Source organism: Ptychodera flava, chromosome 22 (assembly GCF_041260155.1).
Source record: "Ptychodera flava strain L36383 chromosome 22, AS_Pfla_20210202, whole genome shotgun sequence".
NCBI lineage: Eukaryota > Metazoa > Hemichordata > Enteropneusta > Ptychoderidae > Ptychodera > Ptychodera flava.
Window position 1 is genome coordinate 31,753,600 of NC_091949.1, and position 223,105 is coordinate 31,976,704.

Sequence of the window (223,105 nt, forward strand, 5' to 3'; positions counted from 1 at the left end):
TTCACAATTTTCCTACTCTCTCATGATTGCATTTTGTGTGCTCTTCAACAGGAGCAATTGACCTGGCCAGAGTTGGATTAACTCAAGTTGGCTTTAAGACCAATAAATCTAAAAAATTCACTGATGCATTTAAAGAACTTGCCTTGGGAATTTGACTATACAAAGTGCTAATACAGGTAGTGTTGAACACCTGTGAGCAGAACGGCGCAATACATGTTTATTTTTTCTGCGCTCACATCCTTTACAAATATGCGGGCCTGTGATAGTTTGGGGGGACTTGAAAAATTTTGACCATATAGAGGGGGGCATTTGAAAATTTTTTAGGGTACTTAGGGGGGGGATCTGAAAAAAAATAAGATTTCAATCGAGATTCCTCCAGCCCCCCCCCCTAATCGTTATTTGTGAACGCAGCCTTAGTGGACTTTTTGGATTTATCAATCTAGGCTGACTTGAGTTACCTCTCGCCAGGTCAATCGCACCTTCTGAAGAGCACTCAAGAGAGAGTAGGCAAATTGTGAATTCCTGGCTACATTTTGCCAAATTGTGAAAAACTGTGCACAGAGACCGTACCTATACCCAGTGACCGATTTTTTTTTCAAAAGTACCAGACATGTATGACTTAGATGCTACTTAAAAGAATTTTATGAAACTAACAATACTGGAAAGTTAAAATAGTACATCAAATTAACGTTTTAATCTCTAAAAATTTGGAATGGATGTAATAATGGCAAATTTGGTAAAAAATAAATAATTCCATTTAGTCACGCATATTTTCATTAAATTAGAGTCTTCACTGTTCAAAGTTTTACTTCTGTGTTATTGTACGATGAGAATGTGAAACTTTCACTCTCAGCATGGACTTGCAATGAATGATTTTACGTGCTTTTACGTGATTTTCGTGAAAAACTGTGACTTTTCATCGTACATTTGTAAAAAGTCAATATGGTGACACATTTTTTTCTTTAGTATTTGATTATTCTAGTATGCCAGAACTCAAAAATCCGTGATAAATTTGAAGTCTCCTGGTCTTCCATGTGTTGCTCTCTGGCCTGATCTTGTGCACGGCTATTATGCTTCACTGTCAGTGTCACGAGCGTTATCGCCTAATATTATTGAGGTGCGACAACACGCGTACACAGTCAGAACCCAGACTATGTATAAAATATCGTCTAGTTGAAAGCTTTCGACGATACTATCAATCGTCTCCGATACTATCGAATATTTTTGAGGCCTGGGCGTCGGAGGAATTTCATCAAACTCCGAAATTTCGAGTACCCCCTGCCAACCATGATAAATATGAGTAACCCCCTCTCTAACTCAGAAATTTTGACTGACCCATCCCTAGAAAAGTTAAATACAAATATAATATGTATTTGTAAAAATACAAAAATACAGCAATAGTAAAGACCTTTCCAATCCTGATGTACCCTGCTAGATTGTCATCGGTTATGTCATGACGGTTGGAAAAGGTGAAACCAACAAAATGAAATTCAAAGTGACAACAAAATACAGATATAAAAGTTCAAGGTATAACCTGTATTCAACCATATAGTATTGTTTAATTTGCATAGGTATCATGACAGGGTTTTTCACTAGGATATCTGACTTGGCAGAATTTGAAAGTACAGGGGAGAACGTGCGAGAGGCTGAGGGGGAAAGTGTCAGACGGGGGGTCCCCTATTTTCCGTGGAAAATTTTGAGAAATTGATGTGTGCAATGGTACAGTCTGGTGCTATCTGAGAGGTGTTTTCAATTTGTTTGAGTAAAACTGTTAAAACACCGCAAGGGGGAAAGCCTCTCGCATCGAAAATTTTGAGAAATTGATATGTGCAATGGTGCAATCTGAGAGGTGTTTTCTAGAATACTGCAACGTTTGGCTTGCCGTACACCCCTGATCGGGGACGCTTAGTTTTTCCTAGACTGGCACCCGAGTCGCTTGGCGTTTCTCGGCAGCTGAGTTACTGTGCGCCAAGGCGTCTTCGCTATTCGACTTTTGTACCACTCTGCGACTACCTGGAGTTGTAAAATTGTGAGAAAAAGATGTCGCAAACAGCTTAGTTTGTAATTTGAAATACTAAATTCATGACTGAATACAAATGAATGACGGCAAAAATCAATAGATGAAATTTTGTTAAATGCTGTATCATTGATCACCCCAATGACATAGTGTTGTCATTGTTGACTGCGTTTACACTGATTCACGTGTATTTCGGATTTTCACGTCATGGTTAGAATACTAATTAGCATTTGCAGTAATTGAAGATGGTTAAGCGCACTGGACACGCAAAACTGACGACTATTTGTAATTTTCATCTCACCGAATTTCCGTCGAGTGCAAAATCGGGGTGAGTGCCGGGGGACGAGTACATCGGATATTCCATCAGCACCACACACGATCGTCCGCCGAGGACAGAAAATTCGGAATCAATATTACCTGATAGAAAATGTTTTAAATCTATTAAGATAAGCGATGTTACTTTTTCGACTCTCAAGAGAAAGCACATTAAAGTCCTGTCCCAGAAAATACCGTTTAGTTGGATAATTTGTCCCGTCGATTCGATAGAATTTATTTGGCAGCGGGGGGGGGGGGGGGGGGGGCCACAGGCGATTAAAAGCACTGCGTGAAATTGCGAGATCTCGCAAGAGTACTGAAGAAATCGCAGTTTTCGTGAAAAATATGAATTTTTAGCATCTAATTTGCGCACCGCCGTGTTCTTGACCGCACAGAGAACGCGAGGGCCAAAAACCACTTCCTTCTGCGGCCTGGTATTCGAGAACGGCGGGCCGAAAAATCTGGGGCGACAGAGTGCAACCCGCGAACTTTTCATTATATAGCAGTAACCAGCTTCCTGGGGTTATCCAATGAAACAGCTGAGTGTTTCAACGATACACCATCATAATTATAAACTATTTATGCAATTAGTATGTTGACTGCATAAGTGTGGGAATGGGATATGGCAGCAATCAGTGATTATTCTGGGCCTCTTTACAAGGAATCGGGGAAAACACTTTCATTCTCAGCTTTAATCCCTGTTTCTTGCAGCAGTTCATGTTTATGGTGCGCTTAACATCCTTTGTGTGACGCTTGTTGAAAAACTATCAGTCAACCTGCCTCAATAACTGCACACAACACAGCCAAAACCACTTTTCAGAAGTTATATTGTTTCAAATGCAATACCGTTAGAATAACAGGTTGTGAACTTTTTCATTGGTATATAAAGTAAGTTCGAAAAGGTGGAAACAGGTAACATCCGGGGTTGATATGTATTAAAGTAGGTCAATATCTCAAACTGATTATACCTTTAAGCATTTTTAGTAGCTTGCTCACATGCATGAATAAATTAAAAAACAGCAGTGAGAAGCACAATTTCTCAGAAATAACACTGTCCAATTTGTACAGTATGTGACTTTACAGAGATTGTATTTGTTTTAAAATTGCTTCTTCGTTTTGTTTGGTTTTTTGTTCAAAACAAATTCCAGACAAGGAAAATATTCAAAGTAAAAGATGCCAGCCCCTCCCCCCCCCCCCCCCTCCCCATGGCAATGACTGGTACTGATCGGGCAGACAACCGCGGCCTGAGCGCCGCGCCGCTAGCGCCCTCTGCTGGGGAAATACCAGAATAAGTACAATACCGTTGAGGGCGTACGACAAGCTCACTGAAGCAACTTTCTGCGGGAATCGCCAGTTGAGACGTCTGCAAAGCAAAAATACACAAGAATAGAAAACTGCAGCTGTTCAGATGGGAAAATATACAATTAATTTCCTATGTTGAGGCAATGAAATTTTTCGCAAGAATAGGCATGGAGAGTTGAACAAAACTAGACGACGATTTGTCAGTGTGAGGAAAGCGAGGGTTTGCCGCTGGAAAAACAAACCCTTTTCTTTCTCACACCTTCAAAGCGTTATACTTGCAAAAATTTCCTTTATTTGACCGAGGCTCTGTGAAAGTTAAGCGTAACGGTTTTCTTTATTTATATGTATTTTTTCATTTCTTATTTGTTTATTAATTTATTTATTCATTTATTTATTTATTTATTTTTTTGGATACGTAATGCACCAGCTACGCAATGCTAATCAACACAGAAATCCTAAAAACGGAGTCACAGATTTCACTTTTTGTAGCGATGACCTGAAAATAATTCATAAACCGAATTATCCTCTGCCACTGAAGCTTGCCATATATTCATCCAGCCTTTATTTAAACCGAGAATGTCTTCCTCTTGATGTGATAAGGATAAGTGTATTCAATAACGGACTGGTCAGTTTCTTCGGCCTCGGGGGGGCGGTGGATTCATGGGGGGGGGGGGTCACCCTGTTTTTGACTTTGGTGATAGGGGGGGTCACCATGTTTTTGAAATGCCCAATAGGGGGGTCACTGTTTTTTGAATTTCGACACAGGCTCATCATTGCCTAAAATGCATCGTGTCAGCCACAAATTACATCCAGTTGCATTTTTCGGCGCGCCCTTCGGCGCATAACTTTAATAATCAGACATGTTTTTCAGCACGCCCAACTTTAACATATCAGGCATACATATATCAGAGATATATGTATGTTCAATATTTTTCAGTGTGCTCTTCAAACGCATACTTTAATATATCAGACATTTTTCAGCACACCCTTCCTGTGCATTACTTTAATATACAAGACATATATATCAGAGATATCAGGATGTTTCATATTTTTCTCCGCGCCCTTCGGGCGCCATACTTTAATAAATCAGAGATATATCTTGATGTTTGCTAAGTGAAAGTGTACTATTATGAAATTTGCATTTCATATGAAAAGCATGACAAATTCCTGATACTTTTCTGTTCTCTCTATGAGAATTCAGTATGAGAAAGCAACATGCACAAATATCAATGTTACAAGAAAAGGTCATCTCAGACTCTGCACACATCAGATTTGGCTAAAATGCCTCTCTATTGTTCCTCAGGAGATTTAATTGGATGGCTGGCAAGTCTTAACACCCATCAAAATTTTTGGTTAAGCATAGAAAGTGTGAAATACATTCACAGCTCATTCAAAATGTACTGTATTCAAACTTTAAGATTGACACTTTGCAATTCCCATCTTACAACTGACATGCCAACAATTTCATTAAAACACAGAATGACTTAAAATATAAATGCATGTAAAATATAACATATATATATATAATATATATATATATATATATATATATATATATATATATATATATATATATATATAGTTACAGTATTATATTATAACATATTGGTAGTAGGGGGGGTCACCCTGTTTTCAAATTTGGAATAGGGGGGGTCACCACTTTTTGACGTCGGCAAAAGATAATCCACCGCCCCCGCCCCCCCCCCCCCCGCCGAAGAAACTGACCAGTCCCTAACGCCATACTGAATATAATATATACAACAGACATCACACACAAATAAACGATTCACTTCATCAATAGCTCTACAACTGACAATATTCCTGGTGGTTTTTGAACACTACATTTTATACCGGTGATTTCTTATTGTAATTCTGGGTCTGGTGTATACCTTTGTCGAGTGACGAGGGTTTTATTAGGAGCCAATATCGGTACTAACGTTAGGAGAGAGACTATAAGTGTCTGCCTAAGCTTGAGAGAGAACCACCTTGTCTAGAGGGATCGAGGAAACGGAACACTTATCTGTCGGCGATGATCGGAATCAACTATTGCGAGGGCGCGATCAAAACAGTTCTGAACACACATGTTATGTGCTTACAGTAACATGATTTGTTACACAACGAGAGAAAGACAACTAGCGTTCATCTCATTGAATGGAGGACATGGGTGACACTTATTTGATTTCAGATTTGAAGAGCATACTTATTTTGGCGCGCTTCATTGAGCATGACTATGACAACACGTGTATGATCGCGTGAAGCATCGCCCTGCTGTTGTGGTATCGGCATAACAATCGATGGTTCATTGCCGTCTCTATCGCAAATACTTGCGACGATATTTAATATAGAAATTATGTTCCGCTGCAAGTAGCTATCCATCTATTTGTTTGCTTGACCCATAGAAAACGTCCAGTGTCTGTCTATACAGTACACGCGTATCAATACATATGCATGATGCAAATGTAGATATTAGATACATACAGTACATATATAGTCACATGCATACATACATACATACATACATACATACATACATACATACATACATACATACATACATACATACATACATACATACATACTTAAATCAAACTGAACTAGACAATATAAGAAATTCGGCAGCCTATGAAAAAACACATTTAAAGATTATCGAAACGTATTTTAGGGCGAATCACGAAGTGAACTGTTATACACGATCACGGTCGATATATTAAAGGTTCAGTGCTCTTATTGAATTTTATGTCATCATCAAACTCCTTCCATGAGTCTGCAGGATCCATCAGTTGAAGTCCTCAACAAATGTCTGAATGCATTAGTATTGTGTTTATATGACTATGTCTTTCTCTCTGTGTGTCTGCCTTTATATATGTACGTATGTATGTTTGATATTGTACCTAGCTATTGTAGAAAAACAATTTGATTTTTACCTGATTTTAAAAAATCCAATCTTTATTTTCTCCTAATCTGAAAAAAAATACCTAAAATACAAAATTAAAAATTTCTTTTAGGAAGTTGTGCCTTTTACAAGAATGTTTTTATTGTTTCAGATTATTTGAAAAGGGGTGGAGATATTTTTATCAGATCCCCAAGCACTCCATATCTGAACCACTTCACTATCACAAAGGGGAAGCTTTATATGCAATGTTTCTACTGGAAAATTAAATTTGAAAGTAAGATTTCTCTGATTGGTTTATGATAGTAGTCAAAAACAAATTTCCAAGGATGAAAACTTGACATCAGGTACTGTTTGATCCAAGTTATTTTAAAGGCCTTCTGCATTGTACAAATATCTGACTCTCGAATGCCACCTGTCATCGTGCCCAGTGCTGCTGTGTAATGCCCATTATAAAAGTAGATTTTGGAGTTAACTTAATACCGCCCTGATTTACATTGATAAGATTAGAACTGTTAATAAACTTGGGAATGACAGTTTTGATAATTTGGAGCCTGCCTAAAATAGAAAAAATCGCCTTTTCCAGCATTTCAGAACTTTTGATAAATCATCTGGTGGCACAGTAAAATACAGTTAATAGGCTGCATCCGTATCACACGTTAAATACACTGCAAGTCTTAATAGGTGACATGGGCGAGTTAACCCCGAAAAGCTTGTTTCGACGAAATCTTCATTTACCTAACCACAATGTCTCTGTTCTGTCAACATTAACACATAGTCCCGACACAAGTGAAAATTTTGTAAGAAGGGAAAGGAGGTTTTTTGGCAGATAGAATGTCTTTCAAAAACATATAAGGTGATCAGCATAATGCTGATCGTTTGATCTCATGACCCATGACATAGACGCTATGTATTGTATTGTCATGTTGCAATTTGTCGGTGATGTCATAAGGCTAATCTTTATCAAAAATGAACTTTTTTTGACAACATTTCCTCAAAATATTATATTTATTGGCTAATTATACCTGAGTATTCCCCTACCCTTTCCGATCAGAAGAGGTATTGTTGTCGTACTTTTTCGTTTTGGCGGAAAATTGACAGCTTCTCTTTCTTAAACGATTACGTGACAACAAAATGTCTCTTTCTGAAACGATTACGTGACAATAAAATGTCTTTTTTTTCAATGTCGACGTTATTTGCCTAGTTTCCTACAATCAAATTGTTTACGATCAAGCTACTGCTGGATGGTCGATCGGGAAATGATCACGTGATAAAATCCAAACTCGTGAACTCGTGGGGTAAATCACAGTCCCCGGACTGTGGTTAAATGTTATCAGAGGAGGTGAGCCGTCGATAATCTGTCAGAATTGTATCAAGGTTGGTGTGCAATCATGTTCTGTGATCTCCTTTTTCTCGGCTATCATTTACCGCGCTGATTGAGCTATCTTATCCTAGCTATTATCGGGACACGGTGACATTTGTTTATGAGAGTATGTCTGACCATCACAGACGGACGTCCCTTCATACCAGAATAGGTCAGAAAAGTAAGGGAACCTTAATTGACAAATGTTGCCATTCGGATGCATTCGTAGTATGTGCTAAGATGCTGTTGTCTTCATATACCTTAGTTCATGTTGAAAAATCGACTCAGACATCAGACCAGATATACCGGTTCCACTCGGCTTCTCTGATCTGACCGATGCGCCCTCAACGCTATGGCTAAACCAGCCGGAAAGCCGACAGCCATGCAGATCCGTATCACATACGATTGAAGTAAGAGTTGACGAGGGCCACACTAGCCAGCCAACGAGGGACACCCTGGCAAAGTTACGTGCACAAATACGTGTTTGAAATAACAGCCTAAGATAATATATCTTTTGCATGATCATTTGAAACTTATTCATAACAATTTTCCCGGAGAGCAATTCGCTATATGTTAATTGTTCTTAGCAGTCAGTGCACACATTACATTGGCAGGCATATAAAACAGAATGCCGGTCAAACTGACCTAAACTTATTACATGGCATCATTTGAAGCGCTTTACGTGCTTGTTTAGTCCGAATTGATTTGTGTTTTAAAGTGAGGTGACAGCTTGGCATTGTTATGTATCACGTGCAATGGAAGTAAATTTAAGCTGACCCGATAGAGATTTAGAACACCTGATGTGATCGACTGAGTTCATGACCAAAAATTGAAGGTCGTCATTAACGCCAATGCGGAATCGATGAATGATTCCGTTCCCTTTTCGCAGGCACATTTGTCCGAATGTGTTACATCAATAAGTCAAAAAATGATTAATGTATCGAAGAGGCCTTCAGCTAAAATTAAAAAGGCGGGGAGGGGGGAGATCACCGCCTACGTCTGTTGCCATTTCACAAAAAGGTATTTTGATCAACACTGTAGAATAATCCCACTTCCAATTTCATCGCTTTCATGTGATTTGAACCTTCTGGATTTATATCTCCAAATGAGAAGGTGTTTTCCAGTTTTATTTGCTGGGTTTGATCAGAAGGATTTCTGTCGCTGTGGAAAGAGCCTTGCCAGCTCGTCAAAATTTTCCGCTTTGAACTCGCAAAGGTACTCCAGGCCGACTATGGGAGTACTCAAGGATACTATAATTGGAACAAAATGGTCAGCTTGTTGGTTTATTCTGCTCCATATCAAAAAAGACCTACGACACCGCAGTCTCCTTTTGACATTTGTGACTTTGTCGACTTAAAATCAAATACTGCCACAAAATAATTAAACAGGAGCACGTGCTAAACCAGAAGTCTAGATTTTCCCTGTCAGTGACCTCAACTGAGCGCACCCTGTAACGATGGGGTTCAAGTGGCTGTAACTTTTTGTTTGTGTACTTGACATCATTTTTCGCGTTTGTGAAGCAGTTTCTTGTTCTACTCCAACGGTTTTTAGTGTCGAAATGATTTGTGCGCAACATTTACATGTAAGGTGGTATGCGCCTTGAAAATGGAAGACTTAAACTTCTACTCAAACTAATCTCAATGAAACTTTCAACCATTCTCTTAACAAATCAAACAATAACAACTGGGGGTCACCCAGCAAAGTTTGGAACTAGCGAAACATGTGCATATCACCCAACATTTTGCGATATATGAAATTCAAAATGACTGCCATCCCCGTGTTAACTCTATGGGGGAAATTAAATTTTGAATTTCCGAAAAACTAAGACGGAAAAGTTTTTTTTCTTTCCCCAAGAGCTTTCAAATGAGTTCCCACAAGTGGTAGATTAGAAAGAATTGTAGAAATTTGAGAGTCCGACTATCTATCCCCGAGGAGCTTTTTGGCTTATATTATTGACGGCTGAATTTCGTAGTCGAAAGTCGTAGTTATTGTTTCATTAAAAACAAACTTACTTGGTACTAGAGAAACAAATTACCCAAAATTTACCGATATTAGAAATTCAAAATGGCTGCCATCCCTGTGTTAACTCTATGGAGAAAAATAAAAACTTTCGAATTTCAAAAAACTAAGCCGGTGAAAAGTTTTCTTTCACCAACAGCTTTAAAATGAACCCCAACATGTGGTATATCAGAAGAGAATTGTAAAAGTTTGAGAGTCCAAATGTCTGTCCCCGAGGTGCGTTCTACCTTAACGTCGATTGAATTCTTCGGTCAAATTAGTTTAACGGGACAGTAACTATAACTTTTAACGATTTCTTCACTATCTTGGTTTACTTGTCATCAAAAAGTTCAAGTCCACTGCCAAAAGCATGTTGCGACACGTACTAATCATCTTTTCGATACAGCTTGTGTATAGGCCTAAAGTGTGTTGATAAGCTTACTGATATTTTTTTACATTTGAATTGCAGTCCGGACGAGAATTCATTTGTCAACAATAACAATGCAGACTACACATGTACTGGCTGAGTTGACAAGCTGAATACTATATATCCCAACATGCTTTAGGGAGTAGAACAAGAAAATGCAGTTGACATACGAAACAAATATACTGAAATTATCACCAATTTTTACACTGCAGCTTCTGGTCCTTTAAAACGTCAAAAGAACGCGGGCTGTGATGGTCCTTCTGTAATGGCAACTTGTTCCAGTTCCGCTGGAATTTGGTTAAGTGATGGTTAAAAAAAACGGGCATTAATAAAACTCACGGATGTTTCTGCCGTCGCCATGGTCACTGACTGTCAATACGTGCTCTGGACACATAAACGTGATCGCTATCGGCCGTTCACGCGTCTCTACGGACAAAGAGCTTGAGAATGCCGTATCGCCGACCAATGCAATAATTTGAGCTCTGTAGTTTATTCAGCAGATTGTTCTGTGCAATTTAATTGAAGTATTTGAAGGCCAGTGACGCTATGGTAGTCTACGTGTAAAGCTGGTCTCCGAGATCATGATTCCGTTTTGTGTGCATGCGAAAAGAGTCCTGTTGTCACGTTCTGCAAATCAAATTTAGCAACTGAAAGCAACCGACGTCTGCAGCAGACGTAGCGTAACTGGATTCCCTGAATCCGCGAAATTAAACTGCGCTAGAGGCTTGGATTTTAATTGGTAAACGGGTGTGATACAGCTTTGTGATGTGATTCTTACCAGGCGACGAATTCTTGATAATTAAAATTCAAGTCACGGAATAAACACAACCAACAAGAAAATACAACGTGAGTCACCTTTCGACTTCGGCGTTGATCAATATACAAAACCAACTGAACGCAATGAAGTAAGGTCTTTTGTACAGCCTCCACTTTCACACTTGCTGAGAAATATGATCCTCAGATTAACTAAGATCTCCATAGGCCATCTGCCGTAAAATTGTGAACATCTTTTTCCAAAACATCAAGTCCACGTATATCCGCCTGATTGTATTTTTCTCGCCTTTTCCATAGTGGTCAAATGTACTTTAAATGTTTTTATAAATCTAAAATATACAACCGAACCTTGTGAGCTCACTGTTTTCATCATTGGAAAATTCAAATTACAGGATTTTGAATCGAAAACGAGGTCGTGAGCGTGCCCAACCTTGATAATGTAAGTACCGATCTTTCACGGCCACTCTCAGCAGGAAATGGGGTACAAGAGAGATCCGATTAATTTTCTAAAATATAATATGCGTTCACAATTTTCCAAGATCCTACCTTGAGAAGTCAGTGAAAAATTGTATCTTCAGCCCACAGTGTGTGACTTTGCCTGAAGCTAGAGTAAATTCTTTGTCTTGCGTCCACTCCAAATTCAGAAAGGTAGGCGGGTAAGCGGTTAAAAAAGACAGACAAAAAATGTAACACAACCTCAGAATGCCATTATTTTGCATTTTTCTCATACAACCTGCTCACTCCTGTAACAATATACTTCTACAATTATACTTCGCCAAATGGCTCAATGGATGTAATATGATTGCTGTTAGGAAGTAGTTTGTAAAAGTCAAGGCTTTGTTTTGTGACACAATATCGTCAACGATGGAAATCTTTGCGAGAAAAGTTTATGTTATTTTCCTTGAAAACCCCCGATATCTACCCGCGCGAACGCAAAACAAATGATTTACAATTACTCTGGCCCAACGAAGTGAAGAATTATGTTATCAAAGACGACATGGTCAGATCTCATTTATCAGACTTAGGTGTGCATCCTGTAATTCCTTGTCTCCAACGACGAATGATGAATCACGGTTAACGTATAATATCAATGTAGCACCTACATTTTATGATTGTTTGTTTTCTGAGTTTAAGTATGACTGTAATATTTTACACGACAGCACTTAACACGATCATTTTAAGAATTTTATTAGATTATACAAATGTAGAAAAAGTATTTAAGCCGTAAATTATAAGATTTAGAGAGAAGAGAAAAAGAGGCGGATTTGTGGGGGAGAGGTAATAAACCACGTTATTATTGATACTAAACACATTGGTTGTCTGTTTCTTGTTTCTACTTAAGTTCCCTTGCCGGTGAGCCCGTAGAAGTTGGTGTTTAGCTTACGCCTGTGTTGTTAACCGCTGCTAATTCTCCACTGTACTACGCTCAATATAGTATTTAGGACAGAGTATGGACCGTAACACATGGGCGCATCAGTTTGATATCTACATCTCTGCATCTTAATCTTCTTTCGTTTGCATGCTATCATTGAAATGAGAAATATGTACCGAAGACGAACCACCTCATCGAAGTTACTCCGTTATCGTAATTTAATTCGCTCATATCCATGAGTGATCAAGAACGCCGGTGTGTGTCTTACAAGGCTTCCGATACAGCTTTGACGACGCACTTTTAATATTTGGACCAGAAGGGAAAAAACAACTTTTGCTACTGCAACTAGGTCCTGCATATGGCTGAATTCAATTAATCAGATTTTCTAAAAGCATCGTAATGACAGTTAGTGTATTATCTGGAGCCATTGAACAATAATTCTGCCATCCTGTGGCCCTAACCTGACTGAAATTGTATCTGAATGACATCATATCATGTCTATTCATTCATTCATTCATTCATTCACTCACTCATTCATTCATTCATTCATTCATTCATTCATTCATTCATTCATTCATTCATTCATTCATTTATCAAGCATATTTTAATTACAAAATGAATGTCAAAGTTGCTCAGAATCCCATACTATGACTTCTTTGGTCACGCAAATGACCATTACACGACGGCACATGACGATAAAAACGAAAGTGATTTTCGCGTATTATTATTCATGAGAACGAACAGTTTTTAACTTTTCTAGTTAAGCGGAATACTTTCCGGTACGTGAATCAGATTTGAACCTTGACAATCCATTTCAGGAGTTGTTTTGTTTCCTCACATGGTCAAAGGTAGCCATGAGCAGTATTCTGTTATTCCGAGCTATTTACCTCTGTGGCTTTTATGCACCAAATATTTGAAGCACTGCCTGGTTCGATGCCATTGACAGTCGAGACGATAGGGATGTCCATTGTTGTAGGTTTGTACCTGAATAAAGCTACGCGAACGACATCGGAAAATCATGTCAAAAATTGGGACAAATTTTTGTTAGTGTGGCATAAATAGTTGTTGTTGCGGCTTGCAGTCTGAGAACGTGCAGATCTTTCCTTCTGTTTTTCTGGTCTTCATCATGACATTGGCAGTCGCCCATGAAGTTATTATCATCGTTAATGCATGAGCAATTACATTTCCAAAAAAATTAATCGAAATTTGCGGACAGGTATTTACTAGTATTTTTCTCCAATAGTGCGAGAACAATGACGTCATTCGTGAATAGCCCTATATATTGGCCTAGAAAAAGTGCAGGGCAACCAAAACTCATTGAGAGTTCTTACAAAGCGTCGCAGCGTATTGACCTCTTTTGATTGTACTTTTTCTAGGTCATCACAATGAGTTGGCAGATTTGTATGCGTCCTACCATATGTAGGAAAATGTCACTCCCGACCGATGTAGTACTGAACTCACCCAGGTAGCCGTCATAAATAGGTAATAGATATATGTACTGAGGCAGCTCAGAGTGGTGGAGTGATATGCACAGACACATACATAGATATGAAACGCGAGCACTATACACGTACATCGTTATGTAGATGCTACAGTAACACACATTGCAAATTCTTATCTGTACAGCAGTTACGCCGCACGCATGCGCATAAATGGATAGGTAGATAGAGACAAAGATACATACATGCATACATACATACATTCATACATACATACATACATACATCATACATACATACATACATACATACATACATACATACATACATACATACATACATACATACATATTAGTCAATTACATGCCTCGATGTAAGTACAAATCAGTGCATTGATTTGAATAGGAACATCCGGGGAGTTAGCGGGCCGGTGAACCATGTACTGACCGGTTTCCATGGTTACCAGGTCCGTTGAAGCCCTTCGACGTTTTCGACGTTCAAAGTAGACGATTAACGCTAGATGTAAACTGTCCAAGCGTACTCCTATTTTAACTTTCGTTAAAATCTGTTTGATGCTGGTCGATAATGGTAAAATTGTCTGAAAATACCCTGCATGTTACTAAATGTCATACAGCATTAACTGTGAAGAGGCATGTAATACAATGTTATTGCCTGAATACATGGGGTTATGTGCCCGAGAGCAGGTTACAATTTCCCGATGCCAGGAGGGTAAATTGTCTCCTTCTGCGAGTGCACATAAACCCATGTAGTCATTCAATAATATTTTTCATTTCTAGCGTTGTGTCCACCTTGACTTTGGAAACGTGCTTCACCCGACCGGGTAACTATGGAAACCAGTACGTACATCGTTCACACGGCCCGCTAACTCCCCGGATGTTCCTGTTCAAATCAATGCACTCACTTGCACTCACATCGAGGAATGTAATAAAGCAGAAATCGAAGAGAAACCTTAGGAAAGTACCCGGATTACGGCGTTTTCTTCAGTCCTGACATTTTGAGTTGACTGAACTCTAATAACACGTTACTGAAATGTATCCCGTATGCCCTTGTATTTTGCCTGATAGTCTTGTGGAGCAAAGATTGAGGTCAGATACGTGTATTATCAGTCCTCTCGGGAACAAGTCATGACGACTTTGATAAGGCTGCGTATTAACAAAGTTAGTAAATGAGAAGGATTCGTCAACAAGTGACAACCTCTTGACTTCCTAGATACGCAAAATCATTTTCAGAAGTAAAGTTGCCTCGTTACGTTAATGGTAACTTTTCTGACTCCCATTTCTGACAGGAGATCTTTCTTTCTTCCTTTTTTCCCCCTCGTTTTTAAAACATGTAGGTACCCTGATGTTTACCTTCACACTTCAATGTAACCTTGCATCCTTATGTCTTGCACTGTGACTGTACAAACGTGACAAAATAATATGTAAGCGCACGCACGGTCTTGAATAAATTGATGCTATGATAGTCGTTTTCAGAACGGGTTGTTTGAAGAGCTCTTTTTCCATGTCCAGGGAAGCCAGAAAGGGATGCAGCCGATCACGTCCGACCGGCTGTTCAGCCTGACACGTCCATCCAAACGTTACAGCGGTCCATGGATGTAACGTTGACAACAGCACGCATAGTGATAAAGTCATGTCATGTTTGCCTAGGGTTGATTCAAACATGGAAAAAATCTCTGTTTTCTATTTATGCGGAAAATATTAAATTTGAGGTTTGATTGTCAAAAATCATTCAAGTTAAATTTTTAAAAATCTGAAACAAAATAGAAAAGAAACGTTTGATAATTTTTAAGCTTAATCGCGGGCAGAAACAAAAAGCATCCAAGACCAATTGTAAATCAAAAAGGAAAAAAGGAAATGTTATCTTTTGAAAAGGAAAAAATAGAAGAAAATCAAACAAAAATTGGAAAGTGAAAAATCAAATATAATTCTTTTTTCGTCTCTAATTCCGTGCTTTTGTTTTAAATTAAATTTTTTTTTTCAAAAAATAGTTAAAACTTTCTTTTTTTTATTTCAAGTTCTTTAGATTTTGTTTTCTGCCGACGTTTCTTCTTTATTATATTTTGTTGGAACCTTAATATTTAATGAAAGTCATTCTTTTATATATTAGAGTTAAAACAAACGAAAATACAACATAAATATTTATATCTTTTAACAAGTGGTTGCCCTTAGCATAGTGCATTTAATTTTATTTCGGTAGTGTATGATTTTTCTGTACATTTCGGTACCTCTGGGTAATTTTCAGTAAGGAATCACCGCTGTACTCAGGCTATGTCTCTGCTCTCTCGGAGCAAGCCTTGAACGAGCACTGAAGCTGCAGAGTGCTTTCAAATATTGTCAACAGACATTCATGTCAACAACACTGAAGGAGTTAATGAATTGAATTTCCCATTCATTTGTCCTACAGCCCTGTGTATGCACCTCAAGGACAGATATTTGGACTCTCAGACTTTGACAACACTTTTCTGGTCTTCGTTCTCCAGTACCAATCTTTTGGTAAGAGTATGGTACTAACTTAATGCTTGAAACTCACGGACAATGTGAAAACTACTTTATTACCATTAATGTAGTATGCGCCTCAAAAGTGAAAGACTGAAACTTTTTCTCAAACTTTCTTCAATGAGACGTCCAAAAAATCAATAATAAAAATCAGGGGTCACCGTGCAAAGTTTGGTGAGAAAAACATTACCTAACATTTAAAGATGTTTGAATTTCAAATGCTTGCCATCCCTGTGTTAACGCTATGAGGAGAAATAAAATTTTCGATTTTGCAGACGGCGAAAATATTTTCATACTCCAAGAGTTTTACAGTGAGCCACTATACGAGTGGTAGAGCGTCCGATTATCTGTCCCCGAGTCGTAAAATCTTCAACTCAAATTCCACCGAAAAGACAAGTTGTCCAAAAACTTACAGCTATTGTCCCTTTCACATTTGGTGTAAAAAAGAGGGGAAAATCCGCGGGGAATTCTAATAACGCAAATTTAGTAAATCTAATGTCATTCGTCCTTAAATTATTGAAACGAATTTTTCAGATTCCTTGGATGTGATATAAATGTTACCTGATACAAATCAGATGTGCTGATGGTGTAGTGTCTATTTTTGAATGTTTCTGCTGTTCGTAGTGAGGGACTCTCAGCTAACGAGGGCATAGTCTCAATTTCCCAGACTGCACTTTTGGACTATCACCCGGTTGCTCAAACAAGAGTAGCCCGGATGAGAGCCCCGAAGTGCAGTCTGGGTAACTGAGACTAACGATAATAGCCTTCGATAAGGACAAGCAAAGGTGCAGACGTGGCTATCTCTACATCTGATATTAATCAGATTGGATGATAAATTGTACCGCGCTGTGAGGACACTCAGGCGTCGGGTATCGCAGCACTGCCCTCACTCTGCCTACAGACACTGCAATATTGTCAATATTCAGAGTACATTTACTCTCTTCAAAACGTGCTAAATTCATCGTTTGATTAGGGACCGTGGATAATTATAACACGCGCACGGAAACCGCAACTTCTGTGTTTAGGGTGGGGTTAGGATGGCTGTATTTCGATTACCGTGCGCAAACAATCGCACTACATGTTTTTGTATCGCAACATCTCGCTATGCGTTTTATGTATCGCAAAATATCGCACTATTAATATTGTTTGGCGTGTGCCAGGTTAGTGCCACAGCGGCGCTACTTGAGCATTCTTTTCAATGACATTGTGGTTCAGTGCACGTGTAAAACAACGTAACAATCATTTTGGATGCACTGTTTCAATTCATTTCATTCTATTGGTTTGTGTCATTGCCGAGCTGGCGCTGAAAAAGATTGGTTTTATGGGGGTATGGGGCGTGGGGAAGGGGGTAGCGTATGCGTGATTTCATAGCGACGTAATCACCGATTGTAGGTATAATGATACTGAATGAGGCTTGGTTGGATTTTCACACTTCAAAACTTTCATTTAGAAGGGGAAGAGGGTTGAGGCCGAACGCATTTAGTTGCGTTTACCGTGCACATGTTTTAATTATCCACGACCCCTTACCGCACCCTTCATGACGGCAAAATTATTCAAATCAAGCATAGATCGGTGTACGATACGCGAAAACTACGGGAGTTGTTTTTCCCTGCACTCATTTCATGCAATAAAACCCAACCAGTAATTGCTGACTCATTTGTTTTTTGGCAAAGAATTCCAGGGCAGAGATATTTCAAGAGGGAACATCATTAGATCCGCTCTTTGCAATGTCACGCACAAGGAACGTACCTTGGACTTACGTGCCTTCCATCAACTGCCATGATTTGGATAAACATTTCCACGTTAATGCGATAACAGTATCTGATAGTTAATTCTTATCAACGCCGGCTGAGGCTTTCAGGTGAAGCAACAGGTCGAGGTGATAAGACAATTTACAAAAACACTTCACGCCGTTGAAGTCCCAGCTTCAAATATATTGTCGTTCAGTGTCATAAAGTTGCTTGCATTTATATTGGGAGACTTTGTAAAGATGCAAGTCGTGAGATGAACATACCGCACAGTATATTCTCCTAGCAGCTAAGTGTGGAGGTACTGAGGGTGCACGGGCACTGGAAGAGTAGAAGGGCGACATTTTTCGAGCCTATGTGTAAACACGCCCTGGCAAAAAGTCACGCACCGGGGGTGTACCCTTTGAACCGACTCCGCATGAATAAATGTCCCCACGTGAACGCGGTTACAGTACCTTGCCATTCATATCGATTGGCGATGTGAGATAAAAGTCAAAGTTCATCGAGTAAGAATGATTCAGTTTTTGGATTATCAGCTTATGTGAGTACGTCGATTACTCGGCAGCCCCATATTACCAGAAAAAATCTGCCCCCAACCTATGTTAATGAGACAGCCAACTTATCGGTGCTGTAAAGATGATTATTTTATCGTAATATTTATATATTTATTTATTCACAGTGAAGGATTTCTCATTTACATGCACAAATCGGGAAGATGACCTAATAAGGTTGTGATCTTCAATGCGTATGGTCCTGTATGTATGTATGTATATATATATATATATATATATATATATATATATATATATATATATATATATATATATATATATATATATATATATATATATATATATATATGTATATATATGTGTGTGTGTGTGTGTGTATGTGTGTATATATATGTATATATATATATATATATATATATATATATATATATATATATATATATATATATATATATATATATATATATATATATATATATATATATATATATTATGCGATCTTGTTATCAAATACCGACTTATGATAAGATGTTGGCACGTGTGTATTTCTCTTCTGTAACATTTGCCGCTGCCGCCTACACCTATAGTTTTACGTTGGCGACAAGCTGGAACAACAAGCAAATGAAATGCATAATCAACGCCTTGACCTATGCCCATCAATGCAGTTACTGTTTACTAAATACACAAACAGTAAATCAAAATCTTTCTTCTACCCTCCCCCGCCCCTGCAGCCTCAAACAAATCTTTCTCTCATGTAGTCTTAGAAGAGATAGAGCCCGAGGCTCTGTCAACAGTCAATAAAATATGGAAAAGCAAGTCATTGAAAGAAAGAACATATCTGGCCATGATTCTGTGGACCTAAATTATGACTGTAAACTATTCAGTGAGAAATGAACATCAGCGGGTGACCTTTACAACCTACAATAACATGTAGACGTGTATTGACGGAACTCGGTATGACATCCCGTGTAACATACTCTAGGTTTTAACTTAATACTAACGCTTTTCCCAGACTTGGCCGGGCAGATATGGGAAAGATACTGCCTGGCAGGATAAGCGTTAAAACTTGTGCTTTAAACATACATCTAATAGACATTTTATGTCCATAAACACTGAATTTATACCATACAGACCTCGCCCAGTATCCTATGGCATTCAAAGATAAGTGTTTCACGGCAAAAAACACACTGGGTGCAGTGTGAAGCCAGATGCGGTATTTGTAGTCATTGCGTTATTAGATAATCGGTATGTGTGTTTGATGACCAGGCCGGTGTAAAGTAGTTAATAATGTAATTAATGATAAACTGGTGTATAACAAGAAATGTCATGGTGTCTACTAGATATCTTCACTATCTTCAGCATTACAGCTGTATATCCACAGACATGTTCAGAAAGAGAGATCGGGATGTTAAGAGATGATTGTTGGCCTTGGACTTGAGAAAACAATGAAACAAAAGCAGCCAAAGTTTATGTAATGGTCGTTTACGAAAACATTGCCAGAATGTGCATGTATGTTGGCATGTTTTCTGGTACTTTGAAAAATAACACGATACTGGAGTTTCTGGACAAGAAATAAATGCTTTTAGAGTAAACTTTGTCCAGTCACCATGAACGAATGTTCAAAGTACGGCTGCTCCTAACTGCACCTCACAACTATGCAACTATTTCGGAAGAAAACACATGATTAAGTCTGCAAATTAACCCTGTCATGCTGGTAAGCTGATTCTCTGAGTGATAGGCCGGCCCATTTACATGGACATAATAATGACTCCGAGTTTTTAGTCCGTAATTAAATTAAACTGCAAACAATAACAGTGTATTTTACAAGTATGGACGCTGTGTCGAAAAGCTGAATGGTCGATTTGTCATCATTCTTTCCTTGGGGAGTAAATCGACAGCTTACAACACAAAAATGGTGGGAAAATCATGACAAGTCGCAGCTACAGATCCTGTACAATTCATAACCCCTTGATGAGAGGGTTTGTTAAACCGTAAACGGCCGGGTTTGGCTAATGATTTATCCTTTTTTGCGACACAACCTATTTATTAGCAGTGCACACTAAAAAGTGTATCACAACTAGCTTTTTACGTACTTTGGGTTTGTTTAATATAGTTGATAGAAAAGTTTGCGCAAACCGTAAACGGGTTTGGGCTAATGATTTATCCTTTTTTTGGACACAACCTATTTATTAGCAGTGCACACTAAAAAGTGTATCATCACCAGCTTTTTACGTACTTTGGGTTTGTTTAATATAGCTGATAGAAAAGTTTGCGCAAATACGGTCTATTGATTGGCTAATCAGTCTTCAGCTTCTTCCAACCAACGCGGTATAACTGCAAAGTATATAAAAAGGCTGAGGGGGCCTATACGTGTAGAATAAAGATCGCTCATACACGACTTTAACAAAAATGTATCAGTCCACCTAAGATGCATGGCAGTTAATGGTTACAGCAAAATATTGTCGATTTAAAGGTACGTATCCATTTTATTGCGCACTCGCAATAATTCATGTAGTTATTATTTTTTGTTTCATTGTCATTACGTCTGAGGTCTTGTAAAAGCATTGTTTGTAAATTTCGCGGATCAATATTTTGCTGACCTCGTTGCACTTCGGAGACATTTAATTCCGTGAGATCTCAGACAAATACCACATTCTTGAAAATATCTACCCAAGGCTATGTGTGTAGACCATGTTGCTCTTCGTGTGCACATATCCACAATGTTTTCACTGCGGATGCGTCTAATTCCCGTTTTACTTCATTGCATACCGATGTATAGTCTACAGTACAGGTCGAACTCATTTGATATCCTGGGAGGAAGAACTTAGAAGATGGATAGATGAGCATTAATTTTTCTCCCTGCTCCACTTAAATTGCTGTTCCGACCTTGACCATTCAGATAACTTGTTTTTTATTTTCTCTATTAGAGGAAGTTTTTACTACGCTTTCACCTCAATGCCGATATTCCCTTTTCTTTTTGTTGAAATGTTTTCTTACATGCACAAAGTTGATATCTAATTGCAGGCATACAGTATCTGCTTTTAGTTGTGAAGGGAACAGAGTTGACATGTATGCAATGAACATGATTACTGATGGACGATAAGGTGATTGCAAAAACAGTCTTTGTGCACTCAGTCTGTAGGAAAAATCTACCACTTTCTAGTGATTAAGTTTGTTCTGGTAGGTAAAAAAATTCAAATGAACGAACCAAGGTTTGGAAAGACTCGGCATGGAGAGGAGGAGAATTATTTGCACAGTCTGATTTGATACGAGAAAGTTTTAATATTACAAGTTAAAGTGTAGTCATTTGATGTCAATTACAAGTGTTTAAAAATGTAGTTTTCATAAAGATTTAAAATTACATCAGACACAAAATAATTGCCCAGCATCACCTTGCTTGCAGAGACTACTAAGCATCCGTATTGGAGAATGGCATAGTAGAGGCTGCAGCTTCAATTGGAAAACTTTTCAACATTCCTTCACTAATGCCAATGCATTTTAATACAGTTTTTGAAATGTTTGGGGTTTCTATAAAGTTCCAAAACTTGTTGAGATATATAGCTAGGCCCTAAGTCAGGGTATGGCCATCAATTGAGGATTCAACTTCCATTTGTATATCAGAAGATGTATTGTGGCTTGACTTTTGAACGGCAACTTCATGCAATCTCTTTTTTCTCAAAATCTTCCAAGCCGTCCCCCGACTTCTCAAAATCTTCCAAACCGCCCCGACTTCTCAAAATCTTCAAAGCCCCTCCCCCGACATTGAGTTGTCAAGCCCTTAGTACCTTGTAGTACCTTTTATTGGTCAATTTGTTTATTGTTAATCCAGTTTGCAAAATAAGTTTACTCCAGGGTAGCATAATTGAGTAATTCGAGATCTTCAAAGATGCCTCACACGTGGCGTAAGTTTTGCTTCATTCATTCATCCATTCGTTCATTTATTCATTCGTTCATTCACTGATTCATTGAACATCCATTAGTGCGCTTTCCCTCCCCACAGTATATCATTTGAAATTATTTAACTCCCCGGACAAGCATTCTGTCACATAGTACCAAAGTAATGTCTCTATGCCGAGTCAAGACTTTTATTGCTGGCGGTTTGTTTGTTTAGCTATGTTTCCTATGGAAGCGTCGACTACGTTGAAGTGTAGGACACATATCAGTCACTGTACGCTACCAACATATCTATGAACAAACCGGCTACGGCGGTTACGAAATCTTAAGAGATCGCATTAGACTGTGTAAAATGCCAGCTTTTCTTACACGATACAAAAACCGAAATTTTTGGCCACTAATTGTTTATGATTCCCGTACTTTTCACTGGAACGTACGTGGCACCAGCGGAACTTTGATAAAGTTAGCGCAAAGAAGCCAATGAGATCGTTGACCCAAATACTTATCCATTCAACCTACTTCCGACAAGAAAACTGTGCCTCTGACTGACATTCCTTGGTAATCTTCAGTTAGGTCTCGGCGATAATTGTATTAGGGAAGGGGTCGTACCCAAATGCCGTGAGCCTCTGTTCGTTTGTGTCTCTATATGTATTCAGTTCATTCAACCAACACGGAGCAAAGTGGTCACAGGAGATCACGTACACACGTCAAGTACTCGCGTAGAAAGCTTGACTGACAATCGAAGCAGGGGGTGCTACCATCATTGCCAGCAGCGTCAAATTAAGTGTTTTCATTAAAAGAAGGGGGGACATGGAATCACTCTTTAACACGGTGTTGCACTCTGAGGCAGGTGGGTATGCGTCAAATTTTCCCCGAAAGGTGCCAGATGTTTTATATAAAAGCAAAGCCGGAAGTGATATCTTATACAACGTGTTTCCCTGAACGTTGTCTTATTGTTTGACCCTAGAGTGTAAAATATGCCGTAAATATCGTTCTTTCCACTGAATTTTGTCAAGAAGATGTTTTGGTGAATCAGGGGAATATGTAGGCTTTTGAATTAGTTTGAGACAGGTAAATTATCTTTCTCAGAGAGCAACCGAAGATATTGAACATGATTAGACTTCAGAGGGTGCTTCACTTAACCAACACACTTTTTTCAAAGCAATATTTGTTATCAAAGATGACACGAAAACCCCCTCATATATATTTGCAAACTGCAGACAATTTAAAAGTTAGGATGGTAGCAATAGTTTACTAAAAGGATGAGGGGATACGTATTTGGGGTATAAAACTTCAATTTTAGTATGAGTGATAAACAGTAATTCAGGTTAAAAAACTTGCCTATACTAATCTATGAAATGTAATATCTCCGATAGAAAAAAACGACAATTTTGTTTTGCATTATCTATTCTCGTTCTTAAATGGTAGGGGTTGAAAATTACATTTAAAAAATTATAAATATCATGATAAGCAAATTTGAAATGACTCTTATTCAAAATGTAAGAACTTCATTGCCAACAAAAGTGTCATATTATTATGTACAAAATTTACCTCGGCTAGAATGGAGTTAATTTTTTGAAATGTTAAAAACGGGAGAAACAAGATAGAAAATTGGGTGATTTGCCGATACGACAGTTTGTTACACTAAAAGTAAACCCAACCGATATTTTAATTTTGAGTTAACAAATAAATGAAAATTGACAGAATCTATGCAAAAAAGCGAATAAGAGCAAAATACGCCGTTGTATGTGCAACGTTGCCTTAAACGCACGAGTAACTTATTTTTGCATATACACACTGTAGTGTAGATATTTAGCGACAGGTTGTGTCTTATTTAGGCTAATGACAATCAAATTTCAGCTTTAAATCTATGTACGATTAAGAAAAACTTCGAAATAAATTTTGAAAGCTCGTTTCTGTCCAATTAGTCTCGACATGATTTCGTTTTTTGTAAAATGTGAGTTGAAAATAATGACCCCGGGGTACCATTACAGGTACTAATGCCTCCCGGGGACAGATATTCGGACCCTTAATTTTTTACAATTCTTTTCTGGTCTACCGCTCGTCAGGGCTCATTTGGAAGCTCTTGGAGTAACTTAACTTTTCACAGTCTCACTTTTGTTGCAATAAAAATTGATGAATTGTTTTATTCCCATAGAGTTAACGCAGGTAATGATGACGGCCATTTTGAATTTCAAATTTCGCTGAATGTTAGGTAATTTGTTTCTTAAGAAGCCAAATTTGCGCGGTGACCCTGGTTTTCATTCTTGGTTTGTTAAGAGAATGGTTGAAAGAGTCGGTGAGGAAAGTTTGAGCAACAGTAGTAGGTGTTTCAATTTCGAGGCGCATACTAGCTCATAGTGTAGTAACTAGCACAAGTAGAAATTCGATTGTAGAGGATTGGTGGTCCGGAAAACAACACCAGGATTAACTACTTACACTAGCTCGTTTTATGGATGGTTATATACGTGCAGGTTCGGCAATCCGTTTTGGCACGAAAGGCGTAGTTCTCCTCATGAATGCCAAGTTAGCCCAGGAAAAAATAACCAAGTCACAACATGAGACAGGAAAATCGACGATGCTTACTATGCTCAGACAAAAAAGGTTCTCACTGCAACTTGCTTTATCGTGGCTAATAAATCAAAGTCGTATGGTATGACAGTCGACCCCTTTTTGAAGAGAATCCATAAATCTCATTTCATGACTGTTGAAAACTGTCGAAAATAGCAACGTGGAACACATAACAAACCGACCACTGTAAATACATCGTCGTAAACCACGTGCCCTCTTACGGCAACAGCTCAGCGCTACCCGTCAAGAGATTTTTGCGCAGGTCAGCGGAGCGGAAATCATTGCTCTGGCAAGCGGACCACTGTAAATAACGATGAGTAACACCGCTTATCAGATTCTGACCAATGGAGGGCAGACGATTTCACATATTGTACTTAAGTGGCCGATTCAGATACAAATCCATGTCAATTCGTGTAAAACTGAGTGATTTGATGTGAAGACGAACTGCTCGCAGCATGTGTACGTCCGCATGTCCAGTGCATCGTTTGTAGACTACGTTCGGAGACTATGAGAACAGCCATCCAATTGACAGCGTCCGCAGTACACCACCGTCAAACGCAAGGATTTCTGGGTAGAGTAGTATTAACATAATATGTAAATGACGAAAATTAAATGCATCTAGGGGATAGATAATTGGACTCTTAAACTTTAACAATGCTTTATTAGGCCTACCACTCATCGGGGCTCATTTTTAGGCTCAGAGAGTGAATAAAGTTTCCACGCGGCATATTTTTGGAGAATATCGAAATTCTATTTTCCCCATACAGCTAACACGGGGCTTGCTGCCTTCGCAAATATCAGTAAATATATTTAAGTCATTGGTTGCCATAGTACCAACATTTGCAAGCTCACTCCCGAGTTCGATTCTGACCTTGAAAGAGAATGGTTTTGAGTTTCATTGAGGAAAGTTTGAGCAAAAGTTGAAGTCTTTTGATTTCCAAGCGAACGAGCATAAGTAGCATGTGCCTGAACAATGGAAAGATTTTAACTTGATGTTCTCAAACTTCCCTAAATGAAGCTTTCAACCATTTCAACCATCCAATTGACAGCGTCCGCAGTACACCACCGTCAAACGCAAGGATTTCTGGGTAGAGTAGTATTAACATAATATGTAAATGACGAAAATTAAATGCATCTAGGGGATAGATAATTGGACTCTTAAACTTTAACAATGCTTTATTAGGCCTACCACTCATCGGGGCTCATTTTTAGGCTCAGAGAGTGAATAAAGTTTCCACGCGGCATATTTTTGGAGAATATCGAAATTCTATTTTCCCCATACAGCTAACACGGGGCTTGCTGCCTTCGCAAATATCAGTAAATATATTTAAGTCATTGGTTGCCATAGTACCAACATTTGCAAGCTCACTCCCGAGTTCGATTCTTGACCTTGAAAGAGAATGGTTTTGAGTTTCATTGAGGAAAGTTTGAGCAAAAGTTGAAGTCTTTTGATTTCCAAGCGAACGAGCATAAGTAGCATGTGCCTGAACAATGAAAGATTTTAACTTAATGTCTCAAACTTTCTTAAATGAAGCTTTCAACCATTTTTTTACCAAATCAAGAACAAAATCTGGGGTCACCTCGCAAAGTATGGTACTAGAGAAGAAACCTTTGATTACCCGACATTTACCAATATTTCAAATTCAAAATGGCTGTCATCCCTGTTTTAACTCAATGGGAATAATAAAATTTTAACATTTTCGAAAAAAACTAACATGGTGATTTTTTTCTTACTTTACGAGCTTTAAAATGGGCCCCTACAGGAGGCAGACCAGAAGAGTGTTGAAAAAATTGAGAGCTCGAATAACTTACCCTGAAGGGCACTCCACCTTATTAGTACGTGAAGTACAGGAGAGTGATACAGAGTGCCATATGCCAATGAGTTGGAATGGAATATCTCAGACATTTGTCTCGAAGAGCGGAGATATTCCCAAAATTGTGCGCAGATTGCATCATAGCAAATCACATGACCAACGTCTTTCTTCGCGATTTGTATCATTCTACGCAAAAAAAATTACTAGTAAGATGAGTTCCTTACATTCAGGTTCTTGCGCATAAAGCGCTATGCAAAACATATTTATTCAAACAAATTTAATCCTCACAGAGTCACTTGTCTGCCCGCTAGGTTTATGACATTGACTTTTACTCCTAAAAAATTATGATTCATGTACTTGCTGCCATTGCGTCATTTACATTGAGGAAAATGGCAAAGCGCATTGGTCTATCCCGATGTAGTTCAGATTACACTACGCGACATCCCATTCGTCGATATTTATAGATATTCATGAGAGCAGTGTCGAGCACTGACCAATGCGTGCCTATTTTTCATATCGATAGAACAGTCGACCCCGCTAATGTGTACTAACACACCTATAATGCAAAGGACATGAGAAAAAATGTCCTTTGCTCAGGCGTGGATTAGATTTTGGAAGGGCGATGCGAGTGACTATTCTATTTCATTCTATTTTGTTTTGCCTTCGAGGATTTGTTTTTAGGAAAGGCAAAACAGTCATATTTTGTTGAACTTTAAAGTTTTCATTTTGTTTTCCGGGGATATGAATAGTATCGTCCAAAGAATTAGGATTGGAATTAACCATCTTATTTCACCATCGCCGAGTGGAGCTAATGGCCAGTTTTACTTAAACGATAGTTTTCTGCAGTGTCCGCTTTCGGAGCATTCGCTGAATGTTGTTCGAAATCAGAGCTATGTCATGCAATATCAATCTCTATTTTCGGATGAAATTTATTATTACTAATATCCATACGCCAAGCGTCCATATGTGAAGTTTAAACCCGAAATAATGATTATTTTCCGATCACTGAGCGATGTTTTTTGCGAATTTGTTTGTATGTAATTTTCCATGTATGTGTATGCTTACTAACTTACATAAAATAAGTAAGCACACGAAATGCACGAGAGTAGGAAGAATATTCTTGCTGTCGTGAAACTCATGTAGAAACGCATCTCAGATATTACGTATTGTCCTGTACCGGCGTGTACCTGTGGTTTCAAGTAGCAAAGAAAGCTTGGCACGTACCCGTTACCTTTAGCACTGAAACATAGAAATACAGACACTCTAATATCTAATCTCCCAACAAGATAGTAAACTCGTTCTGTAAAACCCAGACATCACTGCTGACATGACCCGTACCCTAACCTGGCTGACTGGCCGGCGCCAGTCTCTGTACGTGCTGTTCTTATCCCAGATCACGTGAAAGAAATGGGTGAACGGGCCCCACTCGGCAAATGCTGACGTGTGAGCAAACCCGTTTGTTTAAACAGCCGACACCCAGTAGATCGGATAACGGAAGAGTATCGTGTTTGTGGATTTGTCCTGGAAACAGCTTGTTCCTTCGGCCAGCTGTCGAGAGAAAATATTTGACACTTACCTTAAAATAACAGTAATACACTTGTTGAAGTATGCTATGCTCTTACAGGGATGGATTTTCATCAGATTTATCGGAAACTTAGACATCTGAACAGAAAGTCAGGTATAATACGTTACAAAGCATGCATGTCGACGTCTGTAAAGAATTGACAATTGATGGGCATTGATTATTCTGACTGAACGCTTTCCCTCTTCAGGCAGAACGCGCCTCGCGGATAAATATTTGGATTCTCGAATTTTTACAATTCTTTTCTGATCTACCGGAGCTCATTTTAAAGCTCTTGGAGTAAGAAAAAAATCACGATCCTAGTTCTTCGAAAATCGAAATTTTAATTTTCCACACACAGTTAATTAACACGTACAGGGATGTCGGTCATTTGAATTTGTGGAAATTTAATCATATTTTTTTTCTTCTTAGAATTAGGCCCTAACACAACAGCCATTTTGGATTTCAAACATCGGTAACTGTGAGGCAATTCTTTTCGAGTCGCTAACTAACAGATTTGGACATTCAAATATCATTAAGCGTTAGGTATTGTTTCTTGCCTAACTTTGAATGATGACCTATGATTTTCATTCTTAAATTGGTGACAGAATGGTTGAAATGTTTATTTAGAAACGTTGAGTAAAAATAAGTCTTTTACTGAGAAACCAAATTGAATTTAGAATCTATTAAGCCGCCGTCCACAAACCTGCCGTTCAAGTTTAAGTCCAAACTATGCTTTCTTGCGACATAGTCCATCCGTTTCCTAAGAAATTGCACAATCTACCTGCTTCATAAAATGTCTGACGTATCTGGCAACAGTTCAAAAGATCTATATTTAGAGAATGATTATTTCAATGAAGCGTGTCTGATATAAACGAAAACCCAATCTGCTATTGCGGCTCACATATTTTAGATATTTCTTTTCCATTTTGCATCAGTGAAAATAAGCTACGTTTGAACTTGTACAAGGAGCCTGTTCAGGGTGGCGACGCCGAATTTAAGAAGTATGGCCCCTGGCGATATGGGAATGTCCCAGAGTTATCCCTCATGTGAGATGGGTATTATCTGAAGTGCTTCTCGGAAGTGCTTCTGGGACTTTGGTGCCCGTACCTTGTATGAGACAGTTTACACTTGTCTGGCTTCTGACGAACCATGTTTCACCGATCTTTTAATAAGGCAAACTATTTTTGTACAATTTGAACGCATATTTTGACGTCACCTATCTAGTGGACACACGTGGCAATTAACCGACGAATGACCTTTCTTTCGACCTTGGTGTATTGTCGTAACAAAATGACTTAACACTATCTCGAGTGGCTTTGGCACGTACGCGATCTCAAGAAACTGTCAAGTCATTTTTGCGTACCAGGCAGCTTCCCATACAAAGTGTTCAATGAGTCAACGATTTGAAAAATGTCACTCAGAACCAGGCCCAGGAGAGGAATCTAAAGCGGCTGATAGTACAACTCACGATCATCATAGTTCTGCCGTCGGGAGGTAGTCATTCTCTATGTGGTGCGGGGGACGTTGGTGGGGAGGGGTACCAGAAAGCTGTGGGAATTGCGTCATTGGGTTTGATAGAAGAAGGCCTAGTGGAGGGTGATGGAACTCAAAAATTACTGGGATGACATGCTCAAAGACATCTCAAGGAAGGAGTAGCAAGTGACCCGAATCTCCCTATTCAAAAAAGTTTTAAATGTAGACTGAGTTCAAATTTGGAAAACGATCAACAAAAGTTAAATTAGTACGGCGACGTCGGAATCGGTTTGGTCACATTTTAGTATGGTAAACTGAATCATTGACTGCCCTACTTATAAGAGTCTAGCTCAACTAGAAATTAGTAGCACAAAGCAGGCTGTCTTGCACATGCACAAGAGATATCATCGTTCGGTCGATTTACACCAACGGGTTGTACTTTCGACCCTGGTGGACAGTGCTGCCTTGCTGCACAGATAAAGACAGAATGGCAGAGAGAGGTTGACCTGACTCTTGCCTGATGGATGTAATGGAAAGACGAAAACTGTATCGATGACCCTTGTGATATACCTTTGAACAGCAGTTGCTCATCATGCAAAGCGTGTGACTGACATCTCACGACTCCATCAAGTGTTTGCTACAGAATATTGCATCAAATCCAACAGACAAGCTTAGAATATACCTTATGTTTCTATTGCAACATGTACGAGTGCATCAAAGCATCAATAGCGATGATAGTTCTTTTTCGTCTTTAAAGGGATGCAGTCGTCGAACTGCGTTCAAAGATCATATGGGACCCATACGACCAATTTAAACACTGTATCCAAGGTACGATGATGATTGATGAAAGTTAAATATGTCTGTCATAATGATGATGAGGTGCATCTAGATATCGTGCACGAAATACATTGTTTGTAAACTCGTACAGGCGCAGTTCCGACGACCGTTTCCCTTTAACTTATTTCTAGGCCGGTTTGAGAACTATTTACCGCCGAGACACCAGATTGATGATCGTCAGAGTTAATCTAGATGAATTCCCCGCGCACATTTTTCGATATAAAGATGGGCAATTCACACCTCCACAACTATCATAGTCACAAGAATGCGTCAGAATTAAGTAATCTATCCGATTAATACTGTCTGTCATCTCAAATCTTATCTTGTTTTGTCACTCCTTGTTTTTGTCTTCCTGCGTCGTTCTTATATTTACTTTGTCTTTGACAATCTACTTTAAAATTGATAGTCTCTAGATAACAGATGACTATTCCTGTCGTCTCCTAAATCATACAGCGATCCTGATGATATAGTGTAACTGTTAATAATAGTGGCTGGGAAGATTTTGTATAAATTAAGAGCAAAGTACAGTATATCTCGAGATATAGCTTATCAAGGGCTGCACTTAGGACCAGAGGCAAGATAAAATGGACGTGTAATAGTATTGGCAGTTTATCTCCAAGGTCCATATCACGTCGGTACAACCCACATGACCGTTCTCGTAGGAATCACTTGTCGTATTTGCTCGTAGCATGATGGACGAGATCAGATTATGAGTCCAGGCTGAAGGCCTTTAGTCAGGCCTGTGTCACTAACATCGATTGCCATATAGTCAACTCTCTGTCAGCCTGGTCAAGGTGTACTTAATATGCTGTTGTTTGTACTTTATCCTTCCCTGTCCTAGCTAACTCTTTTTTTTTGGAAAAGATAAATTTATTTCAACATAGTCGCAAACAAAACAAATCTACATAACTGTGAATGCATTAAAATTACAATGCAACTTGTCTGAAAAAAACAAAACAAAACAAATAATAAGTTGTTTTATTACAAAGATCATCATATGAATGCATTCAGGATGCATTCTTCTCCTTCAAGTCTTACAAGGCTCGAAAACTTTGTGATAAAATCCTCAGCTTTGTTCATCATCTTATAAGTGAAATATAATATATTCATCCATGAGGAAAGATAACATTTTAAGTGCAAAACATAGGATTGAAGGGAAACTTTAGTCCTATCAAGAGTATCCGAATTTCGAATATTCCAAACTGGATATTTTACAAATTAAGTAATACAGTAAATAATATCAGATGTTGCATTATTATCATTTTCGATTCCTGCAATTGCTAATCTTTTGATATTGATATTATTATCAAAGTTGTGTTTTCTGACAAAGAAAGAAATACATTTCTGCCAGATTTCTTTTACACATTTACACTCAAATAAGATGTGTTCCAGTGTTTCTTCTTGGCTACAAATATGGCATTTCCCATCACTTAAATTGAAAGTTTTGGCCAAGCTTCCTGTGACTAGGCCTCTATGAAAAATCTTCCAATTTAAATCATTTACTGAATTGCTAATCATCATTCCAGATGCCCTTAAGCCTTAAAATTCTACTTTTTGACCATTTTTCATAAAAGAGGACACTTCCTCCATTTTTAATATTGTCATTATACCACAGAACTTCACTAAGAAGATTCCGTTTTGATGTTGGTAAATTCACTCTTTTAAGTCTAAGTGACTTCCAGATATTTAACATATCCCCATACACCGTCGGGGTTCGTTTGTTGTTGACTTTGAAATTGAGATGGAGGTAGTGATAATCACTATTCAGTTTATAGTCATAATTCGCTACGAAGTATTTTGATAAACTGGCCCATTTAGGGGTCCCTTTATCTGGATTTTTCTAAAATAATTTCATAAGCCACTTTAATTGGAGTGCATTAATTTTTTCTTCAATGTCGACAACTTTTTTGCCACAGTCATCATATCTTTGAATGAAAATGCCCCTTTTTATAACTTCTCGTTTGCCTCTCCAAATAAAATTCCATAATTTACTATTTGCTTCATTAATAATTTCCTTAGGTATGTGATCATATGATGCCAGGTACCATAATTTTGATGCAGCCAGCATATTAGCTACTATTGCCCTGCCTTTAAATGACAGATTTCTAGTATTCAGATTTTTCCATCACTGTTTTCCAGTTTTCTCTAGATGTGTTACTGTTTCCAAACCCAACTCCCAAGATCTGTAAAACCTTGTTTGAAAAATCGATCCCTTCCACTGAATCAGTGCGATTTTTAAAACTCCCAGCCCATAAAGCTTTGGATTTCTTCTTGTTCAGCTTTGTACCTGTTGCTTTTTCATATTTGTTGAACATTTTCAACGACTGTGTAATGCCTTTCAAATTTCTCAAGTAGAGAGTCGTATCATCTGCAAAACTTTTAATTTTTCCCTCTTGTTTGTCTGGTAGTATGAATCCTGATATGCTGTCATCTTTACGAATATTTCCCTCGCAATCTTCCAATACCCCTTGGAAAACACCGAGGTACTTTGGTTAGTGTTGCCGATAAACAGGCCAATAAACATACAAGGCGCCTGCTGTGTTATCGCCATTCGATCTCTCTTCTATTTGTGGCTTCCTTTCTGGAAGAAACCATTTTGAAGCCCAAAGTGCTTGACAAGAAATGAAATAAAGCATGCGATTTTAAGACCTGTAATTGTAATAATAATTTCAAACTCGATTTTTCACAGAACTTTGTTTTGCATTGTTACGTGCGTCGATGCTGTTATCGTGAAGTATTTCCCGTATGCAGTCGTGTCACATGACATACTTTACCCAAACGTTGAATAGTAAATTCCATGAGCTTGCAAAGTAAACAAATGTCAGTGTGAGACCACATGGATAGGCAATTGCAATGTTTCAAGTACAAGTTGAGTTCCACGGTAAAACTGGAAACATTCACACGGAACGACTGAGATACAGCCAGTTAGTATATCTAGTGAAAGACAATGTCGTTGTACTGAGCGAGGCCCTGATTAGACTCTCGGCCGGCCGGTGAACTTCTACTCGTGGAAATGCCCAGTTCTCTGCCAGACTCTGGTAATGGTATTTCATTATGACATCGTTCACAGTGCTGAGCATGCGATGATACTGGTTTGGGAAACGCCTGTCAACCATTTTTCTATGATGCTCTTTCTTGCGTAAAAATCCATTGTAAGGCTGCGTTCACAAATAACGATCAGTGGGGGAGGGAGGGCTGGAGGAATCTCGATTGAAATCTTATTTTTTTTCAGATCCCCCCCTTAGTACCCTAAAATTTTTCAAATGCCCCCCCTCTATATGGTCAAAATTTTTCAATTCCCCCCCCCCCAACTAACACAGGCCCGCATACTTGTAAAGGATGTGAGCGCAGAAAAAATAAACATGTATTGCGCCGTTCTGCTCACAGGTGTTCAACACTACCTGTATTAGCACTTTGTATAGTCATATTCCAAAGGCAAGTTCTTTAAATGCATCAGTGAATTTTTTAGATTTATTGGTCTAAAAGCCAACTTGAGTTAATCCAACTCTGGCCAGGTCAATTGCTCCTGCTGAAGAGCACACAAAATGACAATCTTGAGAGAGTAGGCAAATTGTGAATTCTGGCTAATTGCCAAATTGCACAGTGACCTACCAAAAATTTGTTTCAAAACTACAAGACATATATGAATTAGATGCTACTCAAAATTGACAATACTGGAAAGTTAAAATATTCCATCTAATAAATGTTTTAATCTCTGAAATTTTGGGTGTAATAATTGCAAATTTGGTTAAAATATAAATAATTCCATTTGGTCACATATTTTGTCTTTTAGTCTTTCAGTTCAAAGTTTTACTTCTGTATTATTTTATAACAAGAATGTGAAAATTTAGAAAATCAAGCATGGTGACCCCATCTTTTTCTTTAATATTTGATTATTCTCATATGCCAGAATTCAAAAATTTCTATGTGTTCTTCCATATGTTGGTCTCTGGCCTGATCTTGTGTACAAGTATGTTTCACTGTCATGAGCGTCATTTGACCCAAACTCTTAAAATTCTTTAACTACCATGTACATCAGAGTCAGAGCTATCTCTGTCACTGTTCAGGTAAGCAGTGACAGTGACACTGTAGTAGCAGAGCATTAATGATAGTGACACTACCCATAGGCAGTAGCTGTATTAACTTTGATAATGTTGGCAATATTTTTGTTCAGTTTTACAACTGCGTTCTTGTTCTACTCCCTACAGCATGTTGAATTGTCTAGTATTCAGCTTGCTATCACAGCCAGTGTATGTGTACTATGCATTTGTATCACTGACAACTGACTGTCAGTCTGGACTCAATTAAATTATCACCAAATACATATTTATATTTATATATACAGGCTTTGTCGACAAACTGAATATTGTGTGTTTGAGCATGCTGTAGGAAGATAGCAAGAAACTGTAGTTGTTATATTGCATAGAAATATTGGAGAAATCATTAACAGTTGCAGCTTCTGCCCTGTTACTAGGCTCAAAGTTTGTTTTTTACGACAAATCACACGTTTAGATTTTTTCGAGATAAAAGTCATGAAATGTGACAAAATGGTTCTAGATTTTGTTAAATTATTACTAACATTACAAAATTTTGATGACATAAAAATTGTATTCATTTTTCATTGAATTACCTACAAAAACTTGGAATTGGAAAATGAAAAACACAAAAGGGAACCAAAAATTTTCAAGTCCCCTACAGGTAGAGCAAAATTTTCAAGTCCCCCCTCTACTATCCCCCAAAATTTTCGAATCCCCCCTGAATTCCTCCAGCCCCCCCCAACCGTTTTTTTGTGAACGCAGCCTAAGGCAAATCGACGTCGACAGAGAAAAAAATATTCTCACGATTTTATGAACAGGCATCCCTTGATTACATCAGGGTCTCTCTATACAGGCCCTAATGCAGTGCACATACTAATAATAAGTCAATTTGTGATTTGTTACTTGATTTCTTATTGAACAGACCACAGGTCGTTAAACGGAGTGAGGGGGTTAAATTTCCTTCACCTATGTTGCATTCTGTGTTTACAAATGATTGTGCTTCTCATGAAGAATGCAGTCAAGTTATTTAAGTTTGCTGATGACAGCACTGTTGTGTGGTTGATTTCCAATGGTAATGAAACCATCTACCGTACTGAGGTAGGGTCGATAGTTGACTGGTGCACTAATAATAATCTTGAGTTAAATATAAAGAAAACTAAAGAAATGATCATCGATTTTCGCAAAAATAAAACCATCATATGCCCTCTTGAAATTTGAACAGGTCTAGTTTACTACGCTTTTAGGTTCGACGATTACAAATACTCCTTAAGTTGGGATATCAATATTAGTAGGATTGTGAAAAAAGTACAACAACGTTCGTGTTTTTTATGAGAACTCAAGAAATTTAGAGTCGGTCAAAATGTTTTGAATCATTTTTATAGTGCTATAATTGAGAGCGTTTCAATTTTTTCAATGATCTAGTATGGTAACGCAAAACAATGAGAGCAAGAAAGTATAGACAGATTTAAATAAGATTACCGCCAAATTACTTGGATGTCTGCTATTGAGTCGCGACTGGTGCATAAATCGCACAAAATCATCGCTGATGGTTCCCATTCGGCCCATCATCTTTTCCAGCTTCTTCCTTAAGGGAAATGTTACAGATTTTTAAAGTGTGGAGCAAATCGTTTAAAAAACAATTTTTATCCTAAAGCATTCAAAACTGTCATATTAATTCAACTTCACTTTATTTTTATTGGTCTGCTTTATTGGAAGTTTTATACTGTCGTTTCATGTGTACGTTTTTATACACTGCCAAAGCACATTCCTTTTTCGAATTTCTTTGGAATCTATCAATAAAGTATAAAGTATAAAGCATTATTATTCTTTAAAATTTGAGAAATTTGAGACTTCCTAAAGCCTGCGTTTTGTCCCCGATTTTTTTCCCGATCATTTCCAAAACAACTATAGGGTTCATACGCGAATGAATAAAGTTTTTTAATGTTTACACCATAAATATTCGAGGGAGCGTTAACTGGTGGCATACTCTGCCACCAAAAGGGTGCTCAGAAGCAAAGATGGTTGGTGAGGACAAGCTTTCACTTCATGGCTCGTCTCACCCATATTGCCGCAAATACCACATGCATTGAACTGTCTACCCAACCCAGAAAGCCTTAACGACGAAATTTTGCTGTAGTTGAAATTGAATCAGTGCCAAATTAAAATGTATTTTTTTTTGTTTATGCATTGATGAAAGACAAAGAAATTATGTACAGTTTCTACCAAAAAACTTCTGACTTTTAAATTCGAAATTGACAAATGTACTCTTACGCGGCTAGGTTCATACCGGCAGTCAATTTTGACCAAAATTGTGGACATCCGCCAAATGTGTGCGTCATATCAAAGAAGCAGGGAAAGGGTTTCTAAGCCATCGTTGCGTTGGATGTCTTGCGTAAAGAATGAACCATTGGATTTCAGGGTGTTCACGTGTATTCTCTTTCGCCTTCCAAATTTTGACAGATGATAATTTTACGGACTTTTTCACGGCATATGCAAACTACATTCCCTGAATTAACACTTTTTAACTCAACATTCTTATATTGGCCGAACTTCATGATTTTAAAAAATCAGCGTGGTTCCAAAAACAGCTTTTTTTCAGAAACAACCTTTTTCCCTGCAAATTTTCTTTTTGACCATTTTAATGATTCCCTTTCAAGATTCAAATGGTCTATCCCTAAGAATAATATATTCATTGGTATGTGAACTGGAAAGGCTATTGGCTAGCTACAACTCTGGTTTCGGCCGCAATTAGAAGTAGTGCCTTGAATTGTCGTTTTTGCAAATCTGTTTCTGTGACCTTGGGCATACCAGTTTTCTGAAAATAAAGAGCGATGACGTGCTCACGTGTCGCGCTCCGAAACATTTACTAAAGGTTTCCTTGAGCTAAAATTCGCTTTGTCGCAATTTGAAACATAATCTTTGCAAACTGGGATAACGAAATATCAATCGTACCATCTCCTCCAGCACAGCATGGCAGTGAATTAAATATAGTAATACCAGTGCTCCGCGTACTGCCCAGGCCAATTATTTTAATTATTAAATTGCGATGAGTAAGCAACATCCATGGAATGTGGTAACATCGTTATTTGGTATTGGATAAAACGACGAGCAGGGAGGTACCTGGTGCGCGACAGATTGCCAATTTTTTTTGTACATCAACCATTTCACTGTTCAGTCCACGACAGCAGCCATGAAACTGTTAATCAAAAAACCTTCAAAGATTTGATCATGAACCCGCAGACAGCGCGGTCGAAGATTATTGGTATTTGTCACGTGATTTGAAAGACGGGAACCCTGTACATGGTAAGGTTTCTTTATAGACCCAACGTCAAACAGGTCTGAAATATGATGATGATGATGATGATAATGATGATGATGATGATGATGATGATGATGAGTAGTAGGAGGAAGAAGAAGAGGAGGAGGATAGTTGAGATGGTTTTAGCACTTGTATAGTGGTAGCGTCATGGCGCTCGACGTCGTCATTGCTGTTGTTAGTATCGTCAAACGCAGAATGAATTCAGGACGCTAAGGAATAATGACGGCCACACACATAGCAAGTGAGGTGTTATGCTTCCTTTTGGGCACATTCTAGTGAACATCGGATCTACTTGCGACAATTTCGAATTTGAATGCTCGTCTCTGCGTTGCAATGAGTGTTTTGGCGAGAATGTCCAAAAGTCGGTGGCGCTCCACTTATACCGTCTGACAAGTTTGAACGATCGATTCAGGCAGTAAATTCATGATTTCCAGTGACAAAATTAAAACAGACAATTGATGAACCACTCACATTCAATGAGTCGCTACAGATGACCGAAGCCGGCGACTGAAGTTCCTTGTTGTGAAGACGTCAGTGCTTTAAAAGTCAAATGTTTACAACTTCGAGGTCATTACTGCACAGTCTTCGCTAAAGCTCATCTCAGAAACCACTGATCGTCGCTCGTAGGTCTTTAAAGTCAAGCAACCTAACACGTTTTTAAATCAACGTGCTCAACACAAGGTGAGATCGGACGACCATAACATAACGTGGCATAGGATCCTGTGCATTAAAAATAATATTGTCCAACGGGTATACATGAGTTAATGCATATAAATAAGCGATTGGTATTAATAGTAAATAAACTCGTATGTATGTATGTATGTATGTATGTATGTATGTATGTATGTATGTATGTATGTATGTATGTATGTATGTATGTATGTACTACAGTCAAACCTGTCTTAGTGGTCCCTCTTACAGAACGATCACCCCTCTGTGTCACCCTTGGCGTTCCTGTAAAATTTCACATCGTAAAGGCCCCTCTGCTCTCGTGATGTTGTCTGTGGCCACGTATCATTGCTCCAATTTGCTACAAACTTTGTGTATAATGGTGGACATATCTGACTCTGAATGACCGCTCTAAAGACATATCTGACTCTGAATGACCGCTCTAAAAATTCGTAGACGGAAAGTAGGAAAAGAATCTATTTTGGCCGATTTTACATCAGCATCACACCTGTTTCGGAAATTATATGCATGTACTTGGTTGTGGTTTATGATATCGATGCATCGCATTTCATATACTGTGGTTACCTTTTCTAGATTCACCGAAACGCCACATCCCACCTTCTACAGAAAGATAACCCAGTGGTCACTTTGTCTCTGTCCGTTGGGGGTGACCACGATACACTGTTTAACTCTATACTGTATACAAGTTTATTTGTTATAGACATCGTAAAAATTATCCGTGTCTAAGTCAAGTTTCGCACGGGAACCGTTACACCACAGCACATGTGTACCAAGGTACAACGTTAACTGCAAACCACGTGTCTCAACAGAGTAAACACCGTTATTCTCTGATTTCTGTCATAAAAGGCAGTATAAACGTGCTAACTCACGCATCGAGCGCACGACTAGGATCTCGCTATATTTCTCTAAAAGACCAATGTCACACCTATGGAATGATACCCCAAAAATCTGCTTTAAGATGCTCGATCCAAGCCATATTCGGAAAGACGTGAATAGAAGTGCCTCTTTCAGACTCTGAGCTACATGAACCAGCTTTGTGTTTGTATTTTTTAAAATCTTTTTTGAACAGCAGGGACATTTTGGATACGAATCGTCCTCGATTCCATGGGTAAAATAGGTGTGAAACATCGCACAAAAGACAAGTCAAAAGTGGGGTACTTTCGATTCATTTTAATGCGAGGGGGAATCAATAACATTGTAAAAACACTATAAAAAGCCAAAAATGAAGACAAAACCAAAGTGTCCGTAGATTATGTAGAATAAAACATTGTCGGCAATGATTAGTTAATTCCATGGCAAGAAAATTATTACTCTTGATGAGGTTATCATAAATAAAAAAATGACTAAGGTAATGGCATTCTTTGTGAAGCACAGGCACAAATGTGCCTATTTTGCCATTCTAGCTAATTTAAAAGCGACATATGTTTCAAAGCACGGACCGATATACCTATATATAGACTTACAGTTGCCCCCATCTCCCTTTAACAAGCACGCTTTTCTAGCAGCATTAGCTTTGTAAATCACGACAGCGATCGAATGTATAAATGCGAGACTGTAAATATCGCCCGATATATACGTGAAAATCGCGTTACTCTTTACAAAAATTGTCAATATGTATATGATAATATTAGTGCTTACGCTTCGGAAAATAATAGGCTTGCATGATTGACTTACAAAATTCATAATATGATAACGATTATCGTTATGAAAATCGTTCACATAAAGATCCACATCTTGTTCACAAAATGCCAAAATTTGTCGACGCTTTAAAATCCGACCAAGATAAATTAGAAGCATTCGTGATTTGCCCATCCTGAAGATTTGCAAAGGCATTATCTGCTGCAAAGATTCACAATTGTGCAAAAAAACCAGCCTCGAAATTGACATTAAAAAAAACAACAAGAGCTCGCAATCACCCTTCAAATCACGTGTTTGATCTCACAGTCACATGCTCGTGCAGACATCGGAGTCGAGTTACAGGCAGCAGCATGACCTCGATGCCGCATGCATGCTTTCCAACACGTGACTACAATATTGTCTCGGCTCATGTGTAGACTCGCTAGGTTGGTAGACAGTTGCTTCACGTTGATTAAATACCGTAAGCTTAAGGAGACCGAAGCTGTTTGTAAGTCACAAACCTAGCGGTCCATCACTCGTCTGTCGCTGGGAACTGCGGCAGTTCAGCAACTAGGATTTGAAGGTAACTTTTTAACTTGTTTTCAGGGCAGATCGCAAAATTTACAAATATCTGTATGTTCAGAAGTGCAATGATGTATTTCCTGTAGTCATTCCACGAGTAAGGTAAGCTGGCCCCACAGGCGGAATTAGCAAGATCCCGCTGTAAATATACGGTTCCATATCTCAAAGCTCTTCACAAGGCTAGTGTAGTGTACAACTGCGCCTAGCCACGTACAATGTGACTATTATATGTCCTCCAAACGTAGCTCTTTGCTTGAGTAATGCGGCAAGGACACTCGCTCAGCATGGAAAAAAACTATACTCCTAAAATACGGCTTTCTCTTTACATTCTTTCTCTATCTATTGTTTATTGCAAGTACTGAAAGTACCACAGTTTTTTTATTCTCATAGGGTTGCCAGTGGCTGCATTGTACTTTTTTGATCCAAGCATCGAAAATGAAATATAAGCTAGCTATACATGTCAGTGTGACCGGCACGTTGGTGGAATTATTTTTGCCAAGCATGGCATGTAGGTAGTTGCAGAGTCTGGACCATGAACGGGCAAATAACTTGTAATTAAACGATAGCATTATTCTGTATATATGATCATTTGAACCCGCCTACCGCGCGTTGGCCTTTCGTTGAACGATTAACAACCGTGCCTCACCGACCCATTTCACTGAAATCGCAGCCTGACAACAAGGCAACGCTGTGAACTGAAAAAGGATACGTGCTCACTGCGTGGCTCGGCCGTTGACATACAAACACGTACAATGCAGTATGTGTGTTACTTAATGCATCTGTGTCGATTATGCAAATAGGGCTTCCAAGGTTGGCCGCATTTACTCAGTACGGCTACTGCTGTGCCCTGATTTCGTCCTGTTGTTTGTCCAGGCAGAATCCAGGATGACCGTATGTGTAAGTGATGAGAGCTTTCTAAAGGCGTCGGCTTGGCTCTTTTTGGCCACATTATCAGATTACCCTTTACTTGTTCCGCGCGTTCGCAGCTAATTTCAGGGACGCACAATACAGAGAGGTGGGGAAAGTGTACGCGACGACGCGGCTGCGTTAGATTTTCAAAATTAAATTTCCGTGCACTTAAAAGATCGAAATCAAAACGGAAAAGTTCAATGACATGATCGAACTTCGGAACGGAGTAATTTTTACCGTACCTGCACATGAATAAATCAATAAATAAATAAAATAAATTGGTTTCTTTGAATACAAAGTGCATCTTCTCAGGGGATAGTGCTTGCAGGACACTTGATGTGTTCTCATTTTCATTGTAATATATATATATATATATATATATATATATATATATATATATATATATATATATATATATATATATATATATATATATAAAATATGGATTATAATTATGCTGTTTCAGTCAAACATTTTCTCAGAAATGTTACCAGACTCCTAATTTCTCCCTTTTTTCTCTCACCTGAAGTAAAATAAAAAGTAAAATTACAAAAGGTATGAAAGTACAATAGACAAAGGCATTTTAGTATCACTTTTGGTCAAAAATTACAATTTGGAATACATTTCTGTAACTGGATAGGCAAGAGTATTAAAAATTTATTCGTTCTGAAATCATCAGATACAGTGAATTATATTTAGTCTTTGTGTAGAATGTAGTCAAGCGTAGAGACTCGCAAAAGTGAATTATTCCATTTCTTGCTCGATCACGATGCTACATGAAGTTGAAGGGCAACTTACATGTAAATAACATCTAAAAATGGAAAGTGTTGTTTAAGCTTTCCTCTTATAATGCACTAAATATCGTCTAATTCAAGTCAAGCTAACTTCGAGTACCTTTTTGTAAGCATTGCTGTAAATCAAATATATGTGAATGATGTGGTAGGAACAGAAACGACATGGCGCAGTGTTCCATAATGCGGTGGCGGGAAATATCAGTGCACGCAACAGTGCTATATCACCTATAACGCCATGTTTTATCACTTTCTGTGCCATATCACGTGAGTGAAGCTCAGCCAATCACAGTAACTGGATAATACGTGGTGTTAAAAAAAATCACATGGTATACACAGGTCTGTGTGTGTATGCACTCCGATAATGACATAGCTCAGCGTCACAGGCTGTTCAATTTAAAGTAACACCATAATTTGCCGAGCCGCTTTTCTTTTGAGAATTCTTCCCCAATTCCTTTAATGTTTCTTTAAGGTAGAATGTGGCTCAGGGACAGACATTTGAACTTGCACTTTTACAACTCTTTTCTGATCTACCACTGGTTGGGGATTAATTTTTGATGTTCTTGGAGGTAAGAAAAATTTTCACTGTCTTGTTTTTGAAATTGAAAATTTCATCTTGCCTCATAGAGTTAACACAGGGATTGTGGCCAGTTTGAATTTCAAATATTGGTAAATGTTAGGCAGTTTTGTTTCTGTAGTATCAAACTTTGCACGTATCTGAATTTTTTTCTTGATTTGGTGATAGAATGTTTGAATTGAGGAAAGTTTGAGAAAAAGTTTAAGTAATTTACTTTCGAGGTACACACTACCTTAATCCATGTGTTACAATGGATGATACATAACATGTTTATTGGATGGCAGTTCTTTATGCAAGGATGAAACTTGTGGATGTTAAAATTAAAAGGTGCCTCAGTCATTTCAAATTTTCATCCAAGTGAGCAAGATCAGATAAAGCCATTGATAAGGGCTTGATATGGACCCAGTTCAAGTCAAATTGGCCCATGTTAAGTTGTAAAGAAAATTGACGGAGAACATGTATGTGTATGGATTCAGTGTAGATCATAAACCATCATATGCTTCAAGTTGCTTAAAATCTCAGCCTTTCCCAGTGCAAGATGAATCTGTATGCTTGATTAGGGTTATTTTTTTATTTTATTGTATTTTTTCCAATTGAAAATAAAACTTTCCTTGAGAAAGAACTGATAATTTTTCTACTGAAAATAAAATTGTTTTAGTCCGAATGTCACTTGTTTGATTTCAATTCAACTGCCTTCAAACTTAAAAACTATGTTCTTGATCTTTTTATAGAAGTCTGTATCCCTTATCCTGCCAGAGCTATCAATTCTCTATATGCCAGATCAGGAAAAAGCCATATTGAGCAAAAACCTACATGTATTTTTATCCACTGTGCGTTGTCACTGGTTGCTCACCTCTACTGTCTATGCTAATATGTTGTAGCAGATTAACAGTAAAAATCATGACTTTCAGACTTAAATGTTAGTTCAAACTTTCCTCAATGAAACTTTCAACCATTCTCTTACCAAATCAAGAATAAAATTCAGGGGTCACCATGCAAAAGTTTTGGAACTAGAGAAGTGAATGCCTTGAATTTTTATTACCAATATTTTAAATTCAAAATGGCCACCATCCCTGTGTTAATTCTATGGGGAAATACAATTTTTGATTTTTAAAAAAACTTAGAAGGTGAAAATTATCCTTACTTACACCAAGAGCTTTAAAATGAACCCCTAAGTGGGCGATCAGAAAAAAGTTGTGAAAATTTGAGCCCAAGTGTGTGTCCCTGAGATGGATTCTACCTTATCATGCAACATATCATATAGAGACATTTTGTGCCTCTCTGATTTTGACCAACTTGACCACATGGTGACATATAAGCTTTGTCAGTAAGGAATGTACATTACAGTAATATCCCTGCACTATGATCAGCGTATAATTTATAACTGTTCACATAAAACAAAGACGGCTGTAAAAAGGTCATTTGCAGTGTATTGTTTGCTTCAAGCAAAGTATAATTTCTTCCAAAGTTTTGACCCATAAAATTAGTTCACAAAAGGTCATTCAATGCATAATAAGGTCAGACTATCGTCAAAGCTCAAATTAGAAAAACTTTACTACACAGAAAGAACACATAACCTTTTCTAGGGCAATTAAGATAAGAACTCTTGTTTTCCCATTTTGCATTTTAAACTCACTGTTTTTGTTCCACTCCCTCCCCTCCACTGTCTTTCACCTGAGTGCAACCAAGGTTTGGCATAAAGCCATGTGCAAGTACATTTTGCAGTACAGTGAAGGGACCGGGGATATTGGAGAGGGAATCACCTTCACTTGCATCAGTGGAGGGACTTGTATGCCATAGTTTTAGGGGCAAAAATGGCTGAAGATTTGGACAATATTTTTTCTGCTGTGGACATAATTTATTACATCGTGCTGACAGACAGGTGCATTCTTATTGGCTGTTTACTTTACACAGGCACTGCAATGGCATTGTTTCTGCTACATACAGGTACAATAACTAATCTTATCAAATTTTGTGCTCATTTGCATGTAAGCAGGGCATGAATGTAGAATAGGTGATACACCACACCCAGAAGTTCTCATGTGAAATAGAAGTGACTAAAGAAAGGATGGCAACTAAATCCCCTAACTTACTGTATGGTTTATTAACCCTTTGAGTGCCAAAGTCAGTTTTTGGCACCTTTATAAAATATAGCCCAGACAATTTTTTTCAGGTCATAACATTTTTTTCAGATTTTCCCCAAAATTTTGACCCAAAATTGGCATCTATAAAAAGTGCTGTCCATTTGGTCCAAAATTTTCAAAAGAATTACAGAAAAATTCATAAAAATTAGGAAAATGTTGCACTAAAATTTTGGTGGGAAAAATTTCAGCATTCAAAGGGTTAAACCTGATCACTAGTACGTGGTCCTGAATTACCTTTACCAGGTTTGTCTGTCCCTTTTGATCAAACAGGTGATGATGCTTTTCTCATTAAATCTGAAGTACTCATTGAAAAGCATAATTTTGCACTGTATTCATTTGTATCAAATCAGTGACTAGTTTGAAGAATCCACTATGCTGTGTTTAAATATTTGGACTCTTGCTAAAACCTTGGCTACACCTTTGGTGCCCTGTCCCGACTTTCTTGTGACATACGCCCTCAATTTTGCCAAGCGCAGCCGAGCCCAACAAGCTAACAACACACTGCCAACAAGATCTTGTCATACACTGCCCAGCTGGATCTGTAAGGGTTAAGAAACAGCCACTGTGTAGAGTTTTTATGTCAAGAAAAGTCTTTGTTACATTGACCTTGAACTCGTGCATGCTTTGGTATGAGTCCTGTATGTAACTGACTGTAAGTGTAGGGCCCCCAAAATTGTATCTTGTCGATGCTTCCTTCCAAAAATTTAGTGAAGATGAGCACTTTTTAAATTTTCATTGTTTTTGTTCTGGTCAGTCAGTCTGCTTTCAAAACATATACTTTAATAACAGTTAATTTTAATGTGTTGAATTCTGGTCATTTGAATTCTGGGTGCTAGGTTTTCAAGTGACGTGTGTGTAGACTAGGGAAAATTCCTATTTGGTTTCCGTGGACAAAATCCTGGCAACTTGTAGATTGGATGTCATGAGTTCGTGTGTCCATGGAGATATTTGAGACACGCTCAGGTCCATACCTTTCAAAGCCCCAAAAGCTGTGAATTTTATGCATTATTTGCATGATTTTATTTTCAAACCAAAGGTGGTTTGTGTAAATGTGCTAACTGAAGGACATGTATAGAAGTATCACTGCTCGCTGATTTGGACTCTGCCTACATGTTTTAAGAGGCTGAATAATAAAAGGATGCCGCACTCATAAAATGACGCCCTCAAGGAGAAAAGGTCAGAAAACAGTATTTTCTGCATATACACATCGTGATCATACCTGAAACAAGCATGGTGCCATTTACTTGAATGTACACAACACATGATGGTCAACATTTTGTTGTTGTAATCTCTATTTTCTTTGTCATGTGATTAGTTTTTGAAAATGGCGGGAAATCTAAAATGATAACATTTGAATTTACATGCCACTTTTGACATTTATGACAGTGTTATACACTTTTCAGTCTTTAATGGATCTTATTCAAAGAAACTCTTGGAAAACTGAAGATATTTTGAGATCAGTTTATTACACATTCCCAGCTGTTGGGGCTTTAAACTTGGTACAAGGACAATATGCTATGGCATACATATGAACATGAAATGGTCAATTTGTTTTTCGATATGATCCAAAAGGGCTGCCAGGGCCATTTTGTTTCCATTTTTCATGTGTTGAGCCACTACCCAGACATGCCTCGACTTATTTCTTTCAATCTTTGCAAGAAGAAAATAGACTATGACTTACATATGTGTGTAGAATTATTTTGTGATGCAATCCAATATGACTGCCAGCTGGCCATTTTGCTCTCAAGCCATAACTGTCTTCTTTTAAATTTGCCACAAAGACAACACACCGTGACATTCATATGCATATCTAATATATTCACAAATATGCTCCAAAATGGTCACCAGGCTGCCCTTTTGTTCTGATTTTTCCGAACTAAAGCTTTTTCTTACACATGCATTGACCATTTTCATTCAAACATTTTCATTCAACACGTTAAGACTTTACCTATGCATGTCAAATGTCTTCGTTATTACAATGTAAATACAACACAAATACAAGGTCAACACTTTCTCAGCAATTTTCCAGATATGGTTCGACCAATTTCATTTCATTCATGCTTTCCATCAATAGTGCCAAAATTTATTAACCGTGTGGTGACAGTGTCATTACAATGACTTGTTTTTACCGAAACTGAGGTTTGTAGTTTGGCGGAAAAGTTGTCAGTTCATTTGTTACTATCATTTCTTGTAGGAATTCTGCTTCTCGTTTCTCTATCTATCGTGTCTTTAAGTTGGACAAAAGATTGATTTTGTTTATAGCACTCCGGGCATGTTTAAAAAGATCGTTTTTGTTTGTAGTGTTTTTGGCATGTTTAAAACTTCAGAACAATGTGGGTGTACAGTATGTGTATGTTATCAAAAACAATAAGTCTAAAGATAGCAACTTTGCAGGGCTAGCAGTAACTTACAGGCTTTTTTGTTCAGATTTAGCTACTGATGGCAACATCCCAACGAATGGTTGTTCACATCACTGAACATGTAGGGTATACACAGTGAAATTCAGAAGTAAATTGACATCAAGGCCATATGCACTGCCTTTGTTGATTTTAGGTCAAGTTCAGCAAAGATAAACAGCAGTCAGAGACAGTATTGATAGTGACCGTATGATGCTCAATTCTATTTTTACCTCATGTTAGTTATTCTATAGTACTCATTTATAGCGGATATCCTGCAAAATGTTGATAAAAGTAAGATATTGCAGTAATTTTGTATTGTGTGCAAAATCAAGTTTCTCAATATTGTACTCCCCAAACCATGTTGAATGGCCTTGAGGTTAACTCATCAATGCTACCTGTACATGTATGTTCAGTTTTTACTCATACAAAACTTGAACTCATTTTTGAAGAATGACACTGTATGTTATATACCATTTCATGTTGGCAAGGCTATAAAACTTGAACACATCACAGAGAGACATAAAAAAATACATACTTGCTTTATTGGACAAAAACAATGAAAAAATCAAATGTGGTGGTTATTGTTTTAATTCTAGTGGTATTATTAATCAAGTAATTGACGAATTTTGCAAGTATTAAGAATCAGTATATATATATATATATATATATATATATATATATATATATATATATATATATATATATATATATATATATATATATATATATATATATATATATATATATATATATATATATATATATATATATATATATATATATATATATATATATACACCATACATACATACATACATACATACATACATACATACACATATATATGCAGATCAGATTAACAAACATGGTCTAGGCTGAGTGGTCAAGGTTAAGGACATTGGTCATTCATTATCCCAACTTATTTAATACCAGAAGTGTTACTTGGTAAATGTTTAAGTCATGAAAATAATTATTTTTCTTGAAAGAGAAATTACATGGCATTTTTAGGGTTTTTTTAAATTTTGGAACATCTCTGACCCAATGGTTTACTTTCTTAATGTTTAAACAGTTGTATAGCCCTGAAATACATGTATTACATCATTAAAATTTTCTGTTGACCTGGTAAAGTGTTGCTGAGGGCATTATTATAAGTGCCAGGGTTTTTGGCATGGGGAATGCCTTTGAAAACAGAGTTACAGCAGCACTGGTTTTAAGTAGGGGGAGCCATTCAGAGATGAATTATTGTAACTTAACGTTTCTCTTCAAAAGACTTTAACAAGACAGTGCAAAGTACGTGAATGATCTTTGTATGCTAAAAGAATCTGTGACATTTTCCAACTTACTTTATAACCAAGTATTTCAATACAATAATAGAATTCAATACTTTGATTTCTTAAATGAATATGCTTATCTGGTAACCTTGATGTGGTACAAACATTTCTCTTGTAAAAGTGTGTTCTGCATCTCGAGCAAAATTTAAAAAAATGGTAGTTAAATAATTTTACTATCAACCCAAGGTTGAAATTTACATTCTAATTGTCTGCTAAAACGATTAAACAGGTTTTACTTTAAAAAAAAAGAGCAACTAACAAGATTTCTTTAAGTTAATTGTGTCTCAACTTGAGGCATCTGTCTGTAATATCACGGCCCCTCCACCTTTTTTGGGAGGGACAGTGGTAATATGCACCAATACTTTCTTGTCATTTGCTGTGAGGGTCAAATTATTCCACTTATGGACACCTGGGGGCGCTCTTGGGTACTCTTGATTACTCTACCATTGAGTATAAAAAAGAGAAAAACTATTAAATTTGAAAAGACTTGGGGCGCTCTTGGGTACTCTTGATTACTCTACCATTTGAGTATGAAAAAGAGAAAAACAAAGAACTTTGCATAGTAGGTTAAATATGGTGTTGGCTAATTTCGTTGACTAGCAGGTTAAAATGCCAGAAATTGTCATTTTAATATTTTTATGTCAAAACTAACAAAACATTTATTTCCATATAGTCCTCAAATGTAAGTCTGAATTTTGATCTTTTCCACAAGCTTGTTAACGCTGCCCTACATACATGTATTCATGTCATGAAATCATGACATTCAGTTGTACCTGACAAACACTGGTTCAAGTCTTCCTTAGGAGAAAAGTGTCCCTATTATTACAGTTGATAACCAACGGACCCGTAGGATTATTTTGATTTGTAAAATTCTAAGACCCCACAGGATTATGTTATTTTTTAAAATTCTGAAGGAACTGTTTTCGGACACAGTTTTCTCTCCTATCTTGCAAGCAACAGTTTGATGACAGTTTTGTTTCACCATTTTCATGTTGCACACTGCTGCTCCAATCTCCTTTCATCTTCTCATGTTTACTTTCTTTGCTCGTGACTATCACAAGGAAAACACAATTTATAATAATTGCAGTCCGAGTTACCCAAGTGGATGGATGATGTCATCCACAATTTATTGACTTTCTACAAACTGTACAGATGCGACTAAACTTATCAACAAATCTTAACTCTGTTTGTATCGAAACATTCATCACACATCTGTCACACGAAGTTAATACTGGGTCATATTTTATTTGCTAAACACCAATTGAAGTAGAACTGGTAGAAAAAACCAAAACACCTAGATCGAACCGTTGAGGTGTGAGGGTGTCTAATTATTATTTCACTTTTTGACAGAAGAATGATGTATGTATCTCATGTAAATTGACATCTTTCCCCATAGATTGGCATTTCCATCTTTCGCACCTATGAATGTTTCCACAGAAAGAGGGGTTGGGAAGGGGGAGAGCAGATCTAACAAGGTAATCGACATGGTTTCAAAAACATGCTAATTTCTCCACCCACATGATACAAAAATATGCCAAATGCCCAAGGGTGGGGGAAAATATAGGCTACAAGTATATAATTTGGCTTGATAATTGGCTTGATACAAGTCAAAATTTAGACAAGGTGTATAATGTGGCAATCAAATTCCCCTGTCCTGGGATACAATTTGCAAACAATTGTCCCTGTTACCCACACTCCCCCTGGTGGGAAACATATTTAGTTGCATTACCACTTTTTTGTGATATCCACATTTCAAATAGCCTCTGTCTGCTTTGTTGTAGATATAAACAATGGAGAAGGAGACATTAGCAGCAAGGGAACTGAAGAGGGCGCTGTTCAAAAAGGTATGTGGTTTTCAGGGCGCTGACCAACCAGCTTAGCTATAACCTTAATTCATACATTTTTACACGATGAGTAAGGGCAGTTATCACTTGTATCCAGTGTTTTAAGAAGCAAGTGTTACAATGTTTTAGAAGGGATATTCTTTTACAAGATGAACGTTGAAAGATATTTAGCATGACAGTAGTTTTTAGCTACTATAGTCTATAGAAGCTATTGGGATGGGTATCCGTCCGGCGTTCGTCGTCAGTGTGTATGTATGTATGTATGTATGTATGTATGTCCATTTGTGAGGCGTCCGTCCACTCAAATATCTTGAGAACCACAGTACTTACTGATTTGACATTTGTTGTGCAGATGAAAAATATGATTTTGATAAACTGTTTTTTTTTTATTTTTTTATGTTGTTGAAAATATGCAAATTAGCACCAAAAAAGGAGTTTTTGGTAAAAAATCTTCTTCTTGTTATTTGGTATACAAGTCCCTAGGGATAACCCAACCTAAATTTGTTCAAATTGTGATGAAATATGCAAATCTGTATTTTTAAGGAATTTTTGTCATTTTTGGTCAAAACTTTATTTCATCAAAACCACTTGTCTGACAGCTTTGATATTTGGTATACAAGTTCCCACAGATGAACTAAATATGATATATTGAATATATGAGGAATCTGCAATTTTGTATTTGTGGTGCAATTTTTGCCATTTTTGGTCAAAAAATGTGTTTCTCAAAAACTACTTGTCTGATGCCTTTGATATTTGGTATACAGGTTCCCAGGGGTTGTCTTAGTGTGATATATTGAAATTTGATGAAATCTTTAATTTTTGTATTTTTGGGTCAATTTTTGCCATTTTTGGTCAAAATATTTGTTTCTCAAAAGTTACTCATCTGACAGCTTTGATATTTGGTATACAGAATCCTAGGCTTTATCTTAATGTAATATATTGAAATTATGATGAAATCATCAATTTTGTATTTTTGCAGCTAATTTTGCCATTTTTGGTCAGGCCATCCTGAAATGAGCTATCAAAGATATCCACCCTCTTCATCAATACATGTGTCACAAAAAGTTATTCTCTACATAACACAGCAGAGCTCTGTCAACTGTTGGGTCGCGTGTACGTTTTTTCAAAACCGCTGGTCAGACAGGTTTTAATATTTGGTTTACAGGTCCCTAGGATGACCATAGTGAAATAATTTCATACAGTCAGGAAATACTTAATTTTGTATCCATGTCTATAGTAGCTTCAGTGACTTTGGCCCGATGTTTAATATTTCTGGGGCTAATATGTGATTATTCATCTTCCAATTTTACTTGATATATGAAGTATTAATTTTTTCAGATTTTCAGTCTCCTGATAAACATGCGTAATTGGATAAGTTTGTCATTACCCCACTCTTATACATATTTTTATCATTTTACACAATTTTATCATATATGACTTTTATTACCAGGCTGTTACAGATTTTGACACTCTGTGCTTTAGCTGTATTTTTGACATTTTGTAGACTCAATTTTATAGGTTATCGTTGGAATTTTGCTACTGACTCTTTTTGAAGTTTTGACGTATCTAAGCTGTGTGCAACATAGATATACATGCAGGGTACGTTTTAATGTGGAGTTACACTTAACCATCAACAGGGAAAGACACTAAGGGTTGTCCGATTGCCCGGGGCAAGTGAAAGTCGCGTTCGGGCAAGTGAACCTCCGATGCCACTTGCCCGACGGGACAAGTGAAAAAAATAATTACCTAAAATCGAATTCACGAGAGCGATTTTCTGGCGAGGGAACACGGACTAAACAACAAAAAATAATCATATTATGTCATTGTGAACATTTCCATGAGATTTTTCATAAAATTGCATGAAGAATTGATGAAAAGAATCATAAAATCGCTTCCAATAAAATGCAGTTCAAACAATACCACCGGTTAAATACCGTATGCTGATTTTGCATATGAAAAAGCTGTTCAGCTGGTGGAGCGTACGTTCACCAAAGTTCATTGCATTGACTGTGAGGTTACGGTGTCTCACAATATGTCGATAAAAAAAACAAACACACAGCGGTTTTTGTGCTTTGTATGAGCGTTTATAATAGGTAAAAATAAAGTCCAGTGGTGAAAAATCACCACAAAAAAGGGACTTTTACTAAAACGTACTCTTCAATGTTAACTTGTTGAGTGACAGTGAGTGGCATCCTGGCAAGACCGCATGCAATGAAAGGCATGAGCAAGCTTAGGTGTCAACGGGTCCAGTCTTTGAATTTTCAATGAACATTGACTTAATTTTCAGGTCAATAAGCCAAAAGTTACTTGTCCGTGGCAACCGATCTCTCTGTTTGTGAATTTTCCCATTCTAAAATGACTGTCAAGAAGCAATTGGATCGAATTTGACATCGAGAAATTCAACTTCCAAAATACATAAACACCGACGCCTTAAGTTGTTGGTTTAAATTCTATTTAGTCTGCGCATGAGCGATAAAGACCACCTAGGTTATTAGAAAAATATAGGATACTGGTATATAGTGCAATGGTAATCCAAACTTCATAGGGCTGGTGTATGATATAAGCGCAATAAAAACATGACAAAAAAGTACATTATTTTTCAGAAGTTTCAAAACATACCTTTATAGCTACAGATTTTTTTCTTTCAGTATAGATAAGTTAAAACTTTTAACTGCAAAAATACCTTGAAGGTACAATTGAAATGGCTGTTATTATTTGTACATTAAGCCCCAAGAAAGTAAACATACAAACATATGAACTACTAGAATTTTTTCTATGAATATGAAAGCCCCACTAGCTGTAAATCTTGAAATTTGTTGATCTAAAAAAGGCTTCCTATTTTCTGTGGTTTTCTTTAAATTCTACCCATTTACAGGATATAGTCTTTTACTGCTTTACAAAACATTCATTATTGAAAATTGGACAAGTAAATTTACATTTTAACCATTATTTTGATTGCCCGCCATACTACAAAGAAAACAAAACATATGTGTCCCAGTTGAAAATATTCAACACTATGCATTCCATTGGACTACTCTGTTGTTTCCGTGAATATTCAAATGATATAGCACGGTGTACACTGTTTTTGCTATATTTGCATGGGGTGCCATTTTACGTTTGGGCACACATTTATTATATTTCTTGTTCAAAATTGCACATGCAGTCTCACTGCAGTCTCACTCAATACTTGTATTCCAACCCCTCAAAGAGCATATTCCCAAAAACTTGTTTTAGTTCAGAAGTAAAATCACATAAAGAATGCTAAAAGATACAGCTAGTAGGGCTCTAATAATTAATTGAATACAAATGAGCCGTCCAGCACTCTTAGAAGTATGAGGAGAACCCTATGAGAATGTCTGACATTTTCTCATGATAACATGATAATTTTCAAAATAAAGTGGGTGAAATGAAAAACCAATGTTTTAGCTTTTTTCAAACATGTAAATTATACTGGGCAAGTGGTTTTCTAATTCGGGCAAGTGAACTGAACCCCCCACTTGCCCGAAGGGCAAGTGGATAAAAAAATAAGTGTCTTTCCCTCATCAAAGTTTTTTCAAAGCAATATTTCTCATCAAAGGTGACAAGAAAACCCCCTCATACTATATACTATATATTTTCAAAAAAAGCAGAGAATCTGAAGTTTAGTATTGTTGCAAAAGTTACTTGAAGGTTGAAGGGGTATATATTTGGGGTAGAGCACCTCAATTTGGTATTAATGATAAAAATCAATTTAAGTCAAAAACTTAGGACTATTTTCTGAAATTTAATATTTCACTTGAAACAAGAGTATATGTAAAAAACCTGACTATTTTATTTTTTATATACCCTCATTCTGTAATGACAGGGGTTGAAAGTGTGACACTCTTAAAAAGTCATTAAAATCATGATAGACTAAAATCAAATGCGTCTTATTAGTCCCCACGGACACCGTCCGGGGGGACTTATAGGTTTGGTCATGTCCGTGCGTGTGTGCGTCCGTGCGTGCGTGCGTGCGTGCGTGTGTGCGTGCGTGCGTCCGTGCGTTCACGCAGATATCTCAGAGACGCAAGAAGCAATTTCATTCAAACTTGGTACAAGGATTACTTCATATGTCATACAGATGCACGTCGATTTGTTTTGTGATACGATCCAATATGGTCGCCAGGCGGCCATTTTATTACGATTTTTTCATGTACAGAGCCATAACTCAGACATGTTTCAACCAATTTTATTCAAAGTTGGTACAATGACATTGACCAATGTCATAGATATGCACATCATTTTGTTTTGTGATACGATCCAATATGGCCGCCAGGCGGCCATTTTATTACGATTTTTTCATGTACAGAGCCATAACTCAGACATGTTTCAACCGATTTTATTCCAAGTTGGTACAAGGACATTGACCAATGTCATAGATATGCACGTCATTTTGTTTTGTGATACGATTCAATATGGCCGCCAGGCGGCCATTTTATTACGATTTTTTCATGTACAGAGCCAGATCTCAAACATGTTGCAACTGATTTTATTCAAAGTTGGTACAAGGACATTGACCAATGTCATAGATATGCACGTCATTTTGTTTTGTGATACGATCCAATATGGCCGCCAGGCGGCCATTTTATTACGATTTTTTCATGTACAGAGCCATAACTCAGACATGTTTCAACCGATTTTATTCCAAGTTGGTAAAAGGACATTGACTAATGTCATAGATATGCATGTCAATTTGTTTTGTGATACGATCCAATATGGCCGCCAGGCGGCCATTTTATTACGATTTTTTCATATACAGTGCCATAACTCAGACATGTTTTAACCGATTTTATTCAAAGTTGGTACAAGGACATTGACCAATGTCATAGATATGCATGTCAATTTGTTTTGTGATACAATCCAATATGGCTGCTGTGTGGCCATTTTATTACGATTTTTTCATATGCAGAGGCATAACTCAGGCAAATCTCAACCGATTTTATTCAAAGTTGGTACAAGGACATTGATCCATGTCTTACATATGTACGTCAATTTGTTATGTGATACGATCCAGTATGGCCGCTAGGCAGCCATTTTATTACGATATTTTCATGTACAGAGCAATAACTCAGACATGTTTCAACGGATTTTATTCAAAGTTGGTACAAGGAGATTGACTAATGTCATACATATGCATGTCAATTTGTTATGTGATACGATCCAATATGGCTGCCTTGCGGCCATTTTATTACGATTTTTTCCTGTCGAGGGCCATAATACTCTAAGGCATATCTTAACCGATTTTATTCAAAGTTGGTACAAGGACATTAAACTATGTCATACATATGTTTGTCAATTTGTTTCTTGATATGATCCAATATGGCTGCATGGCAGCCATTTTGTTACAATTTTTTCGTGTCCTTAGCCAAAACTTGGGCATGTCTCAATTAATGAAGAGGACTCTATCCTCTTAGGACATGTAATCAAAGTACCCATTAACAAGTGGGGACTGTGTCATCAACGATGACTTGTTCAAAATGTAAGAACTTTATTGCCGAACAAAATAGTATTTAAAGAACATATTAAATGTGAAAATTTCAGACAATTTGACCTGGCTAGAGTGGAGTTAAATTCTTTGGAAATTTTATAATTGGGAGAAGAGAAGCTAGGAAATTGGATGATTTACATAAATTTACATATTTTTACATTTCTTTCTCACTCAAATTACAACCGGTTGACAAGCTAAAAGGTGAATGGACCAAATATTTTAATCTTGGGTCAATAAATTACTTAAAATTTAATGAATCTTTGCAAAACAGTGATGTTTTAGCAAAATATGCTGTGTTATGAGTAACACCACCTTAATTAGAATTTTAAAATTGAAAATCCTCAGAAATAGTTTTCATAGCTATTTAATTCCTCCCACTGTTTTTGATCAGATATCACTTTATTTAGCAAGTGTCTTTTGCAATTTGCAGTGCCATGGATTGTCTCTTCTGACGGGGTGCAGTGTCTTCATTCGCATCATCGATGCTGAAGACGGAATCCAGTTTTACGGAACCAAGGACCAAGTCAGCAGATACATGTCAAGCAGGCTAAGTTTCCAAAAGCATGACCAAGAAGTCTCTGGTGAAACTGGTCTGCCAAAACCGGGAGATAGAAATTACCGATGGTTTGGCCATGGCAAACACTCCGAGGACTCTCAGTGTTTTGAACAGAGTAAAAATAAAGAAAGGAAGCAAGGAGACGATCTGCCAAATAGCACTACGAACATTGTAACCAGTTCAGACTCTGGCCATTCTAGCAACTGTGAAGTGATATCTATAAGCGATGAAAGCAATTCAGAAACAGAGTATGGTGATTTGACACGCCTTGCCAATCTGACAGAAGACAGCCAGAAAAAATTTGAAGGTACTTCAGAACAAATTGCAGAAGCTCACCCATATCCAGCAGCAAGCAATAAGGACAGTTCACACCACATCCGACAAAGGCGTCTGCAGATTCGCGACGTGATGAAAGAGATTATCAAAAGACATGAATGTAAGCAAGATAACAGTAATGTACAGACAGCAACAAACGAAAGCACTGGTTTTTTCCGAGAAAAACTCACAGAAGTCATGATCAGAAGGGCACTTTTAGAGCAAATCAGTGAAGAGGAAAGGAGCAAAGAACAGGATGCAGCCAAATCCAATCTTGAAAAGGGGAGCTCACAGAGTTCTGGAGATGTTCCAAGACAGGAAGCTGTGAAAAATATGCAGGCGAGCAGAGAGAACTTTCTGAATGTTGAGAAAAATGAAAAGAATCACCATGTTGGCTCTCAGCAGGACAAGAGTTCATGTATGCAGACCAGTGAACGCTGTGAAGATATCCTAGAGTCTGAACTGACCAAATCCCAGCATGCCAAGTCAGGAGGGGAAGAGACTTCAGTTCATACTACCACAGATGAGCCATGCCATAGGAATGATACACCTGTCCCATCTTTCTCTCCAAAACTAGAGGTCTCAGGTCAGCTCCATCCATGTCATAGAGAACAGCATGCAAAAGACCGTGCAGAACAGTGGGAACCACTTGACTTTTCAAGAAAAAGGCCAGCAGAGAAAGATCCCCATGGAGCAAAGTTAATGAAAACCACTGCGGCTGTTTATACAGTGCCGCAACATGATCATGAAGACAAGGCAGAAGAAAGTAATGGGTCTTCAAATGATGAAGCATCACCAGACAGCGAGGCATCATCAGAGTTCCAGTTTTATGATGTGTCTACAAAAGCCAAAAGGCGCTATCAGTGTGGGCTGTGCGGCAAAGCTTTCACCCAGCTCTCAGTGCTTAAAGAACATGTTAAAACTCACACAGGGGAGAAGCCATACACCTGTAAAATATGTGGCAAAGAGTTCAGCCATCCCAGCAACTTCAAGCGCCATGAACGGCTAGTTCACAGCGGTCCACATGAGACAAGGCGCCATCAGTGCCCGGTGTGTTTCAAAGCCTTTCCACTCTCTCACCACCTGAAGGAACATTTTCGAATACACAGCGGTGAACGTCCGTACCAGTGCAAGACCTGTGGACAAAGATTCAAACAGTCATCCACATTGAAAACACACCAAAAGCGACATAATGGAAGCTCACCAACCCATAACAGCAGCCAACAGGTATCATCAAAGTTAGCTGCACCACATCCGCAAGCTCTCTCCCCAAATCCCCAAGCTAGATCTCCAGACTCTGAAGATGGTAGACTTGTGGTCAAAACCTACCCATGCATATCTCCTACCATGAGCCACCATAATTTGCCCAAAGAAAGCAACAACTCTGGTAGACCAATGCAAAGCCTTCCTTACATGGAAACATTGCAGTCGGTGTTGTTACACAGGGTTTCCCGTGTGCCAGACACGGAATTAGTGCAGAGAGTATTTCACGGCAGCTCCTCCCATCTGCATCAGCCTCCGTCTCATATGTCACACTGGTACAGGGCAACATCAGAGCATCAGTCATTCATCCAAAGAGATGAGCCAACAAATTGCCAGAACTCAGACCGTGAAAACGGATCTGTAAAGGAAGGTTTGTCACCAACTGATCAAAGCAGCTCTGCCGATGGGCACACTAGTCCAAAGGAAAAGACCATGTACCCACCTCCACTGATTCATTTACCATCAAGAGATCACAGGGAGGCAATGGCGGGAAAAAATGAAAGGTGCCTAATGCCACCAAATCAATGCCATGAATCCAGCGCTAACAGATCTCAGATGCAGGAAAGCAACACCCAAAGCATAACGCTGAGAGCCCTTGAAACACAGCACACCCCTCCATGTTCATCACCAATGCATATTTCCCAGAATTCATCACCAAGTTCCCGTTTAAACAACTCAAATGGCATTAGCGATATCTTCTCCAAGCCTCACATGGGTTACCCAAGCACAAAACTCCAGAAGAATGCAAATCAGCCCCGTACATCCTTATGGGAGCGCATCAAATTAAAATTAGAGCCAGATGAGAAAAACAATCTTGTGCCCCGCGATGGTACTCGGGAGTCTGCTGTACGGGACAAATGGCCAGTGAGGACTGAAAATGACAAAGATGGTGAAGTGGCCATTGCTGATGACAGTGATGTAGAAATCTGTTATCTTGGTGAGAATGCTAGGTTTGGTGCCACCAATGATAATATTGGCGTTGATAGAGATGACTTGGCAGAAAGTGGCAACAATAGCAGTGTCAAAATGTCCAGAATCAATAGTGACATTGACAATGACAGTCACAACCTGTCACCCATCAATGGGAGCATAAACATAAACAATCCGTATTCACCTGAGCAGGCTTCGCAAGACAGGGTAACTGAGACACATCCAGAGAAAGAGTTTATGAATCGGTTTCTGTGTTCCGTCTGCAACAAAAACTTATCTTGTGCAGCCACACTGCGTGAACATCAGAGAGTCTGTCATGGCGTGGGGCAAGCGGAGACCTACCTGTGCCAGAGGTGTGGCAGAGGTTTTAGCAACCACAGCAACTTTAAACGTCACCAAAGACTCATGCACAATGATGTGAAAGTCAGGCGCCACCAGTGTCCAGTATGTTTTAAAGCATTTCCCCTGGGACATCACCTCAAGGAACATTTCCGCATACATAGCGGTGAGCGCCCATACAAGTGTGATATCTGCGGCAAGGGATTCACCCAGTCTTCAACTCTGAAAAATCACAAGAAGACTCATCCAATTGGGACAAGAGACTTTCAATGTGATATCTGTGAACTGAAGTGTGACAGTGCTTTGGCACTTGTTAACCACAGAATGATACACATTATAAATTCCTGTCAGTGCCCTGGCTGTGGAAAGAAATGTAATTCACCACATGAACTAGCTGTACACAGAGTGAAAGAGTACTGTCCAGCCAGACAAAGGACTAACAGCACTGGGGATAGTAATGATAATGAGCAACAGATCAGAGTTTAACTCTTCTGTCAATTTCTCATAAGAAAATTTGGAAAAGGGTCTATTTCAAGTATTTGTATAACAATGTCTGGACTCAGTAGTTGAAACCAAAAATATACTCACACTGATAAAAAAATGGGCCAAATGATCTTTTTTAAAGGACATTTTCATTTTTCATGTTTCTTGAATACTTAGTTACCCTTTACAGCAATACACTCTGTTTCCAAGTGACAAGTGTAGCGACATTGCTAATTCTCCATTTGTCACCTTTTAGAAATCATTATACATAGAATTTGTATCATCCAGGTTGCTAGGAGGTACTGATATTAAAGACACAGATTTAGGGGACAGAGATCAAAATTTTACAATTCCACTTTTATAGAAGGTCTGCATGTAGTTATACATTTTGAACAGTAACTGACCATGATAAAGATTCATCCCGTTAAAGTCCCGCTGTTGAATTTTTTATTCAAGTTTCATTACTTTGATATCATGATGTATGAAGAAGGCAACAAGGCTGTTTTCCTGATAAAGATTTAAACAATAAATCGAGGTTTCATGTGAATTGAAAATAGGTACGACAGATGTATTCTATATAAATCAAAATACAAAAAAGGAACATATATAGTTAGTGTGCCATATCTGTGTTGATAGTAATCTCCACAGTTGATTCTGAACCACATGCAGACACTTTTAGGACAGGCAGCAATAGTCTCTTTTCATCTTACTTTTCATTTCAGGGAAAGTATCAGACCTTAAACATGAGCATAGAGTTGAGTGCTGTATTCATTTTAAAAACTTGTCAATGTTTGTGCATATAGGTAGTAGATTTTTGTGCAGATTAGTAACTTTCTTTTGTGAAAGCTGCAGCTTCTATTTGGAAACATTTTGTGGTTCCTTGTAGATGACAGTCCAAAACAGCAGATAGTAGCTTCAGAGTTATTCAATGAAAATGTAACTATACTTATATATTAATGATACAGTGTAGCTAAAACCATTAAAATGTATCAACACTCGTACCTTTCTGATACAGTGAAGCTGAAAATCACCAAAATTCAACCACACTATTACATTTCTGATACTGTGTAGCTGAAAACCATAAAAATGGAATTCTTACATTTTTGATACAGAAAAGCTGAAAACCATCAAAATGTAACTACACTCCTACATTTCTGATACAGTGTAGCTGAAAACCATCAAAATGTAACTACACTCCTACATTTCTGATACAGTGTAGCTGAAATCTATCAAAATGTAACTACACTAATATATTTCTGATAGAGTGTAGCTGAAAGCTATCAAAATGTAACTACACTCCTACATTTCTGATACAGTGTAGCTGAAAACCATCAAAATGTAATTACACTCCTACATTTCTGATACAGTGTAGCTGAAAACTATCAAAATGTAACTATACTCCTACATTTCTGATACAGTGTAGCTGAAAGACATCAAAATGTAACTACACTAATATATTTCTGATAAAGTATTTCTGAAAAAAAAAACCAGCAACAACACTGAAACTTTAATGACAAAGATTGTTATACTGATAAATGGTTACTTTCTGTAATGTGATTCAATTTTGCAACTTTCCAAAAACATTTAAATCCGTCAAATTAAGCCAAGTACCTGCATCTCAAAATGTTCAATTTTTCCTTTCACAATATATCATCTAATTTTACTCTCACTATCTGAATTATGTCCAAGTTGCAGTGTAAGTGGCGTTAGTGTTGATATTGTCATCCAAAACTGACCAAGGAGTTACTTTGCAAATTTCTGGAAACTCAAATACTGATTGCCATTTTTAGCAGTGCACCATAAGAAGATACAATGCCTTTATTACTTATTATATTATAGCCCTTTCAATACCTGTGAATTTTGTGACGTCATCTCCCAAGATGATTCTGATAATGTATTTGATTATCCAGCATTGTGCCCAAAGATATTTTCTACCTCTACTAATTCACTGGCATTGCCAAAACTATAAAATTACAGCAATAATGTGCCCCCTCAAGGCCCATAATAGACTAAAGCAAACTTTGCACTGTACTGGACTTGACTTATACTGGTACATTATGTCATACTCAGTATGCTTTCGTCAATCAAGGGCCGAAAGGGGGTACATTATTGCATAAATAAACAGCCCACTGCTTAATAGCTGCAAAAAACAATGAACTTTACTGCAGTGTTGGTCATTGGGGTCAGTGAATACAAAAACATAACCAGACCATGATTTATCACATAGCTTTTGTATTATTTTACTGAATAACCATATAATTCAAGTAGGTATATAGTTGTTACCATATTGTGGGTGTACTAAAGTATATTTCTTGTTCATTTAAGTACATTCACGTATGTGATGACAAGAAGACATATATGAGGCAGTTTTGAAAAGCCCCAGGCATTCATGCATTTAATCCCAGTGAAAATATGGATCAGCTTCTGTTGTTTACTTTTGGCAAATCAGTACTTTGCTTTTAGATGAACAAAATTCAGAAATAGTTGAAAGCAAGTTTCATAGAAATTTCTCTACCACATTTCACAACAGCCTTTTCTGAAAACATACCAATGCCTGTGTCATGATTTGTTGGAGTAGTCTGTCTGGAAAATCTGGCATTGAATTTACAGTGTCTTATAATGAAAAATTGTGTTGCGAGAATTCTTAATTAGTTATTCACACACTGAGAACAGTGGCTTCCAGATAAACACAATTTGGTAACATTGTATACAAATAAAACTGGAAATTTACAGTAGTGTATATGTATACCAGTATGTGGGTGTTTTTTATGACCACTGGAAGTTATTCTGCTTTTTCAACTTTTGATAGTTAGGAGAGAGCCGGGGAAGGTTTTCAACAAACTGTTACTGGATATGTTCTGGTGTTTGTCTCGATGTTTTTTGCAACATTTTAGTCATTAAAAAAATCGAAGAAATTCGAAACAGAAGTACAGATGTGTTATGTTATCCAAACAGAGTTATTATAGCTGTAACTTTTGGTTATATTGTTATTATGTTTCTTGTGTAAAACACGTCTTTCAATGTCGGATATATACGTTCTTCCTCCAAAAGCATTATTTAAATTTTTGTTGCCGAGTGCAAGGGTATCACTCGTAATGCATTTTTTACAATGTCCAATATCGTTAACAAATGACTGCAATTCAGTTATCACCATTAACATTGGATATTACACACAGGCTGCGTTTACCGATTGAACCTGTCCCGATTTTTTTAAGTAGAACACGATTGGAACTAATTTGGGATAATTGGATGGTGAAGCTAAGTAATGTCGATTTAATCTACAAATGTAATCTCATCTGCTTTTCTTTTTACAGTACACACTTGTTCTTATAGTTATTTGCGATATTGCAACATTCAGCTATATGGCACCTAACACTTTTGAGAAATTTGCAAAATATGAAAATCCAATCATCCCAAATTAGTTCCAATCGTGTTGTAGATAAAAGACAGAACAAAAGAGGCTGGAAAATAAATCAAAAGTTTCAACTAGTGGGTCTTAAGGTAGACCATGAGGCAGCGCCTTTAATGAGCTGTTTCTGAGATGAGTTCAGTCTCTGTAAACTTTACTCCTAAATAGGAAGTGCTGTGTTCGGTAATTTTCACAATATGATAACCTATAAGGCACCATTGCCTTTATCTCCAACCTCCTTTCCCTGATCTAAAGTAAAAGTGCAAATGTCGAACGACAGAATGATGATTTGAACTTCCCACAAACACAACTAATTGCTGAAAACGTTTATTGGAAGTTTACTTTAGTGTTTTGTTTTGTTTTTTTGCTTTTTGTTTCTTTGAGAGCAGCAATTTCAAAAGGAAAGTGTAAATAGTCATTTGGCATTATACGTGATTCTAACTTTGTCTTACACTGGATAATCCTGAATGTTCTCGAATTTAAAGTCTCTTGGAAACTCCTAGAAAATGATACAATCTTGGAAAGGTGAACAGCCGACCATGATTTTCCAAAATCATCGATTCATCGATGATGTATTAAAATGATGTGTAAAACTGTATATAAAAATGATGTCATCAAAGTAATTCTTTAAAAATGTATTTTAACCTAAAATAGGTGATTTGAAAGTGCTAATAAACTCTATGAAAGCCCGTGAATGTTTACATGACTTTCAGTGTTCGGATCATGTTCCACTGTGTAACTGCAGTAGGTGTAAAGTTACATACTCTAACTGAAACAGAGTTCAACCCCTTTACTTCCCCTGTTTAAACACACAAATTCCAAAGCTATCATTGCTATTTCATTCCGAACCTCCATGTTCAGCGCAATCACCATAAAGGACAGACATGAACAGACGGCATTAGAGGCTGTAGCAAGGGATAATACATCATCATAGGTGAAAACAATTGATGTTCTTTAAATATGAGATGAGCATTCCAAAGTAGACTTTTTCATTGACAATGAGACATTGTCATATCATTGGACAACAGATGCAGATATTAATGTCTGTTATGATCCTGAAATTATATGTTCAGAATTAGGTTGTCTTTTTTCCTACAAACTTTTATTTTGTTGAACGTCAGTTTTCCACATTGTCCACAAAATATAACAAATCTTAAAGAACAAACTATGGTAAGTGTAAATTAATAAAATGTAAACTAAGCATTCACATTCAACTCGTAATGGGCACCAAAGGGGCGACCTATCGAATGAAATGTAACTTGTCGTGGATAGTTTGAACAGCAAGTTCACCAACAAATCTTGAAGTTCCTGTTGTAAATAGATCTAGAATTTGTGAGCTTTAACCTCTCAGATTTTAGAGGATTTTTCAGCTTGTATTGCAAAAGATGTGGTGATATTTCATTCAAGACATTCATATTGCTAGAGCCAAGTCTCATGAATCGAAATATGCAGATCTTGAATGTATTTAATTTTTTTAAAGATGAAAATGTGACAGAACTTGACGACCTTCATAGAAAGAAATGAATAGATGGGTATCGAAAATAGTGTGTATCGGCCACCAATAATGTGTCGTCTCAGAAACGCCGTTGAATGCCAACAGGATTACCTCAAGAAACACTGAGCCACATGCAACATGCGGGGCTTGTCTGAGGGCGCCTTTCAAGTGGATAAAAGTTCTTTGTTGCAATGCTTCATGTAAAATTATTAAAGTGCAATGGCTTTCTTTCTCGCAGTATTCAACTTCATAAGGGTATGAGACAAGGGTGCCCTTTATGCGCCAGTCAATGTAAACCCCCACCCCCCCCCCCACCTCGGGCGATACGGGAAAAATGTGGGGGATTAGACCGTGTGTGCCATGAAACCGTGCCCGAGGGGGTGGGGCAATTGCCTCGTTTTGATCCCCCTACTCCTTTGACGGACAGGCCCAGAAGATGTTCGTAAATAACTACGCATGCGCACGTATGCAGGGCCTGAAAATTACCCGAGGTCCCGGACCAGTGATTTTTTATCCCGAACCAGTACTAATTACCCCTAAAAAGTCCGCAGACCAATACAAAAAAGGAGACAATTTATTTTGCAAGGGAATGTCCAGTGCTTTTCCCAGATTGTGTTCTAGTGTCTTTTGACGAAAAATTAGAAACTACGTCCCCCCAAAATACCGAAGTTACTGAAACCATGGAGGTACAGCAGAGACGCACTAGCCCATTCCATTGAGAGACTACGTCTTTTAGCTACAAAAATTACAATAATTATCGCGTCTTTAAGTCAATCAAACATTTAAAATTTAGTCTATTTCTTTCATCACAACATAAACTCTAAAGGAAAATCAGTTAATCTATTACAGTTTGCGATTCATGATATGAGCCAGGCGATGTGCGTCCACTAGCCGCGCCACTGCACTGCAAAAATCAAATGACGGGCTACGTACTCATTTTACATGTAAAATTTAATGTGGTAAAAACCAGACCATAGCCTCAGCTAAAAATATCAGCAACCCCAAAATTGTGTGAAAATATTATATCTCTGTCTATCAAAGTAGTATTTTGCAGTAAAATCCTCTGGAAGGAGTCTCATTACAACTTTCCGATCGTCCGTAGCAAGCAAGCTTCTGAATTTAGAAGGTCACCATGCTGAATTCCTTATATAGTCAAGACCCCCTAGCTCGATTGTAGTTGACCTTAACAAGAACCGCCTAGCTTGTCAAAACAGCGCCATGGCAATTTGCTATTGCTATCAAAGGAAAAAAAGTCCCTCTCAGATATTTGGTGTTTTCAACCTATTTTTTACAATTTAAATGGAAAAGAATCAACCGCTTGGCAATTATAAAAATGAAGTGAACTTTATAGCAATAGTAAAAAACATGTCAAGTGTGTGTACAAGAACTTGAGAAAACTACCAAGTAAATGTTTATGCAGTGTGTCTGTATTAAAAAGATTGGCAATATATGCTGTATGTAAAGCCCAAGCAAATATGATAGAAATGCACATATAACATGAGTATGAGAAATGAATCATTCTTGTATTGTTATGCAAATTTTTGAGGACCAGTGGATTTTACCTTTGGACCAGTGAAAAAAAAAACAGGTCACTGGTCCTGGGACCAGTGGGAAAAAACAGAAATTTTCAGGCCCTGGTAATGGTATGTTGTTGTTCAGAGCGGTAGCATGGCGAAAGGTGGCTGTCAAGGCCATGTGGGCCGGTAAGCAGCTTTTCAACTGGCTATTGATGAACGCGATGCAGCAATATTCAGAGGTGCATATATTTGTGATTGATGGCTTAAATATCGATAACTAAATAAATGATTTTCATCCGCCGTGTATTCTTATTTTTTGGAAAACTGAACATACCATACGCAAAATTTCCCACATTTTCCCACGTGAGCGTGACATTTCGGATGTTCACGATGCGTCATCGACATGGTCCAGCACTAAAAAGACCTCCGGGTCAACTCTATTTTTGATAAAGCTTAAAGGGACAAAGTCAGCCATTTTTCATGAATTTTGTTTGATGCGATATACTACTTATTTTGTTTGACATGTTGAAAGATACTGAGTGAATGAGTGACCATACATATATTCGACACCAGTTTTATACAAATTAAGTAAAACCATCGCGAAAACGAATTAATGGTCATGACCATTAATTCATTTTCGCGATGGTTTGCATGTATCGTGTCTAAAACCGGGGTCAAATATAGCATGGTCAGCCATTCTTTCGGCACGTCAAACAATATAAGTAGTATCTCACATCAAACAAAATTCACGAAAAATGGCCGACTTTGTCCCTTTAAATTGCTTGTGTATCTGGAAAACATGTTCTTCGACGGGATTCCTTTTTATGTCCGCTAAATGTATTATCAAATTTATTCATGATGACCCATATAGTTCTGTTTCATCAGTGTGATCATTCTGATCATCTGTTCTGTTGAGTTTTACACAGTATCTTTCTGCCGTGTTTTGTGATGAATAAACACGGATCATTGTGAATTTTCATTCCTCTGCTTGTTTTAAATCAGTTTTAAATCAGTGCATGACTGATGTAGAATGTGTCATTGTGCTTGTAACATGAGAGAGAGAAGACAAAAAAGCTGCACTTGTGAGATTGGACATCATGTATCTTGTTTATCAGCTTTAATTAGTTTATTGAGGCGACATGTCTTGTGTGATACATCTGGTGTTTTGATCTAATTAAATCATTTGTTCTAGCCTGAAATATGTTTATGCCTGACAACATACAAGCAAACTAGACTGAAAAATATTGTAAATGTTTGCTCCAAAATAGGTGACGTGACAGTGACACCTCAACACTTTTATCTGGTCACAGTATAAGTGGCTGAAAAACAAATGCGAAAAGTATGTTATTTTCCTGGATCTATTTGTGTTGATTGTGATAGACATTTGTGAACAGCATAAATGTCACAAAACCCTGTTTTAAATGATAAAAATTGTTCTAAAGTTGAACATGAACTTTTTATATTGATGCAGGTTGTTTACGACATGAAAATTCCAAAGAGTGACATGTGTGTAGGAATTTACAAATTCCCCACCCCCGTATGTGGGGGATTTACTTGGTTTAGGTGGGGATTTTCCGGATTGTCTTGCCCCAGGGGGTGGGGCATTTGGCAGATTTCACAGGACTAATTTCCAAATTCCCCACTAAACCCCGAGGTGGGGGGGGGTGGGGGTTTACATTGACTGGCGCATTATCGCCATTGCTGTATATTATGGCAGCAGAAGTGCCAGCCGAAAATATTCTTAATGATGATAACATAGCAGGTTTCATTTTTACAAGACGAACAGGAAGAAAACGTGAAGAGATACGCTTTACACTTTGTAAATTTAGAAAGCATTGCACTGTCTTTAAAAGTGTTCAACAAATATGAAAAAGCAAAAGATGCGAAGCTGAACAAGAAGAAATCTAAAGGTTATGGGCAGGGAGTTTTGAAAAGCGTACTTATTCAGTGGAAGGGGTCGATTTTTCAAACAAGGTTTTGCAAATCTTGGTGGTTGGGTTTGGAAACAGTAACACAAGTACAGAATACTTGAAAATAGTGATTGAAAAATTTACAAATTGTCTTAAGATCTGGAATACTAGAAATCTGTCCTTTAAATATAGGGCAATATACTGGCTGCCTCGAAAACTGTGGTACCTGGCATCATTCGATAACTTACCTAAAGAAGTAATTAATGAACTTGAAGCAAAAAGAAAACTATGGAATTTTATTTTGAGAGGCTAACGGGAAGTTATAACAAGGGGTATTTTCTTTCAAGGTATGACGATTGTAGCAAAAAAGTTGCCGACATTGAAGAAAAGATTAATTCACTCCAATTGAATTGGCTTTCCAAATTATTTGAGAAAAATCATGATAAGGCGACCCCTAAATGGACCAGTTTTTCGAAGTATTTCATTGCGAATTTTGACAATAAACTGAATAATGATTATTACTATCTCAACCTCAATTTCAATTTCAAAGTCAAAAACATGCGATTCCAAATGCTGTATGCAGAAATGTTGAATAACTGGAAGTCACTTAAGACTTACGAGAGTAAATATACCAACATTAAAACGCAATCTTCTTAGTGAAGTTCTGTGGTACAATGAAAACATAAAGAATAGAGTGTAATCTTCTATTAAAAATAGTAAAAAAAAGAATCTTAAGGCTTAAAGATATCAGGGATGATAACAGAAATGGCTTGAACAATGGGAAATAATTGCAAAAATTAGAGGAGGTACAAATAAACATGTGCAAGAAGGAAGTTAACACGGAGTATGAAACACTCCTCAATTCAATTCCAGATTTCTGAAAGCAAACGATAAGTTCAAACATCAAAAATAAAGAAAGCTGTGAATACGATGTTCTAGACTTAGAGAACTATGGTCTGACAAAGAGTGATGTCAAAAATAAGTCACTTTATTGGAAATTAGTTGATAAGGCATAATATTAAAGGTCAAATTGGTCAAAAATGGGCTGAGAATCCAACAATTACAAAGCGTCTTTATTCAATCGTCTTAATTCAACATGATTGTTAGCGGTTCAGTAAATAGTTTAAATTGGAAAATAACAGAGGCCTAATCGCAGGAAGCATGGCCAAAACTTTTAATTTGGGTGATGGGAAATGCCATATTTGTGGCCAAGAAGAAACACTGGAACATGTCTTATTTGAGTGAATGTATGTAAAAGAAATGTGACAGAAACGTATTTCTTTCTTTGTCAGAAACACAATAACAACACCAAGAAATTCAGCTAATCTTGAAGAGATTAAAGTTTCCCTCCAATCCTATATTATGCAATTAAAATGCTATCTTTCTTGATTGATGAACACATTGTATTTCACTTATAAGATGATGATCAAAACTGGGGAGTTTATCACAAGGTTTTCAAGCTTGTAAGACTTGAAGGACGAGGATACGTCCTGAAATGCTTTCATATAATAATATGATTTATTGACATTTTAATTTCCCTTCTATTTAGTCAGATGACTATTTTTTTCAGACATGGTCGGACGCTCAAAACGTTCACAGTGAGGTAGACTTGTTTTATTTGCCACTTTGTTAGAATAATTTTATCTAAGAAAAAGATGCACTCTGCGATGCGAGTGACAAAAGACATCTGTTCAACGGGCCCGCCCGACCCTGATTTGGTCCATTTCTCAATTTCTCTACCTCACCCCACCAAATCTTTACACATGCAATACCGCCTATATCTGACACTGCATGAATAAAGAAACATCATTTATGCTGTTTTCTTTCTCAGAAAACACAAAATAAGTAAAAAGATTTACATTTAAAATCACTTTCGAGTACGCTGCCACTCAATTTAAATTTCAATTGAAACCAACTGGTCTCTCATTTTTCCTTCCCCTAGAAGCTTGGTGATTCTGAAGTGCCTTGTACAATAGCTGATTATATGACGTAGCAGAATGCTATGTAGATTATGAAGTAGGCCTAAATGGCATAAAAGAAATGCAACGTCTTGGGCAAATTGGGCAAATGTTATCCATTTTCTTATCATATATATTTTCCAATAATGTCGGGAACGAAAACTTATCAAACGGTCAAACTGGAGTAGTAACAAGTCAATAAATTTTTTAAAAAGTTGAAAATTCTCTATACAAGAATGTCGGCAAATGACAAGCCCTGCTACTTATATCAAAATATAGTGTATTAAATGACGATAATTAAATTTCACAGTCGGTTACATATATGGACTATAACTTTTGAATCCAGGCTTTCTCCACTTTTCCTATTTTTGGTTTTCCTCTTTTGTTTCTTCTAAAATTTCATCAAACACTCTGTCTATTAATTCTTGTTCCATTTCTCTTTCTTCCATTTCTTCTTCCAGCTCGTCTCTGTCAAAATGATGGAATATTTTCTGTTTCAGAAGTATGTCTATTTTGTGAGAGTGCATATATCAATGGGGCAGTAAATTGACTGTTACAGTGAACAACATAAGTATTGTCATCAGTCTGAAAGGTATTAATCGTATCAACCGTACTATATGTCATTTATTTCAATTTCGTTTGTCTCGATCAAATACTATGATTTCAGAAACTGTATACTTACATAAACTCATTGATAATTTCCTCACGTTCGTTCTCATATTTGGTATTGCCAGGAATGTAAGCCTTGTTAGATCTCCTTCTTCTTCTTCTTCTCCGCCAACCTTCGGAGTCGCTTATCAGGAGACTCATCAACAAAGCCAAACACAAAAGTAACGCCAATCTGGTCCTCTCCATCATTAAAGATTCTTCGACAACAGTTTACCTAGCAAATCTAATCAAAGACAGGCAAAGCAATATATGAATTAGGATGGGCAGCATTTTAGCTCTATGCTTAAAGTATCTTTGTCACTTTTATCATATACAGGTACAACTTCTAAATGAATTTCTTAAAAATGATATTGATTGCGCTTTGCATAAATAATATAATTATTGAGGAAACTGAGCATTAGATCCAGCTAAAGCAATAGACAATACATGCACACATACACTTTTCTATGCCTATAATACTTCGCCGGCATTACATTTTTCAGCAGTACACCGAAATGTTTGATGTACCAGAACCGATCGACAACTTCCTGGCAACGCTCTGTTTCATATTTTTAAAATTAAAACGACCGAACGACCTGAGTATATGCACTTATATGCAAGCGAAAGTCAACAAGACCGCATCCCTAGATTGACATTCAACTTTAAGAACACAATGTCTATTGATATTGGGAACAGACGAATGAAAATGACGATATATATGAAAGTGTCATAGTTTAGGACGACGTTGAAATTAAGTGCGTTCAAGTTAAAAATCGTAGAGCTACTGCAGTCCGTTAGCTTATAAGTACAAAAAGTCACGTGTTTTGCTGTGACCACACCCAGAATCCTTGCTGACACCATCACTATACACAGAGTGTTGATATAGTTACTGTGGTCAATATGCGTTCGTTCGTGTGCAAACATCGCGTGCAAGTTACAGACGATGGGCGGTACGATGGGAGTAGGCAATAATAGCGATAAACAAAACGGCCAGTTTAGCCTACCCGGGATATTGTAATATATCATCTACCCTCTGATGTGATTTTCCTCTAATTAACGCCAAATAAATAAATATATTCGTAAAAATACATTATTACGTCGACGCCGACTTCATTGACGTCGACAAATCGACGTCAGCATTTATACTACGAATGATGCCTGGAACTTATCTACCGAACTGAGTGTAGCTAGGTAAGTTTGGAATGTGATGAGTTGGTTTTGAGTGATGTTTTTTTGTTGTTCAGGAGCGCGAACGAACGAATTGAATATAGAAGTGTCGAGCATCGATATCTTGTATGGCTTCTGCAAGTTCCGCGATGACAAACAGGAATATTGACCCCACAGTGACCTGACTATACCATTATTCGATAGGCGGGTCCGTATTCTCAACAATACACACCAATAATAGTGTGGTTCCGATAATGTGCTTTTTCAAAACTTGAAGTTGAATGCGAGGTCAGAAAAATGTTAGTCTTTAAAATCATTGTTGAGTAGAGGTCATTTTCAAATAGACTGTACAACATGAGGTACACAAGGGTGCCACAAAAACACCCGCCAACTCATAAAATCCTTCATATTATTCATTGTACACTGTGATTAACATAATGTGGTGATCAGATTATTTCGAGGTCATAAACTGACTCGCGAGCCACGCAGGTTTTTAATGTCTGTGAAATCATTGAACTTTCGAATTCGAGAAAGTAAAAAAGATTTACAACGGCGGTAGGTTCAAGTGCATTACAACCAATCGAGGTCTCTTCCTTGATGTTCGGACATTGCAACCTCTTCTTTGGTTCTTCTTTAAGAGCTTAATGCACGGTCCCTCCACAAAAGGACCGTGCTTAATGTTACAATCGACGTCTGCAAAAAAGTCTACCATCGTGGCGTGTATAATTAAAGTCAGAGAGTGTCGCGTCGTCTCCAGTCTTGACCATTCTCGCATTTTTTCCATTTTTTCCTGCTCGCAAAAAAAATTTCGGCGTTGGGTGATAAGACTCGCCGAAGAGGGCGTGGTGTACGACGATGGTCTTGACCCGTACGTACAGACTCGTCCGAAAGTCAAAGCCTAAAAGTATTCCTCCGCACTGCACTGAACCCGCTCTCACGACCAAAAAAATAATCATACGAAGTTCACACCCGCTCTTACTTCCGAGTTTCGAATATACACAGAAAATGTGTCTAAGCGTTCGTTTGTCGTAAAATCCTTTCACATAAACAAAAATCTTTCATCTATGGAATAGAACATACCCGGAGAACATAGTCCTAGGCGTATTCATAAAAAATTAGGTCAAAAGGCATGTGTGACTTATAGCTTGCATACGTCACTCGTAGTATGAAAGTACGAGCCAGTACTTCTGCTCGTACAATGTCAGTTTCGAGACAATTACATACCTCCAATATGAGTCCACATACAAAGTACAATATCGGTATTATAAGCTTTCAAACATGACGATGAAATAAATATGACTACACTTGACTATCTCTGGCAGAGAGAAAAATATCAATAAAAAATAATCCAAAGCCTGAGGAAACAATATCTAGTCTCTTAGGGTGACCGTTTTATTTTTTTGTTTCTCATCTCCAGAGGAATACTCAGGCAGGGCGGGCGGTCGAAATAAAAAAAAAAAACAAGCACCAAAAAAAATGTATTTGTTTCAGTTCAATGTTCTGTCCATTTAGTCTCTACGATTTTCAAGTACAAAAAACGTGTATTTGTTTCAGTTTAATGTTCTGTCCATTCACTGTCACTGCAATTTCTTGTCTTTCAGTTCAGTGTTCTGTACTCTCTGTCCTTTCAGTCTGAGTCGCTGCAATCTCACATTTTGATGATGGTGATGCTGTTGCTGGGATGATCGCCTCAGAGGCGGCGCAAATAAAAAAGTTTTTTATATTTTCATGTTGGAGCTGAAATTTACGGTCGGTCGGGAGATGAGAAACACAAAAATAAATTAAAGCTGCAAGCAGCGTTGGCGGGGCCCAAGCGGATAACATGGTTGAAAGATCTTGCACTAATGATATTATGTGCAAAATTCGATCTTGGAAAAGTATGATTTTGAACATCATCTCATAGTTACTGTACGTGTCAGTGGGAATTGCATATTCTACGTAAAATCCAATATGGCGGCGAAATATGAAGGATGTAGCACTTGTGGTTACTGTGTTATGGACATATACTCATATTTAAGGGCAAAGGTCATCGAGGTCACGTGACATTTTGTCAAAAAAATTGTAAAGCTTAGTTATCCCTATATACCAAAAATCAGACCTCTAGCTCTATTGGCTAGCTCAGAATTTGATATGCGCATAATTAATGAGGTACAGGATGTGGTGTCATAAGGTCTCCCATCATACCAAATATGAAGGGTGTAGCACTTGTGGTTACTGAGTTATGGACATATACGTATTTTCAAGGTCAAAGGTCATCGAGGTCATGTGACATTTGTCAAAAAATTGTATTGCTAAGTTATCCCTATATACCAAAAATCAGACCTTTAGCTCTATTGGCTGGCTCAGAATTACATATGCGCATAATTAATGAGGTACAGGATGTGGTGTCATAAGGTCTCCCATCATACCAAATATGAAGGGTGTAGCACTTGTGGTTACTGAGTTATGGACATATACATATTTTCAAGGTCAAAGGTCATCGAGGTCATGTGACATTTTGTCAAAAGAATGTAATGCTAAGTTATGCCTATATACCAAAAATCAGACCTCTAGCTCTATTGGCTGGCTCAAAATTAGATATGCACATAATTAATGAGGTACAGGATGTGGTGTCATAAGGTCTCCCATCATACCAAATATGAAGGCTGTAGCACTTGTGGTTACTGAGTTATTGATTTATACGTATATTCAAGGTCAAAGGTTATCGAGGTCACGTGACATTATGTCAAAAAAAAATTGTCTTCCTAAGTTATCCCTATATACCAAAATCAGACTCTAGCTCTATTGGCGGCTCAGAATTAGATATGCGCATATTAATGAGGTACAGGAGTGTGCGTCATAAGGTCTCCCATCATACCAAATATGAAGGGTGTAGCACTTGTGGTTACTGAGTTATGAACACATACGTATATTCAAGGTCAAAGGTCATCGAGGTCATGTGACATTTTGTCAAAATAATTGTATTGCTAAGTTATCCTATATACCAAAAATTAACCTTTAGCTCTATTGGCTGGCTCAGAATTAGATATGCACATAATTAATGAGGTACAGGATGTGGTGTCATAAGGTCTCCCATCATACCAAATATGAAGGCTGTAGCACTTGTGGTTACTGAGTTATTGATTTATACGTATATTCAAGGTCAAAGGTCATCGAGGTCATGTGACATGTCAAAAAAAATTGTATTGCTAAGTTATCCATATATACCAAAACTCAGACCTCTAGCTCTATTGGCTGGCTCAGAATTAGATATGCGCATAATTAATGAGGTACAGGATGTGGTGTCATAAGGTCTCCCATCATACCAAATATGAAGGGTGTAGCACTTGTGGTTACTGAGTTATGGACATATACGTATTTTCAAGGTCAAAGGTCATAGAGGTCATGTGATATTTTGTCAAAAAAATTGTATTGCTAAGTTATCCCTATATACCAAAAATCAGACCTTTAGCTCTATTGGCTGGCTCAGAATTACATATGCGCATAATTAATGAGGTACAGGATGTGGTGTCATAAGGTCTCCCATCATACCAAATATGAAGGGTGTAGCACTTGTGGTTACTGAGTTATGGACATATACGTATTTTCAAGGTCAAAGGTCATCGAGGTCATGTGACACTTTGTCAAAAAAATTGTATTGCTAAGTTATCCCTATATACCAAAATTAGACCTTTAGCTCTATTGGCTGGCTCAGAATTACATATGCGCATAATTAATGAGGTACAGGATGTGGTGTCATAAGGTCTCCCATCATACCAAATATGAAGGGTGTAGCACTTGTGGTTACTGAGTTATGGACATATACGTATTTTCAAGGTCAAAGGTTATCGAGGTCACGTGACATTTTGTCAAAAAAATTGTAATGCTAAGTTATGCCTATATACCAAAAATTAGACCTCTCGCTCTATTGGCTGGCTCAGAATTAGATATGCGCATAATTAATGAGGTACAGGATGTGGTGTCATAAGGTCTCCCATCATACCAAATATGAAGGGTGTAGCACTTGTGGTTACTGAGTTATGGACATATACGTATATTCAAGGTCAAAGGTCATCGAGGTCACGTGACATTTTGTCAAAAAAATTGTATTGCTAAGTTATCCCTATATACCAAAAATCAGACCTTTAGCTCTATTGGCTGGCTCAGAATTAGATATGCGCATAAAATCCAAGATGGCGGCCAAATCATGTGACCAATCCAAATGTCTTTCGCAAACTTAAAAGAGATCACTCTGAGGATGAGATGAGTAAAATTTCAGTTAAATCGGTGTGTTTGTTCTGGAGAAGAAGATTTTTAATGATTAAATTGCGATTTTCATAAAATCCAAGATGGCGGCCAAATCACGTGACCGATCCAAACGTCTTTCACAAACTTGAAAGAGATCACTCTAAGGATGACATGAGTAAATTTCAGCTAAATCTGTATGTTGGTTCTGGAGAAGAAGATTTTTAAAATTAAGTCGGTATTTTTCGCAAATCCAATATGGCCGCCAGGTCGCGCGACTATTCGAAATTTCTATACCCAGGTGCACGAGATCTCATAGGTACCTATTAGCCCTGCAAGTTTCAGAAGTTTGCGGTAAGCGGTGATTGAGTTCTAGGTCGACAAAAAAAGAGCGGAAGAAGAAGAAGAAGAAGAAGAAAAGAAGAAGATTAAAGCTGCAAGCAGCGTTGGCGGGGCCCAAGCGGTTAATCATGTGACTGATCTTAATGTCTTTTACAAACTTGAAAGACATCAGCCTACGGATGACATGAGTAACATTTCAGCTGAACTGGTGTTTTACTTCTGGAGAAGAGGATTTTTAAAGAGTAATTGGTATTTTTCGAAAATCCAATATGGCGGCCAAATCACATGACCGATCAAAATGCCTTTCGCAAACTTGAAAGAGATCACACTTAAGATGTTACTTGTCAAATTTCAGTCCAATCGGTGCATTGGTTCTGGAGAAGAAGATTTTTAAAGATTAAATCACGATTTTCGCAAAATCCAATATGGCGGCCAAACCACGTGACCGATCAAAACGCCTTTCGCAAACTTGAAAGAGATCACACTTAAGATGTAACATGTAAAATTTCAGTCGAGTAGGTATGTTGGTTCTGGAGAAGAAGATTTTTAAAGATTAAATCACGATTTTCGCAAAATCCAATATGGCGGCCAGACCACGTGACCGATCAAAACGCCCTTTGCAAACTTGAAAGAGATCACACTTAAGATGTTACATGTCTATTTTCAGTGGAATCGGTGTGTTGGTTCTGGAGAAGAAGATTTTTAAAGATTAAATCACGATTTTCGCAAAATCCAATATGGCGGCCAAACCACGTGACCGATCAAAACGCCTTTCGCAAACTTGAAAGAGATCACACTTAAGATGTCACATGTAAATTTTCAGTTGAATCGGTGTGTTGGTTCTCGAGAAGAAGATTTTTAAAGATTAAATCACGATTTTCTTAAAATCCAATATGGCGGCCAAGGTCACGTGACCGCACGCGATTTTATTCGCCAATTTTTAAGACCTTAGGTCATGTTTGCTATGTAAAAAATTTCAAACTGACTAGACCCCTAGGTCAGCAGAAAAAGGCATTTTTAGGTTTTTGGAAAATCCAATATGGCCACCAGGTCACGTGATCAATCACAATTTTAAGGATAACATGCACTAGTACCCATTAGTACCTATTAGCCCTGTAAGTTTGAGAACTTAACGTTAAGCGGTTCCTGAGATCAAGAGGGGCAAAAAAGCGGCGGAAGAAGAGGAAGAAGAAGAAGCGGAAGAAGAAGAAGAATATTGAACTCCTACGAAACCAATAGGGGCCCAGCCGGTAGGCTTGGGCCCCTAATTAAAGCTGCAAGCAGCGTTGGCGGGGCCCAAGCGGTTAATCATGTGACCGATCCAAATGTCTTTTATAAACTTGAAAGACATAAGCCTAAGGATGACCTGAGTAACATTTCAACTGAACTGGTGTTTTACTTCTCAAGAAGAAGCTTTTTAAAGAGTAAATTGGTATTTTTCGAAAATCCAATATGGCGGCCAAATCACGTGACCGATCAAAATGCCTTTCGCAAACTTGAAAGAGATCACACTTAAGATGTTACTTGTCAAATTTCAGTCCAATCGGTGCATTGGTTCTGGAGAAGAAGATTTTAAAGATTAAATCACGATTTTCGCAAAATCCAATATGGCGGCCAAACCACGTGACCGATCAAAACGCCTTTCGCAAACTTGAAAGAGATCACACTTAAGATGTAACATGTAAAATTTCAGTAGAGTAGGTGTGTTGGTTCTGGAGAAGAAGATTTTTAAAGATTAAATCACGATTTTCGCAAAATCCAATATGGCGGCCAGACCACGTGACCGATCAAAACGCCTTTGCAAACTTGAAAGAGATCACACTTAAGATGTTACATGTCTAATTTCAGTGGAATCGGTGTGTTGGTTCTGGAGAAGAAGATTTTTAGAGATTAAATCACGATTTCGCAAAATCCAATATGGCGGCCAAACCACGTGACCGATCAAAACGCCTTTCGCAAACTTGAAAGAGATCACACTTAAGATGTTACTTGTCAAATTTCAGTCCAATCGGTGCATTGGTTTTGGAGAAGAAGATTTTTAAAGATTAAATCATGATTTTCGCAAAAATCCAATATGGCGGCCAAACCACGTGACCCATCAAAACGCCTTTCGCAAACTTGAAAGAGATCACACTTAAGATGCTACATGTCAAATTTCAGTTGAATCGGTGTGTTTGTTCTGGAGAAGAAGATTTTTGAAGATTAAATCACGATTTTTGCAAAATCCAATATGGCGGCCAAACCACGTGACCGATCAAAACGCCTTTGCAAACTTGAAAGACATCACACTTAAGATGTTACATGTGAAATTTCAGTCAAATCGGTGTTTTGGTTCTGGAGAAGAAGATTTTTAAAGATTAAATCACGATTTTCGCAAAATCCAATATGGCGGCCAAGGTCACGTGACCGCATGCGATTTTATTGGCAAATTCTTAAGACCTTAGGCCATGCTTGCTATACAAAAAATTTCAAATCGACTAGACCCCTGGGTCTTCTGAGAAGCCATTTTTAGGTTTTTGGAAAATCCAATATGGCCGCCAGGTCACGTGACCAATCGAAATTTGTATACCCAGGTGCACAAGATCTCATAGGTACCTATTAGCCCTTCAAGTTTCAGAAGTTTGCGGTAAGCGGTGGTTGAGTTCTAGGTCGACAAAAAAAGAGCGGAAGAAGAAGAAGAAGTAGAAGAAAGTTGAACTCCTATAAAACCAATAGGGGCCCAGCCGGTCGGCTTGGGCCCCTAAATATTGACTCCTATAAAAACAATAGGTGCCCAGCCGCTAGGCTTGGGCCCTAAAAATGTCGCCCTTATCGTAAATGGAAACATGATATTTTTATAATTAAGCAATAACCCCCGCCGCAGGATGGTATACACGAGATTTTGGTACAATGCGCGACATATAGCACGAGCCGATAGGCGAGTGCTATATGGAGCGAATTGTACCAAAATCGAGTGTATACCCTCCTGCGAAGGGGGTTATTGCTATTATATTATATCAACTTGCGTGTCTTTGTTGTCTTGCTTGGGTATTTTCATCACTCTAAGCCCCAAATGCAGAAAACGGACGGCTGAGAGATCGAACGTCGAAAATTCTGCGCCCGAGACCGAGCATTTTTTGCTCACGTGTGTACACACGTGGGCATATGTCGCAGCGATGTCTGTCTGTCTGTGTGTCTGTCTGTCTGTCTGTTGGTCCATTTTCTCAAAAACGGCTGAACGTATTTCAGTCAAATTTGGTAGACATCTTCAGAATTCAAATGGCTAGAACTGAAAAGGTTTTGGTGGGCGTGGCTTGCATATTAATGAAGTTATCACAGTTTTAATTTTTCTGATACATGGTAGTCTATGGGAAGCCGGTATCTGTGGTTTGAGGGCGCTATCCCCACGTTACACTCTGGCTAGACGATGCTGAAATTAGACTCGGTTTCGGATTCGGTTTCGGATTCGGTTTCGGATTCTAGAGACTGAAAGAAATTTTATATTTTCAGCCAATTGTTACACTGTGGAATACTGGATTTTCCTTACTTTCCCTGGACCCTTTTTTCAGCTAAAATAATATCTAATCACACTAAACAAAGTGAAAATATGTATATAGGGATAACTTGGCAATACAAATTTTTTGACAAAATGTCATGTGATCTCGATGACCTTTGACCTTAAATATGAGTATATGTCCATAACTCAGAAACCACAAGTGCTACACCCTTCATATTTGGTATGATGGGAGACCTTATGACATCACATCCTGTACCTTATTAATTATGTGCATATCTAATTCTGAGCCAGCAAATAGAGCTAGAGGTCTGATTTTTGGTATATAGGTATAACTTCGCAATACAATTTTTTTGACAAAATGTCATGTGACCCCAATGACCTTTGACCTCAAATATACATATATGGCCATAACTCAGTAACCCCAAGTGCTACACCCTTCATATTTGGTATGATGGGAGACCTTATGACACTACATCCTGTACCTCATTAATTATGCGCATATCTAATTCTGAGCCAGCCAATAGAGCTAGAGGTCTGATTTTTGGAATATAGGGATAACTTAGCAATATAATTTTTTTGACAAAATGTCATGTGACCTCGGTGACCTTTGACCTCAAATATACATATTTGTCCATAACTCAGTAACCACAAGTGCTACAGCCTTCATGTATGGTATGATGGGACAGCTTATGACGCCACATATTGCACCTCATTAATTATGTGCATATCTAATTTTGAGCGCGCCAATAGAGCTAGAGGTCTGATTTTTGGTATATAGGGATAACTTAGCAATACAATTTTTTTGACAAAATTTACGTGACCTCGGTGACCTTTGACCTCAAATATACATATTTGTCCATAACTCAGTAACCACAAGTGCTACAGCCTTCATGTATGGTATGATGGGACACTTATGACGCCACATATTGTACCTCATTAATTATGCGCATATCTAATTTTGAGCGAGCCAATAGAGCTAGAGGTCTGATTTTTGGTATATAGGGATAACTTAGCAATACAATTTTTTTGACAAAATGTCACGTGACCTCGGTGACCTTTGACCTCAAATATACATATTTTTCCATAACTCGGTAACCACAAGTGCTACACCCTTCATGTTTGGTATGATGGGACACGTTATGACGCCACATACTGTACCTCAATAATTATGCGCATATCTCATTCTGAGCGAGCCAATAGAGCTGGATGTCTGATTTTTGGTATATAGAGATAACTATAGGAGAGAAATTTTTTGACCAAATGTCATGTGACCTCGATGACCTTTTACCTAAAATATATGTTTATGTCAATAAATAAGTAACCACAAGTGCTATGTCCTTTGTATTTAGTAGGATGGGAGACCTTATGACAACACACGCTTTACCTCATGAATTATGTACACATCTAATTCTGGGCAAGCGAATAGAGCTAGAGATCTGATTTTTTGGCATATAGGGATTAATTAGGAATATAATTTTTTTTGAAATGTCATGTGACCTTGATGACCTTTGACCTTGATTATACATATATATGCATATTTCAGTAACCACAAGTTCTATACCTCCTATTTTGATAGGATATTAGACCTTAAGATGTCACATCTTGTACCTCATTTATAATGCGCATATGTATTTCTTGGCTGGCCAATACTGCTAGAGGTCTGATCTTTTTTCCCGATTTAGAACCGTAACTTAGACATGCCTCATGTGTTTCAAATTGGGAACAACGACATAGACCTATGTGCCCATAGATCTCAACATATACACTCCAATGATACTTCTTAATGACCACATTTTCCTGCCCCATCAAGACTAGTACTCCTATTACAAGTGGGGACTATGTCATTGTAAATGACTTGTTGAGTTAATGGTTGTATCACAGTATTCGATATATCTAATTCTGTATTTTTTCCATTTTATATTCTGAATAATTACATTAAACATATTTCACTGTCTCCAGTACATTTCATTTAAGTATTTTCACTTCATGCACTTTATCCCTTTCACACATGTTCAAATATCTGACCAGAGAACAAACACTAAATAGTCCAGGATGGGAGCTACAGTGTCATTGACGCTATTTTTACTTCAGCCAATTCCTAATTTGCATATTAAATGAATTTTCATACTTAGGGATATTCATCTGAATTGACTTTATCAAAATTGATGTAACTTGCTATGTACATTTCAGACACTGTAAGACAATATTATTGAAAGTCATTAATCATTTTCTCTTCAGCAAATTCCTAATTTGCATGTTTAATGAACTTTCCTAATTAGAGATATATATCTGAATTGACTTGACCAAAGTTGACAAAACTTGCTACATATATTGCAGATACCATGATACAACATTATTGACAATCATTAAGCATTTTTACTTAAGTCAATTCCTAATTTACATATTTAATGAACTTTGCTTATCAGGGATATATACTGGGATTTACTTGATCAAAGTTGGCAAAACATGACAACATTGATGATTATACCTGGTTAAAACAATATCGAAAGTCATTTCACATTTTCATGTCAGCTAATTTACAATTTGCATATCTAATGAGCTTGAAGGACTTGGCCAACGGTAATTACACTTGCTATATAAATGACAGCAGTCAAAGAACTTTAATATTTTTATTTCAGCTAATTACATATTTGTATACTTCATGACCTTTGAGAATTAATCAGCGGTGATTATTGTTCATTATGTTGATCATAATACTTTCAATGAAGTTGCAAACATGTGGCAAAGGTTCAAATTTACACATAACTGTATGAAACACGTGAGCATTTCAGTTCATATCTGGTTTAGTAACAGACAAAAAAGACGTGCATGTCTTTTATATGCTTTTGATGACTGAATCACAGAATATTGTTGTATATTTCTTGATTTTCTCTGATTTCCTTTCCTTTTTTAGCTCACGTGTGTAAACACGTGGGCATATGTCGCAGCGATGTCTGTCCTGTCTGTCTGTCTGTCTGTCTGTCTGTTGGTCCATTTTCTCAAAAACGGCTGAACGTATTTCAGTCAAATTTGGCAGACATCTTCAGAATTCAAATGGCTAGAACTGAAAAGGTTTTGGTGGGCGTGGCTTGGATATTAATGAAGTTATGAAAGTTTTAATTTTTCTGTTACGCCGCGTATGACAAGTGAAAACAATCGACTGTTTGAGGGCGCTGTGAAATGTGCTTGTCCAGGTTGGCTACAGCTGGATAGCCCTGCGTACGATGCTGTGTGTTCCGCTACAGCTAATAGCCCCGCTCACTGTGGTGAGCGGGGCTATTAGCTGTAGCGGAACACACAGCATCGTACGCAGGGCTAACAGCTGGATAGCTCTGGTTTCAACCACGGTCCCTCCGTGTTTCAACCTCGTATTGAACATTAAAAATATGATATTTTATTACTCATTCAACTCACTATTCAAGATAAAATATCGTTTAGCAAATTAGCTTTATCCTTGGTAATTGATTGTTTCCCTCGCTGCTCGATCGCCAGAAATGAGTACATACGTTCTCTACCTTGCCTCATGGCATGGAAGTGCTGATGAATAATAACTTTGGGTCAAAGGTATTGAAGTGTCCAATCAGGTTCGTGCACAGAGTCCAAGGCCATGACCTACTTCATGTACTTCTGCACTGTTTTGATTTTGCTTCGCCAAGAAACGTGTTCGTCATTGTCCATAGAAGTATGTTTGCTCTCCTTTGAGGTTGTTTGTGAAACAAATTCCGGGATAGGCCTTGGAATGCATACGATCGGCATCGCGGCAGTGCATGTAGCTAGCCCTACGAGTATGACGAGAGTGTCCGGCTTTGGCTACGCCGCCTCCCACCTCCGGTAGGCGGCGTAGCCAAAGCCGGACACTGTCGCCATACTCGTAGGGCTATGCATGTAGCGTACCATGCTTGTGTAACTGCCGAGCTCAACGTGCATTCACGGTTGATACTCGTGTACAATCATGATGTGTTCAATTCTGATGAAGATTCATAAGTCTTACTTTGGCAGTCTTTTTTCCGTACGATAATCCCGACAATACGTGTTACTGTTAGACGAGGTGGCCATTTTTTGCTCACGTGTGAACACGTGAGCATATGTCGCAGCGATGTCTGTCTGTCTGTCTGTCTGTCTGTCTGTCTGTCTGTCTGTCTGTCTGTCTGTTGGTCCATTTTCTCAAAAACGGCTGAACGTATTTCAGTCAAATTTGGTAGACATCTTCAGAATTCAAATGGCTAGAACTGAAAAGGTTTTGGTGGGCGTGGCTTGGATATTAATGAAGTTATGAAAGTTTTAATTTTTCTGTTACGCCGCGTATGACAAGTGAAAACAATCGACTGTTTGAGGGCGCTGTGAAATATGCTTGTCCAGGTTGGCTACAGCTGGATAGCTCTGGTTTCAACCACGGTCCCTCCGTGTTTCAACCTCGTATTGAACATTAAAAATATGATATTTTATTACTCATTCAACTCACTATTCAAGATAAAATATAGTTTAGCAAATTAGCTTTATCCTTGGTAATTGATTGTTTCCCTCGCTGCTCGATCGCCAGAAATGAGTACATACGTTCTCTACCTAGCCTCATGGCATGGAAGTGCTGATGAATAATAACTTTGGGTCAAAGGTATTGAAGTGTCCAATCAGGTTCGTGCACAGAGTCCAAGGCCATGACCTACTTCATGTACTTCTGCACTGTTTTGATTTTGCTTCGCCAAGAAACGTGTTCGTCATTGTCCATAGAAGTATGTTTGCTCTCCTTTGAGGTTGTTTGTGAAACAAATTCCGGGATAGGCCTTGGAATGCATACGATCGGACATCGCGGCAGTGCATGTAGCTAGCCCTACGAGTATGACGAGAGTGTCCGGCTTTGGCTACGCCGCCTCCCACCTCCGGTAGGCGGCGTAGCCAAAGCCGGACACTGTCGCCATACTCGTAGGGCTATGCATGTAGCGTACCATGCTTGTGTAACTGCCGAGCTCAACGTGCATTCACGGTTGATACTCGTGTACAATCATGATGTGTTCAATTCTGATGAAGATTCATAAGTCTTACTTTTGCAGTCTTTTTTCCGTACGATAATCCCGACAATACGTGTTACTGTTAGACGAGGTGGCCATTTTATGATAAGTTTCAATACTGCACAGCTACATAGCGTCACTATCGTGTGATCGAGGTACAGCGTTGTTGAACGCGATACAGAAACTCTGCAGAGGGAGAAACGGGCACACAGTCCATGTAGCCGACAATGAGATGCAAATGATATGCGGTTAAGGTCTCCTCGACTAACTTTCAGCTGGTTGCTCACTTTCTACTATTTTTATAGTATTTTATACAAAGGCACAGACTTATTCTACCTGCAACTTAAAACTGATAGTGATTTTGTAGCTCATTCTTTACTATTTTTCATAGTTTTCGGTAGCCGGTATCAGACACTTCGTGTTCGTGTCGGCTACATGGACGATCTGCCGAGAAAGGATCGTTGACATGAACAGTCAATGTACTTCAGCACGTAGTCCGCAGATAGCGGATCGAGAAAATAAACGTGTCCCAGTAAATAACGGAATATTTATGTACATTAACTCGATATTAATCAAATTTCCAGCTCATCGCAAAAAAATGTATTGCAAAGATTAATTTGTCACTGACAAATACTGCACTGTATGGAAAAAACAGTCTGTAGAATAGTTCAACTTCAAGTGGTATTACCCGAGACAAACACTTGTGTTGTCAATTTTGATTTCATTTCATAAACTTCATACTTCATCGAGTATCGTGTATTTCAGCCTTTGTGAAGCCATTTTATTGATATTTTCAATTTTTGTCTTGGCTTTGTTGTGGAACATGTTGAATCGTCTCCGTGGACATGTAGGCAAAAGTGTGACGGGGTTGAAGTGACTTGGGTACCTGGGGCCGACCAAAACCAGTGTGAATTACTGGGGTCAAAGCGGACAGCGGCCGGGATGACGTGTTCCCCAAGCGAGCTACCTTCAGAAGTCTGTTTCATCGCAAAAAAGTCAACTTTTAAAACCCGTCATTTATTTACTGATGTTATTCTCAGCATCACAAACATATACGCCTCTGCTATGTATCACAGCAAATAGTTATATTTGAGCGCCCCGTAAATGGGATCCTCGTTTTTTTGCGAACCCGGAAGTGTGTCTTGCTCAATGCATTTCCTACCCATAGCGAGGGAAACTGCCCGCGTTCCCATGCTCCCATGCACCCTTTTTCAATGCCAGTGCAACGCCATCTGTGCAAAATTTGTGGTGGTATGCTCCCGTGTGATGGAAAACCTCTCTTATTCTAACAATGACGTAGTTGACTTTGGACTTCGATTGTTTGTAATGTGATGTCCATGCAGTGAGTTTGGGTTGGCGCGCTTATAATGCAATCTTCGCCCGCCTGCGGTCCGATATCCCGCATTTATTAGCGATATTTATCTGTTTTTGACTTGACCAAAGTTGGCAAAACTTGCTATGTACATTAAAGATACTATGATACAAGATTATTGAAAGTCATTTGACATTTTTTTCAGCCAATTCCCAATATGCATATTTAATGAACCTTCCAAATTAGGGATATACACTGGCATTTACTTGATAAAATTTGGCGAAACATGCTGTGTACATTGATCATTATACCAGGTTATAACAGTATTGAAAGTCATTTTGCATTTTCATGTCAGCTAATTCATAATTTGCATAAATAGCTAACAAGCTTTCACGGTTTGGCATATAGAGCTTGAAGGACTTGACCAAAGGTAATTACACATGCTATATTGTGATACAATGACAGTACTCAAAGAAATTAATTATTTTTATTTCAGCTAATTACATATTTGAATACTTAATGACCTTTAGAATTGATCTGTGGTGAAATTCATTGTGTTGATCATAACACTTTAAATGTAGCAAAGCATGTAGCAAAGGTTCAAACTTGCACATAAATGCAATATATAATGAAACACGTGAGCATTTTCAGTTCATATCTGGTATTCGCATGCAACACGAACACTATACATAAATACCTGCTGCAGTCACACAGAAAATGGGTCAAGAGTTCAAATCAAAAGAAAAAAGTAACAATTTTTTTCGTAAATTTACATAAGAACAATAGTCCTGGCTTTTTTGGCATACTAAAAATAGATTTGTCTCATTCTGTACCGCATACGCGTATACGGTATACTTCGACCGTCGCGACATTCAGAGGTGGCACAGTGAAGTTACAGGATCTATTTTTGATGGATAATTTGGACGTTAATTGTACCAGAAAACAAGCAGTTTTGAAATAATCCAGACTTGCGATGACCGCAACCGTGATGAACAGTTGTGCAGAGTGCGTTGCCCGATACAGGGAGAGCTGGACGCTGACACTGCTCTCGCATTTGATGTCAAATATCGTCGCAGTCGCCAGGAGTTATCCCATTGTTATTTTGAACTTCTTGGTCTACGTCGTTCGGACACCCGGTCTGTTACAGCCCAAACTTTGGTAAAGAATATCTGACATACCGTTACTGTGAGGAAGTGTCAATTTACTTTTGTATGAACGAATACTATCTCCATTTTAAAGAGCGGTAAGACATATCGCGTCTCGATTCCCGCAATATCAAGCAAAGTTCACGGTGCGCTATGTCGGCTTTGTCGCCCTAATATTTGTGTGCATCACACCCCGAATGTGCTGCTTCAGAGATGTCTTTCATCATGTACCCCAACTTATTTACTCCCAGAGGTGAGTTATATACAGACCCACACTTTATCTGTGTATCAAAATTCGGTCTTCGGTCTTTGATACAAAGTGGACAGTATCGTTATTTTGCGGGTCGACGGGTCAAATTGCAGGTCAAAGTGCGGGTCGATTTGCTGGTCGCACGAAAACGATAGAAATGAGACTTATCTTCGTGTACAATTATTTCTTGAAATAAAATGAACCATAAAAAACACCTAGTTCCTTCAAGGTCATATTTCCTTTCGTGGATACCACGAAAAATACAACATCTTTGCGATAATTACACTTCCGGGTTTCACCTATTGATCGACAATGCAGGTCTGAGTGCGCCACCAGCGACCTCATGCATGAGAGGAGCAAGACTTTTTATTATATTACTCAGTCGCATATCGCATGTCGTGACCGTATTTCCATACAGTACAGTACATTACCCACAATTTCTCTTGATTTGCATGCTTGAATGTTTCCTGTGCCAAGCCTGTTTTCCTCTTCAACACATTTGTAATATTTTAAACTGTAAATTATCAGTTTATTATTATTTGATAAAAGTGTACTGATGACATGCAACATTTCTGTTTGAATTACATCAGAACTCAAATTACAGAGGTGCTGAAATAACTCAAATTTTCGATGCAAAATAATCACTTACTGAGTGGCCTACCCCTGTTAACAGTCTAAAGTAAAAAGTTCTATAGAGACAGAATGATATCACTTTTCAGGAAAGACAGGTGCAACTGGTTTCCCTATTTTTATTGAGATATTAGATAAGGCGTTTGAAAATGTCAGAAATTATACAAAAAATTAATGCAGGGCAGCAACCAGCACTTTGCAACCTCGAGTACCCCAAAGCAACCTGAAAACCCGTAAGAAATAATGGCTGACTGTGACCCACAACTTGTAAACTGCTCAGTGCTCAGAAAGTTGTAGCCCGCAGCGACCCGCAACCTAAATATTGGCCAGAGAGGAGTGACCCGCACTTGCCCGCAGCAACCCACATTATTACACCTCACGTATAATTCAGGTACTGTGATTGGCTGAGCCTCACTCACGTGATATAGAACAAAAAGTGATAGAACATGGCTAAGGTGATATAGCCCTGTCGCGTGCAGTGATATAGCCCGCTACCACGTTCTGGAATACCGCGCGTACTTTCTGCGCGTACCACGTCATCGCGTAAATTTGCTTGCTATTTTCTATAAAGCAATGGCTTTTGAAAAGGTTCAAGAAATTAGCTCGACCTGAAGTTCACGACGACGTTTAGTACATTAAATGAGAAAATCTTGAACAACACTGTCTTCGTTTTTAGACGTTAATTCAACTTCATGTAGCATTGCGATCGAGCAACAAATAGAACGTTTCACTGTGGCGAGTCTCGATCGACACTTGACTGCATTCTGAGCAAAGTTTCGAAAACAAGTGTCTGTTCGGTGTAATAAAATTAATAACACACGCTAGCTCGGGCAAGATCACGATTTGTTGCCTGCCCTCGGGCTGGTGCTCATGACGGTAATATTGATGATACCCTCGCCTTCGGCTCGGGCATCATCAATATTACCGTCATGAGCACCAGCCCTTGGGCGGGCAACAAATCGTGATCTTGCCCTTGCTGGCGTGTGTTATTATTTAACTGGCCCGCAACCTATAAAAACAGTGGCCCGCACTAGCCCGCAGTGACCCGCAGCCCGCACGACCCGCACAATAGTTACACTCCAAAGTGGACTGTTTAGGTTTTTCTCGAGTCTACGGTTTAGATAGGTACGTTCAAATGCACCGACCTGGCAATTTTCGGAAATGCCTGTTTAGGGGCCCGTTTTACCACCGCTATCAGTGCTAAAACAGTATTTTAGCATCGGTGGAATGCAGCTCTCGTCCAATCAGAATGGCGCATGGTAGCATGATATAATATAATCTTTGTTTTCTTGATACTTATTGATAACCGCCACTTATTACAAAAGGAGCAACCTGAGTGAGTGCTGCAAACCAGGCTGTGAGGTTGATAATAACACAATATCATCTGCAAACATAAGAATTGGCAGTGTTCTATCAAGCAAAACAGGAGCATCAATACATTTGTTATGAAGTAAAGTTGGTGAATCATTTAAAAATAAATTAAATAAAGTGGGACTGAGATTACAACTTTGTCTGGTACCAACATGTGAACGAAATGAATTGGTATAACCAGATGATAACTTGATACATGACTTGACATTATCATACATGCACTTTACAATATTCAAAACTTACTACCAAAGCCTTGCATTGATAATTTATAAAACAACCCCCAATGCCAGACACAGTCAAATGCTTTCTGTAAGTCTACAAAGCATGTAAACAAATGCTTCGAACTACCTTGACGCTTGTAATAATTAATCAAAGACTTTAAAACGAAAATGCGATCGGATGTACGACATCCTTTTTGAAGTATAAGCTTATAGATTTCGGGATAAAACTGACTTATAAATGCTGCAAAGATGAAAATTTGCAAACGACAATCTCATTGAAGTTCTTTATAGAATCTTCTCGATTGTTTCTGCCTACTTTATACTACGACACTCAGATAAAAAGGTCGGTAAATCTTGGTTGTCTTCTATCCACAAACGGTTGAATACAACGAAAAGAGTGCAAAATGGTGTTATTATCGGAATAAGACTACCTCCAAGTAAATGTATCTGTATGGTCTATGGAAGAGCAACAACCCGCGACTCTCTCGCGTTCACTAATGACCAGAGCTCATGAATAGCATGTTGCAGGTACATACTAGGTTCAAAGTGCTTGACGAGGTCTTTGTATGGGATGCAACAAATAATGATTCCCTCTGACTTTCAACACTGTCATAACTACATTACAGGTACAATGGGGATAAGAACTCAAAGGACAGGAACAGAGATGGATAAAGATTCACTCCCTGAAAGTGTGTGGCTGTATGGAATCTTGATCTTGAAAGGAATGCTTGAGTATCTATAGTAAGACACTGTACTAATAATGATGTCACGGTAATACAAGAATATATTTTCTAACAGCAGTAAACGTATAGAAAATATCCCTGAAAAAGCAGATTTGAAGATTTCAGAATGTTGTGTGTATCAGCATAAAACTAAGGGGTACAATTGGCTTTAAAATTGAGCGTGAGAGTATTTCAAGTTGTGTCAGTACACAATAATAAAAAAATACCATATGAACATAATATATAAAACTTATCCGTAACTGCCAACATCAAGTTATGACAAGTTAAATGTCAACACAATGAAAATGTATTAAAATACCATACTACTCTGAAAACATGAACAACTTTTGCAAAGATAAGAATAAATAAATCCTGTCGATGAAGTCCAGTTTTGGCTTACACTCAGTCTAAATTCTACGCACTTGTGAATTTTGCCGAGCGGTTTTGACTGGGATTTCTTCGCCAGGTGACTGGGTGTCGTACGTCGTGAGTTCAAATCCGATCGAAATCTATTGAATTTTATAGACCTGTTTATTTCGGGATCGCACTGCCAGCTGTTAATTAGACGGCACACATACGATTAGCAGTTTCGCGACCCCTTTCCCCGCATGGAACTGCACAAACATCAAACATTTTCTAAATACCCATTTGTGGCTTTTTGAGCCCGATCTTTTACTTGTTAAATAGTGTGATTGGCTGATGGACGTGCCTATGGTGTTGCCTTTGTTACAAGCAGCGTGATTGGTTTGATTAGTATGAAGGTCATCTTATAGCTCATCTTTAACGATGGCGTCAAAAAGAAATGTGGCGTCGGCCACTGGCACCTTGCCAATGGAATATTTTTTGCCGAAGAAAGCCCGTTCAACAGGTATACTTGCAGGGCTCGAAATTAGCGGTAGTCCGGCGTCCACAGACTACCAACTTTTCCCTGGGGCTACCAAAGTCCATGAAATGGTAGCCCACATGGACTACCAAAACCTTGGGCATGAAATTCAGTTAGTACTTGGCGTGACATGTCCGATCTTTCACTTTTGGACGAGCGAAATGCAGTCAAACCCAGCTGGACACAGTAAGGCCAGACTATGATTTTGTTTTGCAAATTACAAAGACGACCTAGCGATGGAACTTTGCAACAAAGTTTCAAGATCTCAACTGATGTACTTGGATGACAGGCATAGAAAATGGTGGCCAATGAAAACGTATTCTCATTGCATTTTGATCAAAATGCAAACGCCTCCCTGCTACAGAAAGCCCATGGTCAGTTTTTAGCCCTGCTGAGAAGGTGGCGGTCATTGTCATGGCGACTATCAAAATTTGCACGCAACTCTGAGAATGAAACGGGTTGTCAATACAACGATAAGTCACCAAACTTTTTATTGTCACTGCCGTCAATTATACCCGTTTGGTAATAAAGGTGTGCAAGTATTCACATCAAATGACTAACAAATTCATTTCATGGGCAGAATCTCGAAAAATAGCCTTTTCTTCCCTTGTTAATGAAAAATAATCCCTAAACTAAAATTTGCATGGGCTACCAGCCATTTTCACTGGGCTACCAACTTCAGAAAATGGTAGCCCAAGGGGACTACCAGGGAAAAAAGTTAATTTCGAGCCCTGACTTGATTCCAACAAAACATTTAGTTTGTGTATGAAAAACTTCAATTTCACTGAATTTGTAAGAGAAAAGCACCGCAAAGATGTGATTTTGATCGACGATTCGAAGTTCACGAGACTGGCAAGCTAGTTTTCCGCCGCCGCGCTGGCTGCCAACGTCACTACGAGTATGATAATCTTCTCAACAAATCAAGTTATTCTCAGAGCAATACCGACGCATTTTCTAGATTTAAAAATATGAGCTAGAAATGAATTTTTTTGAACCAACCGTTTATTTGAACGGGTATTTTATTTTCATTGATTATTTTTACATACTAGAATCCACTGTCACAGGCATGTGTGTTGCCGATCGTTAATTACACAGTCACAGGCAGTCGCGTTTCCGACAGTTTTACACTGTTCTCGCTGGCAGCCTTGTCTACCTACTGATACGTTATACGTGTCTGCGTGTATACGCACTGTTAAAATTAAGGGTATGTCAGGATATTTCATTTTATTGGGTGTTATTTTTAGATAATAAGGTTCATCGATAGAGTATGTTGCTAAAGGACCACGTCAAAAGATCGATGTCGGATAAATATCTAAATTCTTTAAAAAGTTTTTCATCCGACAAAAACAATATTCTAGTTTGATTTGGTTGAGAATTCTTAAAAATGATTATGTAATTAAATATTTTTGCTCCTTACATTGCCGTGATTGCAACTGGAAAACTTCTTTTTCTTAGTCAAATGTCACCTCAGGTGCCACCAGAGAACACCATTTCCACTCCAAAATTTCATTTTTCGCCTTGGGAGAGGGGGGACACCCCCTCTCGCACTCTCCCCCTCGTTCGCTACGCTCACTCGCCGCTCAGTCGCTCAGCTCCCTTGCAGTCCACCCTTCTACTTTCTTAAAATACCTGCCTACTTTTAAATATAAGGACAACACTGTATGAGTGCGAGTGCTTCATGAACTCTACAGCGAGTGGGGGGTCGCAGTCAGAAAAAAATGTAACAACTTAGCTCGGTTATTGAATCACTCCTTTTTAAGGGTGTGGATTCGGCCGAGCAGTTTTGACTGTGATGTCTTCACTGGGTGACTGGGTTCGAATCCCATCGAAAGCCGATTATTGAATCATAAAGTTACTTACCGATCTGTGTGCGCCTTTGAACTTGAAGCGGTGAGAGGCTGCACTGTCAGGATTTGCTTTGAGTTTCTGAATTGGCTGTACCACTTGTTGTTGAGATGAAGGAAGCACTACGACTTTACATAACACTCCACTTTAGGCCGGTGAATATTGTCCATTGGCGTCGACTCATTCGTTGATTTGCATACAATACTCGTTTAAGAAAAGATTTATCTCAAACAATGGATGCGAAATCTTGCCCTTGTCAATTGGTTGTGACTTAATTACCCTATTGTTTCTACTTTCACCATCGTTATATGTAATCTAGCATAACAAAGACACCACTTAGCATGAAGAAGAAGAAGATAATGATGGAGATTGTAAAGCGAATAATTCACTGAGATGAAGGTGATGCACAATAGTTAATGAAAGTAAGAATGCATATGAAAGGACAAGTCTTCTGAGAGTTACGAAAAGACGTTGATGAACGTGAGTGCCGAATATTCAAGGGGAAATTGTTTCAAGAAGAAAAGCAAGCGAAATAATTTTGCGTGCCCTTTTGGTCATGAGAATGCTGAAATTCGAAACATGAAGCTTTGATAATATGTATACAAAGATTGCATCGCTTGCCTATGTTAGAGTAACTCGATGATTTGTCAGTAAACGATCACAGAACGTCAAAGACTTTGTCCTTGTTCTTTAAGTTCCAAATAAACCTCGAAAACTCTGTACTATTCCTGCATTTGGAGTTTCGGAAATTGCATGTGATTAGCAAATTGACATGATTAGCAAAATGACATGCAAATTGCATGTGATTAGCAAAGCGAGTCAGTGAGGCCGATGTAAACCTTCTCCCCTTGTTGACTCCCGTTGATAACTTGGCCTAGGCTTGCTTACTACGCCTTTGACTTCACAGTTACCTTTCAACGGGCATGCAGACTTGTCCCGGCAGCCGGTCGATCTTTTCGCTGGTCTCCGGTGATTATGCTCTTAATAAGAAGTTGGGGTAAGAGAGCGTTTGAAAGTTTCGTAGAGGAAAGTTTGAGCATATAAGGTTAAGTCTTTCACTTTCGAGGAGCATAATACCTTAATGAACAAATTCATCATTACTGTCAGAATCAATGTCCTCTAGTATACTGAAGTACAACCCTTTTCAGAATTAGAGCGCGAAGCCACTGCAGTGAACTGCAATAAAACTGCTCACACTAATTAGTTTCAGCTGTAGCCAGCTGGCAAAGTCGACAACATTGTATGTCCCATGCAGACAGTTTGTCTGGGGAAGTTGAAATAAAAAAGATTTGTACATGGACCAGCGCATGGTAATGTTACATTGTATCTTAATCTTGAACACAGGGTGCCAATCGTAAACTCTCATTTACAACTCAAGCCTCAGACAGAGCTAGTTTTGCCTTTGTACAAGCAGACTTTTTGGTCTTTATCAAGTAGCCTTGTTCAACACCAAAGTGGCCTCGGCTACAGCTGAAACTAATTAGTGTAAGCAGTTTTATTGCAATTCACTGCAGTGGCTTTGCGCTCTAATTCTGAAAAGGGTTGTAATAGCTAATATACGAAGCTCTTTGCGCGTTTTAACTATATACACACTGCAACGCTGCTGTGTCAAATTTCAACTTGATCACGTCTTTCTTTGCGTAATAAAATAATGATAATAGACTCCTGAACAAGGGGGAAAGAGAGAGGGGTTGGGGAATGGAACACATTGTTAATTATATTGTTCTACTATCTTTGGAAACTTTTCAAATAAATGAATAAATGTATTGGATATGGTTTACTATTTATCAGTTGTCACAACATGTTGCCTGACATGAAGAAACTACGAAATATCATGTTAGTTCAGCATGGTTCTCTATGTTCCGCATTGGTTATTATATTACCATGCCCTGCCCGTCGCATTTTGATTGGTCGAGCTGAACCACGTGACTGACCACAAATACACAGCAATGGTTTGTTTACATGCCCGTGAATATGAATAATAAGATTAACAACTAAAAGTATCGTACCTTTACAGTCTTAAACATAAATCATAATCAATCACAAAATAAAGTGGAGCACTTGAGGGCCAAGTTGAGATACTTTTTTTTCTGAAAACATCTTCGGATTTGCCAATTTTTTACAGCGCCAGTGACAGTGCGTCGCGTATAGCTCAGTTCTGAGGCTCAGTTGTCGTTCGCTTGGGAAATTTTCACAAATTTTGACGGTTTTCTTGGGTTCGTTGATAATATGATGGAAATAACAGAGTCCATCCTGACCATTAACGTTTATTTATGGGCGCGGGCTCGAGGAAAGCCAACATTAACGGTCTCGGCAAGTCTCGCACGTTATTTGGCTTTCCTCTCGCCCTTGCCCATAAATACACGTTAATGGTCAGCGTGTCGCCCATTAATTCTATATATAATTTCTATGAGTTCATGTGGCACATCTACACAAAACGCAAGGTATTGGGTTGCATGTCAACCGATAAAACTCTATATATAAATGGAACTGTTGTTAAGACTTGACAATTAACCAAACAAAGCAGTCTTATATGTGATCCGAGTATTAAAAGTTGCTTTCGTATAGTGTATCCGACTGTTTTGGACAAGCAACCGAATGCCATCACTGACGAACACTGAAGACAAAGCGAGCTTAGAAAGTGTATTACATGATCTGTGAAGACTTCTCGTCAATTTTGTTCAGTAATATGACCACATGACTGCTTAACAATTTCGTTTAGCCAGTTAGATTCTGAGCATAGACGAAAATAATTTTCGATTAAAACAGCATGTCTAAACTCGCAAAATACATCATTTACAAAATACTTTAACTATATTAGATTTTGTACATAAACCACTCTTATTAAAGCGAAACAGTCGTCGAAACTGCGCCTGTACGAGTTTCTTGTTTACAAACAATGTATTTCGTGCACGATCTACAGATGCACCTCATCATCATAGCTGCAACATATATTTAAATCATGCGATGTAGAATATGACAGACATGTTTTAAAGGGGAAAAAAGTCGGCCATTTTTCAGGAATTTTGTTTTATACAAGAGATTACTTATATTGTTTGACATGTTGAAAGATATAGAATGCATGGGTGACCATGCATATATTCGATCCCGGTTTTAGACAAATTAAATGAAACCATGGCGAAAATGAATTAATGGTCATGACCATTAATTCGTTTTCGCAATGGTTTCATGTATTGTGTAAGTAGTATCTCGTATCAATCAAAATTCATGAAAAATGACCGACTTTGTCCCTTTAACTTTCATCAATCACCATCGTACCTTGAATACAGTGTTTGCATTGGTCGTATGTGTCCCATACGACCTTTGAGCGCAGTTCCGACGACTGTGTCCCTTTAAAGTCGTTAAAATCGTCCCAGAGTGTATAATGAGGTTACCCGACAAAAGATACCAGGCCCTTGGTTAATGAAACCTTTATGCAAGATAGCCGTCTATCATGTACGATGGAGCCATGGTCTCTTTTACAGATGGATCAAGAAGGATGAGGGGGTGGGGCTACGTAGAAATTCTATACATCACCATGTTTGTAGAAAACTTGTAAACACGAGTGAAAAAATGACCTATAAGCAAAGAACATTCTCAAAAAGAAAAAGACACCTTGATAATGCGCACGAAGTCTGAGTTGATTTATTAGTGAGAAATTGTATGCTTTAAATGTTAATTTACAGATTCCAAGGAAATTCAAATGACTTTGTAGCAGAATTAACAATTAAAAAATACCACTGTTTTGCATACGCAAAGTCACGTTCCATACTTCGGGCACCCTTGCCAGTAAAGAATATTCACATGAGATGAGAATAGGCAATGATAAAATCAGTTACCCAACGTTTTCCAGTTTAACACTTAGGCGCCGCTACAATTATGCAGAAAAAAGTATTCCAGATGTTAGTTTGCCACAGAATAAGTCTTGACCAGTTCGTGGGTGGCATAGCATCTTACTGGCGCCCCTCTAAGGTTGGGTATAGACGTATCCACTGCTTGAGTATGACTTGCATACAGCATTCACGTAGGCGTTCGGGGTTGCTACACAGCTTGTGAACGACGGGCATTTACAATTGAATTCGCTGCTGTGGACATATTTACAAATCTGGCCCATGGAGCATCGAACCTTAAGGAAGAACGAATAAAGAAGGGGTTATGCAATCGTTGAACTTCAAGCTGGTGTTAATGGTGTCCATTCAACGATAACGTCTTTGAATATGGGACAATAGCTATTTCGATGAAAAAACAGGCGACTGACTTTTTCACTTTACTGCTTTTAATCTATCATCCAATGGGGAACGGACCAACGTCCAATTACAGGATGAGGTGCCCATAACCCACTATCCAATGGAGCAATGAGGAGTAAAGTGCATTGCTCAAGGGCACAAACCAACACCGTGCTAGAGGCACGAACTTACCATCCTCCGACAGTGAGTCCGGACCCCTAACCACTGCCCCACGGTGCCTGACTCAATTCAAATATCTATCTATCTACACATACATACATACATACATACATACATACATACATACATACATACATACATACGTACGTACGTACGTACGTACGTACGTACGTACGTACATACATACATACATACATACATACATACATACATACATACATACATACATACATACATACATACATACATACATACATACATACATACATACATACATACATACATACATACACTGATGAATTGCATGCATACATGCATGCATGCACACGAAAAATACCGTTTTGGGGGACCCTGGTCACATGACTTGTGTCAAAGCACTATCGGATTCACCGGCGTCTCGTCATGAAACCATATTCACTTTACTGTATCACTAACAAAAGTAGATGTGAGAAGTTGCCTTCGTTTCCTTTATATTAGTCTAGCGATGGTCTATTTTTCTTTTTTGTCTAAAGCACTTCACCAGAACATCATATTTTGGCTTCATTGATTTAACTGCACATGCAGCTGTGTATGTCCTTGTCTCGAACTGCAACTGTATACATGGTTAATATCCCATAGAGGGCGACAGTAAATATCGACCTGTAGTTGCTTAGTGTGAATGAAACCTCTTCAGAAAACATTAAGTTATCCGGTAATAAATCGTAATTTGACACTTCATTTGAATTATTCAAGCTGCGGGATGACAGCAAATACTTCATCATCAAATTTCTCGATTATTACAGGCAAATTTATCTCTGGCATTATGAAATCTGTCAACCTACCTTGCTCTTATATTTGATGATACTTGTGTCATCGAAAGTCTTCATTCTCCTTCCCTTATCACAAAATGCACTGTCGATGATGAATGCAAAGATAACCAAGAGGGCTGTAAGAGTCACGGTCTTCATGCTTGACAAACGACGGCGCTGTTTGAAGAACAAAATTCAAGCCTTAAGACGAGATGTTACAGGTTGCAAGTTTCGAAAGCAAGCAACGCTTTCTATATTTGATAGAGCAAGTCATGTTTCCTCTAATTATAATATTGACAAATATTTTAAAGCACAAACAGCATTTACCGAAGTCCAACAAAAATATAGATTTTTCGCCTTTAGCCGTCCCTTAGAATTACTCGCAGAGGCAATTTTGAAGTTAATAGTAATATTTGCTAAATGGTGCTGGCGTGTGCTCATTGTAGATCCAGGTACAGAAAACTGAAGAATCACATGAATTTTAGCACCTGAAGAATTCTAAAAGTTCAAGTTGTAGTGACATTTGTTGCTCCCTTAACTTCGGCAAAAAATGTGTGCTTCCATTAACATGTCTCCAAGGAAAGCAATAGGCCAGTCAGGAACAGTTATGGTTCTTATTCTAATAGGGTTGGACCCATAAAAAACAGAAAAACTTGGCAGACTATGCATAAATTTTAAAATTTCTGAAAAACTTTAAGGCTAATAGGATTTGAATAGGGTACATGGGGTGACTAGAAACACTTATATAAACACATATTGTTTCATTGGGCCCTACATCACAAGTACAAGCAGTGTTCGTGTTGGCATGACTGCTCCACGAGCCCTCCATTTGTGGAGGGACCGTGGCTGCCTCTTGTGATCGATCATTGTCATAAACACGTATCTCCATTTTCAAAACGCAATCATCTCATCTACAGTCGCTGCAAGATATTTTCCAAAGATACAGAAAGAAAGGCGGCCACTTGTATTGCATGATTATATTTAGTTTAAGGTAGTAGGTACATTTACAAATGAGAAGCAAGTGTACGATGAAGGTACATGCCACAAAATTTCAGATCCTATGTATGGCAAAACGATTTACTAAGAGAATTAAATCCACAGTAACAGTTATCGATTAATACATTCATTGGATCGTTGCTCGACTGGAAAGTGTATGTTGGCTGTTTCTCCGCCCCCACTTCACCTAAAGCACTGAGCTAGGCAAACAGAACTCATACCTCTCGGAAACTTAAAGCTGTGGGCTAGTCACAATTGTCGTTCAGTGTGAGTTTTAGGCCATTGCATTTAAGAGATGCACAGTTTTGCCAAGATTAATCAAATTAAGGGAAATATGTGATTGTTACGATAGACACGTTGCACGTCCACGGCACAAGTGTTTTTACGTCGTCTGCAGGTGCTGTAGTGTACGCTTGGCATTGCGGGAGAAGGGATTTTCCCGATGACGATTTTGAATACCCAGAAAGTAAGTTTACACTAAACACTACCATAACTTATCAACAAAATTATGACAACGCCATGACAAATACAACACAGAGAAGATGTGAATATAAATGATCATACCGTTCCGTAACGTTTCAGTATAACAGAATCCCGCTACTCGTTTGAAGTCAAGCTTTGGTAGAAGTCGGTTTGACAATTAAGTTCGAAGTATTTTATTCACACAAAAGAAAATCGAGCAATTTCCAATCACAGTGCTGTAGGTGTCGTTAACTTTCCTGATTCCTGTTTTCAAGTCATGAAATATCGTTTTAGATAATCTTAAGTGCATTCGATATATGAGACATCTGGGATAATCATATTCTTGGCGATAGTGGCTTACTGCTATGTTTCTATATGCAGATTGCATTCATGCACGGTCCCTCCACAAAATGGCTGCATGTGTTGGAAAAGGGTACTCAGAGAGACTACTCGAGCATTGCCCTCTGAAAAAGTGGGAAGCACGACAAGTTTAACTTTTACTCAGTTTTTGAACTGTCGTGAAAAGTTGAAGTGTTTTCTTCAAAATCGGACCGTAACCACGTTTCCTCTCAATCCCGTCTTTTACTGCTACTCCCAAACTAAACTTAATTGTCCTTCATATCATGAAGGTCTCTGTTGACTGCTTAATATTGAAATTGTTCGCATTGGAAGTTTATCACAACCCTCCCATGCATAACGACCCAAAACGGCATAATATTGATAAGTGTCATCGTTACGTTCTCTATAACCCGTTTTGCAACCATCATATGCATATGAATACACCGAGAAGCAAGGTCGAAACAAACGAATTTCGGAATGGTCCAAAAAAAGGCATCACCACATATGCACGATGATATTTGGGTTATTGCACCCAGCTTTGTGGTATTCTTCGAGTAATACTCCCGTATGTTGAATAGTCTCACAGTTTGATTGCAAAATGGTTTCTCTCTTCAATATAGCATAGCCCCAGGCATGGCTCTTCGAAACGGAGCATCTTTGCGTCTCTTTTTTGTCAAGGAAACTGTGAACCATTTCTTTTTCACAATCACGAATACACACAGACGGCAACCGTGTAACTTGGGGAATTAATAAAATAGAGTTTTGCGTGGAAAACCATACGATCGACTCTGTTGGATATTGTTGATTGAAATATTTGCGATTTGATAAAATTGACTTTCAACATCATTGCTGTGAGAGTATTAGTATTCAACCGGAAGTATTCTCCAGTGATGCATTAATGGCATTTAAGAAGAGAGAAATTTAAAACGTTTCCCATAATATGTCTGTATAATTACATTAGCTTTACTGAACATTAGAGCGATGTAACCTGTGTTTTAAGGTAAATAGCAGGAGGGCAATGCAAACATGTCGTGAAAATTAGGGATGGACCATTAGATCTTGGGAGGGGGTGGTGAAAAACAGAAAAAAAAATCAAAGGAAAAAAATTATGGACGAAAGTCTTCAGACTAGTTTGCAAAATAAAAAAAATCAGAACGCAAAAAATGATAAATCTGACAGTTTACTTAGAAAAAAATTAGCACATCATGACTCATATGGGAAAAAAATCAAAAATTTACAATTGTAAAACAAAATATTCACAATCTGATTGTGACAATCCCCAACTCCCAAGATCGACTGGTCCGTCCCTTATATGAAGGATGCAAAGGACATGCAATTTTATCTGTTTAAGGCCGTCAAATTTGCCTCGTCTCTTAGGACAGTTTGACATTTGTTAGAATTCCCACTTCTAATTTTGACATTTTCGTGCAAGTTTGCTCATGCAGCTAGGTTAAAATATTCAGTAACCTTATACATTACGCGTGCTCTAGTCTTATATGTCTATACCTCTTTGAAATGTATTCTCCTGCGGGAAGACAATTCTTTGAAAAATGACTGACTCAGCGTTTTTCAAACCTCTTCACTACACCCGACAGACAGCATGGTGTTTCACCATGCGTTTTCATGCATAACACTTGTAACTAAAAGCATAGTTAAACTTGACAACATTGAGATTATTTGGCATGGCGTTAAAACTTAATGATCAAAAGAAATCAATAGAAGTACAATAATTGCATCTGACAGGACCGTATGGTAAGTATATAACGGCCTATAGCGCTTTATCAAATCGTATGGTACGCGTCAGGGCCTCCATACAGCTCTAAGTCGAACGTAAAATGACATTCAATTGATATGGTTTATCGTCATATCACTCACCTTTATATATTTCAGCACAGAGAAAGTCTTACTGTTCAAAAGAAACCTTCTCGTACTTTCCTCGCTCTCCTTCGTGTTATTTAAAGCTGGGAACTTGATTCTCTTCGAGGCTAGTCAACGTTCCCTACTGCGATTGGCTCCCTGGCGCAACGCGTTTTCGATCGCTTCGGATGTAACTAGGTTTAAAGTCAAACATTTCCTGTGAGAATTTGCACATCCGGGACGTTGACACATCGGCGTTCGTTTAGCTAACAGTGAATTACTATACAACGTCCTGCGTTACTCATTGTTGAACGTGTGATTAATATGTCAAAACAGAAAATTGAAATAGAAAGCAGTTCCCAATGGAAACAATCACATATAATTCCAATGATTTTTCTTGATTGGAAATAATTAAATTGTCGCTCAAATTATAGCCACACTACTCTAAATGGGTGATGTCGTCATTGCTTTCGACAAAGTGTAATTTGAATAGATGTATAGGGACTCGAAAAATCTAGGAAGCAAAAGACACGGAATAAATATAAAAATCGCCGATTTACTGTGCCTGAAAAGGTGAATTTCAGTTTGAATTACCAGTAACAATAGCAGATATTTTTTCAACATGTATGCCTTTCAATTGACTTCCTGATTATCTCTAAAACTACCATAGCAATAGAATGCTTGTTGAATATTTAGTTATATCCTTGCAAGATATAATTTTGCACAATTTTTCCAATGTAACGTATTAGACTGTTAAACTTTCAGCATTATTATACAGCTTCAAGAAGACCTGGATGACCACCACCTATTATGTGCCCTGATATGTTTACAATGCGGACTATGAATACGTTATTTTTAATCTATCATAAATAACTGGCGGGAAATAGCTGTCATGGCCTAGCGTATCATTAACTATGATTAGAGACTGCCGAAAAATGGGATATGTTTGCTCTTCACTTGAAATTATCTTTTCTCGTGTTGACGTTTGTTAATATTGCCCGCTTTTATGATATTTGGGTAAGCTAGCCGTCAAGAAAAGTAGTATAATACAACTCCCATCCTGAATATAGAAAACTACAATATATACGTGTATGGTCACGGGACGCAAAAAAGTACCAATTTTGACCTCGACAAAGTTAATGACTGTTTTAATGGATGTTCTTTTAATTACGTGAATGATACATTACACCTCATTAGCTTCGGAATATTTAGCTGGTTTAATCATGAATGGTCACGTGTGTCCCTTTTTTCGGCGCGGGGAAAAATGATGTGTACTATAAAGGTATGGACGCTACAAATGTCTCTATAAAAGTTATTTCCTTTTCTTTTCTTTCCATTGCATGTAATGTAATTGGAGCAAACTGTATGTTGTACTATCGTATGCTATCTAGAATACTGCCTGGACAATCCATTGGCGACTGACACTAGTTCAAACCACCATACTTCAAATAAATTTCGTCGAAAAAATTGTAGCTTTCAAATCAAAAGTTTGAAAAATAAATTTTGGTTGAATCCCTTTGGCCTGGGTCACCGGTTTTGGCAAGGCCGCCATTTTAAAATTTTGGATGTGCACAAAGTATGTTTAGATATATTGTACATTGTAACAGACCCGTTGTATGGGTTTCATACGCGCAGCCGCAGAAGGGACGACCCCTCACTTTAATATAAAACCGGTTAGTGCGAACAAATATTAGTGAGGAGGCTGGAGGAATTCAAGGGGGATTCGAAAATTTTGGGGTAGTAGAGGGGACGTGAAAATTTTACTCTGCGTATGGAGGGGGGCTGTTTATTTTTTCTGCACGTACATCCCTTATAACTATTCGGCTGTATGATAGTTTAGAGGGACTTGAAAAAGTATGATCATATAGTAGCGGGAGATTTGAAATTGTTCTGATGGTATTGTGGGGGATCTGAAAAAAACAAGATTTCAATCGCGATTCCTCCAGCCCCCCCCCCCCCCCCCCACCATTATTTTTGAACGCAGACCAACTCACTTCTTTGTAGGTGAGACTATTTTTAACATATGCTATATTTTGTACTATCATCTTTCACTCTGTACACGTTAGATTGATATATCTCATGAAATTAATAGGAAGAAAGGTGTTGAATGTCAGAAATACAAGGCAACGACAACACTGCCAAGGTTTGACTTACACGGATAATGACAGTAACTGTAGATCGTGTTTCAACGTCCTTTAGAGAGAGCGAGCTGAGTGTACTTGTCGTCTGAAACAAAAACAATTAAAATACTAGTTATTCATGGAGCATTTTGTAGGACATTACACATACACAGAGTGTGTTGAAGAGTTGAACATTCAACATTTCGTCATAATTTGGGGTGCAACAGCATAACTACTTCAACAGGAAAAAATATATCGTTAGGCTTTAACAACAAGTAGCCTATATTCGTAAAGTAATAGAAAATACGAGTTTCATCGCTTAGCTTCAAGGGGAAGAATTATGATTATATGTACTCATCATTTCAGCTGATTTAAAATTCAATAGAAAACAAAAAATTGCTATGTATAGATTAGATTAGATTAGATTAGATTAGATTAGATTAGATTAGATTAATGCAACTATAGAACAATATAATGTAATACGACAAGGGATGTGGTAACTATAACGTATTCAATAGAGAGCTGCGATGCGTAAGTTTCGGAAGAAAAGTCGAAAAAGAGGAAAAGTTGTGCCTAGCCAAATATATTAGCCCTTCAAGAAGTCTTCACACTTCACGTAAGTAACGCTAGATAAACAGAAAGCAACTTGCTGATAAGGAAAGAACGCGTTTTATTGTTATTCTTCTATCAAATTCGTCGAATCCGATTCCTAAAATTGAACTTTATGGAACACATTTGACGGACGGAGTGCAGACGACTTTAACGAAAGAGTGAAATTGCAGTCATCAAAAGAATAAATTCTTGTAGCGTCTGTCACGTTCGAACGCTCACTCTCATTTCATGACATCTTTTTAGGTCAAAAGTTTATCCACTTCATCTAACAAGAGATAGGTAATCTCTCTAGAGGCATTGCAATGTAACAGCCGATCAATCAAAGTGAAACATCATTACTCGTCTTTTATCCACGGGGTCAAAAAGATATTACACATTCAGCTATTCAATTGATAGCAGTCGAAATATGAATTCGGGGAAACGGCGATGTATACTACAGATGCACAATAAGAAACCTAACGCCTGTCTTGAAACTCTTTTACGTTCAAAAAAAATCAATTTGACAGTTTTCTTCCATGCATTACACTTTCGGTATTATACGGTAAAATGAGATACGTGATTGTTACAAAAATCACACTTATCAATTCGCCGATAAAAAATCACTATTACTTAGAATTGAAGCGTGTTAAGTATAGTGGAAGAATGATAATGTTTGCATATATATTTCTAATTTATTCGCTTATGCCTATGTGTTATTTTTATTGTAAAAACGTTAGCTTATCCAGTCGCATCTCAGCACCATTGAATGCGAGCCGCACCCACAAGCATACATTTTTTCAAATTTTGATGAAAGAACTAGGGCTGGAGGCAGAATGACCAGTGCCTACAGTGGTGCAGCTGTCCAGGGACAATAACAGGAGGTCTAGGGCGCTTTACTTTCTTAAATTTTTGTGAATAAATTTGAATTTTTAAAAAAATGTGTGTCTCTGTTTGTGGAGAGCATGTTCATTTGTACTTCTTATCGAAATATACATATTTTATTTTAATTTTTTCTGTTTGCTTTGCTTGTCAAAGTTATCTAATCAAGACTTTCAATGTTGATGGCGGTTATAACAATTCTCGAAGGGCAAATACACTTGGCCACGGGGAGCGTAGACATGATTGGTTCTTGAGTCCCTTCGGCCACAAGACAGCATGTTAATCATCAAAGAAGAAATAGACGAATCGAAAAAATAAGTCTGTGTAATACACGTAGCATCACAGAGAAAGTAAGAAAAACAGAACGCTGTGCACTGTGTACTTTACGTCACTAACCCCACGTCACTTTGCATAGTATAGTATACAGCGCTGAAAAGTGAAAGATATTTCTGTTGAAAAATAGATAAACGACATAAACTTCAATCATTTTCAGTTGACCATCAACAACATCCGGACTGTTTTAATCTTAATGTGATAAATAAACAAACAAACAAACAAACTGGCATCTCTGAAAGCATGTAGCTGTCTATCACCGCTTTTGTCGAGTGTGATTCGAGAGCAATCAAACAAAACAATATTTACCCTATTTTATCCATCTATTTATTCTCCTTTTCGCTCATTCTGTTCTTCTATATCACTTTGTAATTTATCTATTGTAGCTATTGCCGCATTTTGAGCCATGATGTAAAGTGCGCCCTCTTATGACATCATTAGGTAGAGACTTCCTTTTCGTAACGTCATAAAAAACGAAAACGAAAGTCATAAGCTTATATTGCAATGAAACGATCACCATAAATGAAATCTTAAAAATTGACAAGTTCAAATGAAAAGGAGCAGAACACCAAGAAATGTAAAAAAGCATCCGACATAAGTGTGACGATAGGATGAATATCGGAAATTCAAACGATCCACTGTGAATTCGCAAAGCGATGAATCCCAATTTGGTCTTTTGGTTTGTTTTACTGCTTACCTATAATTTGGGCTCAACCTTGAGAAAAGTTGAAAAACAACGGACTTTCTTTTAAAGTAGGGTGTCTTGATTCATATCGGTACACTCTCCGTATAATTTTGTAACATCTCGCCTTTTAAGCTCTATTAGACCAGGAGTCATATTCTAGCCTAAAATTACACGTCGATTATCACCCAATTTCTACAAGGTATAATGCAATTTGTACCCGTTATACAAATTTGATTTGTAAACCGTGCAAATAAATAATTGAAAGATGTGGTTTATAATCAAACACAGTTGTGGTATCAGTATACTTATAGGTGATTTATTAACTTTGATTGCTTAAACTGTCCGCTGTACGTCACAGTCGGTAGGCCGCCATCATTCGCTGCAGTCAGCAGTCGCGCTCAGTCATCTAAGTTGATGCCCGACTGCAGTAATATTTCTTCGCTAACTGTTATGTGGAAAACGAACGAAGTTTGGATAGCGTCCCGGAGATTTCAAGTGATAAGGCAGAAAGGTTCCGTATTTTCCGCGTAGTGTTGGTGCTATGTTGTATGGTGACCTTTGAACACACAAATGACATGCTTCTCCACTGCTGACCAAGTCTTTACAGGTAAAAACATTGATTCTCTTTCGTCGCCTACCATAATCATATGTACATTGTTCCCAAGTATTTACACGCCAAAACATCAGTCGACACAATTTCGCAGTGTGTCGTCATTTTGGAATACAACGCTGTGGCCACCCTAGGGTGTGGCGCTGTCTCTGACTGCTATGTCAACAAAGCATATTACAAGTCAAGAACCTCTTCATCTAATCCGATTATGACGCAATGCCACCCACAGATCAGTTATGGAGAAGAAAAAGAGATGTTGCTATCACGACATCCTCCTTCCGTATTCTCCTTCACGTCGCTATCTCCAATCAGAGACAGTGTCCGTCATCTCCGGATATTACTCATCTCAGTAGAGTGCGACTAAACATTGCGAACATACGAATCGCATTGTTTGAGGTGACCATAGACAGATGGTGGAGGTACAGCGGTTAACCCTTATATTCGTAATATAGCCCAACATAGAACTAAGCGACCGGCAGATAAATTTAATTTTATCACAAAACGATTACAATAGTCGTTCGTAACCAAGACTGTACTCGTGCTTTCATCGAATCAACAACAGACGCCTTATCTCTCTCTCTCTCTCTCTCTCTCTCTCTCTCTCTCTCTCTCTCTCTCTCTCTCTCTCTCTCTCTCTCTCTCTCTCTCTCTCTCTCTCTCTCTCTCTCACACACACACATACAAATGATCAGTATAATTTTTATGCATGCGATATTGTGATTATTGCAGTAAGCTTAACGGTTATAGTTGTATTTTCTTTAAGATTCAAATTTGCAAAGATTTATAATGATAACTGAACTGAAACGATATATACTCTGTTTCCAATAGAATTAAATAAGTATCTTATGTATGTTTTGTCTATATTACATACATACATACATACATACATACATACATACATACATACATACATACATACATACATACGTACGTACGTACGTACGTACGTACATACATACATACATACATACATACATACATACATACATACATACATACATACATACATACATACATACATACATACATACATACATGACGTTGCTAAACTATCACACATACAGGCAAGGTTCTCTTTACTGCATATTTAGTGATCAAGCAATGTCTCTTCACCAATCTTGTTTTAAAATATCTAGATCGACATCTCTTCAGCTTAGGCGAAATGATAAACATTTCCTCTTGCACTGTACACTGCAGTACACTGCTAGGTGCAAAAATTAACACGCTTGTAGATAGTGATTGGTGTTCAGGATTAGGCTTTGTTACAGAGTGTAATCTAATAAACGTTTTGATTATTAAAAACACTTTTCATCACGAGAAAACCTCAATATTTGAAATGGCAAATAATTGATTAGAAACGTCATGCTGAATGAATGCTTGCCAGTAATGCTTATTCGATTAAAATTCACATGATCACTCCAGACACAATCTTGAAGATCATACAGATAACATCCAGTTGCGTTTTGCAATGTGTTTTACAGTTATATGCGTCTACAAGAGTAGGTTCTTTTGCTGTATGGTCAGCACCAGGATTTCAATTTATCGAACTATCTATCAAGGTCAGGTGTATGTACAGACGTCTTTACTGTTTACATTCACTGATTCAGGAGTTTCTAATCTCCTTATCTCATATCAAGCTAAAAGTTGATTTTTCAGTCAGACACATTAGAAACTCGATCGTACCCAAACGCTGCAGACGTATGTGTAAATGTTATCCGCTAGACAATATTGGTGGACTGAAATTGGTAAAAATTAAATCGTTGTGTGAGAGGACATAGGTTTTGCATACAATGACATTGTCCGTGATGTTATTTTAGGTAAATGTATCGATTACGATGTTTGATGCAAATGAGGAAAGCCGCCGATTGCCATCGACTGCACGTCACCTGATCTGCCTGCTCACTTTTGCAAAATATAATTATTTGCTCGATGTCCTTGAACAGTTAGTAACCATATGTATGTATGTATGTATGTGTGTGTGTGTATGTATGTATGTATGTATGTATGTATGTATGTATGTATGTATGTATGTATGTATGTATGTTTGTATGTATGTTTGTATGTATGTATGTATGTATGTATGTATGTATGTATGTATGTATGTATGTATGTATGTATGTATGTATGTATGTATGTATGTATGTATGTATGTATGTATGTATGTATGTATGTATGTATGTATGTATGTGGTAGGTTTGGTGTGCTTGCGTACCTATGTGTCTAGGTATGTGTAAACATTTATGGATATATATGCACATGTGCAAGCCATAGAAGATGGGACACATCGTAATGTTGACCCTTGGCTAGAGTATGTAATATTTGTATACAAGTCAATGTAGAGGATGAATATCACTTTCTTTAAGAATGTCCAATTTATGATATGCTACGATGTAAACTTACCCTAAAAGGCAATTAACAATTCGAATGTTTTAAGTTTAATAATCTCATGATCATTACATCACATTTGGAAATAATTGTCGGATTGTGTTCTAAGTCTTCCCACTAAAAATGGAGACTATTACTTCACAACTGTAAGATTTTTAAATTTTTAGCTACTATAGACTATAGTCTATAGAAGCTATTGGGATGGGTATCCGTCCGGCGTCCGTCGTCAGTCTGTATGTATGTATGTATGTATGTATGTATGTCCGTTTGTGAGGCGTCCGTCCACTCAAATATCTTGAGAACCGCAGTACTTACTGATTTGATATTTGTTGTGTAGATTAAAAATACGATTTTGAGAAACTATTTTTTTTAATTTTTTGATATTGTTGAAAATAGGCAAATTAATGCCAAAAAAGGTGTTTTTGGTAAAAAATCTTCTTCTTCATAACCGCTGGTCAGACAGCTTTGTTATTTGGTATACAGGTCCCTAGGGGTAACCCAACTTAGATTTGTTCAAATTGTGATGAAATATGCAAATCTGTATTTTTAAGGAATTTTTTTTGTCATTTTTGGTCAAAATTTGACTTACATTGTATGTAATTCTTGTACTGTATAAACCCTATCAATTCACCCAGAAAAAAATAATTAATATGATTTTAAATAATTGAATTAATTAGGAAATCATCAAAGCCAAAATAATTTTGGTGTAGAATTATCAGAAAGTTCAACTTTTTTTTACAGTTCATAGTATAATGCTTACCATCTTGGAGGATTAAAACATGTAAAGGCAACTTTCCTGAATCCCAACTTTGACATATTCTGAACCGTCATTTATTGTGCCCTGTATGTTATCTAAAAGAAATTGCTCAAAATAGTCAATAGAGATAGAAATAGAGATAGAGAAAGTTCTAATTTCCATTTATGGTTGACTTGGTAAGGATAAAATAAAATTACTTTTTGAGGAAAAAAATAGAGTGGTCAATTAAAAGAGTGGTCAAAGTGATAGGGTTTTTATGGTAAAGCTGGGCTGTATAAAGATTCCTCATGTGCTATTTATAGCAATTATGCAATCTGTGTAAACAGTGCAATGAAAGTGTAACATGATTCCTTATAATGCTTTTGATGACCTTGAACTTCTTAAGTTTCAAACCTTTGTCTCTTCAGTGTGCTTTCTCTGAGTATGTACAGTCTCAACTTATTAAACAGAACTCACAATGTTAATCAAAGATATCCACCTTCTTCATCAATACATTTTATATTTTTTTTTTTTATATTTTATTTGATACACAGATCAACGGGCAAACCCACTAACAGATCTGCGAAACAAAAAAGTCACACAATCACAAGACAAATGTACAAGACAACCATAAAAGTAGCACGATACATTAAATTGAAAAAAAAAACATACACGAATCAAAAAGGAGAACTGTTAAAATGACTGGATAAAATAGTTTTAAAACTACACAGCGTAGAAAAAATATCTATATTACATTTAAAAGAGATATCATTAAAAACAGACATGCATCTGGGCACTGTCGAGAATTTTCTGCAATTAACAGAACACAAGTCTGGTTAAAAAGGGTTTCCTGCGTAAATTTCTACTGGGGGCATAAAAGCAGATTTGATTTAGAATATCTGGAGCATCATAATGTGAATGAATTATTTTGTACAAAAAGCACATGTCAAGGGTTAGTCTTCTATTGTGTAACTTAGGAATGTTCAGAATTCTGCAATAAAATGGGTAGCTGGATTTACTGCAGTGAACATTGAGTTTGCGACAAATGTATTTCACAAATTTAATTTGTACTCTCTCGATTTTTTCTGACCGGCCCTTCTGGTGGGGTGACCACACAACAGAGCCATACTCTAGAATAGATCTTACATAAACAAAATACAGAGAAATAATTGCTGAAATGTCATTGAATGGCTGGCAGAGACGCTTAATAAAACCAAGAGATTTGAAGGCTCTAGAAACAATGTTATTGATGTGAAAAGAATAATTAAGGTTGGAAGTAAGGTAAATGCCCAAATCCTTGACAACAGAGACCCGTTGAAGAGGGGTACCATTGATGGAGTAATCAAGAGAGGAAATGATTCTTTTCTTAAGTGTAAAACTGATAAATTTACATTTACTGATATTAGGTGACAGTTTCCAGTTGTTACACCATTGTGCAAATTTGTCAAGATCTTGCTGTAACATGACACAGTCAGCGAGGGATGTGATGGTGCGATAGATCTTGGCATCGTCGGCATACAAGCTGAGCTTTGCAGAAATATCTAACAGTGAAATATCGTTAATAAACATAACAAAAAGTAGTGGCCCCAAGAGTGAACCCTGGGGGACACCTGACGAAGCAATGTACCATTTTGAAGAGCAACTACCAAACACTACCCTCTGTCGTCTAAGATGAAGATAAGAAGCCAGCCAACTGTGCAGATTACCACATATACCGAATTTGGCGGCTTTGTACAGGAGAAGTGTGTGACAGACACTGTCAAAAGCCTTGCTAAAGTCCGTGTAAATTGAATCTACCTGTTGTTTATTGTTCAGTGAAACAGAGATGAAATCTGTAATACATGTGTCACAAAAGGTTATTCTCTACATAACTCAACAGAGCTCTGTCAACTGTTGAGTTGCTTGTTCTTTCAAAACCGCTGGTCAGACAGCTTTAATATTTAGTTTACTTGTCCGTAGGATGACCTTAGTGAGATAATTTCATACAGTCAGGAAATACTTAATTTTGTATCCATGTCTATAGTAGCTTCAGGGACTTTGGCCCTATGTTTTAAGATTGGGCGGTCCACAGTGTTGACGTGATAAGTGTTTGTTTCAATCGACCATAAGCCTCCTTGAAATTTACACCAAGATAGGTTTCTATAGATATATAATTTTTAGCTACTATAGACCACAGTCTATAGAAGCTATTGGGATGGGTATCCGTCCGGCGTCCGTCGTAAGTATGTATGTATGTATGTATGTATGTATGTATGTATGTATGTATGTATGTATGTATGTATGTATGTATGTATGTATGTATGTATGTATGTATGTATGTATGTATGTATGTATGTATGTATGTATGTATGTATGTCCGTTTGTGAGGCGTCCGTCCACTCAAATATCTTGAGAACCACAGAACTTACAGATTTAATATTTGTTGTGTAGATGCAAAATATGATTATGAGAAACTGTTTGTTTTTGTTTTTTGATATTGTTGAAAATGTGCAAATTAGCTAAAAAAAGGCGTTTTTGGTAAAAAATCCTCTTCTTCATAACCGCTGTTCAGATAGCTTTGATATTTGGTGTACAGGTCCCTGGGCATGACCTAATTAAGTTTTGTTCACATTGTGATGAAATATGCAAATTTGTATTTTTAAGGAAGTTTTTGGTCATTTTTGGTCAAAAAGTTATTTCATCAAAATCGCTTGTCTGACAGCTTTGATATTTGGTATACAAGTTCCTACAGATGAACTAAATGTGATACATTGAATATATGAGGAAATCTGCAATTTTGTAATTTTGGAGCAATTTTTGCCATTTTTGGTCAAAAACTTTGTCTCTCAAAAACTGTTCATCTGATATCTTTGATATTTGGTACACAGGTTTGTAGGGGTTATCTTATTTATAGTGCATCAAAATAATGATGAAATCTGCAATTTGTATTTTTCGGGCAATTTTTGCCATTTTTATAGGCATAGATGGCAGTTTTCTATGCTGGCTATTGATGAATGTCTGTGTTTATAGGGTGCTCTGTAAGTATGAGCCATACTGAAACAGTTCTCCTGCCAAAAGAATACATTGTTTTGCCAAAGGACCTCTAAGGACCTCAGGTATTATGCTATGTATGTCCTCTGTACCATCTATAGTAGCTTCAGGGACATTGGCCCTATGTTTTATGTGCTAATGAACATACTTTACGTTACATGATAAGATTCGTCAAACCTTGTGGTGCGGAAGAAACAATATACTAATTTAAAGACCGGAGCACACGTTTTGAATATGTTTCTTACAAATCTTTGTCCTCTGTAGATTGCTATATGTGACCGAGTCATCACTGGACATTCGCGGAAAGGCGAAAGAAGAGTCGATCAAGTCTGAACGACAGTAAATAGAAAAACTGCAGGATGGCGAATACACAGAAACGCCGAGCTAGGCAACAACAAGGCCAGGTCAACAAGTGTGTCAAATACAGCTTGTTCTTCTACAATTTCATCTTCTGGATAATCGGAAGTTTGCTGCTTGTGTTCGGGATTTGGGGCCTTGTGAGTAAGAAGAACGCCAATTTGGACGAAATCACCGGATTGGTAGTGGATCCCATGTGGATGTTTGTGATTCTTGGTGCTGTCATTTTCGTGATCTCGTTTGCCGGCTGCATTGGCGCGCTGAGGGAGAATACTTGTCTCCTGAAATTTTTCTGTGTTGCTTTAGGTTTCATTGTTCTTCTGGAGATAACAGCGCTGATTCTAGCCATTGTCTACAAAACAGAGGCAGATAGCGTTATGGGAAACTGGATTCAAAAGGCCATCAATGATTACATGGGTAGGTTGTACAAAACTGAAGATCACTTTTTTTAGCTGCATTTTGTTCTATCACCTTTCACCCTCATATTAGCAATTGCTTTTCCAGCATCCGAGTATTCGAGTTTTTCAATCCCTGTATCATATTTTTTTGTTCACAGACGATCCGGACATCCAGTTTCTACTCGACAATATGCAAAGTGGTTTGAGGTGTTGCGGTGCCGTCGACCCGAACGACTGGGACAGTAACAGGTACGCAAAAAAATATATCATATAAATTCATACAAGGGACCAGTCAGTCGTCCAAACCACCTATACCCTTCTAAAACCAAATCCATGTCTGTGGTTTCTTTCGCTTCCGAGTCCATTCACACCAAAATTTCTTTTCACCAACTAACACCAAATTTTTGATGCCTAAATTTCATACTTTAAAACATTTCGTGGTGATCATGAAGCTATCAATTCCTCCAAAAGCTATAGTTTAGTTATGACAAAGCGTTTTTTCCATGCAAAATGTTTTTCCCTCGACATTGCATGGGAAAATAGATCTGTTGGTCAAAAACATTCATTTGTTAATTTGTCTGCTGACTGACTGACTGACTCTGACTCACTGACTCACTGACTGACTGACTGACTGACTGACTGAATGAGTGAATGAATGAATGAATGAATGAATGAATGAATGAATGAATGAATGAATGAATGAATGAATGAATGACCGATCGACCGACTGGCTTATTAACTTACTTATTTCCCGTTTCGATTCACATTACCAAGAGAAAACAGGAAAATGACAAATTACAGAGTTTTCATAAAAAATAAAAGTTTAGGATATGTAGTGGTATACTTAAGGTAGTATTCGCCTCGGAATTGAAAGACTTAAAATTTAGCTAAAAATTTGTCTAAAGGCAACTTTCAACCATTCTCTTTTAAAATCAAGAATAAAAATCAGGGGTCACCGTGCAAATGTTGGTACCAGAGAAACAAAGTGCCTCATTTTTACCGATATTTGAATTCCATGGGTTAACTCTATGGAGAAAATATTATTTTCGATTTTCACACATTAAGGCCCCAAAATGTTTTCTGAATCCAAGAACATTAGAAAAAGCCGCCACATGAGGTAGATCAGGAAAGTATTTGAAAAATTTGAGCGTTCGAATAGCTTTTCCCGAGGCGCATTTGCATAGCCTGAAACACTTTTTTTTGCCGAAAGAATGGAATCTGACAAGCTTGTAGGAAAGGTTTTTATCTTGTGACGAAATTAAGTATACATGACATGCCAAAAACTTGGATTTACCATCAATACACGATCAATTAATATGACCAAAACTCAACACTGTTCCAGGTATTTCAACTGTTCGTCTCCTGCTGTCTCGGCGTGCGGTGTACCTTATTCCTGTTGTGTCCCCGACGAAGATAGTGACGTCGTTAACTACCAATGTGGGTATGGGGTGAGACGTCTTCCAGAAGTCGACTGGTTTGGTTTGATCTGGATCGATGGATGCAACTCGGCGATCAGCTATTGGCTGTTACAGAATATCATTATCGTCTCGGTGGCTATCGGAGTCATTTTAATCGTGCAAATCATATCCATCTTTTTTGTGAGGTATATGTTGGAGGATATCGAGATGATTAAAGCTCTGTGGTAAAAGTTTGTCGATGAGAAAGACACGAAAAATTGATGACGTAATGATTGAGTTATGTACGATTAGCAATGAAACCAGTAAGAGAGACATCACAGGTAGAATGAAGAAAATCATTACAATAGATAAACGCATCCGAAATCCCGCTTTGATCTCAGGCATGGAGACACTCAAAAGTTTCGAAGTGGCGGGTGCATTTGAGAAGACGGTGCACCTGTTATGGTGGCTCAGATCAGATGTTACTGGGATCTGTGCATAGCAACAGAGTATATTGACTGAAATCAATTGCCAGCCAACGTACCTAGACATAAAGTTTAGAAATATTTTCAAGAATCAGCACTTAATCGATCACCGATAGCCTTCTACTACTACTAAGTTTCAAGCGAATCGATAATCACGGACAGCACTTTGACCTCTGAGCAGAACTATCAAATTGTCAGACAAACTTACATATTTTCAGCACGCAAATCGAATATTTTTAACACTGAAAGGATTGCAAATGATTTCTCACGTGACCAGTATCACGTGATATACTCCATCACGTTGGTAACTAATCATTGAATAGGAGGCTGCTAATGGATTTGTGTGATGTAAAATAGAAATTCGACAATTTCTGAACTGTAAATACCAGTAGTACTTCATCAGGAAATATCATCACCATGGTGAAACTCTAGCAAAGCTGATTTCAAGAGAATGTGACTACACATTCAGTTTAGCTTAGCTACAAGTTACAATGAAGTTGAAAACCACGTTGATCAGTTTGTCGGCTTGGAACATCAGTGACTTTTTTATCTGTTTTTATATGTAAATCCACCTACCCTTACAAAGAAACATAAACAAACAAACAAACAAACAAACAAACAAACAAAAACAAAATAGTAAAATCCTTGCGTATTTCACAGTGCGATTTTCTTATCGTTAAAATTAAAATTGGTAGGTGTGTTTGCTTATAGTTCTGTTTTATCCACGTGACCTTGGCGGAAATGACATCTTTTAGTATTCTTAAACATGAAAACAAATAAATTCAACTAAATGGCACAATTCTTTGTTCGCCCTCCTCGCCCCCACCTCCACACACAAACATAGCGTGGCCAGTATCCTTTTCGCTTGAGGGCCACTCGTTGCAAATGCATCATGAGATGCAACTTTCGAACGGGCTTTCCCTGACTGTCACACACACACACTAAAATGACAGTCATTCCAGCTTTCAGACGAGATGGTGACGGGCCTTGGTAAATTGACCGAGAAACTTTATCTTGACTTTCGGGTCAACAATAAAGGAATAAAAATCTTAGTGCCGTAAATTCAGTCTAGGCACTCGAATAGAATTTAACACTGGGGGCGCTGTTCCATAAAAATCAATGCTACCCTCATATGCTGAAATACTTAAAAATACTTAAAATTATTACTCGTAGTCATGAAATAATTACACAAAATGATTTGAAAGGCTCGTAGGCTACAAATAGACCTCTGCTGTTTATCGCTAACACAAATGCTTGAGTGCCATCACACCCCCCCCCCCCCCCCCCCCCACACACACACACACACTCTGATGATCGTACGGGAAATAAAGACTGCCTAATAAAGAATCAATATGACAAAAAAGGAAATAAAGTTATTTCACTAGATTGCCTCTGCCTCATCACATCACACCAAAGCTTGTGATCCGATATTGAAATCAATATTAAAAGGGCCAGTAGCTCTAAAATTTGATATTTTTTCAAAAAATTGGTTTGTATGTCAATTGCAATTTCTTGCTCTACACTCTAAAATACATTGACACATCTACAATTCAGCTTGTCAACAAATCATCTATGTGTGTAAAAATGCACTGTTATTGTTCACATTTGAATTCTAGTCCGTACCAGAATTCACTTGTGAATGATATCAAACATTGAGGTCTACACAGGCTGAGTTGACAAACTGAATACTGTGTACCTCGACATGCTTTGGGGAAAAGAACAAGACACTGTAGTTTACATTAAAGACAAAATTAGTAATAGTGAGAAAATTATCAAAAATTACAGCTACTTCCCTTTTGATGTCAATATAATTGTTTTGCATAAAATTGGACAAGAGGGTCTGGGAAAGTTTACACACGGCTTTATTCATTTCTTACCACAAATTGGTCAAATTAACTTAAAAGAGATGCAATGTTTGAAATGCAAAACTGTGAGCAAAACGGTTTAAGATTGTGGTATTGTCAATTCCAGTCATGGTGTACACTAATCTCTGGAACAAAATTCATACACAATTACAACATACTAATATTTGCCAATGAATCATATAAAAGGAGGCAGTCATCAGAACTGCGCGTGTTTGACTTTCTTGTTTACAAATAATGTATTTCACACATGATATCTAGATGCATCAAGTCAACATAGATGCAACATTTAAATTTTATGATATTCATTGTTAACAAACATGTTTTAACTGTCATCCATCGCCAACATACCCTAGATACAGTGTTTACATCAGTTGTGGGAGTCTCTGGCAACCTATGAGCAGAGTTCCGACGACTGCTTCCCAGTAATTTATGATCATTTTTCTCTGCTTGATTAGACGTTTAGACGTTTTACAGTAATATTTTCCCACTGCAGCTGCAACATCCCACCTGCAACACACTCTTTCCCTAACCTATTCGCAAACTTCCTAAAACAACCAAAGCATACTCCTGGCCGGATAACCGGATGTTTTCCAAGTTGCCTGCTGAAAGCAAAACCACAAAACTGCCCAACTCACTAATTTGGAAAAATTGCCCCTGCCCACCAACCCACCCATCCCTTAATGGGAAATAGTCGTCGGAACTGTGCCTGTGCAAGTGTCTTGTTCACAAACAATGTATTTCATGCACCATATCTAGATGCACCTCATCATCATAGCTGCAATATTTAAATTATACGATGTAATTGACAGACATGTTTTAACTTTCATCAATCACCATTGTACCTAGAATACAGTGTTTGCATTGGTTGTATGGGTCCCATACAACCTTTTAGCGCAGTTCCAACGACTATATCCCTTTAATATGTGAATTATTGCTTGTCATTGCCTGCCAGTCAAGAAATCACTTATGAAAAGGTTTTTCCTTGAACAGCTTTGTTTACGCTTCCCCAGGTAGTAAATTCTTTACAATGCATGATAAAGTGTTATCTTTATTTGATTGAAATCTGTCGCATTGGAAATTTCCAATAGAATATCACTTTCTCTGTGCTAAGGAATGATTAACTCAAAGATTTTGAACATGGATCACTTAGCTGCAAGTTACTGAGAAATTAGAATGGAAAATCGACAGCTCAAGTCACTCCTTCCGATCGAAGATGGACAGAGCGCCCTCAAGAGACATCTTCTGGTTGACTGTGATAAATACAGAATATAATCTGGAGTACTTCAATCGTGTACAAGTTTAGGATTTTGCAGAGTTTGATATTTAGATCAAGGGAAATGGATCTACGTGATATTTTTCTGAGTACTTTACTGTCTTTCTCTGTTTGGTTAAAAAAACAAGAAATTTCAATGACAATTGCATGTCTACATCAAAATAACACAAAAAATATCCTGCAAAGAGAACTTTGTTTCATAACATCAATCATATCAATAAGCTTCTGTTTAAACATATTCCCATTTTCCAGTTCTAAAAAAGTTCAAACTACAAATCGTACAGATGAAATTATAAACCAAATGAGCGAGTAGATTTTTGATGATTTCTTTCATATTTTTTATCTATTTTTGTTTCAATATCAGCTTACAACTACTATTTCTTGTTCTACTCTAAAAGCATGTTGAAACACTTACTACTTAGCTATAGCATTTGTACAGTAAATAAACAATGTTTTTGTCTACATTTGAATTCTATTCTGGACTAGAATTCACTTGACAACAATAACAATGCAGTCTACACGTATGTACAGGCTGAGTTGACAAGCTCAATATTGTGTATCTCAACATGCTTTTGGGAGTAGAACAAGGACGAACAAAAGTGAAAAAAAATCATCAAAAGTTACAGCTATTTGTCTTCTAGGAAGTTTCCATCTATTAACATCATTTTTGTGTTTTGGGAGGTTAAATTAAATTACTTCAAGCTGATGTATGATGAATGGGATTTCTCAGATAACTCCTCAAACCCAGCTTCTTGGAATCAAATTTTTCCTGGAAATACTTGGCATCATAACTTCCTGTACTAATACCGAAATACCTACGTAACTTTCCCCGGCTACCAAATGAACAAAAGTTTTACATCGACTTCAATGACATTCATCATAATCTAGATACTCTAACTGTACACTGAGTACCAAAACAAATACATCACACTTTGAGAGGCGTCTTAGAACTGTATAGTCAAAAAACCAATAACTAATTTGCATATATACAGAAGAGGTATCTGGTCTGTGAGGTCACAACAGTACTGAGATAATATGACTGTAAACCCTTCTGTGAGTGAAAACTGCGGAACTGAGACTATTTGAGTTTGCAAATGTTTCACTGAGGTCAATTCTACTTTGTTTCTACTTTGTATATGCAACAGTACGAGCAAATTGTTCGGATTCCAGTCTAGACTCTTGTTTGGGTCAATCAGCTTTCATCATGTAACTTTAAGACAGCTGACTCTGGTCCTTTATCTGCATTACAAATATAACTACCATAAAAATAAAAAATCTTCAAAAATCTAGAGACGACAGCTCACTATTTCCTTTGTCAAAGAGAATTTTCATCAGATTGTAAAAAGTCACACATACTAGCCTAGGACAAGTTCATCAATAATTACAACAACATTTGTGTTTTCAAAGAAATCATCAAATCTACAAAAAAATTGCTTTTGGTAAGACTCGCTGTCCCTTGTCAGAACAAAACTGTACCATTACAACAATGGCTTGTCTGTTACATGCACAATGATGCTCAGGTACGTAAACAGCTCCTTGAAAATTTAAGATGTCAACTCTGAGTAAGAAAATTTGTGATTTGTGATTTGTGTTGTGAAACAGTAAACTCCACAACAATATCACACACATTTCATGTGATCTTTTTGAAGTTCATAATCACAAAAGTAGAAAATAACTCATCACTTGAATTGAGACAAATCAGTCGATAGTTACATCAACTCTTCCTGCAGAGTTGTCGAGATATTTGTATTCTTAAATTATTTCATTTTTCTCATTTTACTATTTTTCAATTCCATCACAACTTAATTCATCAGCAGAAAGCTCAATAATTTCTCTACTTCTGTTGTAAACCAACAGAGTTGCAATTCTCACCAATTTAAGATTGAAAAGTGTTTTGCATATCACAACGGAACCATGTGATGGTCATGCGATGTAAACTGACCAATCAGGTTGGAGGTTTCTTGCTTGGCTAAGACATGGCTTAACAGCATCAAATTGTCGGGGACTGTCCATGATAAATGTTATTAATCAAGTCCAATGTTTGATTCCATTCTACCGTCTCTCTTTCTCTTAGCTTCGTCCATTTTCAACTTGGCATTCTGTAAGTCAGACAATGCAAGAGGTCGCAGCATGTCAAGTCCATCTTCAGCACTAAGAGAAGAAGAAATGAGAGAAAACTTATTGATTGAAATGAACTTCTCAAAATCTACTTGACAATGGTATATCACTTTCAGGGAACCATCATTTCAAGGGAAGCAGCAAACATACATAGGTTACTTTAGCTCTTCATTCACTATTCAGATGTAAATATCTGCATGATGTCAAAGGTCATGGGGTTTGGCGACAGCGTTGAAAATATTAACATTAATCCATCAATCAATCAATCAATCTTTATGATACCAGTTTGGAAAATTAGCATTGCAGCAGTAATAAACACATATACATCAATTACAAAAAAGGCAATTTAAAATGCATGTATTAAAATCCATGCAGCGCATAGTAAAACTCAATAAAAAACACATAGGGGTAAAATGACAGAAATGCAAAATTTCACAAGCTGCTTGATTCAGTTCAATTGTCTGATAGCCCTATTGATAACAAGAAGCATTTAGCACAGTTGGTTTTAGAAATTGAAGGATGACCAGAATAGAAGGAAAAAATTCCTTTGTGTAAAAGGTGCTTATCATACTAGTCAGAGGGACCTATTTGATGTTTTCCGATAATTTTGCTGCAACTATTTACTTGATTCATATGAGCATTGATCAATAACCGTTGTATAAATCTAGCAAACAGAGTCAGCCATTTTTATTAAAGGTTCAAGATCATTCTCTATGACACAACAGTGTTCCAGCTCATGATTGTTCCCAAGTCTAACCTATTTGAGAGTCTGTAACAAAAAAATAGGACAGATAAAAGATATCTATAAAGATGCATTTCTGCAGTTCATTATGTTGTCAATCGTTGGTGCTACTTTTGACTGCAAGCACCCATGCATCCTCACAATTGAAGGTAAAAACTGATTTTTTGGGTGTTGTTCATGTGATCTTTATGTACACTATATACACAGTAAAGCATTTGCCATATCCAAACAATATACACAGTATAGCATTTGCCATATCCAGACAAAATACACAGTATAGCATTTGCCATATCCAGACAAAATACACAGTATAGCATTTGCCATATCCAGACAAAATACACAGTATAGCATTTGCCATATCCAGACAAAATACACAGTATAGCATTTGCCATATCCAGACAAAATACACAGTATAGCATTTGCCATATCCAGACAAATACACAGTATAGCATTTGCCATATCCAGACAAAATACACAGTATAGCATTTGCCATATCCAGACAAAATACACAGTATAGCATTTGCCATATCCAGACAAAATACACAGTATAGCATTTGCCATATCCAGACAAAATACACAGTATAGCATTTGCCATATCCAGACAAAATACACAGTATAGCATTTGCCATATCCAGACAAAATACACAGTATAGCATTTGCCATATCCAGACAAAATATACAGTATAGCATTTGCCATATCCAGACAAAATACACAGTATAGCATTTGCCATATCCAAACAAAATACACAGTATAGCATTTGCCATATCCAGACAAAATACACAGTATAGCATTTGCCAAATCCAGACAAAATACACAGCATAGCATTTGCCATATCCAGACAAAATACACAGTATAGCATTTGCCATATCCAGACAAAATACACAGTATAGCATTTGCCAATATCTAGACCCTCAGAAAATACCCAATTTAAGAGGATTATGAGCTAACTTGTTTAAGGAGAATTCATAATTAGGAATGGCTGAATGCTTGTCCTGGAATCTTTACCCTTTGAGTGCCAAAGTCGATTTTTGTTGCATTTATACTACACAGTGTCAACAATTTCTTTCAGATCTAGACAATTTTTTTTCAGATTTTCCCCAAAATTTTGGTCAAAAAGTGCATCCCATAAAAATTTATGTTCATTTGGTCCAAAATCATGAAAAAAATTACAGAAAAATTCATAAAATTCATAAAATGTTGCCCTGATATTTTGGGGGAAAAATTTACAGTGCTCAGAGGGTTAATGAAACGATGAAATAGACTTATAAATTGACTGAATAGAAAAAATATCACTTCCTTGTCAATTAAATTAGAGTATCAAAGTTCATTTGCTTAAAGAAATAGCTAGAGTTCAATGTACATTGACATGTGTCAATATTCATTTCCTTTTCCTGAGAAGTCAGTGAAAGAGATCACATTATGTTAAAATAAGTATTGAGATGAATTTTTAAAAGGCAGACAAATTAGCTTGTATTGAGAAAGTTGAAAGTACAGTGAGTACAGAGTACTCCTAGCAAATAGCAATTTCAAAATGTTGACTGGAGGGTCAGCTAAAGTATAGACTCGGCAGGGTTGATGCCTCTACATACATGGAAAAGGCATCGCATTTCTCACGCTCTTTGAAGAGGTCTGGCTGTGAGGTCACATCAGAACCTCGGCAATCACTTCTGATGCAAATCAAACCTTGCTAACCCATTTTGGAATGTTACTACCCAAGGTACGACAAGCCATCATGAGACAAAATCTCTGAACTATACACCACTTTTTCATCACTTTGTAAGGGTCATCATTGTGTTGATTTGTTTATCTCCTCTGAGCTATTTGACAATTATCCTTGGGGAACACTAAACTTACTTAAAGGTATACTGTCACCTGTTCCAATTTTGCCACAGTTACCATGGAAAGAGAAAATCTAACCAATCACAGATGTTAAGCGGGTGGCCGTTTTTTAAAAACAGCGCCCTCACATGGGCATTTTGAATACCAAGGCATATTTAGATTACAGATGACTGTATACCTTTAAAGGCCAGTAGCTGTAACTTTTGATGATTTTTGCACTACTTTTGTCGACCACAATTTCTTGTTCTATTCCCCACAGCTTGTTGAGATACACAGTATTCAGCTTATCAACTCAGCCTGTACACGTGTAGACTGTATTGTTATAGTCATCAGGTGAATTCCAGTCCAGACTAGAGTTCACATGTAAACAATAACAGTGCATTTAGCATGTATGGATGTTGCGTTTGCAAGCTAAATCGTTGATGTTACAACATCATTTTGGGAATAGAACAAGAACTTGCAGTGGACATACGAGACAAAAATATTGAAAAAATCCTTAAAAGCTACAGCTACCCCCCCTTTCAATTTAACCCTGGCATGGAATCTTACCTGTCACCTTCTTGCTCTCCAGATTCTCTCTGCTCTTTCATGTAATCTTTGACCCTGAATACTGATCCATTACGGCAAAGTTCATGTAAATCACTTCCGGAATATCCCTCAGTTTCCTCAGCCACAGTGGACAGATCCATGTCCTCAGACAACTGAAATACAAAGAAGAACACTTCTATGATTGTCACACGGAGACTAGTCATTAGGTGACACCTTGTTTTCCTCTTTTGAAACTGTTATCCCAGCTGCCATGTTTTGATATAACGTATAAAAAAACCCCAAAGAATTGAAACAAATTGACTGTGGTGAGATTAATACAAAGGTTTTAATAGAAGAGGATGTGTAAAACTCTTGCAGAAGCATGTGTTTGATGAGATCAAAGAGAATTTTGTTTCAAATGATGAAAATTCAACAGAAGACAAAGACTTGCAAAATGTGAATCAGAGAGGTACACAAATAAACCAACAGCTGTACCCTGTCAAGGAATATGTCCCTTTAATCCAAGTCTGGAACGAGGCTTGTCCATTTCTTTCTATATGCATGCATTTGCCCTGAACACATGTATACTCATGGCCAGCTTTTGGTTTTCCATTGAAGAACCTAACTTTGTTGGTTCAAAGTGCTTTCCGCATAATCTTTTTCAGGAATCTCATTTCTATTATCTGGTAACTTCACACTTTGAAATATCACATTAACTCCTAATACACATCAGTTTTCCTAAGAGTATTTACTTTTTGATGAAATATCAATTCTGCACTTGGAGACATTTTTTTCTGGATACTATCAATGCAGAAGCTCCTTTCAAAATTTTTAATATGATGTCAAGGATGAGATTAAACAAAAGAAATTACACTTTGTCTCAAGGTGGCGCTCTTTTGTACCATAATGATCCTGTGATGACTGTGAATATGATCATGGTAAGAGCTCACTAATTCACAGTATAGACAACTTGTGACCAATGAATTCTTCACGTTCAGCAAATGTTACACTTGAAACAATAAGAAGGCCTTCAGTCACAGTTGCCATGTAATTCTGAATAAATTACTGACTTACGTATTCTTCACACAGTATTAGCTCTAAGATCTTCTTCCTTTGGCCTTTATCCTATGAAGACAATGAAAGAGTTCAACTATAATGAATATAGAATTTCTTCAAAGGGTCAAAGTCAAAGCCTTTTTGGGGACATCAAGTCTTTAATAAACAACATTGGCATGCTGCCTGACAAACGTAATCAAAACAATAAATGAATCTTGGAAACACTCAAAAAATATGATCAAATGGATCACGGATACCGGGCTCGGATAGCCTCACTGATTGATCAATGTTCTATGTATAAAGTGTTTGCAGTACAAGAAGTTACTGACTTAAAATTTCATAGCCATGGAATTCTAACCCTCACAGCAACTTGGAACCAATCTTGTATAAACAGCAACTCTAAATGATCCTAGCAAACCTTATGGCATTGCCAATAATGTATGAACCTTTGGTCATGTTCTAACATAGAACTCATTGGCAATCTGTTATTATATTCATTCACTTGGAACCTGTTAAACAAACTTGACATTCTCTTTCAAAATCAAGAATCAAAATTAGAGGTCATCTCACAAATTTTGGTATCAGAGACACTGCCACTCAGAAATTGCATGCCAGTATATTCTTGTCTAGCATTGTCTGGCATTCTCATGTAACACTTACTGGCATTCCTATATTACACTTACTGGCATTCCTAAATAACGCTTACTGGCATTCCTATATAGTATAACACTTACTGGCATTCCTATATAGTATAACACTTACTGGCATTCCTATATTACACCTACTGGCATTCCTATATAACACTTACTGGCACTCCTATATAACACTTACTGGCATTCCTATATTACCCTTACTGGCATTCCTATATTACACTTACTGGCTATACTACACTTACTGGCTATATTACACTTACTGGCTATATTACACTTACTAGCATTCCTATATAACACATTACTGGCATTCCTATATTACACTTACTGGCATTCCTATATTGCACTTACTGGCATCCCTAAATAACACTTACTGGCATTCCTATATAGTATAACACTTACTGGCATTCCTATATAGTATAACACTTACTGGCATTCCTATATAACACTTACTGGCATTCCTATATTGCACTTACTGGCATCCCTAAATAACGCTTACTGGCATTCCTATATAGTATAACACTTACTGGCATTCCTATATAGTATAACACTTACTGGCATTCCTATATTACACTTACTGGCATTCCTATATAACACTTACTGGCATTCCTATATTACACTTACTGGCATTCCTATATTACGCTTACTGGCATTCCTATATTAGACTTACTGGCATTCCTATGTGAAACATTGTTGGCATTCTTCTGAGTATTGCACTATCAACATCCTGAGGTCTGTTTGTAGCACCCATCACTATCACCTACAACAAACAAACCAAAACTGATGTAATTAGTACAAAGTTACTGGTAATTATGCTCACTTCGAAACAATAAAGCTATTCATCAATATTTCTGTCAATGGAAGATATTTTGATGACCTCAATAACAGAGGAACAAAATGTATACCGGTAATCCATATATTGATATTGTCAAGCCATGTTAGTTACAGTGAAACAGTCTACTCGTGTCTTGAGAATAGAAGATGTCTTTTGCTCTAAATGCAATATTCAGGTATCTAATTTCACAAAACTTTGAACACCTCTGTAAGCTGAAGCCTGAAATGAGCACTTTCTGTATTCTGCAAAAATCAGCAAAGTTAATTGTTGTTAAGTCTATGATAGATATACTATAGCTTATTTGAAGTTTTTATGACCAAGTTGACCATGAAATCAACAACTCCTTCACTAATGGAAAATCTCAAGGAGATTCTTTACATGTTAACGGTATGTTTGGTGAGCAATTTTATCACACTTTGGTAGTAAAAGGTTTAATTAGTTGGCAGAATAGCGGATCAAGTTATATAGGCATATACAGATGTATGGCACTTGGATCATAATTCAAAAGAAAAAGTAAAAAGTATCCATACCATAAAATCTAAATTAACTACATAAATACCTACTCCAGTATATAAATGGTGACCAACATTTGAAATATTCTGATATGCTGTTGACAATTTTACTTCATAAACATTGATGAGAACTAACTTTGTATTGACCTTATCCTATTGACCTTGAGAAGTGGTATCTGTTACAAGATTATCTAATAAATTCTGTTATTATACCTGCATCTGTAACCTATGGAGTTTCGTCGTACAGTAAGTTTCAGTATCGGAGGACGCAGAGTCCAATAACTTTGGTGCAGAGTACAATAAAGTTAGGTGTTATTGGACACTATGTGACCTTTGACCTCGCAACACCTTTACGTCAACGCGGGGAACAAGGAAAGATGATTTTAAATTTTCAACAAAATTTATACTTCTAAGCATTCAGTACTTTACAAAGTTAATAGTGGTCAATCCAAAACCTGTGAATTTGAGTGAAATTATGCTGCTGACCTACAATTTCTACCACGTGCACTGCGCTGCGGGTTCTGAGCGCTTAGCAGACAAGCTGAACGCGTTCCGTGTCTGTTCGCGATCACTCAGTACAGGTGCGCGACTGGCATCCCAAAAACGCTTTAATTTTGTCTTTTTCCTTGTAAAATTGGGCCGAAAAGGTATATAATAATGTTATTCACAAAATACCATGATTTATGTCCTTGTACATTGAACGTTTCGGTATTTTCCTTGACGCTACGCGTCTCAGACAAATACCTCCACTGCATGATGTACTCACACATAAATCATGGTATTTTGTGAATAACCTTATATTATTGACGTACCTGGGAAGAATTATGTTATCAGACCATCTAATAAACTTTGTTATTGACCCACCTGACAAGATTTATCTGTTAACAGAGCATCCCATAAACTCTGTTATTGACCTATCTGAGAAGAGGTATCTGTTATCAGCCCATCCCATAAACTCTATTATTGACCTACCTGACAAGAGTTATCTGTTATGAGACCATCCCATTAATTAACTCTGCTATTGACCTACCTGACAAGAGTTATCTGTTATGAGACCATCCCATTAATTAACTCTGCTATTGACCTACCTGACAAGAGTTATCTGTTATGAGACCATCCCATAAACTCATGAACTGTGCCTTCATCATCGCAGTGGCTTCGTGATCATACGATGCTCTGGATCGCAGAAATGAATCAACTTCATCAATAAATATTATGGTTGGTTGGATCTTGATGGCCTGTTGGGATAAAGTCTATTTGTAAAAGATATAGATGAAGCCGTAGGGTATTACGTTTCTCAGCAAGATGGAGAAAAACATGTGTAACCTGTTCACCCAATACCTGAGTGAAAAATTCATCAAAAGCTAGAATATATGTGTGTTCACACAGTCTTAGTGTCCAAGAGTAGCATGAACTTACCAGAGAGAAGACAGCAGCAGCTAGCTTTTGAGACTCTCCATACCATTTGTCTGTCAGAGTTGAAGCTTGTAAATTGATGAATCTAAACCCTGCTTCCTTTGCCATTGCTTTGGCAATCATAGTCTTTCCACAGCCTGGAGGACCATGCAGCAAAATACCTATGGTGACAGAATCAAGAACACATGTATGTATTTTCACCTTTGACGATTGTCTTGTTTCTCTTTCAACTTTCAGTGTTCACAGTTCATTTGATGATGTTATTTACTGGTATTTGTGGTAGGTATAATGGCCTTGAGTTTCTAAGGGATATCTATAGGCCAGTACCAGTACCTTTTGATGATAATTTTTTCTCAACAGTTTCTTGTTCTACTCTCAAAAGCATGTTGAGATACAAAGTATCCATCTTGTCAACTCAGCCTACAAGACTGCATTGTCATCATTGACAGGTAAATTCTGCTGGACTAGAATTCAAATGTAAACAATAACAGTAAATTTTACATACACTGTGTTGGTAAATAGTGGGTATTTCATAATGCTTTGGAAAGTAAAACAAGACATGGCAATTGACATACAAAACAAAAATTGTGAACAAATCATCAAACGTTATGGCTACTGGCCCGTAAAAAACAACATAATTCTATTAATTGATCAGTGCAGGGGGTGAGAGGAAAGAAAATTACACTACCACAATCAAAACATATGCATGATTACTGTGTCATTCAATGTCATCCCTCCCTCTGTATGATCAGTTCATCACACATTACACTGTACTCTATGCCATGGATGTTGGAGGGGTAGATGTTCAGTGTTTGCGATTTGCTTTGGCCAATCGATGTTGCAGTTACAGTCCTATGTGTTTCATCTTACAAACACTTTTCCATGTCAGTTCACTTTGAGAATTCCAACACCAAAATTCAGACATAAGTTCATGATTTTTATAACACACATGTACTTCCAGCAGTTGCAAAGTCTGCTAGCATCAACAATTTAATGAACAAAAATTTCACAACAGATTGCGACACAGAATGAAAATGACTAATTTTGAAAATAAGAACCCCCAAAAATTTATCTTGACATCGATAAATTTGAACAGACATTACATAATGCTTACCCTTTGGTGGTTGAAGTAAACTAGACCCCCTAAACAGATGTCTTTTCTTCATGGGTAGAATAACTGTCTCTTTTATTTCATCAATGACATCTTCCAATCCGCCAATATCTTGCCATGATACTGTGATACCTAAGGGGTCTATGAGGAGGGCCGCTATGGTCATTTCATACTCCGTCAATTTGACTCCCTTTATACCAATTTTATTCATCAATCGCTCCGCCTGCAACAGAAAGCACAGTGAATAAATATTCAATTTCAGTATATCTCTCAGTTCAATTTTTATTCCGCATTCTGCTCTAAAGTTGGTATTCAAACCAACATGTGCAGTCACATGGAGTGGTATTTGTTGAATGTACCGTAATCATTCTGGAAAATATTGCAACAATAATTGAACTAGTGTCCATTACACAGAAAACTGATTGCTTCTCACCTCCATTAATTCATCAAATTCTGATAAGCAATATTAACTTGAAAAAATTGTGTTGGTTGAGTGCAGCACCAGTTTTATTCAGGAAAGCCATTTCATGCTTACAGTACTTGGCACAATGTTACCTCTTTTGAAACTACCATTATGTACGGGTCTACCTCTTGTTTTTTTTACAGGAAGAATGATCAATTTCAAAAAAACAATGTGAAAGGTTACACTATCTACAGAGAAAAATGACTATGTTGTGGTACATGGTCTAAAGGTTCTATGGAATATTCTTTTACCAGTTCCATAATGCAGTGCGCACTAGGGTGTACAAAGCGTGCATTACTCATAGAACTGTTTCGCTGTAGGGTATACACAGGGTGTGTTATTCACAGAACACTATGTAGACTAATGGCAGGTTTAATACACTCTGACATATATTTTCGTGGCCAATGGATACAAAATACACAGGGCTTTTTTGGCATTGCAAATTTATGTCATTCTTGTATAACAATCCATTGTACACAAACAATCAATATATTTTTGTTTTGAGCGTGCGTACAGTGTTTGAAGCAGCCACAGCAATGCATTGTAGGATAAGTGGGACAAGGTTTACAAAGATGAAAAGTCCCCCCAAAATTGAAGACTACTTGCATGTATGATTGATGAAACTATGATGTCAATATCTGTATTTATAACAAAGAAATCTCAAATGTAATGGTACATCATGAATAATAATTAGTGTAACTGACAATAGACTGATATTATGCAACAACTATAACATCTCATCAATTGATATCATCTGCAGTTGTAATCTAAACAATATTATAAATCGCATATTTAAAAAAAAACCAACACAATGTTCTGATTATGACACAACTTATGCAGGGGTCTGTTCACACTTTGCTAACAGGGCTCACAATACTACAGAACACACGTACAATGCCAATATGCCAAACATGCCAATATGTTGATATGTTGAAACAAATCCTAACATATGCAGTCTGCATGTTGCCAAAAACTAACCCTGGTTTATATCTTAACACTGCACCAGATTTATAGTGAATTTCTTACCTGTTTTTGGGCTTGTGCTTTTTGTTTCTTTGTAGGGTCCATTTGATCAACTACCCATTTGATGCCATAGTAACTGACAACTCCAAAGATTGCTAATCGTATCATAATGCCAAGCAGTTCCTGCCTGGACAGCGTCATACTTCCTGAACTCTGCATGATGGTCTGTAAAATCACCTAAATTTGCATGAAAACAACCTGTAATGGACAAGGTGTCACTATTACATTTTTACGCTAACTTTCTGTCTGCAATAATGTTAACATTGACACTTGTGATTTTTGAATAATATCCATTTATAGCGATTAAAAGGACAATATGATCAATTATAAGGAGTTCCCACCTCAAAAGTGAAAGATTTCAACTTTTGCTCAAACTTTCCTAGACAAAACTATCAACCATTCAATTTCTCTTAACAAATCATGAATAAAAATCAGGGGTTACCATGTCAAGTTTGGTTTCAGAGGAACAAGTTGATTACCCGACATTTACCAATATTTGAAATTCAAAATGGCCACCATCACTGTGTTAACTATATTGAGCAAAACAAAACTTTCAATTTGAAAAAGCTAAGTTAAAGAAATTTTTCTTACTTCAAGATGTTTAAAATCAGCCCAAACAATCAGTAGACCAGAAAGGTACTGTAAAAATTTGAGAGTCGGAATATCTGTCGCAAAGGTGCATTCTACCTTATGAGCATCTCCAATTTATAGCAAATTGAACCCTTTTCTGGTCAAATCATTAAAAATCAGCACAAGCAACCAAGATACATCACATATCCTGCAGTACATACATGTACATGTACACAACTGGCATGTCAAAACAGTGAAAGTACAAACAATTTTTATATATGACTGGGCAAGAGAAGTCAGTGAAAATTGTGTTTCTCTGTAGTTTACATAAACAAATGATCAAGACTGTCCAAATAGATACATGTAGGTGGGACGTGTTATGCTCTACCTGTTCTAGCAGCAATAATTGCACCCCTGGAGCCATGTGCTGGCTTCTATCATGTTTGCTAGTGCTAGTAGTGATGCACCACCCAAGCACTTCAACGACTGCACCTATACCTGCCTTAACCATCCACAGAACTTCCCCCTTCTACTACCTATGTTTTAATTAACTTTAACTCTGTAATGAATTATGGATTTTGCAGGAAACCTGGGCAAATGTTTATTTCAAAGCCTTTGATTTAAAATTTGTGTGGAGGTCAGGATGTTCCTGGCTTTTGTCACTTATACACATCTCAAAAACATGATGTACTATTACAGTTAAGTGGAAAGTAGACCTGACAAATAGTATTTTTGTCGTGTAACAACCATTACCCACCCACAGGGACCGTGGCCTATTAAAGTTAAGTTCTATGTTAGTATTGTTTACCACTCAGGTTTTAGTTAGTTTCATTTTCGTACCAGGAAGGATACCACTACCAGTCACTCTATTTTCTACGATTGTTTCACCAGAGAACCATTTAGTTTCAGTCTGTTGAATCGAAACAAGCTAAGTCATCAATCATCAATATTCTTATGTCATCGCTATTATTGACCATAAAAAAAGATTGACGGAAAAAAAGTTTGGAGAATATGTGAAGGAGACACGGTGACGAATAGGTGCAAGAACCAGTATGGGTTGCAGTACAGTGGAGTAGCTCGAGGATTTGCCTGTGGGATTATGGGTTGGGCTGTTTGATTTTACCGTCCCATCCACAACCCAAGGCAAAAGCTCTAGTACTGCAGCAACTGTATGGGTAGCTCACAGAATTTTCGTAGTTCGATGTCCTCGGGGTACCGTACTGCTAATGGGTACAACCACAGGCGCTTTGATCGTCGCTTCGCAAAGCCTATATGAAACGAGTGGAATCGTATACGCTTCGCGAAGCTACGAAGAGATGATCGAAGCACCTGTGGGTACAGCCATGGAGGAAAAAAGCGACCACTGAATCAGCGAACGGCTTGATCTAGATCTATCATTCGGTATGGCTCATTACTTACGTTAAAATGGCACGCAGAACTCTTTGGTGTCTATGGCTACGAAAATTTCAGTTCATGCAGTAGCTGGTAGCTGATGCTTTTCTGGGAAGCCCCGCAACGTCGTTATTGAGGGGTCGTTATTCAGTCAGGTCATAGGTCACGTAGCCAAGGAAGGTTGACTTTAGCAATACGTAATGAGCTTTCCACAGTAAATTAGTATTGTAATCATATTCCAACAACCCATGATGAAGAAAGATCAACTTTAGCACTAATTTTATGATTCAAATGTACTTCCAAGACAAATTTCGTTTCGAAATGTCGACGAAATTACAAGTTTGCTTAACTATAAAAATATGTATTAGAAACCTAAGTGGTCTGATAGACTGTTTAGACATGCGCAGTTCTGAAACACGACTACTCACATGCTGCCAGTCGCAGATACATTTAAACACCGACACAACGATGGATTCGGGAGCGCCAAGCGTTTTGCATCCGTATATTTACGGTTACTTAGTCGAGCAAAAACTTCACAAGGCAGCGAAATGGTTTAAAAGTGAAACTGGAACGGTAAGTGTTCAGATTTGGTGTGAAATCGGTTTTCGTGACAACATGGCGGTCTGGGAACACGTGTTCGTACCGGCCAGCTGTTCGCCACATGGAAACGATATGATCATGAACTTCTTGAATAGTTGATCGTATGTTCAAAGTTATGAAAGGGTGTCAATATGCTCAAATACAAAAATCAGGCATCTACTAACTTTGTAACTTTACCATAGAAGTCAAACTTTACTGTAGACCTGTACGGGTTCCCAGACACTTCGCACCAAAACCACTTCGCACCATACCATCTCGTCCCATACCATTTCGCACCAAAACCACTTCGCACCAAAACAACCTCGTACCAAAACCACTTCGCCCCAAAAGTCATGTCCCCAAACCACTTTGCCCAAAACTTATCGCTAACTGGTAAAGCTGAAAATAACCACCTTCTGTCATCCTGGGACTGAAATCTTGAAAGTGTACGCATTTCGCGAAATTGACATCGTGCAATTCCGCGCAAGGCACCTGGAGTTGTAGCATTTGCGTGTTTCTAAGTTTCTTATTCTATCGCTTATGGTTTCATGCAACCATGATGCAACAATAAATGGTTTGTGGTAGCCAAAATGTCCTAACACATTAATGCTTCCAAGTTGTAGGTGAAAACAACCTTATCATACGTCGTAACATCGTTGTTTCAGGACGAGTTGACGGTACTATACTTTGGTCGAAGTGGTTTTAGTGCGATGTGGTACTTGGGGCGAAGTGGGGTTGGGCGAAGTAGTACTTGGGACGAGGTGGTTTTGGTACGAAATGGTTTTGGGACGAAGTTGTGTGGGGCGAACTGGTTTTGGTGCGAAGTGTCTGGACCCCGTTCGTACCGGCCAGCTGTTCGCCACATGGAAACGATATGATCATGAACTTCTTGAATAGTTGATCGTATGTTCAAAGTTATGAAAGGGTGTCAATATGCTCAAATACAAAAATCAGGCATCTACTAACTTTGTAACTTTACCATAGAAGTCAAACTTTACTGTAGACCTCCCATCTGTTGCTCTACCGCTAGTATGATGTGCGATATAGACAAGTAATATTTGTATTACTATATGTGTGTTTTGTAGTGCTGGCAGTGGTAAGAATTAACTCGCACCTTCCAACCTGCTCAGAACCAATCGGTCAGAGTGATAATGATTATCAATTGATCAAGTGAATGTCGGCCCAATCGTTATATCAGTAGGCCGTGAATTTCGAAGTGTCATTTGCCTGCACTACACTGCCCACTGAAATGATCTTGGGGATGGAGGTCTATCCTATCTAACAAATAAATGTCTTTTGGTCCATTCAGTGGTGTTGTTTGTGTACATTCGATACAGCCTCGGGCACTACTCGGGTTGCATGCTTCACCTCTCGTTTACGCTTCATGCTATAAGTGAAAGTCATAATCACAGTAGGATACATCTGTAATAATAGGAACACATTTCAGGTCGATAGATGTATATGTGTATCTGACAGACCACAGAGGGACTGTAGTCAGACTATAAAAATTGGTATCGCGCGAGTTAGTATTGGGTGAGACAGTTTCGGGCGAGTTGGTTGTCGGTGGGTTGGAAAAGGTGCAAGTTATCTGTTAACCGCAGTGGATGCCACTCCAAAATATATCCTACGGTGAGATAGGGATTTGCTCTGCTGCAAGTGTAACAGAAACACACGCTCCGTATGCAAGACGGTCAAGACCGAGATTAAGCTACAGTATGGATTGTAGCTCAACAGTCAAGTTACTCTTGCCTTTGACAAGCGCAGGGCATTTGATACGTTCTGTAATATCAGATGTATCAGGACAGTCACAGAACAAAGCAGACTAACCAACAACTGTTTAGCATAGTACACCCACACTAGAGATTTAAAAAGTTGCAGATAATAAAAGTATTGGCACTACAAGTTATGATCATTGATCTCTGCTCTACACATATTATAGCCAGCCAGGGACCCATTGAGTACACAATGCTATGAAGATGCCATAAAGATGTCAGATTTTCTCAACGTAACTTTTGAATGGGTCATTTAGGTTGACAATCCAATCCCATTGTATTTTACAGCATATGCCTGACCCAGATCACCCAAGCATTATGGAATTTTATGACACTTGGATAAATTCACCTGTCAATACTAAGAAAAGAAAACTAGCAGCGACAAAGCAAACAAACAAGAAACAGGTCAAACAGAAAAAGAAGGCACCTTCAACTAAAGCAGAAAGCTCAGACAGTGAAGAAGAAACCACTCAAAAACCACCTGCCAAGAAACCAACTGCCAAGAAACCAACTGCTGTTAAAAAACCGGATTCTTCATCCAGTTCAGATTCCTCCAGTTCATCTGAAGATGATGACAAATCATCTGCACCCCCTGCTGCAAAAAAGGCCAAGACAACAACAAAACAGGATTCCAGCTCATCGTCAAGCTCATCGTCAAGTTCATCGTCAAGTTCAGATGATGAGGAAGAGGAAGTCAAGCCTCAGCAAAAACAAGTGAAGAAGCCAGTTACCAAGGCAACAAAGAAAGAATCTTCATCATCTAGCTCTGAAGATTCAAGTTCAGAGGAGGAGGAAAAACCAAAACCCTCTGTTACAAGTGGCCATCAATCACTGAAAGCCACTGTTTCCAAGGCAACCAGAAAGGAATCTTCATCGTCAAGTTCTGATGAGTCCAGCTCAGAAGATGAGGAGAAATCAAAACAGCCTGTGAAAAGTTTGAAGAAAACAGCGAAGAAAACTGTAGTTTCTAAGAAAGTCAAAGATGAATCATCATCTTCAAGTTCTGATGAGTCATCAGATGAAGAAGAGATACCTAAAGTTCCAGTGAAGCAAACTGCTGTAACCAAGGCAACAAAAGAAGACACCTCATCTAGCTCAGATGAATCGTCAGATGAGGATGATGTTCCAAAAAAGACTGTTACTAAGAAACAGACCCCTGCAGAAGATTCCTCCTCATCGTCAGGTTCTTCAGATGACGAAATATCTTTTCCAAAAATTAAAGCAAAGGAGACAGTATCACAAGTAAAGAAATCAAAGATTTTAAAATCAGTCAAGAAAATTAAAAAGACCAAAAAGGATGCAAAGGAAACATCGTCGGAATCCAGTTCAGAGAGTGATAGTGAAGATGACAGACAAGAACAGACAACAAAAGCCCCTGTAAAAACACCACCATCAAAACAAACTAAACCAGATTCAAGTTCAGATAGCAGCAGTTCAGAGAGTGAAGATGAGAAATCTGTGCAAAAAAGTGCTGTGCAAAAGGCAGCCACTAAAGCATCCAAAACTGAATCTAGCTCAGATTCTGAGAGTAGTAGTTCAGATAGCGAGGATGAAAAACCTGTCCAAAAAACCAAGCCATCAACAAAAGTATCAGGACGTAAGGACTCAAGTTCAAGTTCGGACTCAGATAGCAGTTCAGATAGCAGCTCAGATAGCAGTTCGGATAGTGAAGATGAGAAGCCAGCGGAGAAGAAGGCAACAACGCCAAAACAGTCAGGAAAGAAAGTGCCACCCAAGACAAATAAAGCAGAGTCAAGCTCTGATTCAGATTCAGATTCAGATAGTGAAGATGAAAATCCTGCACAGAGGAAGCAGACATCCAAAAAAGCTGCCAGTGCACTGCCATCATCAAAGAAAACAAAAGCAGAATCAAGTGACAGTGACAGTTCCTCAGATGAAGAAGAGAAGCCAAATACTACACCTGTGAAGAAAATTACCGCAAAAACAGCTGCTGCTGCCACTAAAGAATCCAGTTCTTCAGACTCTGATAGTAGCTCAGATTCGGACAGCTCAGAAGAAGAACAAACAAAAAAATCCAAAGTAGTTACACCTACCGCTACTCGCAAGCAAACAACGGCAAAGAAAGATTCAAGTTCTGATTCTTCAAGTGAAGAGAGCGATTCTGATGATCAAAAAGTGAGTAAAACACCACAGAAGAAATCAACACCAACACCAGCAAAAAGGAAAAGACAGGAAAGCTCATCTTCAAGTTCAGACAGTAGTAGCTCGGACTCTGAAAAGGAAGAAGTTAAAACTTCCAAAAGTCCGAAAAAATTGAAGTCTCAGAACAAAAAGAAGAAAGCAGAAAGTTCCTCTGATTCATCAGATTCAAGCTCAGATGATGAAGATGACAAAAAGAAGTCTAAACCAGTTTCCAAGGTAACAAATGCTGTGAATGGAACCAAGGATACTTCAGATAGTTCAAGTGAATCAGAGGCAGACGAAAAGAAACCTAACAAGAAAGTAAGTCCATAGTTATTGTATTATCTGTCGTTTTCTATGAGTGACATGTTGGGTATTCTGAAGGAGTGTTTGATTTAGGTACAGTTCTACATATTTGACCTTTACAAGATGCTTAATCCTTGCAGTCATCTAAGTCCAATGGTAGTTTTTATTGCAAGAGGGTACGAACTGTTATAGGGTCAGTAGCTGTAACTTTTGATGATTTTATTCACCATTTTCATTTTGAATGTCAATTATGAGTGAAAAAATCATCAAAAATCACAGCTACTGGCCCTTTGATAAAAAATGTAAATGAAAAATAGTAAGTTCATCCATGTTTGTAAGCTAGGGGATGTAACTGCATCTTGTTGATGAGTACTTACTGAAATTGATCTTAACGGCCTTAATGTCATGAGAGGATTATTTCTTGTATTGCACGGATAGTTTAATCACTGGTCAATGCAGGCAAACAAACACTGGCAAAGAAATGGACTGAAAATCACATAATTTCCTTGTTTTCCACAGAGCAACATTTTTCAGGAAATTGACCCTGAATCACCTGCACATGAACCATAGATCACTTTGCCTTAATATAAGGTTATTTAAAAAATACCAGAATTTATGTCCAAGTGAAGCATGCAGCGGAAGTATTGTCCATGATGTGTAGCGTTGAGGACAATATTGAAGCGTACAATGTACAAGGACATAAATCCCAGTATTTTGTGAATAACCGTATTATTACAAACCTTTTTAGTCCAATTTTACCAGAAAAGTTGAAATAATAGCGTTTTGAGGATACCAGTTGGACACTACATCATGCGATAGTGAGCCGACTGGGAAGGCTTTCAGTGCATCCACTTAGGGCATAGAACAACACTTCAACCAAACGCAGTACAGTGCATGTGGTAGAAATTGTAGTTCAGCAGCATAATTTCAATCAAATTCACAAGTTTTGGACTGACCATCATTCACTTTGTGACATACTGAATTTTTAGATTTATATTTTTTGTGAAAAATTTAAAATCTTCTCTTTTTACCTATGCTAATGTAAAGGTGTTATGAGGTCAAAGTTCAAATAGCATCCAGTAATGCCTTAATTTATGTACTCCGTGTGAAAAAAGTGTTTTCTCCAGGACACTTTCTCCAGGACACGCAATGGTGCAAATCCCCAATCTAATCAAAATCCCCCTTCCAAGCCCTTGACTTGTTGCCCTTCTACAATGAGGTTTGAGATTTTGATTTACACAGAGTATTTATAGTGGCAGTCCACTTAACGATTACTGTCTATGATGTAACATCATACAGTTGATGTAATCCACCATCTGTAGCTACATTTAAATGATGCAAGCTTCCTATCTGCAGACGGATGTGGTACAGCAGAAAAACTAGAGTTTGCCTCCAGATTATTAAATTGTGTTTGATCCGAAATGAATAAAGTGTTAATGGTTTGTGTATGCTTCTTATTTCATCAACATTTACTGGATGGAATAAATAAAGAAACAGGAGTGCCTTTTATTTGATATTTGACGAATGCTATAACCTTAATTAATTAATACCAGAAAACATCGTAATTTGGATAACTTAAAATTTGCATAATTTATCACAGTCACCCTCAGGGGTGACATTTTCCCCCTTGTGAGAGAAACGTGGAGAAAACATGGACTCAAACTTATTGGACTCCGCGTCCTCTGATACCGAAACATACTCTACGACGAAACCCCATAGTTTGCAGATGCAGGTGTATAATAATTGTTTGTATTCTGTAAATTAAAGTTTCATTTTTGATTGACAGGATAAGGGCAGTGACAACAAAACTAGAATGACAACACCCAAAATGCAAAGCAGCATCCAAACAAGGCCAGCCACAGTGCCACAGGTCAAACAAAAAAAGGTATGAAAAGGTTTTTGATGAAACATTGAATGCATCCATCCATTGCAAGAACACCATAAAGATGCATCATTTTCTGTGCTTAAATCATGCTGTTAAAATCTCAATTGATGTCATGTATTTTGACCATGTATTCACCATGAATTCACGATTCAAACTAGTCACTTACAACACCATTTCCAGTTTCATTTGATGCGGTATTATTGGCGGTAAAACCTGTATTTGTAACATTTCGTAGATTCTGTGAAATTATGATGAAGAGGCTTCTGATTGGTATCGTCCTTAATATAAAATAGTCTATCTGCCATTCACAAAGCATTTGCACAGTGTGACATTTGCATAATTGCATAGTGCTCAAAAGGATATTTGAGCTGAACTTGTGTTCATATTCTCAGTTGTTTGAGTGACACTGGAGTTTATTGGCCGTAGTGTCAATATAATGTATCATACTGTATGCAGAATTGTATACTAACATTATCCATACCTTTGTTTTGACAGTTCTGTTTTGTTTGCTATTCACAGGACCAGACAAACATCAAGACCCCATATCGCAGAGTGCGTGAAGAAGAAATTGAAATTGATCCCCGATTGCAAAACAATGCATTTGAAGCAAAGGTAATTGCATTTCTATCAATATAGTGCTACAGCACTTAACCCGTTTCCTGCCAAGTCCATATTTCACCAGCAGGTCAAGATGGTTAAAATTAATGAAACACAACGTATTCCATATGATGTATTTCAACATAATACTGTACATTTGAAGGCTGTTGAAAACATAATACTGTAAAGTTGATTTTTTTTGGACAAAAGATGCTATAACATACCAAGCCAAGTGGGTGAAAATAGGTCATTTTTGGGCTCAATACCGCTTTTTACTGACTTGGCTGATGGGGAAGTGATACAGTTATTACTGTCTGGCAGGAAAAGGGTTCAGGTAGTATGCGCCTCGAAAGTGAAAGGACTTAAACTTTTGTTCAAACTTTCCTCAAGGAATTTTTTACCCATTCTCTTTCAAAATCAAGAATAAAAATCAAGGTTCACCGTGTAAATTTTGGAACTAGAGAAACAGATATTTGATATTCAAAATTAGCCACCAACCCTGTGTTTATTCTATGAAGAAAAATAAAATTTCCTGATTTTCAAAAAACTAAGATGTGAAAAGTTTTCTTACACCAAGAGCTTTAAAATGAACCCCCAAAAAGTGGTAGATCCGAAAATAATTAAAAGTGTGAGAGTCCAAATATCTGTCCCCAAGGCGCATTCTCTTATTTCAAAGTAGTTTCAGGTCACTTCACTGCAGTCCTTCAAGTCAGCATTGATAAGGCAGATATTGTTACTGTTCAAGATTTTTTGGTATGACTTGGAAAGTAACACTGACCGTGTCAAGCTGTCTTTTGAAACATTTCATCATGCTTACTTTTTATTCAATCAACAATGTCTGAGATAAAGAATGTTATGAGGTTCACAAAGCAGTCTCCCAGCATGGTCAGGATGTACAAGTAATATATAGCCCTCTTCCTGTCACGTTCGTTGTAGTTAGATTGATTACCAAATTGAATGTAATGAGAAGATATGCATTAGTAGTCGTTATCCTGTCAACCTGGTTAGAATCAGGTTGTTTTTGCATGCCTTGTAACTTGCCAAGTTGAGGAACTGTGATGTTTTTCATTGTAGCATCTACACTACAGTGGAGATCGGTTTTCTGACAGGACATAAAAGTCCTTATTGAAATGGTTTTTTTGGGACAAGCATAGTATGAAACACAAAAATCTATTCAACAAAGCTCCCCCCCCGGGTGCCTAGGGGTCTTGATCCTTGCTTGGCTCCTGCTCGTTAGCTTGAAGTGCTTGGCACTGCCTATAATGCAAGGTATAGGCTGTGACCAAATTGGCTAAAGCCTCTGTTCTCGCCCACCAACAGTGTAAACCCAATCAGTGTCTTGCATTTTATGAGACGCCAATGCCAACTTTTTTGACTGACTTGGTTCGACTTGTCACTGCAAGTAAAGATACTTTACCAAACCAAACAACTGCGGTAATTGTTAAACGACTTGGTCATCCTAAAGATTGACTGCTGTGGTTAGGTGTTCGCATGGTTTGCATTACTTGGCTTGATAAAGTACAAGTACAAAGTTGTTACATTGTACCTCATCATACCATTAGAGGGCACACTTGTTATCTCAAAGAACTTGTACATTACATATACAGTCACCTCTCCACATTTTTAACCACTCAGTGTTGGTGGGGAAGGTGTCACAGAAATGGAAATTAAACCAGAGCTAGTGTATGTGCTGTTTCATGGCCCCAGTTTGCCCCCCCCCCCTTTCAAAAAAAGCGTGAAATTTTGATGTAATCAAAGGAAGAGGGCATTGCAGTTTAGCAGAAATGGTGCTAACCATGACTTGTCTGACAAAACAACTTATTTCAATGAAATGAAGCATTGGGAAGTCTTTTTGTGAAAAGGGAGCTGAGGATGAAGTAATCCAAAATCTGAATCCTTGCTAGGGTGACTCATTCCTGTAATGCATTTTTCCTCATTTCATCATCATCAAGTCTGTTAGCTCTGTGAAGATTACAAAGAGATTGCTGAAGCTAAATGAGTGTAGTCAGAATTGTCAAATAATGTTTCTTTTTCTGTTTATCTTCAATTGCAGAGAGGTGCATATGGATGCTGGGGAGAGAGGGCCAATAAAGATCTCAAATTCACCAAAGGAAAGTCGTTCCGTCATGAAAAGACGAAGAAGAAACGTGGCAGTTACCGTGGTGGCGTTATCAGCCAGCAAGTCAATTCTATTAAATTTGACAGTGATTAAAATACTTACCTCAGACTCACATTGATGTTGGCTAGAAATCAACAATCGCTGGAAATCAACAATCACCCATGAATCAGCAGTCATGAGTTTGTGAAGTGTGCCATAGAGTTCTCTATCTGTCAAATTACCTAGACTGAAAGATTCCGTCGCATGCGGGCGCTCCGGCGCACAGCGACCTACGACCCTTTACCAAGACTGAAGGCACACTGTTGAAATCCTTTTCTCCAACAAAATTTTGTTGGAACCAATCGTATTACAGAAATGAGTTAATTGGCAGTATGTAGGGTAACAAGACCGCCCCTAAAAAAGGGTCGTAGGTCGCAGTGTGCCGGAGCGCCCGCACGCGACGGAATCTTTCAGTCTATCAAATTAGCATGCGCCTTCAGAATACTGCTCCCATCCTTGTGTATTTCAAGCTGCTCTTTTCGTCCCAAATTCATAGTAAACATGTCCGCAGTTACCAATGATGGGTTTGGGCCAAACCATTGCAATGACAGGGTTTTAAAGGGGCAGACTTGACTCAGCTTCTCCAGATTGTTTGAAAACGACTTTCAAAGGAGATCATAGGACTAACCATACATAAATAAATAACAAGCACTAATGCTTAAATGAAAGAAAATGAAGACTGCAACTTTACTAGCAATATATTGGTTATAGTTGTCCAGGTTCAAGTCTCTCTTTAATTTAAAATATATTTTTTAAGTCCGTCAAAATGTTTTTGTTTTCATACAGAGAAAATTAGCCAGTTCCACCGTAATTTTAAACTGTCAACTATTTCCCAGTGATACAGAAATGTTCAATGTGATCATTAACTCATCTATTCAATAACTGAACCATGCTGTTTTCTTTTTGAAATATTCACTTTTTGTATTCTGCAACCAGTCATCTTTTCATTTTGTATCTCGTCACAGCATGACTTCAGAAATAAAAAGTGAAAGTCGACTCACTTTTTTCCTTAGCATGATCCTGCTGTACCGTAGAGGTCATGTGACCTGATTAGTGTTGACTTTTCCAGTCCTTTCAGTCATTTTGAATACTCAATTTGACCAATTCATTCTTTGTGAAAAATCACAAATTAATTTACTCTATGATCAGGGCATGTCTGCTTGTTCTCTTTGCATTTTGCTGAAAGAATAAACAGGATTTGTATTGGGCTAGCACTGGAATAGTGACACCATTGCAGTGAGACAGAGGATGGCAATTCTACCAAATAACCGTTTGACTTACGGCTTTCATGATTCCACAATCCTGTCTAGAAAAAGGCATGTCTGGGTAGTTGAGAGATTTCCAAGACTTACAGTATTCACAATATGGGTACCATGATAGTATCCTGCACTCCACAGCTTTGTTAAAACCGTGGAGGTAGTAGCTCTCTACTACCTCCATGGTAGAAACAGAGTGACTACCAATTTACATAACAATACATAATGTGCATATTGTTTGTTAAGAAAAGATCTACTCTTTTGTATAATTATTGACATGTGAATAGATTGGTTAAAATCATCCCCTTGTGAAGACAACACTTTGTCCTGCTGAAAGTACTGACAAGAATTGACTTATATGTTACAAAAGCTGCAGCATTTTATTTTCTTTTTGCACAAAAGAAACAAACTGCAAGATACTGAATTTACTGAATTTTATCATCAGTTACTTTACATGCAGTTGACATACAACGTTTTCGTATTTAATGTAACAACAGTATTTGCATATGCATAACGTAGTATTTTTAAGTCTTTCCCCACAAGATACCTATGTTCATGTTTTTTTTTTGAAAATACAGTATTTGTACAACCATTAGTAAACGATTAGTATTATAGTAAATTAAAACATTGAATGGAAATTTCTGCTCTGTCATTGTATTCTGCGTTGCAAGAAGCAGAGAGTTTAATGACTTCTAGAATCCCAATACAGTTGAAATTTAAGAGATTTGTTTGATAGTTGTTGCAATTATGCTACAGGTAGATATGAAGTGTATTCTCACCCTGCTGTGAAGGGTGTTGTCATAGCAGCTGTTAGTCTTATCCAAGCTGCAAGTCGCTGATAATTGTAACAATTTCAGGTGAACTTCCAGTTATTTGAAGTAGATCGTTGTACATCCCAGCCATCTAGCTGACAAGTCGCCAATTCTGTAGTGATAGAGTTAAAATGCTTTTTTACACAGCCCTCGTACTGTCATTGAAGAATAGTCTGTGAGGTCTGTGAAAGGAGGCCCTCAGCGATGACATTTTCATACTTCATATGCACTTTTTGCCTGTGAGGGCAGGCTTCTATCTCGTGTGCTGAATGGCAAAGTAATAGTATGCTGGTGTGTAGATTAAATTATGATTTATTTGTGTTAATTTGGTCAGATCATAGACTCAAGAGTTTCTGGTGTCTATGGTCAAATACATGAAAATAAGAATGAGCACATGACATTTGTTCTCATCAATTACCATCTTCTTTGATAAAACATAAACCATGCTTGCTGTGTTAAGCCCCTTCCCTACCCATATATGATTTTTGAAAATGATGTACATCTATGAATAAGACGGTGCTCAAATTGGAGTTCAAAGGATGAAGAAGCATAAGGGGCAGAAATATTCTTCTGAGAGGTGTGCAAGAGAGAAACTTTTGTAAATCATAGTCTATAAAATGAGTAAATAAATAAATATATATATATATATATATATATATATATATATATATATATATATATATATATATATATATATATACACACACACACATATATATCAAATCGTAGTCCAAAATTTACATATATATTATGTGTCTGTATCTTTTTGAGTATGCTAACCAGGCTAGGCAAAGGGAAAACCGTGAAATCTTAATGTGGCATATATCAGGGATTTCTGGCCTGAAGCTAAAGGTAGCATGTTCTTTTTTTCAAGGAATATGCTGAGACTCGTTCAGTTCGCTTCAAGTAAAAAGTAGGTCAACTTACAGACATAGTCTGCCCTCAGTAGTGTGAAATATGAGACAAAGTTGTTTTTCTTGGAAATTCTTTTCTCTTTATTCTGTATCAGTTACATATAGATGATGCGTTGACACAGATCTGATGATGACCCCACACCCAGCAAATGTAACAATGTCTTGAGTATTGGTTGTGACTATAATGCATTCATTAGAGTTCTAAGAAAAGCTACGTCAGTCTCTGGCACATTTTTCATGATACAGAGATAACATATGATTTCATTGAAAATGGTGTAAACCTGCAACGGCTTTATCTTTGATAAAATGCTTCAATTTACAGACCATAGCTGTAAATCTTGATGACAGCTTTTATTTCATCAAATTTGCTTCAGGACAGAAATATTAGCTGCTGCACCTGAAAAAATACAGTGAGAGATCTTATATATTACACTATCATGGGGGTCCTCTGCTATTTTTTGAAGCAACTGCACCCCCTAGGATTATATTGATTGTTAAAATTGCCTAGTGTACCTGTGTTCTTCACACTTACCTCTTAAAGGTATACTGTCACCTGTTCCAATTTTGCCTCAGTTACCATGGAAAGAGAAAATCTAACCTATCACGGATTTTAAGCGGGTGGCCGTTTTTTAAAAATAGCGCCCTTACATGGGCATTTTGAATACCAAGGAATGCCCCTTCGACCATATATGGGCATATTTAGATTACAGGTGGCTGTATACCTTTAACCTTTCAAACTCAAGGTCTTGTTCACAAAATGCAATGTTAGTTGTAGTCTAGATTTTAAAGGGCCAGTAGCTGCATTAAACTTTGTTTTTCACCGTTTTTGTTTTGTATGTCAATTGCAAGATCTTATGCTACTCCAAAAAGCATGTTGAAACACCCTCTATTGAGCCTGTCAACATATGCCTCTACAGTTGTACATGTGCTATTATTGTTTACATTTGAATTGTAGTCCGGACCTGAATTCACTTGCCAACAATAACAATCGTCTACACAACGTACAGGCTGAGTTGACAAGCTGAATACTGTGTATCTCAACATATGCTTTGGGGAGTAGAACACAAATAGAGTAGTTGAAATTAAAAACCATACATACTGAAAGAAAAATCTAAAGTTACAGCTACTGGCCCTTTAATGCAGTTGTCAACAATAACAATATAAATTGCAAAGATACAGAGTTGTTGATAACCTGTACATGATGCATTCCATATGATAATGGGAAAAGAAGAAATTGTATTTAAAAGGAACAAAGATCGCGAGACAAGTGACACTTTTTCCTTGTCCCAATGACTATGCTAATGTTTTGTTTTTGAGCACATCACTGGTCTATACAAAGCTGACAATAAGTGTTGTTGTCCAGATGTTATGATGAAACATGTTGCCATGGATACCATTATAATGAAGACCAGTGTGCCGATAACGAGCTATGTTGGCACAACACTGAGTTAACAAAGTTATCTGTGCTAGAAAATTTTGCATATTTACATGTACTGGTATGTTGGTGTTGGTGAAAAGAAATCTCCAGAAATTCTTAATTTGATTCGAATCTCCATGATGGAAGGATTTTAATCAACTCTCAGTGTTCAAGAAATACTTGGAATCTTGAGAATGCTCTCCCTACACCTGGATGCAATGATAGATCTTTCACAACATATATAAGAAATTGCATGATATTTAAACCTCTATTATAAGTGTGAGAAGACATAAAAATAGGACTTGCATTTTACCAATGATGTCTGCAATTGACGGGTTAGAAATGTTAGAAATCTATTACCATGTTTTTGTCAGTTTTGGAACTCTGATATGGCAAACAAATCCATGCCCGTGTTAACTCTATTGGAAAAAAAAGAAATTTTCGATTTTCACAAAAATATGATGATCAAATCTTTTTTTACTCCTAGAGCTTTAAAATGAGCCCTCACACAAGTAGTAGATTGGAAAAGTATTGTTAAACTTTGAAGAGTTCAAATATCTTTCCTGAGATTGCATTCTAACTCTAATGTTTAATGTTTATGTTTTCTCAACTTTTCTTGTCATTTGGAAGCAGTCTTTAGTCTAGAATTCAATTTAAAGAACTTATAATTTCCCCATTACATCTTTTTAGTAATGCAATACTTTGTTAATGGGAATGCTAGCATTCTGCACATGAGTTTAGTTAATTTAGATGTTTTAGTGATAACAGTGATTGAGGATAGTACTTGTGCTGTGTGTGTTTATTTCCTTTCCTTTTGTGTGTGTTTATTTCCGACTTGTCCCGTTATTCATGTCTGAGAAAACTGTGAAGTACATTGCACAACTTGCCAGGGAAATTCCTAACACAATTCTTCAAACATATGACCATTGAAGTTTGGACAAAATGTTGGAAATGTTGCAGTCAACATTGTACTTTTTAAAACTTTGATCACCAATTTCTAGAAAGACCGGGCAGCTATATCCGGTGCAAACCTGTACTAAGTGTTGATTTCATGCCTAGCTCATAATCAGCATAGGTTCTGCATATAATGGTAATTTATGGTAATGTGACCATTCAAGAGACATGGGGAACCTAAGGGTAATATCATGAAAAGAAATGTCAAATTGAATAGCAAAAGTCGAAACAAGATATATAGATGAAAAAGAGAAGTAAAAACATGAAACACCAATGTCTGCTTTTCCCATTATCATTCAAAAGTACATATCATCCAAAAAAACTATGATTTTCCTTCATTGTAATCTGCTCCTCAGGTTGTCATGAAAATACATTATTTTTACTTGTCTGTAAATGATACATGTATGCCTGACCAACCATCATCTATGGATTTATGCTGCAATGAAACTTTTTGAAAATTATTCAAGTCCTTGTGTAAATACTTTGTGTTGTACCATATGGCAGTATTGTACAAAGTGATTCTTTTAGAGGGTAGAAAATATATACAAGGAGTTTGGAAAAAGTGATGTAATATTCCGGTCATTGACACAAACATCAACAATACAAGAATTAGAGAAAGAAATTCTAAATGTCTGCAGTTAAAGTGTTTGAGAGATATCAAGCAAGGAACAGTTTTTGTACACTTTGAAACAGATTGACATATAAAACAACAACAACATCTAGTACAGTATCCTATCAAGCAATATTGTTCCTGTACAATTATAAAGATTTACATATTATTTAGCAACATCTGGTAAATTGTTCTGTTCACATGAAATTGGCATATGTTGAATGAAAATGATCAGACTGGAACCAACTATTGGAATATTTCAGCACATTCAACACCAGTGTTAAACTGAATCGGCTCCTGATGAGTGAAGGGATTGAGTCAAATTTTCTCAGAGAATTCAGCTGTCCAATCAGATGCAACATTTGTCTAGGGCTCTACTTATAAGGATCTCTGATTAGGAATACTAGTGGGCTCTTCTTGGACAAAGCGAGGTAACACCCATGTCACAGATCTTTAGTGTAACCCCAATGTTTTTAATAGTAAAATATGACAAATACACTCAGATTTAGGGTGAAAGCATCATCTACACTGTCGACTTTTTTACCAAGAAAGTATAAGATCGACTTTTTGGGGTAGTTCAGCATAATTTTATTGGACAAAGTTTAGTCCTGATATTTTGGAAGTTTTAAAGATATTTAATATTGAAATTGCAGGTATACTTGTTGGACCAAATGTACAGCAGTATTGGCTGCACATGATTTAATTGATAACAATTGAAAATCAAATATTCATGCAAATTTGAAAATGATGAATACTTTGTGAGAGAACGCATACAAGCACACTCTGTTTGGAACTACCAAACCAATCAGTGATATCATTGTGGCAGTTAGTGTTAACGATATGTTTACCGTCGACTTGAATCATAGCAATTAAGTCTGACAGAATTAATTGGGATATTGGACAAGAAAAATGGAAAGATGATGCTAAAAAAGCATGGTATAATAGAGGCCAAGTTGATCAATGAGACATGCTGAATTTATACTAGTAGCACATTAATATGTCACAATGCCATAAAATTTTGTCTTGTAATATTAAATTGGAATGTATTCGTAGTAAATATTATTTCATAAACTACAGTTTACTGATATTGGGGTGTTTCTGATTAAGTTGTGTATCTCTATGAGATATTAAAATTTGTACCTTAAGTCAAATGTCTGCCTGGCACCTGACGGTATAACAAATGAGAACCCAGAAGGAAAAATGCATCTTAGCCATTATCTATTCTCCACAGTCCTAAAATAACAATCTTCTGGAAAACACTGAGGATTATAAATTTTACCACATGTGATTTCCATAATTCACAAATCTCAATCTTACATGTCATGATCACAGTACATCCCTGGAAACATTGTGAAGATCACCACGGAATAATTCCCAGCTCCAGGAATTTCCAAACAATGGTAAAGTGTTGCAACAGAAATTGAATTAAAGTTCGAGCTCCATATCAAAAGTACTGAAAAGTGAGATCAGTAAACCAGCTGAAAAGGTTTCAAATCTTTTGATATTCTGGAAGTGCCCTCATTTTAAAGTTCCACAAATTCTGACCCACCTCTAATGGAACATCCTTCTCACCACAAAATTTATGTCCAAGCAGATCACTGCAATGACAACTTGATAAGGAAACATGATGAGTTTTTCCCCCATTTTGATGAGTTTCCCCAATTTTGACACAGGATCACATGTTACCATAGTAACTATATGCATCCATTGGATAAAAGTACAATTTTCACATCTACCCAAGGTGAATTTTTCTGTATTTCAACAGAAACATAAACAATTGTTGATTAGGATGTTTGTTAAGCATCTTTCCAAACCATATATTCAGCTGTTGGTCTTCTGCTGATTAGCAGAAAGTTTCACCCCTGTATCAATGTACAATGGACCCAACCACAGCAGAGAGCACAATGGAGGAATGCACCATAGTTTTGTGGTGAGAGGAGTTGCACAACAAACCCTGCATGACTTTCTGAAATGAAAAAGACAGTAACAACTGTCACTTTTGACAATTTTTTTCTCACTATTTTTGTTTTTTTGATGTCCACTATGCGTAACTCACAAATCTTGTTCAGAAACACAGTACTTGTCAGCTCAGTACATGTGTCAACTACACTGTTTATTGTTGACAAGTGAACTCTGGTCCAAGCAATTTCAAATGTAAACAACAACAGTGTATTTTCTACATGTATAGATGCTGTGTTGACAAGCTAAACAGTTGAGTAGGACAAGAATTTGCAATATTGACACACAAAACTTGTGAAAAAAAAATCAAAGCTTACAGCTTAACTGCTCTTGAACTTCAAACAATGAAGTTATGAGATCACATCAAGTTCAAAGTAACTATCAAACTTACAAATGGATCCTCTTTATAAAAAAGACCCAAAAAGTTACAAATTTTCTCTGTACATTTCATTTTATGAATATCTTACATAACAAGGTACACTCATTGATTTGTTGTCATAAAAAAGACAATAAACACAAAAACACGACCAAACTTTTAAAATACATTTTCTGTCTCAGACAGCGTTTAAAGTTCAATTTTGTTCAAAAATATTAAAGTATATAATATTTACACTCTGCAAGACGAATACCGGTATTTTCTCAAAAATTGAAAAATAAATATGAGTCTTTTTGTAAGATGACGATAGCCTCCAGCAAGCCATGGCTTAACATCATAGATATGTTGTCATGCATCGACTGTTTCTATGGTACCTCCTTCCTGGAATAAAACACAACATGAAGTTAATTTACCTGGCAGCCATTGCACGGATCAAACAATATGACTATGAATATATATTTTCATTTCAGAGAATTCATATATATATTGACAATAATGAGGTCATGAGAAATGTTCAAGTTGGTCTTAAGAGTGGATGATGTGCAGTTTGCAGACCTCAATGATCGACAAATGGTTGATTAAGAAAATCAAACAATTTGCATATTTTGGTTACTTAGTGTGAACAGCCCATGTTAATACCAACTGAATACCTGGTCGGAAGATTTCAGTGAAAATTCTACACTTTCAATATAGCCATCAAGACAGTTGATAATATTCTAATTTAAACTCTTTCATTCTTGCATTATCTTGTGAATTCCCAAGTTTAACATATATGTATTTGTATACATATTAATAAATTAATTAATCTTAACACCTTTCATAATTTTGAATGAATATCGTTAAAATTGAAACTTAATTCTTATCAACTGTTTTTCTGAATATAATATCCTTATACTAGATACTTTTTACTTTTATTGTAGTTCTAAACTGTTCACAAATCACTTTCCTTTTTATAATTCCAAAACTGGCAATATTAAAATGTGAAACCATAGCAACATGTACATTCAGATCTACCTCAAATTGATTGTAATTATGACTATATTTACAGGTTTCTTTCAATATTTCTGTAGTGTTTTTTGTTGGTATTGGATATAATAGAAGTAGGTTGATATAACAGAAGTGGGTTTATTCATTGGTTGCCCTGTGGAAATTGGTTGTAGCTTTAGAAAGACCATGGTATCTATTCCCAAAAGTGGCACTTGAGAAACATCCATCGTGATGTTGCCATGGCAACATCAACTGAAACAACTGCATCAATACAAATAAATTTAACTGTTGCCTCCCATGGTAGAATTCTCAAAAAGTTAATCACCTTCGTCCACATAGCCCCAACCCTTCCCATTGACGTAACCCACAGGCTGGGAAATCAAACCAGCTAGGATTGATCCGGCTGGCATTGGAAACAGGGAGCTATGGTATTATCATCACATCATGGGTTAACCCTTTCATCATCATGGTTTAGCCCAAACCCATTGTTATCAATGGTGATTGTGGACCTGTTTACAGGGAATAGGGGATGAACAGGTTAAGGTAGAAAGGATGTCATGGTGATTTTCTTTATTTTCAGCTGGAAATCATCTCTCTTATTAATTGTTTAGAGTGAGTGTGAAAATTGAGATAAGGGAGCATAGCTCCTTCAGCAATGTTGAAATATCTGACAGTTGTACTGGAATACCTATTTACTGGAAGCTTGCTTGCAGTGGTACTGATGTTGATCGATGGCTGCTCATGCAAACCTTGATGATTTTCATTCAATCTTGGGACGTAATCTGAACCACCCACGGTGCCAAATTTCCCTCCTTTTAATATTTATTAGTCGATGACAATGAAACTAGACAAGAAATTCTAACTATTGAAATTTGCAATGGTGTAGGGAATGAAAATATACAATTTAAGCTGTGAAGGAGTGCATTATGCTGCCTGGTACATTTTGTTCTCCAGTTTAGAATGTCCTGGTTTGGGAAATTTGTCATAATGCCAGGCCAACTGGCAATTATGGTAATGCCAAGTTTCTAATAGCACTTTGCCAGTTGGTGGTCTCAAAACTGATGTCTAGCAACCAAAATAGTTGATAAGTATATGCATTCTGCAAACAACAAAGCAACTACAAATGCATTACACCATGAATGCTTTGTGAAACATCCAAGAAGCCACAGTGTCAATGTGTAGAACATGACACAGTGACCAGTCTATTATAAGCTAGCAATCCGGGCATGTTGGCATTGTAAAAAGGCAATTTTAAAGTCATTAGCATAGCTAGATGGTTTTAGCACCTTGACGCCAACAGTATATGTACCCAAGAACATTGCAGCCATTTTTGTGATCAAAGCAATGAAATGCTATGATGATGAACAGAATTCCTCTGAGACACAAGGGAATTATATTACAGATCGTATTTTATAACATCTTTCAAGTTTCTAATACTAAGTCCATTTCCATACACTTTGGTTGAATTTGCTGCCTGAAAACTACATGTACACCAGGTTATAGACAGGATCTACTGTTGACGTGCCTAAAATCTGTTGACCAATAAAATACCTGGACAGTAAATTGTATAAACTTCAGCAAACTGTTGCGTCGATGATGTTATCATGAAACCCGCACTTGGCTAGTCACTAAACTACTATATACACCATAGCAAGGTACAAATGAAAAGCTTACAAAGACACAGCTATAGACAAATAGCAACTTGTGGGCTCGTCCACACCCACGGCTTTCCTTGGATCTAGGAGTACATCTGCCCACATTGGGCGTAGTCTGCGTACACACCTCGTCTGAGGAGACAAACATGCACTTTTTTGTTGTCCGGACGCTAAATAGTCATTCTATCAAGACTATTTTAGAAGAAAATTTGGCAGCAAGAGGCAAGGTCTGAGTCAACTTCAAAGGAGACAAAAACAATGTCTCTTTCCTCCAGGTGTGTAGTTGCAAATGAATGCCAAGGTTTTATGTTTCCTTGTACTGGAGGAAAGAAAAAAAACTCAAGACGACAACAGATGCATCTAAAATAAAGGTTTGTTTGTTTATTTTTTTGCTCCAATGTGAGGTTATGTACAGGTATAAATTCTCTAACCACAAAGATTTTCCCTTTCCAAGTAGCACCATTTCTGGTTTTGGCCAATCACAGTCAAGAATATAAGGCCTACTTGTACTATTAGCCAATCATTTACATTCTTTGTTAATATCCTTTTTCCTGATTCGTTGGTGTGTAACTACAAAAAACATGGATGTCTTTGACAAACTACTTGGCTATAAATATGTTTTGATTTTTTTCCTCTTTTGTTTTAATGTTATTAATATTGACCTCTTTTTTTTAAATGACAAAACTTGAAGAATCTAATATGACGGCAATATTCTTCATGCTTTGTTCCCCAGACATGATTTTTCTAATACCGGTAGTTTAATAAAGTTTACTTGTTTGCCATAAGTATGTCGAACAGATTATGTCCTGGAATATATAAACTGATTACAAAACACTGACATTTTTCTTTTTTGAATGTTCTTTGTTTTCGTTACACTGACATACAGTAGTAATATGTACATGGCCAGTGAACAAAGATTGTGAAAATGTCTGCTCAGAAATACATCTCCTGATAGCATTTTTCTCAAAACTCCCCCCTGGGGAAAGCGGAAAGTTTTGGGTTGATGGAGAAAATACAATCCTGAGAGGGGAGGGAGGGCATTGCTTGATTCTGCAGGTGCAGTTGAACACTCAAGCCAACAGTCACAGCAGTGTTTGTAACAGGACTGGTGAGTAAACGTCTTGACATATAACACATCATTTGGTAACGAGAGCAAATCCTGTTGCGGGTGAAAGAGTTTGCTGTGTAATAATGTGCTAATTCTTAATGTTGATATCACGTTTGATGCAAAAGGCTTTAATTTAACGAAACCATGATACAGCAACGTACCGTATCAAACACTGTGTACACAATGTAAACATGTCATTTTTGTCTTGCATTCTTCTCATACATTTCTATTGAGTCAGCAAACCATACAGGGTCCAGGATTTCCTCTTGACTACCATGTGCATTGTGGGTCTACTTCTTTGTCAGCAAATATGGCATGGCCCATCCAAAGAAAAACGTGCATTTTGTTATCTCTGTGGTAAGCATGCTGAACAAAATTCATGAGAGATGAATTTTGTAGTTTTGTGCTTTTGATAAAACATTACAGTCAAGGAGTCGCATAAAGCTGAAGAGATTTTGATTGCTTTTTGTCTTTCAGGGGCCTCAAACTTATACACTTTGACCTCTGACCTTAATGAACTATGACCCCATCACCATGTTACTTAGTTGGCATGAAGCTTTTCACCCTTTGACCAGCAAGGTCAAAGGTCAAAGTGGATATTCTGTTGGAGACGGATCTGTTACAGTGGCCAAAGTGAGGTGCCTATGAACGTGACACCTGGTTTAAAGTTGGCATATTGTGAAAGAGGACTGCATTTGCTGTGTGGCTTGAGGTTCAGGAAAAGAAATCTGACAAGTGAGAAAAATTCCAAAACCATGCAAAGCATGAGTGACACATCAAATGTTGCCATTGAAGAGGTGATATGAACACATACACAGTTACTATGAAATGTCAATTTCAACATCATGTGAAGTATGCATTATTTACAAAATGTTGTGTGGCAATTCTTTTTTTTTCTCCTTTTCTTTTTCTTACAAAAATGATAGCAGCTGTGATTTTTTTAGCCAGCAAATGCAGCTTACAGGGACAATGTCTTTGTAACGAACAAAACATAGGAATAAAGCTTAAAATGTTTGGACTACAATAAAAGAAGCAAAGCCAACAGACAAACGTAACAATTCTGTATAACATATTGCCAATGAACAAAAAAAAATCACTCAGTATTTACAAGTACACTTACAAAGACTTTTGACTAAAAATGTTACAGGAGAAACATATGATTGCTTGATGGTCTATTTGCAACAACAGAACTTTACAGAAAGCAAAATTTACAGCGAATGCATGAAAAAAAAAAATAAATGCACAGGAGAGGGGAGAAAAAATGATGAATGCAACAAACTTATTTACAGTATCAGCTTTGCTGACATGGGAACTGCCAGAAATTCACTGTGGCTAGTCTCTTTTTACATACTGGATCATCATTTAGACCTACGGACCATTGTGTTCCGTGTTGTACATGCTACTACTATTACTGGAGAAAGTCAATGCTGAAAGGGTCTTCATTTGAAGCTGATGGGAGCTGACAGATACACTTTGTAATGCTATCAGGACAGTTATCTCGTTATATATCTCCTACCAACGGCATCGATTTGGGTTTGGAAAGTGTTCAGCAGCAGACATCCAAGCGGGTAACTGCCCTCAAAAGCAACGAGCTAACCGGAATCCCTAGTGCAGCGTGAGGATTGTCATTGCCTGGGTATTAACCACCTGGACATAGTTTCAAATAAGGCTTGGGTAAATACAAGGTGGGTAAGTGGCCTAAAACCAAACATAAAACTGCTTAGATCAAGAAAAAAAGGCATAGATAGGGCCTGGACCTTGCAAAAGCTGTATTTTTTCTCTTTTATTGAACTGAATATTTGTGGGTATGAATGCAAAAAAAATATTCTTTTGACTGTTGAACATCCCTGCTAGCAGCGAAAGAGACGGGAACAGTTGAAGGAATAAATCAAACATAGTGTATGCCATCTGCATAAGAAAGTATGGCCTAACAAACGGTGATAATCAGATTTCATAGACCTCAAATGGATATGGGTATGAAATACTCTGGTTTGTTCATTTTCAAAGCCAGGGATGGATATTGAGAGAATTTCTTAATTTCATGATGGAGCAAAAATTACATAAGCAGGGTCCTGTCCATTTTGGGACTGGCAAATGTTTGCTTGGCTATTTTGCAAGCATCATTCCGTGCTAAGTTTTTAATTTGTAAGTAGAACAAGCCTTAGTTTACCCAATCACTTCAAATTACGTAATGATTAAAGGTATTCAGCCACCTTTAATCTAAATATGCCCATATATGGTCAAAGGGGCGTTCCTTGGTAGTCAAAATGCCCATGTGAGGGCGCTGTTTTTAAAAAGTGGCCACCCGCTTAAAATCTGTGATTGGTTAGATTTTCTTTTTCCATGGTAACTGTGGCAAAATTGGATCAGGTGACAGTATACCTTTAATGCCAGTTCATCCTAGAGTGTTATCAGGAGTAATTCTCAAGATTCTGATGCCTCGGCTTGGCTTGGCTGGAGCAGTCTCAAGTGAAAAATTTTGCAGGCGAAAAACGGAGAAAACACGAGAACGGGTAAGGCAAATTACTATGGGTGATCTAATGTGTCTATTTGTGCTTGAATGTACATCAATTAGAAATCTTGGACACCTTGAGAGCGTAGTTCTGATTATTTTTCCTTTGGGCCAACAGGTATTAAAAAGCTGCAAAAGCACCCACAAGAGTATGAGTGTAAATTTACGTAGAAAAGTTACATGACTACCTAAGTAAAACTTGTCAGCATCAATGTCTAATTTTCATAAAAAAGGCCACATTCTCTGGCAGTTCCAACCCTAAATTTAATGGCTTTTCACAGGACTTAAAAAAGCAGACATAAAAAATAATAATAATCACGTATATCCTTATCATTAACATTACAAATGTACGTTTTCACACTTTTGTCAAAAAAAGGACATCAAAAAACAAAAAAACGTCACCAACAAATGGCTTGTTTCAGTTTTTTTTCCACTTGTTCAATAATGCACTTTACCCTGTGTGAGACGAAGTCCCACTTGTAAGCTAACACTTGGCCCTCCCTACTGTTTGGTATCTTCCATGGGTATTCGTGGGAAAAACAAGTTTTACAGGGTTTCCTATCAAGATGAAAAGTACTGGTCAAATTCCTTTTTTTTGTCTCTTTTCTCAATTTTACCATAAAAAATACAAAACAAAATTTTCTACAAATTTCATTGGCCAGTTAAAAACAGAAAATACCAAACAGCTGGAGTACAACTTCTCCCCTTCTCTGTTTCAAAAATGTAGATCTGAGCAGTTCACACAATCGACATCCAGCTCTCTCTCTCTGCTTGAAAGAGAATTATGTTACTGATTGTTCTTTGAAAGGATCGAAGCATTATTTCAGTGGGGGAGAGAGGGACATGACAGAAATGCTAACTATAGAGGCAGGGGCAAGGGCGAGAAAATAAGATGACATTGAATTAGACTAACTGAGGAGTTTGCACCAGCTGAAAATGAATTGTGTGTAGGTGCAAGACTCGTCATGTTCTTGCGATACAGAAGAACTTTCTAGCAAACACCTAAGAAACAGGACTTCTACCATGGATATTATCAAACTTGACTTGTTTCAAATTTTTAGAAATTTAATGATATCAGCTATATGCTATTAAAGCTTTGTTTCTTTTCGGGTTTGAGGGGATAGATTTTCACATGGTACTATAACTATCTCATTACGCAACAACGTGACTTCAAATTCGTGTAAATACTCACAGAGTTGTTTAACATTGAAGGGATAAAGGCTGGGACTCTACGTCATTGAATGATGTGAACAAAGAGGCTTCAAGCCACTGACGAAGTGACAAGATCACTTAATTTTAAAGCGATGGCCACAAAAGAACAGGGCGGCAACATGACAACCATCGCTTTCGACCACGATCAGAAAAGTTGAAGTGTCAGCGTGAAACGCAATTCACTATTGAACCACCAAGATTTCGCTGGTGTCCAAACTTATTGTACTCTTGCTGAGATGGAAGAGTCTTGAGTTTTACATTAATATGTGATAAGAGAAGACTTCCTGGGACACTTGGTGACTCTTACAGAAAATGACAGAACTGCGTAAACGTTGAAATGAAAGCTGACTTGATCTTCGTGACTGATGAGCAATGCATGCTGATACACCACAGTGTCACTCACATCCACAGACACTGCAAGTCTCAACACACATGACAGGTGCTTAGACAGATGTTGCAAACTCCCCCACCCTTCAACCCCTGTTTTTTTCTGAAGTACACGTACACAGATGCAACCTTGGCGGGAAAATATCCAAGTATAATTGAAGTAGGGAAATCTACAGGGTATATATAAAAGTGGGATTACCAAACTATGTTGGAAGACACAACACAAGAAGGGTGAGGAGGTAGGAATGTTAAATTGAAGATATGAAGAAAAGTACTTTTTCCCAGAATTTTGCATTTTTTTAAGAAGTGGCAGTTAGCGACAGAAATTTTAACCACTCCCTGTTACTTTTATCACCTAGCAACGCAAACCAGATAAAGATTTATCCAAGAGACGAAAGCCTACCCCACCTAAGTTAGTGCTGCATTTACGGGTCAAATTTTCATTCGCGTTACTGAAGTAACCCTGGTATTTTCAGCCGCAGTTTTCTTGTTCTCAAGAAAACCAGGTCAAGATGATTCCTTTGCCAGCAACATGTTCCTGTAATCAGTGTACTATCTCTTATACAGAAGTTTCAGACGCCTTTACATAATGAGATGGGGGTCTGTGCAATCTGGTAGGGTACCAAGATAGTTTTCGGGGCCAACCATTTGGTTCATGGGATAGGAAGCGTTAACCACATTATATCAAAAACTTTAATTCTATATAAATATACTGTGGTATCCAAACTGTCCCTATTGACTGTCCCTTCACACCCCCTCAGTCATCTGAGTTTTGAGTAGTCCAACAGGAAAGGTAAAAGGTTAGGACTGCTCAGCACCTGGCCAATCGTCTTCATCCGTGTCTGATAGATTCTCATCGTCTGTGTTGCCAGGGAAATCCTCACCACTGTTCATTTCTGGCGTCGTCCCTGTATTTGTACAACTGTCAACCGACCCTTTGTTTGCTTTGCGAGTTTCTTCTGTTGATGAAAATATCAACCGAACCTGAAATAGGAGATTCATCCAGAAGTAAGATGCAAACAAAATACTGTATTTACTGACTGCTACAGAATATATACAGGGATAAAACAGAGACTTACACTGTAACTTGATCACCTGAATCCATCTCATTTTTTAGAACTTACAACAAACTTTTTGTACGTTTTTGGTCTACAACTTGTGATGGTTCATTTTGAAGCTCAAGGAGGAATTGAAGTTTTCAGTTGTTTACCTTTGTGAAAATCAAAAATTAAATTTTTTTGCACAGAGTTGACACAGGGATTGTGGCCATTTTGAGTTTTCAAGTGTTGGAAATATTTGGGTAATGTGTTTCTAAAGTACCAAATTTTGCATGTCATGCTGGATTTGTATTCTTTATTATGACAGGGAATGGTTTAAAGTTCGCTAAGGAAAGTTTGGGCAAAAGTCTTTTCATTTTGAGGCACATGCTACCTTACGGTAGGGACAGATAATCGGACTCTCAAATTTTTACAATTCTTTTCTACCTCTTGTAGAAGGCATTTTAAAGCTCTTGGAATAAGAAAAATTTTCACTGTCTATGTTTTTCGAAAATTGAAAATTTTATTTTCCCTTTTATTTTTCCTTTTACAGTTACCACAGGGATGGCAGCCATTTTGAATTTTCAAATACCCGTAAATGTGAGGTAATTTGTTTGTCTGGTACCAAACTTTGTCTCTTGGATTTTTATTTTTGATTTGGTCAAAATATGGTTGAAAGTTTCATTGAGCAAACTTTGAGCAAAAGTTTAAGTCTCTCAATTTTCACACACATGCTACCTTGAATCTTTCCATAGAAATTTATGGTATTTTCCCAACACCAAAACCAACTACTGCACACTTTGATGGATGGGTGTAATTTGATACAGGGGACCTAGTTAGATACAAAGAACACTTTTTATGTTTCAGATTTGATGTAGCTGCATATTCACAGGTCAAGTCTGGAAAATTGCATTACACATGTGACTGATACTACTCGTAAACATAAAAAGTGAAAATTACTTTTCGATGTCAGAGCAAAATACCATTGAAGATTTCCTACACAAAGCAAATAAATAATATATGATGTACATAATTTTCTTCTGAATTCTCTCTAGGTCACACAGACAAATATGGTACAATGTCACCACATGGCTATCCATCTTTCAAATTTCCCAACAGTTTTCCATTTGATTTCATCAGCCTTGAGGTCAGAGGTCAAATAGGGAAGTTGCCCACCTTGTTCAGAAATTCAGTCAATGAATAGAGAGGTTGTAAGCGACAGATGGACAACAAAACTGGATAATCACGATAAAAAATTGCACTTGAGTGACAAGATTACAAAATTTCAAATACTCTCACACAAAACATGATGTCAAGCATATAATGAGTTGGAAAGGTATTGATAACATGATAAAAACAAAATGATGGAAGTTCTTCTAGGATTTGTAAAGAGACTTTACCTTAAAATTTGGAGAGAATGTTTTATTTGTTTTGTCTTTGTTGGCTTTGTCTATCTGATCTTTCCGTAACGTATACGTTATGACATCACTGTCGCTATTTTGTTGGTCATCCAAGTCGCTAGTACCATTTGTGACTCCGTTCCTGTCGCCTTCAAGGATGAAAAATGTGTTAAACCAAAAGTGAAATAGTTTTTCCTGCAAAGGAATGCAAAACATTAAAAAAAACAAGTTAGGTACGGTTCACATCAAGAAATGTTTTCTCACATAAGATGGAGACATCCCATGAAATTTTTGCTTTTGAAAGCAAATTATTCTCAACTTGAAATAAACATGTGAATGATTAACATAATGCTTGTACGTATACATGTACTGCGTTTTGTTTTGATCTAGATGATTAAAGCTGCAACAACCAAATATATATTGTAATTTGCTTTGAATTGACGGTTTAATAAGGTATTACACAGGAACAATAAATTATTAAAGTTGACAAGCAGACATAGAGGGGTATGTAAACAAATTTGGTCTCTTCCTTTGAAAGGGTCTGTATTTCCAAAATGTTCCGCAAATTCATGCAGCAACTGAACAAATCTACGAAATCTGGCTGACTGTCAACCACGCCGAATGAAGTCTCTCAAACTATCACTAAATCTCGCCCCTCTGTAATTCTCGTTCTGTTTGTTGCATGTTATTTCTTTCCTCAGTCTAAGTCCTGTTACTCAAATGGGGAGAATTGCATGTGTCTGCTCTGGACTAGAATTCAAATGCAAACAATGAGAGTGCATTTCATACATATAGGAACTATGTTGAAAAGCTGAATAGTGGGTGTTTCAACAAGAACTTGTGATTGACATGCAACACAGAAGTAGTGACAAATAATTAAAAAGTTACGGCCACTGGCTCTTTAAAGGTAAAGCAAGAACATTGTATGCATCTTTGAGAGTCCACCATATTCCCTCTCAAACAATTCCATCGGTATTATGGCAAATTCAGCCTGATCAACACATGTCAGCACTACAATTTAGTTGACTGCTCACAGGGCTTGTCAACCAATACTTACAACTTCTAACATTAGTAAATTCTAACTGATAGACAGAGCAACATATCATGATGGGAAATGAACACATTAGGATATTGCTTGCCTTTTTTGTAAGCATATTTGTCTTATGGAAAAATTCTATCTTGATGTCTCCACAAATTGGCAGTGATTGCGGAATATCACATATAATGCATTTGTCTCCTCTTTTGACGCCCTGTCAAGAGAAAGACACAGGTTAGACATAGTGTACTTGAAATTTCACATTACTTCATTCAGTGCATGGCATTGTGACACATGGTGTTTGCCTTTCAACTAGAAAGGGACATGTCTGTCATTTAAAGGACCAGTAACTTAACTTTTGATAATTTTTTTCTCTATTTTTGTTTGTGATGTCGACTACATTTTTTTTATTTAGACCCCGAAAGCATGTTGAGATACACAGTATTCAGTTTGTAAGCTCAGCCAGTACATGTGTAGACTGCATTGTTGTTGTTGACAGATGAACTCTGGTCAAGACTACGATTCAAATGTAAACAACAACTGCGAATTTTTCACTTATAAACGTTACATTGACAAGCTAAATAGTTGGTGTTTTAACATGCTTTGGGAGTAAAACAAGGAACTATAATTGACATTACAAACAGAAATGGTGGAAAAAATTCATCAAAAGTTAAAGTTACTTGCCCTTTCACCACAACACTTCTGTTTTGACAGTAATGTCTCCATGACACTCCAAAGAGGCACTGTTATTTGTGAAAAATAAACAGATGAAAAGAGGTAATATAGTATCTTTCTGCTGCTTTTGTCTAAAATTAGCCCTTTCAATGTCTCACTTGAACATTGCTACGTTGAACTTTGACCCACATACAGGAAAATGGGGCAATACACAATACCTAGCAAATTCTCAAGAGTGCATGCCATCCATTTTGCATTAGTAAGACATCACTTTTCATACAGATGAGAGACTATGTGTCCTAAAATTTCACAACATTTCTGGGTACAAATGCAACTATTCAGTGGTACAAGCTGATATGCTTACAATTTGTTTTATGATCTACAGCAAATGCTATTTGCTATCATAAGCGTTGATATTTGGTTGTCACTTGATTCAAATATGATAAATGGATTATATGGGATGGATACCATGTGATCAGGGTCACATGATCAGTAGCTGCCATGAGATACCATGTGATCAGTCACATGATCAATAGCTGCCATGGGATCAAAGTCATGTGATGGGTGGACATAACGTGATCAGAATCCCAAGATAGGTGGATGTCACTTAGGTTAGACGCAGTGAACTTACCTCGTAAGTCTGTGATGAGTAAATTTTAACTTTCTGTTGACTGACAACAAAACTGGGACCTGTAGGAAAAGCAAGAATGAGATGAGATCAATGTTATTTGAAATAAGTGTGAAACTATTCATGTTATAACCCTGGAGATGGGAAAAATACACTCTCTATAATTCAAGGTACCCTTACACACGGCCCGAATATAGACTGTCAAAATATGTGGCAGTGTCACATGTCTGAAAAACTTTTACTGCAATCTTTTGAAGCTCTCAAAAATCATTTGCATTTTGAGTCTTGTTTCAATAACAGAATGGCAGCTACGGAAGTCTCCAACCAGTTTAGCAACGTATATCTGGTCCATTAACCAAAACGCCAATCAGGAAAACACAAGCTTTGCAAAGACTTTCGCACAAGAGGACATTTTTACACAGCTACTTGATGCTCTTTCTGTGACCAATTCACAAACAGACCTGTGCAGCGAAATGAAGGAATTAAACTCACGCATGCACTACTTACTAGACGTGCCATTTGAACACATTGGAACTGTATCTAGCTGTATTCCCTTAAGTAACAATGTAGTTTGCTTATAGTCTAAATTCTGAGCAATATATTGCCCATAGTATTCGACGTATCGCCTTTGGCTTGGAATTGTTACCCCCTACAAAGAAAAAAACATAAATAAAAACAGAATTTGAATCTGATCTTGTGTGCTTTCTCATGGTAGTACTGTTACTGACTTGTCCAAATTTTTTCTATTTTGTCTTCATTCAGTGCGCCAGTCAGTGTAAGTTTTACAGACCAGTCAGTGTAAGTTTTACAGACCAGTCAGAATAAGTTTTACAGACCAGTCAGTCAATTTTTGCAGACCAGTTAGAAGCTTTACAGACCAATTTGAATATGTAAGATAAGTAAGTTTTGCAGACCAGTCAGAATAAGTTTACAGACCAGTCAGAATAAGTTTACAAACCAGTCAGAATAAGTTTATAGACCAGTCAGAATAAGTTTTACAGACCAGTCAAAATGCGTTTCACAGGAAATTGGCAATAACAGATTCATTTCCTAAAAAAAGACTGTGGGAGCATAATAGATTGGTCACTGTTAATGACATAAATGCAATTACTATATAAGTACCATCGAGATTTTTGCATGTGATGTATAATGAGAAGGTTATTATGAAAACACTCTGAAGGTTGCACTTGGACAGTGAAGCTGAACACTGCCCTCAACTTTGCATCAGGCAGTATGCTGCAGCAATGTCCCTATGCGTCCTTTCACCTCATTACAGCTTGACATAAACTCACCTTGTCATTATGCGTCCTAGCTTGCCCATAATAATTTAGTGCTTCAGGGGCAGTGTGAAATTTCTTTGTGTGAAGTAAATATGAACAGATCATTACACCTGTCCTTCCCTGCAAAAGAGCAGCGATATATTCAAGTCTTGTCCCTCTTTCAAAATGGTACGATCCATTTGACGACGTTTATAATAGGTCCATCACATTCATGACCAGAGACAAGGGAAGATGAGAGGTCGATTAAGCTGACTACAACATTTGACTTTTTACATACAACAATTCTTGTAAAGTTGACAGGACACCATGGAATGTATCACAATTGCTGGTAATGAGAGAATTTGCATGGACCAAAGTGATAATAAAGCATGCAAGCTTGCTAATACGGACAATGTGCTGAACTATACAAACCTTTCCTGCTTTACAATGTATAACAGCTATATTTTGTTCATCGGCTTGAAGCCATTCACTGACGTCCACACAAAAAGGTTTTATCAGTTCAAATTTTGGTGGGTTGTGATCGTCGAATGGAAAATGTGCAACTGTTGAGCAAAGAAGACGAAATTAATCAAATAGCTGTAAAAGAAAAACTTGGGAACAAACTAAATGCTTCCTTTACAAAAGGACAGTATCTGTAATTTTTGATGACATTTTTAAATATTTTTGTTGTAACTCTCCTCTGTACAGCATATTGATAAACAAAGAAATAACCTTTTTAAATATGATTAAGCAATAAACCAAAGCCAGTGACGGTATGCCACGAGATTTTGACCAGTTCATAACATATGTGCACAAGTGAAAGTGAACAGGTCAAAATTGAGAGGTATACCAGTTGCTGGGGTGGTTTATTCCAATTAACTCATAATATTAAATTAAAATTGTGGCCTAAAACTTCAAAAAGGAAATTTTCTCTAGCTGAGAGCTTGTACCTGTTCCAACCATGCTGTATTACAAATATATCAGTTGTTTTCATGTCTCAACCAATCAGATTGCAGTACTTCCCCATCAATGTACTGGTATGATATCAGTGTTCTCCCCAGGATTTTTTAACAAGAGGGCGAAGACATGGTGCGAACACAAGCGACCGCGTAAGCGGTCGCGGGGGGAGGACGTTGGAGCTTTTGAAAAACAGAGGTTAAAATGGTGTTATTTGGTGGCACTTGGGGAGTATTTTTTTCAGATTATTTTCGTATAAAAAACTCAAAGGAAAAGAAATCTGAGACAGTGTTCCACAACTTTTATTCCAGTTCACTGATTTCAATAAAGATTACATTTTTTGAAAACGAAAACATAGCGACAGACATACATTTATTCATCGATGTCAAAATTATCACCATAGCACTCACGTGTTCTCATCCTCCGGCAGAGTCTAAAAATAGGTCGTTTTGCTTTGGGAAGGAATACACAAGCAAAATTCTAACCTCCTATAAAAACTTCAGTGTACTCTGCTGTCCTTGGTTCGGCTCAAGCTCCTTGGCTCAGCTAAGTTGGTTACCTAATGCACGGTCCCTATGGAGGGACCGTGGTTAACGATACGTTACGGCCTGAGCCATGCAAATATGGCTGCCATCGATGAGTTGCACATGGGCTTATGATCTCGGATGACATCACAAACTCGCAAGATTTGCAAGATCGATGAGAATTACGTTTGCAGCCTGCAGGATCGACGATCACGCTTGGATTTTGCTTGTAAATCACTGTCAACTTTTTTCCCGTATATTTTATTGTTTTATTTTTCAAAAAAAATAAATCTTTTTCATTTCTGGCAAGGGGGCGTTCGGAATTTACAAGAGGGCGCCACGCCCCTGTTACCTTATTCAGGGAGAACACTGGATATGATTCATATTACATTATACCAGTATATTGATGGTGCAAATACAGCCATCTGATTGGTCAAGAGGTGAAAAGAACTGTGGTATATTGACGATATACCACCGTTGACACACACAAGAGCTTTCGGCAAGAGCAAAAATCCTTTTTTGACGTTCCATGTCAGACTTTCAATATACTGTTATAATATAATAACATTAAATCACACCCAGCAACGGTATACCACTCGATTTTGACCAGTTCACTTCATATATGCTCTCTATATCGCTTGTGCATATATGTCTTGAACTGGTCAAAATCTTGTAGTATACCATTGCTGGGTGTACTTTATTGCTTAAATATACAATATGCAATGTTATCATTGAGACAATGACAGACGAGTACTGATCTGGAGCTAAATTCAGTGTTCAACAGAAACAATGGACATTAAATACACAAAGGCTGTTTTGAAAAGTTGCAGACTGGGCATTTCAACTTGACTTTGCAAGTGGAACAAGAAACCACATTTCAAAGACAACAGTAAATTACAGCATAAGTTACAGTTTTTGCAAAGATTTTATCAATCCACACTGTATCCTATAAAGTTTGATTTGACACTATAAACCAGGAAGTAAAGTTTTAATAATCAAAATTTGTCTCTCTAACATTTCACAAAATACTACAGATTAGTTCCTCCTTTTCAATAACCATAATTCAGCCCAGCAAATTTTTAAGTTTTTGTTTTGGTATAAACACAAACAGAAGCCGTTGGTTAGATAGGGCTAAAATAAATATTTTCTATTCAAGATACTACAACCTAAGACTCTCTAACTGTCATTTCTAAAGGAACAGAAGCATAACATTTATTGATATTTTCGATATTTTTGTTTGATGAAACCAATTCATGTTTTTTTCTGTCTCTCTAAGGTATGTTGAAATACCATACACTGTGTACGATACGCTGTGTTACTGTTGACAAATGAATCAGTCCGGACTAGAATTAAGTTACTTATCAACAACAACTTTGGACATTACAAATAATAGTGGCTGTGTTAAGAAATTGTACACTTGGCATTCACCATGATTTTAGGGTAGCATCAGAAAATGCATTTTACAAACACAACAAAAAATCGTATTTTACAAACACAACAAAAAATCGCATCCAAACATATCAAGCCTTACTTAAACTTAAGAGAGTGCTGAATACACTGATTTCATCTATGTGTAAAACCTAACACAAGCTCTTGCTAACATCATCTACTATCAGAATATTCGAATGTGAACTATTACTGCTCTGATGTTAAACAAACGATGTGTGAACTTTATTGGCCAATTGGTGTAATATTTCCCCTTTTGTCAACTAAATATATAACATGCCTGATTGAATTTGTCCATCTTTCATTGCCAACAGTACTGTCTAAGAAATTTGCATCTGATTATACTTATGCTTCCACAATAAAGAACATGTATATACTATAAAACTGAAACCATCAGATATTTTCCCTTAATCCTTTAATTCCTTTAATGAATATTGTGCTTGTGAATATTTTCTCTGGCAAAATTTTTACAGTCCAAAGCTCTGCAACCAATATATCATTTTTAAAACCACACAGCCTACATATAGGACTGATTTGTGTTTGGAAAACTGCACTTGAAGTCCTCAATTTCTTAGGATTGGCTGGCTTTTGATTAACAGCATGCACATACCCGAAATTACCTAAACACTAATAATTTCTCAACAAAACTCACACAGTTATTGCTACATAACATTTGTACACATTAAAGGGAGGCAGTCGTCAGAACTGCACTTGCAGTATGCGACTTTCTTGTTTACAAACAATGTATTTCATGCATGGTATCTAGATGCATCAAGTATACATAGCTGCAACATTTAAAATTTTCAATATCCATTGTTAACAAACATGTTTTGACTTTCATCAGTCCCCAACGTACCCTAGATAAGTATTTACATCATTCATAGGGGTCCCTGGCAACCTTTGAGCAGAGTTCTGACGACTGCCTCCCTTTAAGCTGGCAATGTGGCTGAGGCTTCTTGCTATAGTGTGTATTGGTTGGCTGAATATAATTGTCACTATTGGTGATTTCCAAACAACCAATCAGCTGCCTTAGTTTTTGACTCCTTAACTTGCTGTAAATAATTACACTCCACCAATCAGATGTAAACTTCAAAGCTGATGTGTTTCAGTATGGCCAGAAAGTCGAAGCCATAGATCAAGTCTATAAAAGCCATTCCCTGGATGATAGTTTGTTCAGATACTTACCTCTACTTTGGAACTTTGCTGCATCGTAACTTCTTTCTGAACATCTGAAAAAAAAGAAACAGATGAACATAAGACTTAGGTGATTGAGCGTAACAATGACTTGAACCATAGAATCATATGATCCGATGATCCAAATGTAGGTACCATTCTGCTCCAAAAAGTACCGGTAGCTTCTAATAAGCATAAGAAATATGTCTACATAGCAGAGTGTAGGCAGGATCACTGAATGGGTGGAACCCACAATGCAAAGAAAGGCAGTACAGACAAAAGCATCTGCACCAACGCAAACAGAAATAAGTGTATTCCCATACACGTTTCTGGTTGTACTGCACTCACTTGACTTCTTGGCTCTAATGTGTCCATAGAACATGACGAATATTTTTTATTCCTGAAAATGCCCATTAGTCCGCAGGTTCCAAAATTTATCTTGATACTTAATTGTAAAACACTGAATAGGTATAAAGAATTTTTTAGACTCCGTCATAAAACTTTTCCACAAGAGCAATAACAAGCACTGACACTACAACAAATAATCTAATTACATTTTTTGTGTTATCTTACAACACTAACTGATGGTGTTCCCCAGGGGTCAACTCTGGGTCACCTGTTCATCAAAACCATCTACAATATCTGTTTCTCAGAAAAAAAGTCAAATCCTCAATACGGTGCAATAACCTGGATGTATAATGGGAAATTCTCACGTTCATAAAGTTGGAGATCGAAACAAGAGTGACAATTCAATCTTGCACTGGAAATAACAGCGTGAAAAGAGCAGACTTTCTGGTGATAACGGTTGGGGACCTGTTTCCCAAGGTATCAAGGTGAGCTGATCACAGTACAAGATCAATACCAGATACGATGGGTATAAAATTGGGAATTTGTCAGTATCATGAGGTGATAAGTTGACATTTTGAAAGTGAAGAGAGAGAGAACTTTCAGATCATTAACTCTGCACTCACTATTCTGAGAATCAAGAAAAGATCATCAGCAAAAAATTGGAGCAAAATTGGACTAATGACACTCAATCTGTACTCAACATACAATAAGGGTATTATGATATAAATGTGTATAACATCTGACACAGATACATCCTTTACTTTATAGCTTTCCTCTTACAGTGACTTAGATATCTTCTTGCATTTTCACAAAATCAAATTATCTCCAGAATAGTAAAAGAGTGAATAGCGCTGTTCACGGTTACAGGTGTGTTACTAAATATAGCTGTACGCGTGCGACATCGGACACGCAGCTTGAAATGCGGACAAATTTTATCAATGTTGCATACATGGCTGTTTTGGCAGCTTGTACTCTGAGTTGTGAATATGTTTTTTAGTATTCACTGTTACACTAGCAGTCGTCCACTGAGATGTATTTTCGTCGTTCTTGCATGCGTAATTTTCAAAAGCGTAATCTAAAAATGCGGACAAATATTTATTTTTGCATATTAATGAGAGAACAGTGACGTAAACTGTGAACAGCCCTATACACAGTAGAAAGCGCCTGGGGGATAGATAATCAGAGTCTGGAACTTTTGTAATAGTTTCCTAGACTGCAGCTTGTTTGGGCTCATTATAAAGCTTCTGGAATAAAAAAAGTTTCAAAGGTCTTATTATTTTTGTGAAAATCGAAAAGTTCATCTTTCTGTACAGACTTAAAACAGGAATGGCGGCCATTCTGTTTTTCAAATATTGGTAAATTTTTGGTCAATTTGTTTCTCTTGTACCAAAGGTTGCACGGTAACTCGTAATTTTTATTCTTTTGAGAGAGAATGGTTGAAGGAAATTTTGAGCAAAGTTTAAATTTTTCAATTTTGACATGCACGCTACATTAAATCAAATAATTAAGATAATTTGGACCATGTATACCAAATACTATTTCAGAGATAGCCCTTGTGTATCTCAGTATGGTTTGGGGAGTAGTACTTGAAAATGTCATTTACATTAAGGTAGAACACGTCTCAGGGACAGAAATTTGGGCTTTCAAATTTTATCAATTGTCTTCTAATCTACCACTTGTGGGGCTCATTTTAAAGATCTAGATGAAAGAAAAGTTTTCACAATCTTAGTCTTTCGAACATTGAAAATTTTTTTTTTTTTGCCATAGAGTTAACACAGGGATGGCGGCCATTTTGAATTTCAAATACCGGGAAATCTTGGGTTATTTGTCTCTGTAGTACGAAAGTTTGCGCTTCTGATTTTTATTCTCGATTTGGTAAGAGAATGGTCAAAAGTTTCATTGAGGAAAGTTCAAACAAAAGTTAAAGTCTTTCACTTTTGAGGTGCAGAGTACCTTAACCCTTTTCCTGCCAAGTCCATAATTCACCATCAGGTCAAGATGGTTAAAATTAATGAAACACAACGTATTCCATATGGTGTATTTCAACATAATACTGTACATTTGAAGGCTGTTAAAAACATAGATACTGTAAAGTTGATTTTTTTGGACTAAAGATGCTATAACAGACCAAGCCAAGTGGGTGAAAATACGTCATGTTTTGGCTCAATACCGCTTTTTACTGACTTGGTTGGTGAGGAAGTGATACTTTCTGGCAGGAAGAGGGTTGAAGACAAAAATAGCGATGAAATCATCAAAAGTTGCAGTTACTGGCCCTGTTAGTCTCTTCCAGAGTATAACTTGTTATAGCAACTTGAGTCTTGCAGAAATACTGGCTTGTAATTCAGATAATATCTAAAGTTAGGACTGGAAATCGATTGAACCGTCTGGGTTTTTTCATACAGCTACAAATTACAGCGAACTAAAAGGCTCGGTCTGCCAATGTGAAACTACACCTGCAAACACATGAACTGAAAGTATCAAGCCATTGTCAAATTGAAGGAAAAGCTAGACTGAATAAAAATGCACTTTTCATATTCATCTTTTGCTTGTCAGACATAAAAATCCACCTACATATCCACAATATCCTACAATTTTATCATCGGTCAGGCTTTTACTTAAAAATCACAAAAAGAAATAACATTTACTCCACCTCCCCTGATGATATACAAAGGAAGAGAAAATTTCCTTGCAAGTCAAATCTTTGGACAAAAGAGCTTACATTACAGAAACCCTAGACTGCATCAAGCACCCACAGCGGCATCTTGGAAATGTACACACACTATTGATCAGAAATCCATAATATATCTGCCCTGCATATCGCTCACCTGACCTACTTTCAGAAATGAAATAGAAACAAAGTAATGAAGTGCACTATTCTGAGAGGTGCCATTGAGTGACCTACTTTTTTCCAACTCACAATCGCATTCCCGTTAAATTTTGTATCTGGACACAACAAATAATGTGAACTGCAATTTTTTAGACAGAGTAGTCAGACATAATGAATTCAAAATGGTCAAAAGAGGCATCTGGCTAAAAAGCTTCAAACCAAATTTCAGAGAAAAAACAGGATTAAAATTTAACAGGTGACAAAAGCTTATAAACTACCTAGTTGCAAATTAGATAGAGTAAAGTCATGAAATAATCAGGTGTATTTATACACAGGTCTGACTAAAGACTCAGAATTTCTGAAAATTTATCCCTGTTACCTATATATCTGCAAGTATGATACGGTACAATGTAACTATTTTGCTTCACACCTTTCTTAGTCTGTGGCATAAAGAATCACTACTGTACCAAATCAGGAAATGTATCCCTTTAGTCACATCACTTCATCTCAACGATGATGGCCACTGGCCAATGTACAGGGAGAGTCTATTTGAATCTCTAAATAATATCTATACTGGTAGTGTGATTGGAATTGATGTGTTCAGGAAAGATGGTAACACAGATATGTTGAGTTTGGTGCAGGAGCAGCAAGGATGTAGAAAATTTGGGTTACAGGCGGCCAAAATGACAGTATAGGTGGTTTTATGTTGTAAGAAGTGTGTAAGCACACTAACTTCATGCAAAATGCCTTTTTTATGCTAAACTAATGATTTTTTAAACCGGTAAATTTTAGCCAACGGTTGTTTTCTACATCCTGGAAGATATATGCTTGGATCTCATCAGCAGTGTCTTTTGTTGAAGTTTGGAAATTTGCATATGTGGTTTAGGATGCCCAGTATTATTTCTAATATCACTTCAAATAATTGCATTGATATACCCAGGGAAATCCCCTGAACAGGACAGTAAATTGTATTTTTCACTACATTGTTTCTAATGTCAACTTCAGTTTCTTGTTCCACTCCTAAAAGTACATGTATGTTGAGATACACAAGAATGAGGAGATACACAGTATTCAGCTTGTAAACTAAGCCTGTACATATTATGTAAACTGCATTGTTACTGTTGACAGGTGAATTCTGGTCTTGAACAGAATTCAAATGTAAACAATAACAATGCATTCTACACTTAGAGAAGTTGTGTTAGCAAGCTAAAAAGGAGGTGCTTCAACATATTTTGTGGAGTAGATAGAATAAGAACTTGTAATTGACTCACAAAACAAAATTAGTAAAAAACACATCAAAAGTTAAAGCTACTGATCTTTTATCAAAACACTGAACAGCATGATGATGAAAGATCTATCCCTATTCATAGAGACAGTAGCTGTTGTACTTTGTGTAGTTATAGTAATTAGTATGGTGGAGAATTGTGAACAGGGATGTTGTCATAGAGCCAGTCTTTAAACATAGGGCCAAAGTCCCTGAAGCTACTATAGACATGGATACAAAATTAAGTATTTCCTGACTGTATGAAATTATCTCACTAAGGTCATCCTAGGGACATGTAAACCAAATATTAAAGCTGTCTGACCAGCGGTTTTGAAAAAACAAGCGACTCAACAGTTGACAGAGCTCTGCTGTGTTATGTAGAGAATAACCTTTTGTGACACATGTATTGATGAAGAAGGTGGATATCTTTGATAGCTCCTTTCAGGATGACCTGACCAAAAAGGGAAAAAAATTCCGTAAAAATACAGATTTGCATATTTCAACAGACTACCGGTATATTAGTCTATAATAGCAAATAAAGGAGAGTTAATTACATTCTAATTAAAGTAAACAAGACTTGCTTAAATCAAGATTTACGTCATAAAAAAAACAGCATATCACTATGGGCAAAAAGGGCCAAAATTGTTCAGTGCAGCGCCCTCGCCGGACAACGCTTTAGGCTGGTTGCTAGTGACGACAGCGAACATTGTATCAATTTCATTTCAATAAAATATCGATCGAAATCTGCTCGCCTGTCGCTCGTATTTTCAGGTTACGTCATGAATCTTCCATGACAGCCCGTATATATTGACTTATGTACCATAAAATCAACGTATCGGTTGTTTTCTTCCACTCAAATTGAATCGAAGACAATTTGTTTAGTTTTGGTGATACTTTTATGTCTCAGCATATTTTGGCGCTCTTTGGACAAGTTTGGCGCCATGCGATCCGCGGGTATGCAACACAACATTGTATCAATTTGCAACAAAAGAATATCGATCGATAACGTTCACTACACGTTCACAGTGGAGACTCTACACCAGTTCGCTTCCGTTTCGTGTTATTTTTACCAATTTACTGCGATGTTCATGGTTCATATTCACCCACATTTTGTATAAAAGACAACAACTTGACAGGTATTTGGTCTGTACAATTTAGGAGACACTTGCTGATTAATTTGCGTCAATTTCAGACCCTTGTTCTGCACATGTAAACGCCGTCAGATCGCCATATTGTTGACGGCAACAGTATATTTCAGTGATCAGAATAAATAGAATGGCAATAAAACAAATTTTACGAAGAAATTCAAAAATCTAAAACGATACGATTTTTGCTTATTAGTCAAAGGATCACTGTGCCAATTTTCATCATCATTGGTTCAGAATTGAAAAATTTGAACCGGCGAGAAGTTTGCAATGTGTTCGGTCGATCGGACGCGCATAAACGCCATTGTTTTCTATGGGAATCGAGATTATTCGGCACATCGTAAAATGAAAAATACATCTGAAAAACCCGTTGGTTTAAATTTTTCATTTCGCTGTTATTTCTCACAATATTTGAGATTAAGCATCTCATGAAGGTTAACTGAAACTCTATGGTTTTAGTTTTTTAAATTTCCCTCTTATTTTATGAAATGACGAGTTTACGATCGTTTGTGCTGTTGGCCGTGTTTTCGCCTATTTTCGCATAGAGTATTTTCGCTTCGGTATTTTAAGAATTCCTTCATGAAATTATTGCTGAAATATCATAATGGACAGAGAAACATATGAGGAAATGGAATCTGCATCTCTTCCTGAATATTTAGCTGTGCGGCTAGGAAATTCGGCGAAGTTTTCAACATAACGCGGAAGCTTGATTTGGCTCTCTTTACGCTCATTCAGCGTATGTGCGGCAAAAATTGTCACACTTTGAGTGAACAATATAGAGGCCATTTTGCCCACAGTGTATCTGTCAGGTTATAAAGAATCTTGAGCTGGTTATCTTTTAATATCAGTATTTTCATTCTATTAACCAAGCACATTTTAACTTTCAAATTAACATTTTAAGTAAGTTCTGTTGAATAAGTTGAGACTGTACGTACTCAGAGAAAGCACACTGAAGAGACAAATGTTTGAAACTTAAGAAGTTCAAGGTCATCAAAAGCATCATAAGGAATCATGTTAATGTTACACTTTCATTGCACTGTTTACACAGATTGCATAATTGCTATAAATAGCACATTAGGAATCTTACAGCCCAGCTTTACCATAAAAACCCTATCACTTTGACCACTCTTTTAATTGACCACTCTATTTTTTCCTCAAAAAGTTATCTTATTTTATCCTTACCAAGTCAACCATAAATGGAAATTAGAACTTTCTCTATCTCTATTTATTTGACCACCCTATCATGACAAACTATTATGAACAATTTCTTTTAGATAACATAAATGGTGGTTCAGAATATATCAAAGTTGGGATTCAGGAAAGTTGCCTTTACATGTTTTAATCCTCAATTCACTATGAACTGTCAAAAAAAGTTGAACTTTCTGATAATTCCACACTAAAATTATTTTGGCTTTGATGATTTCCTAATTAATTCAATTATTTAAAATCATATTCATTATTGTTTTCTGGGTGAATTGATAGGGTTTATACAGTACAAGAATTACATACAATGTAAGTCAAACTTTGACCAAAAATGACAAAAAATTCCTTAAAAATACACATTTGCATATTTCATCACATTTGAACAAATCTAAGTTGGGTTATCCTTAGGGACCTGTATACCAAATAACAAAGCTGTCTGACCAGCGGTTATGAAGAAGAAGATTTTTTACCAAAAACACCTTTTTTGGCATTAATTTGCCTATTTTCAACAATATCAAAAAATCAAAAAAACTAGTTTCTCAAAATCATATTTTTCATCTACACAACAAATATCAAATCAGTAAGTACTGCGGTTCTCAAGATATTTGAGTGGACGGACGCCTCACAAACGGACATACATACATACATACATACAGACTGACGACGGACGCCGGACGGATACCCATCCCATTAGCTTCTATAGACTATAGTCTATAGTAGCTAAAAAGGCATATTTCTGTCGTGTTAAGCCAAGTTGTTCTATGCGTGTATCTATCATATTAACACTTGAAAGCCTTTGTTTTCCATTGAATCTTAAATAAATTGAAACAATTTGCATTCTATTTGAAATATTCTGTTAGGAATATGCCTCTTCATTAGGGTAGAATGTGCCTGACATTTGACAGGTACAGCTATTTGACCTCTAAAATTTTGACAATTCTTTTCTGATTTACAACTTATGGGGCTCTAAAATGAAAAAAAAAAAGCTCTTGGAGTAAGAAATATTTTCACCATCTTAGCTTTTCAAAAATCTAAAATTTTATTTTTTCCCAGGAGTTAACATAGGGATGGCGGCCATTTTGAATTTCAAATATTCTGAAATGTCAGGTAATTTGTTCTCTAGTTCCAAAATTTGCACAGAGATCCCTGATTTTTGTTCTTTATTTGGTAAGAGAATGGTTGAAAGTTTCATTCAGGAAAGTTTCAGCAAAGCTCTGTTGTTTTCATTTTTGAGGTGCATACTACCTTAAAGGACAGTAAGGATGGCCCTGAACACAGTGAACAGATTCAAAAGTTAGCCCTGTCCACAAGAACAGTGATTGTTGTACTCGAGGGTGGGAACTGTTACGGTGCAGCAGGATTTGTATAAAGGGCTGAAGTTGTGGAACCGTCCTTGAGTGATGAAATTGGTTGATCTGTGTGTGGGGAAGTTGTGGTTGAAATGTGAGATCGGACATGTTCACAGAGGAGTGGTAGTTGAACCACTGTAAAGTTATGTCACTGCACGGAAGTAGTGTGTTCTAACCTGTACACAGATATATAGTTTGACTTGGCTGGTTGAAACAGAGTGCTCATGCCTTTGTGTGTGAATCAAGCAGTCTACAGCGTGTGCATAAGGATGTAGAGATTAGCCAAGGATTGTTGCAATGATGTGCCCGGGGGTTGGGAGGGGAGGGGGGTGTGGCAGTAGGTGTACATGTAGTCTACTCTGTACACTGGGGTGAAGAGGTTTGTCCAGGGTCGTTCCAATCATGTAGTTGTACCCGTGAGTGACAGTGGTTTGGTCTAACCCCTACATGGGGATGAAGTGATTTAACTAAAGTTGATTCATGTCCTTTCCAGAATATCTCCATGGTTTTAGCTAACTGCCGATGAAAAGCCATGATACATTGCAGTGAACTACATGTAGCTTCTAGGTTTTGTGAAAGTGAAAGGACAAACTCTTAGCAAACAACACCTTTCAACTTTGCAATGCCAAACCTAGCAAGAATTTCACTCAAGATCTACTCACTATTACTTAGTCTATTATACATCAGTTAAATCAGAAGTTGACTGAACATCGCATTGATTATTTCTGCCCCTGCAGGATACAATTTAAGGAAGTATGCGCCCCCAAAAGTGAAAGACTTAAACTTTCGAACTCAAACTTTCCTCAATGAAACTTTGGACCATTCTATCAAATCAAGAATACAAAGCAGGGGTCACCGTGCAAAATTTGGTATTAGAGAGACAAATTACCAAAGATTTCCCAACATTTGAAATTCAAAATGGCCCCCATACCTGTGTCAACTCTATGGAAAAAAACAAAATTTCTATTTTCAAAAAAATATGACGGTGAAAACTTTTCCTACGGTACACCTAGAACTTTAAAATGAGCCCCCACAAGTGGTAGATCAGAATAGAATTTATAAATTTGAAAGCCAAAATATCTGTCCCCAAGGCGCGTTCTACCTTAAACGGGAACTCAGAACAGATTTCCGCGGTGTAGCAAACAAGTGCTTTTGTCACACTGTTATAGAGAAGCAGTGTATGTACCATACTAAAATTGATCTTTGTGAATCACAACGCGATGAGATGAACCAATTAACCTAAAGAGTGCATTTGTGGCGTTTCCACTTGTTAAACTGGATTGCTATATACTACATGAGATGGGTTCTATAGCGGGAAAGAAATTGTTTGGCAAGATTTTGTTGAGGAGTGGAGTCGATCGACCTTTCTCTCTGTGAAGAGTTCGACATAACATTTGCACACAATCTACAAAGTGCACTTCTCTGGCTTGTTTTCAGCGCGTCAAAAACGGACACAAGTGTGATGATGAAATGTGGCTTGGGTAAAACTTAGGAAGAGTTCTGATTGGAGACAGGTGTAGAAATGTCAAGTTGGAATGAAGTCGTCATGGTGTGAACTCTAAGACAGCACAAACTCAAACCACAGCAGTTTGATTACCAACCAAAAGACATTGATCATAATTTTACATGTTTTTGCTGTTATTTGTCATAACAACAGACAGCCTGAGAGCTGACACATGATATTCTAGTTTTTGGATCGATATGACAAAGGCTTTACCTGCCTAACATTTCACGCCATTCTATAACATCAATAATTGCACTAAGTATATTTTGAATATTACATCAAAATTGGTCATAATTCACCCGCAGTAATTCTAATTTCAGATACTTGCATCAACTTATTTAGGTTTTTAACCATCTCGCTCCAGTGCAGCCAAGGAACCATAACTGAAGATATTTTATACATTTCACATTTGCACATATGCAAAATCATGAAACACCGAAAATTGTAAGTCTTCTCTGACCTTTCTTTCTTCCAAATACAGAGAAAATATTTTTCATTTGCTCTGGGAGACATCATTGGAATATTAGAGCTAAAATCTCTAAGTTACACCATGTGACCACACAGAATTAAAATGTAGGTTGCATAAATTTGCCTACTTCATAACCCCTGATATTTCTGTTTCACTACTTGCAGCAAAACATCCATGAACTTCCATTGACGTCTTCTAGCTGAGGTGGTGGATGATCAAATGAATACCAGAACCACATAAATAATCTCTAAAGACCAAACAAACAACTCTATGCTAGTTGTAGTACACCATGTAATGCAAAATAAAAGGAACAAAGTGCCCGATATAACGCTCCGCTGTTTGTTCCTTGTCAAAAGCCACATCAAATAGCACAGAATAGTTGCACTACATCTGAAAAGTCAATACATCAGCAACTGAAATGACTGTCAAATGATCTTTTGACAAAAAAATGTCAGAAATACAACATTTTACAAAAAGTTCATGTCAAGGCAAATAAATTTGACTGAAGATACCAAGAATATTTCACACAAAATTGGCCACAAAATCATGATTATGGTATTTCATCCAATGGGAATGATAATTGTGTTGTAATGTGCAAATAGAAGCGAAAAATACTCGTAAATACAAATCAGAGCTAATATTCACAAAACTCAATGATTGTATCCTAAAGAAGCAACATATAAGATGAAGAAGCTATTGACTAGCTGTATGTTACAAATAGATATTTTGATCAAAATGGAAGATAAGCCAAAAATATTTGCATATTGCAATTTCACCATCATTTGAACAAAACTGACTGAGGTCATCCCTCGGAACCTCCAACCAACTTTGATCACTTCGTAAACATTTTTCAAAAAAAAAGAAAATTGAGCAACAAATGTACAAATAAATTCTAAAACATCTACATACTTCATGCTAATTTTGTCAAAGGGCATCCGTACAAAGCTACACATCAAATGTGAAAACTGTACGATCAGTGGTATTCACTGATATTTGAAATGAACAAGTTCCTTCATTCTTTCAAATTTCTGGATGTAAAGATCTGTTGACAACATGACACCAAAGAAAGTGAATTGATGGAGCATTTGCAGACAGAAAACATCAGACATCATATTTTTAACAATGCTACTCCCCCTAGGTCAAAATCTATACACCACATGTACATAGATTTGGTTTACATAAACGGTTTGATAAATTGACACACATTTTAAACTTGTTAACTGCTGTAAAATGTTGCTGGGAAAATTCAATTTTGCTTTTATCTTCAAAATGTGATTGTTTCAGTATCAAATGAGTTTAGCTTGTGTTCTGGATAATTGGTGACTGAAAGAGAATTACGTCTTTACACATTGACCTCATTGATCCTTTCATTAGCCTGGTTTTTTCAGCTCGTTTGTATAATCTTGACACTGAAACAGGTATTGGACTGACGACAAAACAAGCACAACCTCTGTGAATCAAATTACTAATCACTCTATTTGTAATTATCAAAGAGTAACATTGGATGAAGTACAGTACATGTGCGCAAATGGGTTTGTGAAGCCTTTAAACACTACTGTTAGTATCATCACATACACTTATTACAGGAAGGGGGACTCTATGCAAGGCTATGGAGCACATAAGAGATATTTACTTGCTTATCCTACCTATACCTCCATTTTGGGCTCAATGTATGGAAGACAGCGCCCTCACAAATGGGCAATATTTTTCAGTATTACACACCTGATCTACTTTGGACCTTTTCACAGTCAAAACCTGACTGTTTGGGATATATTATACAGCAAAGCAACATCAAAAGTAAACTCAAGTCGTAATGAGCCATGTATGATAAAAACATGGGCAAAACTTATGAAACTCCCTACATTAACAGGAGTGGTTTAAAGCCGTATTTTGAATTTTGTGTGTTAATTTGAACTATATGGCAAAGTTTATTGATGGAAACTGCACATGCACATTATTAATCCTCTTTCACATTTTGTTTTGACATATTTCTTGTTTAATGGGACAAAGTCGGCCATTTTCAAGAATTTTGTATGATACGAGATAGTACTTATATTGTTTGACATGTTGAAAGATATTGAATGAATGGGTGACCATGCATATATTCAACCTCGGTTTTACACACAATTAATGAAACCATCGCAAAAATGAATAATGGTTATGACCATTAATTCATTTTCGAAAGATATTGGTTTCATTTAATTTGTCTAAAACCGAAGTCGAATATATGCATGGTCACTCATTCATTCGGTATCTTTCAACATGTCAAACAATATAAGTACTATCTCGTATCATACAAAATTCATGAAAAATGGCCAACTTTGTCACTTTAACAAGCCACCAGCAGCGTCAAGTTTCAACATCCTGTTAGAGCAATTGATCATATTCTGGGAATTTTCAGATCATAATTCACCATCTGATTTTATTTCTTTCAAACATTTGTCAAAGGGAAGGGGTTTGGGGGCAAATTCAATGAATTTCATTTGCTGTGCCTGTGTTTTAACTGCACATGGTCCCCACAAGGCTTGGAGGAGAATAATTAGCAGAATTTAAGTACAATGCACCTCAGAGGCTGGCTGGTTAGGACTCTAAATTGTGTACAGTACATTTTTTATCTATTACTTGTGGGTCTTGTTTTGAAGGTCATTTGATTTGAGTGGTGCAATGCATATCACTCACTTTGTCCTACTTTTTAGTTGTTCAGACATAGGCTATGCATGTGTTATTCACAACAATATTATTAGGGACACACAACGTCAGACCTCTTTATCAACTGTCTGAGATTGCTGCATGCACTTGAAAAACAAATTTCCTCCTTCACATTAAATTCCTGATAACTATCAATAAACTCATAACTTTGACCTTAGAATGCCCCATACAGCAAACTTTATCAGTTCCTCTACAATATGTCAGACCAGTAAGATTACTGTAATCAATTTCAATACATAAAATTCACATCAATTTCCTCTTCTATCAAAAAACATATGCATACTTTATATCCATACTTTAAGTCGAATAGGTCCAGGTGTGTCTGAGTAGTAGCTCATGACACGCAAACAAAATCACAATAAAAGGGACGTCATTTGACTATATTGAATTGGGTCACAAAATATTAAAACATGCATATAGATGCATATCAATGCATACTGTCTTTTGTTACGAGTCTGAACAAAAGTCAATTCAGGCATGTGTGAACTACAGGTGAGGGGACATACACGAATCATTCAAAACAAGTCATCGTTGATGACACAGTCCCCACTTGTTAATGGGTACTTTGATTACAGGTCCTCAGAGAGGATAGAGTCCTCTTCATTAGGTCTGTGATAAAAATACTTTTGAATAAATTCGCTTGATACATGTGTGAGTTGTAGTTCAGGACATGGAAAAATCGTAATAAAATGGCCACACGGTGGCCATATTGGATCGTATCACAAAACAAATAAATGTGCATATGTATGACATAGGTCAATGTCCTTGTAGCAAATTTGATTAAAATTGGTTAAGATATGCCTGAGTTATGGCTTGTACATGAAAAAATCATAACAAAATGGCCGCACAGCAGCCATATTGGATTGTATCACAAAACAAATTAACATGCATATGTATGACATTGGTCAATCTCCTTGTACCAACTTTGAATTCACTTGATACATGTCTGAGTTATGGTTCTGGACATGAAAAAATGTAATAAAATGGCCAGACGGCGGCCATATTGGATCGTATCACAAAACAAATCAATGTGCATGTGCATGTGCATGACATAGGTCAATATCCTTGTACCAAGTTTGAATAAATCGGTTGAGTTATGCCTGAGTTATGGCTCTGTACATGAAAAAATCGTAACAAAATGGCCGCAGAGCGGCCATATTGGATTGTATCACAAAACAAATTGATGTGTATAGCTATGACATTGGTCAATGTCCTTGTACCAACTTTGAATAAAATCTGTTGAAACATGCCTGAGTAATGGCTCTGTACATGAAAAAATCGTAACAAAATGGCTGCATGGCGGCCATATTGGATCGTATCACAAAAAAATTGACGTGCATATCTATGACATTGGTCAATGTCCTTGTACCAACTTTTAATAAAATCAGTTGAAACATGCCTGAGTTATGGCTCTGTACATGAAAAAATCTTAATAAAATGGCCGCCTGACAGCCATATTGGATCGCATCACAAAACAAATCGACGTGCATCTGTATGACATATGAAGTAATCCTTGTACCAAGTTTGAATGAAATTGCTCCAGGCATCTCTGAGATATCTGCGTGAACGGACGCACGCACGGACGCACGCACGCACGGACATGACCAAACCTATAAGTCCCCCCGGACGGTGTCCGTGGGGACTAAAAAACTAAGAAATTACATCAAATTTTTGAAACCACTGAATACATTTCAAAAATGAATTGTTTTGCATATTGAGGTACTGTCACGTTATCCTTGAATGAAATTGGATCGGATGTTATGGGGAATTCATTGTGTATTGGTTCGACAGATCTGTATGCAACTCAAATCTAATGTCCTCACAAAAAGAACACGTTATGAAATGTTGTCTATTGCTCTGCCATGTTACTCTGTTGTTGTGTAATTCGGTTGTGTTGCTCTGTTGTTGTGCTACTCTGTTGCTGTCTTACTCTGTTATGTTACTATAGTAGTGTTGCTGTTGTGTTGCTCTGTTGTTGAGTGTCTCTGTTATAGTGTTGCTCTGTTGTTGTTTCTCTGTTGTTGTGTTTCTCTGTTGTTGTGTTGCTGTTATTGTGTAACTCTGTTGAAGTGTTACTGTTATGTTACTGTTGTTGTGTTGCTCTGTTGTTGCATTGCTCTGTTGTGTTTCTCTGTTGTTATGTGACTGTTGTAGTGTTGCTCTGTTGTGTTGCTCTGTTGTAGTGTTACTCTGCTGCTGTGTTGCTCTATTGTGGTGTTGCTCTGTTGTAGTCTTATTCTGTTGTTACTCTGTTGATGTGTTACTCTGTTGTAGTGTTACTGTTGGTACGTTGCTCTGTTGTTGTGTAACTCTGTTGTTGTGTTACTCTGTTGTTTTGTTACTCTGTTGTTGTGTTATTCTGTTGTTGTTGCTCTGTTGTTGTGTTGCTCTGTTGTTGTGTTACTCTGTTGTTGTGTTACTCTATTGTTATGTTGCTCTGTTGTTGTGCTGCTCTGTTGTTATGTTACTCTGTTGTAATGTTACTCTGTTGTTCATAATTTGGGGATTACTGTTTCAGTTACTTTACTATCGCTATCATAAGAAATCAAAGGTAGATGTATGTACATTCTACCATCAATAGCCCAACACAAATTAGGCAGGGGCCATGGTAAAAGAATTCCTTTTGACACTCACTTTTGCAAAAACTTTCCGAGGAGGAACACTTAAGGGTGAAGTTCATTACCTCCTGACTGAACAATTGTATGTACTGGTACAAAATATCCAAATTTTTAAAATCTTTCTCTACAAAGATTTAAAATACACAAAAGAAAATAGAAATGCACTTTTTTGTTCAATCCATCACTCAACAGGTGAGAAGTCAATGTACAGGGTGAAGTAGCCATCACACATTACTTCAAACTTGCTAACTTAAATAGCTTTTGTCCTGTGCTAAGGGGTCAAACTGCATAATATTGAAATGCATGGAGGGAAAAAGTCGACTTCTCACCATAGCAAGAGTTTGGGATGGTGATCTGATAAATACCTTTAACACAAATGCAATCATTTTTGTGGCAAAAAGTCCTGTTTATTCCCCAAACTAGCAAAATTCATGCATGTTTTCAACTTTTAGGCATCTCTAGTATGAAATTCCTGTATAACTTTACTTTGACTTCTGTAATGTGATGTGTTTTACATATGGAAAATCTGCCATTTTGAAAATACAGTCAACCGCCTGAGACTTTTATGACTCACCTAGGTTGCAAACTCACCTAGGTTGCAAGACAGTATTACGTAAAGGTACCGAGAATTGAGCAATGAAGGGTAAAGTGCTGCTGATGTGCAGCGTGCTCGGAAGGTTACTATCTGATTATGGATTCTCACTATTCACAGCAACTTAAGGGGTCTATTTATTCAGCCACCCAATGGGAATACTGCCTTGATCAAGGAAACAACACTGTACTAGGGAGTCAAACTCATCATCCTCTGATAGTGACTCCACTACGATGGCCTAGTCACATTCCAGTATCCTACCCACTGGTCCAAGAAGGCTTCCTGCTTTGCTTCAAATGTGAAGGAATCAAAAAGCCAATTTCTCACTTTTTCATTTGAATTGATATGGATTCTAACACTGCACGAGTTTACTGTTCTCTGCCGATGTCTGATATGTATGTGATGTACAATCAATCCCACTGGGTATTGGAATGCAAAAGTAAAAATGTCTTCCGTTAACCTTTCGAGAGCTGTAATTTTCCAACCAAAGTTTTTGTGCAACACTTTACCAACACTTATGAATTTTCCTGTAATTTTTTTGATAATTCTAAACCAAATGGATATCACACTTCATTGGCTACAGTTTCTTATCAAAATTTTAGCGAAAATCTGAAAAAAGTGACTTGGGCATATATTATAGGGCGATGAAAATTGACTTTGGCGCTCAAAACGTTAAAATGCCTTGTTGTTTGGGTCAACTGGCTAAGACCCATCCACAATTCACTCTTTCAAAGATTTCTGAACTATCGATTAAAGAAAAGAGAAGAATTTGGTGCAACTTAGTTTCCTCTGAGAGACTTCGCCAAAATTATGTCATGCAAAAGTTTAGGATTGGCAGATTTGTATATAGATCAGGTTTCTGGAAATATATTTTCCTTGGGGGTGATTGTGATAAAGAAGCTGTAAAAAATACTGAAAGGGTACTTACAAGTTATAAATTTTGTAGTGATCTTTGTGCTTTGAGTCAAGAAACCTGTCAAAAGATGTAACAAAGAAGAAGATTAATATTCACAGGAAGATTGATTACTCTCACTTGAGGTAAACATATAATCGCTTGCATGGAATTTCAGAAACCTTATTTCCAGGAACAATTCCCTTTTGTTGTCTCGAGAGTAGATGTCAAAACCAGATTGCCCCTTTTTTTGTTTGTTGTTGAAACTGCGTCAGTATTAACGTTTTTAATCAATTCGTTTCTCAGAATTGACGCAAGTTAGCTGGAAGCACTTCTTGCTATCAACAAGCAGAAGGAGAAACTGTAAAAGTGCACAGTGTCTCTTGTGCAAATGAGAGACCTTAAGGGAATCCAATAATCAAATCATTGGCATAGTACACAATGTACATTATGTTTAACCTCAAACCCATTATATGGGAAGTTCTGAAATGCAAAAATTGGATTAAATAACGGTATTATGATTGGAATTTACCTAGAAAGCGATAAAATGTCAAAATCTGTTTTATATATATATATATATATATATATATATATATATATATATATATATATATATATATATATATATATATATATATATGGCAAAACTACTGCATATATGTGGCAAGTGAAAATTTATGTACAATAATTGACATGGAGCTAAACTCCTTCTCCTAAAGGCAAATGTTTTAATTACCCATAACTCTAAGCAACTAAAAACACTGCCACCTCTGGGCTGATGTTTTTAAGTGATTTTTTGAAACTCTGTACTGTATATTTTGAAAAATGTAAAAGCCAGAGTTTTAAATATATGTCAAGCAAATTTAGACACACAAAAATGATCTATTTGATGTTTAAATGATGGAGAGTTATTCAAAGAATCAAACTTAATTTCCGTGAGAACTCATGGTGATTTCATCATGGGATCATGATGAAATCAACAGATTGTGAACATGTAATGCAGTTGCTCAGATTTTGAACTGAAGTTTTACCAGCAGAATCATAGAACACATCTCTACTTTCAGTGACAAGCAAAAATGACCTCTCCAGGTACAGGTGAGATGTCAGATGAGGTCAGCATTACTTACCTGACAACGTCATCTATATTATTTCTATAGTAACTTTCAATTTTCTCAGCTGGAAAGCCCATGGCTATGATGTTTGGATAAATATCTGAGACACATGTTGAGTTAAGGAAAGATCCAGCAACTATACGATTACACATATTTAGGTTACACACACCACAATTTACTGTTATTTTACTGTTATTATGCATTAATGCATACACAGTGGGTTGTGAGAATAATTAGATTTATTATATGAGCATCAAAATAAGGATATCATCATTCAATGAATTATTCATGATCTGTGCCATCCCTGACCTTGCAAGTTCGATTCAGTGGGCAGTAGCTGTAACTTTGGAATATTTTTTCACAATTTTGCATTCAAGGTCAATGTCAGTGTCTTGATTTACTGCTCAAAGCGTATCAAGATATATAGCATTCTGACAGTCAACTCAGCCTGTACATGTGCAGACTGCATTGAAATTGTTAACAAGTGCATTAGTCAAGATCAGAATTCAACACTGTAAACAATGACAGTGCATTTTACACATATAGACGCTGTGTTGACAAACTGGGGACATGTAGGTGTTTAAACATGCTTTGGGGAATAGAACAAGAACTTGCAGTTGACTTACAAACCAAGACATTGTGAAAAAGTCACCAAAAGTTACAGCTACTGGCTTTTTTACATTGAATTTGAGAATGGACTCAACTATTCAACCACGTGGGGTAAAATATGGCAGCTCAAACTACTTCCCCCCTCAGTTTAATCGGTTTAAAATATATCTCCAAACAAACTACTGTCAATTGTTTCACCATCAGACAGAATTCATCCCGACGTCCACCTTCTGAATTACATAACATGTATTGGCTACTCTAGTATTTTGTGGGAACACAGCAAAATGCAAATCATGTGATATAGGTACATGCAAAAACATCAACATACACAAACACTAGAAGACACTATTGTACATGTTAGAGAGCATGTATGACTACATGATGATCATGGGTGTGTTTATACATACATATACCCGGTATATATACATATATAAATAAATACATACATACATACTATCTGTGTGTGTGTGTGTGTGTGTGTGTGTGTGTGTATATATATATATATATATATATATATATATATATATATATATATATATATATATATATACATATATATATGTATATATATATATATATATATATATATATATTACATATATTTATGCATATACATGTACACAATCTACAAATTTTATACACATATAAATATACATAAATATACATGTACACATGCACAATAAAATTATTTTATAAACACACATACACGAGTGTCAGTATAAGTCATTGAAACAGCGAAATAGAGATACAGCAACCTTCTGAAGATGCGCTAAATGATATTATCTACACAACAAACAATTTCAATGTAAGAAAGATGTAACAGTGAGAGTGGAGTCATGTTGACCTAAAAATTATTCAAATGTGCAGTGAAATGCGAAGTGCACTCATTGGCCATTACAAGAGGTTATCCGTTTGATGTGAACAACCTGAGGGTGCACTGCAATCTGTCACGTAGGCATGGACAAATATGACAAATACAGAATGGAATATGAATGAGGGAAGGAAATTCATGGAAAATCGATAACACTTGGAAGTAATATTACTCAGTCTAAATATCATCTTAAAGAAGCTGGTTAGATCCACCTCGTGAACACAGGTGTAGGAAAACGGGACAATATTCCCATTTATAAATTGAAACCAATCTTTTACTGAATGCTCCGCTTTGAGGCATACACATGTTTTTTATATGTATGTTCATTTCACAAACCACACTTATCCCTTTACTTTACCTTGCCACATTCCATTCACAGCACTCATACTGAAGTCAAAATTACTATCTTACTCATAAAAAAATAATACATTACTGTACAAGGCCTAAAACATGTATCTTGTTCAAAAACTCCAATCCAAAATGAGCTATTCTCTTTTGTACTCAATGCAACAATGTTTCCGATCACCGCCATGACATGGAAACATGCAAGTTGAAACAAAGAAAAACATCTATCAAAATAGTCTTAAAGAGAACTTAGGAAACAAAACCAGATATGAACTGTAAGTGCTCACATGTTTCAGTATATATTGCAGTTGTCTGTGAATTGAAAATTTTGCCACAAGTTTTTCCATTTCATTGAATTAATTGGTATGATCAACATCACAAGCACTATTCACCATCAATCAATTACAAATCATTAAGTTTATAGATATATGTGATCAGCTGAAATAAATATACAAAATTTCTTTGACTGCTGTCATTTTATCACCACTCTATATATTAGGTGTAATTGCTTTTGGTCAAGTCCTTCAAGCTTTACATGCCAAACTGTGAAAGCTCATTAAGTATGCCAATTTTAAATTAGCTGATTCAAAAATGCAGCATGTCTTTCACTTCTACTGTACCGTGTTATCATTAATTTACATAGCACTTTCATCAACTTTTATCAAGTCTATTCAGATATATGACCTCAATTAGGATGTTAATGAAATATGCAAATTGGTAATATAGCTCATCTAAAAATTCTTTCATGATTGTTTTTATAGTTTTTTCAGTATATGCATTGCAAGTTTTGTCAACTTTGATCAAGTCAATCAAGACACATATCCCTAATTAGGAAAATTCATTAAATATGCTAATTAGTCATTGGCTGAAGTCAACAGGCTGAACAACTTTCACTAATGTTATATCACAGTATCTTGAATGTACAAAGCAAGTTTTGCCCATTTTGGTAGAATTGATTCAGATAAGTATCCCTAATTAGAAAAGTTCATCAACTATGCAAATTAGCACTTAACTTTCATGTAAACCCTTAGTATCTTTTAGGGTTGATATATCCCAGTAAGATCAACATTTAGAGCAAATCAAGTTGTGTGCAGACATTCTCAATCCACATCTTTTTTTTCTAAAATTGTTAATCCTGCAAAGAAGCAAAAATATGCAGGCCACACCCATCAAACACTACACAGTTCTTGCCATTCATATGCAAAATCTACATACCAGATTCCATTCAAATCCTATCTGCTGTTTTTCAAGATATTGCACCAACAGATACACAGACAGACAGAAGACATAAGTGTGACACAAGCTCATGTGAGCTAAAAATCAACAGGTAAATTCACAGCAATCCTGAAGAGACCAAATCATCCTTTAAATTCAAACTCTATCATATATTTTTTATGTACTTGTATTACAAGTACATAAAAAATATAAACTTGTAAAAATGTATGTGCTTACACTTGAGGATAACTTATAACTTTGCTTAAAATGTAAACTGGTTTCAAAGTGTCCCTTCTTCTTTTACAATAAAACTGATCCACATGGGAGATTTATTATATTTTTTATAATTTCCACATCCATTCAAGGCTTTCCAATATGTTTCAGTCAGCAACAAAATATTATTAATGATTCTCTGCTAACATTTCATTGTTGCCTAAGTAGTCTTTCTCCTTAACCTTGTGAAAAATTTTCCTGGTGACCAATGAAATTACACAATTTCAACAAAATTTCAACAACTCTCTTTTCTAACTATGACGATTTTGCAAATTTCTTATTAATGAATATTAAGTTAAAAAGATCCTTGTCTTAAATGTATCAATTTCAATACTAATTTGTCCCTAATCCTGCCAGGAAAGTGGATTTGCATAGATTTTGAGGGTGTTTAGAACGTGCTATTCAGGCCATTATCCTGGTAAGTCAGTGCCAATAGACCGAGTTACAAACGAAACCATACACACAAATGCGCACAGAAATACTGTAACATGTATGTGTATTTCCATGCACGTTTGCACACATGGGTTTATTTATACCGACATCATGTGATCTTTTGGGTATACTGAATCTGTAGAACACAACACATCCTTTTTATTCCGGAGTAGAACCATTAAATGACTTCTATATATGATTAATTACCAGCGAAGTCTCTATATATGATTAATTACCAGCGAAGTCTAGTGACACATACCATGTTCAGGTGGGGTTTAATTTTAGTTTTAGGATGCTGCCACTGCCACCTGAGCAGATGTATTTTACTAGTGTATTCTTGCATGAAACAAGCTAAGTTGGTGAAAACACCAGGTTGTCATGACCCATTATACTTTTTGGACAAGCAAGAAAGTGGCTGGTGTCAATTCAGTGTCTTCCCAAGCTCTGGAAAAACTGAAGGGTGGCTAACTTACATAACAATGCATAATTTGCATATTCTCGATTTTTGAAATTGTACTCCTTTATATAGTTTATTAACATATGAAAAAAGCTCTAAAACCAGAGGGGGGCCTACCTCTCAAAATCTCCTTCTTGGAAACCCTGTTAAAATTTTATATATAACAGATAAATTCATTATCATTTTCAATACTTATAGAACTTCTCAGTACAAAGACAGTACAACAGGCTACATAAAAATTAACTACCAATTAAGAAATCTTCCTTTCAAAAGTATGGCATTGTAAGCCCTGGACGCTCCTCAATGGAATAAAATATGAAGCTTTGGTTGATTAACGATTCCCACAAGTACTATTGTTCTTTCTCAGAACATGATATCAAAATTGCAACATTCACGCCAACGGAGCATGTCATCTGGGGTAACCTGTACAAATTGGAAGTCAGCAATTCTAGTAATTTGCTTTCTTCTGAACTCTTTACCTCGTCTTCACAAAAGAGGTCATACAAAGTACAGTATACATATATTTTGATAAGAAAATCATTTTTTTTTCTATATTTGGTTTGGTTAATGGTTTATTTCAAAATGTAATAAAAGGTTTCATATTTTTATTATAAATTTTCTATATAACTCAGCTTGAAACACACCTTGGTATCTAAAATTGATGTGATCTGCTCCAGGGAACATTCCTAACAATGAAAGAAATACCTGAATGCCAAGACAGACAAGGTAATAAATCCCTTTTACACGTTCTGCAAATTGGACAAAGAAACGATGTGGAAGTATGGAGCTATTACATGGCACCTATTCATGGACTAAAAGCATACCTTTGTGACATGTTCAAATAAAACTTTAGCCATCAAAGGGTGCTATGTATGATATTGTGCACAAGTGGGCTTACAGTCAATATCGCTTTCTCTGTGATATGCATATATCATGAAAAATAACGTTACTGAAGAAAGCGATCTGATGCAGTTTGGTGTTAATCTCTTTTTTCTTCTATCCGGATGAAATTTTGTAACTTCTTATTTGACCTCGTGACATCTATTCACCAAAACAAGCAGAATATTCCAGTAAAAACAGCGCTTAACAGTTTATGCTTTGATAATTCCATAATAGACAATATTTTAGACTGATGATGAGCAATGAAAAGATGACAAACAAAATCAATCAAAACTTGTAGAGGATAAAGTTGATTTGTGAGTTCTTTACAAGAAATTTAGAAACTTTCAACTAAATTCCGTCTGATAGATGTTCACTATAACCCCTGGATGAAAAAAGAGTTTACACCTTTAAAATATTGATAAAACCTCTACCATTTCAGAAAGCCAACTCTTTTTGAACTCTAAAGTCAAGGCAATAATATTTTGTTGTCTCAATAAATTTTATTATTAATATTAATAATAGTGAATATCAAAATAAGACATTTTCAGAAAGAAGCCAACAGCTGATAGAAAACGACTTGACAACCATTTCTACCATGATGCACTATTATATTATGTCACTTTACACATGGAGCAGTTTGAACTCTGGAAAACAGCAACACATAATGTAGTCACACAATTCTACCTTCACATGTCTTTTTGCCAAGTCAGTGAAATACCACATTGAACATACATACACCTATTTTCCCATAACACCTAGCATGTCTTCTACACAGACAGTAACACACTAATCTTACTCCCTGCAGTTTGTACACCCACAATACACTGAGTAAATTACTGGACTTTGGCTGGCTATGATATTATAGTCATGGACAGAATTTCACTGACTTGGCCAGATAACAGCCCTTGAATGCCAGCTTCTGGGCACAAGGAAAATCGATGCAATTTCCACTGACTTGGCAGGTTTTGGGTTGATATTATTATGTAGGGAGATACAAAAAGTAATGAGTTAATGTTGACCAAGAAGACTTTTGAAACACAGATGATCTACATTGCCATGATCTGAGGACCAACCAGTACCAGAGCATAAAACTGTCACTGAAAATGACATAGATCAATGATTTATAAACACGACACACACATTATTTCAACTTACACGCAATCTTGATTTTTGCAATTGCTTCATTTGTTTATTGATGACCTACAAACACCATGTATCTACTATAGGGCTGCACTTTCCACAACGTCTCTAGTTCACCCCCATTTCGCTGTGTAGAGATCCAAGTTTGCTATAGAAAATGATGAGACTTGGCCAAACCATGGTGGTAAAAGGGTTAAATATGAAAAAAGACCAAACATAAATAAAAACCTACAGTATATAGTCAAGTATTGTCGTTCAATACAAACAAATACATGCTGATTATTACTATTTTTCGCCATATTTATGATTCAAAACTCAGTCAAAATATTGCAGAGTTATAATGTCTAGCCTTCGAGTAAAAAGATACCAATAGCTGATGACAACTAACACCTTTACAAGCAAGAAGAAAAAATTATTTTTACCAATATTTACTTCAACAAATCACATTTTAGAGCAACGTATGTCTCTCAAGGTCCATTGATATTTAAGATAGTAATCATTTTGTACGCACATACATATTAAAGAACAATTACATGGAAAAATCTTCCTTTTACATTTCAAGAAAACCTAAAATATGTTAATTTATGCATGCATCCATGACACAGATTCATATTCTATGAAAATCAGATATTATACTTTCCTGGAACACAATACTCACTATCTAATGAAGATCTTCTCAAGACGACGGCAAATATGATAAATCTAAAGCCACCAACTGAGTGCACATTACCTGTACTTATTATCATTTTCAGAATAAAATAGCAAATCAACGTCTGCAACCATTATTAAATTTCACGAACTGACAATTTGATGAACGATTTGATGACATGTAACACTGAACAAGGCTGGCAAGCACATTGCTTGCAGCAAATTAAGAACCCAACAAGAAACACCATGACCCCTAAATGGAAGTCTTTATAATGTACTTAGAATCACTGTAACTCTCTTAAAAGCATAGACCATAAACAGAGAGAAGGTACTCCTGGCCTATTTGTTAATACACAAAACATGATCATCATAGCAACTACAAAGATCAGTATGACCTATTTTCTCTTCAATTCTCCATTTTCACAAGGATACACAATGTACACTGATATCATTGGCCAATGAAAGCAAAGAAATGTTTTTCTAAGTCATATTTGATAGAATGACAATACTAATATTGCAAAAGAAATGAATAAAATTATTCCTCTTAAAAAACACCATCAATATTATAAATCTCTTAAAACACCTTAAATATTATAAATCTGTGCATTAGTACTTAACATATTTATCAACAACCTAAAACAAGTGTAAAAATTTACATAGTTGACATACATATCACCATGATACACACTGTCACAACCTCACAATCATGTCACATCACTGAAATTGCCTTGATTTTTGTGCCTTTTAACAAGAATGTTGAATATTTTGGTCACTGGTGGCAAAAATAAAAGTATAGGAAGTTACAAGTAATTGGTACCCACATCAAATTTGAGCAAAATGTCCCTTATTTTTTATTAAACTAGCAATTATCTTCACAATCAGTAAATTTTAGCTGACAGTCGGTTGTTTTTGCCAGTTGCTGGTTATTTTCTATATCCCTAGTACGGTAAGTGGTTTTCAGGTAGAATGCACTTCATGGACAGATGTTCAGACTCTACATTTTTTTGGGCCGACTCGCAGCGATTTCGAAGCTGTTATCCAATTGGTTGGCAGAATCGTACCGTTATAATGAAATAATACAAATAAACTCCCAAAGTTGCTGTGAATAGTGACAATTGACCAATCAGATATAACCTTGGAAACACGCTGCGAGTCAGCCGCATTTTTTACAATAATTTTCCAATCTACCTCTTGTATGCACTCATTCCAAAGCTCTTGGGGTGAATACTATCTTTAATATCACACTGTTGTGAAAATCCAATTTTTTCCCTCTGTAGAGTTAACACAGGGATGGCAGACATTTTGAATTTTAAATATCAGTATACACTGAAACTAAATGAAAGGATCATGAAGAACAGTGACCAAACCAAGTAAAAAGGTTTACCAGCAGATGAGACTCAAGTACACTGGTCTGACACCAATTTACAAATCAACATAATTCTAAAGGGTCCAGTTGCTGTGCAAAGCTACAGGAGTGTTCCGAGTGAAACACCCATTTATTTCAAATTGAAGGTTGGGCCTGGTAGATGAGCCACAATTTTCAGAAGGAAAATCAAATGCACACCACATTTTATCAGTAAACATCACTTTGAGTGCACATCCATTTCACGAAATTACATTTTTGTCTGAGATCAAGACAAAAGTATTTTCACAGTGCATAGAATAATATAACTAGACTTCGGGATAGAATAACACACCTCTTGAACCGTCAATACTTTCATTCACATTCAAGTGTTCATCTATTAATGGTAGATAGATTTCAGTGCTGGCCATTTGATAAGAGCTGTACATTTGGAGGGGAGGAGTGACTGATAGGGTCAACATACTTCCAATCTGTTGTTTCCTGTGTGTACAGTGACTGTCCAGGCTAGCAGATCCTAATGTACACAAATGATCCCATTCTACTGGTCAAAGTGCTAATCTCCTTATAGCTGTCACTGGATAAAAAAAGCTAGAGTTATACTCATCTTTTCATCATTTTTTTCTGAGTAATGTGATTTCGGACACTGTGAGGGCAAATTTTGGGTGACTGTCAGACTGACAACAACGTGGGTCTGGATGCATGAAGAGATTTCCACAGTTGCTCAGGAAATGCTACTAACATAGACTGCCAGACATTCACAAGACATCTGGCCAACCTGAAAAGTACTGGGCCCACACATCATTCTTGCGGTAATCTTCATATGTAACATGTAATTTCTTTCTGTAACCAAGGACAGTCAGTAATGACACTCCATACTCCCAACTTGTGATGATGTAGCATTATATTTAGAACAATGCTTTGATTTTGTAAAACTTACAAGCAACTTGACATTAAACTGAAAAAAATATTCCTTTCTAAGTTAACATTATAAACCGAAATCACTCCTAAATTGTTGAACCATGACCACTAGAAACACACTTGTCCTTTGCAATTTGTAGGAGAGATAGAATTGATGTATATCACAGTAATTCTGTATCAAACAAATTACATGGGTATTACCTCTTATATTCTTATCAACCATTCAGCTCATGGTTTATGGCCTCTGGTCCTATTAGGAATGAAATTATTTCTTCCCAAGTCTTATATTATTCATGTCTTAAGATTTTAGCAATGAAACTGTTCCTTCAGAGGTCTTATAATTATCATGTCTTAAGATTTTAGGTATACCAAAACACCCTATAAACATCTGTATTCTAATAAACACTATTTTGAACATACAACTTTCTGTTTCCAACAGCCGTTGTTTCAACAATTAAATATCTTTACTGTGGTAGGACTCAAAAGTCATTATCAGGTTAACAGTTCATAACCTGAGAAAGATACTGATGTACTTTTCAGACCACATTGTGTAAAAAACATTAAATCAGCTCATAACATCGGCAAATTTGAAACATAGGGCCAAAGTTCCTGAAGCTACTATAGACATGGATACAAAATTAAGTATTTCCTTACTGTATGAAATTATCTCACTAAGGTCATCCTACGGACAAGTAAACTAAATATTAAAGCTGTCTGACCAGCGGTTTTGAAAGAACAAGCAACTCAACAGTTGACAGAGCTCTGTTGAGTTATGTAGAGAATAACCTTTTGTGACACATGTATTGATGAAGAAGGTGGATATCTTTGATTAACATTGTGAGTTCTGTTTAATAAGTTGAGACTGTACATACTCAGAGAAAGCACACTGAAGAGACAAAGGTTTGAAACTTAAGAAGTTCAAGGTCATCAAAAGCATTATAAGGAATCATGTTACACTTTCATTGCACTGTTTACACAGATTGCATAATTGCTATAAATAGCACATGAGGAATCTTTATACAGCCAGCTTTACCATAAAAACCCTATCACTTTGACCACTCTTTTAATTGACCACTCTATTTTTTTCCTCAAAAAGTAATTTTATTTTATCCTTACCAAGTCAACCATAAATGGAAATTAGAACTTTCTCTATCTCTATCTCTATCTCTCTCTCTATTGACTATTTTGAGCAATTTCTTTTAGATAACATACAGGGCACAATAAATGACGGTCAGAATATGTCAAAGTTGGGATTCAGGAAAGTTGCCTTTACATGTTTTTATCCTCCAAGATGGTAAGCATTTCACTATGAACTGTCAAAAAAGTTGAACTTTCTGATAATTCTACACTAAAATTATTTTGGCTTTGATGATTTCCTAATTAATTCAATCATTTCAAATCATATTAATTATTTTTTTCTGGGTGAATTGATAGGGTTTATACAGTACAAGAATTACATACAATGTAAGTCAAATTTTGACCAAAAATGACAAAAAAATTCCTTAAAAATACAGATTTGCATATTTCATCACAATTTGAACAAGTCTACGTTGGGTTACCCCTAGGGACCTGTATACCAAATAACAAAGCTGTCTGACCAGCGGTTATGAAGAAGAAGATTTTTTACCAAAAACACCTTTTTTAGCATTAATTTGCCTATTTTCAACAATATCAAAAAATTAAAAAAAACAGTTTCTCAAAATCGTATTTTTCATCTACACAACAAATATCAAATCAGTAAGCACTGCGGTTCTCAAGATATTTGAGTGGACGGACGCCTCACAAACGGACATACATACATACATACATACATACATACATACATACATACATACAGACTGACGACGGACGCCGGACGGATACCCATCCCAATAGCTTCTATAGACTATAGTCTATAGTAGCTAAAAATTATATTGCCTCGTATTTGGCATAGCCGACATTCATATATGCTTGTGAACAAACTCCTACATCTTGATTCTGAATTATGTCAAATATCAGGGTTATTAGAAACATGGGAGAAACTGGCAAACACGGATGTGAAAACACATGATATGGTTGCCAGGCATGAATGGGAGCTGTAAACAACACAATTGACCGGTCAGTGTCCTCATGCATGTTCACGCACCTCATTCTCAAGGATAGCAATCTCATTTTGAAATTCAAAACTAAAATATCCGAACTCACACACACGCAGATACTACTACACCAATTCCCCTTCACTGATGAATTAATGTTTTGCGACACAAATATTATAACCTGTATTTCTTTCTGAGCAGATTTAACTCAGAGGTTGGATTTTCCACTTGTCAATGATATTAGAGATGTCACAAAATTGACCTATGTACAGCACTAGTACCGCAAATCTGAATTCAGTCAAATCAAGTCTAGTGATAATTTTCCAGCTGATCACAGTACTTCCTTGTGGTGGAGGGACAATGATAAAACACATTAAATAGCAGAAGCTGTCATTTTGCAAACATGTATTTTATATAATTTTCAATTTTTGCCTATGCTCGCCTTGACTTCATGAGAAGGCTCTTTCAAAGAATCGATCATAGTGGCTCTATTTATGATACCATCATGTATATCAACGGATGCAAGATTTCAACAGTCTTACAAGACATTCTACAATTCTGCGACTCCATTAATTAATGCAACGGTCATAGATTTGCAACAACAGCCTTATGATCACCTTAAAAATATGAATATTCAAGACACGACACTATCACATAGTGATATCTTTAACTATTTCCTCTATGATTAATAAGCCTTCACTGTGAACCCAACACTGTATATCAAAACTTATTAATTACATATTAAAATATTTTATGATTGATGGGTAGCTTCAGTACTGCTTATTAATGAAACTGTCGTAAAACTTTGAAAACATTTTTTTTCTGATAATAATCTGGAAAAGGCCATGCTTGAATAACCAACAATATTCTACAATAGATAATTTTGGAAGAGAAAAAGAACTGCAGAACAAAGGAGTTACTTTATGAGATATCTTGTATGGTAAATACCTACATGACATTTTATCAATGTTTGATTTATTGTGGTTATCATCAATGACAATTGGACTTTCAAACATAAACACCATCCCTACACATCAGACAGACATAAAGGTCTGTGTGTACACTGCCTATTGACTATTACCTTAATTCATACTATTGCATGAAGGTCAATGTTAGGTCAAACCTTATCTGTCTTTTGTATGTGCCCTTTTATTAATTATTCATGCTAACTATAAATTCATACTATTTCATAAAGGTCAATGTCATATCAGGCCGTATCTATCTCTAGTAAACGCCCTTTTACTAATTATTCAATTACACTAACTATTAATCCATACTATTTCGTAAAGGTCAGTGACAGGTCAGGCCCTATCTATCTCTAGTAAACGCCCTTTTACTAATTATTCAATTACACTAACTATCAATCCATACTATTTCATAAAGGTCAATGTCATATCAGGCCCTATCTATCTCTAGTAAACGTCCTTTTACTAATTATTCAATTACACTAACTATTAATTCATACTATTTCATAAAGGTCAATGTCAGGTCAGGCCCTCTCTCTCTCTTGTATATGCAAAGTCCATCCATCATGTGCTACGTGCAATTTGTAGTAATACATCAAAACTGAAAAACAAAAAACTGTCAGTCAATAAGTAAATTTGTATGTGACCTGTCACCCTGTATTTTCACAGGGTCAATACTACATAAGTTTTACTGCACGTCTGGCAGTGGTCTACAGTTCATTATGGCCATACAATAATTAACACATCCCTGCAAGATAACTATCAGGAAGTCACAACTGTTTCTTGAAAATTACACTTGGGGGAATTCCTCTTTATGGATGATAGATTAAATCTCAACACAAATTTTTAGAGAGCTTTAAGGAAGTGACTTCGTGTTCCACTCTTAAAATTCAGTATATCCCTTGACAATGATAACAACACCAAGCATTACTGAACTGAGAATATTTCTGAAATTTGTCACGAATTTGTAATTTGCGAATATCCCAGACGATATTTTTTCTTTGAGTTTCTATGCTAAAATTTCTATTGAAAAAGGCTGAGGAAAGGCATATTGTGTAGAAAAGAGGCTGAGCTAGGAAATGCTAGCAACCAAGCTTTTCAAAGTAAACAATACAGATACACGCCCACACACATCGTTTCAGGACGAACACAGGAAGTTACCTTGCTGACCCTGTCACAGAATTCCTTGAAGTTGTCTACTTATCTATTCTGACTTATCGTTACATAACTTGATTGCTAGTTTTGATTAAACAGAACCCAATCTGAAAACGCAATTTCTTGAAACACAGGGCCGTTCCATGAATTTATAATATGGGATTTTACAGACTGCCACAACTTGCAACTTTTTATTCAAAGGAGATAAATTCTGCCTTTTTTTCACCCTCTGATTAGAAGCAGTGCAACAACACATACACTTTGCCAGACAGACAACCAATGATATCTGGTGGGGCTAAACAACTGAGGAGAGCTAATCTGTGTACTTGTCCTAAAGAGACCTTTGACGTACAAATATCACATCATGAAATAATGTACTGACAAACCTAAATGAATACAAGCAGCCTTATTGCAACGAAAGAAAAATACATCACCAAACTGATAGCGCCAAGTCTTTTTCAACCAAGGTGTATTTTGTGGAAAGTATCATTGGACCCTATGATAGATCAAACAGTATGGTAATAGAATGCTAATAAGTTGTTCAATTTTGATACTTCAAAATATACATTCATATTCAGATGACATATCAAATCAATGAAACATGCTTGTAGTTTAATTCCACAGTTCATCAAAAATTGAAGCATACTTTCAGCCAAATTCAATCTTCTAATCATGAACTATAATGCTTTGAAAGAAGAACTAGTAACAGAATACGACAAGGACACACTCTAACATCCCTTCTTGTCTTGCATACTGTGCTGTCCCTAGATCATCCTGCTATGCAACTGACCACAACGACATTAAACCATACATCTCGACTCAGTGATGGCCAATGAACAGATCTGATACAAGCTACACAAAATCACAGCATTTCAAAAGAGTAAATAAACTTCTATGATTGTGACAACTGTTGCTAATGTATAACCAAAAAGATTGGTAAATAATATATATAAATAATATATTTTTTTTAATTCTGGGACTAGAACATTCAGCAAGGATAATGCAAAAGCCATCCATCATGACTAAATAAAATATTTCAAATTTCTCTGTGTATCAACTGACAAATGGTAGCTCATACTCTGTTGATTTCTTTCATGACTGCTCAACGATACAGAATCTCTACTCCCTTCAGTCTATGCCACCTTAGCCAGACATGATATTATAGTTTAATATTTCCTGAATTTATCCAAACCATTTTGTCTAGACAAACGGAAAATGAAAGACCACTCACGATGGAGATGCACCTGAAAACCTGACCAAATGGAAAGTTCAAGAAGACAGCCAAGTTGTACAGGTCTGATAAGCAGACAATTGGCTAAAAATAGCCCTTGCATGATGATGTAACCCCACTCTCTATTGTGTTCTGGCTTTCTTATGGAGCCAAAATGGCTGCGCCCAACTAGTAATGTCAATTTTATTTTAATGTGTTGAACATACCTGACATGGGTTCCACCTAGAGACAAAGTCCAAACAATCCATCTAACCTTGAGGTGTATATGTGTCTCATGTCATCTTACACACTCCATTACAGATTAAGGATTTATAACCACTCAGCTGATGAAATACGCCTCTTTTGTATTCAACTGCAAACTCAAATCAACATGCCAAAATACACACTCTCTTCTGATCATTTTTATACAATGCAAGAAATCTGAAAATGGTCACCTTGGCAGTGAAATTGTAAACTGACCCCAGCCATGTTGTGAGTCTACACATTTATACAATGAAAGGTTTCTGTCTTCCTACAGTCTGTCAGAGCATTTATAGGGGTATGTAGTTGCAAACAACATCACTGTAAGCAGCTTTTCCTTTTTGAGATATATATATTTTCTTGTCTAGCAAATAACAAACTGTGAACTACTCTGAACCATAACACGAGGGTGCTATAATTATCCCTCTGCATGACAACCATAAGTCAACATCCTGTCACCATACCACATAACTTCCATTACGTTTATCATGCCGATACTGATTTACTATCATAAAACACTTGAAGATATTTTCAAAATAGGATCAGGCGTATTTTCCCGTGACCCAGAAGTTATGCCAATGGCCAGAGTAACAGTATTTAGTGATGGTATTGCCTGTATCCCTGACATCCACACAATGACATTGCATTATGTTTGTAAACAAGCTTGTCATTGCTATTGTGAACAGATGAGCATTGGAGTTTACCTGATTAAACTAATAAAAATTCATATCAAGGCCAAGTATTTTATGTGAAACAATGTCCAATTCGGCTATTAAAATTATCAAAGACAAAAAGTTCATCCACTATTCTTAAAAAAGATCTTCAGAGACATGGGCACCCTCCGTCAAATTCCAACTGAAATTTAATTCTCACGATCCAGTATTATAAATTTCTATCTGCCAAACTGCTTGACACAGCTTGGCAGTGAATTTTATGAACATGGCATGCAAAGACCATTTGTAGACCAAAATTGGCAATTCTCCAAAATGGGACTTTGACCCATGTCAAGACTTCCTGTAACAGGCCATGGCCAAACCTCGCATGGCAGTAAGTTAGAAAACTTGAGTTTTCTGATGAATCACAACTGCATAGCACGTGCATGTAACCGAGAAACAAACTGTGGAATCTGATGAGCTACAAGACTAGGGAATGTGTCTGTTGAAGCTGATTTCCTGTGCACTTTGAGACGGGGAAATGCTGTGGACATGGGACACTTCCGCCATGCGTGGGCCCTGCCCACTCTCCATCACAACACAAATACGACACCGTTGTGTGGTTTACAGCACTGGCACTGATGGCAACAAACTGAGTGAAGCATATGCCGGCATGATATCAGCCGGCTTATCCAGTTATCAAAATTGAGAGGACAAGAATGAGAAAAGTTGCAGCGACGGACCGGCGAAAGGAGCAATCCAATTTCTGTTCATGACACTCGCGTTACGTACTATATATACTTGACGAAGTTGACGTTACCCTGGACAGTCGGATCATAACACATATCATGACACAAAATAATGGCATTTTAAAGTCATTTCGGGTAAATAGTAATTTCATAATCTATGGCATGAACAGGATGATGCACAAAAATCTGCATGAATTACTTTGTAGCGTAGGTATGAACGTAATGTCCCCAAGTAGAAGCCTGCTTAACTTGGAGGGTCAAAAAAGAAAGCTCACAACTACAGCAGTCTTCTATTAGCTGGCGAGTCTGTGCATACGAAACGTTGCCACACTACCTACGCATGCAACGCGGAGAGTGCACTGCACACTTACACAAGTAAACTAGGAAAGTCGCTTACTTAAAAGGATACAGCTGAGATCAAGATCGAAACCATCTTCCTGATATCGGCGTTTCTTCTTGCTTACCAAGCCCTTCAGCTTAGCAGTCATCATTTGGCCAAGATATCTACAGTGCATACAATGTACGATACATGAACCATAGAAATATCAAAGCGGAAATGGTTGGTAAACTCGACCTTCTCGCCCGACGATATAACTTCTGGATGCCCTGATCGTCGTACCGATTCACGGAGTTCTATCTGCGAAGCCACTGGTTGGTGATCGCCGTTGTCTGCGCCAGTTTACATACCTTTATTTCGTGAAACTCTTACCTTCTCTGATCAGCGAAGCTGTAGCTGTAAAGAGACCATAATGGCGTCTTCCTAGAGCCGCTCTTTGACCCCATATAATATTCATCCGCTCATATATAGTCCCGAATTTCAATGCAATTTCGCTCCTTATACAGATGTACAGTAATACATGCGTGCAAAATTTAAATGTTAATCCTAAAATTGCTTCAGTTTGTACGTATTTAAAGGAATGTAACAGGATCAAAATCGTAGCTCTCCGGCGGAAGGATCTATGATTTAAAGTGTTGTAGATCACGTGACTGTATTCAGTCGGAATGAGCATCCCGGGAACTCCCTGATTTGCATATGAATCGCACAGTCCTTACCCCAAGCAGGTGATGATGTCAAATTTCGGATAACGAGACATTCGATTGTATTTTCGTAATATGTGATTATGACATGGAAGGTAAATATCAAAGCGCAATTATTTGTGAGAAAATCCTCCTAAATAATAATTAGCCATTATTGATCGTATAAACCATTTGACATTGTTTAATAGATGTGTCACAGTTTTAAGCTTGAACATGACTCGAGTTGTAGGGGACCCGTTAGAAACCGCGGCGGATGAAAGGAAAACTTGACAGTATAAATTTTAGGATTATATCGGGATCGAACCAAAATTTCCAGATTAATTACTGGAAATTGCACTCCAAAGCAGTCCTCATGTCATATTTTTGAAATTATTTACCTTCAAAGTTGTGAAGACTTGTTGCAAATATGTTCAGCGAACATATTTTTTCAATACCTGATGAGACTATTGGGTGCTGTGTTGTAATAGGCCCTAAGGGGTGTAATTTTTTTTAAGGGACATTAAAGGTGCAGTGAGAAGCAAACGGTAAACATTCAGCATGTCCGAACTGTGAGCAAGAATAATACATGTATCTATCAGCTTTTCAGAAAACGTCAAGGTCAAATGTACCACAAATGTGCATGATCAGTACTAACTTTTCCTCTATGTCAAATTAAATAAGGCATATCAATTTGCAACAAGCTTTGCTAAACCCTAGGAACATAAGAGATTCTCAGGACACGGAACGCACTGCCAACGAAATTATTGCCATGCACATTTTGCGCATCTGTTTTGCAATTTCTTGGGGCAATAGCTATCAAATCGAATAAAACCTCTGCATTTACGATAAAAAAATACTGCTTAATAACCTCAGCCCAGAATTCCCTCTTTTTGAATATTTGATTGTACAAGGTCACAATCACTTAGGTAAAAATTGTATTTTATAGAGATGTTAATATATATAATATATATATATATATATATATATATATATATATATATATATATATATATATATATATATATATACTATATATATATATATATTATATATATATATTATTATATATATATATATATATATATATATATATATATATATATATATATATATATACGTTGACAAACACACACACATAGCATAGACAATCTGTGTGAAAAATACATACTATGCGGGCAGACAAGAAAACAATGAAACAGCAATGATGAAATGGACACTCGTGGACTGAAACCATACAGTGATTCACACCATTATTCACGCGATACGCCTACTATTATGAACTCTCAAAGAACATAAATGACCAGTCACAGCGGGTGAGTCGCGACAGTTCCACGGTGTCCAAAACTAATATTCATAACTTAGAAACTTGTCATCTGTCGATAGTTAAATATAGCTTTAAAAGATACAATAACCGACGTTATGAATAGTAGAAAGAAAGTCGAAGGATTCACCGTCTTTTGTTAAACTGTTAAAAATCATGACACTTCTATGTACTACTTACTGGCTGAAGTTGTCATCATTTGTTTCGGTACTGAATTTTCAATGGAAAATTACTGTAAGACAATTAATTTTCCTATCATGATGTGACCTCGTGCACAACAACAACAACAACAACACTAACACTTTAACATCAACAACAACAACTAATAATCATCATCATCATTATCATCATCATCGTCACAATCATCATCATCATCGTCGTCATCATCGTCACAATCATCATCATCATCGTCGTCATCATCATCATCATTATCATCATCATTTTTATCATCATCATCATCATCTTATTGTCATCATCATTATTCCGATCATAATCGGAATAATAGGTTGGATTTAAATAAAAAATTACACACTACGTTAGTTTCGTCAACAACATATATTTTTAAATTAATTTTCCAAGTACATACTCATGATTTTCTCTTGTCTAGTAATATTAATAGTAACAACAACAACAACAATAATAATAATAATAACAACAACAACAACAACAATAATAATAATAATAATAATAATAATAATAATAACAATTTCCACTTTCTTACTCTTGCGTATGTTGATTTGGAATAAAAACAGCTGAAAGAAAATATTAACTTGAGTCAGCTCTGACAAAAAATCGAACCTAAAATTCTCTATTTCATCACATTTTTTGCGTTCTGTTCGTAGTTTGCTTGCAGAACTGAGTGAGGGTGTACACTTTGCAGTTTTCGCCAAAAATATACAAATTAATCTTGTTTTGCCCTAATTCAACTAAAATTAAGTAGCTGACATTACCTTTGGAAAATTAATTGATGATCGTGCATAAAAGTTATAATACTTTCCAGCTCCAATTTACGTTTCAATGCATCTATTTGAGGATATTGCATGGGATTGAAATATCGTATGAAGTTTGTTTTAAATACTTGCGAGCAATGCAAAGTTACAGTGCGGACACTTCCTTGTAAAGAATTGGTAAAATAAACACAGAGAAATGAATAACGGAATGATGACTTTCATGTTACAACGCCACGCGATTACACAAAGACACTGTTCCAATGATATCTTATGAATAAAAAAACTCTTTTGGCTGAAATACCGAATTGTTAAGAAATGTTTTCACCGACTAAATTTTTACCGAAGAACAAACGACTCAATTTTTTCACCCTTGGCATAATTCCTTTTCATCAAACACTGATCGAGGTGAGAAGTCATGTAACATTGACACGACATCATCATTGCAGATTGGGAAGACAATTTGAAGATTAATTAGTAATCTGTATTTTCTGTTTTTCTGTCTATTTTCAAAACGAAAACTTATTGAAACCTGCTGAACCGACACACAATCCATTGATGCGCAATTTGCAATGTCTTGCGAAATTGGGGAAATTTTACCAAATTTGGCATTTTTCCTCGATCGCAGGTCTGCAAAATATTAACATGTAAGTCGACATAGACTATACAAAAAGTCATGCCGCCAGAAACACATATCATATCATATCCGCCTTTCGAGTGGATTTTTTAAAACCAACAACTCATTCATGATTTTCTTAACCCTTGAATTACCTCACTATTGTAATTTTTCTTTGTGTCTTCTTTGTATCTTAGTTTTTCACGATATCGCCAATGACAGACACTTTTTCAAAGGGGTTAAAATGTGTATTTTTATCCAAAATCTTCCAAGCCCAAGCGAGGTTATTGAATCCTCCACCCCTTAATCAAGGGAAATCATTTCGCTCTCAGTTTATAACAAACAGACAGACGAGTCACCGACTGACTTTGAGTCACTGTGTACAAGCGACGGCAAAAAATTTCGCACTGCTGGCACCATACGGCGTAATTCTAAGCCAATGATGGTGGGTGGTTGCTAAAAATACTAGTTCACAGCAATATAACGGAATATACCCTATTGGTTCAAAGGAGCGACCTTGGCTATTGCCACACGAATCGATACAACGCGCAAGGTGGAAAGCTCTATAACATTTATGGTACTATCATGATGGGTCTTCAGGCCCGTAGCCTGACCAAATCGCTTAGGGGCAGAACCTAGCTCGACTAGGATTTGGCTATTTCACATAAATGTGTATACTGGCAGCATGAAAAATTCCGGAGAGGCAGCTGTCCCCTCCCCCTTAATACGCGGGCTATGGCCCTGGTCTTGTCGCTATAGTAAATGGTTGAAATTAAAGAGTCAAGCAAGATTCTAGTATGAAATTGTGCTGACAGCCAACGCTGACACAAACAGAAGGCGGAAGGCAGAAAACAGCAGTAGACGTGTCTACATTTTTAGTAAACAATAACTATTTAGTTTAAAACGGTTGCTCTTTGAAACTTAGCGCAAAAATCCATATTCAGTTTGCTTGTGTACTTGAAATCCCTACAGGTTACCTGAACGGTGTCCTTGAACGAGTGTCTCGGTACCTACTCGTTTTTCGGCTCTCGAGTTCCTTAAACCTGTAGTCGCCTGAGTTCCCGTTCTGGGAGTCAGCCCTGCTAACACTATACTTTATCTAATTCATCATAAATAAGGCCTAAACCACCCGTCTTCGGTCTTTGCAGCGAGGGCAATAAAATCGTGATGTCAACCTACCTTCTGAAATCGCCTGGCATCGGCATATTTTCCGCGCAGATGGTTGTCGACGAAACGCCGTACCTCTCAGTCCACGGTCCCTCAACTAACAGTCGCAGTCAGAAGACAACACAAGTGGAAAGTCTGCTTAGAGATTTCCCAGACATGTGGGCGAGATTAACAGTTCCCAGTGGTTACACTATAACCGCAGCGGTCGGTGTACAAAATGGCAAACTGCAGTGCTCGGACGTGGCAAGAGGAAATGAAATTGACGCGCAGGTACTGGAGTGAAATAAAGTTCTAGGTTAGACTTGGCTAAAGATGATGTCATTTGCGGAACTAAGATGAGGCATATTTTCACTGCCTATTGATAGGTCACTCCATATACATATAATTATTTTGCATTTTGGCAGTGTTGTTTACCAATGAAATGTCCTCGAGTTATAAATATCATATCCTTCGAATAGTCCATCGGAGCGAGGAGTGAGACTTGTCCAGATGGGAAAGGAAAATGGAAATAGCAGGGTGTGGAAGTGCAATGCCAGAGGTCTCTTCGAGCTCGATAAAACGTGTAAAAACACCGAAAAGGTAGTTACAACCTGTTGACTACATGATCGCAAAAAATGGCGCCCTGTCATGCTTTGCATCGTGGAAGTCTAGCAAGTACGTCGCCAGTCGCTGAACAGCAGGTCCGATTGGACAACCTAAATAAAGCCAGCCGGTGACCAGATGCGCATGAATCCGACCACACATTAACTTATGTTATTTGAAAATTTACGATGATACTTTTGTCTCGTCAATTCGGAGACTATCTTATTTTTGCATATATTGAGAAAATTTAGCCTGAAGTTTAATAAGGATGTGTTCATCAAGTATATCTTAATGCTAATGACGTCACACTTCTTCAATAATATGCAAGTAAATATTCGCCGAAAAAAGTTATTACAACACCATCGGCGTAAACAAGATTGATAGACGAATATTTTGCCTTGTTGTATTCAATATTTCAAGTTGAAACCATAAGAGAGTCCAACCACAGACTACAATACTGAAAGCAGTGAAAATGTCATCAGCTGAGGCAGCCAAGAATGTCTATTAAGCCGACTTCACTTAGCCGTGCACTTGACCGTGTCAGCTGACAAGTTGGCGCACGCGATGCTAGCGTATAACTACAGTCCCTCCATCACTGAAGGGCTGTGGATATAACTAAATCCGGTGAGCGCCGCCACTCTTACTGCAACGCTACATTGGTTTCGATGAATCATATACTTTTGGGGAAACGGTCAAAGAAAATGTGACCTTGCCACTCTGAAAAATTTCTTTTAAGGAAACAAAAGCAGTCACTATTACTGCATCCTCTAAAACAGGAAGTCATCTGTGTTTTCTTTACTTCTATAAAACAACCCACTGCCAGGTAAATTTTAAGTCACACTCAAAACAAAGATGTAGAAAAATACGAAAGGGAATAATTCACGGTGCGCTACAATCCCGGACGCTGAAAACATTCTTATATCAATTACAGTACCATTTTCCGATTAAAAAATGAACGGCACGTTTGCCGAAATTCATACTTGATCATCGAGTACATCTCCAAAATTATGGAGGGAGGGGGTGACTTCATGTCGCGTTCATCTGCTTTATCATAGACAGTACAGGGTTCGCCCTCTGCCGTCTATGACTTTATATGAGTCATGTAGCAATAGCATAACTTGACTTGAAATGAGCAATACTATGAGAATGATGTCCAATGTTAAATCTCAAATTAGTACTCCAAAACTTCAACCGTCGAATACGAATTTCATGACGTCATCACACGAAACAACTTCACTGAACACCAGGGGACAGTATAATTGCATGGTGTAAAACATCATTAAGTCGCCTATCGGTCTTAGTGCTGTCGCCCTTGTTTTAAAACCAAACCCATAAAACCGTGGATTTTGTGGGTTTGTGAAAGACTGACGTGATCTCATCCTCGACCTTTAAGCTGCAAAACAAACCTGTTTGTTGCCGATACAATGAACCAGCACTACATAACCCTGGTTATGTTAGAGCAAGAAGACAGTGATTACGATTAATTGCTGTATGTTCGCACTTACCTGTACAGAGAATCAGATTTTTCGTTTGTACACCAGACAGGTTCTGGAGGGAGCCTTGACTTCCTCATAGAACATACTTCAAAACACGCGCTTAGATCTGCACCGATCGAAGAAAAGAAGCAACCAGTTGTAGAGTCTTATGTCTTCCTCTAGCACCAGAGAAGAATTAGTGGATTAACTGGGCGCAAAACGGTTGAATTCGTCAGCTGGATAGGAAACTCGCTTCTGTAGTCTATCGTTTGCTTTCGTGTAATTGTGCGAGTTCATAGGTCACAGTTTCGTTGTGGTAATTGACGCAATCGCTGTGACAGCAATAAAACAAATGTACACCCGATATGTACACCGCTTAGACCTCTGTTCGTGTCGATACATTGCTTATTCGTGTTGGTCACCGGCATAGTCTACATGTTATCGGTAAAAATGAAAAAAGTACGTACCATCTGCACATATAATTGATTGTGCTACTGGGGCACGGTTAGAACGTCAGTAGCGTATGATGGTTGCACCTAATCACGCGTCTTAACAGTAGCATGTTGAGCCTACATTAAACACAAATTAGTCGCATTAAGGTTTTGACTTATGGAAACTTCTGCAAATTTACTTGCGAACAGCTAACTTCCAGATACGCTGTGAAACCTGTTAAGTAAATATTTTCCAGAACTCCAATAAAATATTAAAATATCAAAATAAGTTGCGAGTCATATGCTGAATATAGACGTTACAACAATGTCACACTATTTGTAGCAGAACTATGTTCTTTAATGATAATGTCCGGTGCATATCGTGAGGTAAAACGGACGTGTGTAACAAAAATACGTCGTGGTAGATTAAGTTACCATCCGTAGAGTGTAACTATTTCGAAAGTAAGTGGATGCACACTCACTCCCTTTTCATTGAGTGGAGAGAGAGAGAGAGAGAGAGAGAGAGAGAGAGAGAGAGAGAGAGAGAGAGACTCGATATAGTCTAAATATATCGCTATTTCATTCTACAGAGCTAGTGGAGACAATAGTTGTTAAAACAGAATACTAACCGGGGAAAAATATTCCGGCTCGTTTTACAACATTTTGTTTATATGTAGCTTGTGTGAACTCTCTTTTTGAAGCCTGTGGAATGAACAAAGTTTGAATATCAAGAATTGATTTTTCATATAGAAAGACTTTGACATGGTGAAGATGATTTTTAATTTCAACCATCAGCAAATCTTAATTAGTTTATTCTTCTTGTACCAAGATCAATGTTACCTCTGATTCGTGATTATTGATTTTGAAAGAGAGTTGTGTGATGTCATCGTGAGGAAGTTTGAGCAAAAGAGGGATGGACACGGTGGTACAGTGAGCCACAGACCAGGCTCCATATCAGTGGGTGAGCCTCTATACAAACACCAGAGCTAGCATAATTAGACGGACAGTGCAAGGATATTGATCACGTAGTGACATGTTAAATTGGGCTTCACAACTGAAATATCGAAATTTGTTATCTTTTATGATTATCAGTGTTTTTGAATAGTTTGCATTTAGTTGTCAGTTGCGACGGCACATACAAAGTAAGCAATGTTATGCATGAACTACAGTCTTACTCGCGCCCTATATCGAATATATTGTACATTCGATCCACACTGCCCCCTGATCATGATGAACGCAGGCGTCGCTGTTAGCAAATGCCCGATTCGCCTTAATTTGATAAATGAGATAACATTGGAAAGTTAAACGGCCAGTAGCTGCAGATTTTGATGTCTTTTTCACGATTTTTGTTTGCAACGTAAACTGCAGTTTCTTATCCTACCCATAAGCATGTAGCCAGGACTAAAATTCAAATATAAACAACAACAGTGCATTCTACATTTATAGAAGCTGTGTTCACAAGCTAGATAATCGGCATTTCAACATCTTTTGGGGAGAATGTAGAACAATGACTCGCAGTTGGTATTTAAATATCCCCCAAAAGTGAAAAAAAATCATCAAAGGTGAGAGCTACTGTCTGTTTCATTAAGAACTGTCATCAATAGAGATAAGAACCTTGTTTGACATTATCATCGATACATTGGCAACAGCTGCGAACAAAAAAAACTCAGAAAACTTGAAGTAGCGACGATGACATCAGGGAAAATAGAGGTTGATGTTTTCCATATGCACTTGATGATATCATTTACTGCACTATCAGGATGCGACAGTATAGAAAAATGAAACAAAAAATATAAATATCAAAAACTAAAGTATTGTGATAACTTTCCTTTTTATATCAGTTCACTCATGCAACCGTCTGGAAGCTTGTTGATAGTGTCATGGTTACAGAGCCGACACATACGTGCTCAAAAATATCAAAATGTTCTGGCGTTGAGGGCGCTACATAATGGCCTGCGATTACCAACGACAGAGTATTCGACTTTCGACGAAGGTGACTGTCAAACGGTGACGGTGTTTTCGTGGATTCCCTAGGTTTGGCATGTCAGTTTGCTTTTCTAAGGCTGCGTTCACAAATAACGATTAGGGGGGTGCTGGAGGAATCGCGATTGATTTTTTTTTTTTAGATCCCCCCTCCTAAATGCCCTAAATTTTCAAATGCCCCTCTATATGATCAAAATTTTTCAAGTTCCCCCCAAACTATCACAAGCCGGCATATTTGTAAATGATGTACCTGCAGGAAAATAAACACGTATTGCGCCGTTCCGCTCGCCGGTGTTCAACACTACCTGTTATTTATAGCAGTTTGTAAAGTAATATTCCTAAGGCAAGTTCTTAAATTGATTCATTTTTAAACGCATTGGTGCACTTTTTGGATTTATCGGTCTAAGCCAACTTGAGTTAATCCAACTCTGGCCAGGTCAATTGCTCCTGCCGAAGAGCACACACAAAATGACGATAATGAGAAAGTAGGCAAATTGTGAATTCTGGCTAATTGCCATATTGTAAAATACTGAGCACAGTGACCTACCAAAATTTCTTTCAAAAGTACAAAACATATATGAATTAGATGCTACTCAAAATTGACAATACTGGAAAGTCAAAATATTCCATCAGATAAATGTTTTAATCTCTGAAATTTTGGGAGTAATAATGGCAAATTTAGTCACACATTTTTTCATTTAGTCTTTACTATGCAAAGTTACTTTTGTATTATTTTATGACAAGAATGTAAAAATTTAGAAAATCAAGTATGTTGACCCCATGTTTTTTCTTTAATATTTATAGTCATATGCCAGTCATATGCCAGAATTCAAAACTTCCCGATAATTTTTCAAGTCTCCCAATGTCTTCCATGTGTTATTCCCTGGCCTGATCTTGTGTACAAGTATGTTTCACTGTCATAAGCGTCATTTGACCAAAACTCTTTCTTCAGCTACCATGTACATCAGAATCAGAGCTATCTCTGTCACTACTCAGGTATGCAGTGACAGTTACACTGCAGTAGCAGGGCTGTACCTGATAGTGACACTGCCCGTAGGGAATAGCTGTATTAGCTTTGATAATTTTGGCAATATTTTTTTTTTCAGTTTATACAACTGTGGTCTTGTTCTACTCCCTACAGCATGTTGAACTGTCCAGTATTCAGCTTGCTATCACAGCCTATGTATGTGCACCATGCATTTGTATCACTGACAACAGACTGTCAGTCTGGACTCTAATTAAATTATCACCTAATACATATTTACATGTATATATACAGGCTTTGTCGACAAACTAAATATTTTGTGTTTGAGCATGCTGTAGGGAGATAGCAAGAAACTGTAGTTGTTATATTGCATAGAAATATTGCAAAAATCATTAACAGTTGCAGCTTCTGCCCTGTTACTAGGCTCATGTTTTTTACAACAAATCACACGTTGAGATTTTTTCGAGATCAAAAGTAATGAAATATGGCAAAATGGTTCTAGATTTTTTAAATTGTTACTAACATTACAAAAAAAATGGTATTCATTTTTCATTGAATTACCTACAAAAAACTTGGAATTGGAAATCATAAAACATAAAAGGGAACCAAAAAAAATTCAAGTCCTCCCCCTACAGGTAGAGCAACATTTTCAAGCCCCCCCCCCTACTACCCCCAAAATTTTCGAATCCCCCCTGAATTCCTCCAGCCCCCTAACCATTTTATGTGAACGCAGCCTAAACGTCAGCGAGCTTTTCATCATTTGCCCGACAGGAACTTATATTCAGGTTCTGACTTACTGGGAGACTTTCATTTTCTAACCTGACAGTTTTATCGTTTGGCTGACCAGCAAACTGAGTACAAGAGCCCGTGGACTAACCACAGTAACCTGTGGTCTGCGGACTAAGCGACTGGTTGGCGACCTGGCAAGTGACGCATAGTTTGACTGACTGACCCAAACCGATAAGGATGATGGCTGGCGTAGTAACGGAGTGATCTGCTAAATTACTGTTTATAAACCGACCACAAGTAATACAGAAGAGTGAGAGTATCATGGATCACAGGCAGGTTCCACTGATTGGCGAATTAGTGAGCTTGTTGGCGGAGCGTTGACCAGCAAATTAACCCTGTAAACATCAACCTGACAGCTGGCGTGTTAATTGACAGGCCGAATAGGTGTATGGATGAGAGTTTGTTTAATATCTCGTGTCGATAGTTGCTGACATCATTCAGCATACTCAGCAACACCATGAGTCTGTCACAACTTTGTCAAAGTCTTTGTGATATCATTTCTGCCAAAATGATGTGTAATAATATTACAACCATCTCTTTACAGATGGATTTTAAATGTGTTGTGAGGCTTTACATGTGCTCCCATTTCCCTCTCCATTATACCGCTAGCTGCGCAGCCCTCAAGTAACGGTGTTCTAGTACTCGCTAATGAACCGATGGCTGTGATTGGAAGATACATCACAGTCACCTGTGTTCTATTCCGCTCTGCGCCTACGTGTATGCGCCGAATAGATGTGTCTGAGAAGAATAAAGTCAGGAAACTGATTATAGCGATGCTGTTTCCTGACTTTCTCCTTGTCAGGCATATGTGCTCACGTCTATGGGGAGCATACATGTAGGCACAGAGCGGAATAGAACAGATGATTGTGGATACATGCAGCGCGTTGGTTGGTTTACAAAGCTGACATTCGATTCAGCAATGATCGTACAAATACGGGACTTCTTAGTGGGCACGAAATGTGTACTGTAACGTTAAGTTCATGATCATGTTGGTCTTTTTTTGCTTATCTTCCCGATTCATGATATACATGTACATAAATCATCCTGTGTTGTCACTGTGCCTCATATTAGTCCTCCCGAGTACACAACGCCCCCAGCGACAGAAAGAAGAAGGACATCAGACTGGTCGTATTTACTTAGTCCACTGTTCATAGGTCAATCAACCGATCAGTAGATAAACACACAACTTGATGTTAAACTACACTGCTATTATGAAAAGTGACCAGATCAACTATAAACACCTGCCACCACCGTGATAAAAAAGATAGGTCATGGCTTGATCAGTCAATTCCATTGTCAAAGTCATCGGTCTTAAACTATTTCGTTTCAACTTTCAATCTTTCTCACTCCCCATTGCAAAGCCCTACATTCAGGAATGTCCTTTTCCTGTAGGCCAGTGAGCAATACATTATCGTCGTTTATATCTTCGATGAAACGCTAGGCAAATTCATTGAGAGGAAGGGGTCATCACTCACGGAGCAAAGTCTGTTGTTAGCAATACACTTGGAGCACAGTCTGTGGTCAGCGATAAACTTGGAGCACAAAGCAAAAATCAGATTAAACATGTGGGGTTTCCATGGCAATCTTTTTTCTCAATTATGATCTTTCAACACAAACCAAACGAGAGATTTCAAAAGATTTTTTAAATAAGAGTTTCGAATTCCTAAATCACGTACTAGAGAAGAGATATTCATCGAATGGTGTTACGAAAATATCTTGCAAAGCATTTCTAATTAACCCTGCCTACAGACAATATGGAAAGACTTAAATGATGCTGCGTTCAGTCGTTATAGATCACTGTTTGGTGAAATGTTTTGTAGGTCATTTAGTTTACCAATTTACCGAACTTTGGAAATGAAGACCACTTTACAGGAGTTGGCGAACTTTGCATTCAAAAACTTTCAGGTAACGATAACTGTAGAATCTCCCCGTTTCTCAATGAGGCGGACACAGTCTTTCATTTTGTCTATGTAGTAAAACAGTGGTTTCCAATGCAGTCTCATATTTCAATTTTCAAATAGAACACGAAAACCAAGAGTGAAAGCGCTTTCCCCTTTCTATTAAATTTCAGGTCTTCTTTCCTAAACAAGGAATTTGGTGTAACATGCACTTACCAGGTAATTCACAGCATCCCAATTTGCTTACAGAAATTTGAAAACTTATAACACGACGAGTGACGTATATGCTGGATCCATTATCATCGGCTGTAGGGCGTACAGACCAAATTATAAGATGCACCTGATGTTCTTTATTATTGCTTTCGTTTAATCTTTCGCTCAATATTTTATTTTTTTAATCTGTATTAACAATTTGTGACAGGATAACCTGATTAGCAGTGAACGCTAATCTTTCCCATGGCTCTCTAAACATCCAAGACAGAACAAAACACAAACAAAACAAGTGAAAAATTATGCAAATAAAAATAACGATATATATTCCACACGAGTTTACCCGACAACTTTGGGAATAGCAAAATAGTATGTCAGCATAACCAGCACTTACACATGTAGATTCCACAGACCCAGCAGATTTATGTTTTGCATTGAACGTACATATTAGATACATAACCATCTACTAGGCTACTCTGGGCATTGACCCTAATTCTTGTGTTTTTTTTCTGCCTGCTGAAGAGGCCGCATGCCGCTTTCTCAAGCGAAGTGGTCGCATAAAACTTTGACATGGTTGAGTTGATGACAATCTTCCTCAAAGCGTAAATGGATGGAGTCTTGTGCACATCATAACAAGGGAATAATATGGCAATATAGAATTTACGTTCTTCCCTTTGCCCGCCTTTTATGTGGAAATGGCACTCTTAAAATCCAGGCACATGACCATTTGGTTGTAATTACAACGAAAGCTATACAAAAACGGGAGTTAAAAATATCTTACACGCGCGCGTGGCCGTGCGACAACGCGTTTTCTGGTCGCGATTCAATACCCATAGCTTAGTACGCGTGACGACCGATCATATCAATAAGGTGCGTATTCTTAGACTCATAAAACGTGGTCTTTTAAGATAGTAGTTGAACTCAATGCAAGTGAAAAGAAAGTGTAAAAAGCGGTTAATTTTGAGTCGATATTTTTATAGTTATAATTTCGTTACTTAAACTGCTTTTTTGATCAACTATTGACAGAATTTTAGCACATGATTTCTTTATAGCACAATTCTCCTTCAATTATTTGAACAGCGCAGAAATATTTCACTCGATGATTTATTTTGTCAGGTAATATTTGACAAACAATGCCTATATAACTGTAAGAGATAGTTTTTTTTACCGTGTATATTTGTAAAAAGTAAAGTTTACAAAGTTTAACATCATGAGTTACACGAAAATTAGTCACCGTCATTCGGGTGTTTCCGTTAGGTTGGTTCGATTGTCCGCAATACGAAGTTGTCTGTAATACAAAGTTAATGGGTTTAATGTAAAGGGTGTCCAGAAACAGCACTGCCTGTATGTTGATTAAGATTGAAAATCATGACGGCTTTCCTTTCGCTTTTTTTGACGCGCCATGATCACCGTGTGCCCTACACAATGTTGCACTCGTCGGTGTATTCGCCAGGTTTCTTATTTCAAAATCTCACGACCCGAGCTGGAAAACTCGGCATTCTTACAGTCCTGGTAAGTGGCGTAAGAGGACAGCGACATTATCCCGCTTGTGTGTAGAAAATAGCACACACACTTCTTATTATTTTCTTCAATAATTTTACCCGTGTCTTTTATTTGTCTAAAAAGTCGCTGACGTGTCCAGCAGTCGAAGTTTCGTTTAACGACGCGGGTGAGCTCGGCCCGATCTCACGGTGTCAGACTGGTCGCCGCTTTACTCGGCTGCTAGCCTACTGTCCCAACAGCTGCCCGACAAATGAGGCCAATGGTCCAAGATAGTTCTCACGGTGTAAAATAAAGAACACATAAACAAAGACTTGTCAAAATATGGAAGACAGACTGCTTTTATGAAGTATGCCACTTGGATAAGTACTTAGAAACGGGAGGAATTGTTATTGGCGCTCATGGCAGTTTCCATCTGTCCAAGTGTGATCATTATTATATTAGGGCAAGAATGGAGCATATAATCAGAGTGCCAGTGTGTTAACCATGTTTCTGTCACGTCAAGTATCATTTGTTTTCTTATGGGAATGTCAACACCAGACAGGGTCTAGAGGCATGTATATGTGTCTTTCAACTTTGTTTCAATGCCAAGGTCTACAAAAAAATATTTACTCACGATGATGACAATTGTCGTTCAATAAGCCGTCAATTACAGTACTGTGAAGGAGAGTTCTTGCGAAATGATTAAAATGTGTTGAGAGGCTACATCAATATTGACAGTTAGTGTCGATCAGACCACGTATATTCTGTCAATGTTGTCCCCTGTTTGGGGGCGCCTTGTTTCGCAGGCTACTCTGTCGTATTTGACTCGGATCTCCAGGGCCATTTAACAGGTCGAGCATAGCCCAGTTCCACGAGTTTTTGGATGTGGCACCACATATTGTGACAGCCACCACCTTGATCATACCAACTACGATAAAGCAAATCTCTGTGCCAAGTAAAATAGCATATCGTCAAATCCTAACCCTCAACCAAAGAAAGACAAAAAAAACTCGCCACGTTCATGGTCACCCGTCGAATATCATCACTTCGTCACCATAAAGCATCAAACTGTAGTGTTTCAAATATAACGCGCACCAAACTTCTGTCTACATCAATGACAACTTTTGTTCAGCCACACGTGGGCCGGTTCATTATACGTTGAAATCGTTTACAGTGAAGATTAAAACATGATTATAAGCAATAAATCATAATATAAGGAAGATAGGCAGATAGAGTACCATTTAGAGACCTGAGTTCTTAAGCGTCGCTAGCCAACGAACTAAACAGTGGGCAGTAGATTCATTCACACACCTTATGATTCATTGACCATGTAATCGCTGTGTGTCCGTTTATTCTAGGCGACTTGCATTGCTGTGAATGATATATTAAGGATGCTCATCACACATGTGTTTTGCCATCTATTGTTGAGAGCATAACCCTTGAAAATACGACATTTGGTTTAGCGTTGAAATTGTCTTGTTAAGACGTTGGTTGCATAGTTCCCAGGGTATGGGGTGGTCTGGGTATCAGATGCGGTCCGCTTAGCGAACAAGCAGTCAGTGTACTTGTTGGACGTCGGAGATTGCGAGATACTCCTCATCACTTGCAATTTCGTGGCGCTCTAATGTCGGGAGAAAGCGTCTCCATAAGTTCGCCCATCGTCTGAAGAACTCTCGCCAATATGGCATTGGCTTGTAAGCCGGTGCATCGTCGGAGCACCATGGGAACCCAGTCTCTGACGTATTTTCCACTGGCAGACCAATGGGTTCAAGAGTAAACATATTTTCAGTGCAGCTTTATTTTTCTTTAGGCGTACGGCAGTGTTGATAGGACGATGATTGTGTCAACACTTGGAGGGTGCAGTAGTGCTGCCATTTATCATTCACCGTCCACCTACACTAAGCAATATAGCAGGTAGCAAAAAGCCAGGTGCTGGACAAATTGTCACCTGTCGACAGCAGGAGGCAGATGTGAGGATGGTGTCGACCTGCCCTATATCTCGCAACAGATGGCCTCCCGTTGGATGGCGTACTTCTGTGATGTTTTAGTCTGAAAAACAGTCTCAAGCACCTGCATAACTGTGGGAGGGATGCTTGTTTTTGGAACGGCGGGTAAAAGCGCCCGGATTCTCTGAGTCAATGGGTAATTGACATGAGTGACTGGCTGTGCGTGCTGCTCGACACGCGACTGAATTCGTTACGAGTAACCTCCATGCCGCCACTTAATCCAACTTTTTTAGCATTCTTAACGAAAGGAAACCATCCCAAGCTTGCCGCTCATAGCGCAAGTGTCATTATTAGAAATCATTTGGCGCGAAAAATACGCCCCTGTCACTCAACGAGTAGATAATCTCCAATCATGTGTAATGTGAACGTTTGGTCAGTAACACGGTCCAGCGCAGGCACGTGACACCACAACTAATTACGGGTTTTGGAACTCCTTCGAGCTCAAAATCAAAGTAAACATGAAAATTGAACGAACAAACACTATTGTTATCATTTTTTCACCGCGCATACTGCTTGTCTCCAAGTGGTGGGAATTAGAGATTCTGCGACCGTAGCCTTATGGTTGTCACGTGCGCGTTAAACAATCTGGTATCTCCTTGGTAACAGGTGTAAGATATTGTACACCGTAGCCAAAATAAAGCTATTGTCATTGTATTCTGCTGCCACCATAAATGATTTCTGCAAAGAGTAAATTACTTTTGGGTTCGTCAAGAAAACTTATACATGCACACTTCGATTTTTCTTGCGAATACAAACTGGATCTTAATTACTTGTATTTCGGAATCGTTGGCTCAGCTGGAGCTACTTGGTATACGAAGAGAAAGGCGACGTGCCGGATAATGAGAAGAGTACTCCTCGAAAGTATTGATGTAATCATGCAGTAAAGTGTTTCTCATCTAAACAAGGGGATTGAAACACATACGACAACATATTTTCTTGTGAGGGGACTCTAACTTAGGAATCTAATCGATTCCACGTTCTCATATACTAGCAAAACAGTAGCCGGACACTGGTGACAGAGTTGGCCTGGAGAGACCAAAAATCGCAAGACTGTAACAATACCATCTCGAACAATATAAAACGAGGAGATACGGACAAATAAAGATACAATGCGACAGCAACATGTTAACTACGCAGGAAGTATATGAGGGGAATTTAATTAAACTGTCGATTTCTTGCACCGTTGTCGTCTTCGCGTGGACTCTAGATAAATATCTTTCCAATTGCTGAAACCAACATTTCAAAGAAAAAGGGTTGATTGGTCAAAGCGTGTATTCTGTAACAGCATCGCTTATTGGATAGCTGTATGGTGATCGGAGAAATAAGAAATGCACGTGTATTTTTTCTCTGGTAACATTTTACCAAATCTTTTCAGCATGTGTTAGAAAGATGATCAAGCGTCAATTATAACATTTGAATGACACGATTGTTCTTAACTAACCTTTATCTTCAAGCAGTAACAAAATACTTGCAATGGATTTGTCGAAGGGATAATCAAACGTTTTCACTTTCACCAAGGTCGATCAGGGTCAGAAGCATCAGAAGCGACATAGATTTACAAATTTACAGGCAAGTGAGTTTTGCAAACTCGATGAAATAGATATGGTCATAGACGATGCAGAATTATAGAAATGCATCATTTCGAATTCAGTGACAAAATTCTTTTGTTGATACCGTCAAATATGGAATATCAATGTTAGATATTACACCATTAAATAAACAGCTATGTTTCTTGTCTTCTCAATGACGTCATCATTTTCTCTAATATTCAAAACAGGATGAAACGCTCGCCATTTATCCTTTCATTTATACGAATGGGACAGCCCATTGAATCATCCGACCACGCCTCCCTTAGGGCGTTGTCTGATATGGCTGTCCCCCAAACTTGCGGGTCACTGAAACCTATTTATCAACAGAATATGGCTAACATAATTATGTTTTTTTTTTCTACTC

At 37.3% G+C, this 223,105-nt stretch overlaps 5 protein-coding genes and 2 long non-coding RNA genes across 11 annotated transcripts; 3 read left to right on the plus strand and 4 right to left on the minus strand.

Annotated features, from left to right (window-relative positions):
- Positions 1-40,946: 40,946 nt before the first annotated feature.
- LOC139123198 (zinc finger protein 184-like) lies at positions 40,947-63,385 on the plus strand. Its single transcript, XM_070689298.1, has 3 exons — positions 40,947-41,072; positions 51,004-51,066; positions 57,003-63,385. Exons 2-3 carry the CDS (start codon positions 51,013-51,015, stop codon positions 60,459-60,461), a joined length of 3,513 nt encoding a protein of 1,170 aa, XP_070545399.1. The 5' UTR covers positions 40,947-41,072; positions 51,004-51,012; the 3' UTR covers positions 60,462-63,385.
- Positions 63,386-69,756: 6,371 nt separating this feature from the next.
- On the minus strand, positions 69,757-94,194 carry LOC139123199 (uncharacterized). Its single transcript, XR_011549618.1, has 3 exons — positions 94,025-94,194; positions 71,430-71,639; positions 69,757-71,215 (listed from the first exon to the last, which is right to left on the minus strand). It is a non-coding gene; the product is annotated as an uncharacterized lncRNA (long non-coding RNA).
- Positions 94,195-97,838: 3,644 nt separating this feature from the next.
- Positions 97,839-103,018, minus strand: LOC139123200 (uncharacterized). The gene is made up of 3 exons (XR_011549619.1): positions 102,876-103,018; positions 99,237-99,380; positions 97,839-98,135 (listed from the first exon to the last, which is right to left on the minus strand). It is a non-coding gene; the product is annotated as an uncharacterized lncRNA (long non-coding RNA).
- Positions 103,019-107,809: 4,791 nt separating this feature from the next.
- Positions 107,810-117,662, plus strand: LOC139123204 (tetraspanin-17-like). Its single transcript, XM_070689307.1, has 4 exons — positions 107,810-108,072; positions 114,491-115,000; positions 115,140-115,230; positions 116,324-117,662. The coding sequence occupies exons 2-4, from the start codon at positions 114,586-114,588 to the stop codon at positions 116,625-116,627; spliced, it is 810 nt and encodes a 269-aa protein (XP_070545408.1). The 5' UTR covers positions 107,810-108,072; positions 114,491-114,585; the 3' UTR covers positions 116,628-117,662.
- A 1,045-nt stretch (positions 117,663-118,707) lies between these two features.
- On the minus strand, positions 118,708-134,413 carry LOC139123203 (outer mitochondrial transmembrane helix translocase-like). Its single transcript, XM_070689306.1, has 9 exons — positions 134,285-134,413; positions 132,299-132,493; positions 130,813-131,032; positions 129,702-129,859; positions 129,371-129,520; positions 127,606-127,695; positions 126,304-126,354; positions 125,251-125,402; positions 118,708-122,152 (listed from the first exon to the last, which is right to left on the minus strand). The coding sequence occupies exons 2-9, from the start codon at positions 132,452-132,454 to the stop codon at positions 122,026-122,028; spliced, it is 1,104 nt and encodes a 367-aa protein (XP_070545407.1). The 5' UTR covers positions 132,455-132,493; positions 134,285-134,413; the 3' UTR covers positions 118,708-122,025.
- A 234-nt stretch (positions 134,414-134,647) lies between these two features.
- On the plus strand, positions 134,648-145,590 carry LOC139123201 (nucleolar and coiled-body phosphoprotein 1-like). Its single transcript, XM_070689300.1, has 5 exons — positions 134,648-134,830; positions 136,897-139,071; positions 140,843-140,941; positions 141,461-141,553; positions 143,592-145,590. The coding sequence occupies exons 1-5, from the start codon at positions 134,657-134,659 to the stop codon at positions 143,748-143,750; spliced, it is 2,700 nt and encodes an 899-aa protein (XP_070545401.1). The 5' UTR covers positions 134,648-134,656; the 3' UTR covers positions 143,751-145,590.
- Positions 145,591-146,732: 1,142 nt separating this feature from the next.
- On the minus strand, positions 146,733-211,653 carry LOC139123202 (phosphatidylinositol 3,4,5-trisphosphate 3-phosphatase and dual-specificity protein phosphatase PTEN-like). Of its 5 annotated transcripts, none has more exons than XM_070689302.1 (13): positions 211,399-211,653; positions 204,653-204,747; positions 188,038-188,122; positions 186,947-186,991; positions 170,003-170,046; positions 166,323-166,453; positions 165,924-166,031; positions 165,139-165,280; positions 164,635-164,693; positions 163,432-163,542; positions 162,293-162,487; positions 160,674-160,839; positions 146,733-152,375 (listed from the first exon to the last, which is right to left on the minus strand). In XM_070689302.1, the coding sequence occupies exons 1-13, from the start codon at positions 211,464-211,466 to the stop codon at positions 152,329-152,331; spliced, it is 1,296 nt and encodes a 431-aa protein (XP_070545403.1). In that variant the 5' UTR covers positions 211,467-211,653; the 3' UTR covers positions 146,733-152,328. The 5 variants fall into 5 exon arrangements, with proteins under 5 accessions (XP_070545403.1, XP_070545406.1, XP_070545402.1 ...); XM_070689305.1 differs by lacking the exon at positions 211,399-211,653 and adding an exon at positions 209,324-209,466; XM_070689301.1 differs by lacking the exon at positions 211,399-211,653 and adding an exon at positions 204,953-205,128.
- Between the last annotated feature and the right edge of the window lie 11,452 nt (positions 211,654-223,105).

Coding starts and splice junctions, on each gene's coding strand:
- LOC139123198 (XM_070689298.1), top strand. CDS start 51,013: ATGGAGAAGGAGACATTAGCAGCAAGGGAACTGAAGAGGGCGCTGTTC. Junction 51,067..57,002: donor AGAGGGCGCTGTTCAAAAAG/GTATGTGGTTTT, acceptor TGCAATTTGCAG/TGCCATGGATTGTCTCTTCT.
- LOC139123204 (XM_070689307.1), top strand. CDS start 114,586: ATGGCGAATACACAGAAACGCCGAGCTAGGCAACAACAAGGCCAGGTC. Junction 115,001..115,139: donor GGCCATCAATGATTACATGG/GTAGGTTGTACA, acceptor TTTTGTTCACAG/ACGATCCGGACATCCAGTTT. Junction 115,231..116,323: donor AACGACTGGGACAGTAACAG/GTACGCAAAAAA, acceptor ACACTGTTCCAG/GTATTTCAACTGTTCGTCTC.
- LOC139123203 (XM_070689306.1), bottom strand. CDS start 132,454: ATGCAGAGTTCAGGAAGTATGACGCTGTCCAGGCAGGAACTGCTTGGC. Junction 129,860..130,812: donor TTTACTTCAACCACCAAAGG/GTAAGCATTATG, acceptor CTGTCACCATAG/GTATTTTGCTGCATGGTCCT. Junction 127,696..129,370: donor TAACAGATAACTCTTGTCAG/GTAGGTCAATAG, acceptor TGTTTGTTGTAG/GTGATAGTGATGGGTGCTAC.
- LOC139123201 (XM_070689300.1), top strand. CDS start 134,657: ATGCGCAGTTCTGAAACACGACTACTCACATGCTGCCAGTCGCAGATA. Junction 139,072..140,842: donor AAAAGAAACCTAACAAGAAA/GTAAGTCCATAG, acceptor TTTGATTGACAG/GATAAGGGCAGTGACAACAA. Junction 141,554..143,591: donor ACAATGCATTTGAAGCAAAG/GTAATTGCATTT, acceptor CTTCAATTGCAG/AGAGGTGCATATGGATGCTG.
- LOC139123202 (XM_070689301.1), bottom strand. CDS start 205,026: ATGGGGTCAAAGAGCGGCTCTAGGAAGACGCCATTATGGTCTCTTTAC. Junction 166,032..166,322: donor TACATTGTAAAGCAGGAAAG/GTTTGTATAGTT, acceptor GCTCTTTTGCAG/GGAAGGACAGGTGTAATGAT. Junction 152,376..160,673: donor GGATGAAGACGATTGGCCAG/GTGCTGAGCAGT, acceptor GTTTTATTCCAG/GAAGGAGGTACCATAGAAAC.